Here is a 288358-nt window from a genome sequence, read left to right as displayed (position 1 = left end):
CATATATGTAAAACAATGTAAATCCAAACCATTAGGCTACATGTATGCCAAGTTTGTTCATTAAATATTTCACTAAGCCTAAGAAAAATTATTTTCTATGGAAAAAATTAGAAACATTTAATTGTATTAATGTTCTTTATGAGTAAAAAAATACTCTCCAAGTCGAATCATTCAATTTGGCCTTGTAATGAAGGTTGGGCGTGCATTTCTGTCAAGTAGGCCGAAATTGCCTTGCTTCACTAAAATGCATGCCCAAGCTTCATTTCTTGGCCAATATGGTTGATTCAAATTGTACATTATTTATTTACTAAGTAAGTAAAGACATTATGTCTTTTGCTTGATACTTTGGAATGTTGGAGCTGGAGTTGATAATTTGTTGAGACTTGAAGCCCTTATTTTTGTACTATTTTGTCAGTCTTAGAAGGATATTTTGTCTGGTGAGATAAGGATATGTGGATTATATTCCTGGTGATGTTGATATATACAATATTATTATGCAACTATTTTGTTTTGATGTTGCTAAATTTGTATCTCATGTAAGCTTTATGCAATTTTCTTATTAATAGAAAAAAACATGTTGGAGAAGAATAGAGAGACCTTTTCAGACAACTCACATTTATGCCTGATTGATTGAGGCAGTGTCAATCCCCCAAGCATAAGATAAGATTTTTTTTACAATTTTGGTTAAAAATTACATCTCTAGCTCCAACAACCCCGAAATTTCCTTTTGAGGCACCCTATGGTAAATTTTTCCCTTTTATGCACTAAGCATATTGTAAATTTGTTCTACTATGGAAAGAAGACATATTTTCTATTTCAAATATAAATTTAGTACATTCCATAGCACTGATTTATCGGTTCAGTAACCTATCAGCTTATAAAAGTCCATTATGTTGTCCAAAAAAGAAATAGTAACAAGATCTCGGTGAGACCACAACTAGAAAAAAAAACTCCATGAAGGATACATAAAAGTAAGTCCTAAAAAATGACTAGCAATTTATTAAAAAATTCTTGTTAACAGAAAATATAATAATATATTGCGCGTTAACAAAGAAAAAAACATATATATATATATATATATATAGAGAGAGAGAGAGAGAGAGAGAGAGAGAGAGAGAGAGAGAGAGAGAGAGAGACTACATGTTGAAATGTGTCTACATAGATACAACACTTAAAAATTGTTATTCTGAAACTCAAGGATGCTTGGGAGGGTTTTGCAAGCCCTCCTCTTCAGAAGAAGAGAGTCTCTTTCCTTCTATGGACAATTGTGATGTTTGGGCGCTATAACATACACATCCTTTGATCCTTGTTGAAGCTATCGAATTTTCCTTTCATAATGTTCTCTCATATCGACTTTTTCTTGTCTTAGCTTGTTCAATAAATCCACATACTTCTTATATTTTTGTTGGTTCTCAATTACATTCTTTTCAAGATTTTCCTTTGTAGTTTTAGTTGATACCTACATTTGGCCAATTCACTAGTGATTTTTTGTACTTTATCCTCAAGCTCTTTTTCCCTTGATTGTTGTTGATTTGTTGGTTGTTGTTGTTTTTCCCTCTCTAATTGCTACTGCAAATAAAAAAACCTAGGATTTCAAATTTTATATCTCCATGTCACATCCCAAATGTTGTGCTTTTTGGCCGCTCATGAGATCGTTGTGTAGCTCTGTAATTCTTTTATCTCTCTCAGCTATTGTCTGCTTCAATGATTGAACAACTGGTGGTGAGACATACAGATCACCCACAAATTTGATGGCTAAGACAGTGGTCTCTAAAACCTTCACTTGTGCTTTTAGCTTGGATTTCTCTAAGTCCTTTGAAGGCATTTGTTTTACTCCTGTATCTTGACTTGTACCTTTACCTTTACCCTTACCTTTATCCCCACTCTCAGTACCACCTTCTAAAAAATGTTAATATTTTTCCATTTCAAGTTTTTTAATCTCCTCTTTTGCCTAGGCAATTTCAAGGTATATCTCTTTCAATTTATTAGCTTGCCTATGACAAGTTTTTCCAACTTAGTCACTTTTTTCTTGTATTCTTCAACTTGTGGTTCAAGCTTCTGCTGGTCCTAATCGTTAGATTTATTTACAATTTTAACTTGTAAATATTTAATAATTTTATATTTCATTAAATAACTTGACTAATTTAAGCTCAGAAGTATCTAAAGCTGCTAGTGGAGGTATATTGAGAACCTCTAGTCTTCTTCTCAACTCCTCTTCAAGTTCACTAATTTTTTCATCATATGTAGCCTGAACTTTTTTGAACTTTGCATATAGTTCATCTATCTCCTTCATACCTTCATCACTCATACTGGATACCTTATTATGCAATTCATCAATAATTTTATCCTTTGTGCTTAGGGCTTTCACTGATTTTTGTGTTTCTTGCATAATTGTTGATTCCAACACTGCAATATTCTTCATGCATTCAAAAATATCCTTCTCCTTTAGTTCGTACTTTTCCTTGCAGTTGTATATATAGGAAGAATCCTCCATTGCAACTTGTTTGTAATGGATCATTCTATCATATACGAAGAAATAATTTTGTTATCGAAATTGTATGTTGGACTGTGCACATTTAAACATGGATATGTAGATGTTGAATCACCCATAAAAGGGAAATTATACTGAGGTGCCAACTGTTTAGAAGGAATTATGTCTATTATAGAAAAGTCGTCATTACATGTTTCCTTATAATGGTCCATACCTTATTTCTCCTCATCTTCATCCATACGCACATGTAACTCTGATAGAACACTAACAACTATATCTTCAGCATGGAAAATAATATCAGCAAAATTTTCCTCACCTTCAACACGTGTTTGTTCAAGTTCTTCCTCAATGGTTTTCTTTAGTTTTGATTTCCTAATGTAAGTTTTAAGAGGCCTTGTTTCAACATCGGGTCGATACAAATCAATAATTTTCTGCAGTGTTCTTGGGAATTGAACTTAGCCTTATTAATTTTACTTTCTTGCAAGGCATATTATAATTTTTTAGCCAATAGATAAATGACATCTATAGTCATGCCTTCAACCTAATGAATAACTAGACTCATGCAGTCATCGGAAATATCAAGCTTGTGATGATTCATAATTTTCTTAAGGACAAATCAAATCAAGGATTTGTATAGTCCTTGGGGAACATCTTGAATTTTTAATTCATTCCTCAAAACAAATATTATTTTCCCACATATTTTACTGGCCATTTCAATGTTTTCTACCTTAGGGGTTTTCTTGGAGTTAAATATTTCTCCCCCTCTACGTGGAATTTTTGTTGCTCTTGCAACCAGATCAGGGTCCAATGTTAATCATTTGCTCAAATATTTCTAATTCCATGTCTTTATCAGCGTAATTTTCTATGGCCTCAACTATCTCATCATTTTGGAAATCAAACTTTCCAAATATAAAATTATAAACACATGCTCTTCCTAGTATATCGAGTAGACCTGGTGGACAATTGCTTATATCTCTCCACGTATTGGAACACTCTTTCAATTTTTTGACTATGAACTTCTCCTAGGAACCTCGTCTGTACATTTTTTGCGAGGAAGAGGGTGTCATTGTCTCAATTGAGGCCATCGTTGTTTGGGGTCAAGGCATGCTAGTTGAATGTGTGTTGAATGCAAGAATGCACGCTACATAAAACGTGAGGAATGCACATTGAATAAATCGTGACAAATGCATGTTGAATGCAAAACTGTGTGTTTAATAAATCATGACGAAAGCACGTTGAATACAAAAATGTGTGTTGAATAAACCGTGATTAATGCACAAGCAAATGAGTTTTTATTTTTATTTTTTACTTATTTCTTTGTTTTTCTATTAATCACTTTTATAAAGAAAATAAAATTTTATTAAGTGAATGAAATTGTTTATAACGTGTTTTAATTTTGCTCCTTTACTCCTATATTTTCTCAGACACAACATAAAAAATTCAAATTTAATATTTACATACAGTTTATTAAAAATAACAATTTTAAAAATACGGTTGCAATATTTTCATGGCATGTAAGATGGCCATCACTTCTTTCTCATGGGTAGAATTGACCAAATTTTCATCATGCAACTAGTTATTCATAAATGATAGTAAATGTCCTTTTTGCATTAAAATTGCACTGAAACATTTTTATAGTAAATGTCCTAACTAAATCACTTGACCTAATCTTAAACGTAAAACCCTAAAAAATATGTACAATATAGAAAAACCCTAAAACATACCCTACAAACCCTAGGTGTTATCTCTTTATCTATCCCTTGGCAACATTTAAACGTAATTACTACTTAAATTATAAGGTCATCTCACGTTACTTATAGGATTTTAACCAAGAAACTACAAGTTTCAACTGTTAAAATTCATGTTTGATTTTTCTTAGTCCATTTCCTTATCCCCAAACATTCCTGGTGTGCATTTTTTTGAGGCATGAAAACCCTTTATGAAAATGACTATGCTATGTTGCATAAAATGGTTTTATATTTAGGTTGGAATGATCATTATCGCACAATCAATTAAGTAAAGGTCCTTGTGTGCATCTATTTGAGACACACAAACATTGACTTTAACACTACAAAATCAATCCAATTTGGCATATTGTTGAACAAGAGAAATTTATAGGTGAAAATTTAATGCTAATTATGAGTATAAAAGTACTCTCAAATTGAATCATTCAATTTGGCCTTGAAATGAAGGTTGGGCGTGCATTTTTGTGAAACAGACCAAAATTGCCTTGCTTCACTAAAATGCATACCCAGACTTCAATTTTTGGCCAATTTGGTTGATTCAAATTGTAGATTGTTTATTTAATTATTTTACACACTTTTAAGTTATTATGTGTTTGCTTTGACCCTTAAATAATTATGCTTCATATTTCATACAACATTCCAAGTTTTGCTTCAACTTGCATAATTTAAAAGTTGTATATAGGTTTTTCTTCAGCTTGCTCTTGATCATAACAATTGTCCTTTTAATTAAAAGCAATAGTTCCAACTCTTCACATTAACTATCAATTCGGGTAGGTTTTGTTATTGCAAGGCTACTACGCAAGATATATGCAAGGGAAAATGATTGCTAATGCTAATGAATCTCAAACTCAACCGTTGTAATCACACTCTCAGCAACTCAACATTCTAGTTGTTATACTCTCAAAGCTTGTTCACACTCTCCAGAAATAAAGACACAATGCATAATAAAACCACTTTGTCACAGTGTCAATCTTATTCAAAAAATAAGAGCATTCCTAGAAAACATTCTCTCAAAAAATGTTGAAATACACATTCAAATGAAATGAACACACCATCAAACTATAACAGGAATTAAATAAATTTCACACTAACAAAGGGACCAATCTAGGACCTATGTTGTTACACAATACAATGGTTAGAATTTTGCAATCATTAAAGCATGAACAAGGCTAATAATAACAGTAACACTACACAACACACAAGCTAGTCAACAGAAAGGTATGGTGCCACCAATGATTGAGATTGCATTAATGAAACATACAGGATTACAATGTTGGTGCTCTCCCCCTCTATCATTGTCTATCTATTTCTATATGTCTATCTCGTGGGCAGAGAGTACACCTCTTTATAATTTCATATTGCAATGATAAGATCATCATGAGAATCTCTCGATTCTCATGTGATATAATTTGAGAATACACATTAACAATTTGATAACAATTTCCAAGGTTAAGGCAAAGTCATACTAACTTTTCCAAATTATAGTAACTATCAATAGGAAATGCTAAATGTTTCAGCTACGTTGTCCAAAAATTTATCCTTTGACAATCGAACTATCTTTTGACCAAATGTTTTCCAACTTGATGTTCATAACTAATTGGACGTCAGCACATCCAAAATAGAACTTCATGTGTAACAGCAATGCTCAGTGAGTTCTTATCCTCTCCCTGGCGAGGCAAAACTGGAAAGTGTAATCCTGCAACAGCATCTCAACATACCACAAACCCTGTAACAACCTAGTTGTTAGTTTTACGAGAAAAATAGATTAAAATAATAGTGCTCATGCCAAATTACAAGTAGAATTGGATCATAAGAATGACACAAGAAAAGACATAATGAGGTTGATAATGGTTGTTACAGTAGCAACTTCAATTGTTGGGTTCTTGTGGAACAACAATTCAGAATTCTTCATCTTGCTCTCCAACTTGAATTCCAACTGAAATAGTGGTTGGCCTTTCATAGCCTGATTCCTCTCGCACTTCCTTACATCCATCACATAATCTAACAGACATTGCTTTTTCCACTTATGCCAGGGTTTCTAATCCATTTTATTTTATGCACTGAATTTTCCCTTCAACCATGGTAAGTTGTTTCCTTAAATTCTCATTTTCCTCCTTCAATTTATTAATTTGTTGAATAAGAAGGTGAGTTTCAGGCTTACCTAGTAAAGAGACATCTTTTTGTTCCTTTTTTAGCTCCTCCTCTTTCTGTTGTTCCTCGGGTTCCTTTGATTCAGGTGGAACAACATGAACTTCAGGGGTAAAGGTATGTTCTTTTACAAAATATTCTTCTTTCTTTTCATTTTTTTTCCCTCAAACTCCTTAGGTTTTATTATATCAGTACATTCCTCAAATATTGGTGTAGTTGATGGTGTAACAATTACCCACACTCCCTTCTTGGGATTATTTTCATCCAATCGCTTCTTCAATTTCCTCTTTTTCACCATAGTTTGTATACGAGTAGTATTTCATATGATTTCTTAGATTCCCTACGCATTTATGTTTCAAGAACCCCTGCTTCAACTGACGTTGTTCCAAGTGCCCCTATTTCAGCAATATCTACCTTAGGGCCTTCTTTCTCAATAAGGTATACATGAAAACTTTCCTCAAATTGTCCACTGGATATATTCACGAATTCTTTAGTGCATGCTCTTTTTCCTTCAATGGATGTACAAACAAACATTCTTATGGAACTCCATCTCTTAGGATTTATGTAAATGGGCCTAGGAGGTATAACCCCTCTTCTTTGTTTAGGAAGTGTAGCTAATCTACTTTGTCTGGGAGGTGTAACTACTCTATGTTTTGGTGTTGTTTCAACACTTTACCTCTTGTTCTTCACTTTCTCGCTTCTTCAATTTCCTGTTTTTCACTGCAATTTGTACACGAGTATATTTTTCAAATACTTCCTTAGATTCCCCTGGGAATTTTTGTTCTAGGAACCCCTACTTTAGCTAACACTATTCCAAGTGCCCTTATTTCAGCTGTCTCTACCTGAGGCCCTTATTCCACAATAAGGCATCCATGATAACTATCCTTAGATTGTCTTCTAGATATATCCATAAGTTCTTTAGTGCATTCTCTTTTTCCTTCAACGTATGTACCAACAGATGTTCTTATGGAACTCCATCTCTTAGGGTTTATGTGAAGGGGTCTAGGAGGTGTAACAACTCTCCTTTGTCTAGGAAGTGTAGTTGCTCTACTATGTCAGGGAGGTGTAACTACTCTATCTTCTGGTGTTGTTTCAACACTTACCTCCTTTTATTTGCTTTTTGGCTTCTTCAATTTCCTCTTTTTCATTATAGCTTATACAGGAGTAGATTTTTCAGATACTTTCTTAGATTCCCTGGTAATTTTTGTTTCGGGAACCCCTGCTTCAGTTGGCACTGTTCCAGGTGCCCCTATTTCAGTAATATCTGCCTCAGGCCCTTCTTCCTATATATGGCATCCATGATAACTATCCTCAGAATATCCATTACATATATCCATAGGTTCTTTAGTGTATGCTCTTTTCCCTTCAGCAGATGTACCATTAGACATTCTTATGGAACTTTGCCTCTTGTTGTTTCTACGAGGGGGTCTAGGAGGTGTAATCACTCTTCTTTATCTAGGAAGTGTAGTTGCTATACTTTGTATTGGAGGTTTAATTACTCTATCTTCTGGTGTTGTTTCAACACTTACTTTATGTTCTTCACTTTATGTCTTCTTTAATTTTGTCATTTTCACCATAGTTTGTATATCAGTAGATCTTTTAGATACTTCCCTGGATTCCCTGGGCATATCTGTTTCAGGAACCCCTGCTTCAGTTGGCACTATTATAGTTGGCCCCGTTTCAACAGTCTCTGCCTCAGGCCCTTCTTCCTCAATAGGGAATACATGATAACTATCCTCAGATTGTCCACTGCATATATCCATAGGTTCTTTAGTGCATGCTCTTTTTCCTTTAGTGGATGTACCAGCAGATGTTCTTATGGAACTCCTCCTCTTATTGTTTCCGCAACAGGGTATAGGAGATGTAACCCCTCTTCTTTTTCTAAGAAGTGTAGATGCTCTAATTTATCTGGGAGGTGTAATTGCTCTATCTTTTGGTGTTGTTTTAGCACTTACCTCTTGTTCTTCACTTTTTCTCCCCTCTGTTTCAGTGGTTGGTGCATATGATTTTGTTAACAAACCAGTCCATGTGCTTCCCTGTTGTTGCAGTGAATGAATTATGGTTAACTTAACGATCACATGATTGGTTAAGTAGCTCTTTGGATGTTTTGCTATATGCACCACCTTCACCATATGTTGTAAATATTTGAGCAAATAATAGGGCAAATTTATCAGTTTTCCATTATGAAGATGTGCCAATAACTAAAAATGATAATTAAATACTATAGTAAAACGTCCCTCACAGGTAATTAACTTCTAAATAAAGAAAGCCACATCATCCCAAGGGTGAAGAAGGGATGTTCTGTCAATACCTCTCCTCCTCGTTGTAAAAATGTTGCCCTAGCTGTTGGAACTGTTATTGTCCAACAAAACCAGTGAGCCCATGTATGAGGTAAACTGGTCACCTTGGAAATTATTTCCTCTATAAAAACAATTATGAATCCTCTAACCTATGAATGTTGCTCATGCTGAGCTTGTGTGAATTCCATAGCAATTTGTTCGTTGAAACCCTGTAAGTTCTCAAAGTAGAATAACCATCCTCCATTCCTAAATATTTTTAGGGCTTTTGGATGGTGTAACACTGCATCAATGGATTTTGGTTTACGATGGTTCGTTGCTCCTCCCATTTTTGTTTTAGAGATTGTTATTGCTCAAAGACACGGGACGACACTTGGTCAATACAAACACTTGGGTAGAGAATATCAATCAAATGAAATTTGGGAATGGGTAGGGAATACATAAGGTTACCCTTTCAATGAATTCAAGCTTTCAATGATAAATGACAACTACCACTAATGATTTCCAAGTAGTCACATTTAATTTCACAAATAACAATAGGAGTAAGGGAGACAGTGTTGGCATTATGAATCAGGTTTGGCGCTATGGCACAGGTGTTGTACTTGATGGCAACTCACTCAAGTGGCAGATCTCTGTTCAGGCTCTCAAAATCATAGAAAATGAGATACCCGCAGGTGATCCTAAGAAAAGCTACGGACCCGCAGGTACGCCGACCAAGAAGTGTGGATATACCCGCAGGTGCTCCATTCAGAAGGTGCGGACCCCAGTTCACTCACTCCAATGCAGAGAAAGCGCGCTCTCGTGGGAATTCTTATGTCTGGCCCATGGTATTTAGCCTGACGTTCATGATCCTATGGTTTTGGACCGTGGTATAGGATCTAAATTATTGAACCCCGGTTTGGATCCCTTGTATTGGTTTTCGATGGTTTTGTCCCATGGTGTGAATAAGGGCTTGCCTATAAAAAGGAAAGGAGATCACTTGGCTAGTCAATGGTGAAATTTGAATATCTTAAGATCTGAAATTTTGGGTGATCGGGTTTAAAAGCTAGATCTAAATCAAAGTGAAATTTAAGGTGAATTTATTGATAGGTCGTGATCTCTCGGGCGCATGATCAGATCTGACTATCTGTGGCACATTGGAGGACTATTAATTTGGCTCTGATCAGAGGTCCGCAGGTGATCCACAGCGCAGGTGCGGGGGTCCGCAGCGCAGCAGAAGGCGCAGGTGCGAGGGTCCACAGAGAAGTAGAAGGCGCAGGTGCGGGGGTCCGCAGAGAAGCAGAAGGCGCTGGGGCGAGGTACGCAGCGCAGCCGAAGTCACAGTGCGGAGGTACGCAGAGGAACAAAAGGACCAGGTGCGGAGGTACGCTGTCAAGCAGACAGTGCAGGTGCGGATCTGAGCAGAGGTACGCAGTGCAACGAAACGAGTAGGTGCGGAGGTATGCAGAGCAGGAGAAGGACAAGGTGTGGATCTGCACATTTTAGACACAGAAGAGCTGCGGATATCCGCAGGTTTATATTGGTGAAGTTGCGGACTTTTCTTGAAATAATTATTGGCTGCCTTTTATCGATTGTTGCAGAGTTCTAGGTTTAGATAACTGGTGTTGCTTTTCTGTTTAAAGCATTCTGAGAAGTTGGGTGATCCATTGGTTGATTGTATAAGGAGATTGGTTGATTCACATGTACTTGATGATTATTTGATGTTCTTGGATCCAATCTGAAAATTAATGAAACGTGGTCCTTAAAGAAGTAGAAGAGCTAAGGGGGTTGTAGCTCCCTTCCAGGAGAGACTGGAAAACGAGAAAGAGTTGTAGCTCTCTGCAGGTTGCAGCTTGTGTACTGGTAAAGGACTGCACCAATATAAAATCATTGTAAAAGAAGTTTCTAATTGAAAGAAGATAGAGACATATTGTAGCAGGTGGTTTTCTCCCACATTGGGTTTCCACCTTATATTTGGTGTTCTTTGGTGTGATTATCCGTTTTTCCTGTTCTTTCTCATTATTATATGGTAGTGACATACAAACTAATGATCAATATCTGAAGAATAAATTAAAGTATAAATCTGGAAGATATATTGAAAAGAATTTGATAATACTGATTCACCCCCCTCTCAGTATTATTTCCAACAATTGGTATCAGAGCAGGTCCTTCTGAAGAAGCTTGATCGCTTGGAGGAAGATCCATCATCATGAGCAACTACGAGAGAGAAGCATCTATCAGGCCACCGATTTTTGATGGGACAAACTTCGTATATTGGAAGGTAAGAGTTACTGCCTATCTTCAATCACTTGGTACAGAAGTTTGGGATATCATAGATACAGGGTACACTTTTCCTTCAGCAACTCCTACAGATCCGGCTGAGAAGAAGAAATATGAAACAAATGCAAAAGCAGTCAATACCCTATTAGGATGCCTATCTCAATCAGAATTTGTCAAGGTAATGCAGTATAAATCCGCAAAAGAAATATGGGACAAGATTGTTCTAAGCTATGAAGGAGATGAATAGGTAAAACGAGCAAAACTTCAAACCCTCAGGATTCAGTATGAAAATCTCAGAATGCACAATGATGAAAGTGTGGCTAACTATTTCCTTCGTGTAGATGAGATTGTTAATTGTATGAAAAACTTGGGTGAAGAAATAAAAGAGGTTGTTGTGGTTGAAAAAGTTCTAAGATCTTTGTCCCCTAGGTTTGAATCTAAAGTTTCTGCAATAGAAGAAAAGGAGAATCTTCGAAACCTTGCCATGTCACAGTTACACGGATTCTAACTGCTTAAGAAATGAGGAAAGGAGGACCATCAGATAGGAGAGAAGCAGCTTTCAAGGCTTCAGGCAAAGGAGACTACTATGAGTTAGGACATGCGTCAGAAGAGGAAGAAGAATCAAATTTTGTCAAAAACCTTCAACGGGGTACTGGAAGATTCAGAGGTAAGTTACCTTTCAAATTTTTTGCTTGTGGGAGAGTCGGTCACTATGCTGCCAAATGTCCTCATAAGGATAAAACTGACAAAGGGAAGGAACCTGTTAGATGGAACAAGAAACAGAATGTAACTAAGAAAAGTTACTACACTCATGAAGATAGTGATGGACTTTCAAATAGTGATGAAGATGAACGAGGTAATAACTATAAACTTTTAATGGCTTTTGAAGATGATGATTACATGGATGCCATAGATGTGGATGGCTTTTATGAAGAGATTTCTAGACTCAAAACATGTTTAGAAGAAAAGAATGTGATCATTGATACTCTGCAATTCCAACTTGATGAAAAAGAAAAATGTCTTGAGAAGTTAGAATGTGAAATTGTTGGCCTTAGAAAAGAAATTGAGAAAACAAAGGCTCTCAATCTTAAATTTGTTAAAGGATCTGAAACTCTGGATGAGATTATCAATGTACAACGTTCTCCACTAATCAAAACAGGTCTGGGGTATAATGGAGAAGCCTCTCAAGCATCCACCTCAAAGAGTTATCTCAATGCAGCAAGGAGGAATGAGCAAAAGCCCAATAGAGATCACCAGGTAAAACAGGGACGAATTACATCAAGAATAAACAAAGACTACCAGGTAAATTAGGGGCCATCCACCTTAAGGATGAACAAAAGCTACAACCAGCCACAGGTAAAATCTTCTCAATTTGCCTCAAGAATGGATGACAATAGAAACTACAATCATTTGGCAGGTAGAATTGATAATCACAGAAGTTTCTTCAATGGCCAATGTTTCTCTTGCCATAACTTTGGCCACAAAGCAGCTCAATGTGTTGCCTATAAAACAATCATGACTAGAGAATCTCAAAAATAAAGGAGTATGACTGGGATCACGAAAAGGACCTATAACAACTTTTCAGCCCTTGAAAATGAAATTGAATGTTCTATTTGTAATAACTTTGGTCATGAAGATTCTGAATGTAGGAGCAGGTTTTGGCAGACAAAGGAACAAGCCTCAAGTACCAGAACATGGAGAATAAAGGAACCACAACCAGAAAGATGTGGGATAGCTTTTTATGCAGAAGGACAAGAAAATCAATGGTACATCGACAGCGGATGTTCGAAGCATATGACAGGTGATAAAGAAAAACTTGAATCATATAGTGCTTTAGAAAAGGGAAAGAAAGTTTATTTTGGAAATGATACCCCTGCAGTCATAAAAGGAAGAGGCACTGCTCAGTTGAAAGAAAAGGTCAAAGCTGGAAATGTTTTGTATGTTGATGGCTTGAAGCATAATCTACTGAGTGTCAGTCAGATGTGTGATCAAGGAACCGAGGTAATATTTCGATCAAATGGATGTAGTGTTCGTGATCTTGATACAGGAAAAAAAGTGATCAAAGGCAGAACAACTCCAAATAATTTATACATATTTGAAGAAGGACAACAACAATGCTATTTGAGCAAGGATGATGAACATTGGTTATGGAACCGGAGGTTGGGGCATCTAAGATTTTCACAAATAAGGAAAGCATGCAAATACCAGGCAGTTCGTGGTCTTCTAGATATCAAAATTCCAAACAACACCATATGCAAATCATGTCATTTTGGTAAGCAAACCAGAACTAATTTCCCTGAGAAGGAAGGATCAGCCAGTAGGCCTCTTGAACTAGTCCATATAGATGTATGTGGTCCATTTAGGACAAGGTCACCTCGAGGAGAAGAATACTTTATATAATTCATTGACGACTTCTCCAGGATGGTTTGGTTAGGACTTATGAAACACAAAGACGAAGCTTTCGAAAAATTCAAATCTTTCAAAGCCTTGGCTGAAAACGAATCAGATGACAAAATTAAGTGCCTCAAGTCTAACAGAGGTGGGGAGTTTACCTCAAATGAATTTTTCAATTTCTGTGAAGAACATGGAATAAGAAGGGAATTCTCTATAGCTAGGACTCCTCAGCAAAATGGAGTAGTGGAAAGGATGAACAGAATGGTTCAACAAATGGCTCGTGCTATGCTTGATGAGTCTGGAACTCCCGCAACCTTCTGGGGTGAAGCTGTATTTGTTGCGGTTGTTATTCTCAACAAAACAAAGGTCCGAGTGAACAGCACTCAAACTCCTCATGAGCTCTGGTATGGTGAGACTCCTTCGGTAAAGCACTTCGAAATTTTTGGAAGCAAATGCTATATTAAGAATAATGATGAACAGCTTGGCAAACTTGAACCTAGAGCAAATGAAGGCGTTCTCCTTGGTTATTCTCCCCACAGCAAAGCATATAAGTGTTACAATAAAAGACTTGGAAGAATTGTTGACAGCATTGATGTGGTGGTTGATGAAAAAGGAAACATTCCTAGGCAAGTAAATTATGAAAATATCGAAGAGGATGAAGACTACCCTCCAAATCAGACTGAAGATGAAGAAGAACCTCAAGAGGCACCAGAGGAACAAACAAGGATAGAAGAGAAGACTCCATCTAGGTATGTTCAAAAGAATCACCCAGAATCTCAAATCTTGGGGCAAAAGGAGGCAGGCATACAAACAAGGAGAACAATTGCAGAAGCTTCAAGCTATTTGGCATTACTCTCCTCCACTGAACCACAAAATGTAAGAGAGGCATGCAAAGATGAATGCTGGGTCAAGGTAATGGATGAAGAACTTGAGCAGATCGAAAAGAACAACACTTGGGAGTTGGTTCCTAGACCAAAAGATAAGAATGTCATAGGGACAAAATGGATCTTCAAAAATAAGTTGAATGAAAATGGGGAAGTAATTAGAAACAAGGCCAGACTTGTTTGTAAAGGGTATGCTCAACAAGAAGGAATAGACTTTGAAGAAACTTTTGCTCCTGTTGCAAGACTTGAGGCCATCTGAATGTTCCTTGCTCTCTCAAGCTTTCAGAAGTTCAAAGTATTTCAAATGGACGTGAAATCAGCCTTTCTGAATGGAGACTTAGAAGAAGAAGTATACATTGAGCAGCCAGATGGTTTCATTCTTGGGAATGATCCAAATCTTGTGTGCAGACTGAAAAAGGCTCTCTATGATCTTAAACAGACTCCAAGGGCTTGGTACTACCGTTTGGACAAATATCTTCATCAACAAGGTTTTTCAAAAGGATCAGCAGACAACAATCTTTATATAAAAATTGAAAATGACAAATTGCTAATACTTGTTGTGTATGTAGATGATATTATCTTTGGAAGCAATGAAGAAGCCATGAGTCAAAGCTTTGCCTTGGTGATGCAGAAAGAATTTGAAATGTCTTTGCTTGGAGAACTGACATATTTTCTTGGTTTGCAAATCCAACAAAATGAAGACGGTATCTTTTTGTCTCAAACCAAGTATCTCAAGCAGATCTTGAAGAAATATGGCATGGAAGATGCAAAACCAGTATGTACCCCCATGGTTATATGATGCAGCCTCAGTGCAAATGATGAATCAGCAACAGTGCATCAGCCAACCTATAGATCTATGATTGGAAGTCTACTTTATTTGACAGGTACCCGACCAGACATCATGCATGCAGTGGGAATAGTTGGAAGATTTCAGGCAAACCCAAAGGAAACTCATCTTCAGGCAGTGAAGATAATTTTCAAGTACCTTCAAGGAACTCAAAACTATGGCTTATGGTATCCTAGAAATACAGATCTCACTCTTCATGCTTATATAGATGCAGATTGGGCTGGAAGCATGGATGATAGAAAGAGCACAAGTGGTGGTGCATTCTTTATGGGTTCCAGATTAGTATCTTGGTTCAGCAAGAAACAGAGTTCGATTGCTTTATCTACAACTGAAGCGGAATATGTGGCTACTGCATCTTGCTGCACTCAACTTCTTTGGATGATGCAGACCTTGCAGGATTTTCAAATCACTTGTACACCACCTATCTCCATCTTTTGTGATAATACAAGTGCAATCAGCATTTCGAAGAACCCAGTCATGCATTCAAAAACCAAGCACATACCAATCAAGTATCACTTTCTCCGGGAACAAGTGTTGGAACAAAAGGTCAAATTGGAGTATGTTCCTTCTAAGGAACAAGTTGCTGATATTCTCACCAAACCACTGCCCAGGGAAACGTTTGAATACCTCAGGAAAAAGCTGGGGGTAGTTGATGCATCATCTTGTTGTTGAATCTCATCTGTTTCAGAGATTGTTGGTTGTACGCGAGTTTCATATGGGGTATACGCGTACATTTGCTGGGTTATGGATTGGTCAAAGATCGAATGGCACAGGTTCAGGGGGAGCATATATTCTTCTAATAATGCATTGTTGGCATTATGGTAGAAGATCTTGGAGGAGAAAGTACAGAAGGAGAACATGGATGCTGATCTGAATATTGCTGCTAATATGTCTCTATCTCTTTTGTCAAGGTCATGTATGGTGTATGGTAGATTATGGTTCTTCTTGAAGAATTTTTCTTTTGCAGATCTGGTCTATAGTCAGGGGGAGCTCATTCAGAAATTTCAGCAGGCACTCAGGGGGAGTATGGACAGCAAAGGAAGAGAATATCTTGGTCCGCCCTTTGCCCTTGATGTCAAAGGGGGAGAATGAATTTGAGGATCTTGGGGTTGCCATCAAGTCCAAAGGGGGAGATTGTTGGCATTATGATTCAGGTTTGGCGCTATGGCACAGGTGTTGTACTTGATGGCAACTCACTCAAGTGGCAGATCTCTGTTCAGGCTCTCAAAATCATAGAAAATGAGATACCCGCAGGTGATCCTAAGAGAAGCTGCGGACCCGCAGGTACGCCGACCAAGAAGTGCAGACATACCCGTAGGTGCTCCATTCAGAAGGTGCGGACCCCAATTCACTCACTCCAATGCTGAGAAAGCGCGCTCTCGTGGGAATTCTTATGTCTGGCCCATGGTATTTAGCCCGACGTTCATGATCCTATGGTTTTGGCCCGTGGTATAGGATCTAAATTATTGAACCCCGGTTTGGATCCCTTGTATTGGTTTTCGATGGTTTTGTCCCATGGTGTGAATAAGGGCTTGCCTATAAAAATGAAAGGAGATCACTTGGCTAGTCACTGGTGAAATTTGAATATCTTAAGATCTGAAATTTTGGGTGATCGGTTTTAAAAGCTAGATCTAAATCAAAGTGAAATTTAAGGTGAACCTATTGATAGGTCGTGATCTCTCGGGTGCATGATCAGATCTGTGGATCTAACTGTCTGTGGCACATTGGAGGACTGTTAATTTGGCTCTATTCAGAGGTCCGCAGGTGATCCACAACGCAGGTGCGGGGGTCCGCAGCGCAGCAGAAGGCACAGGTGCGGGGGTCTGCAGAGAAGCAGAAGGCGCTAGTGCGAGGTACGCAGTGCAGCCAAAGTCACAGTGCGTAGGTACGTAGAGGAACAGAAGGACCAGGTGCAGAGGTACGCTGTCAAGCAGACAGTGCAGGTGCGGATCTGAGCAGAGGTACGCAGTGCAGCGGAAGGAGTAGGTGCGGAGGTACGCAGAGCAGAAGAAGGACCAGGTGCGGATCTGCGCAGTTTAGACACAGAAGAGTTGCGGATATCCGTAGGTTTATATTGGTGAAGTTGCGGACTTTTCTTGAAATAATTATTGGCTGCCTTTTATCTATTGCTGCAAAGTTCTGGGTTTATATTACTGGTGTTGCTTTTCTGTTTACAGCATTCTGAGAAGTTGGGTGATTCATTGGTTGATTGTATAAGGACATTGGTTGATTCACATGTACTTGATGATTATTTGATGTTCTTGGATCCAATCTGAAAATTAATGAAACGTGGTCCTTAAAGAAGTAGAAGAGCTAAGGGGGTTGTAGCTCCCTTCCAGGAGAGACTGGAAAACGAGAAAGAGTTGTAGCTCTCTGCAAGTTGCAGCCTGCGTACTGGTAAAGGACTGCACCATTACAAAATCATTGTAAAAGAAGTTTCTAATTGAAAGAAGATAGAGACATATTGCAGCAGGTGGTTTTCTCCCACATTGGGTTTCCACCTTATATCTGGTGTTCTTTGGTGTGATTATCCGTTTTTTCTGTTCTTGCTCATTATTGTATGGTAGTGACATACAAACTAATGATCAATATCTGAAGAATAAATTAAAGTATAAATCTGGAAGATATATTGAAAAGAATTTGATAATACTGATTCACCCCCCCCTCTCAGTATTATTTCCAACAGACAGTGGGCAAATACTGATTTAGGATTTGTGTATTGTGCGTCCACTAGATGGTAATTACTGAATTTGGCTTACCATACACTCCTCCCCCCAACTTAATTACAAAAGTCATCCTCAACATATGTAACCGAAAAAGTCATATCCAATGCCATAACGAGGAGAAAAATATAATGTTACAAAGGAAGATAAAAGGAAGCTACAAAAAAAAGCTAAAAAGGAAGCTACAAATGAAGCTAAAATGAATGTTAAAAACAATGCCATAACCAAGAGAAAAATAGGACATTACAAAGTTATATATGAAGCTACATCAAGAGCTAAAGGAGAGGCTAAATTGGGCACAAAATCTTATGATTGGCCGAATTTAGTGGGGAATGTCTGGGTTCGACATTAAAAACACAAAAATTATTGCCATCCTGATAAATAGCGCCATTTTTTTCAAAAAGGTGCAGAAAAATACACTAAAACAATCAGTGAAAGCAAAAAAAAAGCTAAAGAGGAAGTTAATCACAAGGATTTGTTGTGAAATATAAAATATAACAAGAAATAAAAAAAAATTCTAATCACATCAATATATAAGCCAAAAAAACCTAATACATGAAAAATTCAACGTATCAATAAGTGGCATATGGATGTGGCCTTCAATCTCCGTAAGCCATAACCCCAAAGAAAGGTGAGAAAATTCCATAAACTCATCATAATTTATCCCTTATATAAGAATTCATTAAACTCAATATTTCATGGAGTAATGACATTGATTACTAATGTTGTGCAATCTCTTACTTAATGATTGTCATATTATAATGGAAAGGATTTAGGATAACATTATTCTTATATGATGCTACACTCCTTATATTATAAATAAGATGTACCAATTTAGTTATGAGAAATAACACAAAACAAGTAATTGCATTGATTTGAACAATGATATAATGTATAGGCATCGTGCACTTGCATTGAATTTTACCAATGTTGTACTACATGACAACAATGTATCGATTGTAATGATGAAAGAATGAAAAATAAACCATAGCAGTCACGTAGTTGCATTGATTTTAGCAATGGTATGACACATAACTAGCAGTCACGTAGTTGCATTAATTTTAGCAATGGTATGACACATATTCATTAAGTAGATGCATTGATTTAATGATATTAAGCAAAATAGGAGGCTGTATCGACTTTAGTGACGATGTAGTAAAATTGATTTAGAGAAATCATGTAGTTATATTGATTTAGATGATGGCATAACACAATGCTATAAGCTACATTGATTTCAATGATGATACAATGAAAAATGATTTAGAGTAATCAAATAGTTATAATGGTTTTAATGATGATGTGGTGAATTAATTTTAATTATAATACAGTGAAAATTGATTTAGTGCATTAATTGAAGAAACGATACCAAGCAAATTAATTTGTTGTGAAATGTTACTAAGAAAATTAATCTTCTATGTCTCATGATGTAGAAGAGATTATTACTCATATGTTGAATTCTATCACTTTGTTGGCTTGGAAATTTTTCCTCTATTAACATTTTCACATTAAAACCATCATGCCACCAAAATATAGGATGTATATAATGAATTCATCAAAATTAAAAGCATGCAATAGGATGTAAGTAGAACCACTAAGAACATATAAAGCTAGAGAAATGGTGTTGCAAGGCAAGAGAAACTATAATATCTTGAACTAAAGATTTAAATTATTTCTAAAATCAACTTTATTTGTCCTTCTAGTGTGACTCATTCCATTTCCCTGGTAAGATAATCATTCCAATGCCTCCCTATGGAAATGAGCCATTGTACACATGGCACCACGTTTGTATCAGAAAGTTCTACCACATAGAAACCATCCACTAGGGTTTAATTTCCCATCTTCAACTCCATTGGAGGAACCATCCTCAAACAAGACATCCTTCGTCCTTCAACTACCTCTACATCAAAACCCTCAAATGCTGCTATAGCCAGATGCCTCCTAGTTACTAGGGATGCTTCTATGAAATTATGAGTGGATCCTCCATCGATGAGGACCATGACCTATTTCCCTTGCATGACTCCCTTTACTCTAAAGGTGTTGTACATGTGGAAGCATGAGAGCTTAGTTATAATGGCCCCAAATGGTTTCCTTAGTGTTTCTTCATCACTATTATTGTTGTTATGCTCCTCCTCTTGTCTACCTGTTCTTCCTCCTCTTCGATATCCAACATTACTTCTATATAATGGACCTTTACCTTGCCAATGCATCTATGTCCAAGGACCTAAGGTTTTTTGAAGCTGTAATAAAGCTTCTTTCTTCTCAGTTCATCCTTCGTTTGTTCCATCTGATTCTTCCCCTATAAGGTTTTTTCTCCTTATTCTTCTGTGGGGGAATGAATTTAGGAAAAACCTTATTGGATTGCATCTTCCATATCCCTAGTTTTAGTAATAGTGTCCTAAAGTGTACTAGGCTTAAAAACCTTCACCTCACTACGTAGTGGATTGCTTAGCCCCTCCAAGAATAGCATCACCAACCGATCCTGGGATATATTCGTCATCGTCATTGGTAATATTTGGAACTCCATGATGTAGTTGTACAAGCTCCCTGTTTTCTTAAGCTATGATAGATCTCTGAAATGTAGCTTCAGATTTTTCTTATCAAATATTTGGATTAGTTTATTAGTAAACTCTAAATAGGAGGTGATGTTAGCATCCCCGAGTGTGGACAACCCGTGATACCACAATTCATGCACTTTTCCCTCCAAATGTAGTGTGGCATACTAGATTGCCTTTGATTCCCTCATGGGGCTAAACTAAAAGTATGTATCTAGCTTATGTACCCATACTCTAGTTGTGCCACTAGGAGTTACACTGAAAGTTGGTATATTTATTTTCCTGGCATTCTTCAAAACATCATTGTTCATCCACCACTTGTTATGATCCCTTGATTTATTCATATGCTTGAAGGCACAATAATCCCAGAGTGACATTTTTGTGTGGAACTCTATTCCAAATGCCTCGTACTCCCTCATATAGTCCAAGCCACTTTCCTTTCATCGTTTCTGGTTATTTGTTTGTTCCTCCAAGATATTGGGAAACAACGGCCTTGAGGTAGCTTTATTTGCTAGTGGGGGAATTGAATTGGATTAATTACTATCCTCGGCATGGTGAAGATCATTTCCTTTGAACAAGTTCTAATTTTTATGTGAACCTTCTTCTCCATTGTTGGATTGACTCCCATGAAAGCTAACCATAGATTGAGCAACACTTTTCATTTCCTGGGCCATTTAGTGTTTTCCTTTAGTTATCTCCTCGACCATCTCTTGATTATCTTTGGATAAATCATTTAGGATGTGCCTAAGGATTTCCTATGGTTGATCATTGAGGTCCCCCATTCTCCCTTCTCCTTCCTCCTATTATGGGTAGGGTTTTTCCTTTTCCTTCTTCTTCCTGTAAGTTATATACCCTTGATCCCCTGGAATCATCAACTGTGGTAACCCTTTCAAGTTGGTAGGATGTTAAGCTCTGACACCATTGTAATACCCCTTGATATTATTTGGCTAAAAATTCTAGGAATTTACTTCAAAAAAATTACCCATTAATTATTTTTCAAAAAACATAATAATTTGCACAATTTTGCATAATATAAATTACCAGCAACTTAAATTTAATATGCAATGTAAAACTTAGAAATGAAACATGTTGCAACTCTAACTATATGTATTAATGGAATTCTTTTGGAGAAAAATTACATAAAAACTCTTAATATGGAACCTAGTGATTCACCTCTGAAATTTTCTTGCTCCTGGACTTCGACCTTTTAGCCAATAATTTGGTCCACTTGCAAATGGAAATTTGGCCCTCCTTTTTTCTTGTGCAAATTTAGGCCCCAATGATTGCTAAATAGGCCATGGTAGTTCTCCAATTGTTTGGCCTCCGGATACATAATAAATCTACCCTTGGAAAGTGTTGTAATTTGGCCTCCTTGTATTGAGTAATTTGTCCTCTCTAAAAGGACCAATTTTTCCCTTGAATAAATTCTCTTGGTTTCATCAAATTTTCCAAATAAATGAAACTCACAAATCAACTCATAAATGTCACATATTTGGTCTCCAATAATTCTTCCTCAACCAAATAAATAATTGTATCCCACAATTGTTGAAATCAACCTCCAGTAATTCACACTAGGCCTTTAGGTAAATTCGGCCCTCGGAGGAGGATAATAGTTTCCATATTGTTGAAACGTCGAATGTGCAGTAAACTAAATATAATGTGAAATCATTGCAAATCATGAAGAGGGTAGGCCTGGTGGGACCCACACGCTCTGTGTTGATGTGTCAATGCTACTTAGAGCCCTAACATCAGCCATCGCTTATTGCCCTCATCTTTGTTAGTCGTAAACACTATGACGATAATGCGCTTGAGCAGTGAGTTGGTGTGGATCCTTGAGTGTGAGAAATCTCACCACTGCTCATTGTCGAGATCTTAGAGTTGTAAGCTCGTTGAGAGGTGGCAACAGGGAGGGCCTAACCTGGTCGTGGTTCTGATGTGAGACCCTGACCACCACCCACTGGTTAAATGATGAAATAAGAAGTGGTGGGGCGACGACCAATGTGACATGGTTTGTGAACCCAATAAAATTCGTGATGTGGACCAAAAAGCTTATAACAAAAAAAACCTCACAAACAAGGAGGAGCCTTGGTGGGGCTAGCACCTAAGTCGACGTGGCAAGTACGATGGGATCTTGACAATGGCCACATGGATGCCATGTAGGGTCTCATGATGATGTGGACTTACACAATGTTAACATGGTAGTGCCACATGGATGCCACATAAAAGTATTATGATGGCATGGATATGTGTGACAATGACATGGTGGTGCCATGTGGGCCATATAAGACCCACATGGCAGTTCAATGTTAAAATGGCCTTAATTGCTTAGTTAAATTTCAAGAGGGAATCTCCAAATACAACAACATAAGACAAACATTATATAGCCTTCCATCTCTTTAGCCAAGTTCTCAATAAAAAAAACCCTAACTATTTGTGGTCCAGTTACTAATGGGTACCAACTACCTAGTGGCCCTTATAAAGTGAACTTTTTTACATTAAATAAATATCTATTGGTAACTAGTGGACCTTTTTACATTAAAAAATAATCAACTACTATCTAATGGGCCTTATTCAAAGAGGATAGCCAAATACAACATTTGACTAACTCCTGAGTAGCCTAAAGTAAGGAGCTTTGTGTGGAGCACTATTAGTTTTTGTTATGAAACCAGCTCACAAAAAGATAGAAAAGATAGTTGAACACCTTATAATTCAGCCTCTTCGAGGGGGAAACCTCCTTTACATTACACAAATGAACAATTCTTGGATGATATAAATGAAAAGACCTTCTTTCTATATATAGGAGTCTAAGGGGTCATAATATAATAAGAGCCGACATAACAATAATAATGTAAGGGCGCAATAATAATAATAGTGGGCTTCTATGGGGCACACTAGTAACAATATGGGCACTACATGGGTACATCAATATAATAAGGGGGTTGTACTAATAACAATAAGGGTTTACACTAGTAGTATAGGGGCCTAACATGCCCCACTCCTTCAAAGTGTTGCCCTCAACGCTTGAGTAGTTCTTGATGCTTCTGTATAAAATTCTTGTCCTCTCATGTGGAATCTTCAGCAGGCAAGTTCTTCCACTTGATGAGATACTCTGAAATTGATCGATTTCGTAGTTTTCGGGTTCTTGTTTTTGTGACTGCTCCAGGTTCCAATATGATTCTTCCTTCCTCTTCAAGTTTTGGAAATATTGTTTGAATAGGGATCTTCTGCAACTTTTCAATGAGTGGCCATACTTCTTCGTCCTTCTTCGATTCATCCCTTGCTTTGTTTATCCAATCTGGATGGATAATAGAAATAGCACAAAACAATGCTTCCACATCCTCATCCTTTCCTGAGAGTGCATTTGTAACAAAATTTTGCTTCCCTTTTCTATAGATGATGTCAAATTCATAACCCAACATATTTGTGACCCATTTTTTTTGTTCTTCTAAATATAACAGTTGTTCTAAAAAGTATTTAAGACTATCATGATCCATTTTTACCTTGAAGTGTCTTCCCATTTGGTAAGGTCGCCATTTCTTAAGTGCATATAGTATTGCCAACATTTCCTTCTCATAAATAGCTTGCTTGAGATGTAGCAGTAAAAATACACAATCACCTACATCAAAACATTTTTCACTACGATGTTGATCTACCTGTTGTTTCATTCGATTTTGCACCAAAGTGGCATTATCCTTTAAAAGTTGGAGAACTTGTTGTTGATGCTCGATGTGATCTTTCACTGCTTGAACCTTTTTCTTCTTGATATGTCCTTCTATATTTAGAGTTTGAGGAGTGGTAATTTCTTCCAACCCTTTACAAGATATGGTCGGATTCATTTCTTGATGCTCGATGTGATCTTTCACTTCTTGAACATTTTTCTTCTTGATATGCCCTTCTATCTTGACAGTTTAAGGAGTGGTAATTCTGACCAATGAATTACAAGATATGGTTGGATTCATTTCTTCTTTCTCGATGTGATCTTTCACTTCTTGCACCTTTTTCTTCTTGATATGTCCTTCTATCTTGAGAGTTTGAGGAGTGGTAATTCTTGCCAATGCTTTACAAGATATGGTCTGATTCATTTCTTCTTTCTCTAGGGTTGGGTCCTGGCGTATATCCTCTTCTTTTGATGTTTCTTGATCCTTTTCTTCCTCCTCTTCATACTCTATGTAAAATAATTTCTTCTCAGCACACTTATGACCTTTAGTGCATTTTCTATCACAATTGTAACAAAGCCCTTTTTCTCTTTTTTCTTCCAATTGTTGTGATGTAACCCTTGTAGGTTGTGGAAGGCTAGGAGAAACAACACTTCCATATTTATAGTTGTGAGAGGTAGACTTCCTTGTTGCCATAATTTTACTTTCCACTATGTAACAAAGCCCTTTTACTCTTTCCAATTGTTGTGGTGTTTCTCTAAAGAAGGTGTTGCTCTTTGTATCCTCATAATGTGCTATCATTTCCTCCGTGAAAATTGACCACGTAACAAGTTGTTTACGAGAACAAAGCCCTTTATACCATAAAAATTGATCCGGTTCTAAATATGAAGATGCAATACATACCTTTTGTAACAGTGGTACACCATGTAGATCAAAATATTGCTCCATCTGAAGTATCCAATTTACCGGATCCTTGCCATCAAACTTCCTCATCTTGCTTTTTCTTGATTTTAGGAGCTCGATCTTGAAATGACTATAACTTTGTACTTTCAGATATTTAAGTTCTGAAATTGTGACCTGTAGTAGCCTTATGTGTCCTCTTTCCAATGCCACCAGTCTAATCCAAATTGAATTCTCCAAGGAAGAGCTATGCCAAATCTCCCACAGTGACCTGATTATAGACTAGTTCAGTAGAGCGAACTTGTACGACGTGCCACGTGTCACTGTTTCGATCTTCGGCTCTGAAAAATATATACAACAAACCACAGTTCGTCCCCTTTCTGTGCCTTCTTATGAAATTTCAATCCGATGCTCAGAGAGAAAGTTATGACGATTTTCCCCAGGTCACCTATTTGGAATGTAATTTAGGAGTCTGCAACAAGACTAACTTCCTCAGATCATATCTCCGCAAATATAGCGCAAAAAGCTCTGAAATTCGGACCCGAGGTTCAATGTGATTTCTTCTCAAATGGGTTTTTTTCGCTTCTGAAAAAAAAAAAAAAAAAAAAAAAAAAAAAAAAAAAAAAAAAAAAAAAAAAAAAAAAAAAGAGAAGAAGAAGTTATAGCGAAAATTCCACGATGACCTATTAGGAGCAGCGAAACCCTAGAATCCAATGCTCTGATACCAAATGTTATGAAACCAGCTCACAAAAAGATAGAAAAGATAGTTGAACGCCTTATAATTCAGCCTCTTCGAGGGGGAAACCTCCTTTACATTACACAAATGAACAATTCTTGGATGATATAAATGAAAAGACCTCCTTTCTATATATAGGAGTCTAAGGGGTCATAATATAATAAGACCCGACATAACAATAATAATGTAAGGGCACAATAATAATAATAGTGGGCTTCTATGAGGCACACTAGTAACAATATGGACACTACATGGGTACATCAATATAATAAGGGGGTTGTACTAATAACAATAAGGGTTTACACTAGTAGTAGAGGGGCCTAACATTTTTGCCCCAAAAAAATATAATATGTCCCCAATTACCATTTTCACCATAGATTCCTTCTTCTTTGTGAACTTTTAGTCGTTCCTTTGGGTTTGAACACTCATGACTAGTGAAACCCTTGACTAGTCCCTCTTTCCTCCAACTAAACAATCTAGATCCAAATTGCACCCCACAAAACCTAATGCTTTGACATAACTCTTCACTTTGAGTGCACTCTAAGCACCCCAAGTTTCAATACTTCAACATAACTCTTTCTCCCTTTGTGAAGTGAAATGTACCTTAGATACCTTGAATGTAGTATACTTTGGATCTCTCCAAAATCAATGTAGTCATTAATACTTTAGCATGGAGCCTCGAGTTTCATTTCCAACCATGTAAATCCTTTCCTTTGGATTTCCACAAGGACTATCAATGTTAGTTCTCATGTCATTCATTGGCAATTGTTTCAATGTAATTTCTTGTCCCATTTCATCCCCACACCCCAATGTCTTTGGATAATGAATAGAATGGAATCCCCCCCCAACCCTGTCAACCATCATTCTTGTTCCTAGGTGACCACATACATCCAATGGCATAATAACAAGAACCTATATGCTCATGGATCTTAATTCCTTCAATTAGAGTCCTCACTTCACTCAAAAAGTTGTATCTCCTCTGGAAATGCTACTAGAGTTTCTTCAGTCCCATTACTTCATTTCCCCCCTCCAAATAAATAATATAATTTCTTGTAAATTTAAATATATTATTAAAATGTCGATTTATTTCTTTTATATATTTAATAAGTATTGATAAAGATGAAGCTATAAGCAGTTAGTTCAATCAGTTGAACCATGCACTCAAGACATGTTGTTAATAGGTGGCCATGGTTCATAACTTCAACCTAGTTGAGTCTCTTAAAAGTTACTAATCACTATTGTCACTAGTAGTTGAGCGACCTTCCATTTGAATATTCCAAGGGAGAGATGGGATACTACTTAACTAATATGTTTCTCGTTAATAATTATATATCTAAGAAGATCTTCATAATATCAATTTCACCCTTACTAAAAGAATATTGCCTTTGTATGGAGTGAAGCAACCAAGAGAGGCTTCAAAGCTTTAAAGGATGCCATGTGCACTACTCTAGTATTACTAGCACTCGATTTTACTACTTTTTTCCTCAAATGTGAAGCCTCAAGTAGACGCCTTGGTGCAGTTTGGTCCAAGAAGGGCACCCCTTAGCATTGTTAGGTCCCTATAATACTAGTGATCACCCCATTACTATTGTAGTTGTATCCCTTATTAATATTGTTGTGCCCCTATTGTCCCCATATTGTTATTACTGTGCCCCATAGAATCCCTCTATTGTTATTTTTGTGGCTTTATATTATTATTGTTAGGTTAGCTGGGTTATATTGTGACTCCTTAGACTCCTATATATAGAAAGGAGGTTTTGTCATTTGAATCATCGAATAATTGTTCATTTGTGTAATGTAAAGGAGGTTGCCCCCTCAAAGAGGCTGAATTCTAAGGTGTTCAACTATCTTTTCTATCTTTTTGTGAGTTGGTTTCATAAACAAATGTCCCTCAAGAAAGCTAAGAAGGATAATAAATTATCAAAAAAGTATTATGGTCCGTACAAGGTATTGCAAAAGATTGGTACTATGGCATATAAATTGGAGCTTCCTGCAGCTTCTCAAGTGCACCCAGTTTTCCATGTTTCATGCTTAAAGAAGGTTATAGGCGACAAGCTCCCAATTCAAACAATATTGCCAGAACTTGACGAGGAATTATATTGGAACCGGAAGCAGTCACAGAAACAAGAACTCGACAGCTACGAAATCGATCAATTTCGGAGCACCTCATCAAGTGGAAGAACTTATCCATTGAAGATTCCACATGGGAGGATGAGAATTTTATACAGAAGCATCCAGAACTACTCAAGTGTTGAGGACAACACTTTTTTGAAGGAGAGGGGCATGTTAGGTCCCTATAATACTAGTGATCACCCCATTACTATTGTAGTTGTATCCCTTATTAATATTGTTGTGCCCCTATTGTCCCCATATTGTTATTATTGTGCCCCATAGAATCCCTCTATTGTTACTTTTGTGGCTTTATATTATTATTGTTAGGTCGGTTGGGTTATATTGTGACTCCTTAGACTCCTATATATAGAAAGGAGGTTTTGTCATTTGAATCATCGAAGAATTGTTCATTTGTGTAATGTAAAGGAGGTTGCCCCCTCGAAGAGGATGAATTCTAAGGCATTCAACTATCTTTTCTATCTTTTTGTGAGCTGGTTTCATAACAAGCATGCACTATTAAGTAGTTGTGTGACTGCAATTTAGGTAAATCCACACTTGAGAAAGAAAGTATGTACATTATTCATGCACTAAAGGCGTGGTGTTCTATTATAGGGTGACATTTCCAAATAAAGACTAACCATCACAATTCAAAGTATTTTCTCAAGCAATTATTATTATCATTGGAGTAGCATAAGTGGGTCACTAAGATGCTATGGTAGATTATTTACAATAATGGTAAATAAAAAATGGTGGTTGATGCTTTATCCCATAAATTTGAGGAGGATGGATATTCCATCTTTGCCATATATTTACCCATTCTAGATTGGATAAAGGAAACCCATCAAGAATGGTTGGAAAATGACACCATCATTCATCTAATCCAAAGGCTTCAACAACATCCTAAACCTCCTAAAAGGTATACATGAAACAAGACGCATTGAGGTATAAAGCGCACATTATCCTAGTAAATAATTCTTTCTTGAAACCATGATCTTAGAGGAATTGTATTCAACACCCATAGTGAGTCACCCTAGATTTCTTAAAACAAGTGAATGAACTAAGCACTTCTTCTTTTGGAAAGGCATGAAAACATACAACTATTATTTTGGGGAAACCTATGATAATTGCTAAAGAAATAAGACAGAGATTGTTAAGATGCCATGTGCATTGCAATCACTACTAAACCCAACACATATATGGACTTGCATCTCTATGGATTTTATTTTGGGACTTCTGAGGGTGGAGAAAAAGCCAATTATCATGGTGGTAATAAATCATATTTCCAATTATGCTCATTTTTGTGCCTTGCCACATCCATTTACCCCCTCCTTAGTTTCCCAAGTCCCCATGGATCAAATTTTAAGTTACTTCCATTGTCTCAAATGGAGATCTTACTTTCATTATCAAATTGTTGTGAGAATTGTTTAAACTTTAAGGGGCCTAGATGGACATGAGCACTACATATCACCTCCAAGTATATGATCAATCTGAAGTGGTCAACAAGGCTTACAAATCTATTTGTGATGCTTTACTTTCAAAGAACCACAACAATGGATACAATGGCTTCCCCTGCAAAATGGTGGAAAATACCTCTTATCATGGAGCTACCAAAATGGCCCTATATGAAGTTGTTTATGGCCAAAAACCATTACCAGACACTTCCTTTTTACCAAGCACCTCCAAGGTTCAAACTATGGACAACAAAATCCACAATAGAGAATCCATTCTCCACACACTTAGGGACATATTTGTTTATGACTCAAAATAAAACAATACAAAAAGCAAAACAAAATCACTCCATACATTCTCTTGCAACAAGGGATTAGGTGTTTCTTTGCCTTCAACCCTAGAAACAAACATCAATTTTATTTTATTTTTTCCTAGTTTGTCCATGACTTACAATACTAACCTTTGGCTAAGAAACTATGACCCAAAGGAATCTAAGTTGTCAAAATCACTTGGGGATTGTACCCTTCTTGGGAAACACCAACCCTTGACATGGTTGGATTTTTTGTCTACACAAGGTTTTAAATTGATGACCTTCACATAAAGAGTTCCTTAACATAACACCCTATCATCAATTTTTCTACATCACATGGGTATAACAAACATCACTTAAAGAAAAGACACCTCAAAAATTATCACTAAAGTTCCATGGACCCAATGAGATCATCTAATGCATTAGACAAGTGGTCTACAAGTTAGCTCTCCTAGCCCACTCCAAGATTCATCTAGTATTTCACATGTGTTCTAGAGAAGGGTGTGGGATCAAAACGCAAGTTGCAAACCAAATTATCAGAACTTCATTAAGAAGGCTCAATTTGATTCTATTCGAAAGTAACATTGAATTCCAAAGAGCCTCGATTACACCAGGGCATCCTCTGTGAAGTGTTGATCTGATGGAAATAGATGTTGGTCAAAGCTACCACATGGGAACCAACCAAAATGTTACAACAATTTCCTCATCTTCATCCTCATGGATAACATTGTTTTTGAAGGGGGGGGGGGGGGGGCATTTTAAGGTACTACTCTAACCTCCCCACTTTAGGCTACCGAGAGTTAAGCAATTGTTGTATGTGTCCATATTATCTAAATAAAGCCAATTATATAATAGTGGTAGTTATTTAATGTAAAAAGGTATAGTTTACAAGGTCAACTAGGTAGTTGGTGCCCATTTGTTAAATTATGGTATGTTCTATGCTTAGAGCAGTTTACTTATCTTTCTTATTATTATCCATAGATTAGCAATCACATGTACATAAGTAAAGTGCAGATAGAACATTAAACGATCAATAGAAAACAAGCCAAGACAAGAGACACAAGATGTGGCGGCTAGCCAGGGACAAACCCCAATATGGGGAAACCCTTTTATCAAATCTTCTTTTATCTTCAATAATTTAGCAGAGAGAAATAGTACATAAATATGATTTACATCAGCAGCAGCAAACCCTAGATCAGCGGCATTAGCATCATCGGCATCACCGGCATCATCGGCTTCACCGGCATCACCGGCATCGTTGGCTTCACCGACATCATCGGCTTCACCAGCATCATCGACATCACCGGCATCATCGGCATCACCGGCATCATCGGCTTCACCGGCATCATCAACTTCACTGGCATCATCGGCTTCATCGGCTTCATCAGCATCATCGCCATCATCGGCTTCACCGGCATCATCGCCATCATCGGCTTCACCGGCATCATCGGCATCATCGGCTTCACCGGCATCATTGGCATCACCAGCATCATCATCATCATCGGCATCACCAGCATCATCGACTTCACCGGCATCATCGGCTTCACCGGAATCATCACATCGGCATCAGCGACATCAGTATCATCGGCATCATCGTCTTCACCGGCATCATCATCTTCACCGGCATCATCGGCTTCACCGGCATCATCGGCATCACCGGCATCATCGGCTTCACCGGCATCACCGGCATCATTGGCTTCACCGGCATCATTGGCTTCACCGGCGTCATCGGCTTCACCGGCATCATCATCATCGGCATCAGTATCATCAGCATCAGGCGGCGTCATCAGCTTCACCTTAAGATCTCTCCTCCTACTAAAATCCAAAGACAAGTAGAGAGAAGAAGAGATCCAAGTGTGTGTAGAAATGACTTGAAGTCCTCTTCTATTTATACTAAAACGTAGAGGTTGAATAGACATGATTGTTGGGCTTCTGAGCCTACATAAGTTGCTGGCTGACTTAACAATTTGTCCATAACATAAATAAATTCATAACTTCATAAATACTTATCAGAATCGGATGATCTTTAGATCAAACCTACACCTCTCGATGAGAGGAATCTAATAAAAATATTATCAGCCATGAATAAGATGACCCACATGAAGTTTGGCCCTAGTTTCCAATTTTAACACTCCCTCTCAACTAGGGAGAACTTCATCTGCAATCTGTCTTTCGATCGTTACTATTCATCCATCAAATGCACTACCCTATACAGCCTGACCCTTGCCCTACTCTGCTCTATTCTACTTGTTCTGCTTTGTCTTGTTTTGCCCTGTATCGATATGTACTACGCTGCTCTGATCTGCTCCGCTCTGCTTTGTTTTGTTCTACTCTACTTTTGTCCGAATTATGAAGAAGAAGAAATGGTCGAGGATGTATCATACTAACTCAAAGTCAGTCTCAGAGTATGTACCATTGGTCCTAGACCAGTCTCAACCAACCCGAAGTCAGCGTCATAGTGAGTACAGCTCCTACCACTGGTCCCCGACCAGTATCATCCTCCACTGACTCCAAGTCAGTATCGGAGTGCGTACCACTGGTCCCAGACCAGTCTCAACCGACCTGAAGTCAACGTCATAGTAGGTACCACTCCTACCACTGGTCCAAGACCAATATCGCAGTCTTAGAGAGTGTACCACTGGTCCCAGACCAGTATCACAGTCTCAGAGAGTGTACCACTGGTCCCAGACCAGTCTCAACCTGAAGTCAGCATCATAGTATGTACCACTCTCACTAGTCCCAAACCAGTACTGCACTGACCAGAGGTCAGTCTCAGAGTATGTACCATTGGTCCCCGACCAATCTCAACTGACCCGAAGTCAGCATCATAGTGGGTACAACTCCTACCACTGGTCCTAGACTAGTATCGTAGTCTCAAAGAGTGTAACACTGGTCCCAGACTAGTCTCAACCAACCCTAAGTCAGCGTCATAGTATGTTCCACTCTCACTGGTCCAGACCAGTACTGCACTGACCAAAGGTCAGTCTCAGAGTATGTACCACTGGTCCCAGACCAGTCTCAACCGACCCGAAGTCAACGTCATAGTGGGTACAACTCCTACCACTGGTCTCAGACCAGTATCATTGATCCTAGATCAATGAAGGTCATCCTAGCATAGGGAGTATGGTAGATACAGCGATGCGTCCATTGGTACTACTATGGTCCCTATCCTCATTTCCCTTCTCATTGATCAGATGAGAGGTACTTTCCATGATTCCCAAACTGCATGGGTAGGATGCCTCGACAGGAGAACTTAATCAATCCTGTCCTCACAGGAGAACTAATCATCCTACTACACAATCGCCATGGAGAACACATCATCTAGGCCTCACAGGAGAACTAATCATCCTACTACACAATCACCATGGAGAACACATCATCCAGACCTCACAAGAGAACCAATCATCCTACTACACAATCGTCATGGAGAACACATCATCCAGACCTCACAGGAGAATTAATCATCTTGCTACACAATCATCATGGAGAACACATCATCCAGACCTCACAGGAGAATTAATCATCCTGCTACACAATCGTCTTGGAGAACACATCATCCAGACCTCACAGGAGAATTAATCATCCTTCTACACAATCGTCATGGAGAACACATCATCCAGACCTCACAAGAGAATTAATCATCCTGCTACAGAGGAGAGTGAATCATCCTATCCCATAAGAGAGCGAATCATCTTGTCCCACAAGAGAGCGAATCATCTTGTTCACAAGAGAGCGAATCATCCTATCCACAGGAGAGTGAATAATCCTGTCCCACAAGAGAGCGAATCATTTTGTCCCACAAGAGAGCGAATCATCTTGTCCACAGGAGAGTGAATCATCCTATCCACAGGAGAGCGAATCATCCTGTCCCACAAGAGGGTGAATCATCTTGTCCACAGGAGAGCGAATCATCCTGTCCACAGGCAGTATCCCAGATAAAGTAGTATTTGAAGTCTTTCTACTGGAGAAATCATTGAATACGGGATTCCTCAATAATCGAATCCCACCTCTGGTTGTCATAGAGAATCACAATGGTATTCATCATGTGTACTCACTGAAGAGTTTCCACAACCAGGCAACTTCATATGAGGTCATACTCGTAGTTATGTATCCGGTCTCAGCGGTAATTATACCAACCGATTTCTACTTCCTGCTCATCCATGATATTGAAGCAGAATCCAAAGAAAACCAACCTTGAGAAGTGCTCTAGTGATCCTCCACACTGCCTTCCCAGTCAACATTCGAACAATCATGCAATTTTCATATTTTTGGCAGTGTATCTCAATCCATGAGAGATTGTGCCCCAAAGATATCTAAGAGGATTCTTGGCACCAATCCAGTGAGGCTCAACCAAATATGAGCTCACCATGCTAACTGCAAAACATATGTCCGGAGTTCACCAAGAACATCAACATGATTGAGTTTATAAAACTCAGAGGCATTTCCCAAATCTAGTCCGACATCACTACCATATAACTTTTGAAAGTTAATATCCTCGAGGTACTCACAAGCTTGCAGTTTATCATTCCACATTCGGAATCCAACTCCCTCTTACTTCTTTTACTCTTACAGGATTTCTAATACCTACAATTATAGATACTTTACAATCCAAGGATTATCATTATGAGGATATTTGGCCCGAAGATGTAATTCACAAGGGTTATGGAGGGGTGGATTGTGTGGAAGGATCCAGATCAAGAAGTATTTCCATCCACGGGGGTAAATATTTGCTCGCTAGACGAGAGGATAGCAGTGCTAGTTACAAATTCTGTTCCGGTAGGATTTCACTTTATTTCTATAAAGTAGTTAACGGTTGCATAGGGTCTTCTCCTTGGTGTGCAAATGAGAGGGTTTGCACCTGTCAGAAATAGGTCATCCTTATGAGGCGCCAATATGAGAGGTCTATCATCCACAACCTTCGGGTAATGGTTTGGATCGGTTTCACTCCTAGTGAATCTCAACTTCATCAAACAGCTATCAATCCTCTCATACTATGCTCAGGGTGTTTTGTTTCAAGCCATAGAGGGCTTTCTTCCACTTGTATACATGAGATTCCCGTTCATGAATCTCAATCCCCACGGGTTGTTCCAAACATGTGACCTGCTACATGAGGGGAATGGTCCCCTTGTAAGATTTTCCTTCGGTACATCTCAGACATGTACCTTCATGCTCTTTTTGAATTCAGGCATCCCTATCACCATCTGACTCACAGACCTTCAGTGCTATGTCAATGGACATGGTCCCTAGTGGACTTCCTGAAACTTGATACGACCTTGAACTCAAAAACATCTTTGAAAAAATCTATTTTCAAACACGTACCTTTCCATCAATGAGTGCCACCCTGTAACCTTTGACTTCCATTGCTGAAATGGACACCAGGTTCTTCTTGCAATCAGGTACATAAAATATATTCTGTAAATGAATCGAGTTACCTTCATTCAATTGAGGGGTAACATTCCCTACACCCTTAGATCTAAACTTCCCAATGAAGTGATCTTTAAGTAGGCCATCAGAAACTTCTGCTGCACCATTATGATAATATTCTCTGCTTCCACTTCACCCTCGGTGAATTTGAACCCATTGATCCTTTTGTCTTGTCCCAACTATTGTCGGTGATTGCTCTTTCACTCTTGCTTGGGCATTGTCTTCACCTCAGCTCTGATACCATGTTAAATTATGGTATGTTCTATGCTTAGAGCAGTTTACTTATCTTTCTTATTATTATCCACAGATTAGCAATCACATGTACATAAGTAAAGTGCAGATAGAACATTAAACGATCAACAAAAAACAAGCCAAGACAAGAGACACAAGATGTGGCGGCTAGCCAGGGACAAACCCCAATATGGGGAAACCCTTTGATCAAATCTTCTTTTATCTTCAATAATTCAGTAGAGAGAAATAGTACATAAATCTGATTTACATCAGCAACAACAAACCCTAGATTAGTGGCATCAGCATCATCGGCTTCACCGGCATCATCATAATCGACATCATCGGATTCACTGACATCATCGGCTTCATTGGCATCATCCGCATCAATGGCATCATCGACTTCACCGGCATCATTAGCGTCACCGACATCATCGGCATCATCGGCTTCACCGATATCATCGACATCACTAGCATCATCGGCATCACCGGCATCATCGGCTTCACCGACATCATCGGCTTCACCGGCATCATCATCATCGACATCACCAGCATCATCGGCTTCACCAGCATCATCGGCTTCACTGGCATCATCGGCTTCACCAGCATCATCGGCTTCACTAGCATCATCGGCTTCACCGGCATCATCGCCATCACCGGCATCATCATCATCGGCATTAGCCGACATCATCAACTTCATCGGCTTCACCGGCATCATTGTCTTCATCGGCATCATCGTCTTCACCGGCATCATCAGCTTCACCGGCATCATCATCTTCACCGGCATCATCGGCTTAACCGGCATCATCGGCATCACTGGCATCATTGGCTTCACCAGCATCATCGGCATCATCGGCATCACCGGCATCATCGGCATCATTGGCTTCAGTGGCATCATTGGCTTCACCAGCATCATCGGCTTGACCGGCATCAGCAACATCAGTATCATTGGCATCAGTCAGCATCATCGGCTTCACCTTAGGATCTCTCCTCCTACTAAAACCCAAAGACAAGTAGAGAGAGGAAGAGATCCAAGTGTGTGTAGAAATAACTTGAAGTCCTCTTCTATTTATACTAAAACGTAGAGGTTGAATAGACATGACTGATGGGCTTCTGAGCCTACATAAGTTGCTGGCCGACTTAACAATTTGTCCATAACATAAATAAATTCATAACTTCATAAATACTTATCGGAATCGGATGATCTTTAGATCAATCCTACACCTCTCGACGAGAGGAATCTAATAAAAATATTATCAACCATGAATAAGATGACCCACATGAAGTTGGCCCTAGTTGCCAATTTTAACACCATTAGTGATGGGACCATGAGTAGTTAGGGTTTTCACTATTGAGAATCTATTTAAAGAGGTAGGAGGTTATAGAAGTCTTATATTGTGTTATTGTATTTGGAGCTTTGCTTAGTCAAAATTTGCCCCAATTTAAGAGGCAAATGAACATTATATTCCTTCTTCTTATTATCATAATCTGTGGATATATTTTTCTCATTTCATATAATTGTCTCTCGTATCTAGTTTCATGTAATTATATTCTACGTATACTCCATTGTATTTCAAGTTTAAGGGTTAAGGAAAATTGCTAAAACTCTTATTGGAAGTTCATTGATATATAGGTAGCTATGAAGACCTCAAATGCATGGATACAAAAGTTTTGGAGCTTGATCATTGGATATGGCCCTTTTATCCACATTCCTACTAGAGGACGGATTAGTTTGTCTTTCCACTTTGAGATGGAAATTGAGGTCATACTTGATGATAAGTAGTTTTGGAGTTACTTATCTCTAAAATCTTGGAACCCTGTTTTTCATCCCAACTTAGGGATGGCCTCTAGGATCCCAACTTGGGTTGAAATTCTTACTCTTCCTCTTAATTATGGATGGACAAATTCTTACTAGACCCGAGGAATATAATGGGAAGGATGATTATGATATGATACTACATACAAGAAAATTTTTATTTATTCAATCACAAGGGTGTTGGTTGATATTGATATTAGAGAGGGACTAGTTGAAAGTGTGGATATCAAAGTTGGAGGGGTCAAACTATACTCATTTATCGTTGGAATATACGATTGTGTCATTTTGATGTGTAATATGTCACCAATCTGGATCTGATAGTATTGATTGTACTCGCCCTTTTATTAATTGGACATGGAGAATGAAATATGTTCTTTCCTATCTAGATAAGTCTCGATAGATCCACTAGCAGAGTAATGAAACTATCGAGTTAATCTAAAACAGACATGCATAAAACCAAGAGGTAGAGTAAGTAGTTAAAGATAGGTCTTCGGATATGGAAGCTATTGTTGAGGAGATAGATAGTGGCATGAATTTTTGGAAGAAATTGTTCTCGAGAATCCAAGGGTTGAGGTGACGATTCAACCATCACAAATTGTAAACCCTTTGCAATCCAATGTCATGGAACACATGGAATCACTAGAAGATGGTGCTGCAAATGTAACTTGTATTGTAGAAGGATCCCCTAGTGATCACAGTAAGCCATAATTTCATTGTACTAATATTCATACAAGTAGTGGCCTACACCCATTGAGGTGATCACTAATGACAAAATCACATAGAAAGGAAACAAAGGTTGGAAAAGGGTAAAAATAACTAGTTCTTGTGATATTGGAGTAAAAATAAAACAATAGGGTATTGCACTACTAGGTTAGGGTATAGGGTGTTACAAGTAACTCAGGTTTAGGAGAGATGCTAATGGTGGTCTAAGATATGGAAGGTCAAGGATTCTAGGAATATTGAAGTATTGATGTTGCTCTCATTGGATTGGAATCCCTAATATCTTATACAAAACTATCGTAGAAGAATGTATGAAGAGTTTGTTTTAGAGACAAAACTTAAAGGAGTATAAATCTATTACTTTTATTACTTCGTGGGGCATCTAGTTGGCTCCTTCCTTTTCGAGGAAAGAATGTTCAATCCTTTCACGCATACACAAAAAATTGTGCCATTTTGTAATTATGTAAATCAAGACCTAAAATCCAATAACTAGTTGGGTAAGGGAGATTATAATAGATGCATTGGTTTCATGGGGCTCGCCAAGGTCCAAAACATAATAATAGTATTGGAATAGCTTTAGTTTTAAATTATAACCATTATTTTCATAATAAATCCAACTAGGAAGAGGCACAAACAACTTTGTTGGGTTCATGGCTTTATGATCACTTATGATATTGGCTTTAACTAGAGAAGTAACTCGCCTATAGGTCTACATAAACTCCTTATTGATCATTAAGTGGATGAGTAATGAATTTGATATCCATTGCATTACTTTGTAGGTTTTAGCATAATTTCTCGAGGAGAACTCTCATCAATTTAAAAATATTACATTCACACATGTCTACAAGGAGCCAAACACTTTGGGAGACTCTTTATCCAAGAAGCGCTTTAGTTGGGTGTTGGTATCTTGTTGTTAAAGGAATATCATGATGTACTTACTCATTGAGTTCAAGTTAGTAATACAACATTGCCCTGTTATTTATCATATGGTTTTTATGTGCTTAGCATTGATCTACATGTTGGGCATGTGTTACATTCTTGACATGACTATCACCATGTGTTGTATCTTTCACTAGGTTTAAGGGGGCGGGCGGGGGGTGGTGGAATCCCCCTTGCATAGGGATTTGGGGGCAACACCCTCGAAAAAAAAGTTAGGCAATTTTTTGCATATATTTTTAGTTATTTTTGACACATGTTTTTTGCCTTTAGTGGTTTTGTGGTGCACAATGGTTTTTCCCATAGTTTTGTAGTTTCAATTAAGGAACTATAGTTCTATTATATTCCATGGTAAATGGATTGGTAGTGATGGATTTTGTGGGATATGTATTGTATTGTAATGTTGCATAGAAACATATATTAAAAAAAATCTTGTTGGTTTTCTCAGTTTAAGTTTTTAGGATAAAATCTCAGTGTTAATGTGTGTGTGTTGCCATTGCATCTTTTTTGTTTTATTAAGAATCCTTTTGCAACAATTAATTGTACAAGGTTAAAACCTACATTTGGTATTAGACCAATTATGGCTTCCAGGGGATGCCTTTGTGGCTAAGGGTGTTGGTTTAGGCCTATGGTAGACCCTATTACAATGACAAATCTATGGAAGCAATTCTTGTTGTGAAAGGAAAAGGTGAGCAGTTCAAAGATCGAGATCAAAAAATTCATTGGGTATAGTTTTCAGTCATGGAAGCTCCAAATGGAAGATTTTTTGGTGGATAGAGATTAGTGGAACATTATGGATTTAGGTTCTGCACTGACGAGAATGTCAATAAATGATTGGACCAAGTTAGATCGAAAGACAAATAGTGCAATAAGATTGTGTCTCTCAGATTTAGTATTATTGAATGCTTCAGGGGAAGCTACAAAAAAGGGTTTGTAGAACAAGTTATGGGATTTGTATCAGTTTAAGTCCCCAGTGAGCAAATTATTCCTACAAAAAAAGTTGTATAACCTGAGGATGAAGAATGGGGACTCAGTGACAAAGAATCTAAACGCCTTCAATACTATGGTAAGTCAAATTTTATCTATTGATATTAAGATTTCACATGAAGATAAGTCTATCAATCTATTGTGTTCTTTACCAACTCATGGGATAGCCTAGTTGTTGCCATAGGCAGTAATGAAACTACCATAAGTTTTGATGAAATAGTCTCATCATTGCTATCAGAGGAGATAAGACGAAAAATCATGGAAAATCATACCACATATGCCATGTCTATAAGAGGACACTCCCAAAATACAAATAGAAATAAGTCCTCCAGTGGGAGATCTAAATCTAGAGGAAGATCTCCAACAAAAATTGCTAAGGTATGTTGGAGATGTGGAAAAGAGGGTATTACAAGAAAGATTGTAGATCTAAATTACTAAGAAAGGGAAGGGATCTAAAGATGCTCCTTCTATAGAAAAAAAAACGGCTTCAGATGAAGGAGGAGATGTTTACTTTTCTTCTTCAAGTACACATGTAAATCATGAAACGTGGTTGCTTGACTTAGATGCGTCCTTTCATATGACTCCTCACAAGGAGTGGTTTTGTGAGTATGAAAGATAAAATGGATCGATGTTTTCCTAGGAGGTGACTCGACAATTATAATAACAAGACGAGGAAAATTCAAGTTTAAGCTCGTGGGTGGAAGGATTACAACACTCCTTGGTGTTTTACATGGCTGGGGATTAGCCAAAAAATTGATTTATATAAGCAAAATGAACAATTTAGGTGTAAAAACAAGTTTGAAAATGATACTTACATGATGGTTCAAGGAGTAATGGTATTGTTAAGGGGAGTTCGAATAGGAATTACGTATAAGCTACTAGGAAACACTATTAGTGATGGATGCAACAATTTTGTTATTCCTAAGAGTGAAGCTAAAGAAGGAAAAACTTCTATGGTATTTGGAGAAAATACTTTGTTGCGACATTAAAGATTGGGATATATTAGAGATAAGGGGCTTCAAGTATTGCATGGTAATGGTATGGTAGAAGCTATATCTAATTGCTCTCTATATTTTGATTTCTATGAACATTTTTTATATGGGAAACATAATCGAAAAGAGTCTCCTCTAGTTTTATGAGGTCAAAGGAAATATCATAGTTGGTGGACAATGATGTGTTTAGATCTGTGTTGATTTCATCATTAGGTAATTTTGTATACCATGTCTAATTTATAGATGACTTTTAAAGGGATACATGGATTTATTTCCTCGAGAAGAAATTTGAAGTCTTTGACAATTTCAAATAGTTTAAGGCTATTTTGGAAAATAATACATAAAAGAAAATTAAGGTGTTGAGGAAAAATAATGGTGTAGAATTGTGCGCAAATGGATTCAAAGAATTTTGTAAGAATTGTAGTATGGAAAGGTAGAAGACTATTTCATACACACCTCAATAAAATGGAGTTGTAGAAAGGATGAAGAGGACAATGATGGAGAAAACAAGGAGCATGCTCGGTGGTGTCGAGTAAGGACAAGAATTCTAGGTAAATGTAATGAATATTGTGTGTTACCTAGTAAATAGACCACCCTCATCAATGATGGATTATAAAACTCCATGTGAGATATGGATTGGTAAGAAAGATTCTCTTAAACATCTGAGGGTATTTGTCTGTGATACTTATACACACATTCCAGAGGAGAATAGGATCAAGCTAGATAAGAAAGCTTAAAAGTGTATCTTTATTGGATATAAAGATGGTCTGAAAGGTTATAGAATTTGGGGCCCAAAAACTAAAAAGGTAGTGTATAATCGAGATGTAGTATTTATAGAAGTCAATTATGTTGTCAAACAAGAAGTCCTACCAAGGGAGAAATAACTACAAAAGATAAATTTTGAATTGAAGGATGATGAATCAAACTCTACAGAAGAACAATAATTAGAAGAAGAAGAACGACAAACTCTGGCACTTAGGAGATCAAGTTGAGAAAAAAGGTAACGAGAAAGGTATACTCCACCCATTTTCCATTCAATTTTTTTTGTTTGTTTATTATTGATGATGATCCTATAGTTGTTAGGGAGGTAGTGGACTCAGAGGATGGAAAACTTTGGAAACAAGGCCATGGTTGAAGACATGATACCCTTGGACAAGAATGAGGCTTGGGATCTAGTGGAGTTGTTGGATGGAAGAAAGCCTATTGGAAACAAATGGGTCTTTAAAATATATTGAATGTAGAAGGCAGGGTGGAGAAATACAAAGCTCATATAGTAGCAAAAGGTTGCTACTTTTTAACTTCTATTAGATTTATTTTATCTGATGCTACTGATTTTGATTTTAAAGTAGAACATATGAACATGAAGAAAACTTTCCTACACAAGGATCTAAAAGAATAAATATACATGAAGCAGCCAAAATGACTTGTTTTGAAAGGAAATAAAAAGCTATTATGCACACTAATCCTTGTATGGGTTAAAGCAATCACCTAGGATGTGGTATCAAAAATTTGATACTTATATATTGGGACTTGGCTTCACAAGGAGAAAATTAGATCATTGTGTAATTCAAATTAGTTGGTGATCATGTTATTTATTTGGTCTTGTATGTGGATGATATGATGTTGATTGGAAATGACATGGAAATCATTTAGGAAGCAAAAAATCAGTTGTCCTCTAAATTTGACATGAAGGATCTTGGTGCTGCAAATTTTATTTTAAGCATGGAAATTAAAGAGATCAAGCAAACAATAAACTTTGGTTAAATAAGAGGAAGCATGTTGAGACGATATTACAGATATTTAATATGCAGGAATGTAAATCGAAAAAGGTGCCTATTCATGTAGGTCTAAAGTTATCTATGAATTAGTGTCCCAAGGCATGGGAAGAGGAAGAAGACATACCCCATGTTCCATATACCAATGTGGTTGGAAGTTTGATGTATTCAATGGTTTGTACTAGACTGAATATTGCACATGCAATGGAAGTGTTGAGCAGATATATGTTAGAACTAGGGAAGGAGCACTAGACAATAATAAAGAGGGTTTTTAAGTATTTGCATGGCACTGCTGGTTATGGATTGTGCTACCAAGGAAGGCTAGGATTTGGGAGAGTGTTGGACATAGATGGCTTAGTTGATGCAGACTGAGCTATACATTTGGAACACAAAAGATATACAAGTGGGTATGTGTTTGTGCATTTGGAGGAGCAATCAGTTGGATGAGTAAGAGACAATGAGATAAATACATGGCAACCACTCGTGCAAGCAAGGAAGTAGTATGGTTTCAAATATTGTGTTCAAGTATTAGGTTGGTACATGAGCTATAAGGATAGATTGTGATAGTCATATTGCAATATTCATAGAGACAACCCAACATACCATTCTAAGACAAAGCATATTGATGTTCAACATCACTTTGTGAGAGATATGGTTGAAGAAAACAAGGTGTTAATAGTGAAGGTGGACACTTTGAAGAATGTTGCAGATTCATTAACAAAATTTGTGAGCACCGAGAAGTTCTCTTGGTGTCGAGAAACAATGGGCTTTATTGCTTTACATTGTTGATCATGTACTCCTGTGACACACTGTGCATAAAGACAACAACGAGTCAGAGAATGTTGGGCATGTGTTATACTTTTTGCATGATTATTTCCATGTGCTATATGTTGCATTAGGGGGGAAGTCCGTTGCCCTAAAAAGAAATTGGACAATTTTTTGTGTCTATTTTTAGTAGTTATTGGCACATAGTTTTCACCTTTAGTGGTTTTGTGGTGAATGGTAGTTTTGCTATGGTTTTGTAGTTTCAGTCAAGGAACTACAATTGTATTATAACTCGTGGTAAATGAATTAGCAGTTTATGGATGTTGCATGATATATGTTGTATTGTAATACTATAAAGGAATATATTGAAAAAAAAAACTTTATTGTTTTCCTAATTTGGTTTTTTCAGGATAAAATTTCTATGTTAATGTGTCTTTCAAAAATCTCATTGGTTTTCCTTTGGTTTTCTAGGATAAAATTTCTATGTTAATGTGTGTCTTTTCCATTGTATCTTTATGTTTTATTAAGAGTTTGTTTGTAATAGTTAATTATATAGGGTTAAAACTGACATAACATAGATGCTCGTATTATTGAATAATTATTCATTTCGTGGATTGTTTGAGATAATTATTGATCCTGATAGAGGTCATATTAAATATACTTTTATGTTAATAAATATTGTTTTCCCCGTTATATCAAATATATTTTATTTTATTTTATCAACAATGATGATTACTGCTATCTAGTGAGACCAATTTGGTTTATATACCTTAATAAAAAATGTCAATGAATTATTTGATTCACTTTATCATTTTGTTTTTATAGTTGAGGACATTTGAAACAAGCTTTCCTAACTATCTTTGCTTTTGATGAGCTAACAAGTTATGAAGATTGATAAAGTTACAAATATTTTAAAATGGAGATTTAATGTGGAGATATGCATTACATTATAACAGAAACTACTTTTCATCCTCCACCCTGTTGGTATCACAAAGAAGTTTTTGGAGAATTGAAAACTTTGAAAGACCGGTTGCCACTATTATGCCAAACAAATTGTTCACCAATAAACTCAAGTATATTTTTACTCCTTCGATGACATTTTAAGATTTGTCGAACACAGACTTTACTGAAATTATGCATGAGATTTTTTTATTTTTTTTTAATGATGATTTTCTTCTTAAATCTAGTCACAATAAAATATACTTTGATCTTCAAACTCAATGTTTTTTTTTTGTCAGTCAAATTTATTCTATTATATTCTCATAAAAATAGGTAGTACAAAATGTGTCTCTACAGCCCCTTGAGCCTCATTCTGATTGGACTTGTTGCCACTGGGGGCTGAAATATACCAAAGATAGACCCATACAAGCATTATTTCTGTAAGGCTTAAGAGCCTTACATCACAAAAAAACAGACAAAAGGAGCAAAAATATTGACAACAACATATCAAGAAGGAGTATGGGGCGGAACTACAAGAGGTGCAACATGAAATCCAACACGTTCATGCATGTGGAAGTCGATGTGTTCAACTCGAGCTTCCAGATCGCGAAGACGTTCATTGGTGCAACGGTGGCTCCGACAAAGATTGTCCAGTTGTTCAAGAATCTTGTTTTGGCTAAACTGAATGTCGTTCATGTATGTTACCAACTCATTATGGTCCTAAAATTGGTGTTCTCTAATAATGTCCAAATTCTTATGAATTCCTCTAAGTTGCTCTGCAATGGATTCCAATGTGTTGAAGGAAATGTAACTAGATACGGTCTTCATAAATGTACTTTTGGTATTTCTACTTATTCAAGAAAATAAATATTGTTTTTATAATATATGTCAATGAGTTTCTTCCTCATTGAAATAGGTCTAGCACATGTTAAGTGTTATAGGTGAGTCAAGGAGTCAAAAGAAAATATTGAAGACCTTAAGGGCGTGTTACACCATGTATATATTTGTATTAGAGTCAAAAGGAATACCTCCAAGTAAATTCAAAGTCTCATCCTTGCAACGACATCCTTCAATTAGCAAATTGATGAAGAAATAGACAAGTCGGCCTACTGTCCTCAAGTAGGCCTAAAGGAGGGACAATCCTCTATATATAGAGGCTTTCCACTCCTCCAAGACAATGAACTCACCTATGAAATAAATGAGAAAGATAAGTCGAGAAAAGAGTGAAAGAAGCTGAGTATAATGAGCCTCTAGTGCAACGAAGAAGGAGAAGACAAGACCGAAGGTTAAGGAGCTGCTCTAAGGGTCAAACACAGTTACACGTGCGAAGAAAATAGGCCTCTCTGTGGTCATAACAACAACATCATATCTGTCCCATATCTCTCATTGTTTGGGCTAGTAACTAAGGCATATAAGGCCTCCCACTATAGTGAATAAGAAACACTTTCAAGCGAAGAAGGAAAGGGTCAAAACCTAAGGGAAACCTCCCACACATGTGAAAAAATTAGGGCTGCAGTGTTGTCACATCAAGTTTACAACTTCACATCAAGAAGGAGCTCAGTTGGTTAAGAGAAGGAAGACATCATCTTATGTAAAAGATTTCACTAAGGATCAAGGAAAAATATCTCTTCTAGAACTAAGCATAAGAAAGTGTATCACCAATTTTTGAAAGAAGTAGGAGGACGAAGTGCTGGGGAAAGAAGTGCCAAAAGAAGGAGGATGAAGTGTCGAGAAACAAAGAGCAGGAAGAAGGAAGGGTTTGACTTGTGCTTGGAGGATATTCTTGTTAAGGGTCTAGGGTATGGCATTGATGAATAAGAAGCTTCAATAAGAGAAACTTACTAAAGGGTTTTCCTCTTAAGAGAAGAGAGGTTTTGGCCCTGGAAGAGAGCCAACACCTTGTGTTCTTGTTCTTATGTTTTTGGTAGCAATTTGATGAAGCACACACACATGAAGATTACACTAAAAATAAAAAGTAAAAAGACTCCACAAATTGTTATCAAGTCAAGAAGAATCACATTACATAGAATTGCCCTAGATTCTTCAACATGGTATCAGAACTAACGTGACACATAAGGGAAAGGGCATCTCAATAACACTCATAAGGTGACACATCAAGGAAGGACATCTACAAAGTTGAAGCACCAAGACAAGAAGTATTAATCACTTCAAGGATAAGAAGGACTACCATCTATCTTTAATCAATAAAGACTACAAAGCTAGAAGAAGAGCCTTACATAAAGTCACCTACAAAGAAGAGCATATCAAATACGGCCCTACATCATCTACAAGTCACCAAGCAAATCTCATCATCTAGCAAGTCCACTTGGAGAAGGAAACTTGAAGAACATGAAGATCCTAGGAAGACAAGCCATCAAGTCTTCAAGGAGAAAGAAAATCCACAACATCTAAAAATCTATCAAGTAAGTATATGTCCCCTTCTGAATATACATCAATGTCTTTTTGCAAGGAAATCAACAAATTGGTAGGTACCAATAACTTTCTTGCATGGAAGAAGAGGATTGATTTACTTCTCAAGGAGAATGAACAATTAGAACATGTCAAAGGGAATATCACTATCCCTACTAAGAAGCAAACCCAAGCCTTAGCCAACTACAATAAGGATGAGACAATAACTCAAAGGATTCTAATAGCATTTATCAAGGACTTTCCCATTCCTTGTGTCTCCAAATTTGAAACATCAAAATAAATCTATGATAAACTAGTAGAGTTATTCTAAGTAACAACTGCTGGAGAAGTGATATCTCTACGAAATGAATTGTACAAGATGAAGATGTGAAAGGAAGGAATAGCTCCCTATTTCATGAAGATCTCTAATATGAGAGATCAACTTCAAGAGCTAGGGGAAGTCACGTCCGACAAAGAAATGACAGTTGTAGTACTTAATTCTCTACTTGAGGACTGGGGTAACCTCACATCTAGAATATATACCAAGAAGGAAATTATTACACTAAGTGAAATATGGTCTCTATGCAAAACAGAGGAAATCAAACTCAAAGCCAAGGAAGATGTGGGATCAAAGGAGCAAGCATTTGAAACCATGGCAAAGAGAAAGGGAAAATTTGGAAAATTTGGTCCACGAAGAACAAACAACAATGATATGTCCAAAATACAATGCTATGGATGCCAAGAATATGGACACTACAAAAGGAATTGTCCTAAGATTAAGAAGGACAACAACAACAAAAGAAAGAGGGAAGAAGCTCACATGACTCAAGAGGTGAAAGAAGAAGAAAAAAAGCAAAAGAAGGAAGATCCTTCGGATCTCTACTATGTCGAAGTCAAACTCTTTACTTAAATTCTTCTTTCAAAGTTTTGAGTAGGATAGAAGCATGTAGGAATAAAATAAAATTGCATGGCTACAAACATCTTCTAGAATCTAGAAGCATGAAGTAGATAGAGTTCCAGATACTCATATAGAAATAACATTTATAAATGAGAACAACATGCATGGTTAGAAATATCTTCTAGAATATAGGAGCATGATGGACATAGCTCAAGATATTGATGTAGAAGGAGCATACCTAGAAAAGGACCTCATCCACAATAAAATAAAATTGATCGTGATTAAGAATCTTAGAAGACCTCCATCATCAAAAGGAAAGAAACATTTGCAAGGCAAGGGTATTTAAGATCCTATGATAGAATCTTCAAAAGAAGGTTCATAAACCAAAGCAGATGTCTCATTGGGAATCCCATTCATGGGATTCAAGAAAAGGATGATACACAAGCAAGCTAAGATGAAGCAAGAAGGGCCATACCAATGTCAACCAAATGAAGCTAAGATGATCAAACAAGAATCAATATGAGGTATGTATGCATCAAATTTTAGTCATGTTATTATATGTATATTATTGAGTCATGGGAATATTTCTATGACATGATCAAGTATGAAAGAATTTCTTTCACCAATGACATGCTCGAAGTCATGTTATACAATGCAATGAAGGTCAACAAAAGGAAATACTCATATAAGGAGTATCAAATTGTTGATTAAAAAGCAAGTAAAGAAGAAAATCTTGACTAGTCCTACAAGCAAGCAATGAAGAAGCGCTCCCACAAGGAGCATAAGGTGTTTGACTAATCTATCCAAGAAGAAGAAAATGAAGAAAGAGATCAAGCATGTGAGGAACACCATGATTACTAAGAATTACTATCTGACAAGATACTTTGAATATATCTCCCGAAAGAAGGCAGGACAACTCTAACAAAGGAAGGAAATACCCTTGACACCTATGAAGACCTCAGAGATACAAAAGGGGCAGATAATTGATTCTACTACAAAGATGTCATGATGAAGAAATCCATCCAGTAAAACTTAATGTTGAAGCAATAACAGGATGAAGTCATGAAGGGCTTCTCAACCAAATGATGGAAACAAGCAACTTCAACAAAGCATCCATGAGAAGAGCATTATGAAGCACGAACAAGATGACAAAGGAGTATCTAGATGACAAGAGATCCTGATATATGACAAGAAGACCACTTTCCACAAAGGAAGAAATGACATGACAAACCAAGAAGGAAACGTGATCGATGGATGGTGCCCTACCAAAAGAAAGTTCGAACCTAGACTTCATGACATCAAATGAAAGAATAAGATCAAGCAGTTGAAGGACCCATGGAGAAGAAGTTGTTGATGAACGGATAAGTCCCTAGCTAAGAGGGAGTTATAACAAGTTCCCAATTACAAAGGAACTTGGATAAGTACCTTGTCAGAGGATACTTGGGCATGACTTCCTCAATTGAAAGGAAGTGATAGACACAACATTAATGTCTTCACTTGGGAAGAAAGAATGGGAGGATTGGATAATCATCTGGCATTCAATACTCTTTGAGGATGTGTAGGGCATCAAAGACAAGGGTAGGCAAGAGGACCGATATTCTTTGAGGGTTGGGAACCCAAGACAAGAATAGTCCTAGAAGGTCATACTCAGTGAACACCCGGGTGGGTATGTACCTTGAGAGACAATGATGAAGGTGTCTATAAATCATTGGTCTTGCCAATATTGTAGCTCATGGTCTCATGAAGGGATGGAGCTATTAGTCAAGGCCTTGTACTATGACACTGGTGATTGATATGATGCTATAACAGATGGATTGCCAATTAGGTTTCTCTTATGTGAATTCTTCAATATTGAAACATAACCAAACACCTTATAATATTGTATGAATACCTCCCTAGTTAAGAGGGAGTGTTGAAGGAAATGTAACTAGGTTCAGTATTCATAAATGTACTTTTTATATTTAAACTTATTCAAGAAAAGAAATATTATTTTTGTAATATATGTCAATGAGTTTCTTGCTCATTGAAATAGGTCTACCACATGTTAAGTGCTATAGGTGAGTCAAGGAGTAAAAATAAAATATTGAAGACATTAAGGGCATGTTACACCATGTATACAATTGTATTAGAGTCAAAAGGAATACCTCCAAGCAAAGTCAAAGTCTCCTCCTTGCAACGACATCCTTCAAGCAGCAAAATGATGAAGAAATAAACAAGTCGGCCTACTGTCCTCAAGCCGGCCTAAAGGAGGGACAATCCTCTATATATAGAGGTTGTCCACCCCTCCAAAGACAACGAACTCACCTCTTAAATCAACCAACAAGAGAATTTGAGAAAAGAGTGAAATAAGTCGAGTATAAGGAGCCTCTAGTGCAACGAAGAAGGAGAAGACAAGACCGAAGGTTAAGGGGTTGTTCTAAGGGTCAAACACAGTCACACATGCGAAGAAAAGAGGCCTCTCTATGGTCATACCAACAACAACATATCAGTCCCATATCTCTCATTGTTTGGGCTAGAAACTAAGGCCTATAAGGCATCCCACTATAACGAAGAAGAATCTCTCTGAAGCGAAGAAGGAAAGAGTCGAAACCTAAGTTTAACTTCCCACACGTGCGAAAAACTAGTGCTACAATGCTGTCACATCAAGTCTGCAACTTCACATCAAGAAGGAGCTCGGTTGGTTAAGAAAAGGAAGGAATCATCTTATGTAAAAGAGTTCACTAAGGATCAAGGAGAAATATTCCTTCTAGAACTAAGCATAAGAAGGTCTATCACAAGTTGCCGAAAGAAGTAGAAGGACGAAGTGTCGGAAGGAGGACGAAGTGATGAGAAATAGAGAGCAGGAAGAAGGAAGGATTTGACTTATGCTTGGAGGATATTCTTGTCAAGGGTCTAGGGTTTGGCATTGATCAACGAGAAACTTCAATAAGAGAAACTTACTAAAGGGTTTTCCTCTCAAGAGAAGAAGGCTTTGGACCTAGCAAAGAGCCAACATCTTGTGTTCTTGTTCTTATGTTTTTGGTAGCAGTTTGATGAGGTACACACACATGCATTAATAATAAGTAGAAGAAGATTAAGTTAACAGGAAAAAGTAAAAAGACTCCACAAAGTGTTATCAATTAAAGAATAATCACATTACATATAATTTCTCTAGATTCTTCAACATAATGAAGTTGGAGTGTCCACACATCATGGAGAGTGATCCAGAGTGTGAGCCACCTCACCTTCACATTCCACACCTTTTAAATTGCTTAAAGGAGAACTATGACTGTTGGTTAGATGACTTGCAAAGATATGATGGCCACCCCCATGGCGTGGCTTCCCTCGATGGCACAAGATTACCAATGAACTGGGAATATTTTCGAAAGGGAATTGAGAGGAAACCCCAATACCCATGTTGGAACAGAGGTAAGAGCACCAACTGGAGGAACAAAGGAGCTTGCTTTGCCTCAAAGTGCTAAACACCCAATGTGGAGAAACCCTGGAATGAGAAGAGGTGGACTCACACCAAGCTAAGCATTTGACAGGGATACCCTCGACAACTAAACATATGACCTTCTAGATGCTTGCTTCATTCACCCACTTAGCCAAAGGGCCTACCCACAAAGAACTGATTCCATGCCAAAAACAACACAGATAAAACAAGGGGTGAAAGAGATAATTTAACAACCACAAACTCAGGATAATGGAGAAGGAGGTCACGAGAGCCAAATCAAAACAAAGGAGGTGAAAAAATCTGAGCAGAGACAAACACGAGCTAGAAGTTATGACAACGTCGAGGGGATGAGCAATTGATACCCCCAAACTTAGATCCCTGAAATCCCTATGAGAGAATTACCGAGGCCACCCTCCTAGTCCCTTTTCCACTCCAGGTAACTCCATCTTGAATGGTCCTAGAATTCATCCACCGAGAAAATGAAAAATCAGCTAGAGATCAAAAAATAATATAGAGTGGTTACCTTCATGAGACAAAGAATACGGTCCGTTTTAAACCCACATTCAAGATTGATGAAAATTCATCTGATTTCCCAACCAAGCTCACGCAGAGGAGAATCCCACCTCTTAGAGTCGTGCCCAGGTCCCAAATGATGATTTGAAAATCAATATTGATCTAGACCTCTGCAAGCCGACTGACCACTGTGTTGTGCCAGCTGAGCCAACACCCAGGCGAGCACACGTGGTCTCCTTCATTATCCTTACTGCTCTCCCTACGCCCAAAACTCATAACCCATGTTACAAACATTGGGTTTTTTCCCATAGTGACATTTAACATCCAAGACCTGGCTTCTGGAGAGTTTGGATGGTAGAAGTACTACCACCTTAAGCTGCACTTAAGACCTAGCATGCTTGCCGCATGGGATGGGGGGCCAGCCCCGATGCCTAGTTTCTAATCTTTTGTCCACCCCCATGTGGGGATCTTCAAACTCAGTGTTAATAAATTCTTTATAACACATCAAAATTTGTTCTATTCTTTATTTATTTACTTTACAATAATTATCTTTAAATTTAGATGTGACAATATTATGAATGTTATTAATATTTTGCAAAGTGGTCTCATCTTTTATTCTTTATGCAATTGAAAAAAGTTGTCATTGGTGTCAAAAGTCGTCCAAATGAAAGAGAAAGTTACATATTCAAGTAAAATATTTTGAAATATGTTTTGGGATTTTTGATGCCCCATTTGGATACCCTATCTTTGAATACATTTTTACTCCATTTACCTAACTCAAATGAAAGCATAACATATATGGTTGGAATCCTTATTCCAAAACCTTTCCAATGCTCCTTGTAACTCCCCACGGTTGAGGAGAAATGATTTTTAGAATATTCATTATACATTTTGCCAGTGGCACAAGCTAGTCGAGCTAGTGGACAAGTTGGCCAAGTCTAGACCCCGAATGCACTATAAATAGGCACAAGAAGGAGCATTTCAAACCATTCTCTCAAGCCAGTTCAGATCTATTCAAACAAGTGAAGAATAAAAGGATTTATGAGGTACATACCTCATGAACTAGAAGTTAAGAGGAGTTGATTTGGAGGAAATTTTTGGGAAGGGTTTTTGGCACATTTTTGAACGAGCTTTGGCTTATTTTGGAAGGATTTTTTGACACCTTTTGAAGGTTTCTAGCTTTGGTTAGAAGACTGATTGCAGACCTATTATTGAGGGCTTAATTTTGTCCCTTTTGAAGGCCCAATTTCATATATGCATAGAGGGCCAAATCCAGTGTGGTAGGATGAATTTTAGGCTTGTCCTGAGAGCAGTGACCTGTCCTTGTTGAGGTCGGATTTCGGGACAAAGTTTTGGTACAAAGAAGGCCGAAATAAGGCATGTTTTGAGGGCTAAATCCTAGTCTATTTGAAGGTGAGTTTCAAGTTTGTTTTGAAGATCCAACATTGTTTTTTATTGAGGAGGTTGAACCCTGTGGAGGAGGAAGAGTTCTATTAATAAGAAGGCTGAGTTCAAGGATCATTTGTTGAGGGAAGTTCTATTGTTAAGAAGGCCACGTTTAGGAAGCCCAACGTTTATGTGAAGGATAGAGAAACAATTGTTAGAAGGACAAACATTTTTTGTCTAATATTCTCTTGTACAATCTTTGGTGTTAATAAATCAGGTAGTTGGTGCTTCCTTTCAATTGGTGTTGATAAACCATGGAGTTGGTGCTTCATTTCAATTGGTGTTGATAAATCAGGGGATTAGTGATTCCTTTCAGTTGGCGTTGATAAACCAGGGAGTTGATGCTTCCTTTCAATTGGTGCTGATAAACTAGGGAGTTGGTGTTGATATATATATATATATATATGAAAACATTTCATGGTTTTCACGTAAAAAAATCTATGTTTTGTATATTTATGTGCTTTGTTTTATATGTGTGGATGCATTTGCAATTTTTTGAAGTTAAATTTGCTAATACTGATTCATCCCCCCTTAGTATTGTTGAATATTCCAACACTTTAATGGTTTAGCCGATAATTAACATCTTTATGCCACCTTCTTTTAGGATTTATCAAACACTGAATGTACTATGAAATTCATGAGAATTCATTCTTATTTAAGTAATGTAGATTTTATTCTTAAAGCTAATCACATTAAAAGATACTTTTGAACTTTTAGTTTAGGGTTAATGAAATTTTTAATAATGCATTAATTTTATATTATTTTCTATTTCATTATCACACCACAATTTCTCTTTAAATTCATATGTGATAGTAATTTGAGAGGTATCAATATTTTGCGAAGTGATCTCCTTTTTGTTCTCCACTGGTTTAGCCAAAAAAATGACATCTCCATGCCCCTCTCTTTTAAGTTGCAAGCGAATTTGTTGGAATTTAAAGTAATGCAGGAAATCCTCCTATTTTTCATATGCATTATCTTGTACCTATACATTTTTTTTTCTTGCTAGTTTATGTGAGTCTTGATATGACTCACATGGCTAAGCTGTGGCTTGAGTAGCCGTGACCCAGAGTATCTAAACCATCAAAATCACTCGAGAATTTCACTTGTCCTAGGCCACACCAACTCTTAGCATGGTTGGATTTTTGCTGATGGAGTTTCAAATTGATGACCTTTACACCACGAAGTGCCTTAATAGAACACCCTCTCACCGTATGTTCTATGCCCCATGGGCTATCTTATACTTATACATTAAGTACTGTTGAGGGCCAAAAATGTCTGCCTCAACATTGGGGGATAACCACCCGGTTCGGACCTTAAAGCAGTTCCTTTTCCGTTTGGAGTGGTGGCTCTGACTGGTTTAACTAGGTCCAGTTAGCTTCTCCCTATCGTTATTGGTTTATGACGTATCTTTAACTACCAATAGACAGGGATATCAGATCACTTCTTCTTGTTGACCAGGCAAGAGAATGACCCTTAAGTTGATTTGGGTTCAGCCAAGCCATAACTAAAATTTTGCCTCTTTGAGAAGAGGACTTAAAAGAATGCAGAACTTAATTTAAATGCAAGCTTATTGTAAGATGAAAGCAAAATAAACTATATTAATCCTATCTTAATTAGGTAGATATAAATCTAACCCAACTAAGAGCAAGATAATTAAATGATAATGATTTAAATATGTCTGGCTTTTAGTTAATGTCAAGTTAACGAATTAGTTCAATTAACTGACATTTGTGAATACCGAAACACATCCTATTGAGACCTTTTAACTGAAATAATAAACCAACAACACTCATGAAATAATTCACAAAAATGATATTGATTGTCAAATCAGTAAATCCAATAATTAAACAATAATATGCAGAAATAGTTCGCAGCACATCACTATTTAATAAATCAGTTTTATAAGACAGATTTCTAAGTAAATAGTTACTCAGAAATCAGAATTTAATCCATAAGAACAGAGATACATAATAACAATATTGAGACAAATTACCCAAATCAACACAAGTGCACAAACCTGAATAAAATGACACATTCTTGTTATCATAAAAATGAAACTGATATTTGAAACAATAGTATTAGAAATACCAATTTATTGCATCCATTTCTCTGACTTTGGTCTCCAACAGTCCTTTACATTGCTTGAACTTCTGCTTTCAAAACTAGAGCCACAATAGTGCAAACTTTGTCCCTCATACATAATTCAATATACAAAGGAAAAATCCTCACTAATCTTTAGATCTGAGATTTTCTCTCCTCCCTCCTACAACTCTAAATTCTTATTACAAAAGTGCTTTTAGAAGTCCAAAATTGCAGAGGAGAGCAGCGCCTTATTACATTCTGCAATCTGTTATTTATAATATTTTCAAAGTTATTTTTAAGAGGAAAGTCTGTTGAAGGTAAATTTGCCAAATCCAATTTTATTTGCTCAAAATTCCAAATTTTTATTTGCTCGAGCATTCTCATTGATTAAGATTTTTTTCTCCATATTCCTTCTACTGTTTTCCTGCAAAAAGAAATCAAAATAAATTAAGATGCAACAATAAAATCAAAATATCATTTCTAGGATTAAAACAAATCCAATCAAATTCAATTTAAATAAATAATTGAAAATAAAATATAAGCTCTATATTGATGCCTGAGATGGTTTAATTGGCCAAGGATATCATTGACGAATGGATCTGCAATTAGAAGAGGTTTGGGCAAATGAAAATGAAGAAAATAAAACTCAGAAAATTGATTTTGTTTTTTAAAATCGGAGCTTGATCTTCTGCCTGATTTTCGACCTAATAAATTACCAAATCTATTAGTGAAACCTTCTCAGAAATGTTCTCCTTGATTTTATCTTTCCAATGAGCCGTCCTGGGCCTCATTTGGCCAAGTATAACTCAATTTATGAGCCTCCAAAGTTGATGAGTCAAATCTAGCACAATTCTGGAATTTCTATTATTAAGCTAAAAAATCAGAATTTTTAATTAAAAATCTAATCATAAATTTACTCTAATTATTTAATAATTAATTCTAATTAAATTATTAATTATGAACTAAACTAATTATTTAATAAATTATTATTAATTAATCTAACTAACTAATATAATTAACTATTTGTAAACTAATTAATCTAAATAATAATTAAATTTTATATATTAATTAAATCAATTAATTTAAAATTTATTATTTAAATATTAAATATTTTAAACTAATAAAAAAAAACTAACTTACACTACCTTCATTCACTCATGTATGGGTGAGTTTTTGAAACTTTAAAACAAAAAACCAAAGTTTTATGAAACTTATGCTATTTGCCTTTTAGTGATCGGCGATCGACATCGGGGAGGTGTCGGGGCTTTTTTAAAGAGGTTGCGATTAAAACTTCTGATCCAATGAAAAGCCCCGATGCAATCGAAATTTTATTATTATTATTATTTTTTTTATATATATTTTATATTTTATATTTTAATTTAATTAATTATATTTAATATATCAATTAATTTAAAATTTAATATTAAACATCAATTTTTATTTTTTTTGGTTTTATTTTTAATGAAGTTTTAATTAAGTTATAAAATTATCTAAGCTATAGCGACTACAACGATTTTGATTTTTCGAGATTAGTAATTTATTTGAAAATTGGAGTAAATGCTTCATATTTGGCTGTATAAGTAAAAGAATGAAAAATATTAGTAATAACTAACTAGGGGTTAATATTTAAAACAAATGCATTATTGAACTAAATTATTTACAAAAAATGCAATATTGTACATTTTATGCATTTTTAACCCAAACGACATAAATGATTAGATTTCAAAGGAGTGTCGTTTACAAACCAGTTGACCAAATGAGGCGAAACAAGCATCAATGGGAAGCTTATAAAAAATCGATTTTAACAAAACAATCAAAACAAGAATCCAAAAAAAATGAAAAATTAACAAAAGCGTAGGATAATCAACTAAATAAAAATCCTAAAAGGTGTTTAGCCAAAAATTTTATAGAAAGGGTCCCCATTATTTGAAGTGAACAAGTCAAAAATGGGGGGGTTGTGTTTTACTTTAACAATGGTGACACACGGGAGAAGAACCAGTTATCTCTGTTTAATATGAATGAGGTTTCCCCAAAATTCAAGTAACAATAATTAAAGAAGAGAGAATTATGTTCGACTAGGTTCATTAATCTGAATAAAAGCCAGAATCATCTAACTGTAATTTTTCTTAAAATTCCTCATAAATTAAAATATTTCAAAACTCTATATCATTCCTTAATTAGTTGTAGAGATAAAGGAGGGGTCACTTTACAACTTAGCTTTTAAAATATACTCATTTGTCACAGGTAGAGCCATTGCTGCTAGCAAACATCTATAATCTCGATAGGGTTACCTTTTAATCATCAATAATCCAGAATCTCTTCTTTTTAAGAATTATTGACCTAGAGATCAATCCATTTATATATGTTTATTTTTTTGTATTTGTTTTCTTTTTTATTTATATTTTTTATTCTTAAAAGTTATTGCCCTGATTTGGTAGCCAGATAGTTGACAATGCCATTCACTAGTTATAATTGGACTGAACAAGCTGGCTCGTGATGAGACCCCTTGTCTTATAATTGTTTGCAATCATAAGCCATTATTCTGGTTTGTTTAGCAGTGTTGGTAATGTGAGCCTATTTTTCCCCTGTGATCATGGTAAGTAGGGTCATGATGAGACCTCTTATCTTTTAAGTTTAAATATATTTCTAGATCACACTATAGAAAAATAAGACTTTTTGGACAGGGAGAATCATTGACTCCTCAAGAGTTAAGAATGACAATTTCAAAGTTAAAGGTGCTTCGCTGTAAAGTGTCTTTACTTGGTTAAAAATAACTTTTCTTGATTGATAATAGAAGTTTGAAAGATCTTAATAAAATATTGAAATCTCAAAATAATTACAATTTTTATGAAAAATTACAATTTTGATGATTTTTTTTTTTTTTTTTTTTTTTTTTTTTTTTTTTTTTTTTTCAGATTTTATGATACTTTGTCAACTTCTCTGGTTTTGTGATCTCTTCCTTAAGTATGTCTACTTTTATAATAAGAAAAACAAATTTTATTAAGAGATTTAAGAAAACACTAATGGGTGACTATTAACAATTTTTTTCTATGTATGCCGACCATTGTTAGGTAACAAGAAGGCTTTCCATATAAATCATGGCAAAGTCACCAAAATCAAAACTGAAAACCAAGGGAAAAGAATTCTTAAGCCAAAGTGAGAAAAGAAATCAACAAACAAAAATAAAAAGGAAAAAATTTTAAAAATGGAAAGAAAAAACCAAGTTTTGAAAGATACCAATGTCTCAACGAAATGAGGTAAAGGAAAATAATCATGTAATTATTCCTTCTTATGTCAAGATTTAGAAAAATCATACCTTGCAGGGTTGTAAATGTTTTAGGCTTTAGATAGCAGTGATGATAAAATTCAGCCACAATGAAAAATTTATGTCTGATGTCAATCTTCTTGTTTCAAAGCATCATCTTAATCGTTTTTAAAAAAATGAATGCTTAAAGAAATAGATTAAAGGTTCAAAAACTTCCTAGTGTAGTTGTTTCAATGAAGATTATCGCTGCTTATTAAAATAAAACCAGAAGAAGAGTATAGGACTTCGAAAATACGATCTAACGGAGGATTGGAAGCTTTTATGAAGAGCTGCAAAACAGATTTTTATATCGTCATAATCTAAAAACAAAAATGAAACTAAAGTAACGAAATGGACATTAATGAAAGTGGGTATATGAATCTTACCATTGGATAATTGATTTTGATCTCACCTGAAAGGTATGAGTTTCTCCAAACTAGCTGACTTCTTATTTTAATCAACATTAAGAACATGAAGAAGTCAAACTAGCCAAAATATTATAATCCAAAATCATTATTTATTTTATTTAAACTAAAGAAAGCAGTGAAATTTAAAAAGGGACTGCTTTGTGTTCAAGAGAATCGAAATTAAAACAAATGCATTAGAAATGAGAATGAGAATTTGTAGTAATGAATGTTTCTCAAAATATTATAAGTTTCATATAAACTCCATGATTTTATAAATTGTCTAGAATTAAGACCAAATCCAAGATAATGAAATCTAATTATGAAGATAGAAAGGTCTTGAATTTCATATTTAAATTATGGAATTATATATTTAAAACTGAAATGTATGACAAATTGAAATGATTTGAATATGCTGCAAATTTGTCATCAATCACTTTCTTACCATAGTAGTTTCTCAAGATTGCTTTAAAATATTCCATACAACGCAATACCTTATCGGATGATTCACATTGCATGTTTCTTCACTATGCTTAAAATTCGATCTGCCAAAATTTCATCTTTTGCTGATATGCCATATATCGATTAAATGTTAATGGCATAGAGGCATGCGTTGGAGTCTATCACATCGGAAATTGCAATGGCAAATTACTGATATACGAACATGTGATGAAAATATGTGCGATGAGATGGAGCGATCACACCATTGAAGAAATGTTATATTGAGGATCAGGCACAGTCATGTTATGCTTTGTACTTCACACATCGCACATTGCAGATTCGGAATTCTGATGTAAGCATAAACTAAAATGCGATGAAGCGATTGCGTTATTGGCATATCGGGATATTAGAAAGTAGTCATGTTGGAAATGCCAATATGACTCTTGCGATAAAGAGACTGCGATGGATGACGTGACTTTCGGTGATCGACAACTTTAAGTACATGATGTAATACAATATGATTCTTGCGACGCCGATATGCAATGAAGAATGGACCCGATAGATTTATTATGACCATTTAGTATCATATTGGATCTGAGACATCGATACTTTTTTTAAAATTATGCCCCTACCATTATTGCGATTGGCCGGACGCGATATTTCTTATGAACTTGATTTAACTTTCATATCGGGTCTAGAATTATGTGTACATCACAATATTGGTAAAGTCGATTATCAGAGATCGGTGATTCAAGATAATGGAAGTATATTCAACTGAAAAACTCTAATATGTGAAACGCGATATGGCATTTTATGAAAGAATGAGTGAGGTAACACATCGGAGGTCTTGCATTGTTGACCAAATGATTGTGATATGGATGATGCAATATCGGAATGAAATAATTGACGAAGATGAGCGGGATGGGAATATTGCGAATATATATTCACTATAGTATCAACAATATGAAAATCAAGTTGAAATGTCTCTGATATGAATCTTGTGACACTGTTTTAGATTTCAATTGGGTTCTCTAATGAATGATAGCAAAGTGGTGAATGTTCAAATTCTAATGAATCATAAATAAAATTTCCTTGAACCTGTTGCAAATTTGAAATGGGTTTGCTGCTTACTTTGAATTTTGAAAACAAATGAAAACCTGCAAATGAAACAGAACAAAAATAAACTAAGGAAAAGAGAAACTAATAATAAATGAAAATGGACTTGTAATTGTGTACCTGGAAGGAAATTGTCTGTAGATTGTACCTCGTGAATCTTCCAATCCTTCCTTGGATTTATCAAAATTTTGACTTCTTTCAAAATCATCTCATTACTTATTCTAAATTAGAGTGGGCAATCAAGCTGAAGGAAATCAATTATTCATGTTCAGGAAATCTGAAATTCATAAAATTCACCAGAAATAAATATGAAAATATGTTTCCCTTTTGAATTGCAACAACAATTTATTACCTCTGCTCATTCCGAATTAACTTGAGAAAAATATGTATTGTTATAGTGCATGTTCAATAATTATTTTAGTAAATAAATATGATGCATATTGTAACATCAGATAATAAATTAAAGATTAGAATAGGATAAAGCCACTCATCATGAAATAATATAATTACAGATTCAAATGTGTGCACATAATAGTATGGACACCCTTAAGGTCATTTTAACCAATTTCGAATAACATAAACTTCTTGTGATTATAGTGAAAAGTTAGATGACTAATAATAATTGAATTGAAATTAAGTTTATAATAAACAATTATATTTTCCACGGGATAATGATGTCAAGAAGCTTTATATCATCAAAATCTTCAATATGTAAATTTCAAAAGAAAATCTTAAAAGGAAATCTCGAAATGAAGAAAAGTGGCTTCGAGGTGATTGGTGCCAAGTGCAAACTCAATTAAAGTCAAGACAGTATTCAAAAGATGTATTGCTGCAATAAACTTTGATTTAAAAATGGGAAGCAAGACTAGAAATTTTCTGATGAGGAGAAAATGTTTCACTGAACATGCATGAGAAGGACTGATTGCTTTGCTTTATTTATATCTGCAGAACTATTGAAAATAAATTAACTATATTAATTCTACTCGTATTCTAACCATATACATGAAAATGACTAGGTATAGTCATATTTCCAGTGTAACCATTCTTTCATTTTTATTCCTACATATATGTATAGTTCAAATGTTAGTAATAAAAATACAAATATAACTAAACTTAGGAAGATAAATCTGTAAATAGAATTTACAGTTATTGCTAGCAACTTAATTAAAATCTCATTCTCTTCAATTTTCTTTTTCAATTAAATTCCAATTGGATCATAAAAATTTGAATGGGTTTCCATTAAGGATTGGAAAATGTTCAAAAGAGGAGATCACGGGCCAGATTGTAGGTATGAGCTTTTAAATTCGAAGGCCTGAAAACAATTGTTAGTGCTATGTACAAATGTTAAGCTATTAATAATCTTCCATGAAGGAAAATTTTCCTAATATTTTTCAAATGAATTAATGAAAAATGGATGGAAGTCTGTTAGATATAATGAAAGTTTATTAATTGAATTGGATTACTGGCCAGATTGTAAAAATACACTCTCTTGTTGATATTGCCTTTGAGAAGGTAGAAACAATTGATAAGAGATGAACATCGATTGAAATTGAAATATTAATAGCTTTTGATGTTCATGATTATAATATGAAACTTCAATTTCCCAATCGAACAATGCATCAATTGAGTGTTTACTATTAAAGTGCTCAATATGCTAGCGTAAAGTGTCAAAAAATATATCAGAAATAAAATCAGAAAATAAATCTAAATTTGAACAAAATAAGTGTAAAAGAAAAAATAAAATGAAATTACTATTTGTACAACTAATGTTACAGCACAATTGAGATTGTTTTGAAATATATATATATATATATATTTATTTTTTTATTTTTTTGAAGGATTGGCCAGAATTATGGAATTTAAATAATTGCCAATTCCAATTGGTGAATTAGAAAGAGAATTATGATTATGAGTAGGAATGAGAGCTTGATATGAATCATAAATTGGAATGTTTTCTCGAATAGTGAAATCATGAAGATAATTTGCTGTTCTAGAATGAGGATTGGTTAGAATTTTTTTTTAATTGAAATGTCCCTCATTCTCAGATGTTATTTGAATTTTCTCATGAAGATTCTCTTGAGAAGAATAGAAATAAGCATCCTCAATGTTAGAGTAATTATCATAAGTGACTTCACAATATTCTCTAGAATTTCCTTTGATTTTGTCCAATATAACAAAACAAGGAGGAATAAAAATTTCATGTTCATTAGAGGCCAAAGAATGACCAATAATTGTTTCTCTATCTTGATAAAAATTAATTGGTATTTCATTTAGATCAACCTCTTTATTTTCTGAAATATCATTTATACCAAGGGGAAAAATTACCATCATTAAAAATATCAGGGCAAAGGGAAAAATGTGAATATGAAACAATGCATTTAAAAATGTCTCTGTTTGAGAATTCTTGTGCATTCTGTTCACTATAAATTTCAGATTCTAGATCATTTCTTTGTATACTCATGCTTTCTTGAAGAAGGTTGCTTTGCTGCTCTGATTTCGGTATTTTTTCATCATGGAAAAATTCAGAAATTTGTACAACAATTTGCATTTTATTATTTACTTTGATCGCTGCTTGCACTTGTTGATTTGTGATCCGATTTTTGGAATTTAATACATAATAACTTTTAGATTCCAATACAACTCTTTCTTCAAAATTGCTGCTGTTGTCTTCTTGCATTTGATTAGAAATATTTTCCAAGCTTTGTGAAACCACTTCATCATAATTTATTTGCACATCTATATTGGAATTTTCATTTATGTTGGAAGGGGATAAAACAAAACTTGAACTAATTTCATATGGATTGGGAATGGGAGGAAGAGAAAAAATATATTCAAACCAATCTAGTGATTCTTCTTCTGTAGGTTTATCTTCGATTTTGAATCTTAAACAATTCAAATGAAATCGAATATTAAAATCAATAACAGACTCATTTTCAAACTTTCGTAGATATTCAATTTCATTACATACCTGTTCATAATCATAGCCGTCAAATTTACAAATGAAAATTGTAACAAATTGATCCCAGCTGTGAATTGAGGCAACTGGAAGAGTTCTACACCAGTTTCTGGCTTTTACCGCAAATGTGAGAGTAAAAATTCTGCATAAAATACCTTCATCAATTCCTTGAAAATCATAATTCGAAACATTTTGAATAAATCGAAAGACGTGATCAAAAGCAGAAGAATTTTTCTTACCATTAAATTTTACCTGAGACAAAAGTCTTACCATTTCGGATGGAGTATTGGAAGATGCACGTCCATGGATACAACTCCAAATTGGAAGCTTAAGAGAAGCCATCGTGATTTAAATAAATGTTAAAATTGAAAAGACTCCAATAGACAACAAGTTTCAGACCCTCCTTCTAGCGCCAAAAGTGTTGAGGGCCCAAAATGTCTGCCTCAACATTGGGGGATAACCACCAGATCTGGACCTTAAAGCAACTCCTTTTTCGTTTGGAGTGGTGGCTCCCACTGGTTTAACTACGTCCAGTTACTTTCTCCCTATTGCTATTGGTTTATGATGTATCTTTAACTACCAATAGATAGGGATATCAGATCACTTTTTCTTAAGGAATTTAGACTTCTGTGATCCATAATATTGTTAGATAATCTTCGGCATAATCACATAACCAATCTTTTGTCGACGCGTTTCGAACCAACCAGTGTGGTTCATCGTCAGGACAAGTTGAAGAACCAATCCGGCTTAGCGTCTGATCAGGCAAGAGAATGACCCTTAAGTTGATTTGGGTTCAACCAAGCCACAACTAAAATTTTGCCTCTTTGAAAAAATGACTTAAAAGAATGCAGAACTTAATCTAAATGTAAGCTTATTCTAATATACAAACAAAATAAACTATCTTAATCCTATCTTAATTAGGTAGATATAGATCTAACCCAACTAAGAGCAAGATAATTAAATGATAAAGATTTAAATATGTCTGGCTTTTAATTAATGTCAAATTAACGAATTAGTTCAATTAACTGACATTTGTGAATACCGAAACACAACCTATTGAGACCTTTTAACTGAAATAATAAACCAACAACATTCAGGAAATAATTCACAAAAATAATACTGATTGTCAAATCAATAAATCCAATAATTAAACAATAATATGCAGAAATAGTTCGCAACACATCACTATTTAATAAATCAGTTTTATAAGACAGATTTTTGAGTAAATAGTTATTCAAAAATTAGAATTTAATCCACAAGAACAGAGATACATAATAACAATATTGAGACAAATTACTCAAACCAACACAAGTGCACAAACCTGAATAAAATGACACATTCTTGTTATCATAAAAATGAAACTGATATTTGAAACAGTAGTATTAGAAACACCAAGTTATTGCATCCATTTCTCTGACCTTGGTCTCCAACAGTCTTTTACATTGCTTGAACTTCTGCTTTGAAAACTAGAGCCACAATAGTGCAAACTTTGCCCCTCATACATAATTCAAGATACAAAGGAAAAATCCTCACTAATCCTCAGATCTGAGATTTTCTCTCCTCCCTCCTACAACTCTAAATTCCTATTAGAGAAGTGCTTTTAGAAGTCCAAAATTGCAGAGGAGAGTAGCCCCTTATTACATTCTGCAATCTGTTATTTATAATATTTTCAAAGTTATTTTTTAGAGGAAAGTTCGTTGAAGGTAAATCTGCCCAATCCAATTTTATTTGCTCAAAATTTCAATCTTTTAATCGCTGGAGCATTTTCATTGATTAATATCTTTTTCTCCATATCCCTTCTACTGTTTTCCTGCAAAAAGAAATCAAAATAAATTAAGATGCAACAACAAAATCAAAATATCATTTTTGGCATTAAAACAAATCCAATCAAATTCAATTTAAATAAATAATTGAAAATAAAATATAAGCTTTTTATTGATGTCTGGGATGGTTTAATTGGCCAAGGATATTATTGATGAATGGATCTGCAATTAGAAGAGGCTTGGGCAAATAAAAATGAAGAAAATAAAATTCAGAAATTATTTATTTATTTTTTGGACCCTGATTTTCGACCCAATAAATGACCAAATCTGTTAGTGAAACCTCCTCAGAAATGTTATCCTTGATTTTATTTTTCCAATGAACCGTTCTGGACCAAATTTGGCCAAGTATAACTCAATCTATGAGTCTCCAAAGTTGATGAGTCAAATTTGGCACAATTCTGGAATTTCTGTTACTGAACTAAAAAATCAGAATTTTTAATTAAAAATCTAATCCTAAATTAGACTATAATTATCTAATAATTAATTTTAATTAAATTATTATTTATAAACTAAACTAATTATCTAATACACTGTTATTAATTAATCTAACTAATTATATAATTAAATATTTATAAACTAATTAATTTAAATAATAATTAAATTTTATATATTAATTAAATCATTAATTTAAAATTTATTATTTAAATATTAAATATTTTAAACTAATAATAAAAAAAACTAACTTACACTACATTCATTCATTCACGTATTAGTAAGTTTTTGAAAGTTTAAAATCAAAAACCAAAGTTTTATGAAACTTATGCTATTTGCCTTTTAGTGATCGGCGATCGGCATTGGGGAGGTGTCAGGGATTTTTTTAAAGAGATTGCGATTAAAATCTCCGATTTGATCAGAAGTTTCGATGCGATCGAAATTTTATTATTATTATTATTTTATATTTTATATTTTAATTTAATTAATTTAATTATATTTAATATATTAATTAATTTAAAATTTAATATTAAATATCATATATATATATATTTTTTAAATGAAGTTTTAATTAAGTTATGAAATTATCTAAATTACAATTATTAAAAAAATTTGATTTTTCGAGATTAGTAATTTATTTGAAACTTGGAGTAAATTACTGAAATCTTTATGGTTAATGATTTGACTGTATAAGTAAAATAATGAAAAATATTAGTAATAACTAACTAGGGGTTAATATTTAAAACAAATGCATTATTGAATTAATTTATTTACAAAAAATGGAATATTGTACGTTTTATGCATTTTTAACCCAGGCGACATAAATGATTAGATTTCGAAGGAGTGCCGTTTACAAACCAGTTGATCAAATGAGGCGAAGCAAGCGTCAATGGAAAGCTTATAAAAAATCGATTTTAACAAAGCAATCAAAACAAGAATCCAAAGAAAATGAGAAATTAATAAAAACGTAGGATAATCAACTAAATAAAAATCCTAAAAGGTGTTTAGCCAAATTTTTTATAGAAAGAATCCCCATTATTTGAAGTGAACAAGTCAAAAATGGGGGATTGTGTTTTACCTCAACAAGTACCTAATCACAACTCATTTTCTTCATAGGCAAATTTTTTTTTTGAACAAAAATTAATGAGATGTATTACTTTTTGCTTTAAAATTTATATTATAAAATATTTATAGATTTTTTTTTTTTCAATTTCAAATTCTCTAAAAATGTCAAGCCAAAATCAAACGAGAAATGCTTTATTTATTTTTCCAATAATTAGATATAATATGTCTCTTTCCACACAAATTAAATTTTAAAATTCTATTGTATTTTAAACACATAAAAAAACAAATTTAAAGATTATAATTTTAAAACTTTCACTATCCAATCTAATCTTATATGGTTATCACATCTTATGCTATAATATCACATGTCCTTATATTCTATTATTTTATTCTTTATAGTCATTACCATAAAGTTGCTTTATACAATTATATAGTCCTTATATTCTATTATTTTCTTCTTTATGGTCATGTACCATAAAGCTGCTTTATACTATATATATATATAAACTTGGTAGGAATACATCTTCAACATGTCCAATATATCACCTTGATTAGGGTAGGGAATTGAATTGGTGACTTCACTTGTAAGAGTGTCTTAACAAAGCATCCGATCACTGTCTATCGAAGACCCCATGGACAATATATTTTATTTTAAATGTTTTACACAAAATCAAAATGTCTTAGTTTATTTGGTTTTTGTTTTGGAGGGTTTTTTGGAAAATTTTGGGTCTAAATTGTTCAAAATTCAGAAGGATTTTTTGGAACTACAAGTTTGAGTTGTAAACTCTCCACAATCTTAGTGCCATAGAAGTTTTCAAAATGTTGAATCTAAATATGCAATCAAAAACACATTTTGAACTATAAAAAATAAGATTTGACAATAAAAACTTCTTCAAATTCCGACCAAAAACTCCAAAACCTAACCTATTTAATCAACACCATTAAAATTACTATATGAAAACCATTTTCTAATTTACAACTACATGCTCTCAAATCATTTTCTAACCTTCATTTACTCAAAAGTTTAGTTACTCATTCTATAATGTACAACCTAAATAATAACTAAACAATAACATTACCATGCAAATGTATATCAATTTATTATTGATTTATTTTTAAGATTTTTAAAACTATAATATAAGATTTATATTATATATATCAATTTATTATTTATTTATTTTTAAGGTTTTTAAAATTATAATATAATATTTATATTATATAGGGCAATAGAAATTTTTTACATGCCATATGTAAAAATAAAAATAAAAATAGATCTTTTAATCATCTTGTATGTGATAAATTGTTTTTTAGAAATGAGACACAAAACAATGTTTAATAGATATTGATAAGTTTTATGGAGTTTAATAAGATAATTAGAAGTTTAAAAAACAGATAAAAAATTAGGGAACTAGGGAACTTGTGTGTATTGAAATTTTTTCAAGGGGTGTTAATCAAAGAACTAGAAGTCTCGCCTGGGATATACTCAGGTTCTTCAAACTCCATCCCACGTGCTTGCTGTGCTAAGGTAGTAATATATACAATCTTGACTTGCTACCGAAGTTCATCTACTCGAGTCAAAATTTCCTTATATGCTTCATTTTGTTCCAGCAACAATCTCCCCATTATAATCTTCATTTGCTAATGTACATCCAAGGTCCTATGGTACTTGGTATCTTTGGCACTAGTACTCCCTTTCTTCAGAATCCAATTGCTCAACTCCTCATCAATTGTACTATTATGAGTGATCCTTTGCTCTAGGTGAACTTTCTCCCGAATTAGTGGCAGAGTCTACTCCTAATACCTATTTGCAAAGTCCATGGCCTCCTGTCATGCTTGAGAGTAAGCTTGACATCCTTGGCTTTGTCTTCCCCTATACTCACATTTGCCTTGGGGCATGGCTCCTCTTGCTGCAAATTGGATTGATACCTTCTATAAGTTAGCATCCATGGTATCAACTCCTGTTAGTGACAGATGGTGGTACACCCACTATACCTCATTCTTGTTCAATTTTAGTGCAAATTGAGTCAGACTAATGAAGATAACAATCAAAGGAGTCTTAATGCTTCAACCACTTGCTCATTGCCTCCATTCCTTCAATGGGTTCAATATTTCTATCCAAATTATCATCACAAAGTTATTTTCTCCTTTGCACAACACCATAAAAGTTCGATGCTCCTTCCATTTCACATAACACCTCAGCATTATTCACATGAGATAAGTTGAATAGCTATCTCTTTAGAATGTGGTTAGAGATGTGATTTGATAACTACACCCATCTTGAAATTCTATTCCTTCACCTGTCACCCCATCTATACATATAAACATTAATGTTACATATCAAATTCTAATTAATTAACTAAAACAAGTTTACACTATATTTTATTATTAAATGAAAAAAATTAATTACAATAGAAAACAACATTTTTTTTTAAATTATTATATTTTTTTTACCATTAAATTAAAAAGTTTCAATTAAAAGACAATTGCCTTTCATAATGAGATATTTTTTCAAAACAATAATAAAATATAATTATAAAATGAGATACCCACCAAACCAATTCTCTTAATTTACCCATTTGTAAAATAAAAAAAAGGTGTGAGATAAGCATCAATTAAAACGTCACTGCTTCAAGTGGGTTTTGACACGATAATGATCCAATCGATTAAGTCCATGATTTTAGGTTTAACAAAGTCTGATGAAGATTACCGAGACTGAAGCACCACACTGAAAACCATCCACAATGCCAAATAAAACGAATTTTTGAAAATGCCTCGTCCATTTTAGGAAAAGTCGTCTAGCCTCAGAACTCTTGGTGTAGCCATTTAGTATAACGCTGGCAGCCTAAAGTCCTAAACCCATTCAATCTAGGAAAAAGCCTCAGAACTCCTGGTGTGCCATAAAGACTAAAATATATCCATGGGGCCTAAAGTCCTAAACCCATCTAATCTCAGGAAAAAGCCTATGTAACATTTTGCTCTAGCCTCATTACTCCGAGTGTGCCATAAACCCTTTAATATATCGTTGGCGGCCTAAAGTCCTAAACCCATTCAATCTCAGGAAAAAGCAGTTGTCACATTTTGCTCTCTCCCATCTCTGATCCATTTCAAATTACCACCGAACCTCTGAAATCTCTGTACATTCTAGCAGATAGCCATGTATACATCCTCCTTTGGAAGCCAACTTGATTTGGGATCGCCTCTGCATTGTTATGGCCGACGAGATATACTCCTCGCCAGACTGAGTCCCAGTCCTAATAGAACTACATGGAACCGTCAGCGCAGTTTCATCTGCTCTGCTGCTTCTTCGTCTTCATCTGTTGCTCAACCGGAGGCGCCTCCAGCAACTGTGGAGGATGGGGGTCCGAGTCGCAAGCTGAACAAATACAGCAGCAGAGTGACCCAACCCAAGTCACAGGGAGGATCGCAGGCTGTCCTCTATGGTGTGGGGCTGTCTGAAGAAGACATGAGCAAGCCCCAGGTGGGTATATCTTCCGTTTGGTATGAGGGGAATACATGCAATATGCATTTGCTCCAGCTGGCGGAGGCCGTCAAAGAGGGCGTTACAGAAGCAGGCATGGTGGGCTTCCGTTTCAACACTGTGGGTGTGAGCGATGCCATCTCCATGGGCACCAGAGGCATGAGCTACAGCTTGCAGTCCAGAGACCTCATTGCTGATAGCATTGAGACCGTCATGGGCGCACAGTGGTACGATGCCAATATCTCCCTACCTGGCTGTGACAAAAATGTAAGTTCAATGCTCTACTGCTATGCAATAGTTATCCAGTGAGGCTTTTTAATATAAGATCGCTGTTATTAGATTTCCCTACTTGTTAAGGGCACAATTACTATTGGTAGTGTTATATTGGTTTTGATTCTTATTTGATTTTGAGCAGTTGAAGCTCAGGGCTCAAATGTAACTCTGTGCTACACCCACATCTCTGTCTGTGGAGGTCTAAAACAAATGCTTATGGTTTGTGATCCCAGATTCTACCCACTTATAATTTCATTCATAGCAGTGCTAGTCACTTGTAGCACTATCCAAATAACCTTCCTGAAAGGATTTGACAAAATCCTTTGAATGATGAAGACCTAAATGAGGGGGACTGAATGGTAAAGACCATCAGTCCACCTGTGTGTAACCAAAGGGAAGGGCTGACCTTACATGTACATTCATCAAATCAGATTCAAAAGTTTTAATGAAGGCACCGTTGATTTCAACATGTTCCCTATTACATGGTTTATGATGCCAGTTTTTAGCATTCTCTATGTGAGGGTCTTCTGTATTTTTATCTGCTTAAAAAAGATAATCTTAGTGTTTCAGGGATGTTTTTTTAATGACAACTTTTGCTGTGTTTGCTGAATTGAGTCAACAAATCTTAGGGTTCAACCATAATTCCATCCTTATTAAGCACCTATGTTCTCCCCATAACTCAAGAGGTATACACTGGCCACTTGGAAATTTCAATCATCACAGTCTATTTGCTTACCATTTTACTTAGAGCGATTCTTATTAAAATTCCTACCCTAGAGACTAATGTCCTTGTGATTCAATTAAATAAGTAAATTGTTCAATTTAATTACTGCAGAATTTAAATTTCATTCCATAGCATCATTCACACAATAGATGGAAATTGAATAGGGAAAGTATAAAAACAGTTTCACACATAGACAGGTAATTTCTCCTTAAATCAGCTTTTTATTCCTTCCAAATACAAGGAAACCTCAACAGTTTGCTAAAACCAGCAGCCACATGATCAATAAAACACCTTGAGCTGAGCTGTATTTACCTGTTGAGAAAGTATCCATTTTATGACATGGTTCATATCACTGTACGAAACTGTAGGATCCATATGATTTTATGGATTTGTACAGATCTTTCCTGTATGCTTGCTGCTATATGGCCAATCCTCCTTCCCAAATTGATTTGTTCTCTTTCTCTTGCTTAGTCACTCAACTTGCTCAACTGTCCAACTAGCTGTCGTGTCTAGCTCCGCCCCATAGCTTGACCGCAATCTAGCTGTTGTTCTCGAGTCAGCACCTGTGTTCGACCCTGCTTGGTTTGCATCCATTCATGGCCAACACATCCATGACTGCCACTCATCCTCAACCCAACTTTGCTTGCTCCCATCCACAGCCAGTTGTCCAACTATGTGCCCCGTTGCTGCTATATGTGCCGTACTCAACAATGTTTGAGCTTATGATTTGTCTGCATGTCCTAGCTTGATACTCCTTGACTTAGATCTGTCCATGACTTTGCTTATGATTTCCCTGACATTCTTGTGTTTTGAGGGCTTTATCAACCTCCTCTCCTCGTCCATCGATGGCCATTTCTTCCATAGTTCGTGACCAGAATGATGGCCATAGTCCACAACCAATCCACAAAATTCAAGGGTTTATGCACATGATGATAAAGGGTTTTGAAGCTCAGTGGCTGGTGTTGATTTTGCTCTTCATAGGGCCTTGCCCAATGCCTCTAGGTGATTCCCCATTCGAGCTCATCATGATGACCCCAATACATGCCATTTGGGGGTGTAGTTTCCTCCTTATCTGTAGCTAGTCCAGAGGAATGGATGGAAGACCCCTTCATTGGGGATGACACCAAAACTAAGGTAATCATAGGGATCCCAAACTCAAATATATAGGATTTTGGAGATGGGGGCAACATCAAGATTATTCAGTGATTAATTATGTAGTTAGAACTCCTGGAACCCATCAAACCTTGTACTACAAACAAAGGTTGTTGAACTCAAAAATAGGGTGGCCAAAATTGAATTGGAGAATTTATCACCGAAGAAACAATTAAATGAAAATAATGAGCATGATGTGTTTCACCACTCCCCTAGCGATGCATTACATGCAAAAATTCTTGATCTTAAAAACAAGCAAGAAGAGATCAGATTTGAGTAGGCTACCTTTAAACATGAAACACAATCGCATATCAACTCATGGACATAGGTAGCTAGAGGAAGGGATATTCCCCCACACCCCCTCTCTAGTAGTAGTTGAGGAGGTGGTACAAGCCAAACTAATGGAGGAATATACTAGGCGAGCATGGGAATTGAACCTCAAAGTGAGAGGGCTCTCTCGACCTCTTCCATCTTTGGACCTCATGGTGGTTGGAACCTTAGTTTTCATGGATACGTTGGACCTCCTTGATGTGACCATTGATATAGTTTGGCTTATGTTCCACTTCACTCTCTTTCTTCGTTTAAGGTTTGTGACTGATTGGATTTGGGCTTTTAGAACTAAACAAAAATGGTTTCCTCTTTCCAGTAAGGTCTTACTTAACAAAGATCTCACTAGAACATAGGTTGTGAAGCTCAAACGTTTTTCTTGGCAACACCGTAGTGTATGGTTCTTTCATTCTAATTTTTCTAGCTTTTTTCTTTTCCTAATTCATTTTTTTTCTTTCTCTTCTTTCTTTCATTTAATTTCTTAATGCTTGGATTAATAGTGTGACATTATGTGGAGGCATGGACACTAGTTGATAGAATGGGTCTCTTTAAACCATCAACCTCATCTCTTACCTCATCAATGACATCTTTATTCATGAATTGTTTGGGGTCATGACAAATGGATTCCCTAAGTGGGTAGAATTGTGCTCTAGAGTTGGATAAATTTTTTTCATCAAGAGGTTGATAAAACCTTGACTGGGTAGGACAACTACGTAGCTTTATCAGTGAAAAATTCATGAGATTAGGTAGAATAGACAACTAGGGAATCTGATCCATGTGCCTCAACCCAAGATTTCCATCACATGGGTTGAATCATTGATCTTAAACAAAAAAATCCTTTTGTCACATTGTGGGTATGGGTATAGTGGCAACCTAGTGCCTCTCCTACTTCCCTAATCCATCCTTAGATAACTGCCTTAGGAGGCATCCTATGACAAAATAGCCTAGGCGGATTGTTGTCAAATAACTATCCTCAACTTTGATGAGTGTGAATTCCTTAAGGTCCTTTGAAAGGTTCACCTTAATGCAAACTCAACTTCGGGGTCTAGGGTTAAAGAACTGTTTGGGGTCATGACAAATGGATCCCTTAAGTGGGTAGAATTGTGCTTTAGAATTGGATATAATTTTTTCATTGAGAGGTTGGAAAAACCTAGACTAGGTAGGACAACTATGTAGCTTTATCAGTGAAAAAATCATGAGATTAGGTAGAAAAGACAACTAGGGCATTTGACCCATGTGCCTCAAAGCTTGATTTCCATCACATGGGTTGAATCATTGATCTTAAACAAAAAAAGCCTTTTGTCACATTGGAGGTATGGCCATAGTGGCAACCTAGTGCCTCTCATACTTCCCTGATCCATCCTTAGATAACTGCCTTATGAGGCATCCTATGACAAAATAGCCTCGAATGCAGTGTGCATGAAAGTGATTTCATAAACAATTATATTCACGTTCAGAAAGATCAATATCAAGAGGTGGGTCATTATTGTATTGGTAAACCAATTCTCTGCCATTGCTAGTGGTAACTCATTAGACCTCCTGGATGCCAAGCTTTCCTTGAAATTAAGATCTCCACTCACATCTGTCTTCCTCTATGCCGGTATGAAGATCTTATAAGCCTTTGAAGTCCCACTATAGCCCACAAAAATGCCCTTTTGTCCTCAAGGCTCCAACTTCCTCCTCTTCTCAATAGGAACATGGATGTATACCAGACAACCAAAGATGTGCAAGTGTCTTATCTTTGTCTTCACCCTTGTGAATGCTTCCTCAGGAGGCTTGTCCCCCAATATCTTATGAGGACTCTTGTTCTACACATACATTGCCATGTTACACACCTCTACCCAGAGGAACATAGGTAACTCCTGGTCATGTATCATTACCTTTGCAGAATTGATGATGGACTGATTCTTTCTCTTTGCAGCCCCATTTTGTTGAGGGTTGTATGAGACTGACATCTCCCTCATGACACCCGCCTCCTTTTAGAAATTGGAGGTGTACTCTCCCCCATTATCTGACCTCGAAACCTTGATCTTGTTACATGTTTGGTTCTTTTGAAGCTTGAACTCTCGAAACCCACTCAAGACCTCATCATTGGTCTTCGTGAAGAAGATCCAGGTTTTCCAAGAATTGTCATCAATGAATGCGGCATACTACTATGCTCCCTTTACTTATGACACTGAAATTGACCCACAAACATCTGAGTGAATGTGATCCAAGATCCCTCTGAACCTACTCTTTCTTCTTGGAAAAGTATCCTTGGCATTCTTGCTAAGTGCACACCTTCTACACATGCCTTGTTGCTATTAGAATATTCCTATTTAGTATTTAATACTCATTCTTTTAGCTGTTTCTATTTTTTCGTTTAAGCAGTTTCTTAGATGAAACTGAGTGTTTCCATATTCTACATAGAAACTTGATGTTTCTATTATTGTAAATATCTCTGTATTATCATTGAGCTTCTTGCTCATTCTGAACTAATTCATTCAATATTCTTTTATGGTATCAGAGCAAGGTTAAGAGATTTCTTGAACAGCTATTCTCTCTGCATCCTAATCTCTTGAGTTCTTTCTTTCATTCATTTCTAAGGTCGAGCCCTCTGTAAGCCAGGTAGCCTTCACTGAGTCTTAGCCTCGGCTTTGCTCACTGTGATAAAAGCTTACAGTCGTCTATCTCGATACAGAAATGAATTCTGCTCCTACATTATCATTTTTTTGAGAAACTCTTGGATCTGGTCGGTGATCGGTTCGTGGGCGCGGGATTCGTGAACTGCATCATTCTCGCCATATTCGTCAATTCCGGCGGCTTTCCGGCTCGGAATCAATCGCCTGAATCTGGAACCCTTGGAGGTTCAGCAGATAAGATTATGCAATTGCATCCAATATATTTTGTATTGGCATTATAATATATTTTGTATTGGCATTATCATCCTTCCTCGAACTGTCGTCATCGTGTCCGTCTGCCCGAAATCCGTCGTTATCGTGTCATTCTACACGAAATACACAAGGAAACGTAATACGTGCAGCATAAATCCTATCACGGACTGGAACCCGGGCCAGTGCTATTAACTGGACCGAGATCTTCCGGCCTGTCCCCGGAGTGCACGACGAATCACCGGCCACGACGAGACGAAAATTGTAAAGCAAAGTCTTCTTCGAATTTTCGGGGGTTTTGTTCTGAATCTGCGAATCAATTATAAATAGCGGAAAGCTTTACTGATAACGGAGGAACAACGCAAAACCGAAATCGTAATAGTGACATGACCGAGCGTCCGAGCAGAGTCCGAGCAGGATAAGCGGGCAGCTACATTTTGTGTCAGACCTCTGTATTGTCTTTGGGAAAATGGCCACGCTCACCAATCTGATGTTAGAAGGAAATCAACGCTTTAATGGCAGCAACTATAACATTTGGAAAAAAAGAATGTTGACCATTTTTGAATACAGGCGTCTTGATCAATCATTTTGGGCAAAGAGCTTCGTCCCGGTACAGCTGGTACTGATCAAGATAAATTTGATGATCGAAATCGAGAGGCTGTTATGCTTCTCAAGCTCTCTGTCGCTGATGATCAGTTACCACAGATTCCTTCTGGCAAGACAGCTGCCGAGATCTGGCAACAGTTGAAAGAACTGCACGAAACATCTGACAAAAGCAGAGCTTTTTTCCTCAAAAATCAGTTGTTCTCCATCATGATGGACGAACATATGTCTTTACAGGAACATCTCAACAAAATTAAAGACATTCGAGATCAACTCGAAGCTATTGGTAGGACCATGGAGGAAGAAGATATGGTAGTCATTACTTTGAAAAGTCTACCGAAATCTTATGAACATTTCATAGAAACACTCAACATTACCACCACAAATGTTGATCTGAAGTTTCCAGAGCTATGCACCAAACTCCTGCAGCAGGATCGGTGGAAACAACAGTTTGGTAGTGGTGCTTCATCAGTGCCTTCGGAAAATGCATTTGCTGCAAAATATCAGTCCTCTCAGTCCTTTCAGCAGAAAGGCTCTTCTCAGCCTTTTGATCCTGCTAGGAAGAAAAGTGTGCAGTGTAATTACTGTCACAGGTTCGGTCACATGAAGAAAGATTGCCGACAGAGGATTGCTTCTGAACAGAAGAAACAGGGAGGGCCCCATCAGACAGCAAATGTTGCAGAACATTCTGAGCAGACAGATTCTGCCTTTTACGCCTTTATGGCTAAAAGGTCTTCAGATCATGTTCCTTCCTCTGCCTGGTACATTGATTCTGGTGCATCACGCCATTTCTCTCACAGGCGTGACTGGTTTATTGACTTCTCACCTTTCAGTGATTCCGTGGTATTTGGCGGAGGTGAAAAGTACACAGTGGTTGGCAGAGGTACAGTTCAAATCCAGTCTGGTGGGCGCACACTCATCTTTCTGAATGTATACTATGTCCCTGGTATGGAAATCAATTTGCTGTCTGTCAGCCAGATTATGAGGAATTCTCCTCAGCTTGATGTAATGTTCAGTGCACACAAGTGCTCTATTATTGACAGGGAGATTAGTCTAACAGTTGCTGTTGGCCTCGAAGACCATGGTCTATACAGACTGCTTGACACAGGTGACTCTTCAGAAGTGGCTCTAGCAGCACATGTCTCTCCCATCAGCACTCTATGGCATCAGCGATATGGGCATCTAAATATGTAGTATCTTTCTCAGCTCTCTCGGGAGGGACTTGTGTCAGGATTACCTGATATTCAGACTCAGCAGTTGGGGGTATGCAGCGTCTGTCAAGCGGGAAAGCAACATCGGTCTTCATTCAAGGATGGAGAATCTTGGCGCGCATCTAAGGTACTCCAGTTACTTCATGCTGATATTTGTGGTCCTATGAATACAGCTTCTATCACTGCCTGCAAATATTTTTTACTTATTTTTGATGATTTCAGTAGAAAGATGTGGGTGTATTTTTAAAAAAATAAATCTAATGCACTTAGTACATTTCAGAAGTTTAATACCATAGTTGAAAAAGAGTCTGGCTGTAACATCATGACCCTTAGGACCGACAATGGGGGGGAATTTTGTTCTTCAGCTTTTGCCAACTTCTGTGATATTCATGGCATCAAATGTCAGTTAACCACCCCCTACACTCCTCAGCCGAACAATGTTGTCGAGCGTCGCAACCGCACGGTTGTTGAAATGGCTCGTTCCATGCTACAACACAGGAGTGTTCCAAAAAAAATTTTGGGCTGAAGCAGTATTTACTGCTGTTTATCTTCTTAACCGATCACCTACTCAGGCTGTTAAAGGGAAGACTCCTGAAGAGGTTTGGTCTGGCCGTAAACCTAAGATCAGTCACCTCAAAGTATTTGGCTCAGTTGCATATGTTTGGATCCCACCTGCTAAGCGCTCTAAGTTGGATTCCAAAAGCCAGAAACTCATGATGACAGGTTAGAGTGATCATCACAAGGCCTATAGGCTAATAGATATAGCCACCGGTCGTCTTAGCTTCAGTCGTGATGTAGTATTTGATGAAGACAGAGGATTCTTTCAGTCTTCTTCTTCTGAGCAGTGTTCTGAGGATCAGCCTCACAGTGTTCTTCTTCCGGTCGGTCCACCTGATGGGAGGGATGATATAGCATCAGTATTTGATAATACTCTATCTGAGCTTCCTCCAGAAAACAACCCTCCTCTTGATGCCCCTATTGCTCTTGAGTCTTCTCCACCTCCTCCTGATATTGGTTCCTCTACTCTTCGGCCTAAATGGTGGGCTAAAACCATTGGTGATCTCCGAGATGATGAGCTTCTTGAAGGTAGAACTTCTCGACATAAGAACAAACAACAGTCTACAGTCAATTTTGCTCTTATGGCTAACCTTCACAGTATTTTTGAGCCTCAAACCTATTCAGAGGCTAAGGGTACATCTGAGTGGGAACAGGCTATGGAAGCCGAATTCCAGAGTCTTCAGAAGAATCACACCTGGACACTTTCTGATCTTCTTGCAGGAAAAAAGCCCATAGGCTGCAAATGGGTGTATAAAGTGAAATACAAAGCTGATGGAACCATAGACAAGTATAAAGCTTGTCTTGTGGCTCGAGGGTTCTCACAGAAGGAAGGCATCGACTATGAAGAGACTTTTGCTCCTACAGCCAAGATGAGTACCATAAGGCTTGTCCTTGCCCTAGCAGCTCAGTTCAATTGGAAAGTTCATCAGATGGATGTAAAGAGTGCTTTCCTAAATGGTGATCTCCAAGAAGAAGTCTACATGACGCAGCCTTCAGGATTCAAGGTTGCTGGTCAAGAACAGAAAGTGTGTCGATTAGCTAAAGCCATTTATGGATTGAAGCAAGCTCCTCGGGCTTGGTACATGAAAATTGATCAGTACCTGACAGATCAGGGTTTTCAGCGGAGCCCATCTGATGCAAACCTGTATATCAAGCATACTGCTGATGATATCTTGCTTGTGGTTGTCTATGTGGAATCGTGGATGACCTTATCATTACTGGCAGCTCTGCACATTTGATCCATGGGATCAAGCAAGATTTATGCAGAACTTTTGAGATGACAGACTTGGGACTTCTTCATTACTGTCTGGGGGTTGAAGTTTGGCAGACTGAAAAGCATATTTTTCTCTCTCAGTCCAAGTATGCAAAAAATCTTGTGGACAGGTTCAGAATGCAGGATTGCAAACCAGCCACGACTCCTATGGAACCAGGGCTCAAACATTCATCACAGTCATCCTCTCCCCTTGTGGATGAAACTTTATTCAGGCAACTAGTGGGCAGTCTCATCTATCTTACTGCCACCAGACCTGACATCAGTTTTGCAGTAAGCTATATCTCCCGCTTTATGTCAGCTCCTAAAGCTAATCATTGGATAGCAGCAAAGCGTGTGCTACGATATGTGCGTGGTACTTCTGATTATGGCCTCTTATATACTCGCAGTTCCAATCCTATTCTCAGTGGCTACACTGACTCTGACTGGGCCGGTTCGGTTGATGACCGTAAATCTACAGCTGGGTATGTGTTTAGTCTAGGATCTGGTGCTGTTACTTGGACTAGTAAGAAGCAACAGGCAGTGGCTCTCTCCTCAACAGAAGCAGAGTATCGGGGAGCAGTTAAGGCATCCTGTGAGGCAGTTTGGCTTCGACGTATGCTTGCAGATATGCATGTTTCCCAGACCGGGCCTACTTCTTTGTTTTGTGATAATCAGGGAGTTCTCAAACTTGCCAAAAATCCAGTCTTTCATGAAAGAACAAAGCATGTGGAAACTCATTGCCACTACATTCGCCAGCTTGTTGAAGACGGCTCAGTTCAGTTGCAATATGTTCCCACAACAGAGCAGACCGTCGACATCTTCACCAAGCCTCTTGGTCCTGATAAATTTGTAAAATTCAGAGGGTCTATTGGTGTTGTAAATAGATTGAGTATTAAGGGAGGGTATTAGAATATTCCTATTTAGTATTTAATACTCATTCTTTTCGCTGTTTCTATTTTTTCGTTTAAGCAGTTTCTTAGATGAAACTGAGTGTTTCCATATTCTACATAGAAACTTGATGTTTCTATTATTGTAAATATCTCTGTATTATCATTGAGCTTCTTGCTCATTCTGAACTAATTCATTCAATATTCTTTTAGTTGCTAACTTGCTCAATGCTAAAATATGGAAGACTAGTGACAATCTCCTTCATAATCGACAACACCCTATAGTGGAAGTGTCCTAACCTCTTGTGCCGTAGCTCACACAAGTTGTCATTCTCGTGTACCAATAGCTGAATAGGTTTGCTTGTCAAATTGTACAAGTTGCTGTCGCTAACCCCGATGGCCACTGCTATGTTTGGGTTAGACTCCTTCAAATGAATGAGCACTTGCCCATTCTTGAACACGATCTCATATCCTTTGTCCTCAGTCACTGAGACTGAGAGCAAATTCTTATTTAGTCCTAGTACAAATAACATTTCCTTGGCTTCCAACGTCCCTCTTGACTGTAGTTGGAACTTAATGGTTCCAAACCTCATCATGGCATACTCGACATCATTACCAAGCTCCACATGTAAATACGAATCTCTCTTCGTTAGATTGTGAAATAGCTCCCATGCCTCTGTCATGTGATGTGATGCACCACTATCCAAGTACCAAACACTCCTTTTGATGGTGCTGGTATATAGACAAGAGACAAATGAGAAGTTCTTCTTGAACTTCCCTGCAAACTCGTAAGCTGAACCTTTGTCGATGCTACTATTTGTTGTGGCTTCCCTTTCCCCTTCTTCTTCTCCGGACACTGCGATGCATAATGCCCACTCTTGTGGCAAATGAAGCACTTGAGTTTGCTTAAGTCCTTCTTCTTCCCTGGGTGAGAGGTTACGCCCTCACTGTTACCTTTGGAACCCTTCCCTTTTCCCTTCTTGGCCATACTAACCGGGGCCAGGGTCTTCTCTCCATATCCTTGCTTATTGGCCTTAGATTCCTTCCGAGTCTCTTCCTGGATGTAGTAATCTCAAAGCATCTCCCAATTGGGAAGGTTCTCTCGAGTGCAGATCCCCTTGGCAAATGGTTCCCATGACTTGGAAAAACCATTAAGTGCCACATTTAAGAGCTCGACGTCCAATATCTCTCCAATGGCTACAAGCTGATTTAAGCATCACCTCCACACACCACCTCTGCTTCGCCCTGCTAATCAGTGATTTGCCGTGTGACCCCTCATCAAACCTAGTCACACCCAGTTAGCCATCCACGTGGCCGATCCCACCTCCTACTGACATCAGTCTGACGTTCGCCCAATCATTAGCATAGTCGACCCACCCTGCATAGTCAGCTTGCCACGTGGCTCGCTCCATGACCGCCTGACGTCGTTCACGTTTTCCCGCCAAATCGAATCCTCACACGTGTCACACTTGAATTGGTATAAAGGGAGTATGGCGTCCCATTTTTGACATTTGTCACGATTGTAGTCCTTCTCGACCCTTGTGCTTCTGTAGCACTTAATTGCCAAATTTAGTAAAGTTTGAGTGCAAATCCTTCAAATCAAGCTAGTAAGATGTTTCTTTTCATGAATTCTTCTTGCCAAGGTATCTATACTTTAGAATTTACGAGAATTTGGCCCAAGTTTAAACCCTAGCCATGTCTTGCAAAGAAATCCCTTATTTGGACAAGCATAAACTTGGACATTCGTGAAATTAGCCTTATAGATGCATTCTTAAGTTGGAACAACCTCCTTATTTGCTAAATTCAAGTTCCTTTAACTCAAAAATCCTAACCCTGCCTTTCTTGTGCGCACTGTCATTCCCAAGCTCGAAGTTTTAAAAGGTTCTCCCACTAACTAGTCACTCTCATTTTGCAACACGTGGCATCCCTTTATTTGCTGCTTTTGATTCTCGGAATCTCTCTTTTGTCCTTATTTTGTCCGTTAATCAATTAGTTATCTCCGACACATTGCCTTATCAAATGGCCTCTTCATCCATAGGAAACTTTGTAGATATAAAAGGAAAAAACAAAGAAATATGCTATTATGATGCTGATGTCAGCACCCAGGACTCGCTCATGGCAGCATTTGAATTAAGAAAGTCTATTCGTGTTTTAGCTAAGCGAGTGGACTCCTTAACGTTGTCAGAGATCATTGAAGAGCCACAATTTCCACTTCCAAATCACAAACGAGAGTTAGAAATCGCTAAGACAAAACTCCTCTGGGCAAGGGAACACATTAGGAGAATGGAAACTGAGCTAGAGCTTCTAAGAAAAGAGAACTCTAACAAGCCTTCTCTCAAGGCAATTAGGAAGAAAGTATGGGGGCAAATAATAAAGATGGTGGGTAACCACTGGAATCATTTGGAATTTATTTAAAAAATGACCGAGACCATGAGGAGAGCAGACAAAGAAATAGAAGACATTGAGAATACTATTGGAGATTCTCCCTCCAAGGCTGAAGTAATTATAGACTTCCTTAACCAAGTGCCTAAGGAAGAAGTGACAAAGGTGAATCTCAATAGGTTTGAATGGGTGACAAGGGCCAACCAAATAATAAGGAAAAATGAATTAGTGATGATGGCCAGAGAAGAAGCGAAAGCGCTGACGGAAGAAATAGAAGGTTTTAAAAAGAAATGTGAAATGCCCCATCGAAAGAATTTTCCAACCTTCTTTGACGATGATGGGGACTTGCTCCCCAAAGAGTCCTTCGTGAAAACCCTTGCTGGAATTAAAGAAGACCACAAGGATCTGGGAGGAAAGGACCCAACATTGCATGAAGTGAGGATGCGGAAGCGTCATTTCCCAAAAATCTAGGAAGTGAAGTGTCTCAGAAGCGTCTACTATATATATATATATATTTATATTTTTTTGCATTTATATTAAGAAAAACATCCAAAATACCAAATTAGTTGTAGAATACATGAAAACATGCATATTTTTACATAAATCAAGATAGATATGGCATCCATTGTACATCAATGATTAATTATTCCAACATCAACCATCTAGAATCTAGATTCCTCTTCTCTTGTCTAGCCTTTGCCTCTACTTCAATTCTATAGGGATATTAGTCAACATTGCCTAATTTTGATCAAACAACTTAATCCAAGCCTTATAATATGGTAGAGAAAGCTTAACATGCCTGATCAATGATTTTGACTTGAGTGAAGGGTACATAATTGCTAAGGCCATGACAAAGGAGTTCAACAATCAACAACACCAACACTGGGGTACATATAGGGCTTGGTGCTCTTGATTAAATGCCAATCACATGCCCTCATACATGATATAATCCAATGAAATGCCACAATCCCATTGATCCTAAAAACTGTTAAGTTTGCTGAATTTTGAATGGTATATGAAATTCTATTTTCTCCATATGAACTCTGATGAGGTTGGAACCACTCTCAAACATCTTAAGTCATTTCATGGTAATGTTAAAAATTTAAGTAAAAGGATGGAAATGAAATATAAAGGAGAATGTTACTTTTACTGTAAGAATTTAATATTACCATTAGGGAGCATCTAGGAAGCATCAAGGGGCACCTTGGGAGTATTCAGAAAGTGTAGTTCCTCACATAATAGTTCGAAATTAAAGAAAAAAAAAAGTCTCGCGTAACTGTGTGAACCGTCCACCTTCTCTCGGATCCACTCGCTATCCGCGGTGGATACACACTTGAACCTCCACAGATCTGCACTCGATCCTTTTCGGATCCGTGGATTGGGTAGGGCCACCAATGTACTTCTGCATAGTCTGCTTGTTCACTTCAAGGTATCCCTTGGTAGCGATCTATCTAAATTGATCCAAGTATTATTCAATCTCCTGCCTGACCTAATTTCTGCGTTTGGCTTCAGTGTGTGAGCCCCCCAAAAAAAGGCGAAACCGTGGATCCGATTTTCGGATTCGGGGTTCCGCCGAAGGATCGGTGGCGAGTCTGTATGTGATGCGGTTCTGCCTCCAGATCCTTGGGGGGGGGTTCCTGCAACACTGAACGGACCACATTCTCCACGGGAGGGAGATTATGAAATTATATAATGATCATATGAAGTTATGTTCTTGCTCAAGAATATTTTCAAAGAGCGAGGCAAAATTGATTATGAAGACATCACGAGCTTGGAAGGGGTTATCATAGAGGCTTGGTCATGTGACATGCCATATGATAGAGAGTGGAGGACTTTGATGGACCTGTATGAATGGGCTATCCAACAGGGATTTACACCAGTTTCGCAAGAAGTCCCAACAGAACAAGTTCCAACTCAAGGCCTTCATCACATCAGGCACAACTTCAACAGTCAACACTGGCATCAACACTAGCCTCGACACTGGTGTCAACACTATCAACATTGTTGGCAGTGCGACCAGAGTAACGCCCAGCTCAGGGAGTGCCCAACCAAGAGAGAGAAGGCCCAACACACAACCAAGAGAGAGAATGAAGATCTATTATAGCCAAATCAAAAGGGACCCACTCTACAACTAGCAAATCCTTCAAGAAACTTCTAGAAGAAGTTAGTTACAATACAACTAGCAGTTTTGTAAAGAATCTTGGTGGTTTTTCAAATACCACTAGTGGTTTAGGGCGAGGTCTTGGTCCTTGAGTGCCTATATACAAGCCTCATTTTGTATTTTTAAGGGATAAATTCTGGGCTGTGGGGAAACTCCATCAAAATTTTTCAGGAATTGCTGGGAGGTTTTGAAGCTATTTAGAGAAGGAATTCTGCAATGAATCTTCGGTTGTCTTTCTTCTTTTCACGAAAGTTCATGTACCCATCTCATTTTGGAAACTTTACTACATATAAATACAATTTGAATGCAATTTCCGTGGCATTTTATGTTGTAAACTTGATCTGTTGTGATGATGGTATGGAATTGTTAAACTGAAGTGAATTTTGGCATCAATATGATGGTTTACTTTAGTTTTTGCAAAATTTATCAAGGTTGTTTGAAGATTATCTTGACTTCTTTGATAGGTTTTAAAAGAAATGACAAATTTCAAAGGAATTCTTAATTGCTCCTTTAAATCTGATATGATTAGTTCTCCATTTTTCACCCTCACCAAAATTTTCAACTCTTCATGTCAAACCCAAGGTTCATGAATGCTCCAAATTATGACTAGTGGAAATTCAACCCAACAGAATTATGTTAATGGCTGATAGTTTTTCCCTTAACCCTGATTTTCAAAAGAGATTTGTATTATAACAGAAATCAATGCTCAATTTGAATATGATTCACGTATGATATTGGTACTTTTCTGAAAAACTCATGATGAATGTTGAATGTAGATGATGTGCATATTTTCAAAGGCATAATAAATATCAGTTAGATTCTAATTAGTTTATTTGCATTCAACATAGAAATGGATACATATGCAAAAGGATTTAGATACTAATTCAATGGTTGCAATAGTTCTTCATGCTACTTTGCTTTCTTGTGACATTTTATAGGGGAAAATAAAGTGCATGATACTTGAACTTAAACTCAACCTCTGAAACAACAGTTAGATTCAAGGTAGAATTACACAGTCATTTCATAACAACGCATTCACAGGCACAATATTAACATACGATCTTATTTGCTACAACTCATCTATGTTTTCTTGTTGGAGTCTTATGCCAAGAATGAACGAAACTAGAACATTAAACCTAGAAACCACAAAAATACACTTACGATATTTGAAACAATGATAGATGGCTCTACGTGCAGATTTAAATAGAAGATCATTAACATAACAACAAACTAAGATCGCACTTAGATGTTCCCCGACTTTCCACTACAACACAATTTAGTGTGACTCTGGGGCCCCAACACATACAATCGTGTATGACTATCTGTGCAATTGGGCACCCTAGCAACTCAATTGTACGATCCCACATCTGCTCTGTGTACCTTTATCTAGACATAGCTACACTGCCCCTCGTGTTCTGACCTATGGCTGACAACTTGTCTCGCTTCTGTGTTCACTCTTGCATGGCTGGACTTTGACCCTGTCGCCGGGATGGGCTGCGCTATTGTCCCCTACACGAGCCCCCCACGACTAAATGCTAGTTGGCCCTATCAACCATTATGTCTCCATGCATACAACCTCTATTTTTCTTTTTCCCGATGACTCTCCTTATACATGGCGATCTTGACCTCTTGCAGTTGTTGAATGACGATGGCCGACTGCGGCTCAACGACTCAAACGTTGGATGTCTCCTCTGGAAATTGTTGTAGCTACAACTACTCTTCACTCAACTATCCCACTTTTGACAACTTGTCTACTATTATGGACCCTACGACTAACTTCCTTTATTTTATGTTATTTTCTTCCGACTTATCATGTGCCTACTCTACCGCTTTACTTCCGTACAATGTAAGACCAAAATTCTTCAGAGTGTGCTGACATCATGTAATGTCCTCTTTCAATTAATTGCCCAATGGAGAACGAATTAGCCTATCCAACCCCATAGACTATAGTCATTGATAAATGGGGAAGCCCATTATCCAATGTTTTAACTTTTGGGGCAACATTGGGTGAATTTTGGGGTAGTTGGAGCAAAAGGCCCAAATTGGGGGTTGCACTTGTAACCCCTCACATTAAATTAAGGAAGAAAGAGGCCCATGAAGATAGAATCAATTGAGCATCATCATGTTTGGATTGAATACTTCTATTTTTTGTGAGTTGAGGCTCTGAGGGTTTCAAGACCACTTCTCTCTACTGATTTTGGTGGTGAAAGATTCCACCCTAGTCAGACATTTCTCTTCATATGTTATTAATCATCTAGGGCAATTTTTTTGCTGTTGATTTGGCACATTCGATCAGTTTGAAGGATTTGGTGACTCTCCATATAAGGTCATACTCCATAGGTTATTTGGAGTAGCGAAGTAACGTTGCAAGTTTATAGACGTCCTAAGAGAAGCTTGCTCCTTTGAAGGCACTGTTAAGAACAACACAATATGTTGAAAATATGTAGTTGTGGTCAATATTTTTGTCAACAAAGTCAAAGGAAAAATTATTATTATTATTATGCTATGCAAGTCGGCCCTAGCTCATGAAGGGGTTTGACCCTTGGTCAAGACTCAAAACCCACTTATTTGGACATGTAAATATTGACAAGTGATCCTCCTCATTTGACATCCATCACAACAACAGTTCAGACCTGTTATAACTAACTTCTATTCACACGTGCGAAGGAGGAGAGACAAAAGTTGACCAACGAAGTTTGACCAAGTCTTTTCTCTGTTTGACCAATGTTGACCTTGACCTTGTGGAGTTGTTGACCGAATATTTGATCGAATTTTTGGGTAGATTTGTTGGACATTAGATAAACCAACGCTCCTTGTGTGATTCGCGACATGGACTAACCACCTCTCGTGGATCCTTATCTCCGACGATGCGGTTGTTGATTAACACTTGTGGGTTTTGGTCTAATGACAATCATGATTTCCAACAAGTGGTATCAGAGCGTAGGTCACGAGTTCGGTACACACCTAACTCGCGTTGGGGGGGACATTGTTGGACATTCGATAAACCAATGCTCCCCATGTGTTTCATGACATGGACTAACCGCCTCTCGTGGATCCTTATCTCTGGCGATGCGATCGTTGACTAACACCTGTGGGTTTTGGTCTAACGACAATCGTGATTCCCAACAAGATTTTCTAAGTTGATTGAGCCTGCTTTAACTAGTGTTGACCGCAAGTCAATTGTATCAATTTGAGAAAATTTCAGAGTTGTAGGGCCGAAATTTGACCCCTTTGACTGCAGTTGACCAGGATCAGAAGAAGGCAAAATTCGACTTGTTGACCAAGTTTGACTTGATGATCAGAAGTTTGAATTTCTCTCTTCTTTGACCAAATTTGACTTGGAAAGTGGTATGGTTATTTTGACTATGTTTGATTGGGAATTCAAATGTACAAATTGATTGAATTGGACAATTTCTCCTAAGAAAAGGTTGCTGGGTTTTCCCCTAGTTTGGGGTTTTCCCAGGGTAAATTTTGTGTTTCTTCTGCATCTTTATTTTATTGTGATCTCTACTACCCTACTGTATTTATGGTTGAAATTTTTTGAAGTGTAATTGCTTAATGATCTAAATGTGCTAAGAAGATAAATTGTATCATTGGAAGTAATTAGCTGGCAGAAAATTTGGGCTTGTTTTAATTGTACTATAAAAATCAACATGGAATCAAAGCTTTGGTGAAGGAAAGGGCATTGAGATCACTCTTAAGAGACCTACTTCTACAATTTGATTATTGTCCAGATCTATGACCATGGGTTCCTACTCTAAGACAAAGAACAAGTTGGAAGGTGCTACAAATTTTAGGGCTTGGAAGAAAAGGATTGATCTTATTCTTGCAAAGAATGATGTCTTGGATTATGTGAAGGGCAATGTGACTGAACCTCAAGACAATGAAGGAAAGGCAAGATTCAAGAAGAATGAGATCATAGCCATGAGGATCATTGTTGAGTCCATTAGAGATCACTTGATCCCATATATTTCACATTTGGAAACTCCAAAAGCTATGTATGATGCTCTAGTAGGATTGTACTCCATCAATAACATTGGTCAGAAAATGAGTTTGAAGAATCAACTTCGTGATGTTTGAATGACAAAGGATGATACTGTGGCTTCTTATTTCATAAGGATCTCCCAATTGAGAGATCAACTTAAAGCTATTGATGAACCGATTTTTGATACAGAGCTTGTAACTACAACACTCAATGGTTTGCCTTTTTCATGGGATCCATTTGCAGCCAATGCTTGTGGAAGAAAGGATGTTCCAAGTTTTGATGAATTATGGACCTCTTGCACTCAAGAGGAATCTAGACTTGTCTCAAGAGGGAGGATTCAAAGACCTCAAGATGGTGATCAAGCATTTGCAACTCAATCTAGGAATGGTAGAGGAAGAAGGAATTTTGGAAGGTTTCAAAAGAATATAGGAAGAAGGCCTGCTCTAGGAAGAAGACCTCCTCCCTCTCAAGGAAGGAAGGATATGTCAAGAGTTCAATGTTTTCATTGTCAAAAGTATGGCCACTATCAAGACAAGTGTCCTAAAAGGAACAATAATAGGAAGAGAAGGGCAAACAACATGCCTCAACTATAGATCTTGATGATAACCAAGCACATATGAAGAAGCCAAAGAATGATGATGATAACTTTTTCTTTTATACTACTCTTATAGGTTCTATTGCTGATAACAATGATGTTTGGTTGGTAGATAGTGGTGCTTCTAGGCATATGACTGGAAATTGTGAAAGCCTCATAGAGTTGGTGGAAAAGAAGACTACACAAAAGGTGGAGCTTGGTGACGATGGCAAATATGCAGTCAAAGGCATTGGTTCAACATCCTTTCAGCTGGAATCAAGAGGTAACATTTTCTTAAATGATATATTATATGTACTTGGTTTGAAAAAGAATTTGGTCTCTACTTCATGCTTGGAAGATAAAGGATATAGAGTTGCTTTTATTGATGGTCAAGTTCTAGTATGGAAGAAAGGCTCTAGCATAGATTTTGCCAAAGTAATTGGTGTGCGAGAAGGAGGCTTGTATAGACTCCTGGGACGATCAATTCAAGCATTGATACATAATGACACTGATCTTTGTGAATTATGGCACCGAAGATATGCACACATTCACTATAAAGCCTTGCCTAGAATGAAAGAAATTGTTACAGGTTTGCCAGAAATCAAGGTTGAACATGAAGGAGTTTGCAAAGGATGTGCACTTGGGAAGAATACCAAAGGACCATTTCCAAATAGTGACAATAGGTCCAAAGGACTTTTAGATCTTATACATTATGATGTATGTGGACCCATGTCTGTAAAATCCTTGGGTGGTTTTCTGTACTATGTAACTTTTGATTGATGATTTCTCTCGGAAGACATGATTTTATTTCTTGAAGACCAAGGATGAAGTCTTCGACAAGTGTCAGGAATTCAAGGCTTAGGTGGAAAATTTTACAAGAAGAAGGATCAAAATTTTGAGATTTGATAATGATGGAGAATATACCTCCAAGGAATTTATTACTTTTTACAAGGATGTTAGAACTAAGAGGGAGTTGATAGTCCCCTATAACCCTCAACAAAATGGGATTGCTTAGAGAAAGAACAAAACCATTATGGAAGCTGCTAAACCCATGACTCATGACCAGGTTCTACTTATGTTTTTATGGGGAGCAGCCTCCAAGGCAACTGTTTATGCCTAAAATAGAAGTCCTCGCCAAGTATTGGGGAATAAGACTCCTGAAGAAGTCTTCACAGGTAAGAAGCCGAAAGTTGGACATTTGAGAATCTTTGGTTGTCTTGTCTACGTTCATGTGCCTATAAGGAGAAGAGGACCAAGTTGGAACCTTCTGGGAAGAAGGAAACATTTGTTGGATATAGTGACACATCGAGGGCCTACAAAATTTATGTTCCAAGACAACAGACAATTGAGATTAGCAAGGATATTACTTTTGATGAGGATGCTGCCTTTTGGAAGTCCAAAGGATCACACTTGGATACTGATGATGAGGAGCAAGAAGCTCCCAAGGATGTGGGTTTAGGACTTGTGGATCATCCTCTAGATCAACGAGAAGAACCTGAAGGACCAAATGAACCTGTGGACCCACCAAGGGCCATTGTACTAGAAACCAGGAAGAGGCCGACATGGCTTGAAACAACATTGTAAGAAATAGAGGGACATATAGCCCCCCGTGGGATTTTTAGGAAATCCAAACGTGTTAAGAAATACTCAGGATATGCAACATTGATGAGTAAGATAATTGAGTCCGAGCCATCCAACTATGAAGAAGCAGCAGGTCAGCAAGTTTGGAAAGATGCTATGTTAGAAGAGTATCAATCTATTATGAAGAATGATGTATGGGAAATCGTGCCAAGACCTGAAGGGAAGTCAATAGTGACTTCCAAGTAGATATACAAGTCAAGCATGCAATTGATGCTAGTGTAGACAAGTAAAAAATAAGATTCGTGGTTAGAGGGTTCTCATAGAAAGGGGGAGAGGATTATGAAGAAACATTTGCTCTAGTTGCCAGGTACACTTCCATTAGATCTATTATTTCTATTGCTTCTATTGCAGGTTGGAAATTACATCAAATGGATGTCAAAACTGCTTTCCTCAATGGAGTGATTGAGGAGGAAGTGTACATAGAACAGGAGGGAGACTCATGTTTGCAAATTGAAGAAAGCTTTGTATGGACTCAAGCAAGTACCTCAGGCTTGGTACTGTCAGATTGATGGATATTTGATAAGTCTTGGTTTTACTAAAAGTGATGTTGATCCAAACTTATACTTCAGAATTGTTAAAGATGAGCTTGTGATTTTGCTACTATATGTTGATGATTTTTTTGATAGGAGCAGAGGACCTCATTGTTCAATGTAAGAGGGAGTTGATTTTTGAATTTGAAGTGATCTTGGTTTAATGCATTATTACTTAGGATCAGTGTTTTAAAAATTGACCAGTTTGAATCGGTAACTGGTCAAACCGACAGAAAAACCTTGTTTGACCCTTCATTTCGCCCAAAAAAGGGACAAATCGGTCCTAATTGGCCAGTTTAGGACGGAACTGGTTGGTTCGTGGTCAAACCGTTCGTTTCTGTCCTAAACTGGTCGGTTAGCAGCCACAACCGCGGAGGATCCATGCAGTGCTGTTTTCCAAGTTTGTAGGGTGTTTTGGAGGGAAAGTAAGGGTTCTTTCCCTCCAAAAACACCCTCTCCAAGCCTTTAAAAGGCCCTTCTCCCTCTCATTTGTCTCACACATCTCATTTGGAGTATTTGTGAGTTTGATTGGGAGCTTGGAGAGTGTTGAGTTTTTGTTGGAGTAGTCATCTTGGAGGCTTGGAGTTGGAGTTGGAGCTATTTTGGAGATAGTTTGGAGCTGTCAGTGGAGTTGGCATCTTCAAGAGGAGGCTAAGGAAGCTAGTTTGCATTTCCAGGTAAGGATTTTCACTTGAAAATTCCTCATTTGACTGCTGTCCATGTATTAAATTTTTTTATGTGTTCTAAACTTCTAACTTCTATCATCTATGCTATCAAATCTCTAGTTCTATGCTATCAAATTTTGTAGGCTACATGTGCATTTGTTTTCCTAAATTTAGCTTTGGTTTTCCATGTTTCTTAGCTGCAATTTTTTTTTAAATGGCAGATTTCTTTGCAAATTTTAATTATTTCAAGCCAACATGGCTCCAAAAGGCAAGGACAGTGCATGGGCTCATTGTGATGTGATTGATGGAAAAATGATATGCAAATTATGCCATAAACCTATTGGAGGTGGGGGTATTCTCAGATTGAAACAACACTTGGCTGGGGTAAGAGGCCAAGTAAAGCCATGTGATGCACCAAATGAAGTGTTAGGTCCTATTAGGGCAGAATACCTTTCCAAGCTTGAAAAGTTTCATGAGGATAAGGCTAGGGAGAAGGCCGTCCAAGATGACATTGCAAGGAAGAGGGAATTATTAGAAGCCATGAAAGACAGTGGGTATGATGATTATGAGATTCAAGACCCCTCTTTTATCCCTTCCACCAATGACCCCTTTCACTATGTTCATCGTTCTTTTGTTCAACTATCAAAAGGAACAAAGAGAACAAACATCCATAGGTATTTCTCATCCTCTTGCCAACATTGCCTCTTCTAATCCCACTTCCTCCCAGCCAAGTCGTCAACCCACTTTGGATCAACATTGGAAAAAACAATGCAAAGAAACTTCTCATCAATACATTGCTAGATGTTGGTATGATGCAGATATCCCATTTAATGCTACTCGCTCACCTTACTACCAAGCTATATGGGACTTTGTTATAGCTGCAGGAAAGGGCATCAAAGGCCCTAGTATGCATGACTTGAGGGGAGCTCTTTTGCAAATTGAGATTTCTTCCATTGATGAGTATTTGGCTAAGTATAAAGATTCATAGCTCAAAACAGGTTGTTCCATCATGTCAGATGGATGGACCGACAGAAAGAACCACGCTATCATTAATTTCCTTATTTCTTGCCGTTAAGGAACCATGTTTTTGAGATCAGTTGATGCATTTGATAAGGTGAAGGATGCAACCCTTCTATTTGAGCTTTTGGATGACATTATTCAGGAAGTTGGGGAGCAGAATGTTGTACAGGTCATCACCAATAATGCCTCAAACTATGTTCTTACTGGAAAGATGCTTGAGTCCAAATATAGGACCATGTTTTGGACTCCACGTGCTGCACGTTGCATGTACCTCATGCTTGAGGACATATGCAAAGTGGAGTGGGTAAAAAACACTGTAGAGCATGCCAAGTGCATTACAAAATACATTTACAACTACTCATGGGTATTGAACCTAATGAGGAAAAACACTGGGGGCAAAGAGCTTGTTAGGCCCGCAATTACGAGATTTGCAACTCACTTCCTCACGTTGCAATGTCTCAATGCTCAACATAAAACCTTACAGAAATTGTTTTCTTATGATGATTGGACTCAATCTCGGTGGGCTTGTAGACAAGATCCCAAAGACACCAAAAAGAAAGTGTTTGACAATTATTTTTGGAAAAGGTTTGTAGAGCTTGTGAAAATTACCGAGCCCCTTGTTAAGGTGTTAAGGATGGTGGATGGAGAAAAATTGGCCATGGGCTACACTTGTGAGGCTATGGATCAGGCAAAGGAGCAGATACGTGCATCTTACAAGGACAGGTTAGCTAAATATGGCCGTATATGGGAGATCATTGATAAAAGATGGAATAATCAACTCCATCGTCCTATACATGCAACTGGGTATTTTTTGAACCCAAAGTATCATTATAAAGCTCGGCTAGGAGATCTGTAGGATGGGGAGGTCAGAGCTAGATTGATTGATTGCTTGGAGCGCGTGGTCCCTAGCCATGCATACCAGCGAGAAATACATAGACAACTTACTCTTTTCAGTATGGCAGTGGGTACCTTTGGCAAAAACTTGGCAAAGATGGCAAGACATGTGGATCAACCAGGTAAGCAATTCCAATTTTCAATTTGTTTTTCCTTTCAAGTTAAATTGTTTACAATTTTACAATTCAAATTATCTATAAATACTTGTAATTTGTAAATAAGTAATGAAATGAACTAAGTTACTAACTAATGTCTTTTTTTTTTGCAGCACATTGGTGGGAGTCATTTGGCGGCCAGTGTCCTCAATTGCAAAAGTTTGCAATTAGAGTCCTCAGCAAAACTTGCAGTGCTTTAGGTTGTGAGCACAATTGGTCTGTTTTTGAGCACATTCCCACGAAGAAGAGAAACCGTTTGGAACAAAAACAGTTAAATGATCTTGTCTTCGTGCAATACAACCTTCGACTAAGGAGGAACCAAATGATGAATAAAACACCTGTTGTAGATCCCCTTGTGTTGGACGATATTGATCCAACATCAGAATGGGTGGAGGAGACTGAAGATCCCTTGTTTGATGCTGATTTTGATATTGACATGGCATCAGCGGGGGATGAAGCAGGTTTGGTGGCGCCATTAGAACCAAGATCAATAGCTGCATCAAGGAAAGGCAAACAACCAATGGAAGGCACTAGTCGTGCAACTCGACCAACTCGTGTTTCCATTAGGTCCACTTCTATTATTATTGGTGGAATTGCTACTAAGGTTGCAGATGACGCTGAGGCATCCTCAAACTCTGATCCAAATGATGTCTATGTAGCTCTTGCTGATGATGATGATAATGTGTCTAGTAGTGGTGATGAATTTGATGATTGATCATGTGTAGACTCTAGAGTCTAGAGTCTAGACTTGTAGTCTTGTAGTAGGCCAATGGCCTCATAGTTTGTAGCATTGTTTTTGGACTTTATAGGCCATTTAGAGCCTCATTGCTTATGTATTTTGTCGATGATATGTATTGCACTGGGTGCCATTTTGATATATTCACCTTTACATGGTTTATAAATGAGCAAACTTTGCATATTTTGTCTCTATTGGCTTGGAATCATGGTTTTAAATCTTAAAAATAGTTTTTTTCATTAAAAATTAATTATTTAATGTATTTTTTTAAAACCGGTTCATTAGACCTGACCCGTCCCAGTTCGGAACCCAATTCATTAGGTGGACCGATCCAGTCACCAGTTCCGGTTTTTAAAACATTGCTTAGGATTAGAAGTGTGGCAAAAGCCGGGTGAAATTTTCCTTTGTTAAGGAAAGTATATTGTTAAGATCCTTCAGATCCTTCAGAGAATTGGGATGATGGATTGCAAGTCCACAGATACTCCCATTGTGACTAATTTGAAGAAGCCGTGAGACTCTAATTTTGACTTGGTTGATCCCTCTATGTATTGTCAGCTGATTGGCTCATTAAACTCTCTAGTTAACATCGAACTTGATATTTGCTATGCAGTGAACACTCTGAGTTAGTTCTTGGTGGAACCTAGGCATGTACATTGGATTGCAATGAAACATATATTGAGATATTTCTGTGGCACTATTAGTTATGGATTGAGATATGTATCGAATGGGAAACTATAGTTGCATGGATTCATTTACTTGGATTTGTCTCTAAGTACTGAAGCTAGAAAGAGCACTTCAAGATGTTGTTTTAGTTTGGGATCCACTATGATATCTTGGATGAGTAGGAAGCAAATGTTTGTTGCACTTAGTACTGTTGAAGCTGAATATATTGCTGCTTGTTTGGCGAGTTGTGAAGCAGTGTGGCTTCAAAAGTTACGGGATTGTTTGATCTTATTTTGGAACTCACTGTGATATATTGTGACAACCAAAGTTGTTTGAAGCCTTTTGAGAACCTAGTTTTCCATGACGGGTCGAAGCACATCGAGATCAAGTACCACTACATCCGGAGCATTATTCAAAAAGGAGCAGTGAGGCTCCAACACATCTTTACGAATGAGTAGGTTGTTGATATTCTCACAAAGCCTTTGCCCCAGATGAAGTTCATTTACTTCAGGGATAGGCTTGGAGTTGTTGAGAATCCCTCCCTTGGTGAAAGGGAGTGTTGATGTTGTAACATCTATGGGCCTGGATTGCTCCCTTAGGTCATGGGGTTTGACTGAGAAACCATGGTTTATGGTTGGGGAGATTGGCCCTATAAGCATCAAAGCCTAGATTGCTCCCTTGGTCATGGGGTTTGACTTGGAAGCCATGGAATTTGGTTGGGGAGATTGGCTTAATAAGCATCAAGGCCTAGATTGCTCCCTCAGTCATGGATTTTTGACCATATTGCCATGGGGTTTGGCTAGTGGGTTGAGCTTGTGCCTCATAGCATCGGGCATGTATTTACCATTCATGACATGTGGCGACATGAGGGAATGGTAATGGGCCTCGGGTTCACCTTGGGTCAGGTGGGATTCTTGACATGTCTCTGAGTGACAACTTGTTGAGTTGGTGATCCTAGGACTAGTGGGTGACTAGCTCCTCTACTGGATGTTGATGCTTTCAATCTTTCAACCTTTGGAATGTAGCAAATTTATTCATCATATGTACATTTGTGGAAGTGAAGGAGAAATACCTTCCTGTCTAAGAGTGAGTGTTGAAAATATGTAGCTGCGATCGGTATTTTTGTCAACAAAGTCAAAGGAAAAATTATTATTATTATGTTGTTCAAGTTGGCCCCAGTTTGACAGGTTGGCCCCACCTCATGAAGGGGCTTGACCCTTGGTTAAAACCCACTTGTTTGGACATGTATATATTGACAAGTGATCCTCCTCATTTGGCATCCATCACAACAACAATTCAGACTTGTTCTAAGTGTCTTCTATTCACACGTGTGAAGGAGGGGAGAGAGTTGACCAATGAAGTTTGACCAAGTCTTTTCTCTATTTGACCAATGTTGAACCTGACCTTGTGGAGCTGATGTTGACCAAATCTTTGACTGGATAGAAGGTCGAATATTTTGGGAATCTTTGACTAGATGTTGACCAAATTTTTAGGCAGAGCTTCTGAGTTGACCAAGCTTGCTTTGACTAACATTGACTGCTGCTCAATTGTATTAGTTTGACCAAAAATGTCAGAGGAGTTGCAGGGCCGAAATTCAACCCCTTTGACTGCAGTTGACCAGGATTGGAAGAAGGCTGAAATTCGGCCTGTTGACCAATTTTGACCTGTTGATCAGAAGTTTGAATTTCTCTCTTCTTTGACCAGGTTTGACTTGGAAAGTGGTATTGTTATTTTGACTATGTTTTACTTGGAATTCAGATGTACAAATTGATTGAAATGGAAAATTCTCCTAAGAAAAGGTTTCTGGGTTTTTCCCCTAGTTTAGGATTTTCCGAGGGTAAATTTTGTCTCTTGTGCATCTTTATTTTACTGAGATCTCTACTACCTGACTGTATTTATGGTTGACATATTCTGATGTGTAATTGCTTAATGATCTGAATGTGCTAAGAAGAAAAATTGTATCATTGGAAGTAATAATTTGGCAGAAAATTTGTGCTTGTTTAAATTTCACTATAAAAATCAACAAAATACCCAGGATGAATTCAAGGGTAGGGTTGCAGTTCCCTACAACAGGCCGGATCCTCCTTAACTTGGGCCTAGACAACAAAATATCCAGGATGAATTCAAGGGAAAGCTATGGCTTCCTACAGCAGACTGGATCCTCCTTCACTAAGGCATACATTGTCTGCAGTTATCCCTAATTCTGGAAGTGAATCCATTACAGAGGCAAGTTGTGAATCATTGAAGAGATCAGGAAGCTTGAATCTCTGTAACAATGAAGTCAGACCCTTGGAACAACAAATATTATCGCAGGACAGTGAGTTGTCAATAATACACTAATTGCTACTAGACATTAGACAGTGAGTTGTCAATTGTATAGTAACAATAGAATTAGATAAGTAGTTGAAGTGTTGGTTTACTAAATGTTGACTCGCAATCAGAATTATACTCGTGGATTATTGGTTGAGTAGACCTACTGTTCATTGGGCAATCAACCCTAACTTATTATGATTTGTAAAGAATCATATTGCTATTGGAAGTCTTTTATATTATTCGTGCGTACTTACTGTTATATGAATAGATGAATGTGCATCGCTGTTGTATAATTCTTTCTAGTATATTGAAAGCTCTATTCGAAAATAATAACCCAAGGGCAAAAATTTCCCTTGGGACATTACACAATGAACAGACTCGATCCTTATGTATCCTTGCTACCTCCAAAAATTTGTCTCTGCCTCGTATGGTCGTCCGTTGAATCTGGCCCTTGTGACACATGTACAAATCTTGCTTCTGTGTGATTCAATGGTCAGTTTCTCAAAGTATAAGCTCTTATGCCATGTTAATTTTCGTTAATCCTAGCACCTGGTTAATTACTCCAAGCAGATCAGATCTATTGAATAAAAAACACAGCTAGAACTTTGACAATTATAATCAATGGAAGCAAATTAAATCTCATTTTGACAATCACATGCACACAAGATTTCTGCCCTTCAAATAAATTCTTCATTCAAATAACTTCAGAACTTACAAGGGCTCCTTCCCTAGGTTAATGGCCCACTGAGGAAAATACATACAACAAGGACCTGGATATGATCTAGGTGATCAAACTCCTTTATAGATCTGTCCTTTGATCTTGCTGGTTGATCTAGATTTGTCTCCTGTGTTGCCCCTTGCACTCTTTCTCAAACCTGGCATACTTGAATGGAAGTCCTTTCCACCCAATCATTGAGATGTCCTCCTCTCAATGTCTTGTGCTTAGTGTCTTGTGTATTCTCCCTTAGCCTAGCCTTTCTTTTATAAGTTTGAGTTATTACCGAATCCGCAATCCTAATCTCCAAAGTGATTGTTGGTTGAGATTAGATCTTTGTAAAATGTAACTATGGTCGGTCTTCATAATTGCTATTGTACTTTATCATTATGTATTTATTGTAAAATTGAAAAAGAAGAAAAATAAAATTATTTTGAAGCATGGTTTTGTGCTCCTTTTACTTATTTATTAGGTCAAAGCCTCCATTGTAGGCTTCTAGGGTTTTCTTGAGTCATAAGAGTCATTGTCATATTTATTAGACCCTTCTTGGGCCTTTGTATCATGTAAAGAAAAAATATTTTGTGTCAAACCAATCATATTTCACCTCCTCACCAAGTCGGCCTTGTTTGGGGCAATTCGACTCTATGGAAGCAGTATAAATAGAAGGAGAATTTGACCTATTTGGCATCAATCCATCAACAAGTTCAATTTGCAGTGAAGGAAGAGAAAAAAAAGTGCAAAGTCAAGGACAAGAAGGTCAAAAAAGGAAGAACAAGAGTCAACGTTTTTGGGGCATCTTCTCTCTTACACTTGCGAGATTTATAGGGTTTCTGGGCAAGTTACAAGGACCAAAATTTCTGTAGTGATTGCATGTCCGAAATTCTGAGTTGCAGGGGGCTGAAATTTCTGTAGTGACCGCAGGTCTGAAATTCTGAGTTGCAGGTGGCTGAAATTTCAGATTGAAGCGGTTTTGAAGGAATTAACTCTTGTTGACTTTGGTAGAGTTAGTCTACTTGGAAGGAGCGCTGACTTGGTGATTGGAGGAGGTCTTTGTTTTGGTCAAAAGGTCTTGGATTGTCTCACTTTGACTTGGTTCTATTATAGAAGAAGAGTTTCACTGGGTTTTCCCCTAGGATAGGGGTTTTGCCCTGGTTGAGTGCCTACATCTTGTGTCTCTTTTTCTTGTGATCTTCATGCATTTTTGATTTGGTAATTGCTTGATGAAAGATAACATAATAAATAAGTAAAGAAGCCAACACATATCACAAGTAATTATCAAGAAAAGAGGAATCAAAACCCTAATAACTACATGCATTGATTTCTCAACATGGTATCAAAGCTAAGGTGAAGGAAGATCACTTTGTTGGCTATCATTTGAAGGAAGGACTATTTGAAGATCACTTTGTTGGCTATCATTTGAAGGAAGGAAAGCACTCTTGGAAGGAAGATCTCTCTCATTAATGGCAAGCTATTTGAAGATGGGACTCAAGACCCTTAATGATCTCTTGAAAGTTGCAAGAAGCTTTGGTATCAAGATCATTTACAATCTATCTAGGAGAGTAAAAAATGGAGGATTCTTGGCTGCACTTACAGGTACATTTGATGATGAAAATGCTTGGATCATTGATAGTGGAGCTTCAAGACACATGACAAGAGAAAATGGACAACTTCAAACCTTATCAAAAGAATCATCATCTAATTCAATAAAGCTTGGAGATAACAATAGCTATGCAGTCAAAGGTATTGGACCTACTTCATTGAAACTAGAAGATGGTGGAAAGCTTCATCTCAACAACATTCTCTATGTCTTAGGTTTGAAAAAGAATATTCTTTCTATTTCTTGTCTAGAAGATAAAGGAGATAAGATTACCTTTGTAGATGGAAAAGTTCTTGTTTGGGGAAGGGACTCTAGTATTGAAAAACCAAGGGTTATTGGGATTCATGAAGGAAGATTGTATAGACTTCTAACACCTTCTCCTCAAGCTCTTGTTCACATGGATATTAGTTCCTCTGATCTTTGGCATAGAAGATATGGGCACCTTCATTATAAAATATTGCCCTCCCTAAGTCAAATGGTGAAAGGCATCCCCAACTTAAAGGAGGACCATGAAGGAGTATGTAAGGGATGTGCTTTGGGAAAGAATACAAGGAAGCCATTTACAAGCAGTGACACAAGGTCTAAAGAAATATTAGACCTCATTCATTCTGATGTGTATGGACCAATGGCAGATAAAACTCTTGGAGGCCATCTATATTATGTGACCTTCATTGATCATCACTTTAGAAAAACTTGGATTTGTCTTCTCAAATCTAAGGATGAAATCTTTGAAAAGTTCAAAGAATTCAAATAAAAAGTGGAGATCTTGCTAGAAATGAAGATAAAGACCCTTAGATCCGAAAATGGTGGTGAGTATACATCTAAGGATCTCACAACCTTTTGCAAGGAAGCAAGTATTAAGAGGGAGCTCATAGTTCCCCATAATCCTCAACAAAATGGAGTAGCAGAGATAAATAATAGGACCATTGAAGAATGCATAAGAACCATGATATATGACCATGACTTTCCAAAATTCTTATGGGGAGAAGCAACTATGATGACAATATATATACAAAATAGAAGTCCTCATAGAATTCTTGAAAATATGACATTGGAAGAAGCATTTTCAGGGAAGAAGCCATATGTAGATCATCTCCGAATCTTTGGATGTCCTGCCTACATTCATATCCCTAAGGATAAAAGAAAGAAGTTAGGTTCTACTAGGATAAAGGGTATCTTTGTTGGTTATAACCTTTCATCAAAGGCTTATAGGATCTACATCAAAGAAGAGCAACAAATTGTTAGTAGGGATGTCATATTTAATGAAAGCTTTGCATACAAAAAGTCCAAGGATATCCCCATTTAATCTGATGAAGAAGATATACCACTCTTTGAAGAAGAACAGCAACATGACAAATCACTTACAAATCAAGAAGAAGAAGGACCAAGTGAACCCATTCAACCTACAATCATTCCCGAAGAGAAGAAAAGTCCAGCTTGGTTAAGAGCTACACTTGAAGATGTCGAAGGACATGGGGCAACAAAAGGTACTTTTCAAGAAAGCAAAAGACCAAGGAGGTACTTCAGATATGTAGCATATACGACAAAACTAATTGAAGTAGAACCAACCACATTTGAACAAGCCTCTCATCACGGGAATGGAAGAAAGCAATGCAAGAAGAATGTCAATCAATCGTGAAGGATGGGTTTGGGAAATTGTTACTAGACCTAGTGAGTCAGTGACAAATCTGTTGTCACCTCCAAATGGATTTACACAATCAAACATGCTGTTGATGGGAGCATAGATAAATACAAGGCAAGATTTGTAGCAAGAGTTTTCTCTCAAAAGGAAGGTGCGGACTATGAAGAAACATTCGCCCTTACAGCTAGGTACAATACCATTAGATCCTTGATTTCTTTAGTAGCTACTATGGGATGGAACATCCACCAGATGGATGTCAAAACAACTTTCTTGAATGGAACCATAGATGAAGAAGTGTACATTGAACGATTGAAAGGTTTTGAGATACATAGTAAGGAATCTCACATCTGCAGATTGAAGAAAGCTCTATATGGCTTGAAACAAGCACCTAGAGCTTGGTATGCTAGAATGGATGCCTATTTTCTAAACATTGGATTTGTTAAAAGCTTTGCAAACTCAAGCCTCTTCATCAAAGTAGAAAAGAATGAACTAGTCATTATTCTGTTATATGTGGATAATTTAATTCTTACAAGTGTGTAGCATAGAATTCAAGAATGTAAGAAGATGTTGGCAACACAATTTGAAATGAAAGAGCTAGGACTTATGCATTACTATTTGGGCTTGGAAGTTTGGTAAAAACCCAAAGAAATATATCTTGGTCAAAGAAAATGTATCATCAAGATTCTACAAAAGTTTGGTATCATGGATTCCAAGCCTATGACAACTACAATGATCACCAACTTAAAGAAATTGAGAAGTTCAGATTCTAGCCTCGTTGATCCCACATGTTATCCTCAGTGGGTTGGCTCATTGATGTATTTGGTGAACACTATACTCGATATATGTTATGTAGTGAGTGTTCTAAGTCAATTTCAGTTGGAGCCACATCATGATCATTGGATAGCTTCCAAGCAAATTTTGAGGTATTTGTGGGACTATTCTGTGAAAATTCGGAATCCCGAATCATTATTGCAACAACTGATTAAGTTTCTCCTACTTGTTAATTTCTAAATCAAGTTACTTACTGTTTTCTATAGTAAATATCAAAACTAATACGCTGCAGTCTACACCATTTATAAGCGGAAACAAGAAACTGAATAGGAAAAAGATACAACACATTTACACAATTATTTTTGGACAAATGTCCCCGAAAAAACCCAATGCGGGAAAACCGGTGCAGCAGCTGAGGGTTTATTATTAAGCAGTAATAATTTCTGAGTACAATTTGTTGGATGCCCAACTGGCTATTCGATACAGAGAAAAACTAGACAAAACAAGTAGCGAGATGTTCTCACCCTGTCACTGGAAGAATCTGACCTGGATATCGCTAGAAAGAGGCTCTACTTCCCTTCTGCGTTAACCTCTGCGCAAAACTGCGTCATCCTTACGCAGTCTCTGCATCACCTTTGTTGGGGACTGCACTCCTCCTTTGGATCCTTTGTTGCGTAAAAACTTCGATTTCCAGCCTCCTGGTCTCACACCCTGGCTCCCAGCTTCTGAAACTCGATTTCCTCAGTAGGAAATTCGATCTCACTCTAGGCTCTGTGTTGCCACTGCGTGGGCCAGCGTTAGCCTCTCTCTGGACGTCGTTCTGTCCTCTTTGGCCCAGGAAAAGACTCCTCACCAGATATTATCCCTGCCCCTCTCTGCAAAAAATCACTATCGAAAATCTCTTCGGCAGTTGCTCTACTTCAGAAAATCGAACTTCTGATCTCCTCTGTGTGTGTTCTCCAAGTGCCCATCAAGCCTTCTCTTATAATCCTCTCATTGATCAATCAACAACCCAGATTAGATTCTAATCAATGGCTAGGATCATATTGACTTGATCTCCGCCTTCTTCTAGAAGTTTCACCCACAATTTAGATTAATACCCTTTAATTATTTTAATTTCCTAAGTTTAGACTTAGGGTCCCATTAAAAATAATTAATTATTTTAATAAAACTGTCTCCAGGTGGAATTTCCCAAAACGATTTCTGGGTATTGAAGAATACATGTATCTAAGCCTCCCTGCAAAATTTGAGACTTAGAGCACATCTGATGCTACCGGAAATCAACATATTCATCACCGCCTAAAGTATGATGGAAAGGAAATCCAATGGACAAGTTTCACTGATTTTGGTTGGGGTGGCAGTGAGATAGATGGAAGAAGCACTTCTGGTGGTTGTTTTAGTCTGGGATCCGCGATGATTTCTTGGATGAGTTGTAAACAAGTTTCGATTGCTTTGAGTAGTGCAGAGGTTGAATATGTTGTTGCTTGTGAAGTTTGAAAAGAATTGGTTTGGCTAAGGAAGCTTCTGTTAGATTTGTTTGGAGGGCCTTTGGATCCCACAATTATAAATTGTGATAACCAAAGTAGCATCAAAATGTCTGAAGACCCCTTGTTCCATGCTAGGACTAAACATATTAATAATAAGTACCACTATATTAGAAGTTTGTTACAGGATGGGGTCGTGAAGCCACAATATGTTTCGACAGATGAACAAGTAGCTGATGTGTTGAAAAAATCTCTCCCCAACAAGAAGTTTGTATATTTTAGAAGCATGCTTGGATTGGTGGATATCTCTAATTTGGTTGAGAGGGAGAGATGAGTACCTTAGGCTACGTGTTGTATGATGGTACTTGTGAGGACATCTTGGCCTACTTGGTATTGAGTTCTCAGTTATAGTTTGGCCTTGATGATGTCTAGATCCTTGTGTGGGAGGGTATCTTGGTCTTGATATGGAGCTTTGTTTTAGTGATTTGACCTTGATGATACCTTGTGTCTTGGCATGGAGGCCTAGATGGTATCTATATCCCGTTGGATTGATACCAGGGCTATAGCTTGATGGTACCTATAGTAGCAAGTTGCCTTGTTGACACCTTAGTCCCTGTTGGGAGGATACCTTGACAATTATGGTGTCTAGATCCCTAGCATTGCGTATGTTGATACTCTTTTGAGAACATGTCAATTTGAGTTCATCCTTGTACTTGTTTGTACAATTATGAATACCTCCCTAGTTAAGAGGGAGTGTTGAAAACGTAAATATGGTTGGTATTTATAATTGCTATTGTACTTTATCATTATGTATTTATTGTAAAATTGAAAAGAAAAAGAAAAACATTTTGAAGCATGGGTTTCATGCTCCTTTTACTTATTTATTAGGTCAAAGCTTCCATTGTAGGGTTTTCTTGAGTCATAAGAGTCATTGTCATATTTATTAGACCCTTCTTGGGCTTTTGTATCATGTAAAGAAAAATTATTTTGAGTCAAAACAGTCATATTTTACCTCCTCACTAAGTCGGCCCTGCCTTGATGAAGTCGTCCTTGTTTGGGGCAATTCGACTCTGTGGAAGCATTATAAATAGAGGGAGAATTCGACCTATTTGGCATCAATCCATCAACCAGTTTGATCTGCAGTGAAGGAAGAAAAGAAGTGCGAAGTCAAGGACAAGAAGGTCAAATGAAAAGAAGAACAAGAGTCAAAGTTTTTGGGGCATCTTCTCTCTCACAAGTGCGAGATTTCTAGGGTTTTTGGGCAAGTTTCAGGGGCCAAAATTTCTGCAGTGATTGCAGGTCCGAAATTCTGAGTTGCAGGGGTCCGAAATTTCTGTAGTGACTGTAGGTCCGAAATTCTGAGTTGCAGGGGGCCGAAATTTCACATTGAAGCAGTTTTGAAGGAATTGACTCTTGTTGACTTCGGTAGAGTTTGTCTACTTAGAAGGAGGGCTGACTTGGTGATTGGAGGATGTCTTTGTCTTGGTCAAAAGGGCTTGGATTGTCTCACTTTGACTTGGTTCTATTATAGAAGAAGAATTTGATTGGGTTTTCCCCTAGGAGGGGGGTTTTGCCCTGGCTGAGTGCCTACATCTTGTGTCTCGTGTTGTTGTGATCTTCACGCATTTTTGATTTGGTAATTGCTTGATGAAAGATAACATAATAAAGAAATAAAGAAGCCAACACATATCACAAGTAATTATCGAGAAAAGATGAATCAAATCCTTAATAACTACATGCATTAATTTCTCAACAGATCTCACCTCATTTGAAATTGACGATTGAGATTCATCTAATTCACTAATCCAAATAGCTTTTGCATTTCATTAGATTAACGGACTTTATTTTATAAAAAATGAATTACTTTAATAACTAAAGTAATTACTAAGGTTAAGGGTCTACTAGGTGATTTCAATATGCCTAGATACTTAGGCCTATGTAGAAGTACCTGCCCAAGCTACAAACATCAACAGTCTTTGGCACCATGACCACTCTCCACACCAGTTGCAGCTCGAAACAGGTTAACGGTATTTAAGGGCAGTGAGAAACCCATATCACCCTTACCAGATTTATGACCCAACAGCTGTAGCCTGGCAGGTTAGCTAAGCCAATTCCATGCGAAAAACCTTCTCCCACAACACTCAAAGTCCATTATATTTTCTCATATGCATTGTAATAATTTTGTTGTTAATAGAGATTTAGAAGCATATTTCAAAAAAGAGTCTTTGTTTGCTGGAAACAGTGGGGATATGGTTCCTGCTACTTGGCTTGAAATACATTTTCTAATGTACTAAATGTAGTATCCTGAATGTCTTTGAAAACAAAAATAGTCACAGCTCAATTATTTTTCTCTCCTTTCAGAGTTCTGGAGAAGATGATGTACATTAAGCTCAGTTTTTTGAGATTGTAATCGGACATTATTCTTTATGCAGATGCCTGGTACCCTTATGGCAATGGGACGCCTCAATCGACCTAGCATTATGGTTTATGGTGGGACCATTAAGGTTAGGTGTTTCTTACAATGGTTGCATCACTCTTGTAAGGTTACTTGTTATTATTGGAAAGTATAGAAAGCTTTTATAAGAACAGGAAAGCTTAAGCATAAGGTGTAATGCACAGAAGTCTTGAAAGACCTTTTATGTAATGTAGTGTGTGTGTGTGTGTATCATGATGTATAAAATTGCCTAATGGTTTAACCAATGTGGACATTGTTGTTTTCATTTTGATATGTGCAATAATGCTGAACAAATTCAGCTCAACAAAATTATTGATTTATCTTCTGCTTGCTACCCTGGAAAGATTTACACCTTTGTGTCAAAAATATTCAGAATTATTTTTGTTAAGTTGAGGATTACCAAAGTTAAATAAATGGTGATAATGTCGGTGTCGTAAAAAGGAATCAGAACTGAAGGATTAAGTGAAATTTCTATCTGATATGCATTCTTATGGCTTTATATTATTGCAGCCTGGGCATTTCCAAGGTCACACCTATGACATAATATCAGCCTTTCAGGTATATTTTGCTACGTTGTTACCATCATTTTGGCATTTGTTATGTCTGATCTATTCAAGCTTTTTGCACTTAATACCCTTGTTTTGCAGTCTCATTATTGAAATAAATTATTTTCATGTGGAATGTAAGTTTTGAAATTTTACAACTTAGTTATACATAAAGTGGGTTGATAGGATTTGTTTACCAAGTGAAAGGAATGTACTGGTTGCTTCTTGGAACCTATGCATATGGTGATAAAAAAGTTGATAGTTATGAATTTGGCTCTTGTTTGCTGTCTTCTTGTTTGTCCTGTGTACTGCGTCACTCCTATAGCATGCAGGGATGGTGCATACCAGATTTGAAGCTGTGGTCTTGTTTCAAAATTCAGTCATTGATAAAGTCAAAGTTGCTTCTGCTTTTGGGCAGTACTTTACTACTTAGTGCCTTCTAGTGGTTCTGAGTTAAACTGTTATTTTGAAATCTACTTCTACAACTGCATATGACCAAATGCCACAATGGGATCCAAAGAAGAACGAGGGTCTTGATCACATTGGGACGTGGGTCACAACAGTTGCTTTTAAATTTGGGATAACTTTACTTTTCCCTTTTTTAACAGCATTATTTCCTTTTCTATGTGGCAGTGCTATGGGGAATATGTCAATGGGTCAATCACTGATGAGCAGCGGATGGATGTGGTGCGCAATTCTTGTCCTGGTGCAGGAGCATGTGGTGGCATGTATACAGCCAATACCATGGCAAGTGCAATTGAGACCATGGGCATGACAATTCCTTACAGGTATCACTGGTTGGCTTAATTGATATTCAGTGAACACTGTTGAAGTAGTCGTCATTGCAAATTTTCTTTTGAATTACTTCACCTTCCTTAAATTTCACAATGTATCATACCTGAATTAATGAAGAATTGAACCATCCAAAACTTTACTTTTGATCAGAGAATATGGAGTGAATTGATCATTTTCCAGGAAACCTGAGTTCATGCCATGTTTGTCTTATGTGCTTTTTCTGGACTAACTGGATCTTTTACAGTTCTTCAACACCTGCAGAGGACCCATTGAAGCTGGATGAATGTCGTTTGGCAGGCAAATATCTTTTGGAACTGATAAAATTGGATTTAAAACCAAGGGATATCATCACTATGAAATCCCTACGAAATGCAATGGTGATTATAATGGCTCTTGGTGGCTCCACCAATGCTGTCTTGCATTTGATTGCCATTGCCAGGTTAATAGACCCTTGTGCTTAAATTGAAAGTTCAAAGAATCACGGCATTCAATTTTTGTATGGTGGAAGCTATCCAGAATTTATTAGTGTCCTTTTCCCTGGAGTTTATTCTGATTATTTTACATTGGTTCTTCAATGGCAGATCAGTCGGTTTAGATCTGACACTGGACGATTTTCAGAAAATCAGTGATGAGGTACCTTTTCTTGCAGATCTCAAGCCCAGTGGGAAATATGTAATGGAAGACCTTCATAAGGTATGTCAGATTTTTCCATATTGATGTGGCATTTTCTTTTGCATTACATATCTAATTTATTCTTCCATCTAAGGAAGCTATATAATACATTGCAATACTGCCAGTGAAATATTCATATTTCATTTCTTATAACTGGTTAGAGCTTCATTTTTTATCAGGTTGGAGGAACACCGGCGGTAATTCGATATCTATTAGAGTTGGGACTCATAGATGGTGATTGTATAACAGGTGAGATTCCTGTCTTAACTTTAGCTGAGGCTGATATCACTTTTATAGTGTTTGCTTAAAAACACACTTCGAATGATTGCAGTTACAGGAAAGACACTTGGAGAAAATGTAAAGAATTGCCCCCCTTTAACAGAGGGTCAGGTGAGACAAAGATTACAAGTGAAAGCAGGTTTTTGTGTTTGAATTTTTGATGAATCAAAATTTCAAATTTCAGTCTATTTCGTGGGTGCTGGTGCAGAAAATAATAAGGCCATTCGAAAATCCAATTAAATCAACTGGACACATTCAGATATTGTATGGCAACTTAGCACCGGAGGGTTCTGTTGCGAAGATTACAGGGAAGGAAGGCCTGTATTTTTCAGGTGCAAGTTTTGGATGGATCTGTTGCGTTAACTTCTAGAGTATATGTATGGAGACATGGCAGTGTAGTTTCATAGTGAATTTCCTGGATTTTATTTTTAGCATTTTCTCAAGTATACAAGGCTTCCAGGTCCTGCTCTTGTGTTCGAAGGAGAAGAGTCCATGTTAGCAGCTATTTCAGAAAATCCGCAAAGCTTCAAGGTATTCTATTTTCACCCTATTTGGTAGTCTGTTTTTTTAGTGTAATGCCAATAAGAGGAAAGTCACTATTATAACATTTCAAAGGTGCCAGTTATCACCATGGGGCATGGTACTCCTGTACATATGATCGAGATTAGCCTTGATAATGATTGTCTATTCTTAATTATGCTGGACTCTGGATTAATATACATAAAAGCTTCAAATAACCTTAAATAGGCCTTAGTTTGGTCAAAATCCAAAAATTGAAGACACTCTAATATTAGAGCCTTAAATAAGTCCAAAAATTTCTAAGTAGGTTCAAATCAAGCTTAATTCCTAGGTGTTATGGTTTTAAGGTTGCTTAAAGGATAAGTAAGTTAAAACACTACTCTTTGAATAGTTTTATGGGGAACTTAACATGGCATATAATTGTCTTGGTTTTAACCTTGTACAATTAATTGATGCATACAAATGCTTAATCAAAACAGAACAGATGCAATGGCACATACACACATTTAACATAGAAATTTTACCCTGGAAACCCAAACCTGGGAAAACCAGAAAGTTTTTTCAGTATATTATATCTTTACAATGTTACAATACAACATGTATATCATGCAGCATCCATAAACCCCCAATCCATTAAACCTGGATTAGAATACAACTGTAGTTCTATAACTGGAATTACAAAACCATAGGCTGAACCATTATGTGCCACAAAACTGCTAAAAGGAAAACCATGTGCTCAAAACTGCCAAAACCAGACAGAAAAGGGGGTACCTCCTTGTTGCGCTTGGCACATATGAATTGCATGCGGGACTAGTCATGAAAAGAACATATCGCATACCCAACAAATTGGACTTCTTTACTTCCCTTAAACCTAAGTCACCAAGATATGGAAATGGATCCGGATACACATCCGTCAAGATTTTGAAAAGTCAGAATCTGGATATGGCAAGGATACGACAAGTACAAAAATATATAATAATATATATTTTTTTTAATTTAAAAAAACATATTCGAAGTTCAAAATCAAAACCATTCATAAATCACAACATTAACACTTAATATAAAAAACATTAAAATTAATATAGAAAAGCTTTTATAATTTATAGTTTATATTATTTTAAGTTATAATTATTTAACATAATATATGATAGTTTAAGTTATAATTATTAAATATTTAAATATAAGTTAACTATTAAATAATTTTAAATATTTAATATTTGTTACTATATTTATTAAATCTAATATTTAATATTATAAGTATATTTAAATATTAAAAATGTTAATATAACTATATTTAATATTAGTAATATTTTAAAATATTATTAATCATAATTTCAACTTATTTAAACTATCTAATGTTTATAAACTACATTCTAAAATAATTATAAATCAAAGTCTAAAATTTAAAACATACAATTTATTTTTCAACATGCAACCTTAGAAACAGAAGCGTGTCATAATGGCTAGATTTACCTTCTACATCTTAACTCGGCGTCACTATAACTACTCAAATTATGCTATCTATCCACCTTAAAATCATAGAATTGACTGGCTGGTGATTTCAACACAAAAAGCATAGGGGTTTAGTTAAGGGGACCCCGATAGCTGCAATGTAAAAGCACAAAGTAGGTTAATAAAAAATCACAAAGATTGGGTTTAAGATATTAGATTAAGGTCCATCACTTTCGATCGATTAGCAGGGACCTGGAAACCAATCTGTTCTTAAGATCCCAAGTATGCGTTGTTGTTCGACATGTGCCGGGGTCTTTCCAAAGACCCTACGTTCGATAGCAGTTTCATATACATCACAGTAAATTGAGCGATGCTTATTTCATGCGTTCGTTGTTGTCAGATCCGCCTCCAGAACCACGAGATCCAAACTTGGGCTAGCCAAAATGGTTTGAAAATTCCAGATACATTCCAGAACCATATGGCTGTCGGATCTTCCACTGATCCAGCCGGATCCGGATCCGTATCCATTTCAGATCGGTGGATCCATGTTTCTGCCATCTGACCCCCATGGATCCAGTAACATAGCCTTAAACATCATGTTTTTTCATGCGTATTCTCTTAGTCTTCCTTCCTTGTCTTATGGCGAGTAGGGTGTTGCCCAAACTCTTGCTTCTTTGCGCCGAGAGGTGCTCTCCATCCTAGTATGGTGGAGATGTTGTAATGTAATGTTTAACATTTTGACCAAGTCAAATTACATAAAACTAAAAGGAAATAAAATTAAATTAAAAGATTAGTACAACATAATGTAAAGATTTTAACACTATCAAAAGAAAATAAAAAAAATAAAAACAAAAATAACCCTATAAAAATAAAATAATAATAAAAATAAAAATGGCCCATGGTATTAGCCCATCATATTGAGAACCCATGGTATTGACCCATGGTATTCATGTGGAATATAACTTATATAAAGTGTGAAATTAAACCAGCCTAGATCAATCATAACTCTAGATCTACCAAGCACTGAGAGGGATCAAATCTCTTGAGATGCAAACCTCTTTTAGAGTGAAAAGAGATTTGATCCCTCTTGACGCTTGGTAGATACGGAGTTATGATGGATCTAGGTTGGTATTTAATACATTTCGTTAAGGCTACTGAATATAATAGGACTGTAATTTAGAACGTCCTAGTGGTTCTATGGTTATTAATATACTTGTTTGAGTAATTGTGGAAGTTGTCATTTTTTGTGGAGAACTTAGAAGTTTCCTTTGCCATTTTGCTATTGTTATATTTTGAACATAACAAGTGGTATCAAAATCCTTTGACCTAATAAGACCAAACAAGAAATCACCAATAATTTTGTGAGCCAACAAAAGCAAGCAGGAGATGTGGTGTCCAAATGGTAAGTCACATGTGAAAGCTTGTTTTAGATTGTATAGAGAGGGAATGATGATATAAAACATTGTGTTGGTGTAATTGAGAACTAAATAAATGTGTTCTAATGAAAAATGTTGGATGGGTTTCATGAAATCCATAAGACACTATTGACACCTAATCATAGGGATTGGGTGAACAATTGTAAATAGTGTAAATAAATAATAAGAGGAAATGGAGTCATCGGGAGATAAAACTCAATAGTCACTCCCTCATGTATATAACTATGAACAACCTAAATGAATATACATAATCTCATTTGAGGAGTTACCTCCTGGCCTAACATGGTATCAGAGTCAGCTCCATTTTTGGCATTGTAGTCTGCCATTGTAACTCCCTTCTGCCATTTTTCAGAAATTTGCCGTGCAGTTTGCCATATTCTTCAGTTCTCTGCCCTCTGCATGATAACTGGTGTAACGCTTGGTGTACCTCCCCTTGCAGCTCCCATACTTCGAAGCGCATTGTTTTATGAGGCCGCCAACAGTCCTGGTGCGCTATCTGGCCCATAAAAGCATTCTTGCAGCATTTTGAATGTGACTCAGTGTATACGCTACTATCTCTAGCCTCCACCAGTAGATTTCTAATGCTGAATTCCAACAGCTTCTCCATGTACGCTGCTCATTCCAGGCTTCCTTGTCTTTTGACTGGTTTTTTTTGGACATCTTTGCTGCTTCATCTAGTGTCATATCCATCTTTTTCTCAGTCAATGCAATTGTCTCAGCAGTAATCACTGGCATGCTCGCCATTATATTCCACAGATGTTATTAGAACCTAATCAAATATCGATACAAAACTTGATAGAGGTAGTTTTTGCTGCTCTTCCTCCCACGCTGTTGCTGCTCTTCCTCCCACGCTGTTGCTGCTCTCTCCAGTACGTTGCTCCCTCTAGACGCTGCTCCCTCCATACTGCATTTTTGACCAGAATTGCATTTTTTTTCAGAATATTGCTATTACAGTGCAATTTTTTTTTTTCTTCAACACCAAAAGTGAAAATATTTTATATATTGGCAACAAAAGTATTTTTTTACAGTGCATAGTTTAAAAAAAAATGCATTCATTGATATCTATTGTGGGAGTGGTTCTCACCGGCAAGGAGAACTATCCAGAATGGTCACGGAAAATCAAACACACTCTCATTTTTAATGAGCTGTGGAAAGGAGTGTGTGTTGGAGACGGAGACAAAGAACCAGAACAACCTACCTCAGACAAGGAATTCGCCATTTGAGAAAATAAGAACAGCAAGGCTTATGCCTTAATTGCAGCATCAGTAAATGAAGAGTTGAGTCGCCATTTTCAAATGCTTTCGAATCCTTACAAAAACTGAAAACTCTATGACTCACACTCTGCACTTGAAGTTGTTCAACTCATGATTAAACTCAGGATTAAATTGTTCAGCCTTGAATTACAAAATGATGATTCTCTTGCTCTTGCATCAGAAGTAAAATTTATTATGCATGATATCAAAGTCACTAATGTTGAACTAGACATTCCTCTTTTTCAAGGCAATTTATCCCACTTACTCAAATTATCTTGAGTCATTGCAAGCAAATGGAAACCTCAAAGAAATTACCTTTTACTCCCTTGTGAAAAAAATCGCTGAAAGAGAGAAAGCTTTTGGGAAGAAGACAACTCCTCAGTGTTCTGAAGAGACTGTGTCTTGTACATAGAGAGAAGAATCTAGCTCAAGATTCTTCCAGAGGAAGAGGTGGTGGAATAGGAAGAGGAAGAAGAAATTTCAGAGGTAGGGGGGGCAAACACTCTCAAGGAGAAAAGTCAGATTTGCATTGCATACGTTGCAAAAGAGATGGATCACATGATGCATCAACATGCAAGTTGCCTTGGGACAGAATTGAGCAGGAAAGAAACCAACCTAAAGGTAAACCATAAAACTAATGAGAAAGAGAAAGGTAAAGCACCTGAATCTGCTCACTATGTTGTGGCACATTGTAATATTGGAGTAAATGAAGACTTATTAAATGCTTCACTTACTTCTTGGAAAAATGATTGGTTGCTTGATTCAGGAGCAACTTGCCACATGACCTTTAGAAGAGAATTTTTTGAAGAATTTACTGACAATGTTGATGGAGCAGTATACTTTGCAGACAAATCAAAACTCAAGCCATCAGGGCTTGGCACAATCAGGCTTAAATTGCCTGGTCTTCCAGACTTTCTTCTGCATCATGTTTTATATCTCCCATAGCTGAGGAGAAACTTGCTATCCTTGGTCCACATTCGCCAGCAAGGACACTCCATTCATATGTTTGATGGCAAGGTTGAGGTGAGAAAAGCATCAGATCACTCACTTGTCATGACGGGGATAGAAGAAGAAAGGATTCTCAAGCTGCAAGGTACATTTGCTCGTGCACAAAATTTCTCATACAATTCTCATTATGAAGAAGGTACATTTCCATCAAGTTTATTATGGCATGCTTGATTTGGACACTTGAACTATGACAACCTCCGCTTGTTGAAGAAAAATGGTGTTACTAGTTTGCCTACAATTCCTAGGAAACTTAAGTAATGTGATGCTTGCATTCTAGGAAAGCATAGCAAACAGTCTTTTCATGATTCACATTCCAGAGCACATAGAAAACTTGAACTCATTCATGTACATTTATGTGGTCCAATGCCTGTTCCTTCTGCAAATGGAAATAAATATATGATGACATTTATTGATGATTACACCAGAATGTGTTGGGTTTATTTATTGAAGAACAAATCTGATGCTTTTCAAACATTTAAGAACTTTCATATATGGATTGAAAATGATGCACAATCTCATATTGGCTCTATTCGCGCTGATAATGGAAAAGAATACACTTCAAATAAATTTGAAAACTATCTTCGCCAACATGGGATCAAACATCAAACAACTTTGCCTTATAATCCCCAACAGAACGAAGTAGCTGAAGGAAGGATAATCTTAAATATGGTGTGCTCCATGATGTTTTTCAAGAATGTAAAATTGATGTTTTGGGCTGATGCAATTCTATGTGCTGTATATGTAAAGAATAGATGTCCATCGAATGCTATTAGAAACAAGACTCCTTATGAAATGTGATATGGGCACATTCCTTCGGTAAAGCATCTCAGGGTCTTTGGTTCCACATGTTATGCCTTGATACCAAAGGTACATAGAAACAAACTTGGTGCAAGGAGTCGTAAGTGTATCTTCTTGGGGTATTCAAACACCTCCAAAGAATACCGTCTTTATGATGAAGTCAATAAAAAGTTTGTTGTATCTAGAGATGTAATCTTTCTTGAATCATGCAAAACTGACATTGTTGTTGAGCGACAACTTGATCGCTTGGATAGATTCACAAATGAAAAATCAATTCAAGAATTTGATAATTAGATTCCACATCTTGAAGGGGGATTCCTATACTAGATCAACCCGTGGAATCTTCTTCTGAAGCACTCTCTCCCCGCATGAAACTCCAACAACGAATGATACTTTGAGTGATGTGATTGACAGAATTGGGAGACTCAATCTTGATTCAGTCCAAACTTAATCAATTGAGCAGCGTGGACCATCTCAGAAAGGTGCCCCAAAGTGGCTGACAAAGACATTTGAAAGTGTTCATCCTGATGAGGTTGGAAAGGTAGGAACTAGAAATTCAACCCGACAAAATGGAGGTGATGTAGATGACTCTGATTCACCTGTTGATATGGATGTTTCTTATGATTGTGAATTGAATTTGTCTACAGATTTTGAACCAACTTCCTTCAAAGAAGCTATTTCTCATGATGAATGGAAAGAAGCGATGCAAAAGGAGTATGTTGCCTTGATAAATAATGGCACTTGGAAGCTGGTTGATCCTCCATTGGGAACCAAACCAATTGGTTGCAAGTGGGTCTACAAGAACAAATATAAAGCTGATGGCTCACCTGACAAGCACAAAGCTAGGCTTGTGGGAAAAGGTTTTGGCATAGAAGGAAGGGGTCGATTATGAGGAGACTTTTGCGCCCACAGCAAAATGGGCTACCATTCAGACACTCTTTGCCCTAGCAGCTCAAAACGGTTGGAAAGTCCATCAAATGGATGTAAAAACTGCTTTCTTGAATGGAGATCTAAAAGAGAATGTTTTTATATCTCAGCCTAATGGATTTGCTGTGAAAGGACATGAACATAAAGTATGCAAATTTGTGAAATCCTTGTGTGGCCTCAAACAAGCACTGCGAGCCTGGTATGAAAAACTAACTGAGCATCTTCTGAAACTCAATTTCAAACATTATGATCTTGATGATGCAACTTTGTTTGTTAAGAAAGTTGGCAAAATAGTTGTATATCTTGTGGTATATGTAGATGATCTTTTGATGACAGGGAACAATGAGAGTTACATTGCATCCATAAAGAAGGAATTGAGGAAAGGGTTTGAAATGATTGATTTGGCTATGTTCATTACTATCTTGGTATTGAAGTAACTCAACATCCGAAGTCCATATTCCTTTCTCAAAAGAAGTACATTGGAGATATGTTGAACATGTTTGGCATGGTTGAATGCAATTCTCTGACTACTCCAATGGAACAAAACTTAAAACTCACATCCATTGAAGGAAAAGAATTTGAGGATGCAACAAAGTATAGACAACTTGTAAGAAGTCTCAACTACCTGACTACTACTAGACGAAACAGTTCATTTGCTGTTGGAATCCTCTCCAGGTTTATGCAAAAGCCTTGTGAGGGACATTGGTCTGCTACAAAAAGAGTTCTAAAGTACTTGAAGGGAACTCAAGACTTTGGACTCAAGTATACACAGGTGGGCGACTTTAGCTTGATTGGATACTCTGATTCAGACTTCGATGGAGACAAAGAAACTGAGGTATCTACTTCTAGTTATGCTATGAGTCTTGGATCAGGAGCTGTCTCCTGGAGATCACGCAAACAATCAGTTCCAACAGATTCCACAACAGAGGCAGAATATGTGGCAGTAGCTGAGGCAACAAAAGAAATTGTGTGGCTCAAGAAAATTCTAGAAGATTTGCAGGTAAAACAAGTACATTCGACTCCACTCATGATTGACAATACCTCGGCAATAAAGTTGGCCAAGAACCCAAAGTTCCATGATCGAACGAAGCACATCAATACAAAATATCATCTGATTCGACATCATGTTGAGGCCAAAACAATCCATCTTCACCATTGTTCCACTAATGAGCAGATTGCAGACATCTTCACCAAAGCGCTTGGAAGAGAAAAGCTTGAAAGATTCAGAACGATGCTTGGACTCACCAACATCCCTTCAGATTAAGGGGGGAATGTTGACACCTAATCATAGGGATTGGGTGAACAATTGTAAATAGTGTAAATAAATAATAAGAGAAAATGGAGAGTCATTGGGAGATGAAACTCAACAGTCACTCCCTCATGTATATAACTATGAACAACCTAAATGAATATACATAATCTCATTTGATGAGTTATCTCTTGGTTTGACAGATACCATGAGAACTATAGAAAGAAATATAAAGTCTCATATCTGTAACGAACATAGTTCGTATACTTGCAATAATCTTAAGAATACTTTGAAGACAAAGACATCCATTGTACGACAAGTAAGTGTATATTGAATCAGTGTTGTTAAAATCGCGATTTTTTCCTCTGCCCGATCAAATCGCGATTTTTATACCAAAAAATCGCGGACTTTTTTTATAGCGATTTTTTCGGAAAAAATCGCAGAGACACGGGGCAGCGGGCTTTTAATAGGCGAAAATCGATTTTTTTTATGTCATTTTGCTGTTTGCGCGCGGAGGAGGAGGAGAAGAGGTGAGGGAGAGGAGCTGGAGGAAATCAATAGGATTAGACTTTCATTTTATTGTATATGACATTATGACATGATGAGATACATTATCATATTTTTTGTTGATATTTTGAGGCTGAGTTGGGACTCAGGACTTACTATTCAGGACATGATTCAATGTTATGTGTGATTTTAGCGCTAGAAATGATATTAAACATCTTATATATTAGTTTTTTTATCATATTTATGTGTCAATGTATTTATTTTATGTTGTAGATGGTTTAGATATTAAAAAAATTGAAAAAAAATGAATATTTTTGTGCCAAACGCTTTTTTCCCGCTTTTAACGAATTTTTCCGCTTTTTCCCCGGCGCCGATTAAATCCCGATTGCGCTTTGTGCAACATTGTATTGAATATTATATAAAGAATTGATGAGATAGATGGGATGATTAAAAATGAGAATGAGGGCTTGCTTATATACCCTAAGTAGGTACTTCTTCACCAACGGTCATTTATTGTTTACATTATTTATATTATTTTATATATATTTTATTCATAACATTGCCTTCCACTTCAAAAATCTTTGTCCTCAAAGCTTACTGATTAAAGGGCTTGATCTCTTTTCCCGTTTCAAGTATATTCTCGCCTCTAAACTTTCATCTTCGTTGATACTAGACGATATGATGCTCTAAGTGATAAACAAAATTGTCGGATTGAGAATGGATCTGACCATCCTAGTTTATTCTTATGTGGAATCTTCCGATCATTGGAGATTTGTAATGAATTGTTATCATAGGACTGGATTTTGCAAGCTTTAGTATTCCTTGGAACATTAATTTTCCGTTCTGAATGGTTCAAATATATAGACTGACTTAGTTGTCTACTCTTATGGCTCAGATGTCGATAAGAGTTCTGTTGGTTGGATTTCCCCTTATTATATGTGTGGTAATTTTCCTCATTTACTTCACGTATTGTTGTTGTTGAGTTGGTTACTGAATCATCACTTGGAATTTCCATTGTTTGAACTACAATATCTGAATTGGTTTTAACATCTATAGGTTTCTCTTCTTCTTGAGTTGTGATATTTACTGGGTCGGAGTTCGTATCTTTTTCTTCAACTTGGATTGAAGACTTCGACATTTCTTTCATGATAAATTCTTCTAATTTGTTGTTCAATGATTTCTTATCATTTTTAAGTTTCTTAATTTGAGTGAGTAGACTTTGATTATGACTTTTGAGACATAAGAGTTCCTCATTTTTTGAGACAATTTTATTTTGGCATTCAAGTTTCTCGTCTTTTAAACTCTTGATTTGTTCTAATAATTTTTTGTTAAGGTCGATTAAACGTAAATTTTCCTCATCTGTCTCTGACAGAATTTCGTTGAATTTCTTGTCCAAACTTCCTTTTTCTTGTCCTAACCTGTGCTTATTAGTTTTAGAATTTTTGATTTGTGTAAGTAGTTTTTGTATATGATGTTTTAAATGAAAGTTTTTTTCGTTTTTATTGGATATGGCATCCTCAAGCTCTTTTTGCTTCTCCGATATTGAGTTTTGATTCATTTGAAGTATCAATTTCATAACATCCTTAAAGTTTTTTGATGAGGATATTATCGATTTTGACTTCAGTGTCATGTCTCGAAATGTGATCATCTTTCCCTTATAATAAAACATCAATTTTTTCTTTTTCTTTATGTTTAACATGAATGCACCTAATTTTCTAAACTAAGGTTGACCAAGAATTATGTCAACCTCTATGTCATGCATTTTTACAACATGAAATTGTGATACATACTCATAATGATCTACTCTTATTTGTAAATCATGTAAATCATTAATTTCATACTTTCTTCCAAAATAATCTATTGTTTTGCCTAAATATTTATGTAATTTTTGTTGTTGCTTGTACTAATAACGATATTAACTTTTTTCTCTTGGATGGTCCCTCTTAATGTAATTAACTTGTGATGTGTGATTAAAATACCCTTATAGTTATCAATAATTTTTCGTCAAACAATACTTTGACGTCCACGATAAATGGCCCTTTATATATATATATTATTCTTTATAACCCTCTATTATTATTATTTTTAGTTTTATTTTTATTTTATATCAACTAATTCCTTTCAATTTACACCTTTGATATATTAAATAAAGGTTTGTAATACCTCAGTTGGAATTTTTATTAAATTTGACCTCTTCCTATATATATATATATTTTTAAAATTTGTTTTACCTTTTCTAAATAAAACTTTGTGTTACCTTAATTTCTTTTTTGAAGCTCATAAATGTGTCCTCTCCTTAAGTCACGACTTTTGATAACTCTATGGTCACGATTATAGACAAAGGCGACTGATGGGTTGGTGGTTTTACAATGCAGAAGCTGAACGGTGGCAATGTTATACATGGGTGGCGTTTTGCACAATTTGGTGACGGTGGCGATTTGTAAAGTTACGAGATGTTGGCAGCGGCGGTGGAATGTAGTTGCAAATGATGTGGGGCAATGCAACAATACCAATGGTAGACGAAACCTTGACAACGGATTAAATATGTTTGGTTGTTGATGGAAGTGCAATCGATCGGTGGCAGAGGATTTTTGCAGCGGTGGATGCCGATGTGTCGGAAAAGAGACGACAACAGAATTCGAGGGAGGCAGAAAGTTGTGGTGGCACCATGGTGGCGAAAAAACAGGTTGGAAGATTTGGTCAGTGATGACGGTGCAGTGGTTGAGAGACAAAACAGGCGGAACAGAGCAACGACAGGGAAAAAGGGTTACCACCGGTTGCACGAATGTAATGCAGTGGATAATTTTGAAAGGGCTGATGACCGTAACACTAGTGTGTGACGCTGAACTAGGGAAATGTCGATAGCGTGGGAGGTGGCAGTGAATTGTGTGTGGTGGCTCTCAGACAGTTGGTCAGGGACTCTGCCTTATTCAAGAACGTGGCCGATTAACATGTGGCAGAGTTGCGATGGTTGTTGGGTGGAATTGTGGCAGCTCGTGCAATAGCGGCTACGGTGTGCCCGATCCAACAGGTAAGTCGTTCGCGTGTTCTTTATATATATATATATATATATAGATAATTATTTTTTTGTTTTTTATATGATTTAAAAAAATTAAATTAAATTAATTAAATAATTAATTAAGTATTTATTTATTTTTTTTAATTTTTTCCTGATTTTTTTTAATGGTTTTTTAATTTTTATTTTTATATAATTTTTTTTCATATACATATAATATTTTTATGATTTTTTTAATATATTTTTTGACATTGTTTTTTTTATGAACTCTTTTTTTCTCTAATTTTTTTATAATTTTTTTTAATGGTCAAAGGCCTAGCAAAACGAAGAAACTCCACATTTGGTGTAGAGAATGCTTCAATTGTGATGGCAATAAGGTTGACGAAGAGTTGATGGCCAAAGGTCGGGATTTGCCAACGTGGCTCTTATACCAACGTAACGAACATAGTTCGTATACTTGCAATAATCTTCAGAATACTTTGAAGATAAAGACATCCATTGTAGGACAAGTAAGTGTATATTGAATATTATACAAAGATTCGATGAGATATATGAGATGATTACAAATCAGAATGAGGGCCTGCTTATATACCCTAGGCAGGTACTTCTTCACCAATGGTCATGTTCTTAGGGACATACCTCTTCATTAATTAATTATTAGTTATTTAATCATCATTCAATAATCTTCAAAATACTTCGAAGACAAAGACATCGATGTCTTTGTAGGACAAGTAAGTGTATATTGAATATTATACAAAGAATTGATGAGATGTATGAGATGATTACAAATGAGAATGAGGACCTGCTTATATAACCTAGGCAAGTACCTCTTCACCAACGGTCATGTCCTTAGGGACATACCTCTTCATTAACTAATTACTAGTTATTTAATCATCATTTATTGTTTTTATTGTTTACATTATTTATATTATTTTATATATATTTTATTCGTAACAATATCGGCATTAAACCAACAACAAAAGGGAGAAGCAGAGGAAAGTTCCAAATCAAGAACATATGATAGAGCTGAAAAGTGATGATGATACTGATACATCAATCACTGACATCAAAGACATTGAAATTTCCCATAATTTAGACTTTACATGGAAGAATGATACCTCAGTGAAAATTCAATGAAGCACTTGAGCCATATGGATGGACTAGGAAAGCTAAATAAGCCTTATAGAATGTTAGAGTAAACAAGAATATGAAGAGTGCACATAGCACTCCTATTCATTAAAGGGCTATTGCAGGCAAAAAGTGTTATAATTGGAATACAATGATTGCCAACGTGTTTGCAATCTTTACAATTGACTTTTTTTCAAAGAGTGAATACAAGTTGGAATGAAGCCTACGATGTACAACTCATTCACATCTTACCAAAATGACTTGATTATTTAAGAGGTTTGTATACATTTATAAATTGGAGTACATTAGTATTAGATTATTTCCTTCTATAATATTTGTGACAACTAACGAGGCACAGGTAGTGAATGGCAGAGTGGTGGACTGTTGGAGTGAGTATACATAATTTAGGTTAAGATTTAGGACTGAATCAAGCGTATGTGCCATTTTTAGTCTTTAAAGTCCCAATATTCAACCTTTTCTTCCAAATCATGGTTAAGATTGATGTCTATCCTGCAGTTCAAGAAAAATGGTTAAAATTGATTTTCTATCTTACACATCAAGAAAATTGCATATGTTAGGTGAAATCTCATAATACACTTCATTTCACAGTTTGATGGAATGTCTTAATAAGAAATCTTTATGCATGTGCTGTTAAGAAACCAACATGCAAGAATGGGAACAGAGAGACCTTTCTTATTAATATCAAGAAATATGTAAAATGAACATCGTGAGGGAAAAGGGCCATCATCATTTCATAGATCTAAATAGCCTACCTAATGTTGAAATATGTAACTAGGTTCGGTCTTCATAATGACATATGTAATCATGATTTTATGTATTTAATGAAAAGAGAAAAATAAATTTATTATTGTTATTCTTGAGGCATGGGTTTCATGCTCAAGGGAAATTTATTTTTAGGTCAAGCACCCATTGAGTGCTTCTAGGTTTGTCATAAAGTCAATTGAGTCATTGTCATGTATTGAAGACCCATTTGGGCATGTTACATATTGTAAAGAAAATTTATTTGAGTCAAAATAGAGTCAAAAGACCCTCCAAGACCTCGTCATGGTGCCTAGATCAAGTTGACCTACATGAAGAGACAAGTTGGCCTAAGGGTAGCAATTCGTACTCCTCATAAGCCTATAAATAAGAAGGAACTCGACCTCATTTGGAGACTCACTCAATCAAGTTCGATCTTCTCAAGATAGAAGTTGGAAAAGGATGAAAAAGAAGGAGAAGAACTAGATTGAAGTTTTTGGGCTTCTCTCTCTCTCTCGTGTTAGGGTTTCTACATTTGCTTGGGAAGAAGAATTTGCTGGGCAGGTCGAAGTTGCAGAAGAGTTAGTTGGGCAGGTCGAAGTTGCAGAAGAATCTACTGGGAAAATCGAAGTTCCAAAAGAATCTGCTAGGTAAGTCGAAATTGCAAAAGTTGTTGGAAGCAAGGTCGGACTTGGTTTTGGAGGGTCTTCGTCAAGGGTCATAGGTCTTGGAATCTGTCAATTGATGTTCTATAAGAAGAGAAGAATTTTTGTGGGTTTTCTTCTCAGCTGAGAGGTTTTGGCCTTGGCTGATTGCCTACATTTTGTGTCCTATTGTCTCATTGATTTTATCGTTTGGTAGCAGTTTTATGATAAAGAACACTAATAATAATCAAGTGCAAGAAGAAGCTAATCAAGTTAAGTAAAAATACATCACAAGCATTTATCAAAGTAAGATAAATCACATAATCTAGTTGCCCTTAGATTTCGCAACATGGTATCAGAGGTATGGTGACAAGACAAGGAAAGGCAACTTAAAGGACACTCAAGGGGCGAAGCACTAGAAAAAGCTATGTTGCCAAGAAACATGGGTGCGGGGACGGGGACGACATTTTTGGAAACAGGGTGCGTGGGTTCGTTGGGTAATATAATAATATTAAATTTTATAAATTATAAATTTATAATTAATAATATATATGAAATTTGAATTTGTATATTTTTTCAACTTTAAACAAGAAAACTTTAATGATAATCATTTAAACATGCACATCATTGAACATTCAACATTGACATTGAAATTTCAAAATTTATCACCAAAAAACTGTTCATTGTTTACATATTAACATGAATCATGATATATGTCCATTGTCATACTACATTCAAAATTTGCCTTAAAGCATCTTCAAACATGAACTAGGAAATTTTAAAATACTAAAATAAAAATACTAAATAGCTAAAGCCTAAGGAACAATGGCTTCCTCAAGCCATGTCTTCAACATCCATGTCATCAACATCACTTAGATCTTCAGCTAGCATGTTCTCCAAGTAGGAATCACTCTCATCTTCAGGCTCTCGCTCATCCATAGCAATTGGAGGTAGCTCAATAAGGCCATCTGGTTGTATCTCCTCATCCACACACGCAACATCATCTATGTGTTGGTCCCATCTCTTGAAAGGACCCTCCTTGTACCCAGGGTCTTTTCAAGATATGAGACGAAGTGTGATATGAATGTACACTAAGTTTTCTGCCTTCTTTGAGCCCAACCTTTTTCTCTTTACTGAATGAATAAAGGCATACGTGCTCCAATTCCTCTCACAAGATGAAGAACTAGCTACCTAAAATATTAGGGGGAGCCCATTAAATTAGTTATAATTTTAAAAATAAAAACTAAAACTAAAATGAAAATTTAAAATTTAAAATTTAAAATTAATTTCCTATATTTAATTGAGAATTTTTCAAATTTTGAGTAAGATGAGGAACTCCAAATTAGCTACCTGTCCAAGTAACCGTATGGCAAATTGCTGCAACTCAGGAGCATCAACACCATGAAGCCACCACCAATCAATTGGATCCTTCTTCTTGCGTCTATCTGCCAAAGATGCATGTGAACCAAAGACACCTCGGTCACGTGAAAATTGGGCAAATTGAGATCGTATGTTAGAGGCTTCTTCTGTATTACCATAAATTTTCTTGACAACGTTCAAGAATCCTTTGAACACCTCTCTATCTTGGGATGGAGGCCTCCTTCCTGTTGTGGGATCATACCATTTTGGATTAACTGCATAAGCTGCCATATAAACTCTTTTAGTTGTGGCCATAAAGTAGGATCTTTCTTATCTGTGACGGTTTGGATCCGCTCACACATGGAGACCATGTTCTCATAAATCTCACCTAAACATGGACCATCTGTGTCTGCATAGCGGATCATATCACAAATTGGTTCTATAATTTCCACAACAAATTTGGCATCAACCCAAAAATTATCATTCAAAATCAACCTCTTCACCTCCAAAGCTACATCTGAGGTAGATAACCTCCACTGTTCCCACATGTCACTGACGACTATGGCAGATAAGGCCTCCTTCATCTCCACAAGCCGCCTAAGTAAAATGTAGTAAGTTGCGAATCTGGTATTCGCTGGTTTAAGAAGCTCCATTTTTGCATGCTTGCGGTAAATGGCTTGTGATTGATGATGGTTGCATATAAACATTTGAATTTTGCGGCCATTTTCAATTAATGCTTGAATCCATTCAATTTTGCCAATGTCCTTCAATGCATTATTCATAGCATGCACAGCACATGGTGTCCAAAAAATATGACTGGGTACATCAAGGACAAAATTAAATTATTAATAAATCAAAATGTTTATTTAATCAAGGACTAAAGTTAAAAAATGTAATTTATCATTTATGTAATTTAAATATAAGATAAATCAAATTTGAAAGTTGAAACTTGTCACTTACTTGTACTCCTTCTGAACCATTACTCCTGCTGCTTTGCACACTGGAGCTGCATCAGTAATAACTTGAACAACATTGGATGGCCCCACCTCTACAATGGCATCACATAATTGGTCTTTTAAGAACATAGTGTTCTTTTCTTGACCAGAACAATCAATGGCCCTGAGAAAATAAGGCCCAGACATGGAAGAGACAATGATGTTTATTAATGGACGATTCCTACAATCAGTCCATCCATCCATGACAATGGAGCATCCATCTACACTCCAAGATGCCTTCAAGGGTGCCATTGCCTTCTCAAGATGGGGTTTCTCCTTGTCCACCAATACAGTTCGAAGCTTTTCATAACCATGAGCTTTATACTCTTGAGGTCCATCATTAATAGCACGAACCATTTGCTCAAAATAGGGGGGAACGAGCTGCATTAAAGGGAATGCCATATGCAAAAAAAATCTTGCTATTGCAAGATCGACACCCTCCCTACCTTTCACATCAAACATGTCATAAAGGCCACCAAGTTTAGGCTTCTTGCGTGTTTGACTATTAGTGCTTTTTGATGCTCTAGATGACATTGACACATGCTCATCACCAACTTCAACTTCATCATCAAATGGTAATTCTTCTTCATTTGAATCATCATTTTCAGTCACATTGTGACATGGCCTAGAGATCTCTTTGCTTGCCTTACCATCAGCGTTTTGTTGCTCTCTTTGTGCACTAGGGAGTCTAGTGGGATCATTTGGGTCTCCAGTGCAAGCATCAACACCCTTCCTTGGTATCTGCATAAAATGAGCTTTAACTCTGGTATAGCTCCCTTTCCATTCAAGCTGACATAAAGTGCATTTTATTGTTGCTGTCCCCCCAACACCTTTTGGAGGTTTTTGCCTATCCACATATTTCCAAAGTGGATATTGTGGACTTGTTGAAGACATTTTTTATTTTGCAAATTTTGGAAGACAATTTGAATCTGTTTAACAAAATTCAAAGTAAAAGTTATGTTAATAGATGTTAATAATAAATATTAATGAGAGACTAAGCTATATTTTATGACAGCATAACATTCTTTTGAATCTTTTCCGTGTAACCATGACACTGTGACAGCTATGTGAGAGAGCTCAAGGCTACTACTAAAACTGAAAATTCAAAATACATACTGGGATAAATGCTAGACTCAACTATTTTGGTGAAACTTGGGACAGATTTTGTCACACACAGCTGACTGAGATACACTAGCCAAGTTTCCTACAAACTTAGGAGTACGCTCAAAAATCCTAAAGTATTCTGAGTTCTCAAAGACTCAACATTTTAAACTTTATTTTATTGGGCTGCCTTGTGCGTTTGGTGGGACAACAATGAAATATATGCTGCCAGCAGCCATAATTTATACTTTAATGTAGCCACAAGCCTAAAAAAAACCACAGAATTTATATGTTAATGACAAATGTAATGATTCAATTTTTCAAAAATTAAAATATATATACTATGAACTGTTTTTCCTGAACAAATTCTGAACCATTTAATTGGATTTTGTTGATCCATGGTGAAATTACATTGCAAGGGCAAGCAACACCATTGTTAGAGGGTAGATAATGAACTGGCTTGAATGTTGTGTAGATGATTGAGTTGAAAATTTGAAATACATTCTCACTGAACGGTTTATATTGTAAAGAATAGCACAGAGCTATATTCAGTGTATAGATAATGAACTGGCTTGAATGTTGTGTAGATGATTGAGTTGAAAATTTGAAATACATTCTCACTGAACGGTTTATATTGTAAAGAATAGCACAGAGCTATATTCAGTGTATGAATGCATTTATGTAATGCCATTCATTAATGCAAAAAATGATGAAGATTTTCTGCGCGTTATTAATCTAATTGCAACTATTTCAGGTTAAAAGAACTGAAAAGTATACTTCTCATATTATAGTATATAGTATAAAAAATTAAAAATTTAACAAGTCTGGGCTGAGTAGAGGTAAGTTTGTGGCATTGTCATCTTTGTTTAGGGCTTCGGTTGGGTACAGGAGTCTGCATAGGGAGGCCGAGGTCTGTTCCTTAGTGAACAGTGAGCTGTTTTGTGTAAACAGTGGCATGAATCAAGCCCTACAGCTCGTCGTTTGACAACAACAAGGAGGAGGGACTATGCCGCAGCTGTAGGAGGCAAATTGAGTGTATAAAAGTGGACTGACAGTTGTGGCTCATGTTGCAGACAGTCCGAAAAAGCAAGAAATTGTGACATTCATTCCGACAATTCTGCTTAATGTAGTTGAGCCCTTGTGGGTGTTCACTGTTCAAATGTGTAATATAATGCACCTATATTTTTCACACGCGGGTCTTGTGAAACCTTTTCATGGAATAATAAAATTGAAAACGAAAACTTGTAAATACCACTGTCGTTGAAGTTGCTCTGCCCACTGCCCACTGCTGCTGAAGCTGCCCACTGCGGCCGGAAATGGTAAACGGGGACGGTTCAAGCCTCAACCAAATGGAAAAAACTTAAAAGTTAAATGAAATCAATAATCACGTATCAGATATTTGCTTGTGTGCGTTCATAAAGAGTTAAAGTCTTAAAGATTTAGGGTTTTTTAAGTTTTTTACCTTTGTTATAAGTTATTTTTTAAATTTCAATAAAAAAATTATTTGAAAATTAAATTTTTAATATAGTTTTTTTTATGCCCAAAGAACTCGAAGAACCCAAAGAACCCAACCCGAATAACCTGAAGAACCCAAGAACCCAAGAACCCGTTAAAGGAAATGAACCCAATTTTTTTTTGAAGAACCCGGTTCTTTTGGGTTCGTCTGGGAAGAACCCTTACCCGAATCCGGTACTTGGGTGCGGGAACCCGGGATGGGTTCGAGAACCCCACCCCCGGGTGCGGGTACCCGTGCAACATAGAGAAAAAGCATCTAAGAAGCATCAAGAGAAGTTCGATCAAGAAACAGAAAGAAGCCTTATACCCAGTGAAGGAAGAGGGAAAAAGAGCGAAGCATTTTTTGATCTGTTTTTGGGCTAAATCTCCTCCACACGTGCCATGGTTAGGGCGTCATCCTGCAGTAGTAGAAGCCAAAAAGTTGCAATCACTCAGAGGAGCCAAATTTTGGGGTAAAGAAGGACTATTTAGCAAGCCGAATTCTCAAGAGAAGAGGTCAAGGTCAAGCAAAATCAAAAGGAGGCAAACCTGTCCATATCCAGCCACATGTGTGACCTAGGGTTTTTGCAGAAGAATCCAAAATTGCAGGTCTGCAACAACTAGTTGAAAATTCTAAGTTAGGGCCGAAATCTGAAGTTGCAAGTTTGACAAACATGACTGAAAGGAACTAAGAAGACCTTAAAACCCTAGCTCATGCATAGAAGAACTACACATTGAAGCATCTAAAAGTCTCAACATTCTAGGAAGAAGCGTAATCATCATCATCAAGGAATCAAGGTGATCTCCCTTTTGTTGAAGGATCACTTTTGAAGGAAGACATCTTCATCAAGAAGACATCTTCTATCATCATCAAAATCAAGAAGGCATCAAGTTGAAGATATTAATATCAAGGAGCATCTTCACTTAACAAATGATAGATTTGATCCTCATAAAAAATAAAGTTGTTGAGCATGTTAAGGGTTCTGTCAGTAAACCTCCAAAGGAAGAAGCTCAAGCTCTAGCTGAATACATGAAAAGGGAAATAAGGGTTCAAAGAATCCTTATATAGCAAAATTGGAAGAGTCAAAAGACATATATGACAAACTGGTGGAATTATTCTCTATAAGTACTGCAGGAGAAGTGATATCGTAGAGAACCAAACTCTACAAAATGAAGATATCAAAAGAAGAAGGAACAACCTCATACTTTATGAGGTTGTCAGAAATTAGAGACCAACTACAAGAGTTGGGAGAAATAATCTCTGACAAGGAAATGAAAACAATAATACTCAATGCACTACCAGAGGAATGGGGCAACTTTACATCAAGCATCTATGGAAAGAAAGCGGCTACCCCATTGCATGAACTGTGGTCACTATGCAAAATTGAAGAAACTGGGCTAAAGAAAAAAAAGTGATGTAGGATCAAACAAGCAAACACAAGCATTTGCTAATATGGCTAAGAGAAAAGGGAAGTTTGGTCCTCAGAAAAGGAAGAAGAATATGGCAAAGGTTCAATGCTATGGATGTCAAGAATGTGGGCATTATAAGAGAGATTGTCCCAAACTCAAGAAGGACAACAAAAAAAGAGGAAGAGAAGAAGCCCATGTCACCGAAGAAGTGGAAGAAGTTGAAAAGAAGAAATCCAAGAAGGAAGAAGTAAAAGATCTCTACTATGATTGAGATAAGTCTTCTCCACCTAGTTCATTTCAATTTTCGTAAAATATGGCTATCATGGTAGGAATCATTTAAAGCATTATAGGATGCATCATTTTAAGAGATGGCATCATAGGAGCATACCACTGAAGCAAGAGCTCAAGACATCATCATAAGAAGCTTGAAAGATAGCTGAAGTATAATTCTATGACAATCATCATTAGAAGGAAGTAGCTCTTGATAACCTCACTAGAAGCGTAAGTAGTACTTATGGGTAGAAGAGAATCATCTAGTATAGAGCTCATCATATATCATTGGGAAGGAGCATTTGCAAGATGAGGATAATCATGATCCTTTGTTGGAATCTTCATTAGAAGATTCATTTCGTGGAAGAAGCAAATGTCTCGTTGAGAATTCCACTTTGAGTGGGATTCATTGTTTGAAAGAATAATGGTATGATGACAAAAGAATGCAACATGTCAAAGATGATTGAAGCACTCTCAATCAAGGATAGGAAGCTGCTGAAGGAAGTCTAGATGACCAAAGAAGAAAAGCTGTATGTATGTTTATGTTCAATTAGTCAAGTCATGTCATTATATAGTTGTAGATAGTAAGGATGCATGCTCTACCTCATGAGCATGATCCAAGGAAAATTATCTCTTTCATTAAAAGGATGCATGAAGGCATGGTTCACATATTAACTAGATGAAATCAACATAATATGTCCTCATATGGAATATGCGGTGGTTGAAAAAGATGAAGGAACTCTGATTGGAAGTTCTTGGGAAGTAATATGTGAATAAAGAGAAAAGAAAGAGATTGTGAAATATGCAACTATGGAGAAGGCAATCAACATCCAATGAGTAGAAGAATTGACTATGATATCTCCAAGGGAAAGATATGAAGCCTTTTATGGAAAAAGTGGAAACCCTTGACATTGAATATCTGGGAGATGTGTCAATGTGAATGTAGGATGTTGATGTTGCAACAAGCAAATGTCATGATGAAGGGCCATCACAAAAGGTAATTTTTGATTTGATGTTCATTTCTGTTTTTTGAATAATATTTGGATGGGCTAATACATGGCTACCTAAAGAGAAGTGTGGATATCATCTACAACTAATACTCATGTGGAAGGATGGAAGATCCTGAAGGATACATGATGTGGAAAAGGTATCTATATGAGGAAAAGCCAGATATGGTCCAATCACTCTCCAATGAAAGGAAATATGACATGATTGCTTTGATTCAAGAAAGAAAGTGATGGATGGCCGATGCCCTACATAGAAGTCCCAAAGATGAAGGCTCCATAATATTAAAAATAAAATTCATAACATCGAATGAAGGAGTTCTACAAGCAGCTGAGGACCATGATCTCCACCAATGAGGAAAGCTCTATTGTTGGAAATCGGTCCCTAGTTAAGAGGGAGCCTGGAAGCAAGTTTCTAATTAAGAAGAAACTTGGAGGCAAGTCCCTAAGCTAAAAGGGAGCTTGGTCAATTCCCTGATTAAGACAGAGCTTGGGTTCATTCCTTTTATAGGAATGGGTGCATTCCTTCATAGGAATGGGTATATCCTCCCTAGTTGAGAGGGAGAGATAGACACATAATTTTTGTCTTCACTTGGGAGGAAAGAATGGAGGATTTGGTAAACATTTGGCATTTGATACTCTTTGAGGATGTGGTAGGGCATCCAAGATAAGAGTAGTCTTAGAGGATCAATATTCTTTGAGGACTGGGAATCCAAGATAAGAATAGTCCTGGAAGGACATACCTTGTGAGCATCTGGGTGGGGTATGTTCCTTGAGAGACAATGATGAAGGTGTCTATAACTCATTGGTCTCATCAGCATTGTGCTCTGATCTTGTGGAGAGATAAAGTTGTTAGTCAAGGCCTTACTATGTGACAATGTTGGATGATATGAGCTATATAGATGGGTTACAAATCCGACTCTTCTTATGAGAATTCTTCAGATTGAGAATGTCCAAGTACCTTGTATGGATTATGAATACCTCCCTAGTTAAGAGGGAGTGCTGAAATAGGTACCTAAGTTCAGTCTTGATAATGACATATGTAATCATGATTTTATGTATTTAATGAAAAGAGAAAAATAAATTTATTATTGTTATTCTCGAGGCATGAGTTTCATGATCAGGGGAAATTTATTTTTAGGTCAAGCACCCATTGAATGCTTCTAGGTTTGTCATAAACCCAATTGAGTCATTGTCATGTATTAAAGACCCATTTGGGCATGTTACATATTGTAAAGAAAATTTATTTGAGTCAAAATAGAGTCAAAACACCCTCAAAGACCTTGTTATGGTGACTAGATGAAGTTGGCCTACATGAAGAGACAAGTCGGCCTAAGGTTAACAATTCATACCCCTCACAAGCCTATACATAAGAAGGAACTCGACCTCAGTTGGAGACTCACTCAAGCAAGTTTGATCTTCCCAAGATAGAAGTTGGGAAAGGATGAAAAAGAAGGAGAAGAACTAGATCAAAGTTTTTGGTCCTCTCTCTCTCTCGTGTTGGGGTTTCTACATTTGTTGGGCAAAATAATTTGTTGGGCAGAAGAATTTGCTGCACAAAAGAATTTGCTGGATAGAAGAATTTGCTGGGCAGGTTGAAGTTGCAGAAGAATTTGCTACGCAGGTCGAAGTTGCAAAAGAGTTTGCTGGGCAGGTCGAAGTTGCAGAAGAATCTATTGGGAAGATCGAAGTTCCAAAAGAATTTGCTTGGTAAGTCAAAATTGCAGAAGTTGCTGGAAGCAAGGTTTGACTTGGTCTTGGAGGGTCTTCGTCAAGGGTCATTGGTCTTGGAATTTGTCAATTGAAGTTCTATAAGAAGAGAATATTTCTTGTGGGTTTCCTCTCAGTTGGAGAGGTTTTGGCTCTGGCTGATCGCCTACATCTTGTGTCCTATTGTCCCATTGATTTTATTGTTTGGTAGTTGTTTGATGATAAAGAACACTAATAATAATAATCAACTGCAAGAAGAAGGTAATTAAGTTAAGTAAAAATACATCACAAACAACTAGCAAAGTAAGAGAAATCACCTAATCTACCTGCCCCTAGATTTCTCAACACCTAAAGCCCTATGGGAGATAACTTTCGAAACTACCTTAAATCCTAATTAAGTGTTTTAATGGTTAACATATCTATGTTCCCAGTGTCTTATTATTTACAATGATATAAACCTTTTTGGATCACGATGGCTAACATTTACAATATCGCTTTGTAAATACATTCCTTATATAAAGATAATATTACTTGATGTATATGACAACGTCTTATGTGACTTGTATGCCAAAACAACGTCTTGTCAAAAAATTGGTTTTGTGATGGCAAAGGCTACAAACAACGTCACATGAGTGTCAATTGTTAAACTTCCCTTGAAGGAACATTCTCCCTTGTGAAAGGAGACATTTATTTAAAGGAAGAAAAATAAAAGCATTAAAGAGGTTCTCATTTAGATAATGGGTGCTGCAATAGACACAATAATCCCAGGAACAAAGATTCGAAAAGAAAATAAATAAGAACTAAGAGGATAGTGTTAATTTTATTAACCCCAGCTATTGGCAATTTATTACCTAGTAAATTCTCTTGCTATAAATTAATTTATAGTAGGTCAATTGAGTAAAAGCATGCTGGATTTTTTAGCAGGCAAATAAAATATAAATAACTAAATAAAGATAAACAATGGAGACAAAAATAACAACACCAATCTCATAAACATGCACACTCATAAATTCTTCTTTTCAAATCTGTTGTTTAATTAATAAATTATCTTTAGCATACAAGGACTCCCTTACCAAGAAAATGGCCCTCTGAGGAAAAATACAAACAACAAAAACTTGGATTATTTTCAGCTGATCAAACCCTTCAAACCCGTCCTTCGATATTGTTGTTTGCTAGATCCTTCTCCCTTGCTGCCCCTTGTTCTTCTTCCTTTCAATCTTGCACACTTGGATGAATGCCCTTTTCCAACCAATCACTAAGATCTTACTATCTCACTGTGTCTTGTGCTAACTAATGTGTATTCTACCTTAACCTAGCCTTCCTTTTAAAGTTTGAGTTATTGTCTGAATCCACAAACCAAATCTCCAAGGTGATTGACGATTGAGACTAGATCTCGACTCCACTTGAGATCAATGGTTGAAATTCATATAATTCGCTAACACGAATAACCTTTGCATCTCATTATATTAACTTGCTTTTTTTATTTATAAAAAGAAATTACTTTAATTATTCCTTTAATAAAGTAATTTCATAAGGGTAAAGGTCCTTTGGACAACTTCCACACATTTAGACAGTTAGACCTGTGCGGAAGTACTTGTTCAATGCTATTATCATCAACACTCCCACTTACTGAGGAAGTTACTTCTTGAAGGGCCACTTGGTATTGGTTTTCCCTCCAGTCTTGGCATAATGTCCCATGCAGTGTTGTGAACATCGTGATTTTATCGCGCTTTTTTCGAGCTAACGATTTTATCGGCCAATAACATCGACGTTTTTTTCAAGTTGAAAAAATCGAGAAAAAATCCCGGGGCACAAAAACAACGAGCTTTTAAAGGCAATTTTCAGTTTTTTTTTGATTCATTTTGCAGACAGCGGGCAAGAGTGAGAGCTAAGGAGGAGGAGAGCTCATCTACAAGGGCAAGAGAGGAGAAAAGTGAAGGAATTTAGCATCCCAAGAAAAAAAGTCAAGTTTTTACCAAGTTTCTTCAATAGAGCGTGGTTTTTAGGTATGGGCATCAAATTTGGCCCCTTTTTTGTTTTTCCTTGGGTTTCTATCACCCATTTATTTTTCATGATTTTTGTTTGGATTTGAGTGTGTTTTTTTTGTCATTTTTGTTGCATTTAGTGGAGAGGTTTTTTTGGGTAAAAAATGCAAAATCTTGATTGTTTGTTTGATTTGTTTAATTTCTTCTTGTGCCCTAGTTTTTTTCGTCACTTTTGCTTGGGTTTGAATGTGTATTTTTTTCCATTATTGTTGCATTGAGTTGAGGGTTTTTTTGGTATCAAATTCAAAATGTTGTATGTAAATTTTAATTTCATTTGTTTAACTTGCAATTCTTCTTGTACCCTAGGTTCAAATTTCAAACTTCAATCTTACATTAAAATTCAAGATTCAATGCCAAGGAAATTGGATCCTTTGTGGGAATTTGGTGAGCCTAATGGAGGGTTTGACAGATCAAATTTGACTTGCAAGTTATGTGGGCATCATATGACAGGTCGTATACAAATTGAAGTACCACCTTGTACAAATTCCTGAACATGAGGTAGAGCCTTGCTCAAATACAAATCCAGATATCATTCGAAGAGCCCTCAAATCATTGGAAGAAATAGAAACAACCAAACTGTCTAAGGCAACTCTGAAGAGTCAAATAGCAAGGGGTGGAGTGTCAAGATTGGGAGGTGACCGTGAGAGTGGTACTGGTTCTACTTCACCATTAGTAACTACAGCCAACCCCATAGCTACCTCGTCATTTTTTGTTTCCAGAACCACAACTGGTGTGCAACCATCTATCTCGTTAGTTATAAAAAATGGGAGAAGGAAGACGCTGCAAGTTGTTGGGCAAGTTCCTTTTTTGGAGTGATATTCCTTTCAGCATTGCCATGAACAATCCATTTTTGCAGCTCGCGATTGATGCTATTGCTATTGTTGGCCTAGGGTACAAAGCCCTTTCATATGATGACTTTAGAGGGCAGATTCTTCAAAATGGAAAGGTTGACTGCACTAAGAGATTGGAGGAGTTTAGGGGATTATTGGCACACACAAGATACACTGTGATGTCATATGGTTGGACCGTTTAAAAGGGTAAAAGCCTTATTAAGTTCTTGGTTAATTGTCTCAAGGGAAAAATGTTTATGAAATCTGTTGATGCATCTGCACATATCAAAGATGCGTGATTATTATGTGATTTGTTGGACGTGTTCATTCAAGAGGTGGGTCCACAACATGTTGTCCAAGTCATAATGGACAATGTTGCAAATTATGTTGCTGCTGGAAAGATGCTTATGGAGAGGCATCCTAACTTATTTTGGATACCTTGTGTTGCACACTGCATTGATTTGATGTTGGAGGACATAGGAAAAATTCCTTTTGTCAAGGATATTGTTGAATCATCAAAAAAATTACAAAATTTATATACAATCATGCATCTGTGCTTTATTTGATGTGAACATTCACCAACAACGAGTTGGTGCGCCCTGCCATTACACAATTTGCCACTAGTTTCATATCTCTTCAGTCCTTCCTGAATTCTATGTGGGATGTGAAGAGAATGTTTCTTTCAGAGGAGTGGCGTGCTTTGTCATATAGCCGCAAACCAGAGGGAGAGGCCACATGCAAGCTAGTTTCATACTAGGAAAGCTTTTGGGTGGGAGTGCAGGAGGTGTGTAGCATTATTGAACTTTTGGTAAAGGTTCTTCAATTAGTTGATGGAGATAAGGCCGCAATGAGCTACTTGTATGAGGCCATGGATAGGGCCAAAGAATCTATTAGGAGCTACTATGATGATAGGGGGGATGAGGGGTTTGAGAAACAACAACTCCTCTGGGAAGTGATTGATGAGCGGTGGAACAATACACTCCATCATCTCATTCATGCTGCAGAGATCTACCTGAACCCCGCATTTTCTTACTCCTGTGGTTTCTTATTTGATGCTGAGGTCATGGATGGATTCTTCACTTGTGTTCAGAAGATGGTGCCATCTCTAGTAGAATGTGCAGAAATTTCCAAAGAAATGGAGATATACAGGATGGCAGGTGTCCCATTTAGCTTTGACATGGCTATCTATGATTTTAGGAGAGGTAACTTGAGAGGACACCTGATGTGGAGGCCATCTCATTGGATGGGATTGGTACCACTGTTATATGGAGGGTTGAGGCCGAGAGGCCTATCATGGTGTTGGCCCCTGATTGGTTAGAGTAGGAGGTAGTGGAGGGGGTAGAGGAGGAGGAGGAGGAAGAGGTGACACCACCTACCCCTATCACCAGTAGAGGTCGTGGTCTACCTCCTATAGCTCCTAGTTCATCAGATTCTAGAGCACAACAGAGTCCACAGCCAGCTTCACTGCCTTCTTCATCTAAAGGGAAAGCTGTTACATTTTCTCGCAAGAGGGGCAAAGGAAATCAATAATATTAGTTATTTGGTTTATTTCATTGTATATGACATTATGACTCATGATATGAGATACATTGTTATATTTTTTGTTGATATTTTGAGGCTGAGTTGGGACTCAGGACTTAGTATTCAGGACACGATTCACTGTTATGTGTGATATAGCACTAGGCATGATATTACACATCTTATATATTAGTTCTCTTTTCCTATTAATGTGTCAATGCATTTATTTTATGTTGTGGGTGCTTTAGATACTAAAAGAATTGAAAGAAATTGAATATTTTTGTATTTTTCGATTTTTCGCCGATTTTTATCGATTTTTTTCTCGATTTTTATGATTTTTTCCGATTTCGTACCCTCGCCGATTTAATCCCGATTGTGATGTTCGCAACATTGGTCCCATTCATCATCCTTCACCATGGCTTTACTCCAATTCTCCTAGTTTGTTACCTCAACAATGATGTTAGTCATCAGTGCTATGTAGTTTAGAAAATTCTTTGGAGGCTTGCTCTCCATAAATGTGCTCCTAGGAACCTCAACATGTTCCTGAGCATCCTTTAATGTTTGCTTAAATCACCTAGGTCTCTTGGCATAACTGGAAGGAGTTACTAACTCCTCCCCACCTGAAGGTTGACTCCCTAAACTGGAAGTCTCTAAACATTGTTCTCCCTTCAAAGGAACCAGTGTCTATGGTCTCTATGCAAAATTGAAGAAACCAGACTGAAGGCAAAGACTGATGTGGGATCAGGTGAGAAAAATCAAGCATATGTCACAATGACAAAAAGAAAAGGAAAATTTGGAAAGTTTGGTCCCCCAAAAAAGAAGAAGAACATGGCTAAGATTCAATGCTATGGATGTCAAGAATATGGGCATTATAAGAGAGATTGTCCTAAGTTCAAAAAGGACAATAACAAAAGAGGAAGAGAAGAATCCCATATCATCGAAGAAGTGGAGGAAGCTGAAAAGAAGAAATCCAAGAAAGAGGAAGTAAGAGATCTCTACTATGACTGAGATAGTCTTCCTCACCTAAGTTCTTTTCAAGTTCCTGTTCTCAAGTTTTCTGTTGTAAGATATGGCTATCATGATTCACTAAGAAAAATGATGGGATGCATCATGACATCATAGAAGCATTGAAAGCAAGAGCTCGTGACATCATCATAGAGAAGCATGAAAGATGGTTGAAATTGAAGTCCATGGCAGTCAACTATGGAAGGATATAACTCTTGGTGACCTCATTAAAAGCATAAGTGGCACTTATGGGAAAAAGGGAAAAATTCATCTAGGACAAGGCTCATCATACATCAAAAGGAAACATCTGCTGGATGGGGATACTCAAGATCCTCAAAATTCTTTGATGGAATCTTCATCAGAAGGTTCACTGATCTAGAGGGGAAGCAAGTGTTTCATTAGGAATTTCAACTTGTGGAATTCGTTGTATGATATCAAAAGAGGTGAAGCAGATCAAGGGATTGAAGTTCTTTCAATCAAGGAAACTGCTGAAAGGAAGTCTAAGATGACCTGAAGAAAAATGAGGTATGTATGCTTGTATTCAATATTTTAGTGTCATGTCATATGGTCGTAGGTAACATGGATAAATGTTCTATCTCGAGAGCATGATCAAAAGAAATGATCTCCTCCTTTGAAAGGAAGCAGGAAGGCATGGGTCACACATTTAAATCAACATAATATGTCCTCATATGAAATATGAGGTGGTTGACAATGATTGGAGGAACTCTGATTGGAAGTTCTTGGGAATGAAAAATGTGTGAAGAAAGAAAGGAAGAGATCGTGAAATATGCAACTATGGAGAAAGGCAATCAACATCCGAGGAATGAAAGATTTGAATAGGATATCTCCATGAAATATATGAAGACTCTGATGAAGTTTGAAAAAGAAAGAGATCCTTGACAATATATATATATATCTTTTGGAGATGTGTCAATATGTATGCATGATGTGTGATGATGAAAAGCCATCACAAAGGTAATTTAATGGTTCATTTCTTATTTTTGGATAATATTTGGATGGGTGATGTAGGGCTGCCCATGGAAGAGCTATGGATATCTTCCACCACTGATGTCCATGTAGTAGGATGAAAGATCCTTAAGGAAACCTGGCATGAAGAAGGCCACATGGCATGAAGGAAGGCCAAATATGAATTGATGGATCACTTTTCGATGAAAGAAATAAAGACGTGACTAACTCATGATGAAAGTGATGGATGGTCTGTGCCCTATGAAGAAGTCCCGTAAAATGTAGACTCCTTGACAAAGAAGAAAAGTTCATGACATCAAAGAAAGGAGTTCTACAAGCAGCTTGTTGTCCCATGATCTCCACTTGGAGAGTTGCTTGGTCAAGTCCCTATTTAAGAGGGAGCTTGGGTACATTCCTTTATGGAATGGGTTGGTCATCCCTGGTTAAGAGGGAGTGACAATTGTGGTTCTCTATTTCATGTGTCATGCACTAGATCAGGACTAACAACCGTAAGTCTTAGTGAAGGCCATGAGGAGAGAGATAGACACATCATTCTTGTCTTCACTTGGGAAGACAGAATGGAGGATTGGGTAAAAATCTGGCATTTGATACTCTTTGAGGATGAGTTAGGGCATCCAAGATAAGAGTAGTCATAGAGGATCGATATTCTTTGAGGATTGGGAATCCAAGATAAGAATAGTCTTGAGAACTCGGGTGGGGTATGTTCCGAGAGAGAAAATGATGAGGGTGTCTATACATCATTGGTCTCGCCAACATTGTGCTATGGTTTTGTGGAGAGATAGAGCTGTTAGTCGAGGCCTTGCTATGTGACAGTGACAATGCTGGTTGATATGATGCTATACAAATGGGTTACCAATTTGAGTCTTCTTATGAGAATTGTTTAGTTTGAGAATGTCCAAGCACCTTGTATGGATTAGGAATATCTCCCTAGTTAAGAGGGAGTGTTGAAAAAGTGTAACTAGGTTCGGTCTTCATAATGACATGTGTAATTGTGATTTTATGTATTTAATGTAACTAGGCTTGGTCATAAAGTCAAATTGAATCAATGTCATATATGAAGGACCCTTCTTGGGCATGTTACATATTTGTATGAGTTATTAAAAGAGTAAAAAGGCCCTCCAAGGCCAAGCAAAAGCACCTCCAACAAGTCGACCTTAAATGAAATAATGGAACTACACCAAAGGACATGTCAGCTCACCCGCAACTCAAGTCGGCTTATTTGACGGACGAGACACTATAAATAGGCAACTCGACTCTCATTTAGTTACCTAATGAGATGGATCTATCATTAGTTATATCTTAAGTCTAAGTAGGCTTGTTTGCATTCTAACGTCTATCCTTCTATTTCTATATGTAATGGTGTGTTGCAACCTCCATTTGCTTTAGTCACTTGCATGTACTCTTGTATGGAGTACATATGTTCCATTCTTTGTGGTTTTCAAATTGACATAAAGCATTGGAGTTTCCTATGTCTTGTCTCATGCAATGTGGCTAGCTAGGGGGGTTTCAAGAAACTCTTGCAAGATCCTACTTTGCAACCTAACTTCATTTGGAGTAAGAATTCTATATTTATACTATAAAACATGTTCTTCTCTCCCAAAATTGTGAAGAAAGTGAATTGGTTGCAAAGACACTATTCTTTGTTGGCACCACCATCTTGCTCTCAAGCTTGTCTTCTTCCTTGAGAGCTCCTTAGATGTGGGTGAGATTGCAATACCATAAGGGGCTTGTTATAAATCATCTCCAACCACCTTTTGCCTTCAAGTTTTAACTATGTAAGATATTCTTAATATAAACTCATAATGCATGATGGTTCCTAGTCGCTTTGTGATGCTTTTCTTTCCTTAGGAGGACAAAAGAACCAAGGTTTATTACTAGTAACAACTTTTGATGAAAATGATATTTCCCTGTTTTAATTGCTTCATCAATTACAAGCAAAATTCTTGGTAGCAAATGGAGTACCTTTGCTCAATCTTACCTATCTTACCACTTTCATAGGTTATCATTTTGTGATAAAATTGACCCAAAGGATATGCTAGTAGCATCTATAATTTTCAGATAGGCTAGGAAGAGTTGATAGTGGTTCCTTCTGCTGCACAACTAGCAGGCCTAGTTAATAGGCTAAATCTAGAGGGCACAACAATAATTTGGGACAAAGGCCCACTGTCACCACAGCCTATGCCCCCTTATCTTTTGGATTTTCACCGACGGGAGGAGTCCCAATATGGAGGAAATCACTTAGGATGATAGGATCAATGATGAGATGTAAAATGATTTCCAAGGCCCATTCAAGGAGAGGATCAATTAATGGTTCAAATGCTTCACGAGACGCTGAAAGGCTCTCCAAGAAAGACCTATGAAGGATGACTAGACCTTGGGCTCGGGAATGTTCGATGATGCGTGCCTAAGGTCAAGACTTCCATTATTCCTCACTCGTGATTAATATGTCTATACTAGGGTTCAAAATGAGGCAACGATGGTTCATTCAGTTGAAAGATTCAATCAAAGTATGAGCTTTGGGGAAAGCTAGGATGACTTTCCATGAAAAACCCCTTAGAGAAATACTATAAGAGACCTAGGGTTAAGAGATACACTGAGGTAAAGGCTCATCCAATGGTCAACCATAGTTAAGAGAAAAGGTTTTGGATGATGAACTACAAAGTGAAAATGTTCAAGAAATCTCCAATTCAAAAACAACGTCAAGGGTTCCCACTTGGTGTGATAGCTAGGGCATCAATTTATTTGAAATTCCATTGTTAGGATTTGTTCAAAACAAGAGTGTGCCTACAGGAGACACAAATGAAGAAATTTGTCTGGACGGAATCCCAAAATTCTTCCTCAAAATTTCACATCAAGCCCTAGACAATCTCCTTATCCTTAGAGGGACGAAGAAAAGAGGAAGAAAGTAGGTGAAAGAATGATATTCCGTTGAGTTAATTTGATCACCAAGGATTTGGGACCAGTGCTTAGCCATTGGGAAGATTGGAGTCAAAATGATCTCGACTTGGCAAACTTTGCTCTTCATGGAGGCCTAAAGAAGCAACTTCACTATCTATGGATGCGACGACACGACAACTTGAGAATTTTACACTTCGATGACAATTATTATGAAGTTTCAAGGATGCAAATGCAAATTATCCCCTAGGAACATTCATTCATTCTTTGTCCAATGAGTAACACATACAAAAATCTCCAATAGTTTCAATGATTCCACTGATTCACATTAATTAGGGCACATTATTTCACCATAAGAAAATAATTCCATGCATTAGACATTCATTAAAAAAAATATATAACATTATATTGCAATTACAAGAGAAGTAAGTATATATCCATCCACAATCTTGCCAACAAGGAGCTCCAAAAGAGATAGCTAAAATTTTCCATACATCAAAATGCATTTAATTTTCCAAATCACTCCACAAAGTGCAGGCCGAAATTCTCTAATAGAGAGGTTGAAAATCCCAAGTGTGATGATCCAATACAAATGAGGCTCACTTTTATTTATATGAGCCTTTAGAAGTTCGATTTAGCCTAATTGGACTAATTGAGCCCCTAATAATATTTTAATGTGCAAAATAACAACTTTGGTGACAAGCCCAACAAATAGCTCAAATGTGTAAAATAAGCCTTCCTAACGAGGCCAAAATGATAAAACAATGGTGCAAAGGGCCGTTGGAAGGCCAAAATTGAGTCCCCAATGTGCCATGATGTAGAGAAGGGCTCCAAAATGATGATCAAGGGGGTGGCCCCTTGATTTACAAGCAAAACATCATGTGGTGCTCCCAAGTGGCTTTGGGGCACTGTTAATGGTCTCATGGGCCTCCAGTGGCTAAATATCATGTCGATGCTCCATAAGTGTGTGCCAGAAAAATGATACAAGCTCTCTCATGTCTCCGTTGAGACAAAAGCCTGTCTGGGCCCTAGATCAACTACCAAGTGTTAGGTGAAAATGTGTGGTTGACTGGGCAACATGGTCCAAGTGCATCATCTTCCTTGTATAACAGGGGCACGAACAAGCAATTGTGGTACTGAAGAAGCCTATGGTGTGGCAATCAATGCTCTGTTGTGGTGGGGGGCCATGGCTCTTAACGCTCACCCTATATGTGCCATTATGACCCTTTGGAGGGCTTGGACCTTGCATAGGGAGGCCAAGTCCAAATGGAGACCCACCTACAATCCTGTGTAAGATCCAATGTGCCTCCTCACCTTCCAATACAACAATCCATTAGTGCAATTGAGTAAATAAGCTTGCTAATCAGGGGCAAAAGTGGACACTTCATAGTGGCATGCCCTTCCATATGGGCTTTAGAATGTACAAGTGTTGCCAAGTTCAACAAGAGAAGTCAATAAAGGACCCTATTAGGTGGTTTCAATACTCTAAGGGAGTGACATGCCCATTGTACATCTGTCAAATCACCGGTGTCATGTGAAATGATGGTGGATTGGAGTGGTGCAATAGGGAAGGCTCCAGGCCACATGCCATGGTACAAGGGTATCTATAATGAGGGAAGCCCACACTTTGGGTCTTTGGTTTTTCAGCCTTCTTCATATGCCTTTTGCCTTTTATTGATTTTTCTGTCTTTAACTGCTCGAGGCTCCAGAGGATGAGAGTATGATGTGTATGATAAAGCAGTGATTACCCCCTTAAGGTTGGGTAGTTCATCGCCCACTAGGGGTTGGGACAATCATGGGTTCCTTAATGATGCAGGGGGCACTCATAGGGGCCCTAGGAACCAGGGTGATGGCCATAGCGATAAGGGGGTAGAGCTCATGTTTGGATTTTTCCCATGCACTAAATTTTTATGTCTCGGCCATCTTTTGCATTTTATGATACATTTACTGTTATAAGTGGCCAAATTATGCTTTTAACTTTCTTTTTAGCTACATCAACTTCTGGGGCATCATTCTAGGCTTGACCCAAAGTGTGGACAAGGGGAGGCTAACTTCTTGTGGACCTAATGGACAATGTGGACCCAAATGGGAAAAGTGTGAAAAGGGGTTATTATAATGAGTGGAGGGAAGTGAGATATGTGGTGTCAGGAAGTGAGACCACACAACCAAAATCACAGTTTCCCATGTGGTGCCATTATTAAAGCTAGTAGCCAATAGAGGAGATCCCACAGGAGTAGGATACATGATTAACCACCAAGTTGGGGCAAGGGAATTGTTGCTGACCCGTTTGCAATCCTAGGTTAGTGTGGGAAAAATCCTCAACCCCACAAGGTGTGATCTTGGTGGCAAACCAAGAGATGGGGCTGTCACCTAATCCCAATTCTCTTCGTTAAATCTCTCTCCTAATTAAGCTAAGGGGGGTGGTCCCTGAGAAGGTTAGTGAAGTAAATGTGAAGTTCGAGGATACTAAAATTACTGGAAGGCTTATCAAAGATAACTTAATTCCAAGATGTAAACAATCACATAAATATATGAGCAAAATTCAATAATATATTCAAAGAATAGATCAATGCTTCAAAGTAAATGACAAGTGCTTGCTCAAAATGAAATTCAAGGTACAATGATGAACAATCCTCCAAAGCAAATGTTAGACCAAGATAAGAATGTAAACATCACTTGTACTTATAAAAGAAATAGTACTTGTAAAGGTAGTGCTCAAGTAACCAAAGATAATGACATTAAATAATCATGAACAATTCATCATTAAAATAACAAGTACATGAGATAAGCAATATTGCAAGTAAATTAAAGATTGCAAAAAAATAAAAGATCCACAATACTTGCAAAATAGAGAAAATGCTACTTGAAAGAAAGATAATGCTTACAAATGAGATTCAATAAACTCAAGATAGCTTTGCATGAGAATGTATTGCAAGTAAAGTAAAATTGTGATGTGAAGGTGCTCTTGGTTTATTTTATTAATAACATCCTAAAGCAAGTTTCAATTCAACTCCTATCCCCAGAACTCAGCCTCACACGGAAATCTGGATCTCACATTGAAGAGTCAATAGAGATGGAGGGTCCCTAATGTCTATACAACCAATTTAAGTTGGAGGTTAATTTTAAAAAATGCCAATTAACATAAAAATGTGTCTAAATGAGATGTTTGAGTGAATGTTGTTGCTTCCAAAAAAAGGTATTGGTACTTGAGTATAATGTACAATGCTGAAGTAAACAATACCAATATCTTCAAATGGAAATGGAAATGAAACAATTAACCCAATGTAGCTCCACAAGTTCCAAATTGCTTTGCAAGAAATAAAACCAATACCAAATTGCTTCAATGAAATTGAAATAAGAATGCCTAATAATAGCCAAGATGCCACATAAATTGACAATGAGTGGTGGGAAGTGAGAGACTTGTGAAACCAAAATGGATGGATAAATCAAGCTAGTTTAAGCTTGCCAATTGAAAGAAAGAATACTTGTTTGCATCAAAATAACATTTGCATGTGTTGAAATAGATTTCCTAATGCAAGTACTCAAGAAATTGAAATAACAAACATAAACCAATCCCAAATTTATGCGAGAATAAATGGGTATGAGTGCTATGTTGAAAACTAATCAAGCATGAGTGAACTTAGAAATGAGATTAACAAGGAAATTAAAGAAACAAAACTAAGAGATTAATCCACTGACAAGCAAGAACCCTCCCTCCAAATGGGGAGAAGTGATACCATGGGAAAACTTCCAAGCTCCCTCACAAGAATGTTGATTCTTTTATTAGTGATTGGTTACAAGAGAAAGGAGAAAGCTCTTTGAGAAGACTCCTTAAAGAAACAAGAGAAGTCTTTTACAACATGCCACTTCCAAGGGCTAGATCTCTTCAAGTAACAACTACAAGAGAGTTTTTGACCAAATCTGAAAATACAAAATACAAATTTGCAGCAATCAAATCAGCCACATGAAGAGTTGTATTTAGTGCTAGGGAGAGAGGCTAGGCCTCCTCTAGCCATGACCTAATGAGAGAAGGAATATGCCCTCAAAGAAGAACTTGGCCCTGCAAAAGATGATGACTCAAGTGCTCACAACCTCCTTGAAATTTCTTTTAAAAATGGTCCAAGGGTCCCCCAAATAACTAGTTAAATGTCTCAAATGATAACTCCCTCAAGCTGCCACAAAAATTGAACTAGTAAATCTGCTCAAAAAGGCTTGCAAAACAGATCCAAAATGAGTGGAAAGGAGATGAAAGAGTCAAAATGATAATGTACAATTAGCATACAAGAATTAGATCAAGACATGCAAGTAGAACCCCATACTTGTTTAGTTAAAATCATGTTCTAGATAGCAAATAAAGTCCCTGAAAGCACAAGATATTGATCAAGAAAAATATTGAATTTAATCTTAGTGATCTTAGTAGGCTAGAGGAAAATAAACTCCCCTTTTCAAATTCATTTGATGAGATCCTTGAGGCAAATAGATTGGGTCCTTCAATCCTTGAGCTTGAGAGTTAGTCTATTAGAGAGTTCCCCCACGTCCAAGCACATAGAAAGTAAAGCACATAAATCAAAATAACATCACCTCAAAGAGAGAAGGAGAACACCATCAATATAGTACCCCAAAGTCCTTTTATTGCATGAAAATGAATACACAATCCAACAGAGTTTCTTTAAGCCCAATAGCTTGTTCCAAAGATACAATGTGAAAGTCCAAATCTCTTCTAAATAGGATAGTGGGAGAAGATCCCAAGAAAAGAGCCACATGACATGTGGAATGATGGCAATCCCAATGCAAACTCCTCATGCAAATCGAAGCCCTTAAGAGGCTCCGCACAATCCAAGAAGAGGGAGCTCGAAGTATGAGAGAGACAAGTGGATGTGGGAGTAGAGTGGTAGTAGACCACTCTCCACTCCTCTCTAGTGTAACGCAAGTCAAATCCCACCAAGTGGGTGACTCACCCTTGAAACTTGAGCTATCTCCACAAAAATGTGATTTGTCTCTTGGAACTCGTGGTCCCTCAAGAAATTCGATTTCCCTTTTTGTCACATGTTTCTCCTTGATTCTTGGTCTGTGGTGGAGTGCACATCATCTTCTAACTTGACTTTGACCCTTGGTGAATGTCCACCTCATTTCCACATCATTTGGCATGTGTGGATATTTATTTTTGCCAATTTATTTAATTGTTAGCTCAATTTATTGCCACATTTTGCCATAGGCTTAGGAAAAATGGGTTTTGAGGGTCCATAACTTATTTTTCACCCCTCAAAGTGTGTCTTAGTAGAAAGTTGAGTAGAGGTGTGATTTTGACTCTTGAGCACACATACTCCATACAACTTTGCTAGACATCAGTTATTACAATTTACATTCATAATTTATCAAAATTTCCGCTTTACAGGAAATTTTAAAAATTAAAAAAATAACCCCTAGACCTAATCAAATTCCGCGATTTTTTTTGAGTGATCTAGTATGGTGATATAAAATGACTCTAGACACTAGGACTCATATAAGACCTTGCCGTCAAGCAGCGCTCCGACTTTGGGGTTATAGCTTGGAAGAAAAAACTCAATTAATTATTAAGTGCTAAAAAGTACCAATAATTAACCAAGTAAAAAGAACTTCCCAGAGTAAACTCACTTGATGACAATATCCCAAGTTACCTAGGCCTGCTACATGACTCGATTCATCACACTAGCTTCACTTTACATCATCCCCGTAGGGCTTGCGAAATCTAAGTACAACATAGAAGAATATGAGAAGAAGAAGATAGAGCTTAGAAGCTCTGGTGATCTTTGAACTCTGATGGTACTTGAATCCTCTAACATATCCTTGGGCATTGAGTCTTCAATTCTTCAAGTATACTTCAGATTTTGATAATACTTACTCTTTTCCTTTATATTCAAATATTCCATTCAAGGTTGAAGCAAAACTTGAAATACCAACATAAAATGGTCAAGTTATTGTTGAGAAACTCAATGGTTGGTTGAAATAGTTAGAGGTCCATTTTGGTCTTTAGTGAATAAAAAAAACCTAAATGATTTCTTTTGCTTGGTTGAAAATTTCTAGACATGCTCTATTATGGTGGAAGAGCTTTATAGATGCCTTGAGGCTACACAAGAAGCGAATGGTTTAGAAAAAAGAGAAAATTTCAAGGAATTGTTGAAATCACAGTTCTATCCCATAGGTTATGTGGAGGAACAAGTCATGAAGTGGTAACGCCTCTGGCAAGAACAAGGACAAAGTTTTCAAGAATACAAGTATGAATTCAGAAGCAAGCCATCATGTTGGGTATCTCTTTGGAAGAATTTGGGGTAGTAGTGAAATAAATTGAAGGCCTTGTTACCCACCAAAAAGTGGGTAACCCCTAGGAGAAAATTTTTCTCCTCATTTGACAACCAACTAGCTAGTAGCCCCATGATAGTTAGCACATAACACTATGCTAGGATTCTCCATCTATTGCTCTGGTTAGATCTCTCTCCCATTTGGAATTTCTTATTGAAGGAAGGTGGGGCTTTTGTTGACAGGTACTCTAACCATTCTTGCAATCATATGCTTTCATTTAATGTTACGGGCATATTAATATTCATCACAGGTGAAATTAAATGATTGACTAATTTCGATTGTATTCTTGTTCCCGCACTTCACTTTGGAGGTTAGTCTTTGACTCTTGTTAGTGGGACCTCCTTTAAGGCCTTAGGGTTTAGGAAGGGCACTAATTGATATAGCGTATCTAAGGTAATCCATACTTACCACTTTCCATCTCTCCTAGTTATCCATCTGCATTGTTTGGGTTGGTAGCCATTGGTCATTGGGATTGGCACCCTTTATCCACATCCTTGAGGCACGACTCAATGATTTGCCCTCCAAGTTGAAATAAAGTTAAGAGCATATGAATCCACAATGCAAGAAAATATAAAATGCAAAAGATGGCTGGGACAATATTTATTATTTAGAATGTTGGCAAAAGCCTAGCATGAGCTCTACCCGCCTTATTAACCATCACCTAGTTCGTCAAGCATTAATGCTTCATCTAAAGAAAGGAACTCTTGAAAATCCAAGCCTTGATGAGCAAGAAACTGCTACATCTTAAAGGTGTATTGGAAAAATATAAAAGCAAGCTTGGGTTCCTAGGCTATGCACCAAATAAAGGCAAATCATTAAAATAAAAGGCGCATTAGAGGGGTGGAAAAAGTAGGCCAAGGAAAGGGGCAACTCATGCCACCACGATTGCTTCCTCCTTACTTCAGTACACTTTGGATGTTGGACCCCTTGCTCTCATGGCTACGGCACTTGTCTTGAAGCCTCTCCCACTCCATGACCATTATCATCACACACACCCATGGATTGATGGTTTAACCTTTGACATATCACTTCCCTTGGGGGTTGGAAGAACCCACCATTATCATCACACACACACATGGATTGATGGTTTAACCTTTGACATATCACTCCCCTCGGGGTTTGGAAGAACCCACCATTATCATCACACACACACATGGATTGATGGTTTAACCTTTGACATATCACTCCCCTCGGGGTTTGGAAGAACCCACCATTATCATCACACACACCCATGGATTGATGGTTTAACCTTTTGACATATCACTCCCCTTGGGGGTTGGATGAACCTAATGTTGACCTAATCATCTTTAATATAATTGAGTTAACTTGTTTACAGGTCCTGATGAATTTAGACATTTGAAGGTGAGTTTTGTGTGAAGTATTCTTATTCCCTTGGCATTAGATATGGTCCACTATGACACTTTAATGGCTTTTGCTCGTAATGATTGTTCATCTCACTTGATATTGAGAGGTTTGTTTCAAGTGGTGTACAAAGATCCCTTGAGGGATGGGCTTGACCCTCTTTAATACCACTCCAGAGGACATTTTGCCCCATTTTGAGAGCAAAAATGACATTGATGCTTCAGTGTTGCCCCTCTAGAGATGAGCATTGGGATTTGAGATAATTCCACATGGTACGACATTCCCTCTTGTACCTCCAATTGTTGAAATGCTAAGCCATAGAGCTTGGGCGTTGAATTACTTGATGATGTGCTCGGATGGACCCAAGACACCCCTAGGTTGGCCTTGATTGTGTTTGATGGACATTGCTTATTCTGGAGCCCATATGAGGATGATTTGACTTGGGAGCGCTTGCACATTCTCCTTGGACCCTAACACTTGCCTTGCATGATACCATGCCACCCCCGCTGTTGATTTTCTTAGTGAAATTAGGGTTACCACAATATTTCTGAAATTCTGGTAATTACTTTTGAAGTAGATATTTTTTAACTTATTCCAATATATCATCCAACAATTATACTTCAAAAATTCAACCATAAAGAACAATAGAACAATAGAGATCACAATACACAAGAGAAGACAAGATTTACCCTGGGAAAACCCACCAAGGGGAAAACCCCAACAACCTTTTTCAATAGAGAAATTCTTTTTATTCAATGAGAGACACACCTAGACCTATGGTCAATCCTGGTCTTCTCTTCCAAGTCAAGTCACCCAATCTGATCCAACAATTTGTTCTGCTTGTTTGACCCAGAATTTCGGCCCTCTTGCAATTGCCAATTTTCCCCAGAAATTCGGCCCTGCAACAGTTGCCCTAGTTACCTAGAAATTTTGGCCCTACAACAGTTGTCCCAGTTACTTGGAAATTTCGGCCCTGCAATAGTTACTTAGAAATTTTGGCCTCCTGCAACTATTGCCCCAGAAGAATGCGAACCACAGAGAGAATAGCCAATCCATACTTGCAAGTTGCAAGAGAGAGAAGAAAGAGAGAATTCGTCCTTCTTATCCTTGGCTTGCTTGCCCATAAATTATCTTGTGTGAGAGAGATTGAATGTCCAAGTGGAGGAGGTGCTACTTTATATAGTGATCTGTCTAGGTCAAATGGGTGTCTTTTGGAGCCAGGGCCGACTTGAGTTGGAGGGAAGTCGATTTGTCACTTGTGGAGCCAAAACTTACATTTCAAAAATTCAGATTTTCATCTTTAAAAAGTCGCAATGGGACTTTGACTTAGAACCAATTTTCCTTTGACTCTAGCATTTATAAATATGCTTTGCAATGATAAATACAAGTACATCAAGTGACCAAATATACATTATGAAGATCGACCATAGTTACAAATTCAACGCCCACAACCCTAGAAGGGTGACGTAGGCCTCTTTATGGATGATGTCATGGTTGAGGAGGCACTTTTTGGAGATATAGCTTGTATTTTAAGGATTGCTTGGAGTGAAGAGCATAAATGGACAAATAATCACTTGCTTGATAGATCTTGATCATTTCCAGAGGATGATGTCATGGTGGGTACATTTATTTCCCACATGTGTGTGCTATTTTTGGCATTTAGTATGTTTTAGAGCTATTTTAAGGTTGGCTTGTGGCTTATTGACCTTGTTGTACGCTCAAGTGAACTTTTAGGGGGTTTTACTTGTCAAATTATGAAAATGAGACTTGGTTGCCCCATATATATAGAGGGGAGTCTCATTTCACTATCTTTGGAAATGCGGACTAGCTCTTTGTTTCTTCTACTTGGTTGCAATGTGATTTCTATGGTGCGAGTTGCTTTGAAGGTGGTTCTTTTGTTTGAAGTTGGTTGCTTGGGTTTGATTGAAGAGATTCTTTTGGAATTTTTGTAAGTTTATTTCATATCTTTTATATTTCGCATGTTTTATTGTTTGAAGTAGGGTTTCTATATGTGCTATGGTCAAAATTGTTAAATTTATCTAGAAATTTTGCTCCTTTATGGTGATGCAAAAGTGTTTTCCTTGAATCCTTGCATCTCTTAAATTTAAAATCTCCCTAAAAAGGAATCTGCTAGAGTTTGTAAGTTGATGCGGTTTCCATCTCATCCTCTTCAACAAGGTCGTCGTCATTGAATTTGCCGTAGATGGCTCCTTTGCTTATTTAGATCAAGGCACTAGTCTAGGCGGTGGTGATCAAACCCCCTACTTTTACTAAATTCTCTCTCTTCTCTCTTAAATTCTAAATATCTCGGGTTAGGGTTAGGGTTTTTATTAAATATTGCTAAAAAGTAATTTTGTTTAATTTGTCATTGCTCTCTAAGTAGAATTACATTAAATAATTGTCTAAAAGCAAAATCTAGCATTTATTGCATCTTAAAGCCCTATTTCTAGGGCCAACATCATCATTTTATTGTTGTTTTGCATATTCTAGCCATAAAAAACTCCATTGCAAACTCTGAAGTCTACGTGTCTAATTGATAGTCTTGATCCTTTCTTGTTTTATCATTGGAAGGCTATTTCTTCTGGTTATATGCCATCGCACACCCTATTATTGAAAATATGTAACAGTAAAACCCTAACTTGTAACAACCCTATAATTTACTTAATTGTTCTTAGAATAAAGTGCTTGAACTTTGGTGAAGATTATCTTATCCCTCTAGACTTTGTTGATACCCTATCCCAATCATTAGACGTCATCCATCACTTTGAACTCTTTCTCTTTATAGGGAAGCCTTCGCTGTGGTTTAAATACTACTAAATAGTTGGAGAAAGGCTGCTAAGGTGACAGTGGTAGCCGATCTCTTGTTGCCTTGACGTCTGGATCTCCCTAGTGGTGCTTTACACTAGGTTTGCTAGATTTTGCGGCAATAGGCCTAATTAGCCATATCCAAAGGCAATTGTGACTATTGAGTGTGAAAAGAACAAATGAGGCAAGCGAGAAAGAATTTTGCATTGAATTGGACTTCAAGAAAGGGAAACAACAAAAGGGCCAAGAAGAGGAACAATGAATAAAGTCACGAAGATTACAATCATAAAGATGTTGGAAGCTTCATTAGGAACTACACCCAAAATGGCACAAATCTTAGAAAGGAGAAAAGACAATGACCAAGACAAAAGAAATAGTGGTAAAAAGTGCCTCTAATGTGGATGAAACCATAGCCTACACGTTATTGCAACAACCAAGGGTAAGTGGAGATAAAAGCACACTACTCCAATTAAAAGTTCAAGTGAATAATTAAAAGGTAAATGCTCTCTTTTGATATTGGTTCTCATGCAATTTGATTTTTGAAATCTTCACTGATAAGCTTGGTCTATAAACTTTATGATTTAATGCAACCATGTTCACTGGAATTATTACTAGAGAAATCTCTAGTAAGAGTTTCTAGAAGATGTGAAGCCAAGTTTGTTATTAATGCTGATTATGTTGCTGAAGTAAAATATGTTGTAGAACCTCTTTATGCATGTGAAGTGATGATTGGTAGTCCCTATTATGGGATACATATGCAACCTTCTATAGTAAAGGAAACAAATATTTCTTCGTCATAGGTGGTAAATCCTAACTCATCAAAGCACACAAATGGAGAAGAATAATATTCGTGGTAGCAACAAAATAAGGGAAGATAGGATGATTGATGGGATGATTACCACCTTTATCACATGCACCTATGGATTGATGGGTCTACTTGTGAAATGTCCTTCCCCTCAAGGGTTGGAAGCACCTAATAAGGCTAATGTCATAATCATCCCTAACACAAGTATGGTAACTTGCTTACAAATCTTGAGCTAGAAAGGCATTGGAAGGTAAGGTTTGTGTGAATTATTTTTATGCCCCTAACATTGAATATGGTCCACTATGATACTTTAATGGTTTTTCTCCCTAATGATGTTGATTTCACTTGATCTTGAGAATATGTTTCAGGTGGTTTATTACACATGAAATGGAGATCCCTTGAGGGATGGCTTGACATCTCACCAACACCATTCAAAGGATGTCTTGCCAATCTTGAGAGAAAATATGACTTTGCAGCTCCAATGTTCCCCTCCTAAGAAGATCGTTGGCTTTGAGGAGCCTCGACATGGTTGTATACTCCTTGCTAAACCTCGAGATGTTGAAATGATGAGCCTGGAAGCCAAGGTATTGGCTTGTTTGATGATGTGCCTAGATAGATCCAAGATGCCCCTAGACTAGCCACGATCCTGTTTGATGGATGTTGCCTTGTTCTAGAGCCCAGATGACAATGGAGATCTTTGAGATGATTTGGAGGGCTGGTACTTCATGCCTATGTCACATGGTTCTGGGTCGAGTTCTATGTCACAATGATTAAGTTCCATTCAAACTTGACTTTTTCGATAAGGTTTGCCATTAAATTTAACTATACACACACACAGGTGACAGAGACATATATATTTTCTTTAAAATAAAATATACCATAAAATAATAAATTATGTATGCATGTATATTTATTTAATTATAAAACTTAGATTAAAAAAAAAAATTCTAGAATTTAATAATTATAATTTTTAAAATCTTTATAAATCATAAAAAATGGATTTGAGCCATATCTAATAAAAAGTATATGATATACTATTATACTACAAGTTTTAAAATATCTAATTTATATTGTATCTGTGGCTTTAAAAAGTGCACTTTTCCCAAACCACGTAATTTCATGGGTTCGCAACAAAAACCATATTTGCGATCAACCAAACTGTCGTGCTGAGATGGGCAGGCTATCGAACAATCGAGTTGGATAGGCTATCGAACAGATGGAATCCTTGTGTCAAGTGCTCCCTATGATCAAGAGCATCAATGGATAGATTGAGGCTCAAGCGTCGTGTCGTCAAGCTCTATTGTCAGCTCAAGGACAACAAGAGCACGAATTCTAGTTCAGACAAGCTTCTCACATTCCCATTCATTAATTGATGCAAAATGACCTTGATACCCAATTGAATTGAAACAAATAGGTGTTCTCCTTGAACCAGTGGAGAAAGGCACTCAAAGTAGCCACAACATAGATGGGTATTTTATTGATAGTGCTCGTGAAGAACCCTAGGTGCCGATGGAAGGTAATGGCATCAACAAACTTTCCTTGACCAAACAGATAAAGGCGAACCTAGGTCGAAGTTTACCCGGACTTGAATATTTTGTTGAGGTTTGCCGAACTTCGAACCTCAAGGTTCAAGTCTAGTGAACCTTGTGACATTGCTTCATGCCTAGATGCCAACGCTTGCCTCTAAGGTTGCCACGCCAACCCTACATGCCCTAGAAGGGTGACGTGAGCCTCTTTGATGATGTCATGATGGAGGAGATGTTACTTGGACATGTGCCCATGCACTTTGATGATGTACCTTGGAGTGAGGACCACTTGTGGACCGAATTTATCACTTGCTTGATGGAGATTGTTTATTCTATGAGGAAGACGTCATGTTGGAGAGCATTTATTCCCACATGTGTGGGAGTTTTTGATTTATTTCTTATATTTTAACGCTATCTTGAGGTTAGATTGTGACCTCTAGGCCTAGATGAGTGCTCCAAGCAAAGTTTTAGAGTTTTTGTTGTAAAATTATGAAAGGTGACTTGGTTTTCCACATATAAATAGAGGGAGTTCACTTTCATTTGTCATCATCTGTTAACTTCAGGCAACAATGGTATGTTCTATGCTATGCTTTAGAGCAATTTTAATTCAATTTCTTTATTAGCCCAGTATCCATATTCAGATTCGCAATCACATCAACATGATAGTAAAATGCAGATAGAACATAAACATAAACAATAGAAGACAAGCTAAGACAAGAGGACACAAGATGTGGCACCAGCCAGGGACAAACCCCAATGTGGGGAAACCCTTGATTAATTCTTCTTTTAGTCTTCAATAGTTCAAGAGAGAGTAAAATTTACAAATCTGATAATTTATAACAGCAGCGAAAGAGCCCTAATAAAAAAGTCAACGCTGGTCAACATGGCAGATTTGACCCTCAGCAAATCGGTCAACTTTAGTCAACTTTGGTCTCTAAACAACAAGATAAAACAACCCTCAAAACAGTCAAATTCAGCTCAGTCAAAGTCTAGTCAAACAGCCCACCTACGGTCAGTCCTAGCTGCAGTCAACACTGGTTAACAATCAACGTTTAGCCTCGATTTATGTGCCCAAAAATGTGGCCTGCCCAAACAGAGATAGCCCTCACAAAAATGCAGTCAAAGGAGGTCAATGCATACTGGTCAACACTTGGTCAAACTGTCTAGATATTCGGTCTCCTGAAATTTTAGCCCCCTGAAATTTCGCTCTCCTGAAATTTCAGACGTGTGGAGAGAGAGAGGCCCAAAAAGCCGTACCCAATCAATGAGAAGAGAGAGAGACAAGTGTGAAGATGAGTGTGTCCAAATGAGGCTAAAGCATCATGTATTTATAGCAAACGTTGAGGATGAATAGACGTGACTGTTGGGCTTTTGAGCCTACATAAGTTTGCTGGCCGACCTTGACAATTTGTCCATAATCAAAATAAATTCATAATTTCATTTATACATGTTGGAATTGGATGATCTTTAGATCAATCCTACACCTCTCAGAGAGAGGAATCCAAGAAAAATATCAATTGTCATAAATAAGATGACCCATGTGGAGTTTGGCCCTAGTTGCCAATTTTAACATCATCACATTTCATTCACTCTTCTCTCTCAAAAGGAGTGCGCACTAGTTCTCTTGTAGTTCTCTTTTGGACGCAATGAACATTTAATGGAGCGAATTATCTTGGGAGGGGGATTTTTGCATGGAGAGACTTGTATGAGATTGATGAAGTGATTTTCGTTGCAATTGTGTAAGTTTATTGTCATTTTCTTCCATTTTGCATGACATTTCATGAAATTAGGGTTTCAATTTGTGCCATATTAAAAAGTGCAATAGATTTCATGAATCTTGATTCTTTATGGTATGTAAAATTTGTCTTGCAAGACTCTATCAAAGGAACTTGGTTCATGCATCCTTTGACCTTAAATATCCCATCAAGAAGTCACTAGGGTTTCTAAGAGAAGAAATTTAGTTTTCCACTCTCTTCATTCAAGGCCCTCTATCATAGACCTTGTCCTAATTGACTCCATTGCCTAATTGAGAGATGACACTCGTCTAGTTGTGGTGATCATGTTAAATTTCTACTTCATTTCCTAATTTCTTGGTAGCTAGTGTTAGGGTTTGGTTTTAGTTTGCAAGTTATGGTAATTCTGCATCTGTATGTCATTATTCTATTGATAAAATTTGCATTTAATAAATTGAAATGGAAAAATCTAGCATTAATTGCATTTTTGTCACCAAATTAGGATTGGTGTCTAGGCTTTATTACTATTTTATCCATATTAAACCATTAAAAACTACAAAAGTTTCATTTTCCCTGATAACCTTTGATAATTTGTTGAATCTATCCCTCAAAGGCTATTTTTTGTTGCTATATGCTTTGGCATGTTGTAAACTTGCATATCATGAAAAGCCTACTTTATAAAATTCCTTCATCTAGTCAATTGGGGTGGTGGAAAGTGTGCTTGATTACTTGTATCTCTTATCACAACCATTAAGGCCTTGCCAATACCTTCCTCCATAACCCTTAGACCATCCTTGGGCCCTTATTGTTTAAGACCTTGTTGGGTGATATCGTTAGGGAAGCCTTCATTGTGGGGATAACATCCGCCGCTAAATAGATGGAGAGAGGCCACTCAGGTGACAATGGTGGCTAATCTCTTTGTTGCTATAAGATCTAGGATTCCTAGTGTGGCTTTGCTCCATGCTTGCTATATTTTGCAGTAACATTTTTGGTGTTGTTGCCAGGGAGGAGTTGAGGAGTCCTCATGATCCGAAGTCTATGCTTCAATAATTTTGAATGAGCTTATCCCAAAGCCAATGACAAATCTGCTTATTTTGTGATTCCATTGGAAGAGCAAAGCCCTAGTTCTTCATTGATCTTCAAAGATTGCATTCTTTAAGTGTGAAGCAAGCATCTTTTAAGGCATTTAAGTTCACCCTAGTGACTATAGTTTGTTGTTGTGCAAAGTTCAAGGAAATGGCTCCTTGAGATTTTCATGAAATGCACTTTCTCAGGTGCTATGAACAAGTTGTTGTGAGTGTACAGGTAAAAGGTTTGTGAGTACCAGGATTGTTGGGTTTCTAATGCTCTCTTCATTGGAGCACATGGATCATGTGCTTTAAAATTAGTGCATGTCCCCAAGTTGGAGCTAGATGTTACCCACCAAAAGTGGGCAACCTATAGGAGGAATTTTTATCCCCATTGATCAACTAGCCAACCAGTAGCCCCATGATGTCCCACATATAGCTTTACATCAGAGCTCTACACCTATGCTCCAGTGAATGCTTTCTTTATTTGACATGCTTCTTTAAGGAAGGTGGGTCATCTATCAGAGGGTACACTAACCGTTTTTGTACTCATGTGCTTTCATTTAATGTTTTGGGGCATACTAATATGGATCACAGACCAAGATAGATGATTGACCGCTCTTGATTGTGCCTTTGTTCCCATGTTTCCCCTAGGAGGTTATCCTTTGCACCTAGTCCAACGTGATCTCCCATGAGGCCTTTCCTTTAGGAGGGGCACTAACAGGAGGCACTGATTGAAGTAGTGTGCCCAAGGTAATCCATACTTGACTCCTTCCATTTTCCCCTTATTACCAACTTCCATTCTTGGGGTTGATTGCCATTCATCATTAGGACTGACACCCTATGTCCTCATCTCTGAGTTAAGGTGCTGAAATTTTCCCTAGGAGGTTGATGCAACTAAAAGAAAGATAAAAGCATATGAAGTCACAAATAAAAGAAAAAGAAAAATGCAAAAAATGGCTGGGACATAGTAGCATGTGGGAAAAATCCTAGCATTAGTTCATCCCTCCGCATTAGCCATTCCCTAGTTCCACATCATCTCATGCTCTATCAAAAAGGATCTCTTGAATGTCCCAACCTTGATGAGCGAGAAACTGCTACATCTTTAAGGGGTATTGGAAAAGTATAAAGCAAGTTGGGCCTCCTAAGCTATGCAAGAAAGAAAGATGAACCATTAAAGTAAAAGGCTCATTAGAGGGGTGGAAAAAAGTTAAACAGATCGAAGAAAGGGGTAACTCATGCCTCCACGATTTCTCCCTCTTTTCATTATAGCACTTAGAGATGTTGGACCTCCTTTAGCTGGTATCATGGCTATGCCCATCTTCCTTTAAGTTTTAGCCATTCCAATACCACCTTTATTACATGCACCTATGGATTGATGGGTCTACCTATGAAATGTCCTTTCCCTTGGGGGCTGGAAACATCTAATAGTGCTAATGGTATAATCATCCCTAAGACAAGTGTGGTAACTTGCTTACAAATCTTGAGCTAGAAAGACATTGGAAGGCAAGGTTTGTGTGAACTATTTTTATGCCCTTAACATTAAATATGGTCCATTATGATACTTAAATGGTTTTTGTCTATAATGATGTTGATCTCATTTGATTTAGAGGATATGTTTTAGGTGGTTTATTACACATGCAACAAAGATCCTTTGAGGGATGGCTTGACACCTCTCTAGCACCATTCAGAGGATGTCTTGCCTAATCTTGAGGGCAATTATGACTTTGCAACCCCAACATTGCTCTCTTGAAATGAACGTTGGGCTTTCAGGAGCCTCAACATGTTTGTATAACCCTTGCTACACCTCTAGATGTTGAAATGTTGAGCCAAGAAGCTAGATATACTTAGGACATCCCTAGGTCGGCCCTAATCTAGTTTGATGGACATTGCCTTGTTCAAGAGCCTAGATGATGATGGAGATCATTAAGATGGTTTGGAAGGTTTGGCACACCATGCCTAGATGCCAACACTTGCTGCTAAGGTCGCCATGTCATGCCTACATGCCCTAGGAAGGTGACATGAGTCTCTTTTATGATGATGTCATGGTGGAGGAGATGTTACTTGGAGATGTGCCCATGCACTTTGATGTTGTACCTTGGAGTGAGGAGCACTCCTAGACCCACTTTATCATTTACTTGATGGAGCTTGTCCATTCTAGGAGGATGTTGTCATGCTAGAGAGCATATATTCCCACATGTGTGGGAGATTTTGATGTATTTCTTAAATTTTAAACTATCTCAAGGTTGGCTTGTGACTATTAGGCCTAGTTGAACTCTCCGAGCAAAGTCTTAGAGCTTTTTTTGTAAAATTATGAAAAGTTACTTGGTTTTCGACATATAAATAGAGGTAAGTCACTATCATTTATCATCATCACATTTCATTTACTCTTCTCACTCTAAAGGTGTTCACATTATTCTCTTATACTTTTCTCTTGGATGCAATGGACATTTAAGGGAACAAATTGTCTTGGGAGGGAGATTATTTGGAATGGAGAAAATTGTTTGGGATTGATAATTCTCGTTGGAATTGTGTAAGCTTCTTACCATTTTCTTTCACTTTGCATGTTATTTTCTGAAATTAGGGTTTCTATTTGTGCCATACTGAAAAGTGCAATATCTTTTTTGAAATCTTGATTCTTTATGGTATGTAAAATTTGTCTTGGAAGAATCCATCAAATGAACTTAGCTCATGCATCCTTTGACTTCAACTTTCCCATATCAAGAAGTTGCTAAGGTTTCTAAGAGAAGAAATTATTCTTCCACCGTCTTCATCTAAAGCTTTCTATCATAGACCTTGTCCTAATTGACTTCATTACCCAATTGAGAGAAGACATTAGTCTAGTTGTCGTAATCTTAAATTTCTACTTTTTCTAATTTCTTCGTAGCTAGGGTTAGGGTTCGGGTTAGTTTTCATGTTGTGGTAATTTTGTATTTGTATGTTATTATTGCATTCATAAAAATTGCGTTTAATAAATTGAAAAGACAAAATCTATCATTAATTGCATTTTTGTCCCCAAATTAGGATTGACGTCTAGGCTTCTATTGCTGCTTTCTCCATATTAAACCATTAAAAACTACAAAAGTTTCTTCTTCCTTGGCTTACCCTATGAGAGCCTTTGATAATTTATTGAATCTAGCCCTTAGAGGCTAATTCTTGGTTGTTATATGCTTTTGCATGCTGTAAACCTACATATCATAAATAGTTAAAAACCCTAGTTTATAATGGCCCTCTTCTAGTCCATTAGGGTTGGTGGAAAGTATGCTTGATTACTTGTATCTCTTATCATGGCCTTCAAGGCCTTGTCAATGCCTTCCTCCATATCCATTAGACATTTAGCACCATCGAGCTCTTATATTTGAAGACTTTGTTGGGTGATATTGTTAGGGAAGCCTCCCTTGTGGGGATAAAATCCACCACTAAATAGTTGGAGAGAGGCCACTGAGGTGACAATGGTGGCTGATCTTTGTTGCCATAAGACTTAGGTTGCCTGGTGTGGCTCTGCACTAGGCCTGCTAGATTTTGTGGTAATAGGATTCTTGAGGAGAAACAAGCCAATAGAAGGATGCACTAGAGAGGCATATTGGAGGATGAAGAAGGGAGGTGAGTTGGGCATTGAGAGTTATAGCTTAGGAAGTTAATGGCAAAGAAGCAGAAAGAGTGAAGACTTAGTATGAGAAGTCTGTTTCTAAATGGATAGGACATAGAGGTGTATATGGGCCTATCCATGGTGAGGGAAGATTTTCTTCGAGCGAAATTGCAATTTGTAAAACACAACCAAGGAGTAAGAATACACAAAATGTCGAAGAGTGTATAACTCCTATCTATAATGATTTAAGAGCATTAAAAGCTTTCAAAGAGAGGCCATTTCTTGTTGGTTTTCCAAATGGGTTTGTAGGGTAAAATCTTTGCATCACTACCATACTTTTGGTTGATTTCTTTAACACTATGTTTTCTTTTAAATTATAGCTCACAAATATTACACAATTAGAATTAATGCATAGTGAATGCCCAATCCTATCCTCCTCATAGAAGCTAGTCTTTCCTCCAGTGAGTGTGTGGCTATGACTAGGTACCTATTGTACAAGCATAAGATGATTAACATGAAAGAGAAGAGGCTTTTGTGGATTGCTTCAAACTCCATAGAAGGCTAGTTGTGAGCTCAAGAGGAGTTGGCATAAAAATGTTAATTCTTGCCTCAATCTTTGAAGAATAGAGGAGGTTAAACTTCCAAAAATACTATCACAATTAAATTCAAGAAGAAATTCTAGTGCAATAAAGAATTAGAGGATAAGAGGATATTAAGATGCTATAAAGAGGTTGATAACCTTATTCTAGAAGATTATAAGCATATTTCTATTATAGCTTGCATAAAGAAGAAAATCATCATTGCTGAAATAAGAATGAACTTTCACGAGCTCCATAATGAAATATGGCATTGGACCATTCCTAAAACGTTTGGAGGTTACAGTGCCAAATTTGATACCATTATAAATATTATCACAACTAAATTCAAGGATAAATTCTAGTGCGATAAAGAATTAGAGAATAAGAGGAAATTAAGATGCCATGCAGAGGTCTTAACCCTATTCTAGAAGATTATAAGTATCTTTCTATTATAGCTATCATAAAGAAGAAATATGGCATTGGACCATTCCTAAAATGTTGTGAGATGAAGAATTTGTCATCTTTGTGATACTAAGGTGGAGGATGAAAAGCAATTTCTCTTAGAATGTACCGCATATGCCCACATTAAATCTCAATTTCAAAATATTTGTAACAATACTAACTTCCCTAACTTGTTAAGTCATGAAAACTACATAGATTTAGGAACATTTCTTTCCAATAATTTTGAGCATAGAAATGAAATTCTAAAGTAAACCAATTAATTCTTTACCATTTTTCTTTAGATCTAATAGACCAAAGTTGGTCTTAGTGGATGGTAACATAGTAAACCAATTAATTCCTTACCATTTTTCTTTAGATACAATAGACCAAAGTTGGTCTTAGTGGATGGTAACAATCATCATCATCATAATAGCAAACATAGAGAAACATTTTATTTCCACAACAATTAATTAAGGACCAAGGTCCATGTGGGAGAATTGCCTTGGCCTCAGGCCTAGTGGTTACATATTAGAAAGACAACAAATTTTCTTTGAAGACTAACCAAGTCATGGAAGACCTGATGTATGTTGATTCATGACCTTGATTCTGTTATGATTTTCGTTTTTCCAAGCTCCACTGCAATGTCTCTGTCAAAGTATGTGCCCCAAGTATTAGACCTATTGACCATTGAGGTGTACCCAAAGATTTATGAAGACTCCATGCCCAAGGATGTATCAGAGGTTTCATGTTACCATCAGAGATCATCATATCACCAGAGTTTTTCAACTCTTTTTCTTCTTCTCTTCTTCTTCTGTTGTACTCAGATTCCACAAACCCTGCGGGAATGATGTAAAGTGATGCGAGTATGATGAGTTGAGTCATGTAACAGGCCTAGGTAACTTGGGACCTTGTCATCAAGTGAGTTTACTTTGGGAGGTTTTTTTCACTTGGTTAATTATTATATCTTTATGGGGACTAAATAATTAATTGAGTTTTCTCCTCCAAGCATAACCCCAAAGCTAGAGTACGGCTTGAAGGCGAGGCCTTGGGTGGGTCCTAGTGTTTAGAGTCATTGTATATCACCATACTAGATCACTTGTAATTTTTTGTGAAATTTGGTTAGGTTTAAGGGTCATTTTAATTTTTTTTAAATTTTCCGCAAGGTAGAAAGTTGAATAAAATTTGAATGTATAATGTAATAAGTGGTGTATAGAGAAGTTGTATGGGGTATGTGTGCTCAAAATTACACCTCTCACCCTCAACTTTGTTAAAATTGGCAACTAGGGCCAAACTCCATGTGGGTCATTTTATTAATGGAACCTGATATTTTTCTTGGATCCCTCTCATTGAGAGGTGTAGGATTGATCTAAAGATCATTTGATTCCGATAAATATTCATGGAGGTATGAATTTATTTGTGTTATGGGACAATTCGTCAAGGTTGGCTAACAACCAAATAAATCCCACGTGTGCTTAATGTTTCAGTATAAATAGAGGTGGCCTTCAAGTCATTTCAACACACTTGGGATCTCTTTCTCTCTACTTGTTTTTGGGTTTTAGTAGGAGGAGAGATCCTAAGGGATAACGCTGCCCTAATCCAGAGGGTAGAAGCCCGAACTGTCGAGAAAAGCCAGAACTGTCGGGAAAAGTCGGAACTGTCGGGAAAAGCCGGAACTGCCGAGAAAAGCTGGAACTGCCGGAACTGTCGGGAAAAGTCGGAATTGCCAGAATTGCCAGAACTGCCGGGAATAGTCGGAATTGCCGGAACTGCCGGGAATAGTTAGAATAGCCGGAACTGCGGGGAATTGCCCGGAATAGCCAAAATTGCTGGAACTGCTGGGCTGACGCAGAGGGCAGAAGCTGGAACTGCTGGGAACTACCGGAACTGCCAGGGATAGCCGGAATTGCCGGAACTGCTGGAATTGCCGGGAACTGTCGGGAATAGCCGGAATTGCCGGAACTGCTGGAATTGCCGGGAATTGCTGGAACTGTCGAGAATAGCTGGAATTGCCAGAACTGTCGGAACAGCTGGGAATGCTACGCAGAGGGCAGAAGTCGGAACTGTCTGAACTAGCCGGAATTGCCAGAACTGTCGAAACTGCTGGGAACAACGGAAATTGCCGGAACAGTTGAAGCATCTGTCTCCGAAGGAGAGCAGCATGCAAGGGACAACTAACTAACATTGGGACAGTTGTATGGCACTTAGCAGCAAATACACCAAGCATGCAATGTTACAACTAGCATGCAAGGGACAACTAGCATGCAACAACAAGCATGCAAAGGACCACAAGCAAGCTAGGGACAACAAGCAAGCAAGATGCAGCCAGCACATAGGTCAGTATGGCAACATGGTGCAACAATGGCACATAATACAGTACAGGGATGGGTACAGTCATGATTAATGAAGCATGATGAGATGCAGCATAGTGATGATGGGTGCAACATGGTGCAGCATGTTGAGGTGCAACATGATGACGAAATGAAGCACATCGATAGGTGAAGGAGTCACCTTGGAGAATCAGTTGAAGCAACATGTCTTCAACTGATCTCATGTATCATCTTCTTAGAGATGATCTATGCTCTTATATAAATAAGTCAAAGTGTTGACTTCTGTTGTAAACGTACTATCTCTCTCTCTCTATGCTGAACTATTGAAGAACATATAAGAATAATTGATCAAGGGTTTCCCCACATTGGGGTTTGTCCCTGGCTAGCGCCACATCTTGTGTCCTCTTGTCTTGGCTTGTCTTCTGCGGTTTATGTTTATGTTCTGTCTGCAGTTTACTTTAATGCTGATGTGATTGCTAATTTGGAAAAGATATTGAGCTTACTGTGAAAATTGAAATAAATTTCTCCAAGCATAGAACATACCTAAAATTAACGTACTAGATCACTCGTAATTTTTTGTGAAATTTGGTTAGGTTTAGGGGTCATTTTAAAACTTTTTAAATTTTCGCAGGGCAGAAAGTTGAATAAAATCTGAATGTAGAATGTAATAAGTGGTGTATAGAGAAGTTGTATGGGGAATGTGTGCTCAAAATTGCACCTCTCACCCTCAACTTTCTTACTATGACACACTTTGAGGGGTAAAAAATAAGTTCTAGACCAATGTTGCACGAAGCGGAAGCGAAGCGGAAGCGTTTTTTGGAAGCGGGGACGTCGAAGCGTCATTTTCCAAAAATCTAGGAAGCGAAGCGTCCGCGGAAGCGTCTGCTATATATATATATATATTTTATATTTTTTTGCATTTATACTCAAAACAAACATCCCAAATACCAAATTAATTGTAGAAGACATGAAAACATGCATATTTTTGCATAAATCAAGATAGATATAACATCCATTGTACATTAATGATCTAGAATCTAGATTCTTCTCCTCTTGTCTAGCCTTTGCCTCTACCTCGATTGTCTAGGGATATTAGTCAACATTGCCCAATTTTGATCAAACTACCTAATTCAAGACTTAAAATATGGTAGAAAAAGCTTAACATGTTTGATCGATGATTTTGACTTGATTGAAAGGTAATTTTTTGCTAAGGGCGTGCCGCGTGACAAAGGAGTTCAACAATTAACACCACCAACACCAGGGTACATATAGGGCTTGGTGCTCTTGATTAAATGCTAATCGCATACCTTCATACTTGATATAATCTAATGAAATGCCACAATCCCATTGATCCTGAATACCTGAAAACTGTTAAGTCTGCTGAATTTTGAATAGGATATGAAATTCTATTTTCTCTATATGAAGTCCAATGAGGCTGGAACCACTCTCAAACATTCTGAGTCATTTCATGGTAATGTTAAAAATTTAAGTAAAAGGATGAAAATGAAAAATAAAGGAGAATGTCACTTTTACTTTAAGAATTTAACATTACCATGAGGGAGCATCTGCTATATTTATATTTTTTTTTGCTTTCATTTGTCACCCTAACCCAAGGTGGACCCACCCCCAACAAGCAAACTCACCTAAAATTTAAAAAAAAATTGAAAAAAAAAACGATTTTCTAAATGCTTTTCCGGAAGCTTTTCTGGAAGCGTACGGAAGCGTCTGGGAAGCGCCTGGGAAGCGTCTGGGAAGCGCCGTACGAAGCGCGCTTCGGCGCTTCGGAAGCGCCAGCGCTTCCAAATTTCCAGGAAGCGTCTAAAAAAGCCGAAGCGGCGCTTCCGAATTTCGGAAGCGCGCTTCCGGCCAAGCTTCCTAGGCGCTTCCGTACGGGACGCGCTTCGGGGCTTAGAACCTGGGGGGGGGGGGGCGCTTCGTGCAACACTGTTCTAGACCCTAAAAACCTACTTTTCCTAAGTTTAGTAGGAAATCTGGCAATAAATTAAACTAGAAATAAATTAAATGGAGAAAAATAAATAGCTCCATGTGACAAAATGACATGGAAATGACATGGAAATTATCAAGTCAAAGGAAAAGTGGAGGATGATTTGGCATCTTGCATCATAAATACATGGCCCACTCAAGGAAATCGAATTTCTAGCAATAAATGAGGAAGTTGCTTACTCGGAAAATTCGAATTTGTGGAGATTATGCTCATTTGGAAGTTGATCTTGATGTGGATGATAATGATATAGATCAAGATGAAAATGATGTCGATGAAGATTATGTAGATCAAGATGATGATCCAGATGAAAATGATGTCGATGAAGATGAGTGGAGTTGCAACATTGGCTTTGTTTCATTTATTCCCTAATCTGCCATTATATCAAATTGTTGCAGAACCTTATTGATCACTGTGTACATTGAATTCTCGAGGTGTATTTTGGATAAAATGTAGTTGTTGCTATTGAGAATATCAATATGAAAATATGGTACAGTGTGGGGATGGGCATCTGATTTGTTTTGAATGTATAGAGAAGCAGGTTAATGAAATCCTTTATGGAGGTCTGAGGGCACATGGCTCTTTATCTTGCATCAGTATTGGTCACTGCAAGGAATCAATTTATTTGTCAGAGATTAGGAAAGTTATTCCAAATGATGTTGTTGAAAGATATGAATATCGCCAGGCCCAAGACGCTTTAGCTGAAGCCAAAATTGAGAATTTAATTTATTGCCCATTTTGTAGCATTCCATATGAAATAGACAAGTGTGCACAAGTTCTGGACTGTCCAAACCCTAAATGTTTAAAAGCTTCATGTATCCAATGCAAGAAGTTGAGTCACTTACCACTACGCTGTGAAGAGGTTGATAAAAAATCAGCTGAAACGGCTCTTCGTAGGGAAGTTGAAGAGAGGATGACCAAAGCAGTCCAAAGAGCAATAAGCATACAAATTAGTATGTCCATACTGATATATTATCCAGATCACATCCAAATAAAGAACACAAAAATTGAGAAAGATGAATATCTATGCAGTGTGAGTTTCTCCATGGTTTACGATACGGTGAATATAGCTCCCACCAGGTTCCTCTACGATCAGAACACTGTGAAGACATGGATTGAAAAGAATCCACGGAATGCAACCACCCCTCAGACCCGACAACCTTTCGCTGCCACTAATATAACTCCCAACACTTCTCTCTGAGCAGAGATGAGACAACACTTCCAATGTGTCATGGGCAATGAATACATTGGATGGGAAATCATTCCTGACTATCCACAACCACTCTCATTGCATTGCATCCAAGGACTTCTCACGGACGTTCGCCAACACTTTCCTAGTACAGACGGGAAGGAGAACTTGAGCCAAATGAACATGGAGAGTTGGACCAGTGTGTGGAAGCCACTGACATTTCTCCGCGTTAATCTATAGATGTGTGATGATAATCGCCAACTCTTCCTGTCTGATGAACAATCAGTCAAATCTTTATCAGAATTTATAGTAGTCTCCTATACTCACAAGAGAAAAACTGAAGAATTAGACCTCTTTCACAGAGAAATTCTCCGAACAATTCCTAAGAAGTTTGTCTGTGTGATCAAAAACCTAGCCAGGGAAAAACCCCTATCTAGGGGAAAACCCAGTCAAAAACTCTTCCTTCAATAGTTTCATGAGATGATCTAGGACTCCTTGACCTAGACACAGACTTCCTCTAATCACCAAGTTAGCCTTTCCCTTCTTCTGCAGATGATAACCTTCTAGCAACAACTTCGACCTAGATGCAACAACAAGTCTTTGACCTTGATGCAGTAGAACTTCGATCTTGAAGCAACACCACTTTGACCTAGAAGCAACAACATAACTTCGACCTAGAGACAACAAAAATTTCGTCCTTGATGCAACAACAGAAACTCGACCTTGATGCAACACTTTGACCTTCCAACAGTAGCCCAGTAAATTCACACGTGTGAGAGAGAGATGACCCAGAAACTTCGATTTTGCAATCCTTGTCCTTCTCCTGCAATTTCATATTCTTCTGCTTGTATATCGAACTTGTGATGGATGATTCTCCAAACGAATCGAAATGCCCTTATTCATAGGCTCTTATGTGGGTTGAATTACCCTAATGTAGGCTGACTTGATCAGGTGAGGGCCGACTTGGTGTGGAGGTGACAAATGACTTATTTGACTAAATAAAAATTCTTTTTACATGATTCAAAAGCCCAAGAAGGGTCTCATAAAATGGGCAATGACTCTAATGACTCAATATAAAACCTAGAAGTCCCTAATGGGGACTTTGACCTATAAAATGATGACCCAAGAATGAAACCCATGCTTTAATAAATCATAATGATAATAATAAAAAAATCTTTTTCTTTCTTTTGATAAATTCATTTCATTATGACTCAAATACAATTATGAAGACCGAACCTAGTTACATTCTTCAACATGTGAGATTGTAATTTTCAGATTTTAGAAATACTTCTTTGGCCTTTGAGGTTGCTAATGTTTGGATGGATATTATAGCTATTTCTAGCTCTAAATCTTGTAAAACTTCCCTTCACCTTTTGGGCAATCCTCTAAGAGGATTTAAATCCATTGTAATATCAGAATAAAAGATCTCTTTTTTCTTGTGGGAGCTTGGGTTTTTTCCCAAGGCATCCTTTCTCCTTATTTAGAAGGAGGATTTTGTGTGGGTGGATTAATTTTGCATTTCATTTTCTCTAACTTTCCTTTTAGCTCCTTTTGCATGCCTTAAAATTAACACAACCTCACCATCATATTTTGATATCTCAGTTAGATCTTACTACAAGTTCATTTGATGCTTTGCATTTCATTTTGCTTTGAAGTACAAATTGGTATCTTGCTTTAGAGCAACTCACTTCTTACATGCAAGTATTTGGAGTTATGTGACAAGTTTAATTTAGTTGCTTAACAATTTGGTTTTTTTGGGATACAATTGCCTCAATGTAGGCTCATTTGCTATTTTGCTTTACCAATTATTTTCCAAGCATACTTTACAAGCAAACATTTCATTTTTTAACCTTTATCTCGTTTTCAATTGCTATAAGTTTATGGTTTGTGGCATTTACTTGGAGCAATTTACAATTCCATTTATTTATGAAGCTTATGTTTATATGTCTTGTACAAGTTTGAGAGAAAATTTTCAAGTTGTATCATTGTGAGCACTTTCATTACTTGAGGATATTTCCTTTTGCGAAGCATGAATACACTTGCATCAGTTTAATTCACTTTCAAGCTAATTTCCTTTTCCAATTAAAGTGACATTTGAAATTTACTTGGAGCATTATTTCATTTCCATTATTTTGAATCATTGCAAATATCTCTTGGGAAAACTTACTTGCATTACATTTAGGCATTTTTAGCATAGTTTGCATTTTAATTCAATTAACCTCCAAGCATAAGCTTGGTTGATAGACATCATAGGGAAAATACTTTCTTGGAAAATTCTTCCAACTGGTACGAAGTAAGGTAAAGAGTGTGTGACCCTGCAGTTATGAAGGTGGCTTGTCCCCTTGTAGGAATGAAGGCACATGTTGGCTCGTAAGACTGAAGGGAAGGGTATCGTTAATGACACCATCGTGTCCTCAACCCCTCTTTCTTACAGTCACCCCAATTTTTACCCTTTGGCAAGAGTTCAAGAGGAAGATCTCTCACTTAGAGTAGGCATTTAGCTTAAAATTAACCAAGATAATTGCATCTAACCTTAGTTAAGTGCATTTCATATTAATTCACTTTACTTTTCAAGCTATTTTACTTGCAATTTATTTATATGCTTGTCATGATGAAAATGCCTTGAATTGATTATTTTGTAATATCTCATTAGGTAAGTACCATATCTTTCATTTTGCAAGTGAAGTTTTAGCTTGTTTCATTTGCAAGTTATTTTATATTGCTTCTTTACATGCTTTAGAATTGTGAATGGTTATACTTTGAAAGCATTTCTTTGAGAGCAATTTTAAATCTTGCAAGTGATATCATCTTTTTCTAACATCTATTTGATTGACAGGGTTACTTGTGTTTCACTTTGAAACATTTCATTTTTAGAGCAAGTGTTATTTATTTCAAAGCAATATTGAAAGTGTTGGTCTTCTATGTTTTTCTTTGATTTATGTGTTGATAGTTATTTCGTTTCATATTGCTCATTATATTTGCTCATAATCTCAAGTAATCAAAATTAATGTTGACATCTCCTAGAAACCTCACATTACCTTTTAGCTGAGCTTTTCATTTAGAGACCAGCCTCCTTAGCTTACCTAAGAGAGCTTAAACAGAGAGATTTGGGAATAGGTGACAACCCCATCTCTTGATTTTGCCACCAACCACACCTTGTGGGGTTAAGGGCTTTTCTCACTAACTTAGGTGTGTGTGGAAGGCGACAACAACATGACCACTTTTTAAAGGAGTCAATTTGAGTTAAACTATGATTGACATCAATGTTGCAAGATTCGTCCCCCCTCGGATCAGGAGGCGGATTCGCGTCCCGGACGGATCTGCCATCGAGTCTACGGCAGAACTGCGGTTCTGAAAATTGGAACTGTATTTTTGCCAAATTTCCGCAGTTCTTGGAAAAACAGAACCACTACGGTTTCATCGGCCCAATCCGTGGTTTTGACATGAATCCAACATGGTTCCGACATGGATCCCGTGCGGTTCCGACACGGATCTTGTGTGGTTCCACCACAGATCGTGATCTCGGATCCGAGAGAGATGCAGGCAATTCTGCGGACTTGTTTATTTATTTTTTTGACTTGACTTGGGTTTAGGTGAGTTATGGAAAATAGGCTTGATGCTCCTTAGAGGCTTCCTAGATGCTCCCTAATGGTAATGTTAAATTATTAAAGGAAAATGATGAAAATTATCTTTCATTTTCATCCTTTTACTTAAATTTTTAATATTACCATGAAATGTCTCAGTATGTTTGAGAGTGGTTCCAACCTCCTTTAACTTCATATGGAGAAAATAAAATTTTATATCTCATTCAAAATTCAGTAGATTTAACAATTTTCATGGTTTTAGGATCAATGGGATTGTGGCATTTCATTAGATTAGATCTTGTATGAGGCAATGTTATTGGAACCAAACCGGTCATCGAACCGAAAAACCTTTGTGACCGGGCACTGGTCGGAACTGGAAAAAAACCGGAAGAAAACCAGTTTACCCAAAATACATAAAATATTCATATTTTAAAGAAAAAACAGATATATTCATGTACATCCATATGAATCCAAACCATTTATACACAAATATGCAAAAGTTCTCACTTATATAGCAAGTAATAGTGCATATAACCAAAATAACACTTAGTGCAAAACATCGCTAAAGCAAAAATGTTATAAACATCAAGAAGCAGGCTCTAAAAGGCCTTTATAGTCCAAAATAACATGCTAGATCATAGTATTATACTACATCCTACATTGCTACAAGCTACAACTATAGAAAATCAATGATCAAATCATCAATCATCATCCTCCTCATCCTCATCTAAAGAATGAGTAGCATCCAAGTCTGCAATGGGATTACGGCTTGATTCCCCTGGCCCTGAAGCTGCTACTGGTGCTTCTGATATATCTGCCTCTGCATCCTGTGGAGGTGGGTCCAAGTCCAACCAAGAAAGGTCTTCATTGTCAAATGCTGCTGGTTGACTCTCCACAACCCATTCTAATGTTGGATCAAAGTCACCCAAGACAATGTTGCTTGTTTCAGGGGTTTTATTCAACAATGGATTGCGCCTCAACCTAAGGTTGCACTGAACAAAAACCATGTCATTCAACCACTTTTGCTCCAAACAGTTCCTCTGGGAAAAAATAAATCTATGAAGTAGCTCAAAAATATTCCAACCCAATAGCTCTCCAAGACTCCAATCAACTCTTCAAATCTGCAAAAAATCTCCCTTAGAACAACCTTGCAAAAAACTCTCCAAATTCTCCTCACCGAACTTAGCTCAAGAAATGCAAGAGACTCGAATGAATAGTGTGAGTAGAATAGAGGGGGTGGGGTGTTTAAATAGCTTTAGGGAGGGGGCGCTAGAATAGGTTTAGAATTTAGGAAAAATAATTTAAAAAAAACAAAAAAAATGAAAAAAGTCAATTTTTTGGCCTGCTTGGATGCACGGACGTGGGGCCCACGAGCTGGCATAAACGGTTTGGAACTGGTCCGGACCGGTTTTATACCGAAACAGGCCGGTTTGGTACTGAACCGGTCATTTCCAGTTCGGAGGGCTGGTTTGGACCGGTTTTGCCCATTGTTTTAAGAAACGGCCGTTTCGAAACCGAAACGGCCGGGTTGATCCGAGCCAATACCTTTTTCTATGACCTGGCCTTTGGAACGGTTCGACTGGCCGAGTCAGCCATGACTCGGCCGAGTTGACTCGGCCAACTCGGCCATTTCCGTTATGACTCGACCGAGTCACAAAAAAACGCCCAGCATCATGTCAAACTGCGATTTAATAAAATTTTAATGGATTTTTAAATTGTTTTTTGGTTGGTTTGGACTCCAAGCAGTTATAAATTTTCATGGTAATGTTAAATTCTTAAAGTAAAAGTGACATTCTCCTTAATCTTCATTTTCATCCTTTTACTTAAATTTTTTACATTACCATGAAATGACTCAGGATGTTTGAGAGTGGTTTTGGCCTCATTGGATTTCATATGGAGAAAGTAGAATTTTAGATTTCATTCAAAATCCAGCAGACTTATCAGTTTTTCAGGGTTTCAGGATTGGAGGATTGCAATGTTCCCATTGAATTTTGTCATGTATTAGGGTATGGATTCTGGAACTCGTATTTAATCAAGAGCACCAATCCCTCTATGTACCTTGATGTTAGTGACATTGGTTGTCGAACTCCTCTGGGATTCGCTCCCAAACCAAGAGCTTCTCAAAATGTCGCTCCCGCTCCTGTTTTCGCTCTCGCTCCCCACTTTCGCTCCTGCTCCCAAGTAACACTGAGCCAGATGATGTTGGCAACTCTAGCAGTAGCCAGTAGTACTGGTCACAAAGTTTTGTTGTAGAGTTCATTTATAGCCTCCTTGGTTATGTGTTTTTGTTTTGATCTCTATATCATCATCGTGTATGTATTTGACAATGTACTGGGTGCCATTTTGATATAATGGATATATTCATGAGCCTACTTTGATCATATGTTGTCTTCTATCTATATTCTAATGCTGTGTGTTTGGAAACATGAATGAAAATCTTTAAAATTATGTGTTTTTATAAAAAATAAATATTTAATGTATTTTTTACAAGGACCGAGTCATTGAAATTGAGCCGGCCGAGTCGATACCGAGTCGGAGTCGGAGTCGGAGTCAACCCTCGGCCGAGTCAGAGTTTTAAAACATTGGTTTTGCCTCCAAACTGGTCAGACCGACCGGTTTTGCCGGAACCGGTTCAGTTCCGATAACACTGGTATGAGGGTATGTGATTGGCATTTAATCAAGAGCACCAAGTCCTATATGTATCCCGGCGTTGGTGGTGTTGATTGTTGAACTCCTTTGTCATGGCCTTAACAAAAATGTACCCTTCACTCAAGTCAAAATCATTGATCAAACATGTTAAGCTTTCTCTACTACATTATAAGGCTTGGATTATGCCGTTTGATCAAAATTGGGCAATGTTGACTGATATCCCTAGAAAATCGAAGTAGAGGCAAAGGCTAGACAAGAGAAGAGGAATCTAGATTTGAGATGGTTGATGCTCGAATAATTAATCATTGATGTACAATGGATGCCATATCTCTCTTGTTTTATGTACAAATATGCATGTTTTCATATATTCTACAAATAATTTGGTATTTTGGATGTTTTTTTTTGAATATAAATGCATATATATATATATATATATATATATACCAAACGCTTCACTTCCTAGATTTTTGGAAAATGACGCTTTCGACGCTTCGATTCCAAAGAACGTTCCCACTTTGTGCACATACTGGACAATTTTGAGCATAATCTCCAAAGAAGCCTTGTGCTTGGGCTATATGATATGCATATTTTTCTTTCTGCTTTCATTTTTTGACCTTCATAGAGGAAAGAAGATGAAGATGTTTCGAGACATAGATACTATGTAGTTACTTATTGCTTTTAATTCAATAAAATAGATTTGCTGGAAGTGCCAAAATTCATTGTTATGGTCTATTCATCTAGGTGACTGTAGGCAGAGTAGAAAAGATGTGAAAGTAAAAGTGAATCTACTCCTTTGTATGATATACCAGTGACATTTGTTTGTGAGGGTTAGATTTATTGTATTGTCAATACAGTCATACACTTATCATATGCTGTGGTTAAAAATTTAGATTCTTTTCACTGTGGATTAGTTTGGATTCATCCCACTGTGTACTGATTAGGTAAGGCTGCTGCGTTTAACCCCACTCTATCAATGGGAGAGTCAAGATCTCATGGTTCCTAATTAAATTGTTAGATAATATTAAAATTCATTCTTGTTTGTTATTTAATAATGGAGCTTTCTTTAGTATTTAGGATGCCCTAAAGTTTCAAAAGAAAGACAAACCTATATAGCATGTTAGGGTTGTACCTGCATGGTAATTTAATTTCAGCGCAGATTGTTGTTGATGTCTGGCTGCACCTGATACATATTTGCATCTGAAAATTGGGTATTGCTGGGGTCTGTATCCTGAGAAGAAATGGTTGTCTGTAGTTTCTTGTTCTTTTTTCAAAAAAACAAAATTGACCTTAGACAAAAAGTCCTTAGTTCCAGCCCCACATGAGAGTTTCCTTTAGCCAACCGACAATCATATTTGCATGTATGATATATACTCTTTGGGGCTTCTTTTTCATGTACTTAGTTCTTATCATGATTGTGGCATCATCTTTCTTTGTTCATGGCACAGTAGGATATTGTTGATTTGTAGTGATAGCCATGCTTTACTTTGATATTGGTCACAAGGCTTCTAGTCTTTTTTTATCATGTGCTTTGACCCGTTTTTGACTGGCATTGTCTTCCTATGTTCATGTCACAGTAGGATATTGTTGATTTGTAGTGATGTCCATGCTTTAATACTGGCCACAAGACTCTAATCTTGATCAGTGATAGCTTTATTTCTACACCATTTTTTGAAATATTGCACATATTACTTAAAAGTTCAAATCAGCACATCATGAAACAAAAAATTACGTCACACGAACAATAGGGGTCCCAGGAAAAGCCCACTATGAAAAGGCCAAAAATGCAAGACTCAACATCATGACAAAAAATATTGAGTTTGACTCTCACATGCAGAGCCAACTAATGCTTAAAGCTCCTCAATCTCCTAGGCTAAATGATGATGGGTCATCAGAAAAAGTAAATTTAAAATGATGCTTTCTCATAAAGCTGATAGAAATCAATACATTGAATGCAAAGAGGATTTGCAGCTGTCCCAAACCATCCAAGGTTCACCCAAACAAAGAAATGAAACTCAACTTGGAACCACATCTATAACATTTTCACAACCTAACATCTCCATAAAACATGGAACTATTTATTTCTTGCCACACAAAGCACAAGCAACCTTTGTCACATCTGCTTTATGGAGCTTATTCTTGATGGTGAACTCTTGTCAGAGTAGAAGCCACCCCCAAATTTTGTGCTTAAAATAAAAATCTGATTTCCAGATGCACTAACACCTCCTCAACTAGTGTGCCACATGATCCTTCACCCCTAATCCTTTTGTTCAAGCAAGGGGCAACATCTGTTGGAAAATGTAACTAGTTTCAGTCTTCATAATTGTCACTGTACTCATGTCATTATGTATATCTTATGTTACAAGAAAAAGAAGAAAGAAAAATATTATTTTTTAGCATGGGTTTAATGCTCCATTTAAATAGTCATCTAGGTCAAGCATGCATTTCATGCTCCTAGGGTTTGTCAAGTCAAGAAAATATTTATATTGAGTCAAGAGAGTCATTATCTTTTGTATAAGACCCTATTGGGCAAGTTGTAACATGTAAATAATTTATTTTTGTATCTAAGAAAGTCAAAAAGACCTCCAAGGCTAAGTTGGCCCAATCAAGAACAAGTCGGCCTAGAAGAGGCCTATTCGACCACATGAAAAGAGTATATAAAGGAAGGGAGCTCGATTCACTTGGACACACTTCTGCAGTTCGATCACAAGCAAGAAAGAAGAAGAAAAAGGAAGCGAAGGTCTAAGAGAAGGAAGCATCTCAAGAAGAGAACAAAAATCTGAATTTTGCAATCATTTTATCTCACACGTGCGAAGAGTTTAGGGTTTTTGCAGTTGTTGCAGGGCCTAAAATTGTAGGCTGAAGTTGCAGACCTGATTTGAGGGCTGAAACTTTGATTGAAGCAAATCTTGAATGAGTTGACTTTCATTGACTTTGGTGGACCTTGTCTTGTCTTGAACGAGATCGTTTGGAGGGGTGACTTGGTTCTATAAGAAGAGGAGATTCTTACTGGGTTTTCCCCTTGGATGGGTTTTGCCTTGGCTTGGACCCTATTTCTGATGTATATTGTCTCTATCGTTTATGCTCTTGATAATTATTTGATGAAAGAATCTAATAAAGAAGAATAAGAAGCTAACTAAAGTTCATAAGCAATTATTAAGGATAAGGAGATTTGTTTAAATACTTGCCCTATTAGATTCTCCAACAACATCAAGGGTTTGTTGCAACATAACATAAATGTCCCGGATCACATAGAGGAAGGCCTTCCCATTCTTCCTGTTGAAGAATGTAACTAGTGTCGGTCTTCATAATTGTATTTGTCACAAGAAAATTTTATTGTTAAAGAAATTGACTTATTAAGGCATGGGTTTCATGCTCGGGCCAATGGTTCTTAGGTCAAAGCCTCCATTGAAGGCTTCTAGGTCTTGGCTTGAGTCAATAGAGTCATTGCCATTTTTATTAGACCCTTCTTTGGCTTTTGTATCATGTAAAAAGAATTATTTTTGAGTCAAAAGAGTCATTTGTCACCTCCACACCAAGTCGACCTTGTCCTCATGAGGTCGGCCTGGATTAGGATATTCGACCCCGCAGAAAGGCTATATATAAACTCATTTTGAAGTACACACTCAACAAGTTTGATCTACAAGAGAAAGAGGCAAAAAAGAAGAGCGAAGTTGCAGGAGAAGGAAGAAAGAAGTTGGAAAGACTAAAATCGAGTTCTTGGGCATCTCTCTCTCACACGTGCGAAATTTTTGGGTTGACGCTGGGACCAAAATTTCTGAACTTACTGCAGGTCCGAATTCTGAAGCTGGGGGCCGAAATTCTAGATTGAAGTTGCATATGAGAAGCTGACACTTGGAGACTTTGGCAGGGATCATCTACTGGAAGGAAGGGCTGACTTGGTGATTGGAGGAGGTCTTTGTCTAGGTCTAAAGGGTCTTGGATTGTCTCATCTTGATTTGAATATACTAGTGGAAGAGTTGGACTGGGTTTTCCCCTAGGTAGGGGTTTTGCCCTGGCTGAGTGCCTACATCTTGTGTCCCTTGTTGTGATCTTCATTGTTTGGCATTTGTCTTGATGAATGGAACATAATAAATTGAAAGAAGAACTAATAAGAAGAAAAGAGCAATCACAAGAAAATGTCAAAGTCTAAGAGAAATCTACCTAAAGATTCTAATCCATATGATGCCCTAGATTTCTCAACACTTCCATCTTCAATCCCTCTAGAAATGACTTGACCCATGCCACTACATTTTAAGGGCACTTTTCATGAATCATGTGACAAAAGCCCTCTAAAATAAAATTATATGAACTACCAAGCTCTTGGGTCCAGTTAAGAGCATGCTAGATTTTCCATTGTTGTTGATCTTGGTTCCACATATCCTGCCACAAAAAGAGACCTTTCCTTGCTAATCATTTGTGAGCCAACCCAGCAGAAATGCCAAACCTGACCATTGGGAGAAGGGAACGTCTAAATTGGCTGCGACTCCAAATCCTAGGTATCTTAAGAACCCTCAAATTGCAAGCTAGAATCTCATACTCAAATCTGATATTATGAAAGCTTGAACATTCTCAATCATGTGACAAAACTAGAAAGGATCTTTAATACCTTGGATGTGTTGATCTTGTTGAATGTAGCGCAGAACTAAAACTTGCCAAGAAGCCTCCTGCTCCACTGTGTGCACAGTCCATTTACCAACAAGAACTACTTCTTCTGCCTGTATGTCAGGAAGCCCCCAACCCTCTTGTCCTCCTGGTAATGTGCATATATCCCATGCCACGAATGTGAGCCCTTTTCTTCCCCCTGCTTGCCTGAAATAAAGCTTCTAAGAATGCATTAGAACCATTTGTAAGCTGCCTGCGAATGGAACATGCATTATTAATAATAAATGTGCCCTGATGCTAGAATCCTGTCAGTAACTTTTCCTGCAGGATTAGGAAGTCACAAGGTCACTCCATGCTTGGAGTTTCTTCTCAAACTTGTCTGTGATCCAACGCTGCAGATTGGCAAGAGAAATCTGCAGACCAAAATTGATTCCAATGTACCAGAAGATCTCGCCAAGTTTAACAAGCTTCCACTTCTGGTTCAACCAAAGAGAAGGATTATCCTGACCAACATGAAATACCTCAATTTTTTCCTCTCTAACAACTACTCCAGCTGCTTCTGCAAAAGTGTCCAAGCATAAAATGGTACCCTCCATAGATTGTTGAGTCAATTCACGGTTAATGCCAAATTATCTACAAAACGAACTGTAACAAGATGATTACCTCTAGGTAATTACTAATTACATACCCCTAATTACCCCTTTCATTCTAGCCACATCCAACAAATTATTGGGGGATTGGTGGCAATCACATGAAGATAGGGAGCAAGGGGGCAGCCTTGCTGAATAAAGTGTAGTAGTTGAATAGAATCAAACAACTAGCTGTTCGTGCTAATGCTAGCTGATGCCCACGGAAAAAGAACACCACCTATCTTTGATAAAAAGAGCCAAACTCCAATGATTCCAGCATGTTAAGAATGAAGTCTCATTCAATTCATTCATTCGTTTTATCAAAAGCACTCTCTATCTAGAATTTTGTTCCTATTCACTCCTTGCAAACAGTTAAAATATTATCAAGAATAAATCTGCCTTTAACCAATCCAGTTTTACTCCTTGCATATTATTTGGGTGGCCAAAAACCTATCCTCCTGGCTAGGGCTTTGGCTAGAATTTTGTAAGACATAGAGAAGAGTAATTGGATGCCAACTTTGCACAAAATTCGTTTTGACCCCTTTAGGAATAAGTTTGATAAAGCCAGCATTAACCATGCCCCCCCTTGCCACCACTACACAATGCTTCTTGACACATTTACATTTGAGTTGGAGGCAGCCATGTGGGATCTCAATCTCCAGGCCGTGATGCAGCATGTGGTCAATTTCTACATAACATGTGCCTTTTTACTTCTAAATATGTAGAGAGTTGAGCTCCCTGACTGTTTCTATGCTTACAGTGATACTGATGAGTGTATCATTTATGTGGCGCCTAAATTTAAAAAAATTGAACTTTTTTTAGAACATTCTATTGAAACCCTAGCTTGGTATCATTTATGTGATGTATAAGTTTAAAAAATTTGAACTTTCTTATGTTAGCTTGTTAGAAGTTCTTGCAAGGTCACTGAATGTTGCAATTATTTGTCACTTCAGGGTTCAGTTGTTGTTATAAGGGGAGAGGGCCCAAAGGGTGGGCCTGGAATGCCAGAGATGCTAACTCCTACTAGTGCCATTATGGGTGCCGGTCTTGGCAAGGTAATTCAGTGAGCCATTATTGGTGATTATGTTTATTTAGCAATAAAGTTAATGGTATTGTTCTTTTATCAGACTTTCAGGTGCTTGAATTCGTTTTTGTGTGGCTTAAGCGTATGTTGGATCTGGTACCCACATGATTGCTAAGAGAATAGTTGTTTCGATCAATGCTTCTGTATTCTTAGGTATCAGTTGGCTGCTAACTTGCCTGTTTATGGAACAGGAAGTTGCTTTGTTAACAGATGGAAGGTTTTCTGGTGGTTCACATGGATTTGTTGTTGGTCATGTATGCCCTGAGGCACAGGTATGCCTTTGGATAATTTTGTCTAAAACAATACCTCTATACTTCTGTCCAAAATTGAGCTTTATGTTTGTTTTTTGATCAATCTTTAGCTTTTAAGCAGTGTTACATGAGTACAGTCCTGTAGGGGTACCGTATTTGGCATGTCCCTGTGTTGGTCACCCAATTGTGCACCTGAATTACCTGATACAGCATGGGACGTACCCAGCCATTCTCTGTGTTTAGCTCAATCTGTTTGAATGGACTGTTACAAGGTGGAGTTTGTCATAATGTCTCCAGTTCTAGCCTGTCTGAGTCCTGGATTACCAGCCACTATTGTGGCTGGCAGTTGAGCTGCCCTCCATCCAGATATTTGGAGGAAGTGATCCAGCAAGGTTTTCCTTGGGAAAAAAAAGAAAAATAATCTCTATCCTGAACATATTCAAAGCTATTATTGAATGCCTCCCTGTCTTAGTCATCTACAAGTGAAATGACCAAAAAATAGAATGAAATTCCTCATGAATTTTATGCAAGTTGATATATTTAGTATTATTAAAGCACTTTTTTAGACAGAATGGAAGAGCATGATAAATATTCTGGTGATGGATGATATTTTGTATTTAGCATTTATTGGAAAGATCTCTATTCCTCAACTACAATAGTACAAACTTTGAAGAGAGTGTATAAGGAAAATAAACATCAATAGAAGTGTCAGATATGCATAAGATTGTGCATGTATGAGCCTTTACAAGGGGAAACATGCAAAAACTCCAAGCAATTCTAAGAGCCATAGTCTACCTGTTATACATTTTGGAGCTTTTCCGGGCATATTTTCCAGTGGAATTTTCCCAGAATTCGGTAGTGATTTGTTGGATTCATAAGTTTGTGAACTCCGCATTTTGAGTGCATCAGTGGTTTTTCAGGGTGATGAATCCATATATATTCAGTCCGTTGACACCTAATCATTGGAATTGGGTGAATATATGTAAAATAGTGTAAATAATAAATAAGGAGAATAGGTATATGAAGAGACATTGGGAGGTGAAGCCCAAGAGTCTCTCCCTCCGTGTATATATCCATGAGCAATCTTAATGCAAAATACAATTCGCATTGTGGAGTTATCTCCTGGCCTCATATGAGTATATGGAGGGTTGAATTAAGATAGGCTATATTTGTTTTACCCACGTTCCCTCATTTCTGTGTTACTTCGCTTTAAATTTGTTTACATCTTATCGAGTCTTAAAAGTACAATAAATTATTCAGTAATTGTTTTTTCCATTATCTGTCCTTACAACTTTAGGTTGGAGGCCCTATTGCTTTGATCCAAAATGGAGATACAATCACTATTGATGTGAGTAAAAGGAGAATAGATGTGGCCTTAACGGAAAAAGAATTTGCCGAGAGGCAGGCAAAGTGGTCTCCTCCACCATACAGAGTTAATAAAGGAACATTGTTCAAGGTATTTTCCCATTTTATGGACATGCTTTTTGGTTAGATTTCCACCTGCCCCTTTTTTTCTTGCTTTGATGGTTTCTTTTATTTGCTTGCATGGTTTATTCTCATTCGAGATCCTCTTATTATATTTGCAGTATATCAAGAATGTAAAGTCGGCCTCTGAGGGCTGTGTGACGGACGAATAAAATGTTAAGTGATTTAAATGTTCAACAAGTTTCAGGTATTAAGGTGTATCTCATGCAGAATGAACTTCTATTTTTATGGCTAAATTTTCTCCACTGAAGTTGTTCTGGAGGTGTCATTATTGTTAAGACATTTATTGAGGGATACAGTGCTTAAGGGGAATTTTCCAAGTATCTAATTCAACTTGAGTTCTTATAATGCAACCCAGAAGTTGCTGAGCTTTTCTTGTCAAGGGTAATGTTTGTCCTTATCAATTTTGAAATCCATGTATATCCTAATTACTTCATAGAGCAAGAGCAATACGAACCACTTTCTAGTAGATCATCAAATAGTGAACTCTATAATGCTATTTATTTTGCAGTATTTGGAAGACGAATTTTAACATGTGAGGAAAATGAACCAATACCCATTATTTTCCCTTTTTATTCCATCTTTCAATCTTTTTAATTTTTGGAAGATTCATATACAGATTCATATAATGCATAAGAAACATATTGATGCATCTGTAAATCGGATAAGTTTATGAGTAGATTCTACCAATTGTAGCTGGACGATGATTCAGGCTTTTGAGGAAATTCTGTTTCCTAGCCCCCTTGAGCAGGTGGGGAAGACAGAAGCTTTTCCATGCGAAAACACAGGCAGCTATTGGATCTCACTTTGAACATTTCAGGCATTTGCTGAGTTATGGCATTTCCTCTGGCAGGATTTATGCCAGGGCGATATCTATATCTAAGATTATGTTGATTCAACCAGTATTGCTATTAATTAATTAAGGTTCACCTCAGGTGATATGATTAGTCGAGCAACCATATTGCCTGTTTCTGCTTTGTCATGCATCTTCAGGTGGGATCTCTTTGTAATTGTATAGTGATAGTTCCTTGTCTATGTGATACTAGAATAGGGCCAATAATAAATGATAAACCCCTTGAAGAACTTTCGTTGTGTCATACATATATTTCCTTATTTCCAGTGTAAGAGTTTGTTCAATAAGAAATATAGACGTTCTGTTGTGAAAATCTTCTGTGCCAACTTTTGTTTCTTATCTGCTTGATTCTTTTGAACATTTTATACCAACGTTCTGAATATATTAATTTTAAGTATGAAAATGTTGTAAGTTTCAACATCAATATTGTTATGCCATAAACTCATCTAACATATCAAGGTCAAATCTATTTCACACCTGAACTTCATGTTGTGCAGTAACATGAGAAAGTTTAAAAGTACCAAGGACCAACCCTTGTAGTTACATCAAGGAACCAACCTGGTAAGATCAATCTTAATGTTAAGGTCTATATCAACTATGAAGGGTTTTCTAGTCAAATTTGAATTGACTATTCTCTTTATATTACTATGAAGAAAGGATATGTGTAAGGACTAAGGACCAACCCATGTAGTTACATCAAGGAGTCAACCTAGTGAGAGCAACCCTAAAGTTTGTTAAATTTTCTTGGTGACATTGTTCTTTGCAGGATAGTTGCATTTCATCATTAATACATTAAGTTCACCTCATTTCATCATTACATTATTCTGATCTACGGCATTATACATCAATATATGCAATTACATAGGAAGAAACAACATCACCATCATCATCAATGCAATGGAATATAAAAGGGACACTAGAAGAAAGCATGCGCACACATAGAGACACCAAGATTGGTTTGAGACCAGGGCAAAACCCACTATGGGGTAAACCCTTGCAAATCTTCTTCTTCTTAGATCGTCATCAAATGATGCAACAAAAGAGAGTACAATGACCCATAACTTTATCTATGCAGTAAAACAATAATGATATCCATAAAACATATCTAATCATGATAGGAATCATAACCCTCATATTGATGGCTATAATGTGTTGTCACAAACTAATGTCACTGTTGTATATTGCTGTCATTGTGCTGAACACTGCTGAGTATTGTTGTCATTGTCAATGAGCCCAATACATATGTTTGTAGGGGAAACTAACAAATCAGATCTACAGATCTGTATAACAGTAGAAAGAAACCTAGATCTACATACTCATTGATGCCAAGATGTTAAAACCCTAGATCTGAACTGGGTCGCCCTCATCAACACTGTCTGTGAGCAACTGAAACTTTTGGGTCGCTTTCACGAATACAGTATGCGAGTGACTGTGACTGTAGAGTCTCTCCCAGGAGGTCTCTATGTGTGCGACTCTACAATTGAACTGCAAAGACCCAAAGTTGCTCCCTTGCCGAGCTGTGCGAGTGATCGAGATGACAGAGTCGCTCCCAGGGCTTCCTGGTGCGAGCGGTTGGGGACTAGAGCCTTCCGATTTGCCTCTGAACCCAGAGTCGCTCCCATAAGCCTCTATGCAAGCGTCCAAGGGTCCATAGTCGCTCTCATAGGCTTGTGTGACAATGACCAGGGACTAGAATGCCCTGTTTTGTGGTAATGACCAAGATCCAGAAGACCCTAACCCAGAGCGAACCTTTCGCCTATGATTTCGGACCCTTGAGTGAACTCCTTTTGTTGAACCTATGAAAGGCAAGACAAAATAAAAGATAAGATTTGTCCAAATGATCTTGAGGTCTTTTCTATTTGTAGAATTTCCTGATGGGTCACTTGGAGTTAAGACTGACCCAAGCAGTTACTCATTTGGTTAGGGCCAACCCATTCCATAATACATGGATGAATAAAATAATTCATAACTCAACTTCTGCGTAACCAAATTGGGTGATATTTAGGTCGATTTTGGTCCTCTCAAAAAGAGGAATCTAATGAACTCATTATCTTGGTCATTTGAGTTGTCCAAGGTGGACTTTTACCGCAATTGCAAAAATGATCAAAGTTAATGTCTATATCAACTAATGTAAGAGTTTCTAGTCAAATTTGAATCGAATGGCATGTTTGATGACATTTGAATTGAATAGGCTCTTCATATTACTATGAAGAAAGGGTATGTGTAAGGACCAAGGACCAACCCATGTTGTTACATCAAGGAGTCAACCTAGTAAGACCAACCCTAGGTCTATACCAACTAATGTAAGAGTTTCTAGTCAAATTCAAATCGAATGGCATGTTTGATGACAAATTCTTCAAAATATAAATGCAGCCTTTTTGTATTACTAGAAAGAAAGAGGATAAACGTAAGAAACAGATTTAAAAAAGGAATTAGAGGGGAGGTTCGTAATAGTACATTTTAATTAGCATTTGGTAAATTAGGGCAATGATAAAATGGTTAAAGCGTTATTTCAATTGCATAGAATGGCCCGATGAATAGAAAGTGTAAGATATGATGGTTTGATGTTTATAAAGTGAGATAAAGGATAGAATGGTTTGATGATAATAAAGTGAAGGAAGGACAAATACAGTTGGACACACAAGATTTAAATTATTGTAATTAATGTATATAGTCATATGGTATTTGTTGTGATTGCATTAGTTTGTTTGTGTCATTAAATGGACATATCTATGTTTCTTATTTTATTGTGTCAACATGTCTTTCAAAGGATGACTAAGGGTGTCCATTGTTAAGGTGTCTTTGCCCACACAATTACAAGCTTAATCAACAAATGCCCATATTTTATACCTTGAGGTTATGTTTTCACTTGTATGCAACATGTACACTTTAGTAAAAGCTCTATATATTGGTTAGTCAAGTAAATAATAATAATAATAAGTCTATGTTTAAGGTCATTGTCTAGCTAGATACCATATTAATGTATGAGACTCTCTTGTTTGTGGGGCAAGGGACCCTCTCCTTGCAATGATTTGATTGTTTAGTCTACGAAGGTGTATTTACTCTATTGCCATTTGGTTTTGAACCTTTGATCTTTGACAAGGAAACACATTCTTAACTCTGAAGCCCACCACTTCAAAAGAGAGATTGCCATATAAACATTGATTTTTGTGAGTAGAAAAAGGTAATAAACCATCTTTATTGGTTCCTATAGTGATGGAAACTATTAATGGAAATGCCAAAAAATTATGAACTTAATAAGGAGAAACTTGATAAGCTTTTAAAACACACTTGATTATTGAAATTATACTAGGAGAGGATGTGGGGGTTCAAAGAAGAGGTGAAGCTGAGAACACATTTATTTTTTAAAAACCTACTTACATTATGATCATGAGTTTTTGAGTATCTCAATATCAATGTCTTGAAGTGGTATTCTCTAGATGAGTAATTGGGTGTGGATTATCCCAGACAGGTAATGAATATGGTTGCACTCTTGTAATGTGATGCATGGGTATCCTTGGCCACAAACACTGTCCTGCACAAGTTTTTATTTGTAAATAGAACTCAATTGGTTAGTTTTCTATTAATGCTAGTTTTGTCGCTAATGGTGGAACTTTAATCAGAATAAACTCTGTCAAAGTTCTTCACATGTTTGGAGGTTGTTTCGTTTGAAAATTTGTAGCATTTTGGGACAAAATATGTAGTTCGCCTCAAGGACTTAGTCTAAAGTCCTATATGTGTTTAAGTTAGTGAAAGGTAGGGGTGGAGGGTGGAGTAAGATGCCCACATGGTAATGGCAAGAGAGGTTGATTCGTCTCAAATTTTGTAGCTTTTTGGTACAAGTTATGTAGTGAACCTCAAGGTCATGGTTTAAAGTCCTTTGTGTTTAAGTTAGTGAAAGGTAGGGATGGAGGGTGGAGTAAGATGCCCACATGGTAAAGGCAAGAGAGACTTTTGACCCTTGCCATGAGTGGGTGAAGGACAATCGAAAGAGTAGAGGTGAAGATGAAGTAGGTGCTAGCGTTGTAAAACAATGTATTGGAAGAAAAAGTGGCGCTAAAAAAGGTAGAGGGTCAGTGAAAGGATTTGATGTAATCCGTTTCAAATGTGAATTTTATGGACATAGAGCCAATGAATGCTTAGATTTGAATAATGAGGGGAGAAGATGAGGAAACACATTGTTGAAGTAGAGGAATGAATAACATAGGCAAAGGTCATTTTAGTTCATTCTGAGTAAGGAGAGAGAAGCTAACTAGAAGACTCATATATTGAAGTGCCACTTGGATGATGAGGAGACCGTTGTGAAAGATAGGAGGTAAATGTTGCACCTTAATTATTGACAAGGGTGGTACTAAAATTTTAGTATCTACAATAATGCAAAAGTTGAATTTAAATTGCGTGCTTCACCCAAATGCATACAAAATATCCTTGTAGAAAGGGCATAGTCACTATGCATGAACAACATGACATTGCCTTTGATATTGGAGGTCACAAACGAAATGTGGTGTGATGTTATTCCTATGGATGTTTGTCATATCTTGTTGCCATTAAGGGAAATTTTAGATCAAGAGTGAATTTCAATGATTTTTTTTAAACTAAAAAAGACACCTAATTTCAACCAATAAGAATTAAGGTGATGATGTTAACTCATGGGATGTCATCCCTATGGGTTGATAGGGAAAATTGGGAACAAATTAGATGACTCATATATTGAACTATCACCTAGATGATGAGGAGAATGTTGTTATAACTAGAGAAGGAAGTTGCCAAAGAATTCGAGTAGAAAAAGAGCATTTTCAAAACCAAGGGAAAGGTTGGGCAGTACTACAAATTTAGTATGCATGTGACATTGACTTCCATGTTGGAGGTCACAAAGAAAATGTGTTGTGTGATATTATTCCTATGGATGTTTGTTATATCTCGTTGTCATTAAGAGGGATTTGAGCTCAAGAATGGATTTCGATAATTTTTTTTTTTTTTTTTTTTTTTTAAACTGAAAAAGACAGTTTCAACCAATGAGATTTAAGATGATGATGTTAATCTAGGGCATGTTAACCCTATGAGTTAAGGCAAAATAAAAAACAAATTAGACAACTCATATTCAAGCGTCACCCTCAAATTGAATAACAATTAACCATGATTAAACATAATGTATCTATTTATAAAACATCTCACAAGAAAATTTTTGTAAATTGTGTAAAGTCACTTTGAAATACTATAATGTATTTATGATATGACAATTGTATTAATATTATCTATTATTGAAATACCCCAATTTTATATTACATTTATTTTCTAATAAATCTCATTAAATCGGAAAGTCCAATCTTCTAATAAGAAGCTATTAATAAATTATTTTATTAATGTATGCTATAATATTTAACACCTTATAAGGGAAGTCAAGAGATGCTTCCTCACAATGTGGATGTCATCCTTAGTAAAGCCATTAATATAGTCCAATGTGCCAAACCTAGATTCAAATTAACACAAAACTAAACAAATATTCAACAACAATGGTGATGATGGATTGAACTCACTCCTTGATCTTACATACTTATATAATATTAAATAAGGAATAGCAACTATTATAAGCTATATGATGATATAATATATAATAACATATATTTGAATTAAAAACTAATAATGATATTTTTTTATAAAAACCGTAAATTTATTATTTAGACTAAAAATCGAAATATATGTCAAGACATACTTTTTCAATACTTTGGGGAAACTTTGCCTTTCATTTGCTGAGAAATATTATGTCCTATTTAATACACTGGTCTACTACCCCTTGCCATTTAGGCATCTTTGATAAAAAAAATTAAAAAGTAATATATGGGTTTGAACATAAAACATCTAATTTTAAATAAGATATTTATCTCCTTGTTCATGATTTTGAACTGAGCTTTTTGAAATATGGAGGTTAGTCATAAATATACTTCTAGAATGTAGATGCATAATGTAGTCCTTTGTTATCAGTCTACAAAAAAATCCATGATTAAATAGTTACAACTTGTTTTGATAATTCATTTACTTTATTGAAAAGAAATTTATGAGAAAGTTACTTTTAACTCTAATTCTTTCTATTATTGAGATCAGAAGTAAGTTTTCCATGTTGTTTTCATCTTTTCCCTATCAACAACTAGTTTATAGTCAACTGGGTCTTGAAGTTGAAATATAAATTTTACAAAATCTATTGTCATTAATAATTAAAGTGCAAACATCTCAATCTTATTTTTTTAATTCTACCCCACAGAAACTTTGAAAGAGATACTTGATTTTCCTTTAGGTGTAAGACAATTCCAACTCCATAGGTTCTAGGGGTCTTGTGACATGCATCATTGAAAAATCCCTGAGCATAAGATTCATCTACGCATTAATTTTTTAGAATTCTTGGAGCCTGTTAGTGTCAGTCTTTCCAGCCTTCCTTCAGTGATCAAATATGCTCTTACAAAGTGGTCTCAAAGTGTCAAGGTCAAATTTTGTCATTTGAGTGAGTCTTCAAGCAAAATTTGGTCACTAGGCATTAGGTCTAGGGTTTGCTTTCACTCTTTTCAAAATTGCCCAAATGCCAATCTATGTCACTATTCAGCTGAGTCTATCATCATTCATAGGGTTGTCATTATCATGTCAAGTTCCATAGGGTCATTTTACAGCTTATCCATGATTCAGTTGTGCTTTGGTAAGGTCCATTTCCCTCTCCTAGGGTTTTGGAGGTAATTTCTCTTGGATGGCTAAATCATCAGAAAAACTTGTATCCTGATGTTCATACACCTTCCCCTATCCTTAAAGTACCTTATCAAACACTTCCCATCACTGAGATCCCCCAAATTCCTCATTTTTGCACAAACCCTAGTTTCTTGCTACAACCTGGCAATTTTCTAGGTTGGGCCTGTGTTTTGCCCTTTTGGACCCCTTCCCCTCACTTGATCTCCGCGATTTCACTTTCCCCTGCTTCCTAACATCCCTCCCTACTTCCAAAAATTTCCCCAAGAATTTAGAAGCCTCTTATCCCCTTCATTTCGCTTCATTTCGACAAAATTCCTTGTTTCACACATCGGGATAAGTTTCACTCAAAAGATGTTTCAGAGCAATCAAAGATGAATTTTGGAAAATTGAGAGAGGTTTTTGTCCACAACATGCCAAAGAAGAAAAACCTCCTTCACTTTTTGCACAGGTGTCATGGTTTTAGAGAAATGTCAAAATTACAATCGCCAGATCCAAGGAGGTTGGCCAAGGCACTAAAACGACGGAAAAGGCCCGATCCACTCCAAATTTTGGCCAAAGCCTCTTTGACTGAGCATGGTACTTGATTGGGGACTCCCAGCCCAAATTTCAAGAAATTTGGAGAAAATTTTGTCAATTGTGAATTTTTTGTGCCAAACACAGGGTTTTGCCCTCAACGCGTAGCGCGCCGCGCACTACCCTGAAGATAGGCAAGTCCATTTCTCAAAAACTCAGCATTTTTGGATTTGTCATGACAAATTACACTTGCTCAACAATTACCAAGACATTTCATCAGGTATTGAACCCTCAGAAGGTCAAAAAACATGCAAAAAATGACTTTCTGCCACTTTTTGGACACACAGGGAGCAGTCTTGGGAGATTGCAATTTTGGAGGGGCAAATGGACACCAAATTGAGAAATTCTACTTGGGTTGGAAAGTAGACATCCAGACCTTTCCAACAAGCCTACTTTTGCCTCATTTGGATGCCGGGAAGTGCCTCAAAAGTTGGCTCAAAGGCGCGCTACGTGTTCAGGATTGGGGCGTTACGCATCAGGACATTTTCTCAATTTTTCACCTACAGCTCAGCAAAACGTAGATTTGACTAGTTTTGACTTTTTGGATTGATTTTTCATCCTCCTTGATGTAATTAATGTAATTTAATGATGTCATGGCACTTATTTATCTCTTCTAGAAGATTCATTCATAAAAAGTCAAAAATTTAATGAATGAATTGGTTTCCTAGCTTATAGAGGCAAGTGGTTTTGACTGCCTAGATTTTAGTGGTCTGTTTAGAATTGGTTGAAACAGCTCCTAGAAGGATGAGCTCGACCCCTAGAGGCAAGGAAAGGTGTTAGCTTGCCTATATTATGTATTTTCTTAGTCATTTTCAGAGGTTGGAGAGGTTGGACTCTTGAGGGATAAGCCTAGACTGTATTACACTTTGTATCTCTGCAATTTTGGCAAAGGAAAGACCAGGGTTTTGCAACACTTTTTGGGATTCCTGTGGTTATTTGTGTTGATGGTGTGCTTCTCTCATGTACTTGTAAGTGTGTTATGTGTATCATTTTCCCACTTTTCTTTTCTGCACAGTAAGTAAATGAAGTGTTAAGGTAGAATTCATAATTTATATGCTCTGCCTTTAAGTTTGCTTAATATCTATGTTTTCCTCTGTTTAAAGAGAACTCTCGATGGTTTCTTGCTCTCTTTAGCTCATCACCGGTCATTCCTATCCATTCACTTAAATCAAAGGCATCAAGACAATCTCCTACCTTGCCCCAAAAAGACCTCTGCAAACGCTGTGTCCCATCCCCGCACCCAAAATTGCTTTCCCCCTGTTTTCCACCAAAACCCTACAAATCTGAAATCAAACCTTCTCAATCAGTTTAATAGCCTAAAATCAGTGTTCTTTATTGGTCATCTCCGCCCTTTGAAGACCTTTTGCCGAGATAGACCCGGAGAGAGCCATCTCCTGCCCCGTGGGGCTAGCTACGAGGCTAAGTGGTTTGATGTTGCCTTGGATTTTGTCTTTTTCAGCCTGAGGCCAAATTCAAGTGCTAACAGAGCCTTCTCTTTATTGAGTTTCCACATCCCTCCATTTGCATGGTTAATTTGATAAAATCGTTGAATAGGAATAATCTCTTTATTTTGGAATGTCATTTCAGTCTTGGTCAACTTGAGGGCCCGTAAAGGGCCCATGCAACAATACCAAGAAGAGCTTAGCTGGCTTTCCATGCATACAACCATAGAGTCCTTTACCCAACGCCCATTCTTATCTAGCAATTTCATAACATCCTCCCAATCTTCTTTATTAAAGGGACAATGCATTAATAAACGATTAATTGTTTCTTAATGTTTTTTAATGAAGGATACATTTTCTTGGCCTTGCTAAGACATTTTTTTTACAATCGTCCCAAGTCGAAATCCTGTTTGATGATGCAAACAAAAAAAAATACTCTTGTTTTGAATGGTGCTTTAATTTTCCATATGGAATTATACTCCAATTTTGTTCACCTTCCCAAAGATCAACCTTATATTCTACCTATGTCGCGTATCTTCCTATGAAGTTATTTTTACAATATAATCTCTTCCTCTTCATTCTTGAGCCTAGTAGTATTGTGTTGCAATCTATGTACAAATTGCTTCCATTTAATTACTTCCTCTCGTTGTAATTCTAAAGTGCACATTTTTTCCATCCATAGTTTCTATTGAACATTGGTGCAACTATGAGATGAATTTCCCCATAGGAACCCATCTACCCCAAAGGGAGGCCCATCTAGCCCCAAGGAGAATTCAAATTGAAGAAAGAAATATTATTATTGATGTTGATGTCACTCCTCTCCTTATTATTTGATGTGACAAATTTACTTGGGTAAGAGAATTTGAATTTTGCTTAAGGGAAATTATTATTTTTATTATGCTCAAGTCAACCCTTAAAATAGTCAACTCAACCTGCCTAAGAGACATGACTATTAATATGTGGAAACAATTATAAATAAACGCCTATCCATTTTTCACATGAAATTAAGACATATGAGATATCCATCCGTGGTCTAATTAGGGAATCTCTTGCGGCTTAGAGGGGCATCTATCTGTGACCTAATGAGGCATTCATACATGGCCTAATTTCTGTGACATCTGTGGCCTAGTCACCTATGCATATGTGGCCTATTCACCTATGCATCTATGGTCTAATCCTTATGCATCTATGGCCTAATCCCGTGGAATTTGTGGCCTAATATTTGTAGCATCTGCGACCTCTCTATATGTTATATGCGACCTAAATATGGCAAGTCAGGGGTTTGTGACCTCTCTGTGTTATATGCGACCTAAATATGGCAAGTCATGCAACCTAATTATGGTAATATCTGCGGCCTGATGTGGCCTATCTCCTGTGGCATGCAACCTTTCCTGTGGTAATGTCTGTGGCCAAATTGTGATATTTGTTGCAGGTTATCTGTGGTAATGTTTGCAACCCTCAATGTAAGTATTTGCAACCTTCTTTCCCTAGATGTTGTTAATTTTTCTTAGGGCTAGAGTTCTATGCTAAAGATTGTTGCATTTTTCACATTATCAAACGTTTTCATATTGCATTTACACCATAACATTATTAAAAACAATATAGAAAGAACATTAACATCAATAATGCAGTAAAACAATATGGATCAATAAAAGAAAAGTATACACAATGGAGACACCATGATTTTGGTTAGAGACTAGGTAAAACCCCACAAGGGGGAAAACCCTTTCCAAATTCTTCTTCTATTAGATTGTCATCAAATGTTCAACAAAGAGATACATAGTACAATACATTATGACACCAAGGCCAACATTATATATATCAACAACATATACATGAAGGAAACTAAGGCCTTCAACACAACACTGAGAACACTGGTACTTAACTTCCAGTCATTGCTATCATAGACTCATTATGCGAGATAGGGAGATATGACGACGTTTACAATGGCTGTCATATCTCAGTCGCTTCGGTTTTCCATGGTATAACTGTTATCAGTATCTCATGGCAACTGATCATATCATATCACTACGATTACAAAGCAACTATCATCATATCATAGTCATCATAGTCACATTCCAACTGTCATCTTCATAATACAATCTGATAACTATCATAGGTAATATGGACATCATAAGACATAGGCACAAGGGCCACCACCCTAATTGTCAAGCATCATTATATTATCTCTAGTATGTCTTGTCATTTATACATTTCCGTCAAGTAGGAAAGAGATCTATCACCACAGAGAGATCATGTCCTTGTTGAATTAGTCACTATAGGGGTATCATATGTATACCAAATTTGATGTCACAGAGATAACATATAATGCAAATCATTGTCATGACTTATGATCATATAGATCATAGTCACATTGAACTAGTCAGTGCAATAGAGAACGATCCATGAGCTATATAAATGAACAAAAGTGAGCCATATGAACCACAAGAATATAAGAGTTATAAACGGAACTATAGAGTATGGGAAATGCCACTGTAGTGTTTATGTTGGAAATACTGAGAGGGGGGTGAATCAATATTTCTTTTCAATTGTTACTTTTATTAATTTCTTCAATAAATCAAGTACAATATATGTAGGGCTCCAACCCTAGGTGAAGACAACGATCTTCAATCTCCTAGGCTCCAACCTGTATTTTCCAAGCATCGACTTGGACTTCCAAGGCTCCAACCTTGTCAATTTTGAGGCACCAACCTCAAGGGCTCCAGCCCTATATTTGGTTCAGGCTCCGACCTGGTTTCTTGAGGACTCCAATCCTCTAGGGCTCCAACCCTATCTTATCCAAGGCACCAACCTTGAGCTTAGGAGCACCAACTCCAAGGACACCAATCCTATATTTTCCAAGCACTAAATTGGACTTTCCAAGGCACCAACCTTGTCAATTTTGAGGCACCAACCCCAAGGGCTTCAACCCTATAGCTTCACTTTGTGTCAAGGTATGTTTGGTTATACTTCACGCTTCCCAATGTTTTCTTCAACAAGCCCTATCAATCTTCATCTACGCCTTCACTTAGTCTCCACGTCACATCATGAATGACAACCTTGTTCTTCACATGAAGGTGTCACCACTGCTCTTCATGTTACCCAAACAAAACTTCTTCAAGGTCACCTCATAGTGGCTTCAATGCATCATGGTCTTCAATGATCTCCACAAATCTTCAATATGTTGCTTCGCAAATTTCTCCAACTTTGCCCTATTCTCTTCTCAAGAGAAGACTTCGACAAGCTATATTTGTCCAATCCCAATAAATCAACACTTCGACCACGACAACTATGACAACTTCGACCACGACAATGTTAGCCACGTCAACTACGACAACTTCAACCGCAACAACTACGATAGCTTCAACCATGGCAACTACGACAGCTTCGACCACGACAACTACGACAACTTCGACCACGACAACTACGACAGCTTCGACCACAGAAACTATGGCAGTTTCGACCATGGCAACTACGACAGCTTTGACCACGGCAACTACGGCAGCTTCGACCACGGAAAATACGGCAGCTTCGACCAAGATTTTATGCCCAAACAGAATTATCCTTTTTTTTGTCCTAAACAATAGTCTCCTTGTTCTCCTCGGCCTTCTGTCTTCTCTTGTACTTCATATCTCTGAATTCTTGCCTGAATTGCTGATCAAAATGAAGTGTTTAGACATCTATTTATAGAGATTTCGTTTATAACTGAAGGGACACGTCTATTTGAAGTGAGGCCGACTTGTATGACTGAGTGTAGGTCGGCTCACTGTTAGGAATAATTTCCTTAACTTAAAAATTCAATATCTCACAAACTATTGGGAGTTTTGGGGCAAATAAAGGCTCGTTAGAAAGAGGAAAAAATCCTCTTTAAGATGGTCTAGGATCCATTTTCAAAGGATGCCTCCAAGGTGTCCAAAATAATTTTTCTTTGTGATTGTCCTTAAATTTTATGCATAAAAAGTTTGGGACAACATGAGGAATGTTTGGGACAGCGTGGCTTCTTCATTCTTTGGCTTCTCCATTGTTATCAATGTCATCATAGGATCATAGAGTCATTATGTAGGAGTGCAACATCCATGTAGCATGACGCATGAACAATGTCATGATATACTAGTGCAGTCATAGTGCAACATCATTAGGATAACTCTAAAATAATCTTCCAACAATAAAATGATCTCCAACCATGTTATCAAGACCTCATTAAGTGCCACCATCAATTTTGGTCATTCATCAAGAATATGACATCATCAAATGTAGTCGTCCATATGCCATCAAGGGCTTCTAAATACTTGGAACTTGGCAATTCTTAAGACTTCTTCATTAGTGACTTGACATATTAATTGATGACATTCTTATGAAACAAGAGTTATGACATCATCATTTGGAACTACACATCTCAACAATATTTTCCATCTCGGGTAGTGCCATATTGACATCAATGACAACCTAGATTAACAATCTCCCCCTTTGTCATTGATGGCAATATTCTTGCCCTTTCAACATTCTCTCCCCCTGTGACATCACTGGCAAACAGGGTGCCCAAGTACCCCCCCTGTCAAGTTGCTTCTTTTCTTTATGAGTAATAGTTCTTCATAGGTATGTTACTCCCCCTGTCATGGTGCTCTTCTTTCTGGCAATGTGGTTCATGATATATGTGCTTAAATTCCTTCATGTGATGAACCAACTCCCTCTCATGAAAGATTACCTGCTAATGATCAAGTGGAAGAGATCTTCAATAATAATCCATCAGAGGAATAAGGATTATATTCTTCAAGGAGTGTTCCTAAGAGATGATCTATCAAAGAATGATTGTACATATAGTTCATCAAGGATTTCATATGACTCATTCACGGATGGCTTTTGTAAGAATGCCTAATCATCATAAGCTCCCCCTAACTGTATGCATGGTCTTCCTTTTGGCAGAGTTTCCCCATCAAATGCTTAGATTGTCGAAGATCAGGTCAACAACATGTGTTGTTGGCTAGAGAGTTCAAGAGATTTTCGGATTGTATTTGCTTCCTTCTCCATACTTGTGTAAATTTCTTTTTTGGCATAGTTCTATCTTGAGTAGGTGCCCAAGTCAAGTTACAATTACGTGCCATATGTCCAATGTTATGACACTTGAAGCACTCTATGTTGTTCATGAATAAGAATTCATGACTTCTTGCAAAATTTCTTCTCGGATATTGACGAGGAACATTATAATTATCTTTGTGATATGCCCTGCAATCTTTTTCCATGTGCCCAAAGTTTGTACAAGAATAGAAATAACCAAGAAATATACTTTGGTACCTGGGAGAAGAAGGTTTCCTTGATGTACTTCTAAAGTATTTTTGCCTTGGGATCCTTTGATGATAACCATTTCTTCTTGCATCCTTGACACCATCTGCATTTCTTTTTGGAGGAAGGTTTCTTCCATAGTTGTCTTGACTCTTCTCCTTGCCTTTGTTGGAACTGGGAGCATCAACATTTCTTCCAGGCTTCCTCACATCCTTGCTGTTTGAAGCATTAGGGTTTGAATCATTCTTGCTTGAGGATTCACCTGCATAGCCAAGACCTGATTTATCAAGGGGAGACCTTTGATGATTTAAGATGTCATCTAGGGTTTGAGAGCTTTTCAAGTTCTTATTCAGCAAGTCAACTTCCTTTTTAAGAAAGACAATTTCTCCTTTCAACTTTTCACAATCTTCATCTTTCATAACTAGTTTCTTCTTCATTTCTTCCATCATCTTGGTTGCTTCACATGATTGGGCCTTAAGAGAAGTGATTTCTGATTTTAACTTGGTGATGTCATCATCCTTTTCTTCTAGTTGGCATATCACGGTGTTTCTCTCCTTTTCTGCTTCATCAACTTGTCCTTCTATGAATGTCAAATCTTCCATAACCTTCTGTGCTTGTTTCCTTGCTTCTTCTAGTTGAGATCTAAGGGAGGAGACCTCTTCCTTGTATTGACCAATCGCTGCTTCAAGTTTGTTCAAGATTTTGTGACTTTGTTTAAGGTGGCTTGACAAGGTATCTTCCCGTTTCTTTGCCTTATCCAATTGATTTGTCATGGATATGACTTATTCATGATGCTTTCTCTTGTTTTAATGAAATTCTTCTTTAATCTTGGCGAGCTCCTCATCTCTTTCTTGTACTTGAAGCTTGACAAGGTCAACTTCCTTCCTTGTCTTGTCCTGTTCACCAACTTGCACTTTCTTCTTAAGTTCCTCATTTTCCTTTTTCAAATTGTTAATCTCTTCCGTGGTAGCCATAAGTTTAGTGAGGAGATTTTCTTCAAAATATTTTTCATTCTCTTCATCTTCTAGGTCTTCTTTAGCCTTGATGTTATCACTCTTATCTTCACCTTCCTTGATGGGCTCTGGATTTCCTTCTTGTTTTCCATCATTTTCTTGACTAGAGATCATTGTCAATGCTCCTTTTGAGTGAAGATCATGAATTTTATCCCATATTCCTTTTGCTGACGAACACTTTTCAAAATTGGTCTTCATAGAATCAGGTAGCCCATTCAAGATTGCTTTCATTGCTCTTGTATTATGTTCCTTGGATTCTCCATCCATCATGCTATCAACAATCACCAATTTCCAGACTTCAATGCCTTGAGTCTTTAAGAAATTCCTCATTCTTGCCTCCCATATATCAAAGTTTCCATTGAACAATGGAGCCTCCATAAATTGATTGACTTCAATTTCGGTGGTTGAGGGGGACACATCTTTATGGGGATTGGAGATTTTCTTCCTTGGTTTCGCCATTTGTGTTCTAATAATCAACCTTCAAGCTGTTAGGCTTTGAGTGAAGGTACTGGCTCTGATTCCAATTGTCGGAAATACTGAGAGTGGGTGAATCAATATTTCTTTTCAATTATTACTTTTACCAGTTAGATCACTTATATTTAGAACACAAAATGAACAATAAGAATAAATTCTTTTATTAATTTCTTCAATAAATCAAGTGCAATATATGTAGGGCTCCAACCCTAGGTGAAGACACTGATCTTCAATCTCCCAGGCTCCAACAGGTATTTTCCAAGTACCGACTTGGACTTCCAAGGCTCCAACCTTGTCAATTTTGAGGCACCAACCTCAAGGGTTCCAACCCTATATCTGGTTCAGGCTTCGACCTAGTTTCTTAAGGACTCTGATCCTCTAGGGCTCCAACCCTATCTTATCCAAGGCACCAACCTTGAGTTTAGGAGCACCAACTCCAAGGACACCAATCCTATATTTTCCAAGCACCAAACTGGAATTTCCAAGGCACCAACCTTGTCAATTTTGAGGCACCAAACCCAAGGGCTCCAACCCTATAGCTTCACTTTATCAAGGTATGCTTGGTTACACTTAACGGCTCCCAATGTTTTCTTCAACAAGTCCTATCAATCTTCAGCTACGCCTTCACTTAGTCTCCACATCACATCATCAATGACAACCTTGTTCTTCACATGAAGGTGTCACCATTGCTCTTCATGTTACCCAAACAAAACTTCTTCAAGGTCACCTCATAATGGCTTCAATGCATCATGGTCTTCAATGATCTCCACAAATCTTCAATATGCTGCTTCACAAAGTTCTCCAACTCTGCCCTATTCTGTTCTCAAGAGAAGACTTCAACAAGCTCTATTTGTCCAATCCCAATAAGTCAACACTTCGACCACGACAACTTCAACCATGGCAACTACGACAACTTCAACCACAACAACTACGACAACTTCAACCATGACAACTACGACAACTTCGACCACGGCAACTACGACAGCTTTGACCACGACAACTACGAAAACTTCGAACACAACATTTTTGACCACAACAACTGCGACAACTTCAACCACGAAAACTATGACAGCTTCGACCATGACAACTACTGCAACTTTGACCAAGATTTTATGCCCAAATAGAATTATCTTTTTTTTTTTCGTCCTAAACAATAGTCTCCTTGTTCTCCTCGGCCTTCTGTCTTCTCTTGTACTTCATATCTCTGAATTCTTTCCTGAATTGTTGATCAAAATGAAGTGTTTAGACGTCTATTTATAGAGATTTCGTTTATAACTGAAGGGACACGTCTATTTGAAGTGAGGCCGACTTGTATGACTGAGTGTAGGTCAGCTCACTGTTAGGAATAATTTCCTTAACTTAAAAATTCAATATCTCACAAACTATTGGGAGTTTCGGGGCAAATAAAGGCTCGTTAGAAAGAGGAAAAAATCCTCTTTAAGATGGTCTAGGATCCATTTTCAAAGGATGCCTCCAAGGTGTCCAAAATAATTTTTCTTTGTGACTGTCCTTAAATTTTATGCATAAAAAGTTTGGGACAACATGAGGAATGTTTGGGACAGCGTGGCTTCTTCATTCTTTGGCTTCTTCATTGTTATCAATGTCATCATAGGATCATAGTCATTATGTAGGAGTGCAACATCCATGTAGCATGACGCATGAACAATGTCATGATATACTAGTGCAGTCATAGTGCAACATCATTAGGATAACTCCAAAATAATCTTCCAACCATCAAATGATCTCCAACCATGTTATCAAGACCTCATCAAGTGCCATCATCAATTGTGGTCATTCATCAAGAATATGACATCATCAAATGTAGTCCTCCATATGTCATCAAGGGCTTCTAAATACTTGGCACTTGGCACTTCTTAAGACTTCTTCATTAGTGACTTGACATATTAATTGATGACATTCTTATGAAACAAGAGTTATGACATCATCATTTGGAACCAAGAATCTCAACAATATTTTCCATCTTGGCTAGTGCCATACTGACATCAATGACAACCTAGATTAACAGTTTATTTCACACAAAGTATCATGTGCGATGCCACAAAGTATAAAGTGCCAATACAAAGTCAAGTGATGCCAAGTGATATCAAGAACAATCCATACAAAAATATCATATGCGAGCCAAAAGTGTGAGCCAAAAGATGAGATACATGCCATATATATATAATGCGAGTCACAACAAATAGCACATGGAATTTCATGCCACAGAACTGAGCTACTATAATAATAATGCGAGATCAAATATAAGACATAGAAAGAATGTGCCATAGAGTATGCGATACAACTAGAGCGAGTCACATAACAATGATGAAGTCCAAGCCATAGATAGAACGAGCCACAGTTAGTGAAACTTTAGAGATACCAAACAAACCATTGTGCATGTAATACGAATCATGGAAGTAACAATCGAGCCACATAAGTATCCATTGAGCGGTAGAGATAAGTATCCATCAAATCAACAACGATCACAAATATATACAAACGAGCTAGAGAAGCGAGCCTATGAAGTATGTATGAACTGCCATAGAAGATTGAAAATTAATATATCGAACGGAGGAGGGGAAACAAGTATCTATAGTTGTTTCCATGTGTCAATAGACACGACCATTAGAGGTAGGTTGACATGAGGTCGATATGAAACCTTTGGCAGAAACATTAAATTTGAGTTGATAATTATTCCATATTTTCGCCAAATAATTTTGTCACAATAATAATATTTCTTTATCTGCTTTGAATTCTTCGTTGAACATTCTAAATTCTCTTTGGGGAAATATAATTTTTCCTTGGGGTAGCTGGGTTTCCTTTGTTAATTTTTACACTATTCTATGATGTTTCAACTACTTTTAGCCCAATTCAATTCTTTAATTAGCAATATTTTCAATAACAATTAATATTTCCAATCATCAATAGTAATTGAAGATAGAACAATAAATGCAATGATAAAGGAGACAATCAACACATCAACAATTGACAACATGTTTGGTCAAAGATCAAGGAAAAAACCCCACAATGGGGAAGACCCTTTCAAAATTCTTCTTCTATTAAATTGTCGTAAAATTTTCAGCAGAGAGTACAATGAGCCCAATAGAAAATCATCAAGAAAAATTAACCCAACAACATTCAAAAGTATGTTCCCAACATCAATATATATCAGAGACAACCTTTCCTATCTGCGGTCAACTGTGGTCATATGTCAATTTTTAGCCCTAGAGCCCAACTGCATGGAGGAAGAGCTGTGCATGCGGTTGAGACCTTCCAACCGTAATCTTGAGCCTGGTAGCCTACGATTATAGTCGAGAATTTCCTTCGACGACCTTGCAATTAGAAACCAAAACCCTAAAACTCGTGTGAGCTTCAGACCTTGTAATTTCAAACCTGTGGGAACCTCTTTCCTTGACCTAGTCTCTGACCTGTGCGAACTAATCAATGAATAAGAGAAGAAGATGAGGCTTTGTGATCTCCAAATAAGCTTGAGGTCACTTGTATTTATAGGCTTCCGAGGGTGACCATTTTCCTAATAGGGCCGATCTGTTCATATGTGCACTTGTGGGCTTTTCTTCAAAAGTACACTTTCCCTTGTCCAAATTGAGTGCTTCAATAGTCAAAATTTGTCCTCTTGAAAATAGGAATCTAGTCACATGGTTGGAATCTGTCACTGAGCTACCAAAAATTAACACTCCCTCTCAACTAGGGATAAATTCCAACTGCATCATGTAATCATAGCAATTACCCTGTCATCATATCATGTTTCATCTTTGCTTGACTCTATCTGCTGAAACATTCTTGCATCTAAAGAAGAAGAATCACAGCGGAGCTTCAACAACCACTCTCTATCCATCGGGGATCCAATGCTACCTCCTGGAATCACTGCTAGTAGGGAGCAAATGCTATGACTCGAGAAACCTTTTCCAACGTGGAGCCAATGCTATGACCTGAGAAACTTTGCTTGCGGGGAGCCTAATGCTACAACTCGGGAAACCTCTGCTAGTGGGGAGCCAATGCTATGACCCGAGAAACTTTTCCTGTGGGGATCCCAATGCTATAACCCAAGAAAATCTGCCAGCAGGGAGCCCAATCTTACAACCCAAGAAACTCTACCAGCGGGGAGCCCAACGCTACAACCCAGGAAACTTTGCCAGTGGGGAGCCCAATGCTACAATTCGGGAAATTCTACCAGCGAGGAGCCAAATGCTACAACCCAGGAAACTCTGCCAACCTTCCCAACATGACCCTAAAGAGTCAAGTGGTAGAACACTTGCATATCTAGCTTGAGCAGGATGCCACTTACCATAAATAGTAAGGATCATGCCTAACTCTAGCAACCAACACCCATTGATTAGATGGTGGGAAAGACAGATTCCAATTGGGGTATAATTTGCATAGAACAAGATAGGGGAGCAACATCTCTAATCCTATGGTTAACAGATTGGGGTGATACCCTATTGTCCATAGATCACTCAACCCCAGGAGCCCTACATCTCAATTCCTCACCTTGAGAGATCAGACAGGGGGGAAGAGTCGACTCAGTTTCGTTGGTCAGTTCAGACCCTTACTCGGAAGGGTCACATCAATCCATGTTGCAATCTACTCATCAGTTGAAATATGACGAAATTAGGTGAATCCATATAGACTCATATCTTTGTAAGTATATCTCAGACCACAATCCTTCTTACACTTGATCATCAGAGGCTCACTAGTTGGCAAGAATAGATCGTCAATATACAAAATCAAAATCAAAGTTATAACTTGTACCAGTTTGCTTCTTGTGATTTAAACTTCACCAAGTAACTGTCAATACAGACATAGGCTCTGGGTACTTGCTTCAAATTGCTAATGAGAGACTTCCTGTCCTGTACATCAAACCTTTGAGATTGTTTGATACATACTTCCTCCTTGAACCTTTAAAAGTTAATATCCAAAACATCTTCCTTCATAATCAATTCTTCGGATATAGTATGCTTCCAAACCTGTTCTCTCAATGCTCCATTATCCCGTTCGAAATTATCATCAGGCTTGATCTTGTTAGAGGGGAATGGTCCCTTGGACTTCCCTTTAATTCGGTGCCATATCTCACTTTGATGATAGATATCATGGATCTTTGCTAGAAGAGGTCTTCCAATGACTCTATATAGTCCTCCCACTCTTGTTCCGAAAGTAAAGATATTTTTCATACGGGATCCCTTCGGCTAGGAGAGGACCTTTCCATTACTGAAGGCTATTCTCATTCCTTTATCTTCCAAGGAAGAAATAGATATCAGGTTCTTCTTTAATTCCAGAACATACATTCATGAAGAATAATAAATTTCCATAGCCCAAATCAAATATGATAGTGCCAAAGCCCATCACTGAATATGTAGAGTTGTCCCCAAGGATAATCTTCAAACATGTCTCCCCCTCAACCAAATTTGAGACAACTTCCTTATATTTGATGAGGTGTATAGAAGCTCCACTATCAACCAACCATCTATTGTACGAATCTAGAGGAGAAGAACCAGAGAGGGCTGAAATAAGAATATATTTAGATTGGCTAGTAGCTTCATTACCTTCATGCCTGGAGTTTCTTGACTTATTTTGAGGACGAGGACTTTCTTCACGATCATCCAGAGTGTCTCTTCTTCTTCGATCATCTCTCTCTCAACTACTATCAAATCACCTTGTTTTATCATCACTTCTTCTTCGACCATTGCTTCTTCTTCTATCATCATACTTATTGTTGTTGTAGCTTCGATCGGATCTTGGAGAATCTCTTTTCTTCATACAATCTCGGGCATAGTGACCATGCTTGTGACAATTGAAACATTCAACATCCCTTAATCTTCTATAAGAGTCCCTTGAGTCAGGAGAGGACCTTTTCGAATAAGATGTTCTTCCTTTTCCCCTTTTATTCTTATCTTGAGTAGAAAATGCAACGAGCTCTTCTTCTCCATGCTTTTGAATTCTCCCTCTTGAAATCATCCTGGATTCTCCTTGAGTGAGCTTTTTGAAAAGTTCATCAAATGAAGAAAAACTATTGTTATTGATTATGCAGTAATGAATGTTTCCCAAATAGGAGGGAGACCTCTAAGAGTCACAATTACCAATTCCCTGCCGGGTATTGTTTCTCCAATTCTCTGAAATTGATCTTTAAGACGAAAGATCCTCATGATATAGGATTGCACAGTCTCTCCTTTATTCATCTTCATGTCTTTCAGTTGATCTTTTAAGGTGATGATTCCATTCAAATTGTTGACTTCATACAAGTCGACCAACCTATTATACATATCCATGAGCTTATTCAAATTCCCAACATAAGAAAATAAATGATCTTGTAAACCGTTGACAATAATTTGTTTTGCTTTTAACTCACCTTTCTTGTGCTTGTTCTTGGCAGCAATAGAAGCATTCTCTAGAGGCTCAGGGGCTTTTCCTTGAATGAATTCCAAAACATCATTGTTATCAACTATGATCTCCAACTTGACCTTCCATGTGGAAAAGTTTGATGAGTCACCCAACTTCTCATGTTCGTTGAAGAAAGAGGAAGACATATTTACTAGAATAGATAGGCTCCTTCAACTTTCCAAAGATGACTGCTTCAACTCTTATCCCCTTTTTGGCTTGTCCTTCACATCAGCTTTGATATCGTGTTAATTTTCACACTGTTCTATGCTGTTTCAACTACTTTTAGCCCAATTCAATTCTCAATTAACAGTCTTTTCAATAACAATTAATATTTCCAATAATCAATAGTAATTGAAGATAGAATAGTAAATGCAATGATAAAGGAAACAATCAACACATCAACAAGAGACACTAGGTTTGGTCAAAGATCGGGGAAAAAACCCCACAAGGGGGAAACCCCTTTGAAAATTCTTCTTCTATTAGATTTGCATAAAATGTTCAACAGAGAGTACAATGAGCCCAATACAAAATCACCTAGCAAAATTAACCCAACAACATTCAGAAGTATGTTCCTAACATCAATATATATCAGAGTCAACTTTTCTTGTCTGCGGTCAACTGCGGTCAGATGTCAAATTTTATCCCTAGAGCCCAACCGCATGGAGGAAGAGTTGTGCATGCGATTGAGACCTTCCAACCACACCCTTGAGCATGTTAGCCTACGGTTATAGCCGAAAATTTCCTTTGACGAGCTTGCGGTCAGAAACCAAAACCCTAAAACACGTGCGAGATTTCGACCTTGTAATTTTGAACCTGTGTGAACCTCTTTCCTCAACCCAACCTTAAACATGTGTGAACTAATCAATGAAGAAGGGAAGAAGATGATGCTTGGTGATCTCCAAATAAGCTTGAGGTCACTTGTATTTATAAGCTTCATGCTGAGAAATCTAGGGGTAACAACATAAGATGATTTCTCTTGCTTTGATAACTGATTGTGGTGTATTTTTATGTCACTTAATTAGCTTCTTCTTTCACTTGATTTTTATTAGTGTTTTCTTCATCAAAAAACTACTGAACCATAAAGAACAATAAGACAAAGGACACAAGATATAGGTGATCATCCAGGGCCAAAACCTCTCTAGCTCTGAGAGGAAAACCCACAAGAATTCTTCTTATTATAGAATCTCCAATTGATGAATTCCTATACCTAGACCCTTGAACAAAAACCCCTCCAAGACCAAGCCAAAGCTTCTTCTTTATGAAATTCTCTTCCTTCAAGTCAATGTCGGTCAAAATCGTTCCACAACTTCAGATTTCGACCCTAGATCAAAATTTTCCTCCTTTCAACTTCGCTTGACCTGGCATCCTTTCCTTGACAAATCAACTTGTTAGAGAGACCTTTCTTGACCCACAATTCGTCCCTTGATGTTGACTGCAATTTTGGTACTTACTACTGCAGAAGGTTTCCCTAATCCACTTCACATGTGTGAGAAGAATACCCAAAAATAGTCCTATAAAATTGATCTTTCTTCTCTTCCTTTCATCCTCCTCTTACTCACACTTCTTTTTCTTGATCAAGCTTTAGTGAGTTGTGAGTGAGCTCTTGAATGAGGCCGAGTGCCCTATATATAGGCTTCCTGTCATTTCAAATTAAGCCGAATTGTCACTGTCTCTAGGTTGACTTGTTCATTGCACTTTGACAAGGTCTTGGAGGGTCTTTTGACTCTAATTTTGACTCAAATAATTATCTTTACAATATGTAACATGCCCAAGAAGGGTATTTCATACATGACAATGACTCTTTGACTTGTAGACTTAATGACAAGCCCTAGAAGCTCACAATGGGATCTTGACCTAAAAATAAATTTCCTTGAGCATGAAACCCATACCTCAAGAACAATAATGATAAATTTATTTTTCTCATTACATAAAATACATAAAATCATGATTACATATGTCATTATAAATTCCGAACCTAGTTACATATTTTAGCACTCCCTCTTAACTAGGGAGGTGTTTATAATCCATACAAGGTACTTGAATATTCTCAATATGAAGAATTCTCATAAGAAGAGTCGAATTGGTAACCCATTTATATAGCATCATACCAACCAACATTGTCACATAACAAGGAGGCCTTGACTAACAACTCTCTCTCTTCACAAGATCATAGCACAATGCTGGCGAGACCAATGATTTATAGACACCATCATCATTGTCTCTTAAGGCACATACCCCACCCGGGTGTTCACAGGGTATGTCCTTCCAGGAATATTCTTATCTTGGATTCCCAATCCTCAAAGAATATTGGTCCTCTACGACTACTCTTATCTTGGATTCCCTACCTCATCCTTAAAGAGTATTGGATGACAGATGCTTACCCAATCCTCCATTCTTTCTTCAAAAGTGAAGACAAGAATGATGTGTCTATCTCTCCCTCTCAACTAGGGAGGATATGCCCATTCCTATGAAGGAATGTACCCATTCCTATAAAAAGGAATGTGCCCAAGATCCCTCTTAACTAGGGACTTGTTTCCGACAACAACTTTCTTATTTAGTGGAGATCATGAGACTTTTAGCTGCTTGTTGAGTTCCTCCTTTCGATGTCATGATTTTTCATCTTCATTATTATGGATCCTTTATCTTGTAGGGCATCGACTATCCATCACTCTCCTTCATGAACCATATCAGTCATGTCATCCTTTTTTCCATTGGAAAGTGATCATCTAGTACACATCTGGCTTTTTCTTCATATTGCTACCTCTTCCAAGTCATGTTTCCTTTAGGATCTTCCATTCAACCACATGAATGTTGGTTGTAGGTGACATCTACAATCATTGTTAGGTAGCCCTGTATCAACCCATCTAGATGTTGTTAAAAAAATGAACATCAGATCAAAATTACCCTTTGTGATTGCCCTTCATCATGACATCCACTTGTTGCAACATCAACATCCCGTATACATATTGACACATCTCCAAGATATTCAATGTTAAGGGTATTTCATTACAGACGTTATCAGGGTCTTCATGCCTTATCTATGGAGATGTCATGGTCAATTCTTCTAGTTAGTGGATGCTGATTTCCTTTTTTATGTGACCATAGTTGCATATTTCATGATCCCTTCTTTATTTCTTCGCATATTGCTCCCCACAAACTTCAATCAACAGTTCATTCATCTTTGTTAACCACCTCATATTCCATATGAGGACATATTATGTTGATTTCATCTAGTCAATATGTGAACCATGCTTCCATTCATCTTTCCAAGGGAGGAGATCCCTTTTCTTTGATCATGCTCATGAGATAGTGCATTTACCCATGCAACCATATGATGACATGACTCAATTAAATACATGCATACATACCTCTTTCCGTATTTTGGTCATTTAAGCTTCCTTCAAGAACTTCATTTTCTTGATTGAGAGTACTTCAGCCACCTAAACATGTTGCATTCCTTTGTCACCATACCATCATCCTTCTAAACAATGAATCCCATACAAGGTGGAATTCTCAACGAGACACTTGCTTCCTTCAATAGAGGTGAACCTTCCAATGAAGATTCCAATAGAGAATCTAGATTATCCTCATTCGACAAAAGCTCCTTTCTCATGATGATGATGTATGATTAATTCCTTCTATCATGCTAGATGACTTTCTTTCAACCATATGCACTACACATGCTCATAGTGAGGTTACCAAGAGCTACTTCCTTTATATTATGATTGCTACATCCATGTAGACTTCTACTTCAACTTATTCTTTCAAGATTTTGTAATGATATCATGAGTTATTGCTTCAATGGTATGCTACTATGATTCCATCTCATAAAATGATGCATCCTATCATGCTTCTAATGTTTCCTACCATGATGGCTATACTTTACAAAAACTGAAAAGAACTAGGTGGAGGAGATTATCTTAATCATAGTAGAGATATATTACTTCCTCTTTCTTTGAATTCTTCTTTTTAGCTTCTTCCACTTCTTCGGTGATATGGTCCTCTTCCCTTCCTCTTTTGTTGTTGTCCTTCTTGAGTTTAGGAAAATCTCTATTGTAGTGCCCATATTCATGACAACCATAACATTTTATCTTTGACATATTCTTCTTGTTCTTTTTCTAAGGACCAAACTTTCCTTTCTTCCTAGCCATGGAAGCAAATGCTGGAGCTTGCTCTTATGATCCTACATCACTTTTTGCCTTTAATCAAGTTTCTTCGATCTTACACAATGACCATAGTTCATTGAATGGGGTAGCTTCCTTCTTTCCATAGATGCTTGATGTAAAGTTGCCCCATTCCTCAGATAGTGCATTGAGCAATATGGTGGCCATTTATTTATCATACATTATTTCTCCCAACTCTTGTAGTTGGTATCTTATTTTGGATACCTTCATAAAATATGAGGCTATTCCATATTCCATTGATATATTCATCTTGTAGAGTTCTGGTCTTAATGATATCACTTCTCCAGTGGTACTTACGGAGAACAATTCTACTAGCTTGTCATATATTTCTTTTGATGTCTCTAATTTTGATACATAGGGTATGAGGGGGTCCTTGATGGATTCTATAAGGATCCTTTGATCCCTTACTTCCCCTTTCATGTACTTTTTAAGAGCTTGAGCTTCTTCCTTTGGGGGTTTAGCGATGAAACCCTTAACATGATTGATGACTTCGTTTTCTATGAGGATCAAATCTATCCTCTTCTTCCATGTAAGAAAGTTTGATGACCTAACCAATTTGTTTCTTTCCTTGCAAACTGAAGTCATTTTGATAGATTTAGATGTGGACATAAAGATACTTACTTGTGCAGATACTCCTTGATGACAATATCTTCAACTTACTGCCTTTTTGATTTTGATGATGATTATGATAGATGATGTCTTCTTGATGAATATGTCTTTCTTCAAAAGTGATCCTTCAAAGAGAAGGAGATCATCTTGGTTCCTTTATGATGATGACAATGCCTTCTCCTTTCTTTTCTTTGATGTAGAGGCTTCAAGATGCTCCAATTTGTAATTCTTCTTTATTTGAGTAGAGGAAGGGTCTTTTGAGGTCTCCTCCTTTGAGTTGATGCATGTGCGAGGTTCCCAAGAATGCCTTAAGTGTAGAATCCTTCTTTGATTGAACTTGGGTTTTGAGGACTTCTTTAATAACTTCCTTCAAGATGATGATGTAATCCTTGTCCTTGTAGTGCCTTTGAGATGAGTTGTCCTGCTTGATGATTGACGCTCTTGATGATATTCTAGTGCTTCAACCCTTGAGTGTCTTTATTTAAGCTTCCATTCCTTATCATGTCACCTTAGCTTTGATACCATGTTAAGAAATCTAGGGGCAACAACATAAGATGATTTTTCTTGCTTTGATAACTATTTGTGGTGTATTTTTGCTTCACTTAATTACCTTCTTTCAATTAATTATTATTAGTGTTTTATTCATCAAACAACTACCAAACCATAAACAACAATAAGACAAAGGACAAAAGATATAGGTGATCATCCAGGGAAAAAACCTCTCCAGTTCTGAGAGGAAAACCCACAAGAATTATTCTTCTTATAGAATCTTCAATTGACCAATTCCAAGAATTAGACCCTTGACCAAAAACCCCTCCAAGACCAAGTCAAAGCTTCTTCTATATGAACTTCTCTTCCTTCAAGTCAACGCTGGTTAACATTGTTCCACAACTTTAGATTTCTGACCTCGATGAGAATTTCGACTCGCTGTTACAAATCTGTAATTTTAGCTTCTTCTGCATAAACCCTAGGTCACACGTGTGGCTTGAAAATGGGCATATTTGCCTCCTTTCAACTTTGCTTGACTTGAATTCCTTCCTTGACAATTAAACTTGCTAGAGAGACCTTTCTTGACATAGAATTCAATCCTTGATGATGATTGCAATTTTGGTACTTGGTGTTGCAGAAGGTTGTCCTAATCCACTTCGCACATGTGTGAAAAATAGCCAAAAATAATCTTATAAAATTGATATTTCTTCTCTTCCTTTCGTCCTCCTTTTACTCATACTTCTCCTCTCTCTTGATCAAACTTTAGTGACTTGTGAGTGAGCTCTTGAATGTAGCCGAGTGCCCTATATATAGGTTTCCTGTCACTTCAAATTAGGTCAACTTGTCACTGTCTCTAGGCTGACTTGTTCATTGCACTTTGACAAGGTCTTGGAGGGTCTTTTGACTCTAATTTTGACTCAAATAATTCTGTTTACAATATGTAAGATGCCCAAGAAGGGTCTTTCATACATGATTTTGTGGTTCCTAGAGACAAACCCTGGGTTGATAATAGAGGATAGTGCCCAAGACATCTTAAATTCCTTTTAGACAAATCTTTATCGCTCAAAGGTTTAAAAATATTAAAGAATTTGAAAATGGCTCAATAATCACACTCAGAGATCAATCATATTACACATATTGACAAAATACTGTTCCAAAGTAGTAACGTTCAACACAGATAGTGGATATTTCTAAGTTGTAGTATAGGCGAGTGAAGAAATAAAGAAGGAAGTCTGGTGCAGAGGGCTAATCAAAAGAAGTGAGTGATTCAAAAGAAAGCTGCAACTTCCCTTGCCATCTCAGCCACACATGATTCATCCCTATCCCTCACTTCTTTATTTTGAATCATTTTGGTAATTTCGATGATTGCACCAGTCCTGTCAATGATGTCTATTGTCCTTAATTCATCAATTTATTTGTCATTTAGGAGTTTTCTAATTCTCTCAGCAATGCTAGCCTTCTTAACATTCTCCTCTTTGGATGTCAGGACATAGAACTCGATGGTTTTTATCGCAGGCTTCTGCTTTGCAACCAATTTCAGATGTTCCCATAGTTTTTTAATTTCCGAGATGATGTCTTCCCATATTATTTGTTTGGCTTCAATTAGGGCCATATTACCCTTCAATTTTCTCTTCAATGCTTTGATCTCATCCTGCACTGCCTGATATCAATCTTTGTCCCTGGTATTTAAGGTATAAGTAATAAGAGAAATAGTAGGTGTATACGACAAAACTCGAGTAAGGGGCAAGCAAAACGAAGAGCGGTCTTGCTCGAAGGGTTGAAGCCTTGATGGGGCCCCCAAGCCTTGATCCTTGAGCCTTGAGCCTTGATGGGTGAAGTGCACCCTATATGGTGGTAGGTTAGGAGCTCGGGGTGATTTCGTTTCTACCAGCCCACCTCTTCTGCCGTCCCAGCGGATTCAACCAGCAATCAACCATCGGTTGTTCCGTGATGGACATACACATTGGAGTTGTATTTCTCTTTGATTGCTAGACCTTGTCTTGATGCTTGTGTGGCTTTATTCTTTGGAGCATTGGAGACTTATGGAGCTTGGTGACTTCTTCATGTAGCTGGCACGCTTTAATTAGGGCCATATTACCCTTCAATTTTCTCTTCAATGCTTTGATCTCATCCTGCACTGCCTGATATTTGTTGTTTATTTGATCTACATTTTGCTGAGTGGACTGGAGTTGTTTCTACTTATTTTCCAGTGTGTGTTTGGTGTTGTCCAATTTTATTTGAAACCTTCTTCTGCTTGTTTTCCGATAGATGCAATTTTGTGAGAGCTCTGGTTAGCTGCTCAGTGGAATTTTGCGGGTTGTCTGGTACAACCACGACACAAATATGGGACTCTATTTGTTGTTGTAGCTCTGTCACCCACACTTTTAGGGTTACTACCTCATCATTCCTCTGAATTAGCTCTCTGGCCATAATTTCCTTCTCATTTTCAACTTGAGCTAATTCCCTGGTCTGCACATGCTCTGCAACAAGCATTTTAAGTTGTTGTCTCAATGACTGTATTTCTGAATGCGAGCCCTTGATAATAGCCTCTACAATGGCCTTGTCATTAGGATCCACTCCCAGCTTGATGATCAATTCTTTGTAGTTTTGATTTTGGAGATGAAGGGCTCTCGAGTTCACTCTTTCATGTTTACCTTAGTAGCTGCTTTCTCTAGCAGCTTCTTGACCTTGCTAACAATCAAGGCTCCCTTGCTTAACTCGCTATATAACATCTCCCCTGCCTGCTTATGTAAATTAATCTTTTCCTAGAAAGGGACACTGTTCATGTCTAGAGACAAGTCCACTGTTCTGAACTGTGGTCTAGAGGGGAGGGACTGCATTGAGGGACGATATAGGGAGAATTTAATTTTGCTTATTTACATTCCCCTCACAACCAAGAGCCTGGTTTGATATGGTACTGAGTGGGATAAAAACTGTGATGAGATTTCATCCCAATTTTTTTTGTTTCTTTCTTCTATTAGCTTCCCTTCCTCCCATTTAGGACCTACCACTGATGTGTCCCCCACAAAACCCAAGATTTCCACTTCAGTAGAATTAGAGGTGGTAGGTTGTTGGGGTCCTCTAGCTGTACCTAGAAGCCATGTTGATTCGACCTCTCTATAGTCAATTTCACCTCGATTTCTTCTTCTGCCTGCTCCTGAATTTTTTCTTTCTTAGTTGAGGATGCATCCTCCATTTTAGTATCCCCTTCCTCATCAATGCTTCTTTTCTGAGTCTTTTCTTTAGTGCTTGGTGTCTCAATCTCCATCTTTGTGTTGATAGGCCATGAATCAGAGTTAGCCTTCCATTCTAATTCTGGCCTAGACTCATGCTCATAAGCAGAAGCATTGATGTCCTTTCTCTTATTAGAAATAATTCCATGAGGATCATAATGCCACACTTCTCCAAGTTCAAAATTCAATTCCTTCAACATAATTTCCACCTGTTGGAACACCTGCCTAGAGTTCACAATGAATGGGCCCATCGTCATGGGAAGCTTAAACATAAAGCCATTTTTGGCCAGGGAAAAATAGATCTATTTTGTATTTAATCTTTGTTTGATGAATTCCAAAGAAAAAATTCTCATGGGCATAAATATGGGCAATTGATAGGGAGGAAATTCAGATCCATATACTCGGATTTCAATATAATCTTCGAACAAATACCAGTCACCCACCCTAGTATCTTTGCTGAGCTGAAGGATCCTTTTCTGCTGGGGTAAGATTCTAGGAGGGGAGACTCCGTTGATAATTTTGTAAGCAGTGGCCATGAAAGTAGAGATAAAATGAGTAAACCCTTCATTATCAGGATTTTTCTTCAAAGAACTGTCCCAATCCACCACATATTTCCTTTGTTTATGGGAGTCCATGATGTTGAGGCCTAGGTACTCAAATTATTCCCTATGAGTATAGAAGAACATATAAACAAATATAGAGTAATAACTGAAGGAGGAGGCAAGGTGAAATTGTTCACATTGGAATTTGATGGCTTCGACCAGGAAAGAGGGTATATCAAGGGTAACATCTGACTTCATCATTTTATGTATAAGCCTTAAGGCTGCTTTGTAGATGTTTTCTGTCTTATCATACTCGAATAGCCATAGGATAAAGAAGAGGAAAGGTTGGACATTTTATGAAAATAGGGCAATGGGAAGGGTTTCTAAGCCGACATGCAATTGGGCATTGGTGGCCATAATTAATTGGTGAAAGACTTGTTTCTCTCCAGCTGAGAGCCTAACGTAATCATATGAGAGTGTAGTCTCTGTAAATTTTTTGGCTTTGGGGTTTTTGGATAAAGGAAGGCGTCATGAATTAATTCAGGGGTGACCTCCAAAATTTTCTCCCTGGTGGAGGAAATACAACATTTTTTCTCCTTCACGAACATGGCCATTAGCCATGATATGAATTCTGGGAAATGGTACACTGTGGGGGTGATGAGGTGGTACAACCTAGACTCAATAACATGGAAGGGGTATTCCTTGTTCAGATAACGACCACAAAAGTCGAAGCGGAGGTTAGACATATTTAGAGGGAAAAAGGGGTCATGAATTTCCCCTTCGATGTCCATGAGGGGTTCAAAGTGTCCCTAGGGTTTTGGTTACTATTTCTTAGAGATTTTTGACAAGCCATCTTTTAAACTACAATGATTGACATGCAAGTTACAATGGTTAGTTCGCCGGGATTTTACGCGGAAAACATACTGATATGGTGCAGGAGAGACACAAGTCAGAACTAGGTTGGGTGAAGGACAAGGGTGGAAAGGTGACAAAATAATTTATTTTCGCACTCACTTGACACACTCACTTGCCACACTTGCTTGATAAGGATTCTCACTGCTTGCGTGGTTCGCACGCTAGCCTGATAGGTGGCGGCTCCTTTTAATCTCCTTGACGGGGTGCCTGGGTGGAGTTGGAGTGAAGGCTCATGCCCCCATAATTAATAGAGATTGTTGATATGTAGATATTGCTTTGTTGACTCTGACCTTTTGGAGGGGCAACATTGGCTTAGTGACCACACTTTTCCACCCACCAGAAGTCTCTTTCGAGTGATATTGCTTTATGATAGGCAATGATCCTTTTAATAAATGTCTGCTCTTTAGTCATTTATAACTGTGACATGTGGAAAATTCACTGCCATTTGGCGACTTCCCCTTGCTAGAAGCAGTGTTCGTCATCGCTGAGCTGTAACTCGGTAGATCAAGCACCATGCCCCCTTAAAGATCGAAAGCCCGACTCCCCTTAAAGTGCAATTAGAAATAGTTTTCTTGCTCCTACAGGGTCTACCATCGGCATGACGCCATATTGACGTTCTCCAAGCCATGTGTCGACCTGTGATTGGTCCAAATGTCATTTATATTTGGGTCCATTTTCATGAAATATCCGAAACTGTATGCCACGTGTCCAACTTTCAGTGAGAAATTGTTGACGTCATCTTTGTTCAATAGCGAGTTTCCATCTGTATACCGAATGAGAAAATCCCTGGTCCCTGACTGTGAATGGTGGAATCCCAACTTCTTCGAGGTGTTAGTGTCGGTCTTGAGCCCTCCATCAGTGATCAATAACTCTTTGCATATGCATTTATAGGTGTCTCATCAGTGTCAGTTTTGCATCCCGCTAGGCATGCCATAACACTGAAATGGAGGAGCTGGTCTTTGTTCCCTTCTCGGCTTTGCTGAATCAGGTCATACCACAATGTAATTGAGTCATGCTTGTTTTTATTCTTGTTTTGAAATTCCATGGTCTTAGGTCTAGGGTTATGAGTCAAAATCATTTCAAGGTCATGAGTCATGGTCAGTAGGTGCCCAGCAAGCCGGAAGGAGTCTTGTACATACGTTTCATTATCATTTTCTTCAGCTATAGCTCATTTTATGCCTTGGGTTTAAAAACCCTGTTTTTAAGTCCAAGGCCATGTGGAAATTTGAAAAAATAAAGAAATTCTCAAAAATTTGTAAAAGTGCCGGCAATAACCCTGGTTCCTTCACTACAGTCCCTCAGGCGGTCAACCTGCAAAAAGAAAGGAGTCAAACGCATCAAAAGGCTCATTTCAGGACAAAATGACTCCAAAACAGTGTTAAAAAAGAATGTCCAAGTGGAAACATTAGAAAGTGGGTTCTAAAGTTAATTTTTTTTTAAAATGAACCTATAAAAGCAATTTTCCCTCTTTAGTTACTCTTATTGTGCATATGAAGGTCAAAAATTCATGTTAGAGGCAAGAGGAGGCAACTCGGGCAAAATTCTGCAAATTACAAGGGTAATTCTGCTGCGCGACCACGTGGGTGGGCGCGACCAAAAAAAGGCCAACGCGCTGTGTTAAATTACACAGGCGCGACCAAACGGAGGGGTGAGACCAAACTGGCAGCTTGCGCGACCAAAAAAGTCTGCCCGCCTTGAAACTCATTCAAACGCTGAAATCACCCTCAAATTCTCTCAAGTTATTAAGGTATGCCTCATTCACATGTTTGATGATGGTGTTGGGATTGGAAAGGAAGGTAATGATCATAAATTTTGTGCAAGAAATCCATAAAGAAATAGGTTAAATGAATAGTTGTTTTTGCAAGCAATATGTGTGACAGTTTGTTATTTTTCAAGGAAATTTTTCCCTTTTTCCCTCCTTTCATTTTCCCATGTAAATTACATATGTTAACATGTCATATTTATTGATCTCATTTGCAAATTAATCATACCAACCCTACCCCTAAATCCTATCAAACCCTAGTCCCCTTTAATCATTTCAAACCCTACCTTTTCCCCATGTTATATGCTCAAAACCTAAACACTAGTATACACAGCAAATTATATATCAAATGCACAGCAAAAGAATGAACAGAAAACATTGTAAAAAAAAAAAACAAATAGAAAAGTGATGACAAGGCATACATTCAAGAATTGTAAAAAACAGTGAAAATTGCTACTTGCATAGCCTTAGAAAAAATAAAGAAAAATGTCATCTTGCTGTATAATGTCAAAGGCTACAAGCTGTATAAAATTCATGACAAAATTCATTAAAGGTATCAGCTGCATAGCTATCAAAAAAGACTACTTTTGCTGTGATTAGGGTTTTGCATTAACATGGTATTCTTCCCCATCCTTAAGACTCTGTTTTTCCCTATTCCCTATATTAAAACCCTAATTCAATTGCATTTCCCTTCATTAAAACTCCATATGCAATTGAATGTCCCTCCCTATGATCAAAGCACACAGTGAAACCCTAATTCCCCATGGTAAAAGCATGATGAAGCTGCCTCTGTTCTAAATGAATTGCTGTTATGTAAATTAGATTGGCAGTGATTTGTAAAGAGGGTTTCATGGTCCCCCTAAACCTAATTCCTAATATCCTCTTTTTTCCCTAATTCCCAAGTTACCAATTCCTTCTTCCTTCCGCTGCAGAATAATCACAGCAACCCCTTCCCATCATCTTGCAATTAAATACCCTAAACCCCTGTTTTTTATTAGCATCAAATGGATATTTTCACATGAGTAAAAACAGAGTATGCTCCTCAATGACATTCTAAACAAAATGAAATGAGCTGCCTGTTACTTGTACACAGTTGATGCTACCCTATTTCGCCCATGACATCCTTCCCTCCATCATGATGATTTTCATTGTCCTTTCCCTTGGTGCTTGAAAAACACAGTTTCCCTAAATAAAGTATTGATTTGCAAATGATGAAAGATAGAATGATATGTTTAGCATTATGTGATGTTTTCCTTCAGAATTCCCTGCTTATATATATATTTTTCCCTTTCCTATATGTAAATTTCCTCCCCTAACATATCCCTCATGATGTTTCCCCTTGAAAACAGCATACTTCACAGCATTTTGCAGGCAGGGCAGCGGTCATTTTGACTTATTTATTCCACCTTGCTCAATAACACCATGTCAACCACTGAGACTAATGAGCAAGGTGATGACCGATCATCATCTACTGAGATTGAGATACAGCAGAGGCCTCGTAGGGGAGGCAAGGGTGGTCATCACAGGAGGGAAGAGCCCACATCATTGACAGAATTGCAGGCTTGCCCATTGGCAGTATCTTGCTTTCAGCATATGGCTTGTTTTCAGTTTTGTGAGAGGCTGTCACACATCCAGCATCACAGAGACTTGGCCCGGTTGTTTGTCCTCCATCTCCATGACAGGCAGGTCACCCTTGCAGGGGTGAATTTTGTGTTTTCTCCAGAGGCTATCACAGATGCTACCGGGATACCCAATGTGGGTGAGGTGTGGCCGAAGCGCAAGTGGGTGGACTTGGTATACTATGAGCCATATGTTAGGCCTGCCTATGTGCATCACTTGACAAGGAACTTTCCTATCAAGTTCCTCCGAGCAGAGTATATAGACACCATGAGACTCATTATGCACTACTTCACATGCGAGGGGAGATTCTCACGAGTATTTTCTTGTCATATCCGCATGATGATGCACTTCACCAGAGTGAGGATGATGAACATCTCGGCATACTTATTTCATGACATTCAGAGGATAGCCACTACCTTTCGGAGACAGACTCCAGTACAGCAGCTCCGGAGCCTATGCCATCATGGTCTTATTCAGTTAGTAGTTTCCCATCAGCTGAGCCAGCAGGGCATCCCTTGGGCGGATTTCATCTCCCGAGATGTTTTCACACAGCCACATTCAGGGCCTGAGGCAGTTCATGAGGAGGGAGGGCCATCACATCAGCCCGAGACCAGCATCCCGAGACACATGCCTTCTTCTCCTCGGGTCACATATCAGAGAGGTCACAGGACCTTATTTGCAGCAGCCCGACGAGTACTTTCTCTACAGCCAGTGGAAGGGGTCTCGTCTTCATCATCAGAGCAGCGAGTGTTATCTCCACACCAGGTGGAAGGGGCCTCGCTTTCTTCATCGGCACAGGCAGTACGAGAGGGCAAGCAGCCCATGGTTGAGGATGAGGCAGTTGGCGAGGCACATGATGATTTCACTGGTCGTGATGCTCATTCTCCTTCCTCTTCAGATTTCTATGAGCTCAAGGAAGAGAACCTTGTGTTGCAGCGGAAGCTTGAGATGGCTCAGTGGACTATCACTTATTTAGAGCAGCGGACCAAACAGCTGGAGACCGAGAAGGAGTTGGATGAGTTATGGAGGATTCGATTCGACCGAGTCATCAACCGCAGGAGGCCTGGGGACCCACTGCCCAAGGATAGAGAGTTATTGCTCATCCGAGCAAATTGGCGCTTGGAGGGACTGTTAGACAAGGCAAACCGTGATAAAGAGCTGCTCCGGAACATGAAGACACACTACTGGGCAAGATTACATGTTTGCAAGGCGAGAATGAAAATTCTCCAAAGAGAGCTGTCAGAGGCCCGGAAGAAGAAGAAAAGGACAAATCCACTCCGCATCTTGGCTGAGGCATCCCTCACTCATCATGGTACTGATCAGCCTTGATCTAGCATCAAAATCTGAAAATTTTGAGAATTTTGGAGCATTTTGCAAATTTTTGGTAAAATTACAGGTTTTGCCCACGGTTTGGTCTCACCTCGGGTGAGACCATTTTGAAGGGCTGCTCGGAATTTTGCAAACTTGGCATTTTTGGAAAGGGTATGCAAAAATAAAAATTACCAGTACTTGGGGGCAGCCTAATTTTGAGTTTTGAGCCTCCAAAAGCTCAAAATACACCTAAAAATTGACTTTCTGCCCACTTTTTGAGTTGCAGAAAGTGACCTTGGGAGAAATGGTTTTTGAGGGGTCAAATCTACACCAAATTCAGAAATTCTACTTGGGATGGAAAGTAGACAGGCCAAGCTTTCCAATGAGCCATCTTGCACCTGATTTGGATCAGTGGAACCCACTCAAAAGTAGCTGCAAAGGGGCGCGACCAGAACTTCCAGGGGCGCGACCAGAACTTCCAGATTTGCCAGTTTTTGACTAGTTCGGCCAGAAAAGCACTATTTTCACTTTGGTTGACTATTTGGGCATGTAAATGATGGATTATTGTGTAAATTTCATGGCATTAGATACTTTTACTCTTGTTTACCACTTCTAGAAGCTTCTTTGATGTAAATAGTGAATATTTAATGCATAGATAAGCTTCCTAAGTTTTAGAGGTAAGTTGTTGAGCTGGCCTATTATCTAGTGACTGATTTAGAATTAGTTGCAACAGCTCCTAGGAAGCTGAGCTCGACCCCTAGAGGTGGGGAAAGAGGTTTGACCTTCTATATTATGCCTTCTCTTTCTCATTTTGATGGTCGGACTCTAGAGGGAGAAGTGCTATTGTATTATTGACTTGTATTCTCTGCAATTTGAGGAAAAGGAAGGCCAGGATTTTGCAGACTTCATTGTGGATTCTTGTGGATTATTATGTTGATGGTGTGTCTCCTACTGTTATTGTAAGTGTGTTTATGTGTTCCATTTCTTAATCTCTTGCTGCTATTTAAACAAAAGAAGTGATAAAGTTTGAATTCATGCATGCCATGCTCAGCTTTCAATTTTGTTTAAAATTTATGTTTTCCACTGTCTAGAGAGGATTCGAATTCATTGTTCGCCCTCTTTAGTTTCTCTTCTTTCTTCCTTAATCATCTCTTTCAGCTAAAGGCATCAGCATAAACTCCTACCTTGCCCCAAAGACCCACCTGCAAAAACTGTACCCAATCCCCGCACCCTGAATTGCACTCCCTCCAATTGCCACCAAAAACCCCAAAAATCATTAAATCAACCCCCCTTATCAATTTACTAGCCTAATATCTTTGATCCTAATTGGTCAGCTTATTATATTATAAGATCTATCAAATCTGACCCGAGAGAGCCTTCTCATACCTCGTAGGGCTAGCTACGAGGTGAAATGGTTTGATGTAGCCTTGAGAGTTTGTCTATCTCAGCCTAGGTGAATTCCAAGCGCTAACACGAGGATTGAGTTAGAAAAGAGTTACGGGGATCCGAGGTTGCAGGCTCTGGGCCTCCATTCTCCGTTACGGGGTTCAGTAAACAGATTCCGTAGGCTCTGAAATTGACAGATTTCTGATCTCTAGTCCTCGAATCCTTTTATAATTAGTTTCATAACGGGAAGCATGATTTCAGGGTTCTGGGTTTTTGACTTTTACGTGCTCATCCATTTTTCTGAAAATAGGTCTAATCTCTACTATGTTCTACACCCCACTGCTCCGGGATGTAAAACTTAGGAAAATAAAAATGAGAGTACAACACATGACAATGCCTCTTTTGAATTGTAGACTTAATGACAAGCCCTAGAAGATCAGAATGAGAGCTTGACCTAAAAATAATTTCCTTGAGCATGAAACCCATGCCTCAAGAACAACAACAACAAATTTATTTTTCTCATTACATCAAATACTTAAAATCATGATTACATATGTCATTATGAAGATTGAACCTAGTCACATATTTCAACACTTCCAAGGGTGACCATTTTCCTGTTAGGGCTGACTTGTTCATATGCACACTTGTTGGAATTTTCTTCAAAAGTACACTTTTCCTTGTCCAAATTGAGCGCTTCAATAGTCAAAATTGGTCTTCTTGAAAAGAGGAATCTAGTCCCATGGTTGGAATTTGTCACTGAGCTGCCAAAAAATATCATCCTTATGGGGAAATTCATCCCACAACTGCCCACATTCCAAATATGCATGCAACCTTTCTTTGTGAATATGGGATCTATTATAGCGTGGCCAAATGAAGTGTCTTTGGCATATTTTGTAGCTGCCCTAATGGATCTACCCTTTTGCGTGTAGGGCATTATTTGAGTGACCTCCATGAGGCATGTTAGGATATCTTTGTGACCTACTCAAGCAACCTTTTATGTGCCATAATCTTTTATGTTTGGGAGTAATGTTTGATAGTGATTTGACCAGGATGGTTGGCCGTGACAAACATCTCTAGTAACAATGATATATGACTGAGATTATTGTACCTATATGATGTTGATGTTTGGATAGTAATACCTATGTTTGTAACAAAGATATTTCATGAAGTATCCTTGTGGCAATGAACACACACACACACACACACATGGGGTAATATATTCGTGACAATGAAGAATGTGACATATGGCTATGACATCTTGATGTATGACATGTCAGTGATATAAGGCATGATTGTTATGACAATGTGATATATGGTAGTGACATCTTCAATGTAATGTATGGCAGCGATACATGTGTTCTTGACAATGACCTAATGATGTATGACATTGACCTATGTGATAGTGACCTTGATGTATGGCAATATCCTTATGAAAGCTCTTAGATCAGCGGTATATGTAGTGATGTATATATATGGCAGAGATGTGACATTGATGAATGTCATTGTTCTAATGTCAGTGATATGACATTTTATGGTCCAAATGTATGGCAATATACGGTTATGATTCTTGTCATTGTTTATGGAAATGATATGACATTGAAGACAATGGTACTTATGACTGTGATGATAGTGATATGATTGTGACAAAGATATATGCTACCTTTAGTTTTGTGGAGGATTCCCTAAATGACTTGTGATTGACCATCTTATGAGGATCCTGTATTATCTCGCGTTGGCCTTAAATGGCCTAATGTGATTAATGATGAAAAACATATGCCTCATTCTTATTTTACTTTGTATCACAACCAAACTTTGATGAATACCTAATAGAAGAAGAAAATCTAATTCTGGTTTTTCCAATGTCTCTATTGTGTATGCTGTTATTCTGTTGTTCCTTACTATTCCACTACATTATTGATGTTATTGTTCTCTGTACATAATTGCTAATGAGGATATGATGTTATGGGGTGAATGTAATGTGAAACTATTGAAAATGTTTAAAAATGCAATTATCTACAACAAAGAACAATCTAACCCTAAAATTTAACAGTTTCGAATGCCATTCGTCTCTAAATCTACCTCTGCGAAGTAATGAATATCTTGTCTACTTAGAAAGCTAATTGGAGCCTTATATAACATATAAATCCCTACACAACCCACTACTAGGTCCTCTCCTAATCTCACTCTTTCCCTTTTACCTACTCTCCATGCCAACTAGTTCCTTATTAAAGGAAAATATTTAATTAATACTATCCATATAGTCAAATCCCCCACAATTGACTTAGATAACCCCTAATCCAATGATCCATTGAAAAAGTATGAATCAAATTTTAAATCATCATTTTTCATAACCCTTCATATTTCATTAATATCCAAAATCATTTTATTACCAAGGCTTATTCAAAGCAATGACTGTTCTTAAACATTACCCTTTGCTCCCTTGGATATTGCTACCTTATTTGATTATGCAAAAGGGATACCTTCCCTTCTTTTTCTCCTTGTTGATGGCAAGTTAAATCATTTCTTCCTAATTTTTTTGAAATATACCTGTTAGGACATATGTTAACGAGTGGCAATATATAAGGATTGATTCTAGCACTAATTTAAGTAGGGTACTCTTTCTCCGCTTGATAACTACCCGTGACACTAGTTAGGGACTTTGCCTTTTATTTTTTCACAAACTCATTTCCAAAATTTAAACTTATAGTCATTTGGTTTCAACATGAACCCTAGATATTTGACACCATTGTCAAAAGGAGATATATTGAAAGGGAGAATTTGAAGTATTTGTCTTTCTTGTTTGCCTCCAAACCATCGAATAACATGGAATATTTGTGAACATTAGAGCAACAAACATAAATATGGGATTTCCTTATACCTTTTTGCTTATATTATAGATCTAAGGAAAAATAAAATAACGTCATGCACAAATGGTAAGGGGGAGAGAGAAAGGGAACTCCCCAATTTGAAACCTTTTATGGTTCCTTGTTATGTGCTTCTACCATCATACCTAAGAACTTAACAATTAATGAGAAAAAAATGTGACATATGGAATCCCTATGTTAGTCTCCACTATGGATAGAAAAATATAGAGATTGATCCAATAATCATCACTACAAATGAAGTTGAAGTTAAGTGGCCCAAATCAAATTTATAACTTGTAGATATTCCAATATGAATAAAAATATCTCTAGATAAATGGAACTAACTCTTTCATGTTCCTTAGCTAGGCTGAAATTAAGCACCATAGCTAATATTATTACCTTTATGGAGTGAAGGCTTTCTTGGGCCATTTCTACCATGCCATGAATCTATTTGTTATGCAAAAAGCTAAACTATTCATTGTGAGATAACATATGAGAATAATATCCTTACCTTGTTGGCCATTATTTACTAGATTGAATTGCATAGAGAAACTAGTCTATAGTATTCAAAAGCTTCATGGTTGTTCTTATTATAAATGTGAGCTATAAAGGTTGAATTTAGGGCTCCCACCACTTTCTTAGAGGATATTGATTCATCTACTACTCCCAGTGACCCATCCTGTATCCTATCATGATGTCCCAAGTAGAATTCCATTGTATCCCTTTTTACCTTTTCAAAGGATTCCATTCTTACCTTTAATTCTTCTCTATAGACTTATGCTTCTTGATCCTCATTTTATATATCTCCCATGAGCCTTGGAAAATGAGGAGTCATTTTCAATGTCTTCAATATTTTCCCTCATTGGAACTTGAAATATCCTTTCAAAATGCCCTACTCTTGCCTTTGTTATCTCCTAGAGTCTTTGTTAATTTTGAAAGACAATGGTATGTTCTATGCTTAGACAATTTTACTTCAATTTCCTTATTAGCCCAATATTAATATCCAGTTTAGCAATCACATCAACTTGATAGTAAAATGCAGAGTAGAACATAAACAATAACAGTAGAAGACAAGAGGACACACGATATGTCACCAGCCAGGGACAAAACCCAATGTGGGGAAACCCTTGATCAATTCTTCTTATAGTTCTTTAAAAGTTTAGCAGAGATAGAGAGTACAATATGAAATATTCACTTGCCCAATCACAGTGAAATCTGATAAGTAAAACAAAAGAAACAGAAAGCCCTAACTAGAAAGTCAACACTGGTCAACAAGGCAGATTTTGACCTCGAAAACAACTCGGTCAAACTTGGTCAACTCGACCTCCAACAACAAGTCAAATCATCCCAAAAATAATTTGAAAAGTCTAGTCAAATCTAGTCAACAAAAGTCAACGCTGGAGTAAACCCTAGCACAGTCAACGCTAGTCAAACATAGGTCAAACAACCTTGGATTTCGTGCCCATAACTACAACCTTCCCAAAAAGAAATACCCCACACAAAACCGTAGTCAAATATGGTCAACACTGGTTAAAACAACCTTCTGCAGTTTTCGGTCAACTTTGGTCAACGCAGGGACAACAAAAGAACAATCCCTTCTTCGCACTTGTGGAGAGACAGAAGCCTCAGAAATCAGTACCCAATCAAGAAGAGGGAGATGTGTGAAGTGAGTGAAATGTCCAAATGAGGAGGAGACACTGTTTCTTTATATGCAAATGTTGAGGATGAATAGATGTGATTGTTGGGCTTCTGAGCTTACATTAGTTTGCTGGCTGACCTTGACAATTTATCCATAATCAAAATAAATTCATAATTCCATTTGTACATGTCAGAATGAGATGATCTTTAGATCAATCCTACACCTCTCGAAGAGAGGAATCCAATAAACATATGAGCTGTCCAAGGTGAAGTTTGGTCCTAGTTGCCAACATTAACACTCCATCTCAACTAGGGAGAACTTCACATGCCAAACCATCTGACAATTTGTACCATCACTGTCTTTTCTCTGTTGAACAATGAAGAAAGAAGAAATGATCGAGAATGTATCATACCATGCTCCACTGACCCGAAGTCAGTCTCCAATAATAGAGTGTCATACCACTCTTAACTGACCCGAAGTCAGTTTCCATTGATTCCATATCAATATCAACATCCTAGCATAGAGAGTATGGTAGCACATGAAGCATCCATCAGTAGTACTATTGTCCATATCCTCATTTCCCTTCTTATTGGCTAGATGAGAGGTACTTCCCATGAGTCCTCGACTGTATAGGTAGGATGTGCCGATAGGAGAAGGTGAACCACTTATCTTGCTCATATGCCATAGGAGAAGGTGAACCACTCAACCTATGTGAATGTCACCATGGGGTATCACAGAGGAAGGTGAACCACTCAACCTATGCGAATGTCACCATGGGGTATCATAGAGGAAGGTGAACCACTCACCCTATACATCGCACACCATTAGGGAAGGCAAACCACTCACCCTGTACATCATGCACCATTAGGGAAAGGTGAACCACTCACCCTATGGTCGTTCATCACTCCAAGAAGTACCCCTAGCCCCTTGGAGCTCCTAGAGCTCAACATCCATCTCATACGGGACCCTCATAAGAGGGTCTTTCCAAGACTCCAAGTCGTTCATGGAAGGTTAAGAATTTGACCTTCCCTAGGGGCTTCATAAGAATATAAATGACCTGATCATTAGTCCCAATGTGTTGGAGCCTTATTTCTCTCCGTTGTACCATATCCCAGATAAAATGGTACCTGATATAAATATGCTTGGAGTGGCCATGAAACACGGGATTATCTAAAAGACGAATCCCACTCTGGCTGTCACAGAAGATCATAGTGGTATCCAACACATGTCCAAACAGCTCACTAAAGAGCTTCCTCAACCAAACAGCTTCACAGGAGGCAAAACTAGCAATGATGTATTCAACCTCAACGGTGCTCAAGGCAAACGACTTCTACTTCCTGCTCATCCATGATATCGAAGCAGAACCTAGAGAGAAGCAACATCTAGATGTTCTTTTACAATCCACCATACTTCTAGCTCAGTTTGCATCAAAGTAACCATGGAGCCTCACATTCTCGATAGTGTATCTTAGTCCATAAGTGATTGTGCCCTGAAGATATCTCAAGAGATTCTTGGCAGCAATCCACTGTATGTGATGAGGCTCAACCATAAATTGACTCAATGTATTCACTGCAAAACATATGTCCGGACAAGAGTTCACCAAGAACATTAGGCCCCCCACGAGTTGAAGATACTCTTAAGGATTTCCCAAGATGGGCCCAACAACACTTCTGCATAACTTCTTGAAGTTAAGTTCCATCGGGGTAGTCTCAGACTTGCAGTCCACCATCCCAAATCTTTCAAGTATGTTCACAATATATTTTCCTTGAGAAAGGAAAATCTCACCTGGCTTTTGCTAGAGTTCCAACCCTAGGAAGTAATGCATCAATCTTAGGTCCTTCATCTCGAATTCGGAAGCCAACTCCCTCTAACATTGATGAATAAGAGGGTCTGCACCTGTCACAAAGAGATCGTCCACATAGAGTACCAAGATGAGAGGTCTATCATTGTCAACCTTAAAGTAAAGGTTTGGATCAACTTCACTTCTCTTAAATCCTAGCTTCATTAGATAGTTATTGATCCTCTCATACCAAGCCTAGGGTGCTCGCTTCAATCCATAGAGGGATTTCTTCAACCTGCAATACATGTGTTTGACGATCTTGAACTTCAATATCCTCAGGTTGTTGTACATAAACTTCCTATTTTAGTGAACCATGCAAGAAGGAAATTTTGACATCCATCTGGTGTAGATTCCATCCTTGCGAGGCAACAAGGGCAATGATCGAACAAATGGTGGTGTAGTGGGCAACCGGTGCAAATATCTCATCATAATCTACACCTTCTTTTTGAGAGATGCCTCGAGAAACGAATTTGGCCTTGAACTTTTCAACACTTCCATCAGCTCCATGCTTGATCTTGTAGAGCCATTTTGAGGTGACAACAGATTTGTCCTTGAGTCTAGGGACCACATCCTAAACATCATTCTTTATAATTGACTCATACTCTTCGTTCATTGCATCCTTCCAAACTTGGTGCTTTGCAGCTTCTTCGAATGTGCAAGGCTCAGATTGAATAATGGCGCTCATTGCAGTTAAGTACCCTTGGTACCTATTCAACTTCTTGCTTTCACGAAATGTCCCCCTAGGTGCAACATGTCTCTCGGCATCTTCGAGAGTCTCCCTAAGCAATGAGGGTCTACTTTTTGAGGAGGAGGGCTCATGAGTGGGTGGATCAATGGGATCCATTGGTTCTTCAACATCGGACATTGGCTCATCCTGAAAATATATTGGCACATGAAAATATATGGGACTACCAAAAATTCTAAAGTGAGAAACATCATGTTTCTTACCGGTGAAAACTTCTCCGGGTGTTTTGGAGTCCAACGCTTGATGAGGGCATCTATTTTGAACATACACGATGATGTATGCAACTTCGGCCCATAAGAACTTCGGAAGGCTTTGATCATGAAGCATGGCACAAGTGGCTTCTACGATAGAACGGTTCTTCCTTTCAACAACACCATTTTGCTTAGGAATATATGCGGCAGTAGTCTCCCTCTTGACGCTAACTTCTCTAAAATAATTTTTGAACTCATTTGATTCATATTCGGTTCCATTATCGGTCCTCAATATTTTGATCTTCTTCCCAATTTGGTTTTTGACCAAAGATTTGAAAGAATAGAACCATGAGAATACTTCGTCCTTATTCTTCTATAAATACATCCAAGTCTTGCGAGAGAAATCATCCATAAATATAGCATAATATAAATATCCTCCTAACGAGTTCACGGGCATTGCACCAGATAGATTAGAATGAATCACTTGCAATATGTCAATAGTCTTGCTATTACTTGAGGGGAATGGTCCCTTTGTATGCTTTCCTTTGGCACACCCCTAACAAACACATTCATGTTCTACTTTAAATTTGGGCATACTTGTCACCATCTTCCTCACATCGAGTAGAGCCTTATAATGTAGATGAGCAAACATCTAGTGCCATAATTCGGATTGAAGTGGTGTTGCAAGACATAACTCCCAATGGGCTTCCTCCAACTTGATATAGGCTATCAGCCCTAAAGCCAAGCATAAATGCATCTTTGAAATTTTTATTCCACACATGTACCTTTCCATCGATGAATGCCACCTTGAATCTTTGTCCTCCATCACCGAGATAGATACCAGGTTCTTCTTTAGATTAGGTACATATAGTACTTCTTGTAGATGAATGGTGTTACCTTGATTCAATTGAAGAGCAACATTCCCAACTCCATCCACGGGATAGGTGGAATTGTCTCTAAGGATAATTTACAAATTTGTATCCCTATTTGAAGGCATATTTAGTTCCACCATCCTTTTTTCTTATTGAGAACATCTAGTTAGAAATTCTTCAAAACCTGGAATATTTTCGTTGTTAAGAATAGTAGTGTTGAACACGTGCTATTCACGAGGGATTCCTCCAAGGGAAATGAGAGTAAGCTCCCTATCAGCAATAGATTCTCCAATCGAAAGAAGATAATTTTTTATCTCAGAAATCCTCATGAAGTAGGATTGAATATCTTCATTTCTTCCCTTCTTTATATCCTTCAGCTTGTTCTTGAGGAAAATAATTTGGTTTGCATTGCTAGATTTGAACATGCCAACCAACCTGTCATATATCTCTTTTGATGTGTTCAAATCGAAGATGTAAGCAACTAAATGCTTATGAATATAATCCTTGATGATCTTCTTGGCTTTGACTTCACCCTTATTTTACTTTGTCTTAGTAGCAACAGGTGCATTTGAAGGAGGTTCCGAAATATTTCCGCGCACATAATCCATAATGTCTTGCTCTTATAATGTCAAATCAAGAGACATCTTCCATGCATGATAATCAAACTTATCATGATAATCTAACTTGATAGTAAAATGCAGATAAAACATAAATTATAGTAGAAGACAAGCCAAGACAAGAGGACACGAGATATGGCACCAGCCAAGGACAAGCCCCAATGTGGGGAAACCCTTGATCAATTCTTCTTATAATTCTTCAAAAGTTCAGCAGAGAGAGAGAGTAAAATATGCAATATTCACTTGCCTAATCACAGTGAAATCTAATCAGTTCCACATCAGAATAAGAAAGCCCTAACTAGAAAGTCAATGCTGGTCAACAGGGAAGATTTTGACCTCCAAAACAGCTCAGTCAAACGCGTTCAACTCGGCCACCAACAACAAGTCAAATTAGCCCAAAAAATAGTCTAAAAAGTCTAGTCAAATTTGGTGAAAAAAGTCAACGTTGCAACAAACCCTTGCACAGTAAATTCTAGTCAAAGAGAGGTCAAACAACCTTAAATTTCATGCCTAGAACTACGGCCTGCCCAAACAGAAATACCCCACACAAAATCACAGTCAAAGATGGTCAACACTAGTTAAAACCACCTTCTGCAATTTTTGGTCAACTCTGGTCAACGCATGGACAACAAAAGAACAATCCCTTATTCGCACGTGTGGAGAGAGTGAAGCCTCATAAATACATACCCAATCAAGAAGAGAGAGATGTGTGAAGTGAGTGAGGTGTCTAAATGAGGACGATGCACCTTGTATTTATATCAAAACATTGAGGATGAATAGATGTGACTATTGGGCTTCTGAGCCTACATTAGTTTGGTTGTCGACCTTGACAATTTATCCATAATAAAAATAAATTCATAATTCCATTTGTACATGTTAGAATGGGATGATCTTTAGATAAATTCTACACCTCTTGGAGAGAGGAATCCAATAAAAATATGAGTTTTCCAAGGTGAAGTTTGGCCCTAGTTGCCAAAATTAACAATGTTCATAGCTCTGTTTCATCATCCTTCCTTATGTTCCATATACCGTGTATATATTTCCTATGTTTTGCATAATTTTAGAGGAATTTTGTGCTAATCCCCCTTTTGTGACCCATTTTGTCATACTTTTCATCCTTCCTTTGGAATTTTATCATTCCAATTGTGTTCTCTTCTATCCCTCTATCCCCAATTTGGATTTCTCCTCTTTAGAAAGGCTTCCTTCCTTGTTCCGTTCAAATACATTTATAATTTGAGGTTCGACCTCTAGTAACTGCTTTTAGATATGAGATGTTTTTTTCCCATTCTTTTGCTACCTTTTCAATTTCTTTATATTTTATGCAACTTGATCCATAATTGAGTTTCCATGTTAGGAATAAAATTTCATCTAATTCTAACACGCCAAACTCTTGAAATACTCATTTTCCAGCCATTTAGTATTAGATTTAAGGGATTTTGGGGTTTTCCCCCTCCTTTGTAATATGTACAGGATTGGTAGGTGATCTAAAGCTCCACCATCCCTCACCCATGGCTTTATTTTTTCAAAGTTATCCATGACCTTTTATCCACCTTAAACCTATCCATCCTTTTAGAAACCCCTCCATTCCCACGCCTAAAATTCCTTTAGGTGGGAACTAACTTAATGGATTCTACATGACATAGACCTAATTCTTAAAACATGTGTGAAAAGCATTCTACAAAAGGATTCAATGTACCATTTACTACCCATATTTCTCTTGTTTTGATGATAAACTATTCCTTCCCAAAATAACATTGTTAGCCTTCAACCAACACAAGGTGTAAATATTATCAGAGAAGACACCTCTATCTTCTCATAGACCATAAGGATTGATAGTGGAAAAGGATTTTCCAAGTTCCTTAAACTATAATTAAGATTGAATGCCAACATATAAAAGCAAATATTGTATAAGATTTATAGAGTTATTCCATCTGGGTAATATGCCTTTAGAGCTCTAAAATATAGAGAGAAAAACTACACCCATTTAGGGAAGAAGGCCCCCGCGCATTGTGTCTTGGATCATAATTACTTTATGCTTAAGAAAGGAAAAAAAAATCTATTGAAGGCTAGATTTTTGTCGGTTCTCCCTATCCTTTTTCCATTTAAAGATACAACAATCATGGGTTAACCCTCATTGAGTCACTCCCTACTCTAAGGCACCCCCCAATTGTCATTTGTTTCTCTTACATAATTTTCTTTTCCTTCTTTGTTGTTGTTGACATAAAGGATTTCCTACCCACTGAAGAATCTCAACTAGAGTCTAGACCTAGTCCCATATCTATCACCTGCTCTTCATTTTGTTGGTTTTCTTCCCCAAATCTCAGGTTATATGTTGTAGGCTTTCTCCCTATAGCTTATTGTTTTTATATATATAAAAAGATTGAAGTGGAACTAACTTGGGTAGTGCCTTTAGACTCTTGTGGTTTAAAATTCACTTTCCCTTGGCTCCTTTCGATCATAGTTCTTCTACTTTTGGTGGAAGGTATATTGTTCCCGAGGGAATATTAGGGGAGATTTGCATAACCATTATGTTCTTATAACTTGGAGATCCTACAAGGCCCTCTACCTTAGAGTACATTGAGGACATATTAATATTATACAAGGATAAGTGGGGATTTTTTGTTTTTGTTTTTGGGAATACCTTTATTGTGAGTAGGCTCCAAATTATCGAGATTTATCCAAACTATATCCCATTTTTTCTTCAAAATATATCTTTACTTTGAAACATATACATTTGGTGGTCCCTCCATACCTTTTTCCAATAATATTAGGAGAAAAATCATCATTCTTAGTTATATTAACCACTAGACTTTCCAAACTCGGGACTGTTTCCTTATACACAATAGTTACATTGTTGTAGACTTGGGAGTTTTCTTTTAAATTGATTCTTTTAGGAGGGAATTACAAATTTTCTCCATTCCCACCTTCTCTTTGAACTTGTACATTACATTATTTCAAAATATGCCCATAATTGTGACAAGTTAGCCACCTAAAGAAAATCTTCTAGGAGTCCATAATATGGTTGGATTTCGTTTTTCCCCATTCAATCTCTATCTCCTTTGGGGGATCTTATTGAATGTCTAGATGCACTAGGGCTTTGTGTTGGAAATAATACTGAGAGGGGGGGTGAATTAGTATTATCAAGTCAATTAATTTTCATTTCACAATCAGATTTGTATACGTAACTTTAGTTAGTTAAAACTATGTATATACGCAACTGTAGTTAAGGAAACTAGCGTACAACCTGCAGACTTATAATTTAATTTATTCTTCAGATGTTGATCATTAATTTGTGCATCAGAACCATATAAACAATAACTAGGTATAGAAAAATAGAGCACACAAGAACACAAGATATAAGGTGGAAACCCAATGTGGGTGAAAACCACCTGTTGCGATTCGTCTCTATCTTCTTTTAATAAGAAACTTCATTTTACAATATTTCTGTACTGGTGCAGCCTTATACCAGTACGCAGGCTTCTAACTATAGAAGGCTACAACCTTCTGTCGTTCTCCAGACTCTCCTGGAAGGGAGCTACAACCCCATTAGCTCTTGTACTAGCTGATGTACTAGTACGTAGGTGTTGGCCTACAGAAGGCTACAACCTTCTCTTTTCTTCCAGGGATCACGCTTCATAAATTTTCAGACTGGATCCATCAATAACAATAATCAACCATCAAATACATCTGCATCAACCAATCTCCTTTGCACCAATCAAAACTGAATCAAACAATCACTTCTCTGAAAGCTGTAACCAGAATACAGTAACAGTAACCAGAAACCAATCCTGAACCCAAAACACTGTAGCAATAAACAGAAGTAGCTAAAACATATTTCATGAGACGTATGCTACTTCAATATGTAGAACTTGCGTGCATACGCTTCTGTATTATGGCAAACCTGCGTATATTCAGTTTCGTAATACCCAACCAGTGTGTATACGCGCCTTTGCTATGCTGAGCCTGCGTACAGATCTATAAAAGATAATCTATCCTTTTCAATTATTCAGACATTAGTTATACCCAGATTATCATATTTATAGATCAAGTTATGCGCCAAATATAACAAATCAAAATCACACAAAGATACTTCTCTTCAAGTCTTGAGATCTTGACCCATCAATAGAACTTATCCTTCTTCCAATGCTTAGGTTCCTCCTTGATTCAGATCCAGCTATGCACCATAACCCAATGACCAGTATTCTAGATCTTTCTCTTCATAAGATATTCAATCCTTGAGTCCCTTTGCCTAATAATCTCCTTCCCCTTTTATAGTCTTAGGCCTTACTCAATACCATGGTCCAAAACCACTTAGAATCATTACTTGGGACCCAATACCTGTGTTCAACACTTTGGATGAGATACCATGGTCCAAAACCATAGGTCCAAATACCAAGGACTAAATACCATGGACTAAAAACAAGTTTTCCCACATGTACGCGCTTTTCCTTGCATGAAAGTGCGTGCGTACGCATATGCGCCTTTTGATTGACGATCTCACGTGTATACGCGACTTGGTTAAGTGGAACCTGTGTATATATCTTTTTCTTTCATTCTGGGAGCTTGAACTGTGATCTGTCATCTGAGTGAGTTGCCAAGTGAGTTTCCATCAAGGACAATACCTGTGCCATAGTGCCAAAATTGTGTCATAATGCCAACAATCTCCCCCTTTGGACTTGATGGCAACCCCAAGATACTCAAAGTCATTCTCCCCCTTTGTCATCAAGGGCAAAGGGTTATGCTACCCCTGAGTACATGCTGAAATCTTTGCTCTGCTGTGCCGTCCATGCTCCCCTTGACTGTAGGCAAGGTCAGCAAAAAGATGTTTCTACAAGAAAGAACATGACTCTATACATCATAAATGACCTTCCTATCACCAAAAACTCATACATACATCCATCTCCCAACCAAGTGGAGATTGACTCATCCACCCAACCAAGTGGGGATACACCAAAAGTTTACACATGATAAAACAAGAACATTACATCATCCATCCCAGGCATAGTGGGGAAACCAAGATAGGTCGTTACATGACCTTGATAATAAAAGAAATACATGACATAGAGACTAAATATCTAAGACAAGACTATGATAGTCATCAACAACTAACATCAGCAGCATCTGTCAATCATCATCAAGACCAGCAACCATGATCTCCCTCTGCACCTGTTCCACCTGAAACAAAAACAACTGTGAAAATGAACCAAGATCTTCTAAGATAATGCCAAAAATGCATTATTAGAAGTATATGCTCCCCCTGAACCTGTGCTAGATGGTCTCTATCAGACCCATATCAGACTCTTTTCATCCTGAGTCTGGCCCCACTGTTTGTCTTCAAACCAACATATACGCGACTGTATCCATAGAAATTGACGTATGTACGCGGATATGCTTCATCAACCTCACGTACAACCACTATTCTTTGAAACAGATAATTTCAATAGAGAGATGATGCATCAACTACTCCCAGCTTCTGTCTGAGGTATTCAAATGTCTCCCTGGGCAGTGGTTTGGTGAATATATCAACAACCTGTTCCTTGGAGGGAACATACTCCAATATGACTTTTTGTTCAAGCACTTGTTCCCGGAGAAAATGATATTTGATAGGTATGTGCTTGGTCTTCGAATGCATGACTGGATTCTTTGAAATACTGATTGCACTTGTATTATCACAAAAAATGGAGATAGGTGGAGTACAAGTGATTTGTATGTCTTGCAATGTTTGCATCATCCAAAGGAGTTGTGTGCAGCAAGATGCAGCAGCCACATATTCTGCTTCAGCTGTAGATAATGCAATTGAGCTTTGTTTCATGCTGAACCAAGATACTAATATGGAACCCATAAACAATGCACCACCACTAGTGCTTTTCCTGTCATCCACGCTTCTTGCCCAATCTGCATCTGTATATGCATGAAGTGTGAGATTTGTATCTCTAGGATACCATAAGCCATAATTTTGTGTTCCTTGAAGATATTTGAAAATCCTCTTAACTGCCTGAAGGTGTGCTTCCTTTGGATTTGCTTGGAATCTTCCAACTATTCCCACTACATTCATGATGTCTGGTCGGGTACCTGTCAGATAGAGCAGACTACCAATCATGGATCTATAGGTTGGTTGATGTACTGCTGCTGATTCATCATTTGTGGCAAGGCTGCATCCTGTTACCATATGGGTACATACTGGTTTTGAATCTTCCATGCCATATTTCTTCAAGATCTGCTTGAGGTACTTGGTTTGTGATAGAAAGATACCTTCTTTGTTTTGTTGGACTTGTAAACCTAGAAAATATGTGAGCTCACCAAGTAAGGACATTTCCAATTCTTTCTGCATCACCAAAGCAAAGTTTTGACTCATGGTTTCTTCATTGCTACCAAAGATGATATCATCAACATACACAACAAGTATTAGAAATTTATCATTGTCAATTTTTATATATAGATTGCTATTTGTTGATCCTTTTGAAAAACCTTGTTGATGGAGATATTTGTCCAAACGAAAATACCAAGCCCTTGGAGCCTGTTTAAGGCCATAAAGAGCCTTTTTGAGTCTGCATACAAGTTTTGGATCATTTCCAAGGATGAATCCATTTGGTTGCATAATGTACACTTCTTCTTCTAAGTCTCCATTTAGAAAGGCATATTTCAAATCCATTTGATATACTTTGAACTCCTGAAAGCTAGAAAGAGCAAGGAACATTCTTATGGCATCAAGTCTAGCAACTGGTGCAAAAGTTTCTTCAAAGTCTATACCTTCTTGTTGAGCATACCCTTTATAAACAAGTCTGGCCTTGTTTCTAATAACATCTCCATTTTCATTCAGCTTGTTTTTGAATATCCATTTTGTCCCTATGACATTCTTATCATTTGGTCTAGGAACCAACTCCCAAGTGTTATTCTTTTCAATTTGCTTAAGTTCTTCATTCATGGCCTTGGGCCAATATTCATCTTTTCATGCTTCACTTACATTTTGTGGTTCAATGGAGGAGAGAAATGCTAGATAGCTTGAAGCTTCTGAAATAGTTCTTCTTGTTTGTACACCTGCCTCTTTCTGCCCCAAAATTTGAGTCTCTGGATGGTTCTTCTGGACGTACCTGGATGGAGTCTTTTCTTCTACCCTTATCTGTTCTTCTAGTGCCTCATAGGTTTCTTCTTCATCATTAGTCTGATTTGATGTTGAAGGATAGTCCTCATCATCTTCGAAATCTTCAGATTTTACTTGCCTTGGATTGTTTCCTGCTTCATCAACCACTACATCAATACTTTCACCAAATTTTCCAAGTCTTTTATTGTAACACTTATATCCTTTACTTCGGGAAGAGTAACTAAGGAGAATGCCTTCATCTGCTCTAGGTTCAAACTTGCCAAGGTTTTCATCAGTCCTTTTGATGTAACATTTGCTTCCAAAAATTTTGAAGTATTTTACCGTAGGAGTCTTACCATACCAAAGTTCATGAGGAGTTTGAGTGTTGTTTACACAGACATTTGTTTTGTTGAGAATAGTAACTGCAGCAAATGTAGCTTCACCCCAGAAGGTTGTGAGAGTTCTAGAATCATCAAGCATAGCACGAGCCATTTGTTGAACCATTCTGTTCATCCTTTCCACTACATTTTGCTGAGGATTCCTTGCAGTAGAGAATTCCCTTCTTATTCCATGTTCTTCACAAAAGTTGAAAAATTCATCCGAGGTAAATTCCCCTCCTCGATTAGACCTGAGGAATTTGATTCTACTATTTGATTATTTTCAACCAAGGCTTTGAAAGCTTTGAACCTTTTGAAAGCTTCGTCTTTATGCTTCAGAAGTCCTATCCAATACATCCTGGAAAAGTCGTCAATGAACAATATAAAGTATTCTTCTCCATGAGGTGACTTTTTCCTTGATGGACCACACAAATTAGTATGGACAAGTTCAAGTGGCTTACTAGCTGATCCTTCCTTCTCAGGGAAATGAGTTCTGGTTTGCTTACCAAACTGACATGATTTGTATATTGTATTGTCTAGAATTTTGATGTCAGGAAGATCGCGAACAACGTGATATTTGCATGCTTTCCTTATCTGAGGGAAGCTTAGATGCCCCAATCTTCTTTGCCATAGCCAATGTTCATCATTCTTGCTTAGATAGCATTGTTGTTGTCCTCCCTTGAGTATGTATAAATTATTTGGAGTTCTTATGCCTTTGATCATTGTTTCTCCTGTATCAAGCTCACGAACAATACATCCATTTGATCGAAATATTACCTCATTTCCTTGATCACACATTTGGATAACACTCAATAGATTATGCTTTAATCCATCAACATACATAACATTTCCAACTTTTTTTTTTCTTTCAAAACAACAAAACCTTTACCTTTTATGAGTGCATGGGTGTCATTTCCAAATGAGACCTTCCTTTCCTTTTCTAAGGCACTATATGACTGAAGTTTTTCTTTATCAGCTGTCATATGTTTTGAGCATCCACTGTCGATGTACCACTAATTTTCTTGCCCTTCCGCATATAAGGCTATACCACATCTTTCTGATTGCGGTTATTTCTTTCTCCATATTTTGGGACCCAATGAAGCTTGCTCCTTTTGATATGTTTGCTGAAACCTACTCCTGCATTCAAAATCTTCATGACCGAAGTTGTTACAAATAGAACATTCTATTTCATTTTCAAGAGCAGAAAAGTTATTGTAGGTCCTTTTCATGATCCCAGTCACACTCATTTGATTTCATGCTTCTCTAGTCATGATGGTCTTGTAGGCAACACATTGAGCAGCTTTGTGTCCAAAGTTATGACAAGAGAAACATTAGCCATTAAAGAAATTCCTACGATTATCAAATCTATTGACCATGTGATTGTAGTTTCCATTGACATTCATTCTTGAAGCAAGTTGAGAATGATTTACCTGCTGTTGGTTGTAGCTTTTGTTCATCCATAAAGTAGATTGACCTCAATTTACCTGGAGATCTGCTTTATGCCTTTACTGATGATAGTCAACCTGTTCACTTCTCCTTGCTGCATCAAGATAACTTTTGGAGGTGGATGGATTCTATACTTGAGATGCTTCTTCAGTATATCCAAGACCTGTCTTGATTAGAGGAGAACGTTGCACTTTGATAATTTCATCTAAAGTTTCAAATCCTTTAGCAAATCTAAGATTTAGAGATTTTGTTTTCTCAATATCTTTTCTAAGTCCCACAATTTCACATTCTAACTTTTCATTGTGTTTTTCCCTTTCAGCAAGTTGGAATGTCAGAGTATCTATGTTCGTACTCTTTTATTCTAAATAGATTTTAAGTTTAGAAATTTCTTCATAGATATCATATTCATCTATGGCATCCAAGAAATCATCATCTTCAAAGGCCATCAAAAGTCTATAATCATTACCATGTTCATCTTCATCACTATTTGAAAGTCCATCGCTATCTTCATGTGTATAATAACTCTTCTTACTTACGTTCTGTTTTCTGTTCCATTTAACTGGTTCCTTACCTTTATCAAGCTTATCTTTATGAGGACATTTGGATGCATAGTGACCAACTCTTTCACAAGCAAAGCATTTGAAAGGAAGCTTACCTCTGAATCTTCCAGAACCCTATTGAAGGTTCTTGACAAAGTTTGATTCTTCCTCTCCTTCTGATGTATGTCCTGACTCATTGTATTCTTCTTTTCCTGAAGTTTTGAATGCGGCTTCTCTCTTGTCTAATGGCCCCCCTTTTCTCATTTCGAAAGCAGTTAGGATTCCGTGCAACTGTGACATAGTAATACTCTAAAGATTCTACTTTTCTTTTATGGCCGAAACTTTTGATTCAAACTTAGAAGACAAAGATCTTAGAACTTTTTCAACTAAAGTAACTTCTTTTATCTCTTCACCCAAGTTTTTCATGCGATTAACAATCTCATCTATACGCAGGAAATAATTAGCTACACTTTCATCATTGTGCATTTTGAGAGTTTCATATTGAATTCTGAGAGCTTGTAGTTTTGCACGTTTTACCTGATCATCTCCTTCATAGCTTAGAACAATCTTGTCCCATATTTCTTTGGCGGTTTTGAGCTGCATAACCTTGACGAATTCTGATTGAGATAGAGTCCCTAATAGAGTATTGATAGCCTTTGCATTTGTTTGATACTGCTTTTTACCAGCCGTATCTGTAGGAGTTGCTGATGGAAATGAGTATCCTCCTTCCATGATATCCCAAACTTCTGTACCAAGAGATTGAAGATAGGCTGTGGTTCTTACCTTCCAATAGACAAAGTTGCTCCCGTCAAAGATTGGTGGCCTGATGGATGCCTCTTTTTCGTAGTTTCTCATGATGATAGATCTTCCTTCAAGCAATCAAGCTTCTTCTGAAGGACCTGCTCTGATTCCAATTGTTGGAAATAATACTGAGAGGGGGGGGGGGGTGAATCAACATTATCAAGTCAATTATTTTTCATTTCACAATCAGATTTGTATACGCGACTTCAGTTAGTTGAAACTGCATATATACGCAACTGTAGTTAAGGAAACTAGCGTATAACCTGCAGACTTATAATTTAATTTATTCTTCAGATGTTGATCATCAATCTGTGCATCAGAAGAATATAAATAGTAACCAGGTATAGAAAACTAGAGCAGACAGTCACACATAAGAACACAAGATATAAGGTGGAAACCCAATGTGGGTGAAAACCACCTGCTGCAATCTGTCTCTATCTTCTTTTAATAAGAAACTTCTTTTTACAATATTTCTGTACTGGTGCAGCCTTATACCAGTGCACAGGCTTCTACCTGCAGAAGGCTACAACCTTCTCTCGTTCTCCAAACTCTCCTGGAAGGGAGCTACAACCCCCTTAGCTCTTATACTAGCTAATGTACTAGTACATAGGTGTTGGCCTACAGAAGGCTACAACCTTCTCTTTTCTTCTAGGGATCACGTTTCATAAATTTTCAGACTGGACCCATCAATAACAATAATCAACCATCAAATACATTTGCATCAACCAATCTCCTTTGCACCAATCAAAACTGAATCAAACAATCACTTCTCTAAAAGCTGTAACCAGAATACAATAACAGTAACCAGAAACCAATTCTGAACCCAGAACACTGCAACAATAAACAGAAGTAGCTAAAACATATTTCATGAGACATACGCTACTTCAATATGTAGAACCTGGCGTGCATAAGCTTCTGTATTACGGCAAATCTACGTATATGCAGTTTCGTAATACCTAACCAGTGTGTATACGCGCCTTTGCTATGCTGAGCCTACGTACAACTCTATAAAAGATAATCTATCCTTTTCAATTATTCAGACAAAGATCAAGTTATGCGCCAAATATAATAGATCAAAATCACACAAAGATACTTATCTTCAAGTCTTGAGATCTTGACCCATCAATAGAGCTTATCCTTCTTTTAGCGCTTAGGTTCCTCCTTGATTCAGATCCAGCTATGCACCATAACCCAATGACCAGTATTCTAGATCTTTCTCTTCATAAGATATTCAATCCTTAAGTCCCTTTACCTAATGATCTCCTTCCCCTTTTATAGTCTTAGGCCTTACTCAATACCATGGTCCAAAACCACTTATAATCAATACTTGGAACCCAATACCTGGGTTCAACACTTCGGACGAGATACCATGGTCCAAAACCATAGGTCCAAATACCAAAGACTAAATACCACGGACTAAAAACAAGTTTTCCCACATGTACGCGCTTTTCCTTGCATGAAAGTGTGTGCATATGCATACGCACCTTTTGATCGACGATCCTGTGTGTATACGCGACTTGGTTAAGTGGAACCTGCGTATATCTCTTTTCCTTTCTATTAGGATCCTATACCAATAGGTTTCATTTTTCATGATTGACTATGGAAGTGCCAAATATGATCATCCTTTCCATGTTGCAAAGGTTCCATATTTTGTGTATAGATAAAGAAAATTAAAAAATGAAAAGAGGGTATGCCCTAAAAGAATAATCAAAGGGAAAAAAGAGTAAATTGGTCAGAAAAAATGATGAAAATGAACCCCAAACCAAGGACCAAGAAAGTGTGTTAGTTTAAATGCCACTATTGATCCATTGTTGCAGAGTTTCATTATGTACAGATGGTTGGTTCTGCATACAGTTGATGAATAGCCAGACAGTTTAATCCTGGTTATATCGTGTTTGAATTTACTTGTCTTTAGAATAGAGAATGAAGGTCTTTCCAAACAGTTCAAGCTTGGAAGATCACTAGATAAGATAGAGAAGAAAAAGGTCTCAACTGCTTAATCTGAGCCCTTGGAAGAGATAAGGGTAGATTTAGATAGGAGGGCATTCAAAAGAAAATATGAAAATCAGGGTTTGCTAGTCCATATGCACCCAATCAAAAGGAAGAAAAAATGCTAGGTGTATTAGGCTGGGTAGGTAGTTTGAGGTTGCAGGAACAAGTTGGCGATCATTTTTGTCTTATCAAGAAAGATTCTTATCATCAATGACACAAATACCATGGCAAATCAACTGCAGGACAATGGAAGCATGACTAATTTCCTCTATCATTCCCCTAGAAGTCACTTACTAACACCCCCTCAAGGACCTTGGGATCTGCCCAATAGTCCTACTTCACTTCATTTCATGAGAATTGCTAAGTTGAACTCTGAGTTTACTTAGTGAAAAGAAGCCACATTTCTTGTGTAAAAATAATCCTTCCATACTCCTTTCATTTCCCTATGCCTAAGTTTTCCCTCTATAAACTTAGCATTTACTCATGCAGTTTCAATCCATATATTCATATTGACATCCTAACTTATTGTATAGCTCCTTTAATTCTTTCCCCACCCATATTTTACAAAAAACTATATGAAAAACCCCAAAAAATATAAATCCCACCCTTGGCAATTTTAGCCATACAATACAGTTTTGGGGAAATATTAAGTCCATTCGGGACCTTAATATTAACCCTTCCGCGTTCGTGCTCCACAGGGGTTTATTTAACATTGGTTAAATAAATAACCGTGCTCTCACATAACCTCCGTACCCTCCATAACCAAAGTCTTTAGCCCCGAAATTCATTTGAAACATTAAAATAATGTGCAGGCCCCCGTACATTACCCCACCGCCACTTTCATTATCCATCCGCCGTCTGATCCAATGCTGTAAATCCAACGACCCACGTTGATATCGGAGAGACCTCGCTGTACAAGGGTTAGCGCCCGATAGAAAGTGGTTTTGCCACCGTACGCAAGGACGCGTGCCCCATTTCCATTGCATTGGGCCCGCTCTGACAGAAACCGTTCCCGTACCAAAAGCGGTCCGATGCAAACTGTTTACTGCCTGTTCTCCCAGTTGCGCACGTCATCCCCACGTATGTGTCTGCGTCAGCACCCCTGTCACTATATCCTCCGCCATGTCCACCCCGTCACCCATCCACATCAGCTGCCACGTCACCCTCCGTACCATGCTACAGGACAAGGTGACATCATGCTGACGTCAGCACAAAAAGTGCCAAAAGGTCCGAAAAAACCCAAATTTTCGTTAAAACTCACAAAAGCGATGTTTTTTGTTTGTTTTCTATGCAACCAATAGTGAAGTCTGTGCATGAGAATTACGTCAAATTCACCATTAATGTCCCAGTCTGCCGCCCAGGTGCGTTGATACTGCAAACCTGACTCCCCCAGCTCACTCTGCAACTGCATTCCGCAGCAAAGTCTCGTAAAATAGGTATTTACCCGTGAATCACCCATAAACCTTGTTCTTTCATAATTTCTCTGTTAAGGATCACCGAAAGAGCTAAATTCAACTCAAAGACACTATTGCCCGCAAGCTCCTGCGCTCTGCCTCATCGTATAACCATATTTTTGGGCAAAACCTGCCAATCCTGCGACCCTTTGATAAATTGTCCATTAAAACTTAAAGTCGAGCTCCTGTCCGCCTGCAAAACCACCAAAAACACCTGCAAAATCCGCCCTCTTTCCACTGTTTTTAAGCTTCCTCGTCAAAGAACCCTGCAGACTCTGTATTCCCTTTGAGTTTTACTCAGTAAGCCCATTTTTATAAAAAACTCAAGTTGCAAGAATTCCTGCTTAAAACCCACTGTCACTACTCTGTTTCCTATTTTGAGACACAGACTCAAATCCAATCATAAGCACAGTAAATCATGGAAGCTCCAGTAGCCCTAAACATTGCACCCTTGAATGCACCTCATAGGCAGTTGGAATGGATACCTCTAGCTGATAGGGATTTCCAGATTGATGACATGGAGGGTCAAAAGCATCACCTTCAGGCCTTTTTTGAAATGAGGAGGAGCTACAGAAACAAAGCTGACACATTTGGAATATGAGAGTCTAATATGCCTATTTATTACCTGCTTTCAGTCAATGTCTTCCCTGACCTCATCCATCAATGTTGTGCTAATTATGAGCCTTCTCAAAGGGACGTGATGGACCCTGCTAGAAATGTCCTCTTTTATATCACCCCTCAGTCTATAAATGAGATGCTGCACTTTGAGCCAACTCAGCCTTTGGTCCCTCTCACCATGAAAAATTTGCTAGACCAAGCCTCCAAGTTATCCTCTGCAGAAGTTGACCAAATTGCCAAACTATTCATGCCACCAGATTGCTACTCCAGATACAAAATTCCATATCACCATGCCTGGTTTAGTGAGACTGGAAAAATGCTCATAGACATGATTTCCTACATCCTGGGATTCAGAACAAGTGAGATTGTGGATGAAACTGTCCTTGCTTTGATGTTTATGTTTACTCCAGGACAGCCCCCTGCTGTCAAGTATGACTATGCCACCTTCATAGCCAATAAAATTCATGAGCAGTTCATGAATTTAGAGAGGGAGAGAGTGTTCAAATACACTGCATATATATACCATTTGATGTTGTACTATCAACCTGATAGTTTCCCAGTTCCCCTCAAAAAATTGGATGTTAAGGGGGAGCAAAGGTCTGTAATATTTTGGTCCTCAGTATTCCATCATGTTGGCATCTCCCCATACACACACTATTAGTTTATTGACCTTTTCATATATCCAGCTACTTGTTTATTGTTAGCAGATCCTCCTGCCAGGTTCTCTACTGAAATGCAAAGAATCCTACATCTCTCAAAGGGATATAGCATTGGTAACTGGTATTATTACCAAAACCACACAGTAATCAGAATTTATGGCTGTGAGTTAGCCCCCTACAGACTGTCAAAATATGTCCCGATGAGACTCTTTGCCTTGGAATAATACAGGCAGTTCAACAGTGCAGATTTAGTTCATTTCTATGGTGCTAGGAAAAAAGCACAGCTTAAGATAAGACATCAATTGGGCCCCTTTATCTTTAATAAAAGGGAAGAAGCATGGAAGGATGCTGACACTATTCTGAGAGAGAAACTCAAGTTGAAACTAAGTTTTCATTGGGCACCATATGACCCTGAACATTTCATAAGCTTTAGAAGAGTTAAAAACAAGCTCACAGGGTATGTGCACCACAAAATCCCTGAAATTGAACAATATGCCAATCAACAAGAGTGGGTAGAGGGCACACTAGTTGAAGAGCTTACTGAAGAAGAGATAACAAAAAAAGCAATCAAAGACCTTGAAAAATTAGTTGACCTGGAATCTTTTGGACAGGTGTTTTTCACATCGCCTCGACACCTGGGAGCGGGCACATCATCTGCCACAACTTCTCAACAGCCTTCCCAAGAAAGTGTTCCACCTGCAGGGACATTTAAAGGCAAGGAGGTGCAGCATTTAGAGCAGCAAGATACAATGGCAGACCGGCCAGTTTCCGCAGATGAACAAAGTCAAGGGCAAGCCCCTCCAACACAAGTAAAAGCACCTGAGGTCCCTGTCTTACAAACTCCTCTTAATGAGGGAAGAGCAAAGAAAAGGGACAGGCAGGAAGAGACACCTATAGGGGCATCCACAGAACAACAAGGAGAGAAAAGGAAAAGGCTAAACCCCTATTCCGAGGAAGAGTTTACAGAGGAGACAACAGGCAATCAAAGAGGTGAGGAAGCAACCGAACAACGGATTCCTCTGAGCATGGAAACATCAGCTAGTTCCTTTCAGCAGGAGCAAGAAAGACAACAAGGTGTGGAGGTTACCTCTACCTCCACCAAGCAGCAGAGTAAGCAAGGCTCTGACATAAAGAAGGCATTCACAGAAATCAAGGTCAGAAATGAGCCGGTAAGATTCCAGCTCTACAACCAGTTGCTAAGAATGGCTCCCACTAATCAACAGAGGCTAATGACAACCTATGACATTCAAGAAGGGAAAATGACCCTCAGTCATTTTAGACCTACAGTACAACCGCCCCAATCCGCTGCTGATTATATCAGGACCAATCTGGAAGTGCTTGCTAAAGACATCCATCCAATGGACCAGATTGAGTTACGCAAACAAACTGGAGAAATGGTGTACTCCACCCTGGCAGATAAGGCAATATTGGCCCACAGGTTACAAAATTCACTTCACAACACTTCTGCCCAATTAGAATTGGAGAAAGCTTCATCACAGGCCAAGGACAATTGAATCAAATCCTTGGAGGAGATCATTATGGAACTGGGACATGATTCCAATGATCCCAAGGGTGTGCAGGCTTTGATTAAGAAGAAAGAAGAGGACATATTAGCCCTCAGAAAACAACTTGGGCTGCCACCTACAATTCATCCTCAAACCACAGAAGTAGCACAACAAAAAGAAGAGGAGGATGTAGTAAGTTTTCTTATGAGGATTCATAAAAGACTGATAGAAACAGAGAGTGCCTTGGGGGCATCACTGCAAGGAAGACAGGGAGAGTTGGCCTCTCAGCCAGCTAAAACAACTTTAATTCTTGAGACTGCTCTTCCTACAGTCACCACAACAGTCCCTCCAACTGATCCATCAGCAACAGCAGGTACCTCAACTCTAGCCTCAACTTCAGCAACAGTTTCAACAACAACTACAACAACAATAGAGCAGGAGGCCAGCCTAAGTATGGAGGAGATGATGAAGGAAATAAAGGCTCTAGAACTGCAAATGGCAAAATTGAAAGAGGCCAAAGAAAATCTGGACAAAATTGAGGTAAGATATGACAAATCAAAGATGGATGTAGCTGAGAAGATAAGGGAAGTAAAAACCTTGGAGAAAAGAATAAAGGAGCTGGAAAAGGACCTTACCTTAGGTAAAACTCTAGCTGAAATCAAGAAAATTTTGTGGGCCAAGATTGGCCAATCCATTACTGACCAATGGCAATCAATTCAAACCATACATGAGCAAATGGAATTGATAGGCTTAGCTCAATTCGAGACTCAAAAGGCTAGAGCATCATTAGGAAATATGCCTGAACAAGCCAATAGAATGATTCAATTTTTGAACACTCATACCAAAGAGCAGTTGGCAGCACTAGGTATCAAGAACATGACAGATACCATCTTGCTAGTGAAAAAGGCGCTGACCCTAAGGAATTTTGTGTAGACTTTGGAAAGAAAATGCCAAGAAATGCAAGCAGAAATAAATGACTTCAAAATAAAGTTTGCAACATTACAGAGCAAAGGGCTACCCAGTGTATTAACCAGCGCTGGAAGACTGCTATCACATGAGAAATATTCCAACAGGGTAAATAATTATGCCTCCAATCAAATTACAACATCCTCAAGCACCTCAAAAGAAACAGGGCCTCCCTGTGGACAGAGTCTTTATGAGAAATTAGAAAATCTGTTCTACATTGAACATGAGATAAACCATCTTTTTGAAGTCCAGCCCAACTTTTATAGATACACTGAAGCTGATGAAACACTGATAAAAATACAAATACATCAGTTGCCTACGGAGGACTGGTGGCAAGGAATGCTGGAGATATTACTCAAGTAATTTTGTTTTATTTTCCTTTTGGTCAGCTACAGGTCAGCAAACTCTAAAGCACGGGCCACCTGTCAAAGGGTAAAAAATAGCAAAAAGAAGAAATTGAATTATGACTACAGCTCATTAATGAAAAACCGAGCACTGATGACAAGGCTAGCACAATAACACAACAAGGCAGCAAACACAGAGTAAAGGTGCAGCTACCAGCCAACGCGCTCGGTCCAGAAAGTCAAAATACCTCTGACAAATTGGACAGCTAGCACGCCAACATTCACTGCGACATTCATTTCTCTCATTTATTTCTTCTAAAGAGTTGGTAAAGGAACTTATGGCTTCATAACTTATCTTCATGATATTTTGTATCTCCCTTTTTATATAAATACCTCCCCATAATATGTATTTGGGGTTGGTGATTTTCTCTCTAGACTGCGCTGTAAATTCTCAGACTCTCTAATACGAAGGCTATTTGAAGTTCACTGTTGCTGCACCACCTAAGTGTGGATTTGATGTTCTGGGACCTGCTACAGAATTCCTGTGTCATTCTATGGATCAATAAGTTATTCTAAACTGTGTTTTATGTTTTCTGTGTTTGCAAATTTCATATATGTTCCATAATCTTGGTAATAGAGAAAAAGAATAGCCCAAAATCTGTTTAAACACACTCTGTGTTAAATCTATGGTATTAATTATGTTTTCTTCAAAATTAGTCATAAATAGGAATTCTTAGCTGCTCTGTTATGAAACCAGCTCAAGAAAAGTTAGAAAAGATAGATCAACGCCTTAGAATTCAGCCTCTTCGAGGGGGAAACCTCCTTTACATTACATAAATGAACAATTATTCGATGATACAAATGACAAAACCTCCTTTCTATATATAGGAGTCTAAGGAGTCACAATATAATCCAGCCGACCTAACAATAATAATATAAAGCCACAAAAATAACAATAGAGGGATTCTATGGGGCACAGAAATAACAATATGGGGGTAATAGGGGCACAACAATATAAATAAGGGGTATAACTACAATAGTAATGGGGTAATCACTAGTATTATAGGGACCCAACATGCCCCTCTCCTTCAAAAAAGTGTTGTCCTCAACGCTTGAGTAGTTCTGGATACTTCTGCATAAAATTCTCATCCTCCCATGTGGAATCTTCAGCGGATAAGTTCTTCCACTTGATAAAATACTCTGAAATTGATCGATTTCGTAGCTGTCGAGTTCTTGTTTCTGTGACTGCTTCCGGTTCCAATATAATTTTTCCTTCCTCGTCAAGTTCTGGCAATATTGTTTGAATTGGGAGCTTGTCGCCTATAACCTTCTTTAAACATGAAACATGGAAAACTGGGTGCAATCGAGAAGCTGCAGGAAGCTCCAATTTGTATGCCATAGTACCAATCTTTTGCAACACCTTGTACGGACCATAATACTTTGGTGATAATTTATTATCCTTCTTAGCTTGCTTTAGGGACATTTGCTTATATGGTTGTAGCCGTAGGAATACCCAATCACCTACATCAAAACTTCTTTCACTGCGATGTTGATCTGCCTGTTGTTTCATTCTATTTTGTGCCAACACGAGGTTATCCTTTAAGAGTTGGAGGACTTGTTGTTGATGTTCGATGTGATGTTCCACTGCCTGAACCTTAGAATTTTCTCTTAAATATGATGTGATGGATGGTGGTTGATACCCATAAAGTGCCATAAATGGGGTCATTTTTGTTGCTGTATGGAAGGAAGTGTTATACCACCATTCAGCCAGAGGCAACCATTTGACCCATTGTGTCTGTTTATCAGATACAAAGCAACGAAGATATCCTTCCAAACATTTGTTTACTATCTCAGTTTGCCCATCAGATTGAGGATGATAAGATGAGCTATGAGCTAACTGAGTACCAAGACAAGAAAATAATTCTGTCCAAAAATTTCCAGTGAAAATGGGATCTCTGTCACTTACAATAATCTTTGGGTTTCCATGTAGCTTTTGAACTGTTTCCATAAATGCAGTAGAAACTGTACTGGCTTTAAATGGATGTGATAATGCACAAAAGTGTGCATACTTGGTAAGTCTGTCAACTACCACCATGATGACACTCTTTCCCTCAGACTTGGGTAAACCTGTGATAAAATCCATTGAAACCTCCTCCCAACGTTGGCTTGGAATGGATAAAGGTTGTAATAGACCCGGTGTCTTAATTGTTTCAACTTTATTTTGTTGGCAAACCAAACATTCCGCCACAAACTTTTGAATATCTGATTTAAGGCCATCCCAAAAAAATTCCTTCTTAACCCTGTGGTAAGTTTTTAAAAATCCTGAGTGCCCTCCTAAGGGAGAAGTGTGCAATTCCATAAGAATCTTTTGTTTTAGCTGGGAATTCTTACAGAGGTATAAGCGATCTTTGTACCATAACGAATCATTTTGCCAGCTAAATGTATCAGAAGTACTGGAATCTTGTTGTAGCTTTCGAATAAGTGCCCACACTTCTTCGTCATTCTTCCATTCCTCCCTTGCTTCGTTTATCCAATCTGGTTGGATAATAGAAATGGCACACAACAATGCTTCCACATCCTCATCCTTTCTTGAGAGTGCATCTGCCACCACATTTTGCTTCCCTTTTTTGTAGATGATTTCAAAGTCATAACCCAACATCTTTGTGACCCACTTTTGTTGCTCTTCAGAGGATAATCTTTGTTCTAAAAAGTATTTAAGGCTATCATGATCCGTTTTTACCTTGAAGTGTCTTCCCATTAGGTAGGGTCGCCATTTCTTAAGTGCATGGAGTATTGCCAACATTTCCTTCTCATAAATAGCTTTGCTTAAAAACTTTCCCTTGATTGGACGACTTTCAAAAGCAATGGGTCTTTCATCTTGCATTAGAACAGCACCAATTCCATTTCCTGAAGCATCACATTCCACAATAAAGGTTTTTGTGAAGTCCGGTGTAGCTAAGACCGGTGCTTGGCACATTGCCTCTTTAAGATGTTCAAAGGCCTTTGTTGCTTCCGGAGTCCATGAAAATGAATCTTTCTTCAATAATGTTGTTAGAGGTGCTGCTATTCTCCCATAATTCTTAACAAACTTGCGATAATACCCTGTCAACCCAAGAAATCCTCGCAGATGCTTTATGGATGTGGGGATTTTCCATTCCTTAATGGCTTTAATTTTGCTAGGGTCTACCTTAACTCCTTCATGAGATACAATATGACCCAAATATTCCACCTCCTGGACTCCAAAGAAACATTTGGATCTTTTTGCATATAATTGTTTCTCCTCCAATAGTTGTAGCACCCTGTCAACATGTTCAACATGATCCTTCCAAGACTTGTTGTAGATTAGTATATCATCAAAAAATACTAACACAAATTTTCTAAGGAATGGTTTGAAAATTGAATTCATCAAACCTTGAAATGTTGAAGGTGCATTGGTAAGGCCAAAAGGCATGACCAAAAATTCATAATGACCCTCATGAGTTCTAAATGCCGTTTTCGGAATGTCTTCAATCTTCATTCTGATTTGATGATATCCCGAACGAAGATCCAACTTGGTGAAGTAAATTGATCCATGCAATTCATCCAGTAATTCATCAATGACAGGAATGGGGAACTTATCTTTAATAGTGAGCTTGTTGAGCTCCCTATAATCCGGACACATGCGCCATGATCCATCCTTCTTGTGCACCAATACTACTGGAGCTGAGAAAGAACTTTGACTCGGTTGAATTATACCAGCCTCTAGCATTTCTGCAACCATACGTTCAATTTCACTTTTTTGGACATAGGGATATCTGTACGGCCTGATGTTTGGAGGAACACTTCCTGGAATCAGATGAATAGCATGATCATGATCACGCATAGGTGGGAGACCTTTGGGAGTCTCAAATACCTTGGAATGATTGTCCAGGACTTTTTGGAGATCTGGAGAAATAGATGATTCCAATGTGGAAACATCTAGCGAACATAATTGTGCAATTACACCTCTTTGCTCCTTTTTTAGAAGCTTTGTCATGCCATTAGAGCTGATTATCTTTCCTGGTTTCCCTGCAATACCCCTTAATTCAACTTCCTTTCCTTCCGTAGAAAATTTGATGAAAAGTTCTTGAAAATTAAAAGCTATTGTACCCAAGGATTGTAGCCATTGGACTCCTAGTACAACATCAGCACCTCCCATTGGAATGGAAAGCATTGGGCTAGTCAATACATATTCTCCCATGGATAGCTTGATATTATGGCACTTTCCAGAGCAATTTATTGTTCCTCCATTTGCAATCATCACTTGACACTCTGGTGCTGGATATAGGAAGCAATTCAATTCTTTTGCTACCCTACAATGAATAAAATTGTGGGTGCTTCCTGAATCAATCAACACTATTACCTTTTTTTTCTTGATTTGTCCTTCTATCTTGATGGTTTGAGGAGTGGTAATTCCCGCCAATGCATTACAAGATATGGTCGGATTTATTTGTTCTTCATCTAGGCTTTGTTCCTGGAGTATATCCTCTTCTTTTGACCTTTCTTGCTCCTTTTCTTCTTCCTCTTCACAATCTATGTAGAATAATTTCTTCTCAGCACACTTATGACCTTTTGTGTATTTGCTATCACAATTGTAACAAAGCCCTTTTGATCTTTTTTCTTCCAATTGTTGTGGTGTCAACCTTGTAGGTTGTGGAAGACTAGGTGCAACAACACTTCCATCTTTATAGTTGTGAATGGTATGCTTCCTAGTTGCCATAATTTTGCTTTCCATTTTTCTTGCTAACCTGAATGCCTTCTCTAATGAATCAGGTTCCCAAAGGCGAACATCATGTTGGATATTATCCTTTAAAGACCCTATGAACACATCAATCCTATGCTCCTCTGGAATATCTTTTACCCTTATGTTCAATTTTTGGAACTCCTCAATGTGCTCCATTATTGAAACCTTTTGTTTGAGACTTATCAATTGGCTAAAAAAAGTGTTGCTTTTTGTATCCTCATAATGTGCTATCAATTCTTCCGTAAAAATTGCCCAAGTGATAAATTGTTTACGAGAACAAAGCCATTGATACCATACAAACTGATTTGGTTCCAAATATACAGTTGCCATACGTACCTTTTGTGTGTTTTGCACATTATTGAGATCGAAGAATTGCTCCATCTGTAATATCCATGTGGCGGGATCCTTGCCATCAAACTTCCTCATATCGATTTTTGGAATATGGTGATTCTTCGATCCAACATTAGCATCTATGGAATCATGATTAACATTTCTTTTGTTCTCATCATGAGTTTCCTTTACTACCTTTTCACCATTAGTAAGTATTTCTTGTAGAAAATTTGTCAAATCTATCTTCAAATCTGCCATGCCTGTCTTCAAATTTGTGTTCAAATCTATCTTCAAATTGTCCATCTTAGCTTCCATGCCATTCATCTTAGCTTCCACGCCATTTATCTTAGCTTCTGTTAACTTTTGTGAGCGTGACATTTGTTGCACTTGTTCTTGTAATTTTGATATATCATGTAGCATTTCTTCCTCTTCTTCATGAGTCATGCTAGAGCTTTCAGGTTCCTTACTAGGTGTTTGCATTTTCTTTCCTCGGGGCATCAGTTACCGATAATAATGCTCTACTATGCCCTTTGAATTCCTTCAAAATAAATTTTCAAACCAAGCTTAAGCAAAAATTTAAAAAAATCTACACACCTTTTTTCACTTTGTAGGAGCTTGATATTGCCTCTGATGTATCTCTGTACTTTCCAATCATCTAGTTCTGAATTTGTGACCTGTAGTAGCTCTCTGTGTCCTCTTTCCAATGCCACCAGTCTGATCCAAATTGGATTCTCCAAGAAAGAGTTATGCACAATCTCCCAAGATGACCTGATTATAGACCTTTCCAGAAGAGCGAACTTGTATGAAGTGCCACGTGTACAATTTTCGATCTTTGGTTCTGAAAAAGATATACAAGAAACTACAGTCCGTCCTCTTTCTGTACCTTCTTACGAAATTTCAATCTGATTCCCAGAGAGAAAGTTATGACGATTTCCCCAGGTCACCTGTTTTGAATGTAATTCAGGAGTCTGCAAAAAGACCAACTTCCTCAGATCATATCTCTGCAAATATCACGCGAAAAGCTCTGAAATTCGGACCCAAGGTTCAACGCGATTTCTTCTCAAATGGGTTTTTTTTTCGACTTCTGAAACGTCACAGAAAAAAGTTATAGCGAAAATGCCACGATGACCTGTTTGGAGCAGCGAAACCCTAGAATCCAAAGCTCTGATACCAAATGTTATGAAACCAGCTCAAGAAAAGATAGAAAAGATAGATCAATGCCTTAGAATTCAGCCTCTTCGAGGGGGCAACCTCCTTTACATTACATAAATGAACAATTATTCGATGATACAAATGACAAAACCTCCTTTCTATATATAGGAGTCTAAGGAGTCACAATATAATCCAGCCGACCTAACAATAATAATATAAAGCCACAAAAATAACAATAGAGGGATTCTATGGGGCACAGAAATAACAATATGGGGGTAATAGGGGCACAACAATATAAATAAGGGGTATAACTACAATAGTAATGGGGTAATCACTAGTATTATAGGGACCCAACTTGCTCCTGTTTGCACTAATTCTTTCACTTTGAATATTACCTAGGAATTCTTTATTTCTCCTTGATAATATTCATGCACTTTCCCTCTGCCAGTATAATGAAAGATTCTTGATTGCCTTTCATTCCCTGACTTTCATTCCACCAATTCCCAGATTTAAAAGTTTCTCCAAGACTGATTATCTTGCTCTGTAGTATTGCCCTTTACCAAAGAAACACTCTCAGCAGTTCTTCATCATTAACTCCATCTACCCAATGGAACAGACTGTTTTAGACTTGCATCCCAGCTCTGCTTGATATCACCATCCAACAAAATAAAAACCAAACTCTGTACATCATAACTAGCCTAAAATATTTCAAAACAAAGCTAAATTACAAAGGGAGAGCCCTCTCTGGTTGCAGATTGGCTAGAATCTGCAGCTAAAAGACTGGTTAGTGGTTACCTCGGCCGTATTCCCTTCAGGAGGTAGGGAACAACCTGAGTGATAACATCATTGGCGACTCCGCTGGGGAATTGAATGTCTATTTGTAACTGTTGTCTATTTTATAAAGCTACAGATGGAGCCTGAAGTTAGCGAGGTAGCCTTTGAAACTGTCTTTGCTCTGCATTTACAGGACTAAATAAAAGTTGCTTCAGTCAATCTCCAGTCTAGCTTTAGGCTGTAAACAACTGTCCCAAAGATTTGATCAGTTTTCCCGTTTCAACAGATTCAAAGGAAAGCCCAACGCCTCCTATATTTCAAAGAAACTCTTGTAGAATATTGTGAAAAACTGTGATTTGAAAACATTTCCAGAAAATACCAAAAATAGATTTAGAAGCTGGCTCCAAAAAAGAAAACTCGTTACACCAGGTCAAACCCTGACCCAGATCCTCCAGCTATTTCTGAAAATCCCAACTTAATTTCTAAGACCCTTAGAAAACAAGAAAAACTAGAAAAATCTGCTGATTCACACGTTGATATACTTCAGCAAAACCCTGCAAAATCTGAGCTTACACCTGGGAGAGAAACAGTCATTTCAACAGCCTCTCCTAGTTCCTCATCCACACCTCAAAGTATCCTCTCCACTCCCCCATCCACTGCACATATTTCCACTCCTGTCCCTACTGTTCCAGCTTTCTTATTTCTTCCTGTTGTCCCATTTATCCCTGTGAACATGGCAAACCGTTATGCTCCTCTACAGTTACTTGGAAATCCAGGGGCTATGCCTCAGGATTATCAGAGTAAAATCACATATTTTGATGGTACTGGCTCCTATACAGCCCAACAACACACTAAGAAAATGCAAGATTATTTTGAGAATTATGAAATAGATGATGATGATGTGAGAATGAAGATCTTTGTCCAAAGTCTAACTGGTGACGTAAGGATTTGGTTTAGAGCACTTGCTGCAAATTCTATAGCCGATTCAGAAGCTCTTTATTAATCCTTTTTAAACAGATGGGAAAAGAAAAAAAGACCCTTTACACATTTTAACAGAATATGACAATTTGAAAAGAGGCCCACAAGAAACTGTCCAAGACTATTGTGCTAGATTCAACAATGTCTATAATGCTATCCCTCAAAACCTTAGACCTCCACCTGATTTGGCCTTGATCAAATTCCCGGATGAATTTGATTCTGACATGGCATATCAACTGAGGGAAAGAGCCCCTTCAAGCTTAGCAGACATGCAAAATATAGCTGTTAGTGTGGAGGCAAACCTGGTTGCTAAACGAAATCGGGCAAGGGCTGAAAGAAGGACAACTTTCAAAGAAGAGCCTTCAGCATTTGAACAAAAACTTGATGCAATCATCAAAGGCACAGACAAACTTGGGGATAGGGTGGAAACCATTGAAAGGAAATCATCATGGGAAGGTCAACCAAATAACACTGCAAGAAACCCAAACTTTACAAAAAATCAAAATCCAAATGTTGGAAGGGTTGGCCCTGACCAGAACATTAGACCTCAATTTTAGGAAAACTATGCAGAAGCCTCAACATCTAGTGAACCAACCGAGGACACCCAAATCAATCTAATGGGGTTAAACAGTGAGCAACAAATTTTTCTAACACAAGATGACCAAGAGGCTCACAATTTCAATCAATTTCAAACCAAATCCGGAGAATCATTTGATTTCAGGGAAGGCTATGATGCGGCAGTCTATGAGGTTCATAAATAGTACAAATTAAGAAGCAGAACAATAGATGTGCCTGAACCTGCCAAGCTAAAAGATACCAAGCAACCAAAGAAAACAAAGGATAAAGCTGTCCTGATAGAACCCTCTACTAAAACAGACCCAGACCCAAAGGAAGTCACTGTTGAGGACATATCAGATTTACAGCTTTCAAAAAACCGGTCATTCACTTCCCATTCTTCGAAAGAAAATTTGAATCACCCTCCTGAAAATAATTTCAAATCAGATGTACCTCAAAACAACACCCATGATGAAGAGAAGATCACTGAGAATTCAGCTAAAAAGGAAAAGTTTGATGTCCACAATACAAAAGTTCAAGTGGAGAAACCTTTTAACTTAGAAACAGAAATTGGCAAGCTGAAAATAGCTATTCCTCTCTCTGAATTGGCTAAACATGAAGTGTACAGACAACAAATCAATAGGTCACTACAAATACCAGAGAATAGGGATGCAGTCAATGTTCTAGATGATCAACCAGAATTGCTTTTCGGTCCTGAGGTCAATGGTAAAACAGTAGATGGAGGGGTTCCTCCTTTCTATGTGAGCTTAAACATTCATGATAAGGTGCTGCATAATGCAATGTTTGATTCAGGAGCTTCCCATAACCTAATGCATAAATCTGTGATGGAAAGACTAGACGTAGATATCACAAGGCCATACAAAGATTTGTTCTCATTTGATTCCAGCCAGGTTAGGTGTCTAGGCCTAATTAAAGATTTTTGTGTATCCTTAGTCCAATACCCAGCCAAAACAATCTTGATGGATGTGGTGGTAGCTGATATCCCACCTAAATATGGCATGCTTCTATCCAGATCTTGGGGTGCAAAACTCCAAGGGTCTCTACAACTAGACATGTCCTAAGCCACCATTTCAGTCTTTGGACAGCCAAAGAGATTGTACCGGCAAACATTAATGAAATATGTGGTTAGCAGTCAAGACAAACCCCAAAACTTCCCCATCTATTCTATGCATTCCGATATGGATTCATTCATTTTATACAATGCTGAGCTATGTCCCAAAACTGATGTCAAACTCCTAGAAACAACACACACAGAAAGCATGAATGAATAGTCTAGTGCCCAAGATCAAAAAATTGTTGATGTGATTGATGCAATAAAGGAAAATGACATATCATATGAGTTACAAGAGCCAAATCTGCCCACTGAACAAGCTTCCAAAACTCTTAAGGCTAGTCATAACCAAGAAATCTTATGGTACTTGGAGTTCGATGGCTCGGTAAACAAATTAGGAGCAGGGGCAGGGGTTTGGATACACAACATGCAAAATGACCATGCTGAAGGTCATGCATATAGGTTAAATTTCAGATGTACAAACAATATGGCCGAATATGAGGCCCTTCTACTGGGTCTCAAACTCATCAAAAGTCTTGGGGAAGCTAGGATTTCAATTCTAGGGGATTCAGATTTGATCATACAACAGATGAAGGGAAACTTTGTTACAAATGATCTCAGGTTGAGAGCTTACAGAGGGGCAGCCATTGAAATACTTAACACCTTCTCAGAATCTCAACTCACCAAAATTCCTAGAAAGCACAATTTACATGCACATAGCTTGGCAACTTTTGCCAGCACTTGCAAGCTACCATTTGAGCCCAACCACCACTTCATTGCTGAAATCAAACATAGACCTGCTGTCCCAGATAATGTCAAAAATTGGCAGGTCTTTGAAAATGATACACAGATAAATAATTTCCTCACTTTGAAAGAGGAATTCTCAAGTATAAACATTGATACAAGCACCATGGATGATCAACAACAAACAAACAAAATTGAGCAAAGTATATCAGCTAAAACAACAAATCTGATTTTGCATCCAAAAATTTTTAATGACAAAAATTTACAAGAACTGAAGCAAACAGACCTTAATGAAATAGCTGAGGCAGAATCTGAAGTAATCGAACTAAAGGATAATTTTCTGCCCATGGGTTTAACTCCTTTGGAGGACATATTTGATTCAAATGACATTCCTAGAAAGCCAAAAATGCAACCTCTCAATGCAGAAATTGAGGACTGCAACATTGGAACCACAAAAAATCCCAAAATGGTAAAACTATCCAAGACATTGCCTGCTGATCAAAAGCTAAAATACATTGAGTTGTTCAAGGAATTCCAAGATGTCTTTGCCTGGAGTTACGAGGACCTCAAGTTCTATGATAGTTCTGTCATCCAACACACTATACCTTTGAAAGAGAATCAAAAACCTTTTAAACAAAAGCTTAGAAGGGTGAATCCTGTTCTCCTACCCCTGATTGAAAAGGAAGTTAAACGAATGTATGAAGCTGGAATCATTGCACCTATTAGATTCTCAGAATGGATTTCAAATCTAGTGCATACTAGGAAGAAAACGGGAGAGATAAGACTGTGTGTTGACCTAAGAAATTTGAACAAAGTCTCTCTCAAAGACCACTACCCCTTACCAAAAATGGATCATATCCTACAAAGGGTAGTGGGAGCTTCTAGGATCTCATTGCTAGATGGATTTTCAGGATTCAATCAGATTTTAGTCCACCCGGATGATCAAGATAAAACTGCCTTTACAACACCTTGGGGAACCTTCAAATATGTTAAAATGCCTTTTGGACTCAAAAATGCAGGGGCCACATTTCAAAGAGCAATGGACATAGCCTTTGCCAAAGAGATCCATGATTTCTTAGTCATATACCTTGATGATCTCACTGCTTTTTCAAAATCAGACCAAGAACATTTAGAGCATTTAAGACAAGTGTTCCTGATTTGCAGAAAATATGGCATATCACTGAACCCAAAGAAATCATTTTTTGGCCTAGAAGAAGGCAAATTCTTAGGTCATATAATTTCAAAATATGGCATTAGAATTTACCCGGACAGAATTCAAGCTATCCTCCAAGTCCCTCATCCAAGAAACATCAAAGAGCTGCAAGCTTTTTTAGGAAAGATTAATTTCCTAATAAGATTCATTCCTAATTTGGCCGAGCTAATAAGACTGTTGAATAATATGCTGAAGAAAGATTCTAAAGTCAAATGGACGATGGAAGCTAAGCAAGCCTTTGAGGACATTAAAACAGCCCTAAGAAAAACACCAGTCCTCACCAGCCCCAAGTTTGATAGAGACTTCATCATTTTTTCCTTTGCATCTGAGCATACTATTGCTGCTGTCCTATTGCAAAAAGATGACCAAGGGTGTGAGAAGCCCATTGCTTTCTTCAGCAAAGCCCTTAGAGATGCTCCACTCAAGTATCAAATCATGGAAAAACATGCCTATGCCCTTGTAAAATCCATCAAAGATTTCAGAGTTTATATCTTGTACTCACATGTGATAGCTTATGTTCCAAATGTTGTGGTCAAGGACACTTTAACTCAAGAAGGAATTGAGGGTAAAAGGGGCAAATGGATAGCTAATATTTTAGAGTATGACATTGAAATCAAGCCTACAAAACTGATAAAAGGACAAGGGCTAGCCAAACTGATGACTGAAACCAATTTCCAAGCCCTTGACATCAATGAATTGGATAGCGAACAGGAGATGGCGACTCCACAAATCAATCAAGCCTTTTTACAATGACCTTGGTATGCTGATATATGTTTTATATTGTTAAACCTGCAAGCTCCTCCAGGGTTGTCGAGGACTAAAAAGAGATTCTTAAAAATGAAAGCTTCAAAGTTTTGTATCATAGATAATGTTCTGTTTTGGAAAAATCACGAAGGTATTTTACTTAATTGCCTAACACTGGATGAAACTGACAAAGTGCTTAAGGAATTTCATGCAGGGGATTGTGGTGGGCATTTTTATTGGAAATCAACAGCTGATAAAATCCTAAGGGCTGGATTTTATTGGCCCTCCCTGTTTGCTGATGTGAAAAAATTTGTAGTTTCATGCTATAAATGCCAGATCTTTGAAGGCAAGAGAAAGCTGTTACCTTTGCCCCTCAGGCCCATTTCAACTGAAAGACCATTTCAACAATGGGGTTTAGACTTCATTGGATAAATTCATCCTTCCTCTTCTGGCCAACACAAGTGGATTTTGACTGCCACAGACTATTTTACCAAATGGATAGAAGCAATCCCTTGTAGGCAAGCAAATGACTCAATCATCATGCAATTTTTAGAAACCAACATATTGTCTAGATTTGGCTGTCCGGAAAATATTATTACAGACAATGCTGCTGCTTTCAAATCCAAAAGAATGATCAACTTTTGCCACAAGTACCATATTACCTTGGGCCACTCCACAGCCTATTACCCTCAAGGTAATGGCCTAGCTGAGTCATCCAACAAGAGCTTGATCAACATCATCAAAAAGGTCTTGGAGGAGAATAAAAAGAATTGGCATAAAAAGCTTGTAAATGCACTATGGGCAGACAGACTGACCACCAAAAGATCTATTGGTACCAGCCCATATGAGTTGGTATATGGCCTGGAGGCTGTGTTCCCCTCCTCCTTAGGAATCCCTGTGATCAAGTTGCTGCAAGAAATACAAGCAGATCCTAATGATATTCATAGAAGGATCAATCAAACTATTCACTTGCAGCAGACTAGAGAGGAAGTATATCAGAGAACCCAGGTTCTACAAGATAAAATCAAGAAGATCTTTGACAAAAGAACAAAAGCTGAAGATTTCTTCATAGGAAACAAAGTGCTAAGGTGGGACTCTAGGAGGGAAGACAAAGGAAAGCATGGCAAATTTGATTTCTTGTGGAAGGGACCTTATATCATTCAGGCTATACAAGGTAACAACACCTACTTTTTGAAGAGTTTGGATGGCACAGATGCTAAGAAGGGTCCAGTCAATGGGCGAATGCTCAAGCATTATTTTGATTCTCTATGATCAACATAAAACAACTGTATATTGTATACAAATAGTTGTCCTTCCAGCAGTTTTCATTTATAGCAATTAGATAAGGAACAAGATGCAACAGATTTTGAGGAAAAAGTCAAGGAATTACACCACCTTTTGTGTATATTTTGAATTTACGAGAAGAGATCAAGCAGAAAACTGTTGGAAATAATACTAAGAGGGGGGGGGGGTGAATCAGTATTATCACATCAATAAAACTTTTTCATTTCCATATTCAGATTCATATATGCTACTTCCACAACTTCTTATGATTCAGTTAGTTGATCCTTAATGAGTGCATTAGAACATTATCAACCATATTAATAGTAAATAGGTGCAGTAAAATAGAACAGATCATCAAACATAAGCCACACAAATGAACACCATGATATAAGGTGGAAACCCAATGTGGGAGAAAACCACCTGCTGCAAGTCATCTCAATCTTCTTCTTAATAAGAAAATCATTTTACAATATTTCTGTACTGGTGCAGTCTTATACCAGTACGCAGGCTTCTACCTGCAGAGAGCTACAACCCTCTCTCGTTCTCTAGTATCTCCTGGAAGGGAGCTACAACCCCCATAGTTCTTGTACTAGCCGATCCATTTATTAGTACGCAGGCTGCTACCTGCTACAATGCTCCAAAGTTTTCAACTGCTACTGGAAGGGAGCTACCACCCCCTTAGCTCTTGTACTAGCTAAGATACTAGTACGTAGGCGCCGACTTACAATCTTCTCTCCTCTAGGTACCACGTTTCATACATTTTCAGACTGGATACACTGAAGCACAACATCATAATCTGAAAGGCCACGTTTCATCCAATTTTCATACTGGACCCAACAACAACATTGAAGCACAAGAACAATCACTATTGCAAAACCCATCAACTACACTTGCATCATCAATCTTTGATTTATCCAATACTATAACACTGTCAATCAACACAGTCACATAACAGACAACAGAACTCTGCAATAATAACCAGATCCAACTGTATCATCAAAAACATGCATCAGAGTGCATACGCTACTTGGAAGTGTTGAACCTGCGTGTATACGCAACTTCACCAAAGTGAACTAGTGTATATGTCATCAATTACTTATTTATAACTTGACGCACTTCCTAACTTCAGACATATCCAGATTATTACTTGTACAAGGATAATATGTGTGTTAGCAACCCGATCTAGTCCATTAGATCACATAAATATGAGTCATTATGATCCCGATCCATTATTAGATCTCATCCATCAACACAATCAATCAAACTAAATATGTAGAATACTGACACCATTAAACAGTCATCAGAACACATCAACAACCTGAACTACTTGTAACTTTAAACATCATAGCTCAAATGGTATACGCTACTACAATGAACCAAACCTGCATACATACACGCTTTCACCAAAGCCAACCCACATATAGATCTATAAATATTCAATCATGACTTGCAGCGATTTCAAACTTAAGTTATACCCAGTTCAGATCATTACAAGCATTAGTATACAGATCTAGAATAAGCATAATCAACTATATAGAGATAGTTCATTTCAAACCATTTGATCCCGATCTATCCTTAGATCTTGTTCTCCATCAATCGATGAGATCCATCTTTAGCTCAGATCCAGATCTGCACCATAACCCAATCACAGTATTCCAGATCTAGCACTTTATCAGATATTCAATAATTCAGATGATGCTTTGCCAAATGATCTCCTTCCTCTTTTAGTCCTAGGCCTTTCACAATACCACGGTCCAAAACCATAATAACGCAATACCACGGACCCAATACTTGGGATCAACACTTTTGGATGCAATACCACGGACCAAAACCATAGGATAAAAAACTGTCGGACTAATACCATGAACCAACCATGAAAGTGCGTGAGATCAACACTTTTGGATGCAATACCACGGACCAAAACCATAACAATTCAAAAACTGTCGGACTAATACCATGAACCAATCATGAAAGTGCATGAAATTTTCTCTTACATGAAGGGAACTTTTCTCTGCATGAAAGTGCGTGAACTTTTCTCTACATGAAAGAAACTTTTCTCTGCATGAAAGTGCGTGAACTTTTCTCTACATGAAAGAAACTTTTCTCTGCATGAAAGTGCGTGAACTTTTCTCTACATGAAAGAAACTTTTCTCTTCATGAAAGTGCGTGAACTTTTCTCTACATGAAAGAAACTTTTATCTTCATGAAAGTGCGTGAACTTTTCTCTACATGAAAGAAACTTTTATCTTCATGAAAGTGCGTGAACTTTTCTCTACATAAAAGAAACTTTTATCTTCATGAAAGTGCATGAACTTTTTTGCACTATAATTTATCATCTGAGATGATTTGCCATCAAGGACAACACTTGTCTCATAATGCCAACAATCTCCCCCTTTGGACTTGATGGTAAAGCTAACTTGTCACACGTAGAACTATCATCTGATTCCTTTGAGCTGTCCTGCACCCCAGGCATTCAGTCACATCTAATATCTCTTCTTGAAGATTCATCTAGTTATAACTAAGTGAGATGTTCTTCTATGAGTGGGTTGCCATCAAGTACAACACATGCATCATAATGCCAACAATATCCCCCTTTGGACTTGATGGCAACAACACCAAATCACTCTCCCCCTTTGACATCAAGGGAAAAGGGCGAACCAAGATATTCTCTTTCCTAGATAAAAATTCCGTTGTCCATACTCCCCCTGAGTACCTGCTGAAATCTCTGAATGAGCTCCCCCTTTGTATATGCCATGGTGCACCAATCTGTCCATGCTCTTTCTGAGAACATGCTGAAATCTCTGCTCTGCTGAAATATGCTGTTCATGCTCCCCCTGACTGTAAGGTCTGCAAAAAGATGTTCTACAAGAAGAACATGACTCTATACATCATAAATGACCTTCCTATCACCAAAGACTCATACATACATCTATCTCCCATCACAATGGTGATATGCCAAAAGTTTACATATAATAACATAAGAGAATAACATAATTCATCCCAGGCATAGTGGGGAAACCAACATAGGCTGTTACATGACCTGAAGAGATCTCATCAAATGACTACAATAGATAGAGACACACTATTACATCATGAGTCTTGATATGACCTTTACATCGAATGATATACATGACATTTATAACAGAGACCAAACACCTAAATAAGATCATGATAAACATTAGCAACAACACTGTATGATCTGCTCCATAGCATTTGTCAACAGCAACTAGACCAGCAACTTGTATTAGTGCATGAATCATCAAGGTATGTCCGTATCAACTCATCCTTTTGAACAGAATTATGTATATACATAATCATTCACATTCTATCATATGTGAGAAACACCATAGCCATCCAGATCTGCATGAACCAAGTATAATCAATTGGGAATATCTGCATCAATCAACATATGTACGAAACAACCTATCATCATATAGGTAAGAACTCATCATCGTCATGTCTCCAACAATGCAACTTTGAATAATCATCCATGTATCCAGCCAACAATCCTCATCCATATATGTGCCAAGAACAATAGGAATCCTACATCATAATTGTAATATATGATCTTTATGCATATGATGACAACAACATATAGTGACTCATCATCAAGTAAAGAAGATGTGAATTCAAGCTATGTACTTCTTCTTATCCTTATGAAGATCACCATGTAAGCACCATTAGAGAATCAACCACAAATCTGATCTAAATATCAACTATGTAACCCCAAGAATCATCTGAACAACTCATAACCATATCATAGCAAGATGAATCATTTATCCATATAAGCATCATCACCAAGGATTATTAACCATAATTCCAACAATGCATTAAAAGCATATGCTCCCCCTAAATCTGTGCCATCTTGGTTACTGTCAGATCTGATCATGCATATCAGCAAGAAGTATCAAGAAATCATCATTATCAAGTTAGAAACAAAACACTTCTAACCATCAAGTCATTTCCACACATCATCAGCAAATTGTAACCATTATCAAGCAACGCAAATAATAAACCGAATCATAACTGATCCTGAACCTGTCCCTACTGCCTTTCCTCAAACAATCATATACGCGACTATGCCATAACCAACTCGCGTACATACGTGACTTCTCTTTAAGAGACTTGCGTATGAGATTTAGGACATTGAAGTTTTACACTTCCAGCTCCCTCTGATTCTGTTATGTCTGTATTTTGTGCTGTGCCGCCTCTTTCTGACTGTACTTCTTTCTTCTTCCACATCTTCAAGTGTGATGATGATGTTTTCTCCTTTTGGTATGGTGCCCATACTTTGTTCCTACATTCCTTAGCTATATGTCCAAGCTTGTTACATGTGTAACATCTTACATGTCTCATATTTCTTCTATAGCAATCCACAGCTCTGTGACCAAACATATTGCAAGCAAAGCAATATCCATTAAAGTACCTTGAATGTGATGATCTTTCTGCATGATAGTCTTGAACCCTTCTTCTTCTACATCTGGCTGCAACATGCCCAAGATTATGACATACATAACATTCAACATTATTCATAGGAGGAGTAAAATATTTTCTTTGAAGAATTTCTTTCCTTGGTTGATGATGAGATTGACCTTTCATCTCCTTATTGAGCATTTCAGATTTTGCAGTCGAGTCCCTTGTCTCACTTTTTGAACTAGATTCACCTTCAATAGATTCATGAAAACCAAGACCAATTTTGATAGTAGGAGACCTTTGACTATTAAGAATATCATCCAAGACTTTAGTACTATCTTGAAATCGTAACAGTTTATCCTTTTCTTCTAATTTATCTTTTAGAATATTTACCTCAACTTGATGTTGCTCTTCCTTTCCAAGATACTGCTTCTTCACGTTTTCTTCAGCATTTCTTTCTTCTTCCAACTAACGTCTTAGTTCAAGAACTTCATTTTCATGAGCTTGGAGTAGTTCTTTATTCTGCTTCTTTGATTCTTCAAGATCTTCTTTTAGCGAGCGGATCGTGGCTTCAAGACTTTCATAGTAACTGGATCTATCTTTGAGTTTCTTGATGGTTGTGCTTCTTTCATTGACTTCATCTCTTAGTGATGTTACTTCATCCTGCAAGTTTTGATATTTGTCCTTGAATAACTTCCTTATCTTGTTTCCTTCCTCTAGTTGAGCTTTTAGTTTGGCAGCTTCTTCTTTGAAGACACATTCCCTTTTGTTCAATAGATCTTGTTGATCTCTAATTTTGTCTGTAAACCTTTTAAATTCTGCCTCTATTTGATATCTTTCTTGCTCACCCATAAAAGCAAATTCAGTTGTTTTGCTATCACTTTCATCTTTTCCAAATGGATAGATAGCTGGAACATTAGAGGATAACAAATTCATACCTGATAGTTCATCTTCATTCTGAAATGATTCTGAATCTGAACTGCTTCTTCCACATAATCCCCAATCGATTCTCCCACTGCCATAGTTCTTCTGATATGTATTCTTCTGCTTAGGCGCTTTCTTCTTAATCTTCTTTCCCATTGTTCCACAGATCTCCTTCAAGCGATCAAGCTTCTACAAAAGGACCTGCTCTGAAACCAATTGTTGGAAATAATACTGAGAGGGGGGGGGGTGAATCAGTGTTATCACATCAATAAAACTTTTTCATTTCCATATTCAGATTCATATATGCTACTTCCACAACTTCTTATGATTCAGTTAGTTGATCCTTAATGAGTGCATTAGAACATTATCAACCATATTAACAGTAAACAGGTGCAGTAAAATAGAACAGATCATCACACATAAGCCACACACATGAACACCATGATATAAGGTGGAAACCCAATGTGGGAGAAAACCACCTGCTGCAAGTCATCTCAATCTTCTTCTTAATAAGAAAATCCTTTTACAATATTTCTATACTGGTGCAGTCTTATACCAGTACGTAGGCTTCTACCTGCATAGAGCTACAACCCTCTCTCGTTCTCTAGTCTCTCCTGGAAGGGGGCTACAACCCAAATAGTTCTTGTAATAGCCGATCCGTTTACTAGTACGCAGGCTGCTACCTGCTACAATGCTCCAAAGTTTTCAACTGCTACTGGAAGGGAGCTACCACCCCTTAGCTCTTGTACTAGCTAAGATACTAGTACGTAGGCGCTGGCCTACAATCTTCTCTCCTCCAGGTACCACGTTTCATACATTTTCAGACTGGATACATTGAAGTACAACATCATAATCTGAAAGGCCACGTTTCATCCAATTTTCATACTGGACCCAACAACAACATTGAAGCACAAGAACAATCACTATTGCAAAACCCATCAACTACACTTGCATCATCAATCTCTGATTTATCCAATATTGTAACACCGTCAATCAACACAGTCACATAACAGACAACAGAACTCTGCAATAATAACCAGATCCAACTGTATCATCAAAAACATGCATCAGAGTGCATACGCTACTTGGAAGTGCTGAACCTGCGTGTATATGTAACTTCACCAAAGTGAACTAGCGTATATGTCATCAATTACTTATTTATAACTTGATGCACTTCCTGACTTCAGACATATCCAGATTATTACTTGTACAAGGATAATATGTGTGTTAGCAACCCGATCTAGTCCATTAGATCACATAAATATGAGTCATTATGATCCTGATCCATTATTAGATCTCATCCATCAACACAATCAATCAAGCTGAATATGTAGAATACTGACACCATTGAACAATCATCAGAACACATCAACAACCTGAACCACCTATAACTTTAAACATCATAGCTCAAATGGTATACGCTACTACAATGAACCAAACCTGCGTACATACGCGCTTTCACCAAAGCCAACCCGTGTACAGATCTATAAATATTCAATCATGACTTGCAGCGATTTCAAACTTAAGTTATACCCAGTTCAGATCATTACAAGCGTCAGTATACAGATCTAGAATAAGCATAATCAACTATATAGAGATAGTTCATTTCAAACCATTTGATCCCGATCTATCCTTATATCTTGTTCTCTATCAACCGGTGAGATCCCTCTTTAGCTAAGATCCAGATCTGCACCATAACCCAATCACAGTATTCCAGATCTAGCTCTTTATCAGATATTCAATAATTCAGATGATGCTTTACCAAATGATCTCCTTCCTCTTTTATAGTCTTAGGCCTTTCACAATACCACAGTCCAAAACCATAATAACACAATACCACGAACCCAATACTTGGGATCAACACTTTTGGATGCAATACCACGGACCAAAACCATAGGATAAAAAACTGTCAGACTAATACCATGAACCAACCATGAAAGTGCGTGAGATCAACACTTTTGGATGCAATACCACGGACCAAAACCATAACAATTCAAAAACTGTTGGACTAATACCATGAACCAATCATGAAAGTGCGTGAACTTTTCTCTTGCATGAAGGGAACTTTTCTCTACATGAAAGTGCGTGAACTTTTCTCTACATGAAAGAAACTTTTCTCTGCATGAAAGTGCGTGAGCTTTTCTCTACATGAAAGAAACTTTTCTCTGCATGAAAGTGCGTGAACTTTTCTCTACATGAAAGAAAATTTTATCTTCATGAAAGTGCGTGAACTTTTCTCTACATGAAAGAAACTTTTATCTTCATGAAAGTGCATGAAATTTTCTCTACATGAAAGAAACTTTTATCTTCATGAAAGTGCGTGAACTTTTTTGCACTATAATTTATCATCTGAGATGATTTGCCATCAAGGACAACACTTGTCTCATAATGCCAACAAAAACTTGGGAATTATAAAGATGATGATGAATGCTCAGACAAACCAGCAAGAACAGAGCAGTAATTTTGTACAGATCAGCTCATGAGAAGTGCACACATGCTACAAAGGTTCAGGTTATTGGTCCCCAGGAGAAAGATGTTTCAGATTACAGCAAGCAACTAAGAATAAGGCCATCTGACCTGTTGTTCTTGGCTTTTCACTAGGAAAAGCCATCCCCGAGTGGAGCCACAGTTAGGATCCTATACCAATAGGTTTCATTTTTCATGATTGACTATGGAAGTGCCAAATATGATCATCCATTCCATGTTACAAAGGTTCCATATTTTGTGTATAGATAAAGAAAATTAAAAAATGAAAAGAGGGTATGCCCTAAAAGAATAATCAAAGGGAAAAAAGAGTAAATTGGTCAGAACAAATGATGAAAATGAACCCCAAACCAAGGACCAAGAAAGTGTGCTAGTTTAAATGCCACTACTAATCCATTGTTGCAGAGTTTCATTATGTACAGATGGTTGGTTCTGCATACAGTTGATGAATAGCCAGATAGTTTAATCCTGGTTAGATTGTGTTTGAATTTACTTGTCTTTAGAATAGAGAATGAAGGTCTGTCCAAACAGTTCAAGCTTGGCAGATCACTAGATAAGATAGAGAAGCAAAAGGTCTCAACTGCTTAATCTGAGCCCTTGGAAGAGATAAGGGTAGATTTATATAGGAGGGCATTCAAAAGAAAAGATGAAAATCAGGGTTTGCTAGTCCAAATGCACCCAATCAAAAGGAAGAAAAAATGCTAGGTGTATTAGGCTGGGTAGGCAGTTTGAGGTTGCAGGAACAAGTTGGTGATCATTTTTGTCTTATCAAGAAAGATTCTTATCATCAATGACACTAATACCATGGCAAAGCAACTGCAGGACAGTGGAAGCATGACTAATTTCCCCTATCATTCCCCTAGAAGTCACTTACTAACACCCCCTCAAGGACTTTGGGATCTGCCCAATAGTCCTACTTCACTTCATTTCATGAGAATTTCTAAGTTGAACTCTGAGTTTACTGTTAAAGTGGCAACTAGGGCCAAACTCCATGTGGTTCGGCTTATTTATGGCAGCTGATATTTTTATTGGATCCCTCTTGTCGAGAGGTGTAGGATTGATCCAAAGATCATCCGATTCCGATAAGTATTTATGGAGATATGAATTTATTTTGTTTATCTAATTATTATCAAGCCGACCAGCTCTTATGTAGGCTCTAGAAGCCCAACCGACGTGTCTATTCATCATCCTCATTTTAGTATAAATACAAGAGGATTTGATGTCATTTAGACACACTCTTTAGGTGATCTCCTCTCCACGTCTGGGTTTTTGGAGAAGGAGAAAACGCTAAGAGTATTTGCTATGATGCCCTAAGATGATCCAACGTAGTAATGGAAGATACCTAGCCACAGTAACATGAAGCTTAATATGCTGGTCATTGAAACAGCACACACAACTCTTGAGTGATTTCCTCCTCTCCACGTCTTGGGTTTTTTTGGAGGAGTGAGACACCAAGAGAAGGCAATAATATATGCAGTGGTAATATCTACAAGTTGTTCATGATCCGGACGCAGGCAATGATATAATACGCCGACAATACACACAGCAAGTGCATACAGCTGAGCCAGAGTGATGAAGAGGCAACACAGTCATGGAACGCTGTCATACCATAGATCTGGCAGCGTGGTTGTATGAAACACTGTCATACCCTAGATCTGGCAACGTGAGATACGTGGACACATATATACATACGCTGTCCAGAAATACGCAATATGGGAAACACATATATATATATATGCTGTCCAGATTTAGAATGCTGTCATATGTGTGCCGCATGGAACGATAATATAAATACAGATACATATATTTGGAACGCTGTCATGGAACCATAATATAATTCAACGCAGTCAATATTCATTCACGCGGATTAAGGAAACAGTAACACACTGTTCATGAAGTCATTCACAAGCAGATTATGGAAATAGTGTATACGCTGAAGACAATATACGCACCATTACGGAAACCCTACACGCTGTTCAACGCTGGTTATACACGTTGTTCATGTTATATATATTTACACATTGTCCAACGCTAGTTATACACACTGTTCATACATACGCTGTTCATAGATACTCATACACAGTCATAACTACAATCAAGGTATGGAGCCGTTGTAAATTCCTGTAGCCGCAGTCATGTATTGAACCAAGCCGCAGATCATATATGAAGCTCCGCATACCTGTGTATGATAATTCAGTAATTCTACATGATATGATAAACCCTAGGCATACTTGTAGCAGTCTTGATGTATGATCACAACTGCTCGGTTTTGGTTGGATGAAGAAGATCTCGGCATATAGATCTTGGTGACATACAGCTGTGATGTGAAGTATTAAATATGCACTCACAATGACAAGGATCATAAGAAATGATGAGAATGATAAGAATGATCAATCTCAGATCATGATGGGCATGGGCAGCAAAATGATGATAAGAGCAGATGAGAGCAGCTCAGTCATAGGGCAGCATGATCTCATAAAGGTGCAACAATGGTGCAACTGTGATGAATGATGCAACGGGCAGCATCATGATAAATGAGATCATGAGCATGAGCAGCATGATGCAGATCATGGACAGCATGATGTATGGACAGTGTGATGTATGAGATCATGAGCAGCATGATGGTGCTACATGGTAAGGTGTAGCAAATGGACGAGATGCAACATGATGATAGGTGAAGGAGTCACCTTGAGAATCAGTTGAAGCAGAATGTCTTCAACTGATCTCATTGTTATATGAAATGATCTAGATAAGTCAAAGTGTTGACTTCTGTTGTAAATGTATTAATCTCTCTCTCTCTCCTTCTTTGCTGAACTTTGAAGATAAAAGAAGATTTGATCAAAGGGTTTCCCCACACATTGTGGGGTTTGTCCCTGGCTCGCGCCATATCTTGTGTCTTGGCTTGTCTTCGGCGTTTTATATTTATGTTCTATCTACAGTTTATCGTAATGGTGATGTGATTGCTAACTATGAAAATTTAAATAAATTGCTCTAGCATAGAACATACCTAATCTTAACATGGTATCAGAGTTGAGGTGAAGACAATGCCCAAGCAAGAGTGAAAGAGCAATCACCAAAGACAATTTGGACAAGACAGAAGGATCAATGGGTTCTTTGTAATTCACCTAGGGTGAAGTCAAAGCAGAGAATGTTATCAGAATGGTGTAGCGGAAGATTCTGATGGTCCATCTTAAGATCACTTCATTGGGAAGTTCGGATCTAAGGGTGGAAGGAAAGGCGGATGCCTTGTTGAAATAAGTTCAGTCGTTATGTGAAGGAGTGTCCGAATGGCAGAGACACATCTCTTGATGAAGATAACAATCATTCCTAGGACATCTTCATGATCAAAAGAATGGCTGGTAATGCAGGTCATCAAGGAAATGGTCGACTCTTCCACGAAAGCAAGGAACCCCAAAATCTCTTTTATGTATCTGATCGAACCTGGTGTCCATCTCAGAAATGGAAGTCAAAGGTTACAGGGTGGCACTTATCGATGGAAAGGTACGTGTTTGAAAATAGATCTTTTAAAGATGTTTTTGAGTTCAGGGTTGTATCAAGTTGCAGGAAGTCCACTAGGGACCATGTCCATTGACTCAGCTCTGGAGGACTGTGAGTCAGATGGTGACTAGGATGCCTTAATTCAAAAAGAAGCATGAAGGTACATGTCTGAAATGTACTAAAGGAAAATATTATAATGGGACCATTCCCCTCATGCAGCAGGTTCACAGGTTTGGAACAACCCAAGGAGTTTGAGAATCATGATCAAGGAATGTCATGTATATAGGTGGAAGAAAGCCCTCTATGGCTTGAAGAAAAACACCTCGGGCATAGTATGAGAGGATTAATAGCTGTCTAATGCAGCTGAGATTCACTAGGAGTGAAACCAATCCAAACCATTTCTCGAAGGTTGTGGATGATAAACCTCTCGTACCGGCACCTATGTCTGACAGGTGCAGACCCTCTCATTTATAGGAGACAGAGGGAGTTGGATTCTAAATGTGGGAAGATAAGCTGCAAGCTTGTGACTGCCTCGAGGATCTTAACTTTCAGAAGTTATATGGTAATGATGTCGGACCAGATTTGGGAAATGCCTCTGAGTTTCATAAACTCATTCGCGTTGATGTTCTTGGAGAACCTCCGTTCGGACATCTGTGTTGCAGTTAGCATGGTGAGATCATATTTGGTTGAGCCTCACTAGATTGGTGCCAAGAATCTTCTAAGATATCTTCAAGGCACAATCTCTCATGAATTGAGATACACTGCCGCAAATATGTAACCACATAATTATTCGAATGATGAGTGGGCAGGCAGTATGGAGGATCACTAGAGCACTTCTCAGTGTTGTTTCTCTTTGGAATTTGCCTCGATATCCTGGATGAGCAGGAAGCAGAAGTCGGTGACTCTGAGCACCACCAAGGCAGAATACATTGCTGATAGTATGGCCTTCTGTGAGGCAATCTGGTTGCTGAAGCTCTTCAGTGAGCTGTTTGTACATATGGTGAATACCACTGTGATTTTCTGTGACAACTAGAGATGGGATTTGATTATTGAGGAATCCCGTATTTGACAATTGCTCCAGCAGAGAGACATCAGATACTGCCTTATCTGGGATATGGAAAGTCGATGAGCAAGTAGGCTCCATCGCACTTAGATGATATACAGGTCGCTAAAGCCCCGGGGGAAAGATCAAATTTGTGGTTTTCCCGAATGACTTGGAGTCATCAAGAGACCTTTGTGAAAGGATCCTGCATGTTGCATACATTGAGCTCTGGGAGCTCTGGGGGGCTTGCAGTTCTACTGGAGCAACATACGACCACAGGGTGACTCACCCTCCCCTGGTGGTGCGCACTGGAACAAGATGATTCGCTCTCTTGTGGAACAGGATGATTTTCTCTCCTGTGTAGCAGGATTGATGTGTTCTCCTGTGAGGCCTGGATTGATGTGTTCTCCATGGCGGCCTGGATTGATGTGTTCTCCATGGCGATTGTAGCAGGATTGATGTGTTCTCCTGTGAGGACAGGATTGATTAAGTTCTCCTGTCGAGGCATCCTACCCATGCAGTCTGGGACTCATGGGAAGTACCTCTCATCTGATCAATGAGCAGGGAAATGAAGTTAGGGACCATAGTAGTACCGATGGACGCATCATTGTATCTACCGTACTCCCTACGCTAGGATGACCTCCATTGATCTGGGATCAATGATACTGGTCTGGGAACAGTGGTAGGAGTTGTACATACTATGACGCTGACTTCGGGTCGGCTGAGACTGGTCTGGACCAGTGGTACATACTTCGAGATTGACTTCGTGTCAGTGCAGTACTGGTCTGGGACCAGTGAGAGTCGTACATACTATGACGCTGAATTCGGGTCGGTTGAGGCTAGTCTGGGACCAGTGGTACGCACTTTGAGACTAACTTCGAGTTAGTGGAGAATGATATGACTCATTCTCGATCAATTCTTCTTCTTCATAGTTCAGCAGAGTTGAGCAGAGCAGAGCCAGCAGCGTTGAGCAAAGAAGAGCTAGCAACGCTGAGCAGAGCAGAGCTAGCAGAGCCAGCAGCGCTGAGCAGAGCTGAGCAAAGCAGAGCTAGCAGAGCCAACATCACTGAGCAAAGCAGAGCTAGCAGAGCCAGCAGAGCTGAGTAGAATAGAGCAGAGCCAGCAGAGCTGAGTAGATTTGGGCAGAACAGTGCAGGGCACTGATGGCAGAGATAATACAGTCGAGCTCATGGATCAATGAATGGAGTTCTCCCTAGTTGAGAGGGAGTGTTAAATTGGCAACTAGGGCCAAACTCCATGTGGGTCGGCTTATTTATGGCAGATGATATTTTTATTCGATCCCTCTCGTCGAGAGGTGTAGGATTGATCCAAAGATCATCCGATTCCGATAAATATTTATGGAGATATGAATTTATTTTGTTTATGTAATTATTATCAAGCCGACTAGCTCTTATGTAGGCTCTAGAAGCCCAACCGACGTGTCTATTCATCATCCTCATTTTAGTATAAATATAAGAGGATTTGATGTCATTTAGACACACTCTTTAGGTGATCTCCTCTCCACGTCTGGGTTTTTGGAGAAGGAGAAAACGCTAAGAGTATTTGCTATGATGCCCTAAGATGATCCAACGTAGTAATGGAAGATACCTAGCCGCGGTAACATGAAGCTTAATATGATGGTCATTGAAACAGCATACACAACTCTTGAGTGATTTCCTCCTCTCCACGTCTTGGGGTTTTTTGGAGGAGTGAGACACCAAGAGAAGGCAATAATATATGCAGTGGTAATATCTACAAGTTGTTCATGATCCGGATGCAGGCAATGATATAATACACCGACAATACACACAACAAGTGCATACAGCTGAGCTAGAGTGATGAAGAGGCAACGCAGTCATGGAACGCTGTCATACCATAGATCTGGTAGCGTGGTTGTATGAAACACTGTCATACCTTAGATCTGGAAACGTGAGATACGTGGACACATATATATACATACGTTGTCCAGAAATACGCAATATGGGAAACACATATATATATACGCTGTCCAGAGTTAGAACGTTGTCATATGTGTGGGCATGAAACGATAATATAAATACAGATACATATATTTGGAACGCTGTCATGGAACCATAATATAATTCAACGCAGTCAATATTCATTCACGCGGATTAAGGAAACAGTAACACGCTGTTCATGAAGTCATTCACACGCAGATTATGGAAATAGTGTATACGCTGAAGACAATATACGCACCATTACAGAAACCCTACACGCTGTTCAACGCTGGTTATACACGTTGTTCATGTTATATATATTTACACATTGTCCAACGCTAGTTATACACACTGTTCATACATACGCTGTTCATAGATACTCATACACAGTCATAACTGCAATCAAGGTATGGAGACGTTGTAAATTCCTGTAGCCGCAGTCATGTATTGAACCAAGCCACAGATCATATATGAAGCTCCGGATACCTGTGTATGATAATTCAGTAATTCTACATGATATGATAAACCCTAGGCATATTTTCAACAGTCTTGATGTATGATCACAACTGCTCAGTTTTGGTTGGATGAAGAAGATCTCGGCATATAGATCTCGGTGACATACAGCTGTGATGTGAAGTATTAAATATGCACTCACAATGACAAGGATCATAAGAAATGATGAGAATGATAAGAATGATCAGTCTCAGATCATGATGGGCATGGGCAACAAAATGATGATAAGAGCAGATGAGAGCAGCTCAGTCATAGGGTAGCATGATCTCAATAAAGTTGCAGCAATTGTGCAACTGTGATGAATGATGCAACGGGCAGCATCATGATAAATGAGATCATGAGCATGAGCATCATGATGCAGATCATGGACAACATGATGTATGGACACTGTGATGTATGAGATCATGAGTAGCATGATGGTGCTACATGGTAAGGTGCAGCAAATGGATGAGATGCAGCATGATGATAGGTGAAGGAGTCACCTTGAGAATCAGTTGAAGCAGAATGTCTTCAACTGATCTCATTGTTATATGAAATGATCTAGATAAGTCAAAGTGTTGACTTCTGCTGTAAATGTATTAATCTCTCTCTCTCTCCTTCTCTGCTGAACTTTGAAGATAAAAGAAGATTTGATCAAAAGGTTTCCCCACACATTGTGGGGTTTGTCCCTGGCTCGCGCCATATCTTGTGTTTTGGCTTGTCTTCTGCGTTTTATAGTTATGTTCTATCTGCAGTTTATCGTAATGCTGATGTGATTGCTAACTGTGAAAATTTAAATAAATTTCTCTAGCATAGAACATACCTAATCTTAACATTTACTTAGTGAAAAGAAGCCACATTTCTTGTGTAAAAATAATCCTTCCATACTCCTTTCATTTCCCTATGCCTAAGTTTTCCCTCTATAAACTTAGCATTTACTCATGCAGTTTCATTCCATATATTCATATTGACATCCTAACTTATTGTATAGCTCCTTTAATTATTTCCCCACCCCTATTTTACAAAAAACTATATGAAAAACCCAAAAAAATATAAATATCCCTACCCTTGGCAATTTTAGCCATACAATACAGTTTTGGGGAAATATTAAGTCCATTCGGGAACTTAATATTAACCCTTCTGCGTTCGTGCTCCATAGGGGTTTATTTAACATTGGTTAAATAAATATCCACACTCTCACATAACCTTCGTACCCTCCATAACCAAAGTCTTTAGCCCCGAAATTCATTTGAAACATTAAAATAATGTGTGGGCCCCCGTACATAACCCACCGCCACTTTCATAATCCGTCTGCCGTCCGATTCGACGCTGTAAATCCAATGACCCACGTTGATATCGGAGTCGCCCCGCTGTACGAGGTTTAGCGCCTGATAGAAAGCGGTTTTTCTGCCGTACGCAAGGATGCGTGCCCCATTTCCATTGCATCGGGCCCGCTCTGACAGAAACCGCTCCCGTACCAAAAGCGGTCCGATGCAAACCATTTACCGCCTGTTCTCCCCGCCGCGCACGTCATCCCCACGTATGCGTCTGCGTCAGCACCCCTGTCACTATATCCTCCGCCGTGTCCGCCCCGTCACCCATCCACATCAGCTGCCACGTCACCCTCCGTACCATGCTACAGGACAAGGTGATGTCATGCTGATGTCAGCACAAAAAGCGCCAAAAGGTCCGAAAAAACCCAAATTTTCGTTAAAACTCACGAAAGTGATGTTTTTTGTTTGTTTTCTATGCAACCAATAGTGAAGTCTATGCATGAGAATTACGTCGAATTCACCATTAACGTCCCAGTCTGCCACCCAGGCGCGTTGATACTGCAAACCTGACTCCCCCAGCTCACTCTGCAACTGCATTCCGCAGCAAAGTCTCGTAAAACAGGTATTTACCCGTGAATCACCCATAAACCCTGTTCTTTCATAATTTCTCTGTTAAGGATCACCGAAAGAGCTAAATTCAACTCAAAGACACTATTTCCCGCAAGCTCCTACGCTCTGCCTCACCGTATAACCATATTTTCGAGCAAAACCTGCCAATCCTGTGATCCTTTGATAAATTGTCCATTAAAACTTAAAGTCGAGCTCCTGTCCGCCTGCAAAACCACCAAAAACACCTGCAAAATCCGCCCTCTTTCCACTGTTTTTAAGCTTCCTCGTCAAAGAACCTTGCAGACTCTGTATTCCCTTTGAGTTTTACTCAGTAAGCCCATTTTTATAAAAAAATCAAGTTGCAAGAATTCCTGCTTAAAACCCACTGTCACTACTCTATTTCCTATTTTGAGACACAGATTCAAATCCAATCATAAGCACAGTAAATCATGGAAGCTCTAGTAGCCCTAAACATTGCACCCTTGAATGCACCTCATAGGCAGTTGGAATGGCTACCTCTAGCTGATAGGGATTTCCAGATTGATGACATGGAGGGTCAAAAGCATCACCTTCAGGCCTTTTGTGAAATAAGGAAGAGCTATAGAAACAAAGCTGACACATTTGGAATATGGGAGTCTAATATGCCTATTTACTACCTGCCTTCAGTCAATGTCTTCCCTGACCTCATCCATCAATGTTGTGCTAATTATGAGCCTTCTCAAAGGGCAGTGATGGACCCTGCTGGAAATGTCCTCTTTTATATCACCCCTCAATCTATAAATGAGATGTTGCACTTTGAGCCAGTTCAGCCTTTGGTCCCTCTCACCATGAAAAATTTGCTGGACCAAGCCTCCAAGTTATCCTCTGTAGAAGTTGACCGAATTGCCAAACTATTCATGCCACCAGATTGCTACTCCAGATACAAAATTCCATATCACCATGCCTAGTTTAGTGAGACTGGAAAAATGCTCATAGACATGATTTCCTACATCCTGGGATTCAGAACAAGTGAGATTGTGGATGAAACTGTCTTTGCTTTGATGTCCATGTTTACTCCAGGACAGCCCCCTGCTGTCAAGTATGACTATGCCACCTTCATAGCCAACAAAATTCATGAGCAATTCATGAATTTAGAGAGGGAGAGAATGTTCAAATACACTGCATATATATACCATTTGATGCTGTACTATCAACCTAATAGTTTCCCAGTTCCCCTCAAAAAATTGGATGCTAAGGGGGAGCAAAGGTCTGTAATATTTTGGTCCTCAGTATTCCATCATGTTGGCATCTCCCCATACACATACTGTGAGTTTATTGACCTTTTCATATATCCAGCTACTTGTTTACTGTCAACAGATCCTCCTGCTAGGCTCTCTGCTGAAATGCAAAGAATCCTACATCTCTCAAAGGGATACAACATTGGTGACTGGTATTATTACCAAAACCACACAGTAATCAGAATTTATGGCTGAGTTAGCCCCCTACAGACTGCCAAAATATGTCCTGATGAGACTCTTTGCCTTGGAATACTACAGGCAGTTCAACAGTGCAGATTTAGTTCATTTCTATGGTGCTAGGAAAAAAGCACAGCTTAAGATAAGACATCAATTGGGCCCCTTTATCTTTAATAAAAGGGAAGAAGCATGGAAGGATGCTGACACTATTCTGAGAGAGAAACTCAAGTTGAAACTAAGTTTTCATTGGGCACCATATGACCCTGAACATTTCATAAGCTTTAGAAGAGTTAAAAACAAGCTCACAGGGTATGTGCACCACAAAATCCCTAAAATTGAACAATATGCCAATCAACAAGAGTGGGTAGAGGGCACACTAGTTGAAGAGTGTTGGGTCCCTATAATACTAGTGATTACCCCATTACTATTGTAGTTATACCCCTTATTTATATTGTTGTGCCCCATTGCCCCCATATTGTTATTAATGTGCCCATAGAATCCCTCTATTGTTATTTTTGTGGCTTTATATTATTATTGTTAGGTCGGCTGGATTATATTGTGACTCCTTAGACTCCTATATATAGAAAGGAGGTTTTGTCATTTGTATCATCCAAGAATTGTTCATTTATGTAATGTAAAGGAGGTTGCCCCCTCGAAGAGGCTGAATTCTAAGGCGTTGATCTATCTTTTCTATCTGTTAGTGTCAGTCTTTCCAGCCTTCCTCCAGTGATCAAATATGCTCTTACAAAGTGATTTTGAAATGTCAAGGTCAAATTTTGTCATTTCAGTGAGTCTTCAAGCAAAATTTGGTCACTAGGCATTAGGTCTAGGGTTTGCCCAAATGTCAGTCCATGTCACCATTCAGCTGAGTTTATCATCATTCAGAGGGTTTTCATCGTCATGTCAGTATATAATGGGTCATTTTACATCTTGTTCATGCTTCAGTTGTGCCTAGGCAAGCTCATTTCCCTCTCCTAGGGTTTTGAAGGCAATTTCTATTGGATGGTCAAATCACCGGCAAAACTTGTTTCCTGATGTTCATACACCTTTCCCTATACCTAAAGTACCTTATCAAACACTTCCCATCCCTTAGATCCGCCAAATTCCTCATTTTTGTACAAACCCTAGTTTCTAGCTACAACCTGGCAATTTTCTAGGTTGGGCCTGTGTTTTGCTATTTTCGACCCCTTCCCCTCACTCAATCTCTGAGATTCCACTTTCCCCTGCTTCCTAACATCCCTCCCCACTCCCAAAAATTTCCCCAAGAATTTAGAAGACCCCTATCCCCTTCATCTCGCTCCATTTCGACAAAATTCCTTGCTTCACACATCGGGACAAGTCGCACTCAAATGATGTTCCAGAGCAATCAGAGATGAATTTTGCAAAACTGAGAGAGATTTTTGTCAAAAACATGCCAAGGAAGAGAAACCTCCTTCACTTTTTGCACAGGTGTCATGGTTTGAGAGAAATGTCAAGAATACCGTTGCCTCAGGAGAATCAAAGGCACCTCTGAAGTGACCTTGGGAAAATCAAGTTTTCTCCTAGTTCGGTTGACCAAATGACTTTCTTGATGGGTAAAATGATAACTAGACACAAATATCTTTCCAATGAGCTATCATAAGCTCAATTTGGGGTTGAGGAAGGTATTCAAAAGTTGACTGCAACAACACTCTTCCTTGAGGCAGTCTCATTGGACACTTTTTGACCAGTCTTGGGAGATTTAATTTTTGACAGGTCAAAACAACTCCAAATTGAAAAATTACGGTTGGGTTGGAAATTAGACTCAAATACCTTTCCAACGAGCTATCCTGCACCCAATTCTGACACCAGGAAGGCCTCCAAAAGCCTCCTGCAAAAGCGCGACCACTCGAGCAGGGGCGCGACCACTCAGAGGCCTCTCTACAGTGTATTTTCCTAAGGGGCGCGACCACTCAAGCAGGGGCGCGACCACTCAGGCTGTAAGTGCCAAATTGACTCAAATTTCCTCCAAATTTGCAAATTGGAGTGAGGTAGGCCTCCTAAACATTTTAAGTGATGGTGCCATGGATTCAATGATTGGTTTTTGCTCATGTTCACCATGCAAAAAATTATCAAAAGATAGGTTAAGTGACTTGTTGTTTTGCAAGCTTATGCTAGGGTTTGTTTGTTTCTCAAGGTTCTTTATTCCTTTGTTCCCTCCATTTGTTTTCCCATTATAAAATCACAAATGTTAAAGTGTTGTTGTTATCAACTCATTTGCAAAGAAATGCTAAAACCCCAGCCCAATTCCATGAAACCCAAATCCCTTCTAAACGCTATTCAAACCCTAGTTTCCCTCATATATCATGCTCAAACCCTAAACACTATTGCACACAGCAAACATATGTAAAAGGCACAACAATGAATGAAAACAAACATAGTGAAAAGAAAAATAAATTGATGACAGAGGCATGCACATAAAAATTATGAAAAAACAGAGCAAAAATGTAACTTGCATAGGCTAGTACAAAAACAAAAGAAAGGACATCTTGCTGCACAAAAATCAGAGGTTAGTAGCTATATGGTGTTCATGCAAAGATTATCAAATGTATAGCTGCAATGTTTTCAAAAGGAGCAGTTTGCTGTGGCTAGGGTTTGCACAATGACATGGTATTCCTCCCTAATCCCTAAACTCTGTTTTCCCTTACCTTTCCCCTCATGAAAACCCTAATTCAATTGCTCATTAATCCTCTAAAAATCCCTATGCAATTGATATCCCTTCCCTTTTGTTAAAGCATGTAATTGAAACCCTAATTCACCCATGACAAAAGCAAATATGAAAGCTGCCAGCATTGTAAAGGAACTGCTGCTATGAAATATGGTTGGCAGCATTGTTAGTAGTTTTCCTAGTCCCAAACCCTAATTCATTTATCCCCTCATTTCCCTAATTCCCTTGATACAGTCCCTCTCCCTTCCATTGCAAAATTGTCACAAGAACCCTTCCCCTCCCCTTGTGATCAAATAAACTAAATCACTATTTCCCATTAGCATCCAAAAGCCATTTTAAAGGTTGAAAAAACAGAGTATGCTCATGAATGACATTAAAAGCAAAATAAAAGGAGAAGCCTGTAAAATTGATTGTGGTTGATGCTACCCCATACCCTGATACTGATGCCCTCATTCCCTCCATCATGTAAATTTTTATTGTCCTTTCCCTTGGTGATCAAAACACACATTTTCCCTAATAAAGTATTGATTTGCAAATGATGAGAGATGAGATGGCATGTTTGACATTGTGTGATTATTTCCTTCAAAGTTCCCTGTTTTTTGTATATATTTTCCCTTTCCTTATATAAACTCCCTCCCCTAACATTTTCCTCATGATTTTTCCCCTTGAAAACAACATACTTCTCAGCATTTTGCAGGCAGGGCAGCAGTCATCTTTGCCTATTTGTTCCACCTTGCTCAATAACATCATGTCAACCACTGAGACTAATGAGCAAGGTGATGACCGATCTTCATCCACGGAGGTTGAGACACAGCAGAGGCCTCGTAAGGGTGGCAAAGGTGGTCATCACAAGAGAGAAAGAGCTTGATGAACTATGGAGGATCCGCGGTAACAGAGGCTTGAACCGCAGGAGGCCTGGGGACCCATTGCCCGCTGACAGGGAGTCATTGCTCATCCAAGCAAATTTTCGCTTGGAGAGATTGTTGGAGAAGGCAAATCATGACAAGGAGCTCCTCCGCAACATGAAGACACATTATTGGGCCAGATTACATGTTTGCAAAGCAAAAATGAAAATTCTCCAAAAGAAGCTGTCAGAGGCCCGGAAGAAGAAGAAAAGGACAAACCCACTCCGTATCTTGGCTGAGGCATCCCTCACTCACCATGGTACTCATTAGCCTTCATCCAGCAGCAAAATCAAAAAATTTTGAGAGTTTTGGAGCATTTTGGAATTTTTTTGGAAATTTACAGGTTTTTGCCTGTGGAGTGGTCTCACCCCCCGCGCGACCACTCGTGAGGATTGCTCGGAATTGCAAAAAGTTGACATTTTTGGAAAGGGCATGCAAAAACTAAAATTACCTATACTTGGGAGAAGCTTGATTTTGAGATTTGGGCCTCCAAAAGCTCAAAATACATCAAAAAATTGACTTTCTGCCCACTTTTTGAGTTGCAGAAAGTGACCTTGGGAGAATTGACTTTTGAGGGGTCAAATCAACTCCAAATCCAGAAATTCCACTTGGGATGGAAAGTAGACAGACCAAGATTTCCAATGAGCCATCTTGCACCTGATTTGGACCAGTGGAACCCACTCAAAAGTTGCTGCAAAGGGGCGCGACCACTCGAGCAGGGGGCGCGACCACTCGAGCTGAATTTGGCAGTTTTGACTTTTCAGGCCAGAAAACACTGTTTTCACCTTGGTTGATGATTTTTACTTGTCGATGATGGATGAATGTATAATTTTCATGGCACATTGATAGATTTTATCTCTCTTTACCCTTCTAGAAGCTTCCTTGATGTAAAAAGTGAATAATTAATGCATGGATGAGTTAGCTAAGTAATAGAGGCAAGTTGTTGGACTGCCTATTTTCTAGTGCTTAGTTTAGAATTAGTTCAAACTGCTCCTAGGAAGCTGAGATCGACCCCTAGAGGTGGGGAAAGGAGTTAGATGGTCTATATTATGCTCTCTCTTTCTCATTTTCATGGTTGGACTCTTGTGGGAGAAAGTATTATTGCATATTGTACATCTATTACTGCAATTTAAGGAAAAGGAAGGCCAGGGTTTTGCAGACATCATTGTGGATTCTTGTGGATTGTTGTGTTGATGGTGTGTTCTCTACATGTTATTGTAAGTGTGTTTATGTGTTCCATCTCCTTCTTTGCTGCTAATTGAACAGATGAAGTGATAAAGTTTGATTTCATGCATGCCATGCTCAACTTTTAATTTTGTTCAATATCTATGCTTTCCACTGTCTAAAGAGGATTCAAAGTTGTTGTTTGCCCTCTTTAGCTCCTCCTCTATCATTCCTGATCCTCCATCTCAGATTAAGGCATCAACACTCACTCCTACCTTGCCCCAAAGATCCCCCTGCAAAAACTGAGCCCAATCCCCGCACCCTGAAATGCACTCCCTCCAAATTGCCACCAAAAACCCCAAAAATCTTTAAATCAACCTCCCTTATCAATTTACTAGCCTAAAATCTTTATCCCTAATTGGTCAGCTTATCCTATTGAAAGATCTACCGAATCTGACCCGAGAGAGCCTTCTCATACCTCGTAGGGCTAGCTACGAGGTGAAATGGTTTGATGTAGCCTTGAGAGTTTGTCTATCTCAGCCTAGGTGAATTCCAAGCGCTAACACTATCTTTTGTTGAGCTGGTTTCATAACATTTGGTATCAGAGCTTTGGATTCTAGGGTTTCGCTGCTCCAAACAGGTCATCGTGGAATTTTCGCTATAAATTTTTTTCTGTGATGTTTCAGAAGTCGCAAGAAAAACCCATTTGAGAAGAAATCGTGCTGAACCTCGGGTCCAAATTTCAGAGCTTTTCGCGCGATATTTTCGGATATATTATCTGAGGAAGTTTGTCTTTTGGCAGACTCCTGAATTACACTCAAAACAGGTGACCTGGGGAAAATCATCATAAATTTCTTTCTGAGCATCGGATTGAAATTTCGTAAGACGTTACAGAAAGAGGACGGACTGTAGTTGTATTTTATATATTTTTTAGAGTCAAAGGTTGAAACAGTGACACGTGGCACTTCATACAAGTTCGCTCTACTGAACTAGTCTATAATCAGGTCACTACGGGAGATTGTGCATAACTCTTTCTTGGAGAATCCAATTTGGATCAGACTAGTGGCATTGGAAAGAGAACATAGAAGGCTACTACAAGTCACAATTTCAGAACTGGATGATTCGAAATTACAGAGATACATCAGATTCAATATCAGGCTTCTACAAAGTAAAAAAAGGTGTGTAGTTTTTTTTTTAAATTTTTGCATAAGCTTGGTTTGAAGGAATTCAAAGGGCATAGTAAAGCATTATTATCGGTAACTGATGCCCCGAGGAAAGAAAATGCAAACACCTAGTAAGGAACCTGAAAGCTCTAGCATGACTCATGAAGAAGAGAAAGAAATGCTACATGATATATCAAAATTACAAGAACAAGTGCAACAAATGTCACGCTCACAAAAGCTAACAGATGCTAAGATAAATGGCGTGGAATCTAAGATAAAGGGCATGGAAGCTAAGATGGATGATCTGAAGACAGATTTGAGGACAGATTTGAAAACATACATGGCAGATTTGAAGACAGATTTGACAAATTTTCTACAAGAAATACTTACTAATGGTGAAAAGGTTGTAAAGGAAACTCATGATGTGAACAAAAGAAATGTTAATCATGATTCCATAGACTCTAATGTTGGATCGAAGACCCACCATATTCCAAAAATCGATATGAGGAAGTTTGATGGCAAGGATCCCGCCACATGGATATTACAGATGGAGCAATTCTTCGATCTCAATAATGTGCAAAACACACAAAAGGTACGTATGGCAACTTTATATTTGGAACCAAATCAGTTTGTATGGTATCAATGGCTTTGCTCTCGTAAACAATTTATCACTTGGGCAATTTTTACGGAAGAATTGATAGCACATTATGAGGATACAAAAAGCAACACTTTTTTTAGCCAATTGATAAGTCTCAAACAAAAGGGTTCAATAATGGAGCACATTGAGGAGTTCCAAAAATTGAACATAAGGGTAAAAGATATTCCAGAGGAGCATAGGATTGATGTGTTCATAGGGTCTTTAAAGGATAATATCCAACATGATGTTCGCCTTTGGAACCTGATTCATTAGAGAAGGCATTCAGGTTAGCAAGAAAAATGGAAAGCAAAATTATGGCAACCAGGAAGCATACCACTCACAACTATAAAGACGGAAGTGTTGTTGCCCCTAGTCTTCCACAACCTATAAGGTTGACACCACAACAATTGGAAGAAAAAAGAGCAAAAGGGCTTTGTTACAGTTGTGATAGCAAATACACTAAAGGTCATAAGTGTGCTGAGAAGAAATTATTCTACATAGATTGTGAAGAGGAAGAAGAAAAGGAGCAAGAAAGGTCAAAAGAAGAGGATATACTCCAGAACAAAGCCTAGATGAAGAACAAATAAATCCGACCATATCTTGTAATGCATTGGCAGGAATTACCACTCCTCAAACCATCAAGATAGAAGGACAAATCAAGAAGAAAAAGGTAATAGTGTTGATTGATTCAGGAAGCACCCACAATTTTATTCATTGTAGGGTAGCAAAAGAATTGAATTGCTTCCTATATCCAGCACCAGAGTGTCAAGTGATGATTGCAAATGGAGGAACAATAAATTGCTCTGGAAAGTGCCATAATATCAAGCTATCCATGGGAGAATATGTATTGACTAGCCCAATGCTTTCCATTCCAATGGGAGGTGCTGATGTTGTACTAGGAGTCCAATGGCTACAATCCTTGGGTACAATAGCTTTTAATTTTCAAGAACTTTTCATCAAATTTTCTATGGAAGGAAAGGAAGTTGAATTAAGGGGTATTGCAGGGAAACCAGGAAAGATAATCAGCTCTAATGGTATGACAAAGCTTCTAAAAAAGGAGCAAAGAGGTGTAATTGCACAATTATGTTCGCTAGATGTTTCCACATTGGAATCATCTATTTCTCCAGATCTCCAAAAAGTCCTGGACAATCATTCCAAGGTATTTGAGACTCCCAAAGGTCTCCCACCTATGCGTGATCATGATCATGCTATTCATCTGATTCCAGGAAGTGTTCCTCCAAACATCAGGCCGTACAGATATCCCTATGTCCAAAAAAGTGAAATTGAACGTATGGTTGCAGAAATGCTAGAGGCTGGTATAATTCAACCGAGTCAAAGTTCTTTCTCTGCTCCAGTAGTATTGGTGCACAAGAAGGATGGATCATGGCGCATGTGTCCAGATTATAGGGAGCTCAACAAGCTCACTATTAAAGATAAGTTCCCCATTCCTGTCATTGATGAATTACTGGATGAATTGCATGGATCAATTTACTTCACCAAGTTGGATCTTCGTTCAGGATATCATCAAATCAGAATGAAGATTGAAGACATTCCGAAAACGGCATTTAGAACTCATGAGGGTCATTATGAATTTTTGGTCATGCCTTTTGGCCTTACCAATGCACCTTCAACATTTCAAGGTTTGATGAATTCAATTTTCAAACCATTCCTTAGAAAATTTGTGTTAGTATTTTTTGATGATATACTAATCTACAACAAGTCTTGGAAGGATCATGTTGAACATGTTGACAGGGTGCTACAACTATTGGAGGAGAAACAATTATATGCAAAAAGATCCAAATGTTTCTTTGGAGTCCAGGAGGTGGAATATTTGGGTCATATTGTATCTCATGAAGGAGTTAAGGTAGACCCTAGCAAAATTAAAGCCATTAAGGAATGGAAAATCCCCACATCCATAAAGCATCTGCGAGGATTTCTTGGGTTGACAGGGTATTATCGCAAGTTTGTTAAGAATTATGGGAGAATAGCAGCACCTCTAACAACATTATTGAAGAAAGATGCATTTTCATGGACTCCGGAAGCAACAAAGGCCTTTGAACATCTTAAAGAGGCAATGTGCCAAGCACCGGTCTTAGCTACACCGGACTTCACAAAAACCTTTATTGTGGAATGTGATGCTTCAGGAAATGGAATTGGTGCTGTTCTAATGCAAGATGAAAGACCCATTGCTTTTGAAAGTCGTCCAATCAAGGGAAAGTTTTTAAGCAAAGCTATTTATGAGAAGGAAATGTTGGCAATACTCCATGCACTTAAGAAATGGCGACCCTACCTAATGGGAAGACACTTCAAGGTAAAAACGGATCATGATAGCCTTAAATACTTTTTAGAACAAAGATTATCCTCTGAAGAGCAACAAAAGTGGGTCACAAAGATGTTGGGTTATGACTTTGAAATCATCTACAAAAAAGGGAAGCAAAATGTGGTGGCAGATGCACTCTCAAGAAAGGATGAGGATGTGGAAGCATTGTTGTGCGCCATTTCTATTATCCAACCAGATTGGATAAATGAAGCAAGGGAGGAATGGAAGAATGACGAAGAAGTGTGGGCACTTATTCGAAAGCTACAACAAGATTCCAGTACGTCTGATACATTTAGCTGGAAAAATGATTCGTTATGGTACAAAGATCGCTTATACCTCTGTAAGAATTCCCAGCTAAAACAAAAGATTCTTATGGAATTGCACACTTCTCCCTTAGGAGGGCACTCAGGATTTTTAAAAACTTACCACAGGGTTAAGAAGGAATTTTTTTGGGATGGCCTTAAATCAGATATTCAAAAGTTTGTGGCAGAATGTTTGGTTTGCCAACAAAATAAAGTTGAAACAATTAAGACACCGGGTCTATTACAACCTTTATCCATTCCAAGCCAACGTTGGGA

General features: G+C 37.8%; 1 protein-coding gene across 1 annotated transcript; it reads left to right on the top strand.

Moving 5' to 3' along the window:
* Positions 1 to 69214: 69214 nt before the first annotated feature.
* Positions 69215 to 182397, top strand: LOC149190756 (dihydroxy-acid dehydratase, chloroplastic-like). The gene is made up of 14 exons (XM_089412259.1): positions 69215 to 70155; positions 106106 to 106177; positions 106639 to 106686; positions 107307 to 107461; positions 107713 to 107907; positions 108050 to 108161; positions 108320 to 108389; positions 108472 to 108530; positions 108628 to 108751; positions 108880 to 108950; positions 179919 to 180020; positions 180241 to 180321; positions 181598 to 181756; positions 181887 to 182397. Exons 1-14 carry the CDS (start codon positions 69565 to 69567, stop codon positions 181935 to 181937), a joined length of 1890 nt encoding a protein of 629 aa, XP_089268385.1. The 5' UTR covers positions 69215 to 69564; the 3' UTR covers positions 181938 to 182397.
* The last annotated feature ends 105961 nt before the right edge of the window (positions 182398 to 288358 follow it).

The sequence above is a fragment of the Pinus tabuliformis genome, chromosome 3_1, assembly GCF_031772625.1.
Source record: "Pinus tabuliformis cultivar Carrire ecotype Pingquan chromosome 3_1, CPIR1, whole genome shotgun sequence".
Taxonomy (NCBI): domain Eukaryota; kingdom Viridiplantae; phylum Streptophyta; class Pinopsida; order Pinales; family Pinaceae; genus Pinus; species Pinus tabuliformis.
Note: the sequence above shows the minus strand (reverse complement) of the source record. Positions and strands in the feature narration are given on the sequence as shown.

Bases quoted from the DNA above. Each gene is read 5' to 3' on its own strand.
- LOC149190756 (XM_089412259.1), top strand. From the start codon at position 69,565: ATGTATACATCCTCCTTTGGAAGCCAACTTGATTTGGGATCGCCTCTG. The intron at 70,156-106,105 runs GTAAGTTCAATG...TTCTTTATGCAG, and splicing joins TACCTGGCTGTGACAAAAAT to ATGCCTGGTACCCTTATGGC. The intron at 180,322-181,597 runs GTATGCCTTTGG...TTACAACTTTAG, and splicing joins ATGTATGCCCTGAGGCACAG to GTTGGAGGCCCTATTGCTTT.